Source organism: Pseudophryne corroboree, chromosome 8 (assembly GCF_028390025.1).
Source record: "Pseudophryne corroboree isolate aPseCor3 chromosome 8, aPseCor3.hap2, whole genome shotgun sequence".
NCBI lineage: Eukaryota > Metazoa > Chordata > Amphibia > Anura > Myobatrachidae > Pseudophryne > Pseudophryne corroboree.
In genome coordinates this window covers 445,569,378-445,847,296 of record NC_086451.1, presented here as the reverse complement: position 1 = coordinate 445,847,296, position 277,919 = coordinate 445,569,378, and the positions used below count along the sequence as shown (strand labels likewise).

The 277,919-nt window shown below is 47.8% G+C and overlaps 1 protein-coding gene across 1 annotated transcript; it reads left to right on the top strand.

The window, feature by feature from the left end:
- Positions 1 to 74,033: 74,033 nt before the first annotated feature.
- Positions 74,034 to 272,408, top strand: LOC134949536 (complement C4-like). Its single transcript, XM_063938161.1, has 41 exons — positions 74,034 to 74,140; positions 80,232 to 80,439; positions 85,127 to 85,310; positions 87,780 to 87,850; positions 88,342 to 88,430; positions 89,463 to 89,545; positions 96,074 to 96,161; positions 111,765 to 111,870; positions 112,207 to 112,330; positions 112,744 to 112,859; positions 114,039 to 114,194; positions 115,701 to 115,886; positions 143,876 to 144,058; positions 144,138 to 144,290; positions 146,679 to 146,802; positions 159,201 to 159,269; positions 169,360 to 169,569; positions 171,535 to 171,646; positions 180,201 to 180,271; positions 182,061 to 182,200; positions 183,931 to 184,143; positions 185,009 to 185,060; positions 195,526 to 195,615; positions 198,769 to 198,972; positions 201,205 to 201,280; positions 202,066 to 202,222; positions 205,596 to 205,697; positions 205,804 to 205,972; positions 207,483 to 207,649; positions 210,069 to 210,221; positions 214,176 to 214,235; positions 215,553 to 215,646; positions 218,249 to 218,408; positions 222,529 to 222,616; positions 222,846 to 222,920; positions 236,791 to 236,893; positions 242,403 to 242,492; positions 243,649 to 243,735; positions 266,721 to 266,804; positions 271,911 to 272,040; positions 272,161 to 272,408. Exons 1-41 carry the CDS (start codon positions 74,067 to 74,069, stop codon positions 272,300 to 272,302), a joined length of 5,043 nt encoding a protein of 1,680 aa, XP_063794231.1. The 5' UTR covers positions 74,034 to 74,066; the 3' UTR covers positions 272,303 to 272,408.
- Positions 272,409 to 277,919: the final 5,511 nt, after the last annotated feature.

Sequence of the window (277,919 nt, the reverse complement as noted above, 5' to 3'; positions counted from 1 at the left end):
CCAGTATGTGCTGATCCCTGGCCGTTTGCCTTAGCTAATGCAGTTCTGCATACTAATACAATCACTAATTTTCCTAAATTAATTTTTACATTACACGTCTCCTCACACCCGTGTGCCACCTCTTACGAGTCTATAGGCGCACGTTTGCATGTAATCGCTTTCGGGGTGTGCGCAATTCAAATTCACATGAAATACGCTGCAATAACTCCCCCAGTACTCTCCCTGTAATAGGCTTAATCATGAACTGTGGGTCTGATTCCTGGCTGTACGCTAATGCATTCACAGCTGTGATTCCGTACATAGGGGGTCATTCCGAGTTGATCGCTAGCTGAATTTGTTCACAGCGCAGCGATCAGGCTAAAAAACGGCAGTTCTGCGCATGAGTATTCGGCGCATTGCGCACGCGCGACGTACGGGCACAACGAACGATGTAGTTTTGCACAGGGTTTAGAGATGCATTTCAGTCGCACTGCTTGCCGCAGAGTGATTGACATGAAGTGGGCGTTTCTGGGGGGCAACTGACCATTTTCAGGGAGTGTGCGGAAAAACGCAGGTGTGCCAGGAAAAACGCAGGCGTGACTGGGAGAACGCTAGGCGGGTTTGTGACGTCAAATCCGGAACTGAACAGTCTGAAGTGATCGCAAGCGCTGAGTAGGTTTTGAGCTACTCTGAAACTACACAAAATTTTTTTGCAGGCGCTCTGCGATACAACCGTTCGCACTTCTGCTAAGCTAAGATACACTCCCAGTGGGCGGCGGCATAGCGTTTGCACGGCTGCTAAAACTAGCTAGCGAGCGATCAACTCGGAATGACCCCCATAGATACTGTCAGAAAATATGCAAACCTCTCAGTTAGCGGGATTTGTTTTGTGACGCACCACGCCTGTGTTTTGGCCGCCACTCTTCTTTACCACCCCCAAACAGACTCTTCCTGCCAATCACTTTGCAAATGAGTCCTCACTGCAAGTATCTACAGTGGATCCCAAACCCGGTCCTCAAGGACCCCCAGCAGTTCATGTTTTCCAGGTCACCTGGCAGGTGCACTGTGTATAACCAACTGTCACATTTTGAAAATCCAAAGGTGACCTGGAAAACATGAACTGTTAGGGGTCCTTGAGGACCGAGTTTGGGAACCACTGGTCTACAGTAATGGACTTTGATGAACGCACTTTGCGACTAGGATGCATGGGCAGTCGGCCGTTAATCTGTCATCTGCGAAACAATCGGCTTGGCGTACAACTATGAGTTAAGCCCTACAGTATATATGGCCAGTACATATGGTTCCTGTCCAGACGTGGGAGCCTGTATACTGCTACAGCGCTCACATACATGGATGCGCCGGTATCTATCTTTCCCTTCCCTCCAAACATTCACAATCTGGAAACGCAGATCCTCTTCCTGCCCTTTCACACATCACAAAGGCTGACAGGTCTGATGAGAACAAAAAGGGAAAGCGCTCAGTCATGCACCAGCTTAATGTCCAGCGTCAGTCTTCTGATAACACCCTATCTGTTTTCTTCGCTGAGGGACTGAGAGATCTCTTATGTTCCACGCTCGTTCCTCTCTCTCCGCCTCCCCCCCCCCCCCCCCCTCTCTTACCCTGCTAGACCCCCCATAACCCTCACATTCTCTGCGAGTTCCCAGGACAGGGATATATTGCACAGTATAATAATCACTATTCACTTCCCAGTTATGAAGGTCCTGGGGTCTTTTTGAAGCCTCGTCAGGGTGAGTATCAGAGGAAGGAGGGAGAGAGGTCAGTGCCAAAACTGCCCCCTCCGTCTGGAATCCCAGAGGAAAGGGGGCGGGGGTCGGAGACAAGGCATCATGTTGTGTGCCCTGTATGGCATCGTGCCCAAATCGTGCCCCATTCTTGTGGCCTGAAACACAGATCTCACACGCCCAGCTGACCTCAGCGCTCATGTCTTCATATAATGTTTCCTTCCTCCCTTTCTTCCTGGCCTCCTCTCCTCTAACCTCTCTTCCCTCGCTCACTCAATCTCTCTCCACTGCCACTATCCCTCCTGCCACTTTTTCTTCTTCTTCCTCTCATAATTTCTTCTTTGTCTCTCTAACTTCTCCATTTTCATCTCACTTCTCCATTTCTGCGTCCTTCAGGCTGCGCAGCGCTGTCTTCATTTACTTTCTCCGGCTGGTGCGTTGTGCCAGATGCACCTCTTGTGTCTGAAACTCTGGATATAGGGCGTGATTCCGATCTGATCGCTGGGCTGCTACAATTGTAGTCCTGCGATCAGATAGTCGCCGCCCGAGGGGAGTGTATATTCGCCGTGCAAGTGTGCGATGGCTTGTGTACGTCGAGCTGCTAAACACCCCTCAATCAGCGGACAGCTGCAAATCCATTGGCACCCCACTCACCAGTGAATGGTTTTTACCTGTGTGTGCAGTGTGTGCGCAGCCCAGGACTACTCCTACAGTGCGATAGAATCAGGTCCGGAGCTGATGTCAGACACCCTCCCTGAAAACGCTTGGGCGCGCCTGCATTTTCCCTGACACTCCCAGAAAACGGTCTGTTACCACACACAAACGTCCTCTTCCTGTCAATCAGCATGCGAATGGCTGTGCAATTGGAATTTTTGCACCAGCCTGTCGCTGACCGGCGATGCCAGTTGTTGTTTGGCGACACGCGTGCAAAGACGCATGTGCAGTTAATGTCTGATCGCCCGCTGTGCAAAACACACAGCAACGATCAGGTTTGATTCAGGCCCATAAATTCTTCCTCTGTTATTAAAGGGCCAATAAAGTAAAACCTAAGTTGCACATACAGAGCGGACCAGCACATCTGATTCTCTTCATGAAGATTTATTGCAGAGGTTCTCAAACGCGGTCCTCGGGGGCCCACACAGTGCATGTTTTGCAGGTCTCCTCACAGAATCGCAAGTGAAATAATTAGCTCCACCTGTGGACCTTTTAAAATGTGTCAGTGAGTAATTAATACACCTGTGCACCTGCTGGGTTACCTGCAAAACATGCACTGTGTGGGCCCCCGAGGACCGAGTTTGAGAACCTCTGATTTATTGTATTATGGCCCCGGGCTTATTCCCAGAGCATTTAAGGGAAAACTCTACTTTATTATTACAAGTTAATACCTCTCTCCAAATATGAAATCCTTTATATTTACCACCCCTAAGTTCAAATATATCAGTCAAGCTAATTGCCCACCACCCCCTTCATCTTGGGGGAGATTAATTAACGCTTGCAGAGAGAGCTTCTAAATATCACTTTACAGGCTATTTGAAAAATGACAGGAGCTGATTGGTTGGCACTTTACCTCACTTCATTTTATCACTCTCCAGGGCTTTGATAAATCCCCCCCCCCCCCCCCCCCCCCCATCCCCAGTGAGCAATAACGCCAAGAAGGGGAACAGGTACTCTTTACTCGTAGACCCTCCCCCTTGCTTGTTGCAGACAGCGTGAAGGCAAGGGGGGAGGACTGACTGCTATGTGGGAGAGGCAGCAGCAGTCAGCTTCACTCCGATGTGCGGTGGGGAGGCAATCGCACCCCTGCTGTACAACTGCCCCCTGCCGCCCACCAAATCTAATATAGGCATCCCCTCTCCGCCCCCCCCCCCTTCCCACGTTGAGGCCACGCATTAGAAATAATTGTTCTTATTTTGTATGGAGGGGGCCTGGCCATGGCCACACCTCCCCCATTGACCACACCTCTCCATTGGCCACGACCCCTCCCATTATTTGGGCCCGGCACAGTTGTTGCCCCTGCCATTACATACCCTCCAGCTGTACCTTTTTGGCAGGTACAGTACCTTTTTTTATGGTCTGTACCATACTTGCCTACCCTCTCGGAATGGGCGGGAGGCTCCCGAAATTCGGGTGACCCTCCCGGCCCCCCGGAAGAGCAGGCAAGTCTCCCGATTTTAGGGGTCACCCTCTGCCCGGCCGCCCACTTAGCGAGTAAAGTGGGCGGTCCGGGCAGGCGATGACACGATTCTTGTTGAATCGCGTCATCATAGCCACGCCCCCTGCTGTATAATGCCGGTAATAGCGGCATTACACAGTGGGGGCGTGGCTTACATGACTCGCCCAACAGCCACGCCCCCATCCCGCCTCTGGCCTGCCTCCGTTTCCACCTCTGGCCCGCCCCCCTCAGCACGTCACCACACTGCCCGCCTGCCTTGCTGAGCCGACCGGCTGCTCTCTCCCGGAGAGAGCAGCCCAAAAGTAGGCAAGTATGGTCTGTACCGATTTTTGGCTCTCCAAACTTCCATACCTCCCAACATGACCCTCTCCAGGAGGGACACAATGTTCTGCTCCTGGACTTTTCTCTTAATTGATAATTGCAGGCACCTGATTTGAACAGGTTAATGGATAAGAAAGGTGTTTCAGCACAGGTGATGGCAATCATAAATTAATAGGGAAGTCCAGGAGCAGAGCATTGTGTCCCTCCTGGAGAGGGTCATGTTGGGAGGTATGAACTTCCATTGAAGTATAGGAAAAGAGGCATGGCCACGCCCCCTTTTCTAATTTGTACCAATTTTTATGTGTAAAATGTTGGAGGGTATGCCAGTAAGTATAAAAAAAAGTTTATAGTATCACTCATACATGCAGCACATGAGTGCCCCATTTATTTCCAAGCACCCCAGACCTCCTGTCTGTAAGCCAGTCACAGGATACAGGTCAGAGGTAAACACAGAGTATCTGGAGGGGGGGTTTCCAGATGCTTGATTTAGAGCAGTGGTTCTCAAACTCGGTCCTCAGGACCCCACACAGTGCATGTTTTGCAGGTCTCCTCACAGAATCACAAGTGAAATAATTAGCTCCACCTGTGGACCTTTTACAATGTGTCAGTTAGAGATGAGCGGGTTCGGTTTCTCTGAATCCGAACCCGCCAGAACTTCATGTTTTTTTTCACGGGTCCGAGCGACTCGGATCTTCCCGCCTTGCTCGGTTAACCCGAGCGCGCCCGAACGTCATCATGACGCTGTCGGATTCTCGCGAGGCTCGGATTCTATCGCGAGACTCGGATTCTATATAAGGAGCCGCGCGTCGCCGCCATTTTCACACGTGCATTGAGATTGATAGGGAGAGGACGTGGCTGGCGTCCTCTCCGTTTAGAATAGATTAGAGAGACACTTGATTTACTAATTTTGGGGAGCATTAGGAGTACTCACTACTCAGTACAGTGCAGAGTTTTGCTGATAGTGACCAGTGACCACCAGTTTTATTTATAATCCGTTCTCTGCCTGAAAAAAGCGATACACAGCACACAGTGACTCAGTCACATACCATATCTGTGTGCACTGCTCAGGCTCAGGCCAGTGTGCTGCATCATCTATATATATAATATTATATATATCTGTCTGACTGCTCAGCTCACACAGCTTATAATTGTGGGGGAGACTGGGGAGCACTACTGCAGTGCCAGTTATAGGTTATAGCAGGAGCCAGGAGTACATAATATATTATATAGTGAGTGACCACCAGACACACAGTGCAGTTTATTTAATATATCCGTTCTCTGCCTGAAAAAAGCGATACACACAGTGACTCAGTCAGTCACATACCATATCTGTGTGCACTGCTCAGGCTCAGGCCAGTGTGCTGCATCATCTATATATATTATATATCTGTCTGACTGCTCAGCTCACACAGCTTATAATTGTGGGGGAGACTGGGGAGCACTACTGCAGTGCCAGTTATAGGTTATAGCAGGAGCCAGGAGTACATAATATTATATTAAAATTAAACAGTGCACACTTTTGCTGCAGGAGTGCCACTGCCAGTGTGACTAGTGACCAGTGACCTGACCACCAGTATATATAATATTAGTAGTATACTATCTCTTTATCAACCAGTCTATATTAGCAGCAGACACAGTACAGTGCGGTAGTTCACGGCTGTGGCTACCTCTGTGTCGGCACTCGGCAGCCCGTCCATAATTGTATATACCACCTAACCGTGGTTTTTTTTTCTTTCTTTATACATACATACTAGTTACGAGTATACTATCTCTTTATCAACCAGTCTATATTAGCAGCAGACACAGTACAGTGCGGTAGTTCACGGCTGTGGCTACCTCTGTGTCGGCACTCGGCAGCCCGTCCATAATTGTATATACCACCTAACCGTGGTTTTTTTTTCTTTCTTTATACATACATACTAGTTACGAGTATACTATCTCTTTATCAACCAGTCTATATATTAGCAGCAGACACAGTACAGTGCGGTAGTTCACGGCTGTGGCTACCTCTGTGTCGGCACTCGGCAGCCCGTCCATAATTGTATATACCACCTAACCGTGGTTTTTTTTTCTTTCTTTATACATACATACTAGTTACGAGTATACTATCTCTTTATCAACCAGTCTATATATTAGCAGCAGACACAGTACAGTGCGGTAGTTCACGGCTGTGGCTACCTCTGTGTCGGCACTCGGCAGCCCGTCCATAATTGTATATACCACCTAACCGTGGTTTTTTTTTCTTTCTTTATACATACATACTAGTTACGAGTATACTATCTCTTTATCAACCAGTCTATATTAGCAGCAGACACAGTACAGTGCGGTAGTTCACGGCTGTGGCTACCTCTGTGTCGGCACTCGGCAGCCCGTCCATAATTGTATATACCACCTAACCGTGGTTTCTCTATCGTCCTAAGTGGATGCTGGGGTTCCTGAAAGGACCATGGGGAATAGCGGCTCCGCAGGAGACAGGGCACAAAAAAGTAAAGCTTTACTAGGTCAGGTGGTGTGCACTGGCTCCTCCCCCTATGACCCTCCTCCAGACTCCAGTTAGATTTTGTGCCCGAACGAGAAGGGTGCAATCTAGGTGGCTCTCCTAAAGAGCTGCTTAGAGAAAGTTTAGTTTAGGTTTTTTTTTTTTCTTTACAGTGAGTCCTGCTGGCAACAGGATCACTGCAACGTGGGACTTAGGGGGAAAGTAGTAAACTCACCTGCATGCAGAGTGGATTTGCTGCTTGGCTACTGGACACCATTAGCTCCAGAGGGATCGAACACAGGCCCAGCCGTGGAGTCCGGTCCCGGAGCCGCGCCGCCGACCCCCTTGCAGATGCTGAAGCGTGAAGAGGTCCGGAAACCGGCGGCTGAAGACTCCTCAGTCTTCATAAGGTAGCGCACAGCACTGCAGCTGTGCGCCATTTTCCTCTCAGCACACTTCACTGGGCAGTCACTGAGGGTGCAGAGCGCTGGGGGGGGGCGCTCTGAGAGGCAAATATAAACCTTATACAAGGCTAAAAATACCTCACATATAGCCCATAGGGGCTATATGGAGATATTTAACCCCTGCCTGACTGGAAAAATAGCGGGAGAAGAACCCGCCGAAAAAGGGGCGGGGCCTATCTCCTCAGCACACGGCGCCATTTTCTGTCACAGCTCCGCTGGTCAGAACGGCTCCCAGGTCTCTCCCCTGCACTGCACTACAGAAACAGGGTAAAACAGAGAGGGGGGGCACATTAATGGCTATATATATATATATTAAAGCAGCTATAAGGGAGCACTTAATATAAGGATATCCCTTGTATATATAGCGCTTTGTGGTGTGTGCTGGCAGACTCTCCCTCTGTCTCCCCAAAAGGGCTAGTGGGTCCTGTCTTCATTAGAGCATTCCCTGTGAGTTTGCGGTGTGTGTCGGTACGTGGTGTCGACATGTATGAGGACGATATTGGTGTGGAGGCGGAGCAATTGCCAAATATGCAGATGTCACCCCCCAGGGGGTCGACACCAGAATGGATGCCTTTATTTGTGGAATTACGTGATGGTTTATCTTCCCTTAAACAGTCAGTTGAGGACATGAGGCGGCCGGACAATCAATTAATGCCTGTCCAGGCGCCTCAAACACCGTCAGGGGCTGTAAAACGCCCTTTGCCTCAGTCGGTCGACACAGACCCAGACACGGGCACTGATTCCAGTGACGACGGTAGAAATTCAAACGTATTTTCCAGTAGGGCCACACGTTATATGATTTTGGCAATGAAGGAGACGTTACATTTAGCTGATACTACAGATACCGTAAAACAGGGTATTATGTATGGTGTGAAAAAACTACAAACAGTTTTTCCTGAATCAGAAGAATTAAATGACGTGTGTGATGAAGCGTGGGTTGCTCCTGATAAAAAGTTGATAATTTCAAAAAAGTTATTGGCATTATACCCTTTCCCGCCAGAGGTTAGGGCGCGCTGGGAAACACCCCCTAAGGTGGACAAGGCGCTCACACGCTTATCCAAACAAGTGGCGTTACCCTCTCCTGAGACGGCCGCACTTAAGGATCCATCAGATAGAAAGATGGAAGTTATTCAAAAGAATATATACACACATGCAGGTGTTATACTACGACCAGCTATAGCAACTGCCTGGATGTGCAGTGCTGGAGTAGTTTGGTCAGAATCCCTGATTGAAAATATTGATACCCTAGATAGGGACAATGTTTTACTGTCGTTAGAACAAATAAAGGATGCATTTATCTATATGCGTGATGCACAGAGGGATATTTGCACACTGGCATCTCGGGTGAGTGCTATGTCCATTTCAGCCAGAAGAGCCTTATGGACACGACAGTGGACAGGCGATGCGGATTCAAAACGTCACATGGAGGTTTTGCCGTATAAAGGGGAGGAGTTATTTGGAGTTGGTCTATCAGACTTGGTGGCCACGGCTACTGCCGGGAAATCCACTTTTTTACCTCAAGTCACTCCCCAACAGAGAAAGGCACCGACCTTTCAACCGCAGCCTTTTCGCTCCTACAAAAATAAGAGAGCAAAGGGCTTGTCGTACCTGCCACGAGGCAGAGGAAGAGGGAAGAGACACCAACAGGCAGCTCCTTCCCAGGAACAGAAGCCCTCCCCGGCTCCTGCAAAAACCTCAGCATGACGCTGGGGCCTCTCAAGCGGACTCGGGGACAGTGGGGGGCCGTCTCAAAAATTACAGCGCGCAGTGGGCTCACTCGCAGGTAGACCCCTGGATCCTGCAGATAATATCTCAGGGGTACAGGTTGGAATTAGAGACGGATCCTCCTCATCGTTTCCTGAAGTCTGCCTTACCAACCGTCTCTTCCGAAAGGGAGAGGGTGTTGGAAGCCATTCACAAGCTGTACGCTCAGCAGGTGATAGTCAAAGTACCCCTATTACAACAAGGAAAGGGGTATTATTCCACTCTATTTGTGGTACCGAAGCCGGATGGCTCGGTAAGGCCTATTCTAAATCTGAAGTCCTTGAACCTCTACATAAAAAAGTTCAAGTTCAAGATGGAGTCACTCAGAGCAGTGATAGCGAACCTGGAAGAAGGGGACTTTATGGTATCCTTGGACATCAAGGATGCGTATCTACACGTTCCGATTTACCCCGCACACCAGGGGTACCTCAGGTTCATTGTTCAAAAACTGTCACTATCAGTTTCAGACGCTGCCGTTCGGATTGTCCACGGCGCCTAGGGTCTTTACCAAGGTAATGGCCGAGATGATGATTCTTCTTCGAAGAAAAGGCGTATTAGTTATCCCATACTTGGACGATCTCCTAATAAGGGCAAGGTCCAGAGAACAGCTGGAGACAGCTTTAGCACTATCTCAAGAGGTGCTAAGACAACACGGGTGGATTCTGAATATTCCAAAATCCCATTTAATCCCGACAACTCGTCTGCTGTTCCTAGGAATGATTCTGGACACGGTTCAGAAAAAGGTTTTCCTTCCAGAGGAAAAAGCCAAGGAGTTATCCGATCTGGTCAGGAACCTCCTAAAACCAGGAAAAGTGTCAGTACATCAATGCACAAGAGTCCTGGGAAAAATGGTGGCTTCTTACGAAGCAATTCCATTCGGCAGATTCCAGGCAAGAATATTCCAAAGGGATCTGTTGGACAAATGGTCAGGGTCGCATCTGCAGATGCACCTGCGAATAACCCTGTCACCAAAGACAAGGGTGTCACTTCTGTGGTGGTTGCAGAAGGCTCACCTATTAGAAGGCCGCAGATTCGGCATTCAGGATTGGATCCTGGTGACCACGGACGCCAGCCTGAGAGGCTGGGGAGCAGTCACACAAGGAAGAAACTTCCAGGGAGTATGGACGAGTCTGGAAAAGTCTCTTCACATAAACATTCTGGAACTAAGAGCAATCTACAATGCTCTAAGCCAGGCGGAACTTCTCCTGCAAGGAAAGCCGGTGTTGATTCAGTCGGACAACATCACGGCGGTCGCCCATGTAAACAGGCAGGGCGGCACAAGAAGCAGGAGTGCAATGGCAGAAGCTGTCAAGATTCTTCGCTGGGCGGAGAATCACGTGATAGCACTGTCAGCAGTGTTCATCCCGGGCGTGGACAACTGGGAAGCAGACTTCCTCAGCAGACACGATCTTCATCCGGGAGAGTGGGGTCTACATCCAGAAGTCTTCAACATGTTAATAGACCGTTGGGAAAGACCAATTGTAGACATGATGGCGTCTCGCCTCAACAAGAAACTGGACAAATATTGCGCCAGGTCAAGAGATCCACAGGCAATAGCTGTGGACGCACTGGTAACTCCTTGGGTGTACCAGTCAGTGTATGTGTTTCCTCCTCTGCCGCTCATACCAAAGGTATTGAAGATCATACGGCAAAGAAGAGTAAGAACAATACTAGTGGTTCCGGATTGGCCGAGAAGGACTTGGTATCCGGAACTTCAAGAGATGCTCACGGACGAACCGTGGCCTCTACCTCTGAGAAGGGACCTGCTACAGCAGGGTCCCTGTCTTTTTCAAGACTTACCGCGGCTGCGTTTGACGGCATGGCGGTTGAACGCCAGATCCTAAAAGGGAAAGGCATTCCAGAAGAAGTCATTCCTACCTTGATTAAGGCACGGAAGGAAGTCACCGTGAAACATTATCACCGCATTTGGCGAAAATATGTAGCGTGGTGCGAGGATCGGAGGGTTCCGACGAAGGAATTCCAACTGGGTCGTTTCCTACATTTCCTGCAATCAGGATTATCTATGGGTCTCAAATTGGGATCCATTAAGGTTCAAATTTCGGCCCTGTCAATATTCTTCCAAAAAGAATTGGCCTCTGTCCCTGAGGTCCAGACTTTTGTCAAGGGAGTACTGCATATACAGCCTCCTGTGGTGCCTCCGGTGGCACCGTGGGATCTAAATGTAGTTTTAGATTTCCTCAAATCCCATTGGTTTGAACCATTGAAAAAGGTGTATTTGAAATATCTCACATTGAAAGTGACTATGTTACTAGCCCTGGCCTCTGCCAGGAGAGTATCTGAATTGGCGGCTTTATCTTATAAAAGTCCTTATCTAATCTTCCATTCGGATAGGGCAGAACTGCGGACTCGTCCGCATTTTCTCCCTAAAGTGGTATCAGCATTTCATCTGAACCAACCTATTGTGGTGCCTGCGGCCACTAGCGACTTGGAGGACTCCAAGTTGTTGGACGTTGTCAGAGCCTTAAAAATATACATTGCAAGGACGGCTGGAGTCAGAAAATCTGACTCGCTGTTTATATTGTATGCACCCAACAAGTTGGGCGCACCTGCTTCTAAGCAGTCGATTGCTCGTTGGATTTGTAACACAATTCAACTTGCACATTCTGTGGCAGGCCTGCCACAGCCTAAAACTGTAAAAGCCCACTCCACAAGGAAGGTGGGCTCATCTTGGGCGGCTGCCCGAGGGGTCTCGGCATTACAACTCTGCCGAGCAGCTACGTGGTCGGGGGAGAACACGTTTGTAAAATTTTACAAATTTGATACCCTGGCAAAGGAGGACCTGGAGTTCTCTCATTCGGTGCTGCAGAGTCATCCGCACTCTCCCGCCCGTTTGGGAGCTTTGGTATAATCCCCATGGTCCTTTCAGGAACCCCAGCATCCACTTAGGACGATAGAGAAAATAAGAATTTACTTACCGATAATTCTATTTCTCGGAGTCCGTAGTGGATGCTGGGCGCCCATCCCAAGTGCGGATTATCTGCAATACTTGTACATAGTTATTGTTAACTAATTCGGGTTATTGTTAAGGAGCCATCTTTAAGAGGCCCTTTCTGTTGTCATACTGTTAACTGGGTTTAGATCACAAGTTGTACGGTGTGATTGGTGTGGCTGGTATGAGTCTTACCCGGGATTCAAAATGCCTCCCTTATTGTGTATGCTCGTCCGGGCACAGTACCTAACTGGAGTCTGGAGGAGGGTCATAGGGGGAGGAGCCAGTGCACACCACCTGACCTAGTAAAGCTTTACTTTTTTGTGCCCTGTCTCCTGCGGAGCCGCTATTCCCCATGGTCCTTTCAGGAACCCCAGCATCCACTACGGACTCCGAGAAATAGAATTATCGGTAAGTAAATTCTTATTTTTTTTTTCTTTCTTTATACATACATACTAGTTACGAGTATACTATCTCTTTATCAACCAGTCTATATATTAGCAGCAGACACAGTACAGTGCGGTAGTTCACGGCTGTGGCTACCTCTGTGTCGGCACTCGGCAGCCCGTCCATAATTGTATATACCACCTAACCGTGGTTTTTTTTCCTTTCTTTATACATACATACTAGTTACGAGTATACTATCTCTTTATCAACCAGTCTATATTAGCAGCAGACACAGTACAGTGCGGTAGTTCACGGCTGTGGCTACCTCTGTGTCGGCACTCGGCAGCCCGTCCATAATTGTATATACCACCTAACCGTGGTTTTTTTTTCTTTCTTTATACATACATACTAGTTACGAGTATACTATCTCTTTATCAACCAGTCTATATATTAGCAGCAGACACAGTACAGTGCGGTAGTTCACGGCTGTGGCTACCTCTGTGTCGGCACTCGGCAGCCCGTCCATAATTGTATATACCACCTAACCGTGGTTTTTTTTTCTTTCTTTATACATACATACTAGTTACGAGTATACTATCTCTTTATCAACCAGTCTATATATTAGCAGCAGACACAGTACAGTGCGGTAGTTCACGGCTGTGGCTACCTCTGTGTCGGCACTCGGCAGCCCGTCCATAATTGTATATACCACCTAACCGTGGTTTTTTTTTCTTTCTTTATACATACATACTAGTTACGAGTATACTATCTCTTTATCAACCAGTCTATATATTAGCAGCAGACACAGTACAGTGCGGTAGTTCACGGCTGTGGCTACCTCTGTGTCGGCACTCGGCAGCCCGTCCATAATTGTATACTAGTATCCAATCCATCCATCTCCATTGTTTACCTGAGGTGCCTTTTAGTTGTGCCTATTAAAATATGGAGAACAAAAATGTTGAGGTTCCAAAATTAGGGAAAGATCAAGATCCACTTCCACCTCGTGCTGAAGCTGCTGCCACTAGTCATGGCCGAGACGATGAAATGCCAGCAACGTCGTCTGCCAAGGCCGATGCCCAATGGCATAGTACAGAGCATGTCAAAACCAAAACACCAAATATCAGTAAAAAAAGGACTCCAAAACCTAAAATAAAATTGTCGGAGGAGAAGCGTAAACTTGCCAATATGCCATTTACCACACGGAGTGGCAAGGAACGGCTGAGGCCCTGGCCTATGTTCATGGCTAGTGGTTCAGCTTCACATGAAGATGGAAGCACTCAGCCTCTCGCTAGAAAACTGAAAAGACTCAAGCTGGCAAAAGCACCGCAAAGAACTGTGCGTTCTTTGAAATCCCAAATCCACAAGGAGAGTCCAATTGTGTCGGTTGCGATGCCTGACCTTCCCAACACTGGACGTGAAGAGCATGCGCCTTCCACCATTTGCACGCCCCCTGCAAGTGCTGGAAGGAGCACCCGCAGTCCAGTTCCTGATAGTCAGATTGAAGATGTCAGTGTTGAAGTACACCAGGATGAGGAGGATATGGGTGTTGCTGGCGCTGGGGAGGAAATTGACCAGGAGGATTCTGATGGTGAGGTGGTTTGTTTAAGTCAGGCACCCGGGGAGACACCTGTTGTCCGTGGGAGGAATATGGCCGTTGACATGCCAGGTGAAAATACCAAAAAAATCAGCTCTTCGGTGTGGAGGTATTTCACCAGAAATGCGGACAACAGGTGTCAAGCCGTGTGTTCCCTTTGTCAAGCTGTAATAAGTAGGGGTAAGGACGTTAACCACCTCGGAACATCCTCCCTTATACGTCACCTGCAGCGCATTCATAATAAGTCAGTGACAAGTTCAAAAACTTTGGGTGACAGCGGAAGCAGTCCACTGACCAGTAAATCCCTTCCTCTTGTAACCAAGCTCACGCAAACCACCCCACCAACTCCCTCAGTGTCAATTTCCTCCTTCCCCAGGAATGCCAATAGTCCTGCAGGCCATGTCACTGGCAATTCTGACGAGTCCTCTCCTGCCTGGGATTCCTCCGATGCATCCTTGCGTGTAACGCCTACTGCTGCTGGCGCTGCTGTTGTTGCCGCTGGGAGTCGATGGTCATCCCAGAGGGGAAGTCGTAAGCCCACTTGTACTACTTCCAGTAAGCAATTGACTGTTCAACAGTCCTTTGCGTGGAAGATGAAATATCACAGCAGTCATCCTACTGCAAAGCGGATAACTGAGTCCTTGACAACTATGTTGGTGTTAGACGTGCGTCCGGTATCCGCCGTTAGTTCACAGGGAACTAGACAATTTATTGAGGCAGTGTGCCCCCGTTACCAAATACCATCTAGGTTCCACTTCTCTAGGCAGGCGATACCGAGAATGTACACGGACGTCAGAAAAAGACTCACCAGTGTCCTAAAAAATGCAGTTGTACCCAATGTCCACTTAACCACGGACATGTGGACAAGTGGAGCAGGGCAGGGTCAGGACTATATGACTGTGACAGCCCACTGGGTAGATGTATGGACTCCCGCCGCAAGAACAGCAGCGGCGGCACCAGTAGCAGCATCTCGCAAACGCCAACTCTTTCCTAGGCAGGCTACGCTTTGTATCACCGCTTTCCAGAATACGCACACAGCTGAAAACCTCTTACGGCAACTGAGGAAGATCATCGCGGAATGGCTTACCCCAATTGGACTCTCCTGTGGATTTGTGGCATCGGACAACGCCAGCAATATTGTGTGTGCATTAAATATGGGCAAATTCCAGCACGTCCCATGTTTTGCACATACCTTGAATTTGGTGGTGCAGAATTTTTTAAAAAACGACAGGGGCGTGCAAGAGATGCTGTCGGTGGCCAGAAAAATTGCGGGACACTTTCGGCGTACAGGCACCACGTACAGAAGACTGGAGCACCACCAAAAACTACTGAACCTGCCCTGCCATCATCTGAAGCAAGAAGTGGTAACGAGGTGGAATTCAACCCTCTATATGCTTCAGAGGTTGGAGGAGCAGCAAAAGGCCATTCAAGCCTATACAATTGAGCACGATATAGTAGGTGGAATGCACCTGTCTCAAGTGCAGTGGAGAATGATTTCAACGTTGTGCAAGGTTCTGATGCCCTTTGAACTTGCCACACGTGAAGTCAGTTCAGACACTGCCAGCCTGAGTCAGGTCATTCCCCTCATCAGGCTTTTGCAGAAGAAGCTGGAGGCATTGAAGAAGGAGCTAAAAGGGAGCGATTCCGCTAGGCATGTGGGACTTGTGGATGCAGCCCTTAATTCGCTTAACAAGGATTCACGGGTGGTCAATCTGTTGAAATCAGAGCACTACATTTTGGCCACCGTGCTCGATCCTAGATTTAAAGCCTACCTTGGATCTCTCTTTCCGGCAGACACAGGTCTGCTGGGGTTGAAAGACCTGCTGGTGACAAAATTGTCAAGTCAAGCGGAACGCGACCTGTCAACATCTCCTCCTTCACATTCTCCCGCAACTGGGGGTGCGAGGAAAAGGCTCAGAATTCCGAGCCCACCCGCTGGCGGTGATGCAGGGCAGTCTGGAGCGACTGCTGATGCTGACATCTGGTCCGGACTGAAGGACCTGACAACGATTACGGACATGTCGTCTACTGTCACTGCATATGATTCTCTCAACATTGATAGAATGGTGGAGGATTATATGAGTGACCGCATCCAAGTAGGCACGTCACACAGTCCGTACTTATACTGGCAGGAAAAAGAGGCAATTTGGAGGCCCTTGCACAAACTGGCTTTATTCTACCTAAGTTGCCCTCCCACAAGTGTGTACTCCGAAAGAGTGTTTAGTGCCGCCGCTCACCTTGTCAGCAATCGGCGTACGAGGTTACATCCAGAAAATGTGGAGAAGATGATGTTCATTAAAATGAATTATAATCAATTACTCCGCGGAGACATTGACCAGCAGCAATTGCCTCCACAAAGTACACAGGGAGCTGAGATGGTGGATTCCAGTGGGGACGAATTGATAATCTGTGAGGAGGGGGATGTACACGGTGATATATCGGAGGGTGAAGATGAGGTGGACATCTTGCCTCTGTAGAGCCAGTTTGTGCAAGGAGAGATTAATTGCTTCTTTTTTGGGGGGGGTCCAAACCAACCCGTCATATCAGTCACAGTCGTGTGGCAGACCCTGTCACTGAAATGATGGGTTGGTTAAAGTGTGCATGTCCTGTTTTGTTTATACAACATAAGGGTGGGTGGGAGGGCCCAAGGACAATTCCATCTTGCACCTCTTTTTTCTTTTCTTTTTCTTTGCATCATGTGCTGATTGGGGAGGGTTTTTTGGAAGGGACATCCTGCGTGACACTGCAGTGCCACTCCTAGATGGGCCCGGTGTTTGTGTCGGCCACTAGGGTCGCTAATCTTACTCACACAGTCAGCTACCTCATTGCGCCTCTTTTTTTCTTTGCGTCATGTGCTGTTTGGGGAGGGTTTTTTGGAAGGGACATCCTGCGTGACACTGCAGTGCCACTCCTAGATGGGCCCGGTGTTTGTGTCGGCCACTAGGGTCGCTAATCTTACTCACACAGTCAGCTACCTCATTGCGCCTCTTTTTTTCTTTGCGTCATGTGCTGTTTGGGGAGGGTTTTTTGGAAGGGACATCCTGCGTGACACTGCAGTGCCACTCCTAGATGGGCCCGGTGTTTGTGTCGGCCACTAGGGTCGCTAATCTTACTCACACAGCTACCTCATTGCGCCTCTTTTTTTCTTTGCGTCATGTGCTGTTTGGGGAGGGTTTTTTGGAAGGGACATCCTGCGTGACACTGCAGTGCCACTCCTAGATGGGCCCGGTGTTTGTGTCGGCCACTAGGGTCGCTAATCTTACTCACACAGCTACCTCATTGCGCCTCTTTTTTTCTTTGCGTCATGTGCTGTTTGGGGAGGGTTTTTTGGAAGGGACATCCTGCGTGACACTGCAGTGCCACTCCTAGATGGGCCCGGTGTTTGTGTCGGCCACTAGGGTCGCTAATCTTACTCACACAGTCAGCTACCTCATTGCGCCTCTTTTTTTCTTTGCGTCATGTGCTGTTTGGGGAGGGTTTTTTGGAAGGGACATCCTGCGTGACACTGCAGTGCCACTCCTAGATGGGCCCGGTGTTTGTGTCGGCCACTAGGGTCGCTAATCTTTCTCACACAGCTACCTCATTGCGCCTCTTTTTTTCTTTGCGTCATGTGCTGTTTGGGGAGGGTTTTTTGGAAGGGACATCCTGCGTGACACTGCAGTGCCACTCCTAGATGGGCCCGGTGTTAGTGTCGGCCACTAGGGTCGCTAATCTTACTCACACAGCTACCTCATTGCGCCTCTTTTTTTCTTTGCGTCATGTGCTGTTTGGGGAGGGTTTTTTGGAAGGGCCATCCTGCGTGACACTGCAGTGCCACTCCTAGATGGGCCCGGTGTTTGTGTCGGCCACTAGGGTCGCTAATCTTACTCACACAGCTACCTCATTGCGCCTCTTTTTTTCTTTGCGTCATGTGCTGTTTGGGGAGGGTTTTTTGGAAGGGCCATCCTGCGTGACACTGCAGTGCCACTCCTAGATGGGCCCGGTGTTTGTGTCGGCCACTAGGGTCGCTAATCTTACTCACACAGCTACCTCATTGCGCCTCTTTTTTTCTTTGCGTCATGTGCTGTTTGGGGAGGGTTTTTTGGAAGGGACATCCTGCGTGACACTGCAGTGCCACTCCTAGATGGGCCCGGTGTTTGTGTCGGCCACTAGGGTCGCTTATCTTACTCACACAGCGACCTCGGTGCAAATTTTAGGACTAAAAATAATATTGTGAGGTGTGAGGTATTCAGAATAGACTGAAAATGAGTGTAAATTATGGTTTTTGAGGTTAATAATACTTTGGGATCAAAATGACCCCCAAATTCTATGATTTAAGCTGTTTTTTAGTGTTTTTTGAAAAAAACACCCGAATCCAAAACACACCCGAATCCGACAAAAAAAATTCGGTGAGGTTTTGCCAAAACGCGTTCGAACCCAAAACACGGCCGCGGAACCGAACCCAAAACCAAAACACAAAACCCGAAAAATTTCAGGCGCTCATCTCTAGTGTCAGTGAGTAATTAATACACCTGTGCACTTGCCGAGTTACCTGCAAAACATGCACTGTGTGGGGTCCCGAGGACCGAGTTTGAGAACCACTGATTTAGAGCATACTTGACAAACTCTCCATGTCATTATAGCCCTGCCCCCATTGTACACTGCAGCATATTGCGGCTTTTAACAGTGGAGAGGCGGGGCCATAATGACCAGACTGCGGCAACACCCCTACCCATGGGTAAGGGTTATCCAATCTGGGACTCACCTATAGTGGGGTCATACACTGTGGGCAGTCCATGAAGAGGAAATAATGTAATTAGCACTTTATATGAGTCTGCTTCATACAAATTGCAGTGTATATAATATATTAGGCATGTAGAGGGCCAGCTAGACACACCAAGTCATTTGAAACTGCCACTGACGCCAAGATGTGGGGAGGTGGCTACTAATTACCCGGGTTTACTGGAGGGGCCCTGTAGGGGCCCGTGTGTCCCCCTCAGAGTATACTTACCTTCTACCGGGAAGCAGGTCCCTCCACCATGGCGGGCAACATCTGTCCAGTGACATTTTTGGGAAGATGGCGGAGAACAAGCATCACTGGGAAAATGGCGCTGGCCAAGGAGGGGTGACACGCTTTTCGGAGCAAGCAGGGTGGGAAGCGGTTGCCCTCCCTCATGCTCCCCCCCTCCCCCTGGATTTGAATGTGCCCCCTGGGGAGTGTGCATTTAAAATGATTTTTAATATACTTTATTTTTAGGAAGCATGGACACGCCCCCTTTAGGCCACACACCCCGTGCCGGTACCGGGGCCCAGTGTGGCTCACTATGGCCCTGGATGCTGCAGTAGTGCCAGTACATGTTGGTCTCCTTATACATTGGATTGTGTATGTATTACTTACAATTAATAATTAACACTGTAGATGTTCTATAGTATACTGTAGGCTGTAGGAGAGACAGTCTAAAAACCCAGCTTTCTGTATCAAACGTATCTCATATAAATAACACAGAAGTAGTCAGGAAAAGGTTAAACACCCCATAATAAATATACTCACATACATAATACATACCTGTCACATACATTATACACAACTGTGCCGATCTCAGCGCAGGGAGGAGAGGAAGGGGCTGCCCAGCTGCTCAAGGAGCGCTGGGCACGCCCCCAAAACGTCAAAACCCGGGGATCATAGCGCGATGCCCAGCCCCATCACTTGAAGGCCCCGCCCCCTCACATGAGGCCCCGTCCCTTTTCCAATCTGGCCTTCGGCGCGGCATGTCCCGCGTTAGATATTACAGAAGTTGGGAGGTATGCATAATATAACCAGTAGGAGGCAGAACTTACGCTTCGGCAGCACGGCCCTCGCTAGCAATGTCTTCTGTCACCCCTGCATGCAGGGCTGACAGAGGATGTCGCTGACGATGCATGGAGTGCGTATCATCAGTGACGGGTTCACTACGATATGCCGGCGGTCGGGCTCCCGGCGACCAGCATACCGGCGCCGGGAGCCCGACCGCCGGCTTACCGACAGTGTGGTGAGCGCAAATGAGCCCCTTGCGGGCTCGCTGCGCTCGCCGCGCTACGCGCGCCACACTATTTTATTCTCCCTCTAGTGGGGTCGTGGACCCCCACGAGGGAGAATAAGTGTCGGTATGCCGGCTGTCGGTATCCCGGCGCCGGTATACTGTGCGCCGGGATCCCGTCAGTCGGCATACAGAAGACCACCCATCAGTGACATAGCGGGTAGGGTACACACTAGACGATGTGCCCAGCTTTAGCTTTCTGAGCACACATTCTCCCTCATCATGTGAGGAGGCCTGTCTCTTCTTGCTGGTAGCTGCTCTCTGGCCCGATGCACTGATTGGGATCTGGTCCCTAGGTTCACAGTAACTAGGTCGACAGGGTCTCTAGGTCAACATGTTCTAGGTCGACAGGAGTTTTTCACAATTTTTTTCTTTTTTTGAACCTTTTCATACTTAATGATCCACGTGGACTACAAATGGGAACGGTAATCTGTGCCGAGCGCAGCGGTAGTGGAGTGAGGCGCCTTGCCCGAAGCGTGCCATGCGAAGGGACAAGTTGCACTAATTGGGGTTCCCAGTCACTCTATGAAGAAAACGACACGAAAAAAACATAAAAATCTTATGTTGACCTTTTCACCTGTCGACCTAGACCATGTCGACCTAAAGACCCTGTCGACCTAGTTACTGTCGACCAATAGTGGTCAACCTAGACACTGTCGACCTAGTTACCATCTTCCTTCCATACCACACCCGCACTGATTGAGTGCTCATATATACATACAGTAGAGCAGATTTGATATGAGAAATGCTGTCACTGATCAGGCACAGGAGCTCTGTTCTGTTCCCTATACCGCATGTTATGGCACAGTTCTAGTAAAATATTATTTTATATTTCTGCAATTGTTGTCATGATTTGAGCCACAGGCTGGGGAATGCAACTGGAAACCCCCCCCCCCCCCCCCCCCCCCCTGTGTTTGCCTATGCAGGTGGAATATCACAAGCATGGCATCTAGGCATAAGGCGAACTTGTTATATGTTTGGGATTGTTACACAATTTAATGTATAAATCAGCATCAGTCATCTCACTTATATTTGTGACTTCAATTCAGATTCTTCCATTCTGACTCCCCCCCCCCCTCCTCCCCGCTCACCCCTCTCCTCTATGTCTCCCTCTCTCTCACTGTAAAGGTCACAGTCTATGTGGATTAAACTCCTTCTTTGTATGATACACAATGGAAGCTTTCCTGCGCTCATGTGCCTCAGCAGATAATCATTTATTATACTGAAACAGCAGTAAGATCTCCCACAGACTCAGGTCACCATCAGGGCACAGACAGAGGGTGGCACACTGAGGAGGCAGTGTTAGGTAAGGGCATCCAGACAACTGACTGCATTGCAGAAAGAGATGGTGGTGGCACACCCAGTGGCACACATGGGGAGGCAGTGGGCACACAAAGGCAGCGGCATTCTGAGGTGAAGTAGTCGCACGGATGACAGCCTGAAGTTAAATGGTTGTTTTGAGTATCTTCTCCACATTATCCCTCTCCAAAACTTGATACATCTCCCACAGTGTCACACTCAGCTATACAGGTGTATACATAGACATAGTGGGTCATACTCAGATATACAGGTGTATAGAGGCAGTGTCCCACTCAGAAACACACGTGCAAAAACTAGATACAGTGTCATACTCAGCTATACAGGTGCATAGAGAGAGATAGTGTGACACTCAAATATACAGGTGTATAAAGACAGTGGGCCGGATCAGTGGCGTCACAAGGTGGGTGTGGGGGGTGCGGTCCACACACAGGTGTCACCTGCCGAGGGGTGACACCAATATGCCGTCTCCTGCTCAGTGATAGGAGCCGTGTGCTGCACTGTACCATTATGTGCAGCACTCGGCTCCTGTCACTGTGTAGGAGCCGACACTGCAGCCACTGCAAAAATGGGGGTCGGGACGCTAAGCCCCTGTCCCTTCCCACAAAGCTCCACCCCCTTTTCGCGGTGCCGCAGCGGGTGTCACTGAGACAACTGATGCCTCTGGGTGGGATGTAATAAAGTCCGAGTTCAGTGGCAGGGGGCAATCATGTATAACGCTAAACCACCCACTGTCTCTAAAACGATAGCTAGAAGCTGGTGCTATGGGTGACATCTTCACTCTGTACATCTCCCCTTTGACAGGCAGAGGCGATCGCTGGACGGGGAGGGGGCGGAACGGCAGCGTTTGGCCGCCGTTTCGTGGCAGCGGTCCGGCCAACGCAGGCGTGGCTGGACCAAAACGGGGGGGGGGCGGGCCGCAGCGGCTGCGGCCCAGGGAGCGATGAGTAGCTCCTGCCCAGCACGCTAAAGCTGCGCTGGCCGGGAGCTACTCTTGAAGTGCAAAGACATCGCCGCTGTGCGATACCTTTACACGGGGGGAAGGCCGGCACTGACATGCAGGGTGGACTAGCTCTGTGCTGGGCGTCCCCCCGCATGTCAGTGTGAATGATCGTAGCTGTGCTAAATTTAGCACAGCTACGATCAACTCGGGATGACCCCCTAAAGGCGGTATTAGTAAAACTTTTGTAGCAAGTCATAGTGCAAACCAAAGCTGTGTGACCTGTTTCTTGCAGATAAAACTTCCCTGTTGTCTTTTACATTGTATTTTTCCTTTGTTTTATGTATTTTATTTTGTCTCTTTCATTTGATGTATTTAGCTCAATGTAGCACAGACTGAAATACAGCAGCAGCAGTATTGTGACCCTGAGACCAACCTGTGTAAGTGGGGCTGGAGACAGCTCGGAGGAGCAGACAGCAGAGACCTCTGCATTATTACTGTATCTAGAGGCAACAGTCACACAACAACGGGGAGGTGACACGGTTCCCCCAGACATCCATTAGCCAGTGACACTGACACACTCATTAACACGGGGAAGAAAGCTGATGTCATCGCAGAGGTGACTTCACTGCTCCCACGGGAGGCGTGACATCACAGCATGAGACAGGAAGATCAGAAGGAAATAAGACAATGAGACATGGGAAGCCCCACAAGGAAATTTTAATTTGATGGCAATAAACGGACATGAAATCAGAGGCCAGACAATGAGAGGCAGGGGAGTCCTGTAGGGCCTGGCAAAGTAGAGGTTAATGGGAGGATGTGCGCTGCTTGGTCCGGCTAAGGGTTAATTCTTTTTTTTTTTTTACGTAATCAGAATAACAGGCTCAATGATTTTCCTTACATTACCCACACTTAAGATTTAATGTGAACGGACAAATATTCTCTCTGTAAACAAGCGCCGCGGAATACGTGTGCGCTATATAAATAACTGGTAATAAATAGATATATAATTAATGTAAAAGCCACGGTGCTGGGCTGAGATGCCCCTTGTATTACATGGAAACTCAGCAGTTATCTATCTAGAATGAAACAAAGGACACGATTTGCGGGGGAGACAATGTCAGACAAATCTGTGAGTCGGTAACTACAGTGCAAAGCGCAGATCAGAAGATGACCGACACGCCAGAGAAGGATCACTGGAAGCACTGGTGGCTGTAGGGTGTTATGGAGGGTCAACCACACTTAGGTCGAAAATGTCTAGGTCGGCCACTATTGGTCGACAGTAACTAGGTCGACATGTTCTAGGTCGACAGGGCAAAAGGTCAACGCGTTTTTTTTAAAAGTGTTTTAGTGTTGTTGTTTTCTCTGTACAGTGATGGGGAACCCCAATTAGTGCACCTTGGCCCTCATTCCGAGTTGTTCGTTCGCTAGCTACTTTTAGCAGAAATGCAAACGCAAAGCCGCCGCCCTCTGGGAGTGTATCTTAGCTTAGCAGAATTGCGAACAAAAGATTAGCAATTCTGCTATAAGTATTTCCTTGCAGTTTCTGAGTAGCTCCAGACCTACTCCTAGCTAGCGATCACCTCAGTCCGTTTAGTTCCTGGTTTGACGTCACAAACACGCCCAGCGTCCGACCAGCCACTCCTCCGTTTCTCCAGCCACTCTTGCGTTTTTACCTGGCACGCCTGCGTTTTTTAGCACACTCCCCGAAAACGGACAGTTTCCGCCCAGAAACACCCACTTCCTGTCAATCATACTACGATCAGCAGAGCGATTGAAAAGCTTTGTTCGCCCGTGAGTAAAATAGCATAGTTTTGTGTAAAATTGCTTAGCGCGTGCGTCCTGCTGTGCATACGCATGCGCAGAACTGCCGGATTTTAGTCTATTAGCAATTCTGCTAAAAATAGCAGCGAGCGAACAACTCGGAATGAGGGCCCTTGTCCCCTCGCATGGCTCACTTTGCTCGCCATGCTTCGGACAAGGTGCCTTGCTCCCCTACCGCTGTTCTCGGCACAGGTTACTATTCCTAATCGTAGTCCACATGTGGATCATTAAGCATGAAATAAGTTCAAAAAAAGAAAAAAATTGTGAAAAACTCATATCGACCTTTTGACCTGTTGACCTAGAACATGTCGACCTAGGGACCCTGTAGACCTAGAAACCTAGTCGACCTAGACATTGTCGATCTAAGTGTGGTCGACCTAGAGACCGGATACCGTTATTACCATGTACATAATAATTCTCCAACTCTCCGAAAATGGGAAACTCATATTGTGAATTGCATAAAATATTTATATGAGTCCCACATAATCACTGTTACACGCGGGTTCTCACTGAGCGGAGGGTGAGGCGAGAGGGGTGTCATTCGGCTCCCCAGCTGATGGGTGTATGCAACAGGTAGCAGAGCAGGATCACTGGAATTGTGTTGTGGGTCTCTGATAATCTCAGGAGTTAATCTGAGGAGTTAAGTGAAAAACGACTGTCTCCCACTGTGATGCTCTAAGACATTGACAAGATGGCGCCGCACTTATGTGCAGTATTTAGGTCAGCAGCCATCTTGGTACAGGGAGTGAAGCCTTCCTGAAGGAACAGTATGGAATCTGCGCAGTAGCGCTCTCCCCTGTCAACACATAGGATAATAATGATAAAACTCCCACATAGTCATCTACATGGGATGTAGTCACCATCCCGGCGGTCAGCATAGCGCCACCGGGATCCCGGCCACCAGAATGCCGGCTGGGGCCCAATGACTATCCCACTCGTGGGAGTCCATGACACCCATAGAGTGGGAATAGAACCTGTGGTGAGCGCAGCTAACCACCGAGCCCGCAGCGCAGAGAATGCTGCGAGCACGCAAGGGGCTTCGTTTCGCTCGCCCCCCTGCCGGCATTCTGGCGGCCGGGATCCCAACGTTGGTATGCTGACCGCCAGGATCCTGGCTGCCGGTCAACCATACCCAACGCATCTGAATGATTACTTGTGCCTGGTGTAGGATTTTCAAATATGTGTAGTTTACTGTATACAAGGATTTACAACCTTATAGGAACTGAGATCTGAGGTGTATTACACGTAGTTACAAAAAAAGTTTATTTTATGGTAGTAGTTTCCAAACTGTGGGCCGTGACACCCTGGGGTGCCTCGAGAAAGGGGTAAGGGGTAGAGATGAGCGGGTTCGGTTCCTCGGAATCCGAACCCGCCCGAACTTCATGTTTTTTTACACGGGTCCGAGCGACTCGGATCTTCCCGCCTTGCTCGGTTAACCCGAGCGCGCCCGAACGTCATCATCACGCTGTCGGATTCTCGCGAGGCTCGGATTCTATCGCGAGACTCGGATTCTATATAAGGAGCCGCGCGTCGCCGCCATTTTTCACACGTGCATTGAGATTCATAGGGAGAGGACGTGTCTGGCGTCCTCTCCGTTTATAGAGATTCGAGAAGAGAGTGAGACAGAGAGAGACACAGTAGTAATTTGGGGAGCATTAGGAGGAGTACTACTACTACTAGTACTTGCTGAAGTGATAGAGAGAGATAGTGTGACTGTATTATCTGACTTGTGGGGGAGACACTGACAGTGGGGAGCAGTTAGAGTCTGAGAGCAGGACTCAGGACTCAGGAGCACATATAACGTACAGTGCACACTTTTGCTGCCAGAGTGCCAGCCACACTGCCATTGTTTGTGACCACACTGACCACCAGTATAATATATATTGTGATTGTCTGCTTAGGACTCAGGAGTACTACTTGCAAGTTGCTGATAGTGTGACCAGTGACCTGACCACCAGTTTAATAAATCACCACCAGTTTATGAGTTTAATATATATTATATATATATAATTGTATATAATATATATATAATATTGTATACCACCTAGCACCTACCCGTGTTTTTTTTTTTTTTTTCTTCTTTATACATACTACTATAGTAGCTTACTGTAGCAGTCTGCGGTGCTGCTGAGCTGACAGTGTCCAGCAGGTCCGTCATCAGTCATTACATAATAAATATATAATATATACCTGTCCGGCTGCAGTACTAGTGATATTATATATACATATATATTGATTTCATCTCATTATCATCCAGTCTATATTAGCAGCAGACACAGTACGTTAGTCCACGGCTGTAGCTACCTCTGTGTCGGCACTCGGCAGTCCATCCATAATTGTATACCACCTACCCGTGGTTGTTGTTTTTTTCTTTCTTCTTTATACATACTACTATAGTAGCTTACTGTAGCAGTCTGCGGTGCTGCTGAGCTGACAGTGTCCAGCAGGTCCGTCATCAGTCATTACATAATAAATATATAATATATACCTGTCCGGCTGCAGTACTAGTGATATTATATATACATATATATTGATTTCATCTCATTATCATCCAGTCTATATTATCAGCAGACACAGTACGTTAGTCCACGGCTGTAGCTACCTCTGTGTCGGCACTCGGCAGTCCATCCATAATTGTATACCACCTACCCGTGGTTGTTGTTTTTTTCTTTCTTCTTTATACATACTACTATAGTAGCTTACTGTAGCAGTCTGCGGTGCTGCTGAGCTGACAGTGTCCAGCAGGTCCGTCATCAGTCATTACATAATAAATATATAATATATACCTGTCCGGCTGCAGTACTAGTGATATTATATATACATATATATTGATTTCATCTCATTATCATCCAGTCTATATTAGCAGCAGACAGTACGGTAGTCCACGGCTGTAGCTACCTCTGTGTCGGCACTCGGCAGTCCATCCATAAGTATACTAGTATCCATCCATCTCCATTGTTTACCTGAGGTGCCTTTTAGTTGTCCCTATTAAAGTATGGAGAACAAAAATGTTGAGGTTCCAAAATTAGGGAAAGATCAAGATCCACTTCCACCTCGTGCTGAAGCTGCTGCCACTAGTCATGGCCGAGACGATGAAATGCCAGCAACGTCGTCTGCCAAGGCCGATGCCCAATGTCATAGTACAGAGCATGTAAAATCCAAAACACCAAATATCAGTAAAAAAAGGACTCCAAAACCTAAAATAAAATTGTCGGAGGAGAAGCGTAAACTTGCCAATATGCCATTTACCACACGGAGTGGCAAGGAACGGCTGAGGCCCTGGCCTATGTTCATGGCTAGTGGTTCAGCTTCACATGAGGATGGAAGCACTCAGCCTCTCGCTAGAAAAATGAATAGACTCAAGCTGGCAAAAGCACCGCAAAGAACTGTGCGTTCTTCGAAATCCCAAATCCACAAGGAGAGTCCAATTGTGTCGGTTGCGATGCCTGACCTTCCCAACACTGGACGTGAAGAGCATGCGCCTTCCACCATTTGCACGCCCCCTGCAAGTGCTGGAAGGAGCACCCGCAGTCCAGTTCCTGATAGTCAGATTGAAGATGTCAGTGTTGAAGTACACCAGGATGAGGAGGATATGGGTGTTGCTGGCGCTGGGGAGGAAATTGACCAGGAGGATTCTGATGGTGAGGTGGTTTGTTTAAGTCAGGCACCCGGGGAGACACCTGTTGTCCGTGGGAGGAATATGGCCATTGACATGCCTGGTGAAAATACCAAAAAAATCAGCTCTTCGGTGTGGAAGTATTTCAACAGAAATGCGGACAACAGGTGTCAAGCCGTGTGTTGCCTTTGTCAAGCTGTAATAAGTAGGGGTAAGGACGTTAACCACCTCGGAACATCCTCCCTTATACGTCACCTGCAGCGCATTCATAATAAGTCAGTGACAAGTTCAAAAACTTTGGGTGACAGCGGAAGCAGTCCACTGACCAGTAAATCCCTTCCTCTTGTAACCAAGCTCACGCAAACCACCCCACCAACTCCCTCAGTGTCAATTTCCTCCTTACCCAGGAATGCCAATAGTCCTGCAGGGCATGTCACTGGCAATTCTGACGAGTCCTCTCCTGCCTGGGATTCCTCCGATGCATCCTTGAGTGTAATGCCTACTGCTGCTGGCGCTGCTGTTGTTGCTGCTGGGAGTCGATCGTCATCCCAGAGGGGAAGTCGGAAGACCACTTGTACTACTTCCAGTAAGCAATTGACTGTCCAACAGTCCTTTGCGAGGAAGATGAAATATCACAGCAGTCATCCTGCTGCAAAGCGGATAACTGAGGCCTTGACAACTATGTTGGTGTTAGACGTGCGTCCGGTATCCGCCGTTAGTTCACAGGGAACTAGACAATTTATTGAGGCAGTGTGCCCCCGTTACCAAATACCATCTAGGTTCCACTTCTCTAGGCAGGCGATACCGAGAATGTACACGGACGTCAGAAAAAGACTCACCAGTGTCCTAAAAAATGCAGTTGTACCCAATGTCCACTTAACCACGGACATGTGGACAAGTGGAGCAGGGCAGGGTCAGGACTATATGACTGTGACAGCCCACTGGGTAGATGTATGGACTCCCGCCGCAAGAACAGCAGCGGCGGCACCAGTAGCAGCATCTCGCAAACGCCAACTCTTTCCTAGGCAGGCTACGCTTTGTATCACTGCTTTCCAGAATACGCACACAGCTGAAAACCTCTTACGGCAACTGAGGAAGATCATCGCGGAATGGCTTACCCCAATTGGACTCTCCTGTGGATTTGTGGCATCGGACAATGCCAGCAATATTGTGTGTGCATTAAATATGGGCAAATTCCAGCACGTCCCATGTTTTGCACATACCTTGAATTTGGTGGTGCAGAATTTTTTAAAAAACGACAGGGGTGTGCAAGAGATGCTGTCGGTGGCCAGAAGAATTGCGGGACACTTTCGGCGTACAGGCACCACGTACAGAAGACTGGAGCACCACCAAAAACAACTGAACCTGCCCTGCCATCATCTGAAGCAAGAAGTGGTAACGAGGTGGAATTCAACCCTCTATATGCTTCAGAGGTTGGAGGAGCAGCAAAAGGCCATTCAAGCCTATACAATTCAGCACGATATAGGAGGTGGAATGCACCTGTCTCAAGCGCAGTGGAGAATGATTTCAACGTTGTGCAAGGTTCTGATGCCCTTTGAACTTGCCACACGTGAAGTCAGTTCAGACACTGCCAGCCTGAGTCAGGTCATTCCCCTCATCAGGCTTTTGCAGAAGAAGCTGGAGACATTGAAGGAGGAGCTAACACAGAGCGATTCCGCTAGGCATGTGGGACTTGTGGATGGAGCCCTTAATTCGCTTAACAAGGATTCACGGGTGGTCAATCTGTTGAAATCAGAGCACTACATTTTGGCCACCATGCTCGATCCTAGATTTAAAGCCTACCTTGGATCTCTCTTTCCGGCAGACACAAGTCTGCTGGGGTTCAAAGACCTGCTGGTGAGAAAATTGTCAAGTCAAGCGGAACGCGACCTGTCAACATCTCCTCCTTCACATTCTCCCGCAACTGGGGGTGCGAGGAAAAGGCTCAGAATTCCGAGCCCACCCGCTGGCGGTGATGCAGGGCAGTCTGGAGCGACTGCTGATGCTGACATCTGGTCCGGACTGAAGGACCTGACAACGATTACGGACATGTCGTCTACTGTCACTGCATATGATTCTCTCACCATTGAAAGAATGGTGGAGGATTATATGAGTGACCGCATCCAAGTAGGCACGTCACACAGTCCGTACTTATACTGGCAGGAAAAAGAGGCAATTTGGAGGCCCTTGCATAAACTGGCTTTATTCTACCTAAGTTGCCCTCCCACAAGTGTGTACTCCGAAAGAGTGTTTAGTGCCGCCGCTCACCTTGTCAGCAATCGGCGTACGAGGTTACATCCAGAAAATGTGGAGAAGATGATGTTCATTAAAATGAATTATAATCAATTCCTCCGTGGAGACATTGACCAGCAGCAATTGCCTCCACAAAGTACACAGGGAGCTGAGATGGTGGATTCCAGTGGGGACGAATTGATAATCTGTGAGGAGTGGGATGTACACGGTGATATATCGGAGGATGATGATGAGGTGGACATCTTGCCTCTGTAGAGCCAGTTTGTGCAAGGAGAGATTAATTGCTTCTTTTTAGGTGGGGGTCCAAACCAACCCGTCATTTCAGTCACAGTCGTGTGGCAGACCCTGTCACTGAAATGATGGGTTGGTTAAAGTGTGCATGTCCTGTTTATACAACATAAGGGTGGGTGGGAGGGCCCAAGGACAATTCCATCTTGCACCTCTTTTTTCTTTCATTTTTATTTGCGTCATGTGCTGTTTGGGGAGTGTTTTTTGGAAGGGCCATCCTGCGTGACACTGCAGTGCCACTCCTAGATGGGCCCGGTGTTTGTGTCGGCCACTAGGGTCGCTAAGCTTAGTCACACAGCTACCTCATTGCGCCTCTTTTTTTCTTTGCGTCATGTGCTGTTTGGGGAGGGTTTTTTGGAAGGGACATCCTGCGTGAGACACTGCAGTGCCACTCCTAGATGGGCCCGGTGTTTGTGTCGGCCACTAGGGTCGCTAAGCTTAGTCACACAGCTACCTCATTGTGCCTCTTTTTTTCTTTGCGTCATGTGCTGTTTGGGGAGGGTTTTTTGGAAGGGACATCCTGCGTGACACTGCAGTGCCACTCCTAGATGGGCCCGGTGTTTGTGTCGGCCACTAGGGTCGCTTATCTTACTCACACAGCTACCTCATTGCGCCTCTTTTTTTCTTTGCGTCATGTGCTGTTTGGGGAGGGTTTTTTGGAAGGGACATCCTGCGTGACACTGCAGTGCCACTCCTAGATGGGCCAGGTGTTTGTGTCGGCCACTAGGGTCGCTTAGCTTACTCACACAGCTACCTCATTGCGCCTCTTTTTTTCTTCTTTGCGTCATGTGCTGTTTGGGGAGTGTTTTTTGGAAGGGCCATCCTGCGTGACACTGCAGTGCCACTCCTAGATGGGCCCGGTGTTTGTGTCGGCCACTAGGGTCGCTAAGCTTAGTCACACAGCTACCTCATTGCGCCTCTTTTTTTCTTTGCGTCATGTGCTGTTTGGGGAGGGTTTTTTGGAAGGGACATTCTGCGTGACACTGCAGTGCCACTCCTAGATGGGCCCGGTGTTTGTGTCGGCCACTAGGGTCGCTTATCTTACTCACACAGCTACCTCATTGCGCCTCTTTTTTTCTTTGCGTCATGTGCTGTTTGGGGAGGGTTTTTTGGAAGGGACATCCTGCGTGACACTGCAGTGCCACTCCTAGATGGGCCAGGTGTTTGTGTCGGCCACTAGGGTCGCTTATCTTACTCACACAGCTACCTCATTGCGCCTCTTTTTTTCTTTGCGTCATGTGCTGTTTGGGGAGGGTTTTTTGGAAGGGACATCCTGCGTGAGACACTGCAGTGCCACTCCTAGATGGGCCCGGTGTTTGTGTCGGCCACTAGGGTCGCTTATCTTACTCACACAGCTACCTCATTGCGCCTCTTTTTTTCTTTGCGTCATGTGCTGTTTGGGGAGGGTTTTTTGGAAGGGACATCCTGCGTGACACTGCAGTGCCACTCCTAGATGGGCCAGGTGTTTGTGTCGGCCACTAGGGTCGCTTATCTTACTCACACAGCTACCTCATTGCGCCTCTTTTTTTCTTTGCGTCATGTGCTGTTTGGGGAGGGTTTTTTGGAAGGGACATCCTGCGTGAGACACTGCAGTGCCACTCCTAGATGGGCCCGGTGTTTGTGTCGGCCACTAGGGTCGCTTATCTTACTCACACAGCTACCTCATTGCGCCTCTTTTTTTCTTTGCGTCATGTGCTGTTTGGGGAGGGTTTTTTGGAAGGGACATCCTGCGTGACACTGCAGTGCCACTCCTAGATGGGCCAGGTGTTTGTGTCGGCCACTAGGGTCGCTTAGCTTACTCACACAGCTACCTCATTGCGCCTCTTTTTTTCTTCTTTGCGTCATGTGCTGTTTGGGGAGTGTTTTTTGGAAGGGACATCCTGCGTGACACTGCAGTGCCACTCCTAGATGGGCCAGGTGTTTGTGTCGGCCACTAGGGTCGCTTAGCTTACTCACACAGCTACCTCATTGCGCCTCTTTTTTTCTTCTTTGCATCATGTGCTGTTAGGGGAGTGTTTTTTGGAAGGGACATCCTGCGTGACACTGCAGTGCCACTCCTAGATGGGCCAGGTGTTTGTGTCGGCCAGTAGGGTCGCTTAGCTTAGTCATCCAGCGACCTCGGTGCAAATTTTAGGACTAAAAATAATATTGTGAGGTGTGAGGTATTCAGAATAGACTGAAAATGAGTGGAAATTATGGTTTTTGAGGTTAATAATACTTTGGGATCAAAATGACCCCCAAATTCTATGATTTAAGCTGTTTTTTCGTGTTTTTTGAAAAAAACACCCGAATCCAAAACACACCCGAATCCGACAAAAAAAATTCAGTGAGGTTTTGCCAAAACGCGGTCGAACCCAAAACACGGCCGCGGAACCGAACCCAAAACCAAAACACAAAACCCGAAAAATTTCAAGTGCACATCTCTAGAGGGGGGCCTAGCAGTGGTGCCGTAGTTTGGTGGTCCAGGACTAATTCAAATTATTTATACTTAAGTTAATTGGCAAAACCAGTCCCTCACCACATGACTGATCCTAAGGATGACATATTATAAACACAATTTACTTCATTTTATATATTTTTTTACATTTCTCAGTAAGGAACTTTGGCCTAGGGGTGCCATGAAACAGATTCTGATACTCTAGGGTAGGGGTGTCAAACTCGTGGACCACGGGCCTCGTGCGGCACCTACCACATCCTTTCGTGGCCCGCAGGCAGAGGGCGTCAGGGGTCCTTTTGAGGCCCGACCACCTTGCTTGCAGCGAGGGCGGGAGAGCGTACACGTGCCTCTCCTGCTCCTTAGTACGGTCTGCGCCGGCGGCGCGGGCGGGTATATTAAATCAGACTCCGGTTCGTGTGCCAATCAGAGCTCACGGACCGGCAGCCAATCAGGAGCATTGCTAGAGTCTTTTGCTTTTTATGTGCGGCACCATCTTCCGAAGAGATCACCAGGAAGATGGCGCCACTGCCACTGGCTACAGCACAGGTATACTGGGGAGGGCTGGCAAACTGGGGTCCCTACCGGGCCCCTCCAGAAGCCCCTCCACCAATGCACATCTTTTGGCAGTTTTGGGGCATTTTTATAACAACATGGTGACAACACTGTAGCACAGAGATTTTCAACCTTTTACAACTCGCGGCACACTGAACAAGATTTAAATATTGCCAAGGCACACTCAGATATAATGGCGATTCATGGTGCAGTTGCGTGTCCTAGGATGTCATGTCGCAGCTTCTCCATAGGTAACGCCTGAGCCACATCTGAGAAAGCCAGAAGAGCCCATCACTGCCCGGGCCCAAAATTAGAACTGGCTCTGCAACCACTAAGCCCACCAGTATTGATCGTTCCAGGGCCTCAGTAGCGGCAAAACACTGACGGGCCTGGCTGTGCTTCTATGGCGGCACACCTGGAGAATGCTCAGGGCACACTAGTCTGTCACGGTACAGTGGTTGAAAAACACTGCTATAGGGCCTAATGCCCTTTGTGGCTCAGTCTAGTGGTGCTGAACAGAAAATGCAATATGAATCCTATAAGGCCTAGTGCCCCAGGCCTACTGCCAATATATACCCACAGCATACCTCCCAACATGACCCTCTCCAGGAGGGACACAGTGCTCTGCTTCTGGACTTTTCTCTTAATTTATTATTGCCATCACCTGTGTTAAAGGATAAGAAAGGCGTTTCAGCACAGGTGATGGCAATCATACATTAACAGGGAAGTCCAGGAGCAGAGCATTCTGTCCCTCCTGGAGAGGGTCATGTTGGGAGGTATGCCCACAGGCCTGGCCGGATCCCGTGTGCTCTATATAAATAACATAATAACAAACTCTCCAAAGTGCACTTGCCTTAATCCAGCACAAGGTGGCAGTCAATATTTAAGAAAGACCTGCTGTGGTTCAGGATATCAATAAATAATATAGAAATAAAGAAAGTGCACCCCCAGTGCAATAAATTATATTATTGAACATCACCCGGAGAGTATTATAGTGCATTGGCCCCGTATCCGAAATAAACAAACGTGTGATCTGATGACCTGCAGCTATATAACTAATAACATCTGTTTAGAGAATATAATGGACTTTACGGACAGATAGCTTAAGTCACTAAAAAGTCGCACCCCGGGAGTCGTACCCCGGGTGAGGCCCAATTGTGATTGTGACATGGGGGGGGAGGGTGTAAGGGGGGAGTGGTGCCGGTCAGTTCAGTGGCTGGAACAGACCATAGCATCATTAAGTCCCGCCCCCACTGTAAAAAACTGCTAAGATTTACGTGTCTAAGGGGTGGAGATAAAATTATACAAATTGTGTGATTAAATCCCACCCCCTCCAAATGGCACCACAATCCTGCCCGCACCACTGCAATCTTGCCCGCTTCACTAGGAAGGAGACCTGCCTACTCTACCAGGGGTACGAGGGACTACCCAAAAAATCGTGAGTCTCCCGCAACTTCCGGGAGAGTAGGCAAGTATGTATTGCGTGTCTCTTGCTGAAGTACACTTGCATGGGGGCTTTGGGTTGGTGGTCCAGGAGCAATTCAAATTATTTATGGTCAATGTAATAGTCAAAACCAGTGCTTGTAGCTTCCAATTATAAAACATGTGGACAAACAGAAGCAAATTCTGTCCCTCACCACATAACTGAAGTGTGACATATAAGCACAATTTACTTAATTAAAAAAAATGTTTCTACATTTCTCAATAAGAAACTTTTGGCCGAGGCGTGCAATGAATAAAATTCTGACACTCTGGGGCGCCGTGATTCATAAAAGTTTGGGAATCACTGAGTTAAATGGTTAATTGCTACAAGCTGTCTCTTACCTGAATGTTATTGTGCGTGACTCATCAGCCACAATAACATCTCATCTATGTTATTGTGCATGGCTCCTCAGCATCAACAACATCACATGCCTGAGTCACCAGACTTAAAGGCCAGGCTGATTAGACTGCAGGCGCATGTTGTTTACTTGGCTCTATAAAAGGGTATGCATGTGCTCAATGCTGTCACTGTGTTACTGTAGCATCACAGTGTTGTATGGCTGTGCAGTACTTAGCCCAGGAGAGATTGATGTTTATCTTCTATCACCTGTATCCTGTTATCTAAAACATACCCCTGGTTTCAGGGGCGTTTTAAAAGAGGAGGCCCATGTGCAGCCTTCTGCATCAGGGGCCCCCTCCTCTCTGACCGGGGCACAAGGTTTTCATACTTACCTCTCCGGAGTCCCAGGCGGTGCCATCCTTCTCCACATCGGCACAGACTCAATTGCGCATGCGCAGACCTCCGGGAACTCGGTATGGCGGCCATTTTCCCGAAGATTTTCATAATGCGCATGCGCAAAACTCCAGAAAAATGGCCGCCGTGCCATGTTTCTGGAGTTTTTAGCATGCGCAATACAGTTAGTTACTCCTAGTGTTCAGAATCGATGGCTACGACAGGGGACTCCAGAGAGGTATTAAACAAATGGGTGCAGTGTGTGCGGGGTGGGCACCCCTGGACCCGCATGCCTTGCACACACTGCATCCATTATAGATACGCCTATGCCTGGTTTGAAATCAATGTGTGGACTATCCTTCTTGCTCACATCCTCTATGCACCTACCAACCTGCAGGCATCTACCAATAGATGTCCTCCTGGACATGCGCAGAATGTGGTCATCTTTACTGTGTAACTAGAGTGTCACAGTACTGCACTCAGGTGCAGTACTTAGCTCCTAGAGGTAAGACACCTAATATCTGCTGTTACCCTGTGTTTAATACCACCACAATACTGCTGTTAACCCCTGCATTACCACTGTGTTCCTGCATTATCGCGTTACTGCTGTTGACCAATAAACCTTGCACCCTGGTTAAGGTCATAGCTGGGGAATTGGGTGGTCTCCCCCTCACCTGCTGCTCTGCATAACGTAAGGAAAAACAGGATGCCACACCCTCTTTTCCCATGCATGCGTCATCAGCCTATGGTGAGTGCAAAAGATCCATCTGAAATCAGTCAAATCTCTGCATGTGCTCACCTTTCACTAGCCTGCAATTCCATAAGTCGCCCATAAGTTTATTGTGACACACTTAAACATATATATATTCAGAGGCGTATCTAGGGTAGGGCGAGCGGGGCACGTGCGCGCCTTGGCAGGCCCAGGAGAGGGGGGCGCCGGCGGCGGCCAGGGCATTATGCCCCACTCGCCCCCGTCAACCCTAAATGTGAGGGGAGGAGAGCGCAGCGTCTCTCACTCCACTCACCGCTGCTGCCAGCACTAGCAGCGCTGCCAGCAGCGCTGCTGTGTCCGGTCTCCGGCGTTAGCCAATCAGAGCTTGCGGACCGGCTCCTGATTGGCTGCCGGTCCGCGAGCTCTGATTGGCTAGCGAACCGGCGCCAGACACAGCTGCCGGAGACGGGACGGGAGACCTGGACGGAGCGGTGAGGAGAGAGGCGCTGCGCTCTCCTCCCCTCACATAAGCGGCAGGTAAGTGAACGGGGGGGGGGGGGGGGGCACGGGCACAGTGGGGCATGTATCTGGCACTCAGTGGGGCCTGGCACTGTGGGGCATGTATCTGGCACAGTGGGGCATGTATCTGGCACTGAGCGGGGCCTGGCACTGTGGGGCATGTATCTGGCACTGTGGGGCAATGTAACTGGCACTGTGGGGCATGTATCCGGCACTGTGGGGCATTGTATCTGGCACTGTGGGGCAATGTAACTGGCACTGTGGGGCATGTATCTGGCACTGTGGGGCATGTATCTGGCACAGTGGGGCAATGTAACTGGCACTGTGGGGCATGTATCTGGCACTGTGGGGCATGTATCTGGCACTGTGGGGCATGTATCTGGCACAGTGGGGCAATGTAACTGGCACTGTGGGGCATGTATCTGGCACTGTGGGGCATGTATCTGGCACTGTGGGGCATGTATCTGGCACAGTGGGGCAATGTAACTGGCACTGTGGGGCATGTATCTGACACAGTAGGGCAATGTAACTGGCACTGTGGGGCAATGTAACTGGCACTGTGGGGCATGTATCTGGCACTGTGGGGCATGTATCTGGCACAGTGGGGCATGTATCTGACACAGTAGGGCAATGTAACTGGCACTGTGGGGCATGTATCCGGCACTGTGGGGCATTGTATCTGGCACTGTGGGGCAATGTAACTGGCACTGTGAGGCATGTATCTGACACAGTAGGGCAATGTAACTGGCACTGTGGGGCATGTATCTGGCACTGTGGGGCATGTATCCGGCACTGTGGGGCATGTATCTGGCACTGTGGGGCAATGTAACTGGCACTGTGGGGTAATGTAACTGTCACTGTGGGGCATGTATCTGGCACTGTGGGGCATGTATCTGGCACAGTGGGGCAATGTAACTGGCACTGTGGGGCATGTATCTAGCACTGTGGGGCATGTAACTGGCACTGTGGGGCGGCATGTATCTGGCACTGTGGGGCATGTAACTGGCACTGTGGGGCATGTATCCGGCACTGTGGGGCATTGTAACTGGCACTGTGGGGCATTGTAACTGGCACTGTGGGGCATTTTCAGTGGCCACACCCCTTCTGGAGTGTGGCCACACCCCTTCTGGAGTGTGGCCACACCCCTTCTGGTGTGTGGCCACGCCCATTGTGTGTGTGTGTGTGTGTGTGTGTGTGTGTGTGTGTGTGTGTGTGTGTGTGTGATTACTAAGGGGGGAGCTGGTAAAGGGGAGCTGGTGTGTGGAATTACTAAGGGGGGGCTGGTAAAGGGGAGCTGGTGTGTGGAATTACTAAGGGGGGGCTGGTAAAGGGGAGCTGGTGTGTGGAATTACTAAGGGGGGGGCTGGTAAGGGGGAAGCTGGTGTGTGGAATTACTAAGGGGGGAGCTGGTGTATGGAATTACTAAGGGGGGAGCTGGTGTGTAGAATTACTAAGGAGGGAGCTGGTAAAGGGGAGCTGGTGTGTGGAATTACTAAGGAGGGGGGGCTGGTAAAGGGGAGCTGGTGTGTGGAATTACTAGGGGGGGAATTGGTAAAGGGGAGCTGGTGTGTGGAATTACTAGGGGGGGGCTGGTAAAGGGGAGCTGGTGTGTGGAATTACTAGGGGGGGAATTGGTAAAGGGGAGCTGGTGTGTGGAATTACTAAGGGGGGGGCTGGTAAAGGGGAGCTGGTGTGTGGAATTACTAAGGGGGGGGCTGGTAAAGGGGAGCTGGTGTGTGGAATTTCTAAGGGGGGGGCTGGTAATGGGGAGCTGGTGTGTGGAATTACTAAGGGGGGGGAAACTGGTAAGGGGGGAGCTGGTGTGTGGAATTACTAAGGGGGGGGCTGGTAAAGGGGAGCTGGTGTGTGGAATTACTAAGGGGGGGGGCTGGTAAAGGGGAGCTGGTGTGTGGAATTACTAAGGGGGGGGCTGGTAAAGGGGAGCTGGTGTGTGGAATTACTAAGGGGGGGAACTGGTAAGGGGGGAGCTGGTGTGTGGAATTACTAAGGGGGGAGCTGGTGTGTGGAATTACTAAGGGGGGAGCTGGTAAAGGGGAGCTGGTGTGTGGAATTACTAAGGGGGGGGGCTGGTAAAGGGGAGCTGGTGTGTGGAATTACTAAGGGGGGGGAACTGGTAAGGGGGGAGCTGGTGTGTGGAATTACTAAGGGGGGAGCTGGTGTGTGGAATTACTAAGGGGGGAGCTGGTAAAGGGGAGCTGGTGTGTGGAATTACTAAGGGGGGGGGCTGGTAAAGGGGAGCTGGTGTGTGGAATTACTAAGGGTGGGGGCTGGTAAAGGGGAGCTGGTGTGTGGAATTACTAAGGGAGGGGCTGGTAAAGGGGAGCTGGTGTGTGGAATTACTAAGGGGGAGCTGGTAAAGGGGAGCTGGTGTGTGGAATTACTAGGGGGGGAATTGGTAAAGGGGAGCTGGTGTGTGGAATTACTAAGGGGGGGCTGGTAAAGGGGAGCTGGTGTGTGGAATTACTAAGGGGGGGCTGGTAAAGGGGAGCTGGTGTGTGGAATTACTAAGGGGGGGGGGGCTGGTAAAGGGGAGCTGGTGTGTGGAATTACTAAGGGGGGGGGGAACTGGTAAGGGGGAGGCTGGTGTGTGGAATTACTAAGGGGGGAGCTGGTAAAGGGGAGCTGGTGTGTGGAATTACTAAGGGGGGGGGGCTGGTAAAGGGGAGCTGGTGTGTGGAATTACCATGGGGGGGGGGCTGGTAAAGGGGAGCTGGTGTGTGGAATTACTAAGGGGGGGGGGGGGGGGGGCTGGGAAGGGGGAAGCTGGTGTGTGGAATTACTAAGGGGGGAGCTGGTGTGTGGAATTACTAAGGGGGGAGCTGGTGTGTGGAATTACTAAGGGGGGAGCTGGTAAAGGGGAGCTGGTGTGTGGAATTACTAAGGGGGGGAGCTGGTAAGGGGGAAGCTGGTGTGTGGAATTACTAAGGGGGGAGCTGGTAAAGGGGAGCTGGTGTGTGAAATTACTAAGGGGGGGGGAGCTGGTAAAGGGGAAGCTGGTGTGTGGAATTACTAAGTGGGGCATGTGTGTGGAATTACTAAGTGGGGGAGCTGATGTGTGGAAATATGAGGGCATGTATGGGGCATTACTTGGGGGGTGGCGGTGTGTGGCATTACTGGGGGGCAGGTGTGTTGCATTAATATGGGGGGGGGGGCAGGTGTGTGGAAATATAATGAGGCGCATGTGTGTGGCATTACTATGAGGTGCATGTGTGTATAATTACACTGGGGGGGCAGGTGTGGAATTACAATGAGAGACGTGTGTGGAATTACAATGGGGACATGTGTGTAAAATTACACTGGGGGCAGGTGTGTGGAATTACTGGGGGGTGACAGCATTTGTTTTATTACAGTGGGTGCCACTGCCAATGTGTTTTATTACAGTGGGGGCCAATGTGTTTTATTGGGATCAGTACTAAATGCCGCCGGTCGGAATCCCGGCGGTCGAAATACCGACGCCGGAATCCCGACCACACAATCCCGACAGGGGTGGCGAGTGGAACGCAGCCCCTTGCGGGCTCGCTTCGCTCGCCACGCTGCGGGCACGGTGCCTCGCTACGCTCGGCACACTATTATATTCTCCCTCTATGGGTGTCGTGGACACCCACGGAGGGAGAATATGTCGGGATTGTGGCGGTCGGGATTCCGGTGTCGGTATTTCGACCGCCGGGATTCCGGCCGGCGGCATCTTGACCGCATCCCGTTTTATTACTGCGGGGCCAATGTGTTTTATTACTGCGGGGCCTATGTGTTTTATATAAGGCTCTTCTTGCCACTCCAGCGTGTGACCGAGGCTCTTCTTGCCAATCCAGCGTGTGTCCGAGGCTCTTCTTGCCACTCCAGCGTGTGACCGAGTCTCTTCTTGCCACTCCAGCGTGTGTCCGAGGCTCTTCTTGCCACTCCAGCGTGTGTCCGAGGCTCTTCTTGCCACTCCAGCGTGTGTCCGAGGCTCTTCTTGCCACTCCAGCGTGTGTCCGAGGCTCTTCTTGCCACTCCAGCGTGTGTCCGAGGCTCTTCTTGCCACTCCAGCGTGTGTCCGAGGCTCTTCTTGCCACTCCAGCGTGTTTCCGAGGCTCTTCTTGCCACTCCAGCGTGTGATCGAGACTCTTCTTGCCACTCCAGCGTGTGTCCGAGGCTCTTCTTGCCACTCCAGCGTGTGTCCGAGGCTCTTCTTGCCACTCCAGCGTGTGTCCGAGGCTCTTCTTGCCACTCCAGCGTGTGTCCGAGGCTCTTCTTGCCACTCCAGCGTGTGTCCGAGGCTCTTCTTGCCACTCCAGCGTGTGTCCGAGGCTCTTCTTGCCACTCCAGCGTGTGTCCGAGGCTCTTCTTGCCACTCCAGCGTGTGTCCGAGGCTCTTCTTGCCACTCCAGCGTGTTTCCGAGGCTCTTCTTGCCACTCCAGCGTGTGATCGAGACTCTTCTTGCCACTCCAGCGTGTGACCGAGGCTCTTCTTGCCACTCCACCGTGTGATCGAGACTCTTCTTGACTGAGGCTGCAGAATCTTACATCGTTGAGACACTGACAGGTAGGGACCAGTGTTTTTTATGTGGGAGCCAGTGTGTTTTTGAGGAATATAAATTCTGAATTTACTTGTTTTTTTTTCTTTTTCGCAGAGTTTATGAAACATGGACAAGTTTCTAACTAAGAAACGTGCATTAGAGTCAAATGATGATGACAGTGAATCAAGTGTTGCTGGTCATAGTTCTGGTGCTAAAGCCATTGTGCGCCAGTATAAAGAAGATTATTTGTCCTTTGGATTCATTTCATCTGGAGAAGAGCAGCCACGTCCTGAATGCCTTGTATGTGGTGAGAAACTGGGAAACCAAGCCATGGTTCCAAGTAAGCTGAAGAGACACCTTCACACAAAGCACTCACATTTGTGCAAGAAGCCAATCGAATATTTTAACAGACTTCTAGCTGAACAGAAACGCCAGGCTAAACAGTGGGCCAAAATCACAACGGTTTCTGACAAAGCTCAAGAAGCAAGCTATGCCGTTGCAGAAATTGTGGCAAAGAAGATGAAATCACATACAATTGCAGAGTCAGTAATTTTACCAGCATGCTGTAAAATTGTAAATATCATGTTTGGTGAGAAATATGAACAAGAGATTTTGAAAATCCCTCTGTCTGATAACACTATTAGTCGGCGAATACTAGACATGTCTGAAGATGTTGAGTCACAAGTGATCACCAAGATTAAAGAAGCCAATCTCTTTGCATTCCAACTGGATGAGTCAACTGACATCACTGGAAAAGCTCAACTCCTAGCATTCAGCAGGTTTGTTTGTAATGAAGAATTCATTGAACAATTTTTATTTTGCAAAATACTTCCAGAAACAACAAAAGGCCAAGACATTTTTGATGTTGTCAACACTTATTTCACTTCTCACAATTTTTCTTCGGAATCATGCATCAGCATCTGCATGGATGGTGCTCCATCTATGGGGGAAATTTACTAAGCTCCCGATTTTGACCGAGATGCCGTTTTTTCATCAAAGTGTCATCTCGGTAATTTACTAAGCACTAATCACGGCAGTGATGAGGGCATTCGTAATTTTTTGCAAGTTCAGGTAAAAAATTACGAATGAATACACCATCGGTCAAAATGCGGCTGTTTAAGTATGAATCTCGGTCATTTACTAAGAAGTGCAAAGCAAAAAACAAACAAACACTGCCGTGAAAAATTACAACTCGTAAAAAAGTGCTAAAAAAAAACAGACCTACTTTTTTTTTCCGTGATTGGATAGGCATGCAGGGATCCATGAGATCCGTGCATGTATATCAGTGGGAAGGGGTGGGAAAGTTGTTATTTTATTAAAAAAAAATTGCGTGGGGTCCCCCCTCCTAAGCATAACCAGCCTCGGGCTCTTTGAGCCGATCCTGGTTGCAGAAATATGGGGGGGAAAATGACAGGGGTTCCCCCATATTTAAGCAACCAGCATCGGGCTCTGCGCCTGGTCCTGGTCCCAAAAATACGGGGGACAAAAAGAGTAGGGGTCCCCCGTATTTTTAAAACCAGCACCGGGCTCCACTAGCTGGACAGATAATGCCACAGCCGGGGGTCACTTTTATATAGTGCCCTGCGGCCGTGGCATCAAAAATCCAACTAGTCACTCCTGGCCGGGGTACCCTGGGGGAGTGGGGACCCCTTCAATCAAGGGGTCCCCCCCCCAGCCACCCAAGGGCCAGGGGTGAAGCCCGAGGCTGCCCCCCCCCATCCAATGGGCTGCGGATGGGGAGGCTGATAGCCTTTGTTGTAAAAGAAAAGATATTGTTTTTAGTAGCAGTACTACAAGGCCCAGCAAGCCTCCCCCGCATGCTGGTACTTGGAGAACCACAAGTACCAGCATGCGACGGAAAAACGGGCCCGCTGGTACCTGTAGTACTACTACTAAAAAAATACCCAAAAAAAGACAAGACACACACACCGTGAAAGTATAATTTTATTACATACATACACACATACATACATACTTACCTTAAGTTCCCACGCAGGTCGGTCCTCTTCTCCAGTAGAATCCAAGGGGTACCTGTTGAAGAAATTATACTCACGAGATCCAGGGGTCCAGGCTCCTCGGCAAATCCAGGGTTAATCCACGTACTTGAAAAAAAAAAAAAAAAACGGTGTCCCGACCACGAACTGAAAGGGGACCCATGTTTGCACATGGGTCACCTTTCCACGAATGCCAGAAACCCACTTTGACTTCTGTCTAAGTGGGTTTCTGCAGCCAATCAGGGAGCGCCACGTTGTAGCACTCTCCTGATCAGCTGTGTGCTCTTGTCCTCACTGACAGGCAGCACACGGCAGTGTTACAATGTAGCGCCTATGCGCTACATTGTAACCAATGATGGGAACTTTCTGCCCTGCGGTTGACCTAAAGTGACGTCACCGCTGAGCTGAAAGTTCCCATCATTGGTTACAATGTAGCGCATAGGCGCTACATTGTAACACTGCCGTGTGCTGCCTGTCAGTGAGGACAAGAGCACACAGCTGATCAGGAGAGTGCTACAACGTGGCGCTCCCTGATTGGCTGCAGAAACCCACTTAGACAGAAGTCAAAGTGGGTTTCTGGCATTCGTGGAAAGGTGACCCATGTGCAAACATGGGTCCCCTTTCAGTTCGTGGTCGGGACACCGTTTTGTTATTTTTTTCAAGTACGTGGATTACCCCTGGATTTCCCGAGGAGCCTGGACCCCTGGATCTCGTGAGTATAATTTCTTCAACAGGTACCCCTTGGATTCTACTGGAGAAGAGGACCGACCTGCGTGGGAACTTAAGGTAAGTATGTATGTATGTGTGTATGTATGTAATAAAATTATACTTTCACGGTGTGTGTGTCTTGTCTTTTTTTGGGTATTTTTTTAGTAGTAGTACTACAGGTACCAGCGGGCCCGTTTTTCCGTCGCATGCTGGTACTTGTGGTTCTCCAAGTACCAGCATGCGGGGGAGGCTTGCTGGGCCTTGTAGTACTGCTACTAAAAACAATATATTTTCTTTTACAACAAAGGCTATCAGCCTCCCCATCCGCAGCCCATTGGATGGGGGGGGACAGCCTCGGGCTTCACCCCTGGCCCTTGGGTGGCTGGGGGGGGGGGGACCCCTTGATTGAAGGGGTCCCCACTCCCCCAGGGTACCCCGGCCAGGAGTGACTAGTTGGATTTTTGATGCCACGGCCGCAGGGCACTATATAAAAGTGACCCCCGGCTGTGGCATTATCTGTCCAGCTAGTGGAGCCCGGTGCTGGTTTTAAAAATACGGGGGACCCCTACTCTTTTTGTCCCCCGTATTTTTGGGACCAGGACCAGGCGCAGAGCCCGATGCTGGTTGCTTAAATATGGGGGAACCCCTGTCATTTTTTCCCCAATATTTTTGCAACCAGGATCGGCTCAAAGAGCCCGAGGCTGGTTATGCTTAGGAGGGGGGACCCCACGCATTTTTTTAAATTATTTTACAGTGTTTAATAAAAAAAAAAAAAAAAAATAAACCCCAGCACGGATCACACAGATCCGGCCGAGATTGATTGTAAAAAAAGTCGGCAGTGTTTTGCTAATCACTGCCGTAAAAATAGGTAAAAAACCACGAATGACATCGACATCGGAACAAAAGAAAAACCCGAATACGACAGCTTAGTAAATCCATCGTAATCAATTCAAAAAGTTGCAATTTTACACTGTCGATGTCATTCGTGATTGAACTTGGACATGAATTTAGAAAATACGAATCTTAGTAAATGTACCCCCATGTCGGGAAGAGTGAAAGGATTTGTTGCACTAGCCAAGCAAAAGAACCCTGCCATTGTTTTTACACATTGGGGTAAATTTACTAAGATTCGTATTTTCCCGTTTCAGGTCAAAGTTCAATCACGAATGACATCGAAAGTGTAAAACTGCAACTTTTTGAATTTATTACGACTAATTTACTAAGCTGTCGTATTCGGGTTTTTCTTTTGTTCCGATGTCGATGTCATTCGTGTTTTTTTTTCTATTTTTACGGCAGTGATTAGTAAAACACTGCCGACTTTTTAAAAATGAATCTCGGCCGGATCTGTGTGATCCGTGCTGGGGTTCATTTTTTTTTTTTTTTTTAAATTAAACAGTGTAAAATAAAAAAAAAAATTGCGTGGGGTCCCCCCTCCTAAGCATAACCAGCCTCGGGCTCTTTGAGCCGATCCTGGTTGCAGAAATATGGGGGAAAAAATGACAGGGGTTCCCCCATATTTAAGCAACCAGCATCGGGCTCTGCGCCTGGTCCTGGTTCCAAAAATACGGGGGACAAAAAGAGTAGGGGTCCCCCGTATTTTTAAAACCAGCACCGGGCTCCACTAGCTGGACAGATAATGCCACAGCCGGGGGTCACTTTTATATAGTGCCCTGCGGCCGTGGCATCAAATATCCAACTAGTCACCCCTGGCCGGGGTACCCTGGGGGAGTGGGGACCCCTTCAATCAAGGGGTCCCCCCCCCAGCCACCCAAGGGCCAGGGGTGAAGCCCGAGGCTGTCCCCCCCCATCCAATGGGCTGCGGATGGGGGGGCTGATAGCCTTTGTTGTAAATGAAAAGATATTGTTTTTAGTAGCAGTACTACAAGTCCCAGCAAGCCTCCCCCGCATGCTGGTACTTGGAGAACCACAAGTACCAGCATGCGGCGGAAAAACGGGCCCGCTGGTACCTGTAGTACTATTACTAAAAAAATACCCAAATAAACACAAGACACACACACCTTGAAAGTAAAGATTTATTACATACATGCACACAAACATACATACATACTTACCTTATGTTCACACGCAGGTCGGTCCTCTTCTCCAGTAGAATCCAAGGGGTACCTGTTGAATAAATTCTACTCACCAGATCCAGGGTCCCAGGGTCCTCGGGGGAACCATTTGTAATCCAGGTACTTGAATAAAAAAACAAAACGGATTCCCGAGCCACGAACTGAAAGGGGCCCCATGTTTTCACATGGGACTCCTTTCCCCGAATGCCAGAAACCCACTCTGACTTCTGTCTAAGTGGGTTTCCTCAGCCAATCAGGGAGCGCCACGTTGTAGCACTCTCCTGATCGGCTGTGTGCTCCTGTACTGAGTGACAGGCGGCACACGGCAGTGTTACAATGTAGCGCCTATGCGCTCCATTGTAACCAATGGTGGGAACTTTCTGCTCAGCGGTGACGTCACTTTAGGTCAACCGCAGGGCAGAAAGTTCCCACCATTGGTTACAATGGAGCGCATAGGCGCTACATTGTAACACTGCCGTGTGCCGCCTGTCACTCAGTACAGGAGCACACAGCCGATCAGGAGAGTGCTACAACGTGGCGCTCCCTGATTGGCTGAGGAAACCCACTTAGACAGAAGTCAGAGTGGGTTTCTGGCATTCGGGGAAAGGAGTCCCATGTGAAAACATGGGGCCCCTTTCAGTTCGTGGCTCGGGAATCCGTTTTGTTTTTTTATTCAAGTACCTGGATTACAAATGGTTCCCCCGAGGACCCTGGATCTGGTGAGTAGAATTTATTCAACAGGTACCCCTTGGATTCTACTGGAGAAGAGGACCGACCTGCGTGTGAACATAAGGTAAGTATGTATGTATGTTTGTGTGCATGTATGTAATAAATCTTTATTTTCAAGGTGTGTGTGTGTCTTGTGTTTATTTGGGTATTTTTTTAGTAATAGTACTACAGGTACCAGCGGGCCCGTTTTTCCGCCGCATGCTGGTACTTGTGGTTCTCCAAGTACCAGCATGCGGGGGAGGCTTGCTGGGACTTGTAGTACTGCTACTAAAAACAATATCTTTTCATTTACAACAAAGGCTATCAGCCCCCCCATCCGCAGCCCATTGGATGGGGGGGGGGACAGCCTCGGGCTTCACCCCTGGCCCTTGGGTGGCTGGGGGGGGGGGACCCCTTGATTGAAGGGGTCCCCACTCCCCCAGGGTACCCCGGCCAGGGGTGACTAGTTGGATATTTGATGCCACGGCCGCAGGGCACTATATAAAAGTGACCCCGGCTGTGGCATTATCTGTCCAGCTAGTGGAGCCCGGTGCTGGTTTTAAAAATACGGGGGACCCCTACTCTTTTTGTCCCCCGTATTTTTGGAACCAGGACCAGGCGCAGAGCCCGATGCTGGTTGCTTAAATATGGGGAACCCCTGTCATTTTTCCCCCCATATTTCTGCAACCAGGATCGGCTCAAAGAGCCCGAGGCTGGTTATGCTTAGGAGGGGGGACCCCACGCAATTTTTTGTCTGAAAATAATCACTTTCCCACCCCTTCCCACTGATATACATGCACGGATCTCATGGATCCGTGCATGCCTATCCAATCACGGATAAAAAAAGCAGGTCTGTTTTTTTTAAGCACTTTTTTACGAGTTGTAATTTTTCACGGCAGTGTTTTGTTTTTTTTTGCTTTGCACTTCTTAGTAAATGACCGAGATTCATACTTAAACAGCCGCGTTTTGACCGATGGTGTATTCATTCGTGATTTTTTTCCTAGGACTTCCAAATATTACGAATGCCCTCATTACTGCCGTGATTTGAGTTTAGTAAATTACCGAGATGACACTTTGATGAAAAAACGGCATCTCGGTCAAAATCGTGAGCTTAGTAAATATACCCCACTGTTTCCTTCACAGAGAGGCCCTCATTTCAAAATCAGTAGTACCTGAGCTGCAAAAAGTACTGGACGAGACAATAAAAATGGTCAACTACATCAAGAGTAGGCCATTAAAATCAAGGTTGTTTTCAGTACTATGTTCTGCCATGGATTCTGCTCACACTCAACTCCTACTGCACACAGACGTGAGGTGGCTATCTCGAGGGCGGGTGCTTTCAAGATTCTATGAACTTAGAGAAGAGCTCATAATTTTTTTTTTCTTCTGAAAATTCTGAGATGGCTGACCGGCTTAGTGATGAGACCTGGTGCAATAAAGTTGCCTTTCTAGCGGATATCTGCCAAGCCTTGAATACTCTTAACAAGAGTATGCAGGGAAAGAATGAAAATATTCTTACTTGTACTTACAAAATTACCACTTTCAAGAAAAATTAACATTGTGGGGAGCCAGAATAAAAAAAGACAACAAAGTTGAGATGTTTGAGCTGACTAAAAGTTGCAGACTTGACAAAAATATGTCAATTTAATTCTACAAAGTTTGTTACTGCTGAGTAACAACATTGACAAGTATTTCCCATCACTTGATATTTCTTCCTTGGACTGGGTGAGAGATCCATTTGTGCCAAATGCATATGCGTCGGCCGAACTAAGTGTTGCAGAAGAAGATGAGCTGGCAGAAATAAGGAATGACAGAGGGCTGAAATTAAAGCACTCATCAACAGATATGGCCTCATTCTGGTTGTCTCTCCGACAAGAATTCCCCATGGTCACAAAAAAGGTGATTGAAGCACTCCTTCCTTTCTCAACATCGTATCTGTGTGAGGCTGGCTTTTCTGCTATGAACACCATGAAGTGTAAGAACAGGTCACGGCTTCAATCATTGGAGGAGGACTTGAGGGTATGCTTGTCAACCATCCGCCCTCGGACAAGAGACATCATGAGACATCACCAAGCACAGGTTTCCCATTGATATTCTTATGTAAGTAAAACCTATTTATTTCTATTAATTTTAAGAGAAATAATAACAAATATCAACATATATTAAATACTAGGTGCTTCATCGCGCCCTACGGGCGCTCTTCACACCGTCGAAAGGGGCTACGCCCCCTTAACCCCTGCACGCCTTGCTGGGGTTCAATATTTGTATGAGTATTACCTGCATTCCTAGGTTTGTTAGTGGTTAAATATTGCACGACGAAAGTGCTTCCAATGGTGAAGGGGGCGTAGCCCCTTGCGACGGTGTGAACAGTGCCTGCAGGGCACGATGTACAGAATGTAGCGGGTGCGGGGGGGACCGCGGATGAGGCAGGGAGTCTGTAGATGCTGCGAGTGGAGGGGGAGGTGGATGCAGGTGTGGGGGGAGGGGGTGCGGGACCTATAACTATGTGATTGTATGTGTAACAATATATAGGACACGGATAAGGATGTATGTGATATAGACATACACGCATGTAGAGGTATATGGTGTCATTAGACACAGAGGGGAGTGCTGGTACAGTGCGGAACAGGGGCAGCTGTGTCCTCTCTCTACACCGTACCATCCTTCAGGTGTAGCAACACGGACATGTTGCGCACGCAAGGTCTCCACGCGGCCGCAGGTGCACCAGACCCCTCTGCATGCGCTATGTGCGCGCCCCCCTCAGGTGCAGTAGGAGGAGGGGGCGATGGCTGGAGCTAGTACCAGGGCGAATGGGCATGGACAGCGCGGTCATGTGCTCGGTGCTGGGCTTGCGCCCTGCGCTTGCTGTGTGAGGGATAGGGAGGAGGCGGCAGAGCGGAGCATCACCGATATACCGGTAACTATGGGGGGCACCGCAGGGGGTTATGGCTCCTGTACTCCTGGTGAGGGTTTGTCAGGGAGGTATCAAGGAGCCAGTGGTATGGACCGTGTATGGGATACAGGGGGGGCAGGTAGGGGGTACAGAGATGCGGGGCGGTAGGGAGGGGATACAGAAACACAGGGCCGTAGGGAGGGGATACAGAAACGCAGAGCGGTAGGGAGGTGATACAGAGACGCAGAGCGGTAGGGAGGGGATACAGAGACGCAGAGCGGTAGGAAGGGGATACAGAGACGCGGGGCGGTAGGGAGGGGATACAGAGACGCAGGGCGGTAGGGAGGGGATACAGAGAGGTAGGAGGGTAGGGAGGGGGTACAGAGATGCAGGGCGGTAGGGAGGGGATACAGAGATGCAGGGCGGTAGGGAGGGGATACAGAGACGCAGGGCGGTAGGGAGGGGATACAGAGAGGTAGGAGGGTAGGGAGGGGGTACAGAGATGCAGGGCGGTAGGGAGGGGATACAGAGATGCAGGGCGGTAGGGAGGGGATACAGAGACGCAGAGCGGTAGGGAGGGGATACAGAGACGCGGGGCGGTAGGGAGGGGATACAGAGACGCAGGGCGGTAGGGAGGGGATACAGAGAGGTAGGAGGGTAGGGAGGGGGTACAGAGATGCAGGGCGGTAGGGAGGGGATACAGAGACGCAGAGCGGTAGGGAGGGGATACAGAGACGCAGAGCGGTAGAGAGGGGATACAGAGACACAGGGCGGTAGGGAGGTGATACAGAGACGCAGAGCGGTAGGGAGGGGATACAGAGACACAGGGCGGTAGGGAGGGGATACAGAGACGCAGAGCGGTAGGGAGGGGATACAGAGACGCAGAGCGGTAGGGAGGGGATACAGAGATGCAGGGCGGTAGGGAGGGGATACAGAGACGCAGGGCGGTAGGGAGGGTATACAGAGACGCAGAGCGGTAGGGAGGGGATACAGAGACGCAGGGCGGTAGGGAGGGGATACAGAGACGCAGGGCAGTAGGGAGGGGATACAGAGATGCAGGGCGGTAGGGAGGGTATACAGAGACGCAGGGCGGTAGGGAGGGGATAGAGAGACGCAGGGCAGTAGGGAGGGGATAGAGAGACGCAGGGTGGTAGGGAGGGGATACAGAAACGCAGGGCGGTAGGGAGGGGAAACAGACGCGGGGCGGTAGGGAGGGGATAGAGAGACGCGGGCCGGTAGGGAGGGGATAGAGAGAAGGGGGCAGTAGGGAGGGGATAGAGAGACGCAGGGCGGCAGGGAGGGGATAGAGAGAAGCGGGGTGGTAGGGTGGGGATACAGAGGCGTAGGGAGGAGGGGATACAGAGACGTGGGACGGTAGGGAGGGGATAGAGAGACGCAGGGCGGCAGGGAGGGGATAGAGAGAAGCGGGGTGGTAGGGTGGGGATACAGAGGCGTAGGGAGGAGGGGATACAGAGACGTGGGACGGTAGGGAGGGGATAGAGAGACGCAGGGCGGTAGGAAGGGGATAGAGAGACGCGGGGCGGTAGGGAGGGGATACAGAGATGCAGGGTGTTAGGGAGGGGAAACAGAGACGCGGGGCAGCAGGTAGAGGATACAGAGAGGCGGGGCGGCTGGGAGGGGATAGAGAGACGCAGGGTGGCAGGGAGGGGATAGAGAGACGTGGGCGGTAGGGAGGGGATACAGAGATGCAGGGTGTTGGGGAGGGGATACAGAAACGCGGGGCAGCAGGTAGAGGATACAGAGAGGCGGGGTGGCTGGGAGGGGATAGAGAGACGCGGGGCGGTAGGGAGGGGATAGAGAGACGCAGGGCGGTAGGGAGGGGATAGAGAGACGCGGGTGGCAGGGAGGGGATAGAGAGAAGTGGGCGGTAGGGAGGGGATAGAGAGACGCAGGGCGGTAGGGAGGGGATAGAGAGACGCAGGGCGGTAGGGAGGGGATAGAGAGACGCTGGGCGGTAGGGAGGGGATAGAGAGACGCAGGGTGGCAGGGAGGGGATAGAGAGAGGTGGGCGATAGGGAGGGGATAGAGAGACGCGGGCGGTAGGGAGGGGTTAGAGAGACACGGGGTGGTAGGGTGGGGATACAGAGGCGTAGGGAGGAGGGGATACAGACAGACGCGGGCGGTAGGGAGGAGATACAGAGACGCGGGGCGGTAGGGAGGGGATAGAGAGACGTGGGGCTGTAGGGAGGGGATACAGAGATGCAGGGTGTTAGGGAGGGGATACAGAGACGCGGGGCAGCAGGTAGATACAGAGAGGCGGGGTGGCTGGGAGGGGATAGAAAGACGCGGGGCGGTAGGGAGGGGATACAAAGAGGCGGGGCGGCTGGGAGGGGATAGAGAGACGCGGGGCGGCAGGGAGGGGATATAGAGACGCGGGGCGGTAGGGAGGGGATAGAAAGACGCGGGGCGGTAGGGAGGGGATAGAGAGACGCGGGGCGGTAGGGAGGGGATACAGAGAGGCGGGGCGGCTGGGGGGGATAGAGAGACGCAGGGCGGTAGGGAGGGGATATAGAGACGCGGGGCAGTAGGGAGGGGATAGAGAGACGCGGGCGGTAGGGAGGGGATAGAAAGACGCGGGGCGGTAGGGAGGGGATAGAGAGACGCGGGGCGGTATGGAGGGGATAGAGAGACGCGGGGCGGCAGGGAGGGGATACAGAGACGCGGGGCGGCAGGGAGGGGATACAGAGACGCGGGGCGGCAGGGAGGCTCCCCAGTGAGGAAGCTGATGAAGAGAGGGGGGAAAGTAGTGGAGGGGGAGGGCACCAGAAGAAGAGACATTTGTAAAGTGGGGACCACACATAGAATCAGTGGGTAGGATGGCCGGAGGGACTCACCGTTGGGGCTGTGGGCGGCTGCTGCAGGCTGGTAAACAGTAGTGTCCAGAGGCGTCACCGGGTCAGTATTACTGTTACACACATCACTCACCCCCGCGGCCGAAAAGGGGGCGTGGCCTGTTGTGAAAGGGGCGTGGCCTCGCGGGTATGTTTTCTCTTGCTCCGGGGGTGTTTCCAGCTTGCCTGTAGATGCTGGCTGCCCCCGGAGACTGGAGTGTGTGTGGCTCTTCTCTGTGACAGGAGGAGAGTGCTGCAGGAGATGACGTCACTGCAGCACTCGGCTCCTGTCACAGCAGGAGAGCGGACAGCTGGATGTGCGTGGAGGAGGCGGCGAGTGTGTGTACACGGCGCAGGGAGGGCTATGAAAGCCTTCTCCTGCGCCACCCGTCCCTCCTAATGTGTATGCCGGGGACGGCATCAGCCGTTGTTGTTGGGCCGGCGCCGCGGCCGGGGAGTCAGAGCTGCTGATGGGTGGGTGGGGGGGGGGGGGGGGGTAGAGAGAGAGATGGACAGGCAGCAGGAGCAGAGACTTGCTGACTCCGCCCACTGCTGTGACTCCACCCAGCGTTACGGCCAGGCACAGAGTCACAGATGTAGCCAAATATATAGGAGATATGACGATATTTATTATTATATGTATTATATTTGATTAAAACAACTGATGGTGTGCCTTGGCAATTTTGAAATCTTGTTTAGTGTGCCACGAGTTTAAAAAGGTTGAAAATCACTGCTCTACGGACTAAGAGAAAAGGTTTTACCGGTAGGTATTAAAATCCTATTTTCTCATACATCCTAGAGGATGCTGGAGTCACTTCAAGAACCATGGGGTTTATACCAAAGCTCTAGAACGGGCGGGAGAGTGCGGATGACTCTGCAGCACCGATTGACCAAACATGAGGTCCTCATCAGCCAGGGTATCAAACTTGTAGAACTTCGCAAAGGTGTTTGACTTTGAACCCAACCAAGTAGCCGCTCGGCAAAGCTGTAATGCCGAGACCCCCTGGGCAGCCGCCCAGGACGAACCCACCTTTCTGGTAGAATGGGCCTTCGCCGATTTCGGTAACGGCAATCCAGCCGTAGAATGAGCTTGCTGAATCGTTGACAGATCTAGCGCGCAATAGTCTGCTTGGAAGCAGGAGCCCCAATTTTATTGTGAGCATACAGGACAAACAGAGCCTCCGTTTTCCTAAACTGAGCCGTTCTGGCCACATAAATTTTCAAAGCTCTGACAACGTCGAGAAACTTCGATTCCAGCAAGGTGTCAGTAGCCACTGGCACTACAATAGGTTGGTTCAAGTGGAACGACGAAACCACTTTCGGCAGAAATTGCTGACGAGTCCTCAACTCTGCTCTATCTTCATGGAAGATCAAATAAGGGCTCTTGTGAGACAAGGCTGCCAATTCAGACACCTGCCTGGCGGATGCCAAGGCCAACAGCATGACCACTTTCCAAGTGAGGAATTTCAACTCCACCTTTTGTAAAGGTTCAAACCAATGAGATTGAAGGAATTGCAACACCACATTAAGATCCCACGGTGCCACAGGGGGCACAAAGGGAGGTTGGATGTGCAACACGCCTTTCACAAAAGTCTGAACTTCTGGAAGGGAGGCCAATTGTTTTTGGAAGAAAACTGATAAGGCTGAAATTTGTACTTTAATGGAGCCCAACTTTAGGCCCGCATCCACACCGGCTTGTAGAAAATGGAGGAAACGTCCTAACTGAAACTCTTCCGTAGGAGCCTTCTTGGATTCACACCAAGACACGTATTTTCTCCAAATACGGTGGTAATGTTTAGACGTTACTCCTTTCCTGGCCTGAATAAGAGTGGGGGTGACTTCACAAGGAATACCCTTTCGGGCTAGGATCCGGCGTTCAACCTCCAAGCCGTCAAACGAAGTCGCGGTAAGTCTTGGAACACGCACGGCCCCTGCTGTAACAGATCCACTCGTAGAGGAAGGGGCCAGGGATCTCCTATGAGTAATTCCTGAAGATCCGGATACCAAACCCTCCTTTGCCAGTCTGGAACAATGAGGATCGCTTGAACCTTTGTTCTTCTTATGATCTTTATCACTTTTGGAACGAGTGGAAGCGGAGGAAACACGTACACCGAATTAAACACCCACGGTGTCACCAGGGCGTACACTGCCGTTGCTTGAGGGTCTCTCGACCTGAAACAATATCTCTGAAGTTTCTTGTTGAGGTGAGATGCCATCATGTCTATTTGAGGAATTCCCCAAAGACTTGTCACTTCTGCAAAGACCTCTTGATGAAGACCCCACTCTCCTGGGTGGAGATCGTGTCTGCTGAGGAAGTCTGCTTCCCAGTTGTCCACTCCGGGAATGAAGATCGCTGACAGAGCGCTTGTATGCCTTTCCGCCCAGCGGAGAACCTTTGTGGCCTCTGCCATTGCCGCTCTGCTCTTTGTTCCGCCCTGGCGGTTTATGTACGCTACTGCTGTTATGTTGTCTGACTGAATCAAGACGGACCGATAGCGAAGAAGATGTTCTGCTTGCAGAAGGCCGTTGTAAATGTCCCTTAGCTCCAGAACGTTTATGTGTAGACAAATTTCCTGGCTTGACCATCTTCCATGGAAGCTTACCCCCTGTGTGACAGATCCCCAGCCTCTGAGACTCGCATCCGTGGTCACTAAGATCCAGTCCTGGATCTCAAACCTGCGTCCCTCTAGGAGGTGAGAGCTGTGCAGCCACCACAGGAGTGAGATTCTGGTCTTGGAAGACAGGATTATCCTTCGGTGCATGTGCAGATGGGACCCGGACCACTTGTCCAACAGGTCCTACTGATAAACTCTGGCATGGAATCTGCCAAACTGAATGGCCTCGTAGGCCGCCACCATGTTCCCCAGCAACCGAGAGCATTGATGGATCGATACTCTTGCTGGTTTCAGAATTTGCTTGACCAGGTTCTGAATTTCCAGCGCCTTTTCTACTGGAAGAAAAACTCTGTAATTCTTTGTCCAGAATCATTCCCAAAAACGACAGCCGTCTCGTCGAAACCAACTGTGATTTTGGCAAGTTTAGGACCCAACCATGTTGCTGCAGAATTGTCAGGGAGAGCGTAATGTTCTGCAGTAATTGGTCCTTGGATCTCGCCATTATAAGGAGATCGTCCAAGTACGGGATAATTGTGACTTCTTGCTGCCATTACTGGTGAAAATCCTCGGAGCCGTGGACAGACCAAACGGCAACGTCTGAAATTGGTAATGACAATCCTGAACTGCAAACCTCAGGTAAGCCTGATGTGGAGGATAAATGGGAACATGTAAGTAGGCATCCTTTATGTCTACTGATACCATAAAATCCCCCTCCTCCAGACTGGAGATCACTGCCCGGAGAGATTATATCTTGAATTTGAATTTTTTTAGGTAGAAATTGAGGGATTTGAGGTTCAGGATTGGTCTGACTGGGCCGTCTGGCTTCGGGACCACGAACAGGCTCGAATAAAAGCCTTCTCCCTGTTGCGACGGGGGAACTCTGACAATGACTTGATTGTGACACAATTTTTGTATTGCCATGCATACCACCTCCCTGTCCGGAAGAGAAGCTGGTAAGGCCGATTTGAAAAAACGGTGAGGGGGAACGTCTTGAAACTCCAGTTTGTACCCCTGGGACACTATTTCTAAAACCCATGGGTCCAGGGCCGAACGAGCCCAGAATTGACTGAAGAGTTTGAGACGTGCCCCACCGGTGCGGACTCCCGCAGAGGAGCCCCAGCATCATGCGGTGAACTTGGCAGAAGCCAAGGAGGACTTCTGCTCCTGGGAACCAGCCACGGCCGGTGATCATTTACTTTTTCCCTTTCCACTAGTAGCAAGGAAGGAAGACCCTCGACCTTTTCTGTATTTATTGGGCCGAAAGGTCTGCATCTGATAGTGGTCTGCTTTCTTTTGTGGTGCAGGCACATAAGGTAAAAATAATGACTTACCCGCGGTAGCCGTAGATACCAAATCAGCGAGGGCGTCACCAAACAATACACCACCTTTATACGGTAGAGACTCCATAGCTTTCTTCGAGTCAGCATCAGCATTCCATTGATTAATCCACAATGCTCTCCTAGCTGAGACTGCCATGGCATTGGCCCTTGATCCCAAGAGGCCAATATCCCTCGCAGCTTCCTTTAGGTAGACTGCTCCTACCTGAGACTGCCATGGCATTGGCCCTTGATCCCAAGAGGCCAATATCCCTCGCAGCTTCCTTTAGGTAGACTGCAGTGTCCCTGATATAACCTAGTGTCAAAAGAACGCTATCCCTATCCAGGGTATCTAATTCAGATGACAAGTTATCTGCCCATTCTTCGATAGCGCAACTCACCCACGCAGATGCAATGGCTGGTCTGAGTAGCGTACCCGTGGTGATATAAATGGATTTCAATGTATTTTCCTGCCTACAATCCACAGGATCCTTTAGGGCTGCCGTGTCAGGGGACGGAAGAGACACCTTTTTGGACAGCCGAGATAGAGCTTTGTCCACAACGGGGGGTGACTCCCATTTTTCCCTATCCCCAGAGGGAAACGGATACGCCACTGGAATCCTTTTGGGAATCTGAAACTTTTTGTCAGGATTTTCCCAAACCTTTTCACAAAGCGTGTTCAGTTCATGAGAGGGAGGAAACGTTACCTCAGGTTTCTTTCCTTTATACATACAGACCCTAGAATCTGGACCAGTAGGGTCCTCAGTGATATGTAATACGTCTTTTATTGCCACAATCATGTACTGAATGCTCTTTGCCAGTTTTGGATCTAATCTGGCATCACTATAGTCAACACTTGAGTCAGTGTCCGTGTCGGTATCCGTGTCAGCCAGCTGGGCAAATGAACATTATTGTGACCCCGAGGGGGTCTGAACTTGAAACAACACATCCTCTACGGATTTCTTCCATGTCTGGTTCTGAGACTCAGATTAATCCAATCTCTTATTTATCAGAGCCACATTAGCATTCAAAGCACTTAACACATTCACCCAATCAGGTGTCGGTGGTGCCGACAGGGTCACTCCCACAGCCGTTTGTGTCCCTAACATAGTCTCCTCCTGGGAAGAGCACTCCGCCTCAGACATGTCGACACACGTGCATCCAACACACGCAAACACACTGGGCTTATAGGGGACAGACCCACAGTAAAGCCTGTCAGAGAGACACAGAGGGAGTTATTGCCAGATCACACCCCAGCGCGCAATCCTAGTCTGAAACACCACAGAAAATGCCCCAGACCTGCAGCGCTTTTATAATATACATATATTGCACCAAAATCACTGTGCCTCCCCCCCACCCCCCCGTTTTGCACCCTGTTACTTGTACAGCAGTGTGAAGAAGGACCAGCGTCTCTGCAGCCTTGTGTAGAGAAAATGGCGCTGGGCTGTGTGCTGTGAGGGCTAAGCTCCGCCCCCATAATGGCGCGCTTCAGACCCGCTCTTTAAAAAAAAAAAATTATACTGTCGGGGGTCCGGACAGTGTCCTGGCACTTAGTCCGCTCTTGCCAGGTTGTTATTGAGGCAAAATATGCTGCCCAGGGCGCCCCCCCCCCCCCCGCGCCCTGCAGTACCACTGTGTAGTGGGAGCATGGCGCGCAGCGCGATCGCTGTGCGGTACCTCAAAGCCGTCACTGAAGTCTTCTGTTCTTCTTCTACTCACCTGTCTTCTGACTTCTGGCTCTGCAAGGGGGGTGACGGCGGGCTCTGGGAACGAGCATCTAGGCGTACCTAGCGATCAGACCCTCAGGAGCTAATGGTGTCCTGTAGCCAAAGAAGCAGAGCCTTTAAACTCACAGAAGTAGGTCTGACTTCTCTCCCCTAAGACCCACGGAGCAGGGAGACTGTTGCCAGCAGTTCTCCCTGAAAATAATAAACCTAACGTAAAGTCTTTTCAGAAAAACTCAGTAGAGCTCCTCAGAGTGCATCCAGTCTGCCTGGGCACAATTCTAAAACTGGAGTGTGGAGGAGGGGCATAGAGGGAGGAGCCAATTCACACCCCTTTGAAAGTCTTAAAGTGCCCATGACTCCTGCGGATCCCGTCTATACCCCATGGTTCTTGAAGTGACCACAGCATCCTCTAGGACGTATGAGAAAACCTAGGAGCAGACTCACCACCGCCTCCTAAAGCGTAACCCGCTTTGTGCAGGACTCACTACCTTTTAATCTAACAGAGCAATGGCCCTCATTCCGAGTTGTTCGCTCGCTAGCTGCTTTTAGCAGCTTTGCACACGCTAAGCCGCCGCCTACTGGGAGTGAATCTTAGCTTTGCAGAATTGCGAACGAAAGATTAGCAGAATTGCGAATAGAAATTTCTTAGCAGTTTCTGAGTAGCTTGAGACTTACTCTGCCACTGCGATCAGTTCAGTCAGTTTCGTTCCTGGTTTGACGTCACAAACACACCCAGCGTTCGCCCAGACACTCCCCCATTTCTTCAGACACTCTCGCGTTTTTCCCAGAAACGGCTGCGTTTTTTCGCACACACCCATAAAACGGCCAGTTTCCGCCCAGAAACACCCACTTCCTGTCAATCACACTACGATCAGCAGAACGAAGAAATGTATTCGTTAAGCCGTGAGTAAAATACCAAACTTTTTAGCAAATTTACTTAGCGTAGGCGCACTGCGAACGTTGCGCATGCGCAGTTTGCAACTAATCGCACCGATGCGAAAAAAAATAACGAACGAACAACTCGGAATGAGGGCCAATGGACGAAACCACACAGGAACGTCCGTAGTCCACACGCAGGGGGAGGACACCCTCACCGTCTTCCAAAAAGGGGGTGCCCCACAATGACCACTTATGCAAGCTTTTGACCGCTGGCTGGTAGCGACTTTCCGCCCATCTGCCTGTCAAAGCCAACAAAAGGAGCAGGCAAAAATAAGAATTTACTTACCGATAATTCTATTTCTCGTAGTCCGTAGTGGATGCTGGGAACTCCGTAAGGACCATGGGGAATAGCGGCTCCGCAGGAGACAGGGCACATCTAAAGAAAGCTTTAGGATCACCTGGTGTGCACTGGCTCCTCCCCCTATGACCCTCCTCCAAGCCTCAGTTAGGATACTGTGCCCGGACGAGCGTACACAATAAGGAAGGATTTTGAATCCCGGGTAAGACTCATACCAGCCACACCAATCACACTGTACAACTTGTGATCTGAACCCAGTTAACAGCATGATAATAGAGAAGCCTCTATAAAAGATGGCTCACTACAACAATAACCCAAATTTTTTGGTAACAATAATTATGTACCAGTATTGCAGACAATCCGCACTTGGGATGGGCGCCCAGCATCCACTACGGACTACGAGAAATAGAATTATCGGTAAGTAAATTCTTATTTTCTCTGACGTCCTAGTGGATGCTGGGAACTCCGTAAGGACCATGGGGATTATACCAAAGCTCCCAAACGGGCGGGAGAGTGCGGATGACTCTGCAGCACCGAATGAGAGAACTCCAGGTCCTCCTCAGCCAGGGTATCAAATTTGTAGAATTTTACAAACGTATTTGCTCCTGACCAAGTAACTGCTCGGCAAAGTTGTAAAGCCGAGACCCCTCGGGCAGCTGCCCAAGATGAGCCCACCTTCCTTGTGGAGTGGGCATTTTAAGATTTTTGGCTGTGGCAGGCCTGCCACAGAATGTGCAAGCTGAATTGTACTACAAATCCAACGAGCAATCGTCTGCTTAGAAGCAGGAGCACCCAGTTTGTTGGGTGCATACAGGATAAACAGCGAGTCAGATTTTCTGACTCCAGCCGTCCTGGAAACATATATTTTCAGGGCCCTGACCACGTCAAGCAACTTGGAATCCTCCAAGTCCCTAGTAGCCGCAGGTACCACAATAGGTTGCTTCATGTGAAATGCAGAAACCACCTTAGGTAGAAATTGAGGACAAGTCCTCAATTCTGCCCTGTCAGAATGAAATATTAAATAAGGGCTTTTATATGATAAAGCCGCCAATTCTGACACACGCCTGGCTGAAGCCAGGGCTAACAGCATCGTCACCTTCCATGTGAGATATTTTAAGTCCACAGTGGTGAGTGGTTCAAACCAATGTGACTTTAGGAAACTCAACACAACATTGAGATCCCAAGGTGCCACTGGAGGCACAAAAGGAGGCTGTATATGCAGTACCCCTTTTACAAATGTCTGAACTTCAGGCACTGAAGCCAGTTCCTTTTGGAAGAAAATCGACAGGGCCGAAATGTGAACCTTAATGGACCCTAATTTTAGGCCCATAGACAGTCCTGTTTGCAGGAAATGGAGGAAACGACCCAGTTGAAATTCCTCTGTAGGGGCCTTCTTGGCCTCCCACCACGCAACATATTTTCGCCAAATGCGGTGATAATGTTTTGCGGTTACGTCCTTCCTGGCCTTGACCAGGGTAGGGATGACTTCATCTGGAATGCCTTTTTCCTTCAGGATCCGGCGTTCAACCGCCAAGCCGTCAAACGCAGCCGCGGTAAGTCTTGGAACAGACAAGGCCCCTGCTGGAGCAGGTCCTTTCTTAGAGGTAGAGGCCACGGTTCGTCCGTGAGCATCTCTTGAAGTTCCGGATACCAAGTCCTTCTTGGCCAATCCGGAACCACGAGTATAGTTCTTACTCCTCTCCTTCTTATGATTCTCAGTACTTTTGGTATGAGAGGCAGAGGAGGGAACACATACACTGACAGGTACACCCACGGTGTTACCAGAGCGTCCACCGCTATTGCCTGAGGGTCCCCTGACCTGGCGCAATATCTGTCTAGTTTTTTGTTTAGACGGGACGCCATTATGTCCACCTTTGGTTTTTCCCAACGGTTTACAATCAGGTGGAAGACTTCTGGGTGAAGTCCCCACTCTCCCGGGTGAAGGTCGTGTCTGCTGAGGAAGTCTGCTTCCCAGTTGTCCACTCCCGGAATGAACACTGCTGACAGTGCTATCACATGATTTTCCGCCCAGCGAAGAATCCTTGCAGCTTCTGCCATTGCCCCCCTGCTTCCCGTGCCGCCCTGTCTGTTTACGTGGGCGACTGACGTGATGTTGTCCGATTGGATCAATACCGCCTGACCCTGAAGCAGGGGTTTCGCTTGACTTAGGGCATTGTAAATGGCCCTTAGTTCCAGAATGTTTATATGAAGAGATGTCTCCAGGCTTGACCATAAGCCCTGGAAATTCCTTCCCTGTGTGACTGCTCCCCAACCTCGCAGGCTGGCATCCGTGGCCACCAGGACCCAGTCCCGAATGCCGAATCTGCGGCCCTCTAGAAGATGAGCACTCTGCAACCACCACAGGAGGGATACCCTTGTCCCCGGTGACAGGGTTATCCGCTGAAGCATCTGAAGATGCGACCCGGACCATTTGTCCAGTAGGTTCCACTGGAAAGTCTTGCGTGGAATCTGCCGAATGGGATTGCTTCGTAGGAAGCCACCATTTTTACCCAGAACCCTTGTGCATTGATGCACTGAGACTTGGTTCGGTTTTAGGAGGTTCCTGACTAGCTCGGATAACTCCCTGGCTTTCTCCTCCGGGAGAAACACCTTCTTTCTGGACTGTGTCCAGGATCATCCCTAGGAACAGAAGACAAGTCGTCGGAACCAGCTGCGATTTTGGAATATTGAGAATCCAATCGTGCTGCCGCAACACTACCTGATATAGTGCTACACCGATCTCCAACTGTTCCCTGGATCTTACCCTTATCAGGGAATCGTCCAAGTAACGGATAACTAAAATTCCCTTCCTTCGAAGGAATATCATCATTACGGTCATTACTTCAGTAAAGACCCGGGGTGCCGTGGACCATCCCTACGGCAGCGTCCGAACTGATAGTGACAGTTCTGTACCATAACCTGAAATACCCTTGGTGAGAAGGGTAAATTTTGACTTGACATGAGGTAAGCATCCTTGATGTCCCGAGACATCATGTAGTCCCCTTCTTCCAGGTTTGCAATCACTGCTCTGAGTGACTCAATTTTGAATTTGAACCTCTGTATGCAAGTGTTCAAAGATTTTAGATTTTAGATTTTAAAATCGGTCTCACCGAGCCGTCTGGCTTCGGTACCACAATAGTGTGGAATAATACCCCGTTCCCTGTTGCAGGAGGGGTACCTTGATTATCACCTGCTGGGAATACAGCTTGTGAATGGTTTCCAAAACTGCCTCCCTGTCAGCGGGAGACGTCGGTAAAACAGACCTTTGGAAACGGCGAGGGGGATAAGTCTCGAATTCCAATTTGTACCCCTGAAATATTACCTGAAGGATCCAGGGGTCTACTTGCGAGTGAGCCCACTGCGCACTGAAATTCATTGAGAACGGGACCCCACCGTGCCTGAACTTGTAAAGCCCTAGCGTCATACTGAGGGCTTGGCAGAGGCGGAAAAGAGTTTCTGTTCCTTGGAACTGGCTGATCTCTGCAGCCATTTTCCTCTCCCTCTGTCACGAGCAGAAAAGAGGAACCCTTTTGTCCGCTTGCCAACCAGGCCTGCGCCTGATAATACGGCGTCTTATTTTGAGAGGCGACCTGGGGTACATCCCCTCTTTTAAGGCAATACTTCCAAATGCCGTTTGGAATCCGCATCACCTGACCACTTTACTGGTATAATTGGACAACGCACTTATACTTGATGCCAGTCGGCAAATATTCCGCTGTGCATCATGCATATATAGAAATGCATCTTTTAATTGCTCTATAGGCAATAATATACTGTCCTTATCTAGGATATCATATTTCCAGTCAGGGAATCCGACCACGCCAACCCAGCACTGCACATCCAGGCTGAGGCGATTGCTGGTCGCAGTATAACACCAGTATGTGTGTAAATACATTTTAGGATACCCTCCTGCTTTCTATCAGCAGGATCCTTAAGGGCGGCCATCTCAAGAGAGGGTAGAGCCCTTGTTCTTACAAGCGTGTGAGCGCCTTATCCCCCCTAGGGGGTGTTTCCCAACGCACCCTAACCTCTGGCGGGAAAAGGTATACTGCCAATAACTCTTTAGAAATTATCAATTGTTATCGGGGGGAAACCCACGCATTTTATTTCTCAGATTCAGGAAAACTACAGGAAGTTTTTCCTCACCAACATAATACCCCTTTTTTTTTGGTGGTATTCATATTATCAGAAAAGTGTAAACTTTTTTCATTGCCTCAATCATGCAATGTGTGGCCCTATTTGGAAATCACGGTTGTCTCTTCACCGTCGACACAGGAGTCAGTATCCGTGTCGGCGTCTGTATCTGAGGTAACGGGCGCTTTAGAGCCCCTATATGAGACGTCTGGACATGCACAAGCTGAGTAGCCGGCTGTCTCATGTCAACCACTGTCTTTTATACAAAGCTGACACTGTCACGCAATTTCCACAGTACATCCACTCAGGTGTCGACCCCCCAGGGGGTGACAACACTATTACAGACACTCTACTCCGTCTCCTCATCATTTTTCTCCTCATACATGTCGACACAAACGTACCGACACACAGCACACACACAGGGAATGCTCTGATAGAGGACAGGACCCCACTAGCCCTTTGGGGAGACAGAGGGAGAGTTTGCCAGCACACACCAGAGCGCTATATATATACAGGGATAACCTTATATAAGTGTTTTTCCCTTTATAGCTGCTGTATTGTTTATACTGCGCCTAATTTGTGCCCCCCTCTCTTTTTTAACCCCTTTCTGTAGTGTAGTGACTGCAGGGGAGAGCCAGGGAGCTTCCCTCCAACTGAGCTGTGAGGGAAAATGGCGCCAGTGTGCTGAGGAGATAGGCTCCGCCCCTTTCTCGGCGTCCTTATCATCCGTTTTCTTGTATGTTTTGGCAGGGGTTAAATGCATCCATATAGCCCAGGAGTTATATGTGATGCATTTATTTTAGCCATAAAAGGTTTTCTAACGATTTATTGCGTCTCAGGGCGCTGCCCCCCCAGCGCCCTGCACCCTCAGTGACCGGAGTGTGAAGTGTGCTGAGAGCAATGGCGCACAGCTGCGGTGCTGTGCGCCTACCTTTATCTGAAGACAGGAAAGTCTTCTGCCGCCGATTTTTCCGGACCTCTTCGCTCTTCTGGCTCTGTAAGGGGGCCGGCGGCGCGGCTCCGGTGACCCATCCAGGCTGAACCTGTGATCGTCCCTCTGGAGCTAATGTCCAGTAGCCTAAGAAGCCCAATCCACTCTGCACGCAGGTGAGTTCGCTTCTTCTCCCCTTAGTCCCTCGATGCAGTGAGCCTGTTGCCAGCAGGTCTCACTGAAAATAATAAACCTAAACTAAAACTTTCACAAAGAGCTCAGGAGAGCCCACCCTTCTCGTCGGGCACAGAAATCTAACTGAGGCTTGGAGGAGGGTCATAGGGGGAGGAGCCAGTGCACACCAGGTGATCCTAAAGCTTTCTTTAGATGTGCCCTGTCTCCTGCGGAGCCGCTATTCCCCATGGTCCTTACGGAGTTCCCAGCATCCACTAGGACGTCAGAGAAATAGCAAACCAAAAATCAAAGTGAAAAAAATGCAGGGTGGGTGGGAGAGGCTTCCAAATGGCAAAGAGAAAGATAGCCCCCAGGACCTGCCTATTCATACTGCATTATACACTCCTGCTACAATCCTCTCTAATAGGCAAAAACACCTGACCCAAAATGACATCACTAAGCTAGCACTGCCCTGTCTTTAACCCATTAGTCACAAAAACTAGTGCGCTTATGTGGCTTCATGCTTAGGCAGCCTTCAGATTGCTTCTACACTCCTATAGCTCACTTGTCCTACATCAAATGCTCCATTGCCACCTAGTTACACACATTTAGCCAAAAGCGGAGATCCGGCTGATTTCTATGTGACACTGAATGGCCCGCAAACCCGCAGGGATGTGTATTAATGCCCCAGTCACTGTGCATTGAGAAAAATAGCAGATACAGCCGCTTTGCGTGCAACTCTAAATGAGGACTATCATATTTTTGGCCGCAATAACTAGAATAACTACAACTGCCTGTCCTTGCAGTTATGCTATCCCTATATATCTCACTGAGCTATACACCTAGTTGGAGGAGTGTGGCAGGCTATGTACTGTGTGGGATATGTCAATCTGCCAGACACTGGGTAATATTTTTGCATTTCGAGTTCTCCAAAATCACATGATCAGTTCCCGTAAGCAGCCCTGTGTACACACTGGGAGTTTGGAGCTTGGGACAGCCTGATAGAGGGAGGATAGATAAGGGGAGTAAACCATTTACTTTTCTGGAAATTCCAGAAATACATTTCAGGAGTTATTTGTAATAGTTTAATATTTTGCAGTTCCTGATAATGGCTGATATCCACAAAAAATAAGTGAAATAAGTCAGGATCGTTCAGGATTCATTTGTGGTTGGACATTGGGGCATACTTGCCTACCTGACCCTCTCCATGAGGGAGAAAATGCTCTGTTCCTGGACTTTCCTGGTAATGTATGATTGCCATCACCTGTGGTGAGCTAGTTAATTGATAAGAAAGGTGTTTCACCACAGGTGATGGCAATCATACATTACCAGGAAAGTCCAGGAACAGAGCGTTTTCTCCCTCATGGAGAGGGTCAGGTAGGCAAGTATGCATTGGGGTCTTCAACTGGCAAGGCATCCTTAGTACCTCCATAGGGTTTGCAGGGCCCGTGTTTCCACCTTTGCCAAACTGGGACCTGAACACAAGGTGCAGCTAAAGGGCTTTTACTTATGAGCTCTTGGGGTGAATATTCCTTTCATTCTGAAGGTCCTCGTTTTCTGCCTGTGCGTTAGTCGCAGGATTCAATAAACCTTATTTGCCATATTGGTTCACCTGTGTTCGCCCAGGGGGATATTTAATAAACATAATTATCTAAAAAACAAAAATCAGGAAACTGTGATGTTTATGTTTTCTGGAGAAAAGTGTTTTAAATAAATAAATAAATAAAGTTATATTTTCCAGTGGCAGCTGCAGCGCAGTCCAAAACTCAAATAAAGGAGCCGCACCCAGAGCTGGCCCTAACCAAAATGATGCCCCAGGCAAGATGTTGGCTGGGGCCCCTAGCACCACTGCTACTTCCGCCTCTGACGCAGCACCCCTTTCCCATCACCATCACTCCTCAGCCATAGCAGTCCTCATTTTGGTATTCCTACCCCCTATATTTTAAAAAGGGACAGTGCGCACATTCGGCGCACAGCCCAAAAAGGGGTGTGTTCTTGCTGGGAAGGGGCATGGCCACACAAAAGTACCCCCAATTTAAATTATGCCATACCGTAGTGCAACTTTATTCACATTATATCATGCGCTAGTGTCCCTTATTCACAGTAGTACCACTTTACCTTATATACATTACTCCTCACAGTAGTGCCCCACATTCACATAACATCATACTGAATTGCTCCTTATTCACATTACACCACACCCTATTGCTCTTTATCCACATTAGACCACACAGTAGTGCCCTTTCTATACGTTACACCACACAGTAGAGCATCTTATACACATAATGCCACACATTAGTGATGCACTTATACACATAATACCACACATTAGTGATGCACTTATCCACATAATACCACACATTAGTGATGCACTTATACACATAATGCCACACATTAGTGATGCACTTATACACATAATGCCACACAGTAATGCCCCTTACACATATGACACACATTATTAATGTCCTTATAAACATAATGCCCCTTACACTTTTGCCGCACATTATTAATGCATTTATACACATGACACACATAATGCCCCTTACACATATGCCGAACACAATTGCACAACCAACCCACTTACACACAGCACTCACACGGCCACTAACACTTTGACCTCTACCTCAGCTTGGATACAGATGTGTCCTCATACATCTTGCCTCAATACGCCATGCAGCAGGAGATGCCTGGCCAGAGTCAGCTCTGCTAATGTCGGGCCCCTGTTTTTATGAAAAAACATCTTATTTGCATTACTATGTGGCTAAGATGCACAAGCAGCTTCTGCTGATTAAAATTATATGCGCATGCCTACATTCTGTGTGCGACTGCTATATTACAGAGATTTCTAGGAATACACTGTAACGTAGCATTTCATATGCAGATACAGCCGCAGTCACACACAGAATATAGGCATTTATTTATTTATTATCAGTTTCTTATATAGAGCAGCATATTCCGTTGCGCTTTACAATTAGAACAACAGTAATAGAACAAAACTGGGTAAAAACAGACAGACATAGAGGTAGGAAGGCCCTGCTCGCAAGCGTACAATCTGTAGGCATGCCACATATTTTAATAAGCAAAAGCTACTTGTGCCCCTAGGCATTTGCCTAGTTTGCCTATGCCTAGGGCAGGGCCGACTCTGGCCGCGCCCACTACCAGTGAGTCCCGGGCAGTGATGTTTGGGGTGGCAGTTGCTGCTGCTCCTCTATTTGAATTTTGGATTGTAAACAACGGATTTGTAAACAATGGGTTCCAGACACTCGATAGACAGTGTCAGACAGTCAATAGGTCTGCCCCATATGGTCGACATGCAATAGGTCGACAGGTACAAAAGGTCGACAAACAAAAGGTTGACTGTGTCTAACGGTGTAAGGTTCAAAAGGTCACCATGATAATAGTTGATACGCACATTGTTGACACAAGTTCTTTCTTTAAAAAAAGAAACTTTTGCTCCATTTACCATTGACGTGGACTACGATTGGGAACGGTAACCTGCCTGAAGCATGGTGAGTGGAGCGGTACACTTATTGGGGCAACATATGATGAAAACATGCAAAATAACAACCCTAAAACGTACAAAAAGCCTGTTGATCTTTTCTGTGTCGATTATTTCCGTGTTGACCTTAGACAGTTGGCCTTTTCACTGTCGGCCTTTTGACCCTGACGACATTTTGCATATCTAACCATTTACTGTCTATCCAAATGATCCACACCCGCAAACAACAGTCCTCAACGAAAACTTTAGTCCCAACAAGTTGCTGTATAAAGTGTCACATTCACAGTGTCGACATAAGAACGCTGACATGGTCATTATGTTGACATACAGCATGAAGAATAAGAAATATTGGTGCCGCCTTATTATTGCAAATAAAGAAATAATGTGTCCCCTGTAATAAAGACTCACCTGTAAGCATCTTCTGCTTTCTCTTTAATTTAACCTTACACCCCTTTTAGACAGCCAGCTTTAAACACAGGTTATTGCACATGAGGGCGCATAACCCGTGTTGCTGTGTGGTCTGAAAGGGCCCAATTGGATTAGTCCGGGTCGAGAGACCCGGTATTACAACTCAGGTAGTGAGCAGAGTTGAACGCGTGTTCAACCCAGCTCGCTGTACTGTGTGTACGGGAAGCTGGGTCAATGCGACCCGTTTCCCGTTCACTCTGTGTGGAGGGGCGGCGCTTGGAGATCATGTGATCTCCAAGCACCGCCCCCGTGTCACCGCTGACGCCACCAACCTGACAATATGCCGGGTTGGGGACAGCGGCGGCGAGCAGCCTGAGGTGGGTCGTACCTGGAAAGCACCCGTGTACGGCTTCCGGGTGCGACCCACCTCGGGTGGTCTGAAAGGTGTATAAATTGAACAATTCTCTAATTAGGCATGGGTTGTCGAATATAATACTTTACTGCAAATTAACTCTCTGCTACGGCAGTAGGGACTGACGCGCGGTGGGGTGAGGCAGGTGAGGCAGAGCCTTTCCTGTCATACTAACGTTTGTGCCAGATTTTTTACTGGATAAAGTATATGAAAAATACAAATAATATGTTAAAAATATCTTCTTTCTATTATTCTGATAAATGTTATAGTCAAATCTCTGGAGTAAAAAGTCTATTGCAGGTGAGACAGTGCCTCACCTGTGTATCTTTTCTGCACATCTCTGATCAAAAGTCACCACATTTCCAGGAGTGTATACTGATGAACCTGTGTATAATGCCCACATTGTGATGTTAGTGTATTAATATTTGTAGACACTCCCTTACTAATAGGTGTAAGCCTGTATCTTCAGTGATGGTCCCTGGGACCAGGGGAATGCTGGGAAGGGGGGGGGGGGGGGGGTGGTCCAGTGTGCAGTGTGTCTGGAGTTGGATGGAATAAACAGCACAGCAGTGAACTCACATGTCTCTGTGTCCTGATGACTAGATTTACAAACATATGAACAAAACATGGTGTCAGAAGAAGTATAACTTGGACTGCTAGTGATCTCAGAGTGTGAAATAATCTTGCAGAAGTCTGTGGCTGTGATACTCAGTGTCTGCAAAACCTGCCATGTGCTCCTATCTTCAAACAGTGAGTAACCATGGATAAACTAGCTCCTCCAACCGGCATGCTGATGTCTGGTAACTTGTCTGAAAACTGGAAAAGATTTAAACAAAGGTTTAATATATATCTTGCTGCATGTGGAGCTGATTCAGAGGCTGACAAAACGAAGGCATCCATTTTCCTCCATGTGATAGGAGAGGATGTGCTGAACATTTATAATAGTTTTCAGTTTGCTGAGGGGCAGAATATGGTGCTATCTTCTATAATGCAAAAGTTTGAAGATTACTTTGTGCCAAGGAAAAATGTGACATATGAAAGATATAAGTTTTTCACATGTGATCAGAAGTCTGGAGATGGATTTGATCAGTATGTTACAGAGCTGCAATCACTCAGTAAAACCTGTGAGTTTGGTGATTTAAAGGATTCACTGATTAGAGATCGTATTGTCTGTGGAATACCTGATAATGGACTCAGAGAGAGATTGCTGAGAGAGCAAGAAAAGGCAGTGACTATGTGTAGATCTGCAGAAATAACTAGATTTCAAGCCAAAAAGTTACACAAGGAAGCTAATGTCCATGTAGTGCAGAAAACAGAGCCATGCAAACCTCCATTCTCAAGAATGCAGCAGTCTAAACCACAGTCTAATAAGGAAATGTGTAGTAGATGTGGAAATGCTCACAATCCTAAAATGTGCCCTGCTTATGGTAAAACCTGCATGACATGTGGTAGACTTAATCACTATGCCAAATGCTGTAAAATTAAAAGTAAAACAACCAAAGTACATGCTGTTAAACAAACAGATGAATTCTTTGTGGATTGCATTGAACTTTGCAGTGCAGATAAGAAAGAATGGATTGTCCCTTTAACTTTATGAACGAGATTGTCATTCCCTTTAAGCTTGATACTGGTGCGCAGGTGAATTTAAGATCATTTCAAGACTATAACACTTTTAGAGTAAAACCTAAAATTCACCCAGCCAAAGTGAAAGTTACAGGGTACACTGGGGAGGAAATTCCTGTGAAAGGTACATGCTTAGTGACACTGAAATATAAGGGACAACAGTTTAAAACATCTCTACTGATTGTGGATAAAAATGTGTAACCGATTTTAGGATTAAGTTCCTGTGAGAAACTAAGCTTGCTAAAGAAAGTTTTTATGGTGACATCACAAGTAGAAGATGACTGCAAATCGATGTTCACAGAATACAGAGACTTGTTTGAAGGTCTAGGTTGTTTGCCTGGAGAACATAAAATAAATATAGACACGCAAGTTTCTTCAGTGATACACCCCTGTAGAAAAGTGCCGTTTGCGCTGAGAGAAAAACTGAAACAAGAGTTAAATCGCATGGAAGCCTTGGGTGTGATACAGAAAGTTGATGAGCCTACTGAATGGGTAAGCTCCTTAGTAATTGTTGAAAAGAAAAATGGACAACTCCGAATATGTCTAGACCCCAGAGATTTAAACAAAGCTATTAAACGAGAACATTTCAAACTACCAACCAGAGATGAAATCATGTCGCAATTTGCGGGAGCAAAATGGTTCAGTTAATTGGACGCATCTACAGGATTCTGGCAAATGAAGCTAGATGAGGCCAGCTCAAAGCTTTGTACATTTAATACACCAGAAGGTCGATACAGATTTCTTCGACTACCATATGGAATATTGTCTGCTCCAGAAGTATATCACAAAAAGATACACATGATTTTTGAACATATTCCAGGTGTTGAAACAAATACAGAAATATGATGTACACTTGTTGTACTGTCCCGGCAAATACATGTACATTGCTGATACACTTTCTCGTGCTGTGGACAAAAGTGAAGGTTCCAAAAGTCTGATGGATGAAGAGATAGAAGCCTATGTTAATTTGATCGTAGCTTCACCAGTGTCTCATGCAAGACAAGAACAGATTAGGAAAGAAACTGAGACAGATGACACAATGAAAGTGTTGAAAGATATCATTCTAAAAAGGTTGGCCAGCAGAAAAACATGCGTGCCCGCTGTCTATCCATGATTATTGGATGTACCGCAGTGACCTTGCAGTTGTCGATGGTATTATTTACAAAGGCAATAGGTTTGTCATACCTGCACGACTAAGAAAAACTATGCTGTGCAAGATACATGAAGGCCACTTAGAAAAATGTAAGCGGAGAGCGCGTGAAGTTATGTATTGGCCAAGAATGAACCAAGACATAGCACAGACTACAGCTACATGTGAATTATGTCTTACGTATAGACCGAAACAACAAGTCGAGCCACTGAGTTTTCACGCAGTGCCAGAGAGACCGTATCAGAAAGTTGGCGCAGATTTGTTTGATTGTAATGGGAAAACATACATTGTCGTGACTGATTATTACTCTAACTACCCTGAGGTGAAGACACTACATACAACTACTAGTAAAGCCATAATCAATTGAATGAAGTCAATCTTTGCAAGGCATGGTGTTCCTATGGAAGTGTTCACTGACAATGGTCCTCAGTTTTCCAGTGCTGAATTTAGACAATTTGCTGATGAGTGGGAATATGTCCATACTACGTCAAGTCCCCACTATCCACGCTCAAATGGGTTGGTGGAAAGTTCAGTAAAAACTGTAAAGAGTCTCATGAAAAAAGCTCAAGAAGGTAAAGAAGATTTCTACAAAAGTCTTTTCATCTACCGCAGTACACCTTTACAGAATGGACTTTCTCCTGCACAAATGCTGATGGGAAGGAGGATTAGAGCAAATCTCCCGATACATGATGAACTACTTAATACACATAACTCAGCTTTGGTCAGACTGAGTAAGGAACGTCAACAGGCGAAACAGAAACTGTTCCATGACAGACGAACAAAACGCTTATCTGATCTAAAATCGGGTGACCAAGTCCGTCTCAGAGATCATGAGAAAGGTATTTGGGTGCTGAAAGTTATTGTGCAAGCACAAGTAGCACCAAGATCTTATACTATACGTACAGGGCGTGAAACGGAAGTAAGAAGAAATCGGGTGGATTTAAGATCTCAACCTAACCATAATGAAGACAACATGACTGAAGAATACCCTTCATCTGACATGTATGATGATCCTGATAATGGTGAACCAACCACGATTCTAGAAAGGTCCAACATGATCGATGAAACACAGACTGTGTGTGAAAGACCCAAAAGGGAAATACGCAGACCTGCGAGACTCATTGAAACGTGTTAGATGATGTTCTTAATATGACATTGTTAATTATTGTATCGAAGCATACAGGGCTTATCTTTAAAGAAAGGAGGATGTGATGTTAGTGTATTAATATTTGTAGACACTCCCTTACTAATATGTGTAAGCCTGAATCTTTAGTGATGGTCCCTGGGACCAGGGGAATGCTGGGAAGTGGGTGGTCCAGTGTGCAGTGTGTCTGGAGTTGGATGGAATAAACAGCACAGCAGTGAACTCACATGTCTCTGTGTCCTGATGACTGGATTTACAAACGTATGAACAAAACACACATGGACCATTTGGCTCATATATTGTGTGTAAATCTGGCTCAGGTACTAACCAGGGCCTCCTGGGAAGTTTACCTCACCGCACGTCCCTGGGTGTGCACATATGGCTAGCAGGGTGCATTGGAGTCAGCAAGTGGCCTGTAGCTCTGCAGCGTGTAGAGGTACCCGGAGCATCTGGACACCTCTCCACTTTCTCTGATGCTTGCCCCACCCCCTTGCGTGGTCACATGTTCAGGAGGTGGGACTGGCACAGGGCGGCAGTGAGATCTGCTCTGCCGCTGTACTCCTGTATCAACATGGGACTGCTGACTATTCACTGGAAACCATTGCGATCATTAAGGCATGAGGTCTCTAACCCAGAGGGAATGAAAACTGCATTGCAAAAAGAGGGTGGAGGAGGGTGGGCAGACTGCACACCCTAATTTCAAACACAAAAAGTGGTGCTACCATGCTGAGACTTATAGTGACACATAGAAAAGAAACATGCAAACTTCAAACACTAAGAATACTGATAGAACAATTATTATAAACTCTACAATTTAACATGGAGTAGTAATAAGGTTTGTAATAATAAGATTTCTTAGTACATGTTTGGCCCCAAATGTGGGCCCACCTACCACAACAAGGTGACCCTCTATCAGGTGACCCTCTATCTTTCATAGGGCTAAGACACGTGTCTAGTGGGAGATACAACACTGGACTGGATGGAGCAATTAGTATAGGAAATCAATAGAAGGTCTTATATTTTTATCTATATGCCTGATTCCGCTCATATTATCAGACTGAATCCATATTTTACTGAACGTTTCTACACATCTCAAACAAAATAAACAGAAATAATTTAAATAATTTAAAGTCAACATTTTGTCCCTTTAAAAAAATGTAATTGATGCGTTTTAAGTACATAAATAGAACAATATATGTCAGGAAACAGGGGCACATTCAGCATTCTTCTAAAGCACTTTCACTTCCTACATGTTTTAAATGTTTATTCCTTCCCCTCTCACTTTGTGTTTGTCTCTAATCTCTGCCCATCCTCCCATTTATCTATCTGTCTCCTCTCTTCCCCTCAGCATTCTGTCCCCGTGCCTGACCATGGCAATATCTCCTCTACTGCGCTGCTTGCTGTGGATGTCTGTATATGCCGCTGCCTCAGCTCAAACTCCATCGTAAGTTCCAGTTCCCTTATTAATGCTTGTATAGTCCACCCCCCAGCCCCCCCAACCCACACACACACACATACCCTACCGCACCCCGGTGCCACAGCCATTCCTGTAGCCACCTCTCTCTGCTACCTTTCAGGTGGTCAGACCCCCACAAAGGGTTAAATAGAAACCGCAGAATGTGAACAGTTAATCCATAGACAATTGTGCCGTACAATTGTGTAAACATAGATACTAGCAATAACACAGCTTTATACAACCGGTTTCGTCATTGTGGTAGTTCTAGATAGAGATGTGTATACTATAGTCGTTATTGTTTATTAAGTTATTTATATAGCGCACACATATTCCACAGCGCTTTACAGAGAACATTTCTGTGATTCACACCAGTCCCTGCCCCAGTGGAGCTTACACTCTATATTCCCACTACGTGGATACACAGCCATACACACTGTGGTTCAGTTTAGCAGAAGCTAATGAACTTACCAGTATGTTTCTGGAGTGTGGGAGGAAATCAAAGCACCAGGAGGAAATCCACGAACATATGGGGAGAACATACAAACTCTAAATAGATAGAATATTGGTTAGGAATCAAACTCATAACCTCAGGTATGTTAGGCAGTAATGCTAACCACTACACCAACCATAGTTGGGGTTTGGACAAACCACCTTCCTTAATCTAAACGTTCCAATTGTTCTCCTAAAACACTGCATGTCCCAGCCAGGATTATGTCTTAGTTGTGACCAGTGCTCGAAGTGGCCTGGTATACAACGGTATGGCATACCGGCACTTCTTCGAGCACTGATCGCTGAAGTCCCCTCGCTGCTATGACCGCGGTGCTACTATTTCAAATCTGCCGCGGACCGACAGCCAATCAGGAGCGGCCGCCATGTGCTATAATGTGAATTTTGGCTCATTCTATGTGCGATAATGTGAATTTCGGCTAATTCTGTGTGCTATAATGTGAATATCGGCTCATACCGTGTGCTATAATGTAAATTTTGGCTCATACTGTGTGCTATAATGTGAATTTCGGCTCATACCGTGTGCTATAATGTGAATTTCGGCTCATACCGTGTGCTATAATGTGAATTTCGGCTCATTCTGTGAGCTATAATGTGAATTTCGGCTCATACTGTGTGGTATAATGTGAATTTCGGCTCATTCTGTGTGCTATAATGTGAATTTCGGCTCATACTGTGTGGTATAATGTGAATTTCTGCTCATTCTGTGTGCTATAATGTGAATTTCGGCTCATACTGTGTGGTATAATGTGAATTTCTGCTCATTCTGTGTGCTATAATGTGAATTTCGGCTCATACTGTGTGGTATAATGTGAATTTCTGCTCATACTGTGTGCTATAATGTAAATTTTGGCTCATACTGTGTGCTATAATGTGAATTTCAGCTCATACCGTGTGCTATAATGTGAATTTCGGCTCATACTGTGTGGTATAATGTGAAAGGGGCACCAGTACTAGATAGTATAAGGGGTCCGACTATTGTGGGGCATAATGTGCATATGGGGTATATGGTGTGGTAAACTACACTGAAGGACATGCCGCTTTTGAGTGACCACACCCCCTTTTCCGGAGCTTGCAACCTTCATTTTTCCATACCTCCATTTTAAAATTTCCACTTCGACCACTGGTTGCGACAATATAAGGACAATGGGACTGTTTTTGTTTTTTTGTTTTTTGTTGCAAGCATCACTATTGTAAATGTCATTGATTTACTTACACTGGCATTTGTGCACATAGGGCCTAATTCAGTAAGGATAGCAAATTCTGCAAATTGTTAGCAGAAACTAAGGTAGCCTCCTGCCGGGGCAGCTTAGCTGCGCCCGCAGGAGACCCACTGCCATCTTACCGATCGCGGTGGCTGCGTGTGATGTCACGCAGCCACCGCGATCATGCCCACATTCGCGCCGCACCTCCCACCGTTTGTCCGGCTCCGCCCCTGCAATGCTCCGTCTCCTCCCTGGAAATGGAGCATTGCCCGCCAACCCCCCCTGCCCAGCGACTGCCTCTGCCTGATTGTCAGGCAGAGGCGATCGCATTTTCTGCACCCCCCTCCCCACAGAAAATGCAGGCACATGCGCAAAACGGACGCTGCGCATGCTCCCGCATCTTTTTTAGCATTTTTTACAGTTGGGTCGCACACTGCGATCCAACCTGAATGAGACCCATAATACTGCTTCTCCCACCACTACTGAGTATGCATAAAAAACTGATCTACTTGGGGAAATCGGCTGTACAGTGACACGCGACATCGGGAGTGGTTCCTACATAACACTCTCATCTCCTAAAGCTTCTTTAGATAGCTGCAAAATCAATTCTAGTTCCTGCATGTGGGATCAAAGGGGGTCATTCCGAGTTGATAGCTCGCTAGCAGTTTTTAGCAGCCGTGCAAATGCATTGTCGCCGCCCACTGGGGAGTGTATTTTAGCTTAGCAGAAGTGCGAACGCATGTGCAGCCGAGCTCTGCAAAAACAGTTTGTGCAGTTTCAGAGTAGCTCTGAACCTACTCAGCGCTGGCGATCACTTCAGCCTATTCGTGTCCGGATTTGGCATCATACACCCGCCCAGCGAACGCCCAGCCACGCCTGCGTTTTTTCAGACACGCCTGCGTTTTTGTAAACACTCCCTGAAAATGGTCAGTTGACACCCACAAACGCCCCCTTCCTGTCAATCTTCTTGCGGCCGTCAGTGCGACTGAAAACTTCGCTAGAACCTGAGCACAACCACAAAGGACTTTGTACCCGTACGTCGCTTGTGCGCATTGCGGGGCATACGCATGCGCTTAAATGCCATTTTTTCACCTGATCGCTGCGCTGCGAAAATCGGAAGCAAGCGATCAACTCGGAATGACCCCCAAAAAGAGGTGTTCTCCGGCCCCTCATCTACTTTCAGCAGGACCCGGAATGATTTGCCCACATTTTGAATGTCCCTGCCACCATTCATAGTGACCCCCAAGTGCTGAGTGTCAGACACATACAAGAAAACATTACATTGGACGTAGTAGGCCTGACACAGGAGTGGATTTATAAAGCAGGGAAAAGAGTGGAGAAGTGGATCAGCACCTACTTATTATTTTTTGTAGAATGTATTTGGTAAATGCTTCCTCAAAGCTGATTGGTTGTCATGGGCAACTTCTCCACTGGACCACTTCTCCACTCTTTTCACTGCTTCATACATCAACCCCATAATATTGAGTTTCAGCTACTGTAGATGCATCTTCAGATGTGTCCTACCCAACACTTATTTTATTTATTTAATATTTTGAACACAAATGTACAGCATCTGCATCTAAACTGGCCAATAGAGTGATTGCCCTGCTCCCAATAGCTAACAGTCTAATAGGAAATAAGGGAAATTCACATGCATGCATTAAGCAACGTACCAGACACAGCCATAGATATAAGAGTGTAACAGTCTCAAGTGCTTAGGAGTCCTACAAGGATGGTATCAGGATCCCAGCGGTCAGAAGACCGACAGCGGCATCCCGAAGTGCAGGATACTGACACCTGGAAGGTTTGTATGCTAACCCTCCTCTTCTACTCCTCTATAGTATGAGGAGTAGAAGAGGATAGTATGTTAGAGTTAGTATGTAGAGTAGTTAGAGGTTAGTATGCTAACCCTCCTCTTCTACTCCTCTTTAGTATGAGGAGTAGAAGAGGATAGTATGTTAGTTAGTATGTAGAGTAGTTAGAGGTTAGTATGCTAACCCTCCTCTTCTACTCCTCTTTAGTATGAGGAGTAGAAGAGAATAGTATGTTAGAAGTTAGTATGTAGAGTAGTTAGAGGTTAGTATGCTAACCCTCCTCTTCTACTCTTCTTTAGTATGAGGAGTAGAAGAGGATAGTATGTTAGAGTTAGTATGTAGAGTAGTTAGAGGTTAGTATGCTAACCCTCCTCTTCTACTCCTCTTTAGTATGAGGAGTAGAAGAGAATAGTATGTTAGAAGTTAGTATGTAGAGTAGTTAGAGGTTAGTATGCTAACCCTCCTCTTCTACTCCTCTTTAGTATGAGGAGTAGAAGAGAATAGTATGTTAGAGTTAGTATGTAGAGTAGTTAGAGGTTAGTATGCTAACCCTCCTCTTCTACTCCTCTTTAGTATGAGGAGTAGAAGAGAATAGTATGTTAGAAGTTAGTATGTAGAGTAGTTAGAGGTTAGTATGCTAACCCTCCTCTTCTACTCTTCTTTAGTATGAGGAGTAGAAGAGGATAGTATGTTAGAGTTAGTATGTAGAGTAGTTAGAGGTTAGTATGCTAACCCTCCTCTTCTACTCCTCTTTAGCATGAGGAGTAGAAGAGGATAGTATGTTAGAGGTTAGTATGTAGAGTAGTTAGAGTTAGTATGCTAACCCTCCTCTTCTACTCCTCTTTAGTATGAGGAGTAGAAGAGAATAGTATGTTAGAAGTTAGTATGTAGAGTAGTTAGAGGTTAGTATGCTAACCCTCCTCTTATACTCCTCTTTAGTATGAGGAGTAGAAGAGGATAGTATGTTAGAAGTTAGTATGTAGAGTAGTTAGAGGTTAGTATGCTAACCCTCCTCTTCTACTTCTCTTTAGTATGAAGAGTAGAAGAGGATAGTATGTTAGAGTTAGTATGTAGAGTAGTTAGAGGTTAGTATGCTAACCCTCCTCTTCTACTCCTCTTTAGTATGAGGAGTAGAAGAGGATAGTATGTTAGAGTTAGTATGTAGAGTAGTTAGAGGTTAGTATGCTAACCCTCCTCTTCTACTCCTCTTTAGTATGAGGAGTAGAAGAGAATAGTATGTTAGAAGTTAGTATGTAGAGTAGTTAGAGGTTAGTATGCTAACCCTCCTCTTCTACTCCTCTTTAGTATGAGGAGTAGAAGAGGATAGTATGTTAGAGGTTAGTATGTAGAGTAGTTAGAGGTTAGTATGCTAACCCTCCTCTTCTACTCCTCTTTAGTATGAGGAGTAGAAGAGGATAGTATGTTAGAGTTAGTATGTAGAGTAGTTAGAGGTTAGTATGCTAACCCTCCTCTTCTACTCCTCTTTAGCATGAGGAGTAGAAGAGGATAGTATGTTAGAGGTTAGTATGTAGAGTAGTTAGAGTTAGTATGCTAACCCTCCTCTTCTACTCCCCTAACCCTAAGCCTCCCTTCCCGCAGCCTGACCTTAACCGTCCCCCAGCTCCTCGCAGCCTTACCTTAACCCTCCCTGGTGGTGTTTAAACCTAACCCTCCCACCCCAACAGCCTAACCCCCACCCACCCCGGTGGTGCCTAATCCTCACCCCCTTCCTCCCCACAGCGTAAACCTAACCTTCCCCCACCTACAGCCTAATCCTAACCCTTCCCCCGCAGACTAACTCTAACCTCCCTGGCAGCCTGACTCTGAGGAGCCCCGGCATACTTACGTTTGGGATGGCGGCAGTCAGGATTCCAGCGCCGGCATTTTGATCCATTTTGGGATCCCAGCTTCGTCATTCCGACCAGTGTCAGGAGTCCGGTGTCTGTATTTCAACTGCCGGCTTCCCAAATGGCGGTGTGCTGACCGGACCCCGTCCTACATACCTACTAACACTGGAGGTCAAACATTTGGATCGAAATCTGAGAATACTGAGAATAAGACTGTACAGTGGAATTCAGGACATTAGGTTGATGGTAGTACGTGGACCTCCACAATGCAGGTGCCTTGTGGGTGGCACCAGAGAAATTACTAAACAAAGAGCTGTGTTGACATTGGGCCTAATTCAGATCTGATCGCAACAGCAAATTTGTTAGCAAATGGGCAAAACCATGTGCACTGCAGGTGGGGCAGATGTAACATGTGTAGAGAGAGTTAGATTTGGGTGGAGTGTGTTCAAACTGAAATCTAAATTGCAGTGTAAAAATAAAGCAGCCAGTATTTACCTTGCACAGAAACAATGTAACCCACCCAAATCTAACTCTCTCTGCACATGTTATATCTGCCCCACCTGCAGTGCACATGGTTTTGCCATTAGCTAACAAATTTGCTGCTGCGACCAGATCTGAATTAGGCCCCATGTTTGCAGAGAAAGGACAATAGGCATGTAACATGAGCTAACATGTATTTATCTAACCCTCGCCGTCTTCTTCTCAGGTTCCTAATTACTGCTCCTCGTCTTCTGCACCTGGGTTTGGGAGAAGATGTATGGGTGCAGATGGAGTGGCCAGACACCACCGTGGCTCCCAATGAAGTCAAAGCGGAAATGTTCTTGCGGAACCAGAATAACGATAAGGAATGCTCTAAGCGGCACACTGCCACGCTGAGCAAAGGAAACGGCTATATCATAAAGCAGACGATAGAGGTAAGAACAAACATCAAAGGAAGAATCACCAAACTCGGGGGGACTTCTACACCCAAATGTTCCAGCCCACTGCAGAATAGCAGTGAGCCCCTTTTGTTACCCCTGGTCGATTGTTACCAGAGTCAAAAAGTACTCATACAGTAACCATTAATAACAAAATAACTATTTCTGCCCCATTAAGTAGTGCCCGTATATAAAAAAAAAACATGATGTGAGTTTTCTTTTTACGATCTGTGCTCACTGCTCAGTCATGGATATCCTTAAAACCTGGACTGTTAGGGTGCCTTGAGGACACAGTACAGCTGTCCAGAATGGTGCCTTCATTAAAGCAAGCTTAGTGTTGGGTTCCAGCCTACACTCATGCACAAGTGTATGGTGGATGGAGAGTGACATCATGGCAGCGGAATTACTAAACCAACCTCTACTTTCACCACTCTGGTCACATCGGACATAACAGATCTGGCTCCATGCCCCAACAAACGTAAATGTTCAGCTCTGACCGGCAATGATCTGTCTCCTCTGTGTCCAGGTACAAAGTGTAATTTCGGTGGGACATGACAATGTTTACCAGACACGCTGGAATAGAAACTAAAGGTTATATTCATACCTGGCCTTTGAGTTTCACATTTAGAGTACAACTTGTAGTTTAATAGTATTATTTGTCAGGCAGCATGGCAGTCTGGTGGGTTCGGTATGGATTACCGGCAGGCGGGATGCCGGCTGTCACTATCCCAACAGCGGCATCCTGCCTGCCAGAATGCCCGCAGCGGGGCGAACGCTAAGAGTCCCCTTGCGGGCTCGCTGCAGGACATCCACGAGTGGGAATAGCCCTGTTGCACCAGGATTCCGAGTGGCGGCATTGTCAGCTGCTGGGATTTCGGCGTCGGTATCCTGACCGGCGGGATCCCGGCAGACGGTAAATTAAACGTATCCCCTGGTGGCAGCCTGTCGGGTTCTTACCGTGTACGGGGCTGGTGTTTTACCTGCCTTTGGGCCAAACTTGCCTACCCTCCTGCATCCTGCAGGAGACTTCTGGTTTATTGTGAAGACTCCAGCAGCCCCACAAAGCTAACTAAAAACCCTGTTTTCCCTACTGCCACGTTGAGAATCTGGACTGCGCGTGCGCGAGTCTGGATGTGATGGAGCGTGGCCTGCACGAGAGATGCATGTCATCATGCTATTGCGAAATGTAATAGTCCGGCCGCCACAGGTTGTGGTTCGCGATGGCCGTCAACCAGACTATTAAGTTAAGCCTCACAGTGCAGATCCTTATTTGGAGTCCAGCCAGTGAGCGTGCCCAGCAGCAGCAGCAGCAGCAGCAATCTTTGCCCCCCTCCCCAAGCCCAAGGTGGCCTAGTACTAATAAAGAAAATGTAAGCAGTGTAACGTATTAAAAGACTTGTTTATTATTTATAAGCCTCCTCCTATCATATATACTGCATTAGCCTGTGTGATAGGAGGCTGAAAGCTAACTGGGGGGGGGGGGGCGGGGTCACTTTTTATCCATTAGAAAGTAGCCTGGTGCAACAAGGTTGCTCAGCATCAAGTCAGGGGGAAAAGGGGTCACAAGAGCCTAAGGGGTCTATTCATGAAAAAGTGAAGAGAGTGGAGGAAAGGACCAGTGGAGAAGTTACTAATACTGTAGCAACCAATCAGCTTTGAAGGAAGCCTTTATAAAGTATATTCTATAAAATGTAAGGGAGATTGGTTGCCATGGGCAACTTTTGTTTCTCCACTGTTTTCACTGCTTCATGAATAGACCCCTTATTATTTGCCAGTTTAATTAACAGTGGTATTTCACTGGCTAAACCTATCTGGGTCGGCAGTTTGGTGCTGGAAGTCCACAGAAAGTCTCCAGTAGTACTGTATGCTACCTATACACAAACCCTAGGGTTGCTATATTCCAAAAAATGAAATCCGGTACACCGGCATACGGTGTATCGAGTAAAAACGTTTATCAGAGATTGCTGCATTAAAATCTAAGAGAAGGATGGTTTGTATTAACACATCAATTTATTTAAACACATATAAAATATGTAAAATATTGTTATAACCCCCAGTGAGATATAGATGCAGTCAGTAGTGTTCATAACACAAGGTAATGATGCCACTTAGATAATCTCCTGCTTAGTTATCATACACTGGAATAGGACCCTCTCCCACTATTGTCCAAAGGAGGTCAGTAAACTGCAGCAAGGTATGCCAGACCCTGATCAGGCAGTCACGATAGTCTCCTAGCATTCATTAGCAAAAGTGTGGGCTGAAGGGTAAAACCTCTGGGTATCCAAAACGCTGGAGGCCCAACAGGAGTGCAGAAGTTCCAAAAAGCATCCAGGAATTAAAGGTTTAGGAGTCAAAGTGGTCACAAGCAGGGCTAACGCGTTTCACTGGGCTCAAGACACCCAGCTTCATAAGAAGCATATGTTACTAGTGCCCCGGGAGCCCCTCTATATACCTGGTTAATGGTGGCTGGTTTACTATATCGCCCAGTGTGTATGCAGCTGTCGATGACCGATGCGCACGCCGGCTTGGTCTTTAACGCCCCTCTGTCTCAGCCATGCATGCAGCTCAATTTGGACTCATCGTCCAAAGATGCATGCTCCGGCTGGCAACAGCATGACTTCACTGTGCGATATCGCTAGCGATATCGCACACACACACACACACACACACACACACACACACACACACACACACACACTTACATACAGTATATATACATACAGTATGTGATTGAAAGCTGCGCATGTTTAAGTGATTACATTTGAAGGTTTTTTTTTGCTACAATATCAATAATGATCACACAGTAAATGTGTGATCATCATCCAGGAAAACGTACTCACCACAGCCAGGGACAGCGGCTGTCGCTGTGTGGAACCTCTGATACAGTGTGTGCAGCTTTCCTTCTGGGCTGCAGCGGTGGAGGCGGAAGGTACAGACTAGTGCGTCATACTACACGTCACAGGTCAGACAGAGGGACTGCCGGGACCGGGGGGTTACAGTTACCGCCGCTGCCAGAGGCCGCCGCTGTATTATTAAACATATTTTTACATGCATCGATATGCGGGCCGGACCGGTGCGGCGTGACGGCAGCCTGCGTAATATGTTTTTAAACGTAAAAGTATTATTATATTATGTTGCTAGTGCCACCTACACCTTGGGGCCCCTCAGAGCCTTGGGCCTGGTACAGGGTTACCCTTTGCACCCCCTGTCCCAGGGCCTGCCAGTGTGTAGAATTTATTAAACCACAAAAATGGTCCTGTCACTTCTTACCGTATCTGCTACGGGTGCTCCTCAGGTAACGACATGAACCATGCATTAATATTGCAGTGATCTCCAACCCGTAGCTCGCGAGCTACCGGTAGCTCGCCATAGTATTTTTGGTAGCTCACATAGCGCACAGGCTTTGGCAGTCACTGGCACTCCTCCTCCCTTCATTTTTAAAATGGTGCCGGTCATCAGCCAATCAAAGCTCATGGACTGGTAGTGGCGGCATCTGATTGGCTGCCGGACCGCGAGTTTTGATTGGCTCACTTATCGGCACCATATTTTAAATGCTTGCCGCTGCCAGAGACTCTGTCACCCTCACCGCAGCCGCTCTCCGGACATCACAGGAGAGGCGCGCACTGACTGCACTCTCCTCCCCTTCCGTCCCTCATACAGGAGGAGCAGCACCGGCGGCAGTAGAAGAAGCCAGCAAGGGTTAGCACCGTGTGGGGCACTGTATCGGACACTGCGGGAAGGGGGGGGGGCATTGTATCTGGCACTGCTGGGGGGCATTGTTTGTGTATCTGGCAGTGCTGAGGGGCATTATTTGTGTATCTGGCACTGCTGGGGGGCATTGTTTGTGTATCTGGCAGTGCTGAGGGGCATTATTTGTGTATCTGGCACTACGCGGGGGGGCATTGCTTGTAGTTATGAGGCCACACCCACTTTCGTAGGAATGCACGTGCATTGGGGGGGAGGGGGGAGCTCCTTCAGAGGTTTTATTTTCAAAATGTAGCTCACAGCCCAATTAATGTTGGAGACCACTGCATTATGACGTATCAAATTTACATCTCTATTGATTTACCAAATTTGTAAAACTCATTTATATATACAACCATGAAAATCAGACACTTCCGTGAGAAGAACGGGTAGAACAGCTAATTGGAAGATAAATGCATAGAAGCAGAAAAGGCTTTGGTAACGCACTAGAGTCTGTACTATCACCTGGCGCCATCTTTCTGAATATATGAGCTGGATAGAGTAGGGTGTAGGGCGTAGGGTGAGACCCGCTGCAGGCTGCACAACACGGGGTTATGTGCTGCATGGAGTGTGTGAGGTGCAGGGCGCCCAATGTAAATTTCCCACTGGAATGGCAATATGGCAGCTTTAAAAAAGGGGCAGATTAGACAGGCCAAATGGTTAATATCTGCCGTCACATTCTATGTTTCTGTGTAACCTATTGATAAATATCCCTGATACACATTTTTGCCTTAATCTTGCAGAAACAGACATTTTCAATTACTTGACGAATAAACTCCTTAAAATTGTCAAGATATCAAAACTATACTGAATTTTATTAGCACATTTTCACATATTATTTAACATTAATAGAGCCTGTGTTTTGTTATTGTGTACTTCCCCCCAAAAAACATTTTGTAACCTGTATGTTTCTAAGCTGTCCTCCATTTTGTCCCCTTAGCTCAGCCCTAAGATGGCCTCCGCCTGCATGCTGGATAAAAGGAGAACTCAGCAATACGTTCAGCTGGTTGTTAGCAGTTTAGTCTTTGGCTCACAACAGAAAGTGGTCTCCATTCCTGTTTCATACAAGAGAGGCTACATCTTTATACAGACGGACAAAAGCATATACACCCCCAAAGAAGCCGGTATGTATACAGACCCATATCTGCCTATGAATGATCCATGTAAGCAATATGTACATTTTTAGTGAATACTATGAGCAGCCAATGAGAGCAGCCCTGACGTTTATCTATAAAATTGCCTTGGAAGTTGCGTAGTTTCATAGACATAGGGTACCTACCTCTGGTTTATGTACCATATGCTCTATTTATGTACAACTAAAAAGTACAAACACTGTGCATTGTGAAGATCACATACATATTCAACTGCTTACCTCTGACAATACCTTTCAGTTTTACTTTACTCTCCTAAATTGCTGGAGAACAGTTTATCTCCTTCGCTGCTAAGGACAAGTGGGACTTGTCCTAAATACTGCAGCAGTTCAAATAGAAAGGGCAGAATTATCTAAAAGTCCCCCCTCTTAAAGTTACTGTCACTTGAATCCAGGAGTGGGTTGTGGCTTGAAAATGTCATGACATTGGACCTGATGTCATTAAGCCCGGCCCTGATAAATGTTGCAGAAACTTTTACAAGTCAGGAAATAAGGGAGAGAGCTTTCAAAGTGCTCTGTCTGCTGCTGGCACCCACATGTTCAGGGATACCATTGTTTAAAAATAAGGCTGGCAGATAGAACATGTGTAGAGAGAGTTAGATTTGGGTGGGGTGTGTTCACTTCAAACTGAAATCTAAATTGCAGTGTAAAAATAAAGCAGCCAGTATTTACCCTGCACAGAAACAAAATAACCCAACCAAATCTAACCCTCTCTGCACATGTTATATCTACCCCCCACCCCCCTGCAGTGCACATGGTTTTGCCATACCTCCCAACTTTTGATTAAGGGGCGTGGCTGAAACAAAAGGGGGCATGGCTTCACGGGAAGACCCGCGATCGCGAGCCACGCCCACGTTTTCGTCACTGAGGGGGCATGCCCAGCGCTCTGTGAGCCGCTGGCATGCCCCCTCTCCCTCTGGCTGCAGTGAATAAACGCTGTGCGCGTACGCACAGCTTCTATTCACCGCTGCTCTGCTAAGCAGGGCAGCGAGAGACAGAGCCTCCCAACTGCCCCCCCCCCCCCACCGCGGGACACTGCGGCCCACGGGTGGGACAGCGGGACAGTCCCCAAAAAAACGGGACTGTCCCGCAAAAATCGGGACAGTTGGGAGGTATGGTTTTGCCCATCTGCTAACAAATTTGCTGCTGAGATCAGGTCTGAATTAGGCACATAATAACAACATATACTGTAGAAGTCGGGGAATGGGAGGTTTTAATTCCCACATCTCCACCATCCTGGCATCAACAAACACAGAGGTCTTCTCATTTGATGTAGTACATTGTCTATTTTTCAAACTGGTACCCTTGGTTAAGCTACCGTATTATTCCTACACATTTTATGCATTTCATTCAAACATTATTATGAAAGCCTTCATGTAGAATGAGGCTATTTGTTGTTTTGGAAAGGAGTATTTACTGACGAAGCAAGAACCAAAAAGTATTTTTTGGTGGTGATTAGAAAGCAAAAATACACACGTGTGCTGTTAGTTCACCTTCATTCAATTTAAAAAAAAAACACTTTCTTGGACACTTTGAACAGATTGTATGAGGAGAAATGAGCAAACTAATGATATTTTCTGCAAATGAAAAACTTGTTATAAAAAAACAAAGGGCAACAAAAACTAAGGTGGGATGGGCCCTTTTTATCAATATTATTTGTACTGAAATAATGTGAATATACGGATGTTTTCTGACCCTTTTCACATATTTGTTTCACTGAAATGTATTAATTTACTTTTGGAGCAGTTTTCATGAAAAACAACTCCAAGCCCTTTAATTCAATTTTTTTAGTAAGCAGATCGCATTTTCCAGATTACTAAAAATAAACTGTGAAAAAATACAGGAGGGAGCCTTGTGATAATAATGCTATCTTGAGATAGCGTCATGCAGGGTTCCCCCCCACGTCTCTGACTCCTTCTCAGCTCTAACAGGTAGAGCAGAGTCGGGAGCTGGTGCCTGTGATCAGCCATGTATGTTTAATAAGACTACAGGCTGATCACCGTACAAAAATAAAAATAAAAATCACTCACAAGCTCCAAGGTCCGGTGATTGGTGACCCTGGTGCGCTCCTCCGTGACTCCGATCATCTGATCGTCAGCTTCCTGCACTGTAACCCGGTCATCTGGTGTCTGATGTAAACTGGCATCTCAGTTTACAGCAGTCATCAGGTAATGGGGTCACAGAGCTGGAAGCTGGCGATCAGATGACCGGAGTTCTCTCGCAAGCTCTGTCCTCGCTTATAATAATTGATATAACCTTGTGATGTATTCAATTATCACATTGCGAGTTTGGGTGTTTTTATCACATCCCATCCACATCTGGGATACGGATTGTGATAAATATGCCCGTATTTGTGACGTCCGAGTCATAGAATTGTACTTTTAGCTATTCTGCTTGGTGACTTGTTTGCCAATTTTTGGCTATCTGTTTCCTATCTCTCCAGTTAATATCAGGGTGTTCACGCTGGATCACATGATGAGACCCACGGGGGACCAAATAATTTGCACAGTGTCTGTGAGTAATCCTTTATGTACAACATGTATGTTTGCGTGTCAGTGGTACATGAATGCCACAGGTAAGTGTAGAAGAACCCAGTTAGATTTACATTTAGGAATGAAAATAGGTGATGTTGCCCACAGCAACCAATCAGATTCTGTCTATCATTTCTCTATTGCATCCTAGAAAATGATAGCTAAAATATGATTGGTTGCTTTGGAAAACATCACCACTTTTCAATTTTGGAAGCTTTAGTAAATACACCCTCTATGTCTGGACTGGTTTTGGGCATTAATGTGGCCGACGTTATATGAAAAACAATGATATACGTGAGAGCTGGTAACCCCATTATTTCTCCCACACCTGTGGTGCCAGCAGTCTCTGTGATCATTTCCCTCCCTCATTCTCCCCCTTCCATCATTTGTCACTTATTTGTACATTGACGTTCCTTCCTCCTCTTCCTATTGTCCTTCTTCCATCTCTGACACTACACACGGGATCACTCACAGAACCCAGAAGGCTTACAAGTGATGAAGATACAACGAGTTCCTGAGAATGCCGTCGTGAACTACAGACTTCCAATTCCGGATATCTCAACGTGAGCCCTCCTTTACCTTAAAAAGTGTTCTTGATGGGAAAGTATGATAATGCTGGGACGACCTCCAGGCCCCCCACTCTGCTTCCCGGCTGGTGCTGCATACAGTGGCGCTGAGAGAGGAAGGGGGGGGGGGGGGGGGGGGAGGGTACAAATTACCTGGGCCCAGGTCTGATGGAGGGGCCCAGTGGGCCCAGGTCCCCCCTCCCCTCCCCTTACCTGGAAGCAGCAGCTTTTTTTCTCAGACCTGCACAGGCGACTGTATGCTGGCCAGGGAAATGCTTAAAATAAAAAAATAAAATTTCTAAGGGTGCATGGCCACGCCTCCTGGGCCCAGACAGGCTCTCTACTGCCCTGGCTGGAAGGCATGCCATGCTCCTGTGAGTGGGTGTATCATGTGCTAGACACACACCCAAAGATGTGTGGCCATGCTACCAGCATGCTGTGGTCATTTCCCCTCCAGGAAGAGGGGGAGGGCAGAAAGTTAATATACCGGGGCCCAGGATTTCTCTTGGCAGCCCTGGCTGTATAGTGGGGCCCTCTCGAGATGTTGCTGTAAGGCCCAGTAACACCACATCCTCCCACTGGATATATTATATGTGGTGCAGTCTAGCCGGGTTGGGTATGAAATGCCGGCGGCTGGGATGCCGGCGGTCACATGACCAACCGCGGCGTCCTAGCAGTGCGAATCCCGACACTGGACAGGGGTATTTAACCCCTACCCTAACCCTCTGGGGGTGTCGGCTAGGGCTAACCATTATCACCATTCCAGGTCGGAGGTGGTACTCATCTGTATCCTTATTCAATAATCTTCTCCATGCTTTACAATTACCAGCAAGGCCGGAGAATCTCACCTGCGATAGGTGCTACCGCCCAATAGTGCTTTCATCTCCAGCACGGTGCCATGTGACCAGCACGGTGCCATGTGACAAGCATGGTGCCATGTGACCAGCACGGTGCCATGTGATGAATAGGGCTAATAAACAGACCCTAGTGAGATCACCGCCCCTATCACTTTACCTCTTTCTCTTGCAGCGCTGGGGTGTGGACAATATCAGCGTATTTCCTCACTGCTCCAGAGTCAAACTTCACATCAGAATTTGAAGTGAGAAAATATGGTGAGTTTCTAAAAATCTGGATTCACAGAACGGTGCTAGAACGTGTCAAGTGGCAAATGTAATACTGCAGTAATTACTGAACAAGTTGTGCCAGATAAACATATAATACATTCACCACAGGCATGATTTTCGGAAACGGTTCAATAGGTCTACAGTAAGAAGGTCTACAATCAATAGGCCGACACTAAATGGTCGACAGTGAAAAGGTCGATATGGACAAAAGGTTGATCTGGTCATTAGGTCGACCTCTGAAAGGTCAACATTGGAAAGGTCCACAGGTACAAAAGGTCAATATGAGAAATGGTCATCACAGAAAAAGGTTGACACACCTTTTTTATTTTTTGAGTGTCGTTTTTGCCGTCACAGTAGAACTCCAATTAGTGTATCGCGTCCCCTCACATGGCTAGCGAACGGGCAAGGTGCCTCGCTCTGCTATCGCTGCGCTCGGCACAGGTCACTATTATTAATTGTAGTCCACGTGCATGGTAAAATATGAAAAAGTTAATAAATAAATTTAAAAAAAATAAGAATTTACTTACCGATAATTCTATTTCTCGTAGTCCGTAGTGGATGCTGGGAACTCCGTGAGGACCATGGGGAATAGCGGCTCCGCAGGAGACTGGGCACAAAAGTAAAGCTTTAGGACTACCTGGTGTGCACTGGCTCCTCCCCCTATGACCCTCCTCCAAGCCTCAGTTAGGATACTGTGCCCGGACGAGCATACACAATAAGGAAGGATTTTGAATCCCGGGTAAGACTCATACCAGCCACACCAATCACACCGTACAACCTGTGATCTGAACCCAGTTAACAGCATGATAACAGAGGAGCCTCTGAAAAGATGGCTCACAACAATAATAACCCGATTTTTGTAACAATAATTATGTACAAGTATTGCAGACAATCCGCACTTGGGACGGGCGCCCAGCATCCACTACGGACTATGAGAAATAGAATTATCGGTAAGTAAATTCTTATTTTCTCTGACGTCCTAGTGGATGCTGGGGACTCCGAAAGGACCATGGGGATTATACCAAAGCTCCCAAATGGGCGGGAGAGTGCGGATGACTCTGCAGCACCAAATGAGAGAACTCCAGGTCCTCCTCAGCCAGGGTATCAAATTTGTAGAATTTAGCAAACGTGTTTGCCCCTGACCAAGTAGCTGCTCGGCAAAGTTGTAAAGCCGAGACCCCTCGGGCAGCCGCCCAAGATGAGCCCACTTTCCTTGTGGAATGGGCTTTTACAGATTTTGGCTGTGGCAGGCCTGCCACAGAATGTGCAAGCTGAATTGTACTACAAATCCAACGAGCAATAGTCTGCTTAGAAGCAGGAGCACCCAGCTTGTTGGGTGCATACAGGATAAACAGCGAGTCAGATTTTCTGACTCCAGCCGTCCTGGAAACATATATTTTCAGGGCCCTGACTACGTCCAGTAACTTGGAATCCTCCAAGTCCCTAGTAGCCGCAGGCACCACAATAGGCTGGTTTAAGTGAAATGCTGAAACCACCTTAGGGAGAAATTGAGGACGAGTCCTCAATTCTGCCCTGTCCGTATGAAAAATTAGGTAAGGGCTTTTATAGGATAAAGCCGCCAATTCTGAAACACGCCTGGCTGAAGCCAGGGCTTACAGCATTACCACTTTCCATGTGAGATATTTTAAGTCCACAGTGGTGAGTGGTTCAAACCAATGTGATTTTAGGAACCCCAAAACTACATTGAGATCCCAAGGTGCCACTGGAGGCACAAAAGGAGGCTGTATATGCAGTACTCCCTTGACAAACATCTGAACTTCAGGAACTGAAGCTAGTTCTTTTTGGAAGAATATTGACAGGGCCGAAATTTGAACCTTAATGGACCCTAATTTTAGGCCCATAGACAGTCCTGTTTGCAGGAAATGCAGGAAACGACCCAGTTGAAATTCCTCTGTAGGGGCCTTCCTGGCCTCACACCACGCAACATATTTACGCCAAATACGGTGATAATGTTGCACAGTTACATCCTTCCTGGCTTTGATCAGGGTAGGGATGACTTCATCCGGAATGCCTTTTTCCTTCAGGATCCGGCGTTCAACCGCCATGCCGTCAAACGCAGCCGCGGTAAGTCTTGGAACAGACATGGTCCCTTCTGGAGCAGGTCCTTTCTTAGAGGTAGAGGCCACGGGTCTTCCGTGAGCATCTCTTGAAGTTCCGGGTACCAAGTCCTTCTTGGCCAATCCGGAGCTACGAGTATAGTCCTTACTCCTCTCCTTCTTATGATTCTCAGTACCTTGGGTATGAGAGGCAGAGGAGGGAACACATACACTGACTGGTACACCCACGGTGTTACCAGAGCGTCCACAGCTATTGCCTGAGGGTCCCTTGACCTGGCGCAATATCTGTCCAGTTTTTTGTTGAGGCGTGACGCCATCATGTCCACCTTTTGTTTTTCCCAACGGTTCACAATCATGTGGAAGACTTCTGGGTGAAGTCCCCACTCCCCCGGGTGGAGGTCGTGTCTGCTGAGGAAGTCTGCTTCCCAGTTGTCCACTCCCGGAATGAACACTGCTGACAGTGCTATCACATGATTTTCCGCCCAGCGAAGAATCCTTGCAACTTCCGTCATTGCCCTCCTGCTTCTTGTGCCGCCCTGTCTGTTTACGTGGGCGACTGCCGTGATGTTGTCCGACTGGATCAACACTGGCTGACCCTGAAGCAGAGGCCTTGCCTGACTTAGGGCATTGTAAATGGCCCTTAGTTCCAGGATATTTATGTGAAGTGACGTTTCCATGCTTGACCACAAGCCCTGGAAATTTCTTCCCTGTGTGACTGCTCCCCAGCCTCTCAGGCTGGCATCCGTGGTCACCAGGACCCAGTCCTGAATGCCGAATCTGCGGCCCTCTAGAAGATGAGCACTCTGTAACCACCACAGGAGAGACACCCTTGTCCTTGGAGACAGGGTTATCCGCTGATGCATTTGAAGATGCGATCCGGACCATTTGTCCAGCAGATCCCACTGAAAAGTTCTTGCGTGGAATCTGCCGAATGGAATAGCTTCGTAAGAAGCCACCATTTTTCCCAGGACCCTTGTGCATTGATGCACTGACACTTGGCCTGGTTTTAGGAGGTTCCTGACTAGGTCGGATAACTCCCTGGCTTTCTCCTCCGGGAGAAACACCTTTTTCTGTACTGTGTCCAGAATCATCCCTAGGAACAGCAGACGTGTCGTCGGTATCAGCTGCGATTTTGGAATATTTAGAATCCATCCGTGCTGTCGTAGTACTACTTGAGATAGTGCTACTCCGACCTCTAACTGTTCTCTGGACCTTGCCCTTATCAGGAGATCGTCCAAGTAAGGGATAATTAAGACGCCTTTTCTTCGAAGAAGAATCATCATTTCGGCCATTACCTTGGTAAAGACCCGGGGTGCCGTGGACAATCCAAACGGCAGCGTCTGAAACTGATAGTGACAGTTCTGTACCACAAACCTGAGGTACCCTTGGTGAGAAGGGCAAATTGGGACATGGAGGTAAGCATCCTTGATGTCCAGAGACACCATATAGTCCCCTTCTTCCAGGTTCGCTATCACTGCTCTGAGTGATTCCATCTTGAATTTGAACCTTTGTATGTAAGTGTTCAAGGATTTCAGATTTAAAATAGGTCTCACCGAGCCGTCCGGCTTCGGTACCACAAACAGTGTGGAATAATACCCCTTTCCCTGTTGTAGGAGGGGTACCTTGATTATCACCTGCTGGGAATACAGCTTGTGAATGGCTTCCAATACTGCCTCCCTGTCGGGGGGAGACGTTGGTAAAGCAGACTTCAGGAACCGGCGAGGGGGAGACGTCTCGAATTCCAATTTGTACCCCTGAGATACTACCTGCAGGATCCAGGGGTCCACTTGCGAGTGAGCCCACTGCGCGCTGAAATTCTTGAGACGGGCCCCCACCGTGCCTGAGTCCGCTTGTAAGGCCCCAGCGTCATGCTGAGGACTTGGCAGAAGCGGGGGAGGGCTTCTGTTCGTGGGAAGAGGCTGTCTGCTGCAGTCTTTTTCCCCTTCCTCTGCCCCGGGGCAGATATGAGTGGCCTTTTGCCCGCTTGCCCTTATGGGGACGAAAGGACTGAGCCTGAAAAGACGGTGTCTTTTTCTGCTGAGAGGTGACCTGGGGTAAAAAGGTGGATTTCCCAGCCGTTGCCGTGGCCACCAGGTCCGATAGACCGACCCCAAATAACTCCTCCCCTTTATACGGCAATACTTCCATATGCCGTTTGGAATCCGCATCACCTGACCACTGTCGCGTCCATAACCCTCTTCTGGCAGAAATGGACAGCGCACTTACTCTTGATGCCAGAGTGCAAATATCCCTCTGTGCATCTCGCATATATAGAAATGCATCATTTAAATGCTCTATAGTCAATAATATATTGTCCCTGTCCAGGGTATCAATATTTTCAGTCAGGGAATCCGACCAAGCCACCCCAGCACTGCACATCCAGGCTGAGGCGATTGCTGGTCGCAGTATAATACCAGTATGTGTGTATATACTTTTTAGGATATTTTCCAGCTTCCTATCAGCTGGTTCCTTGAGGGCGGCTGTATCAGGAGACGGTAACGCCACTTGTTTTGATAAGCGTGTGAGCGCCTTATCTACCCTAGGGGGTGTTTCCCAACGCGCCCTAACCTCTGGCGGGAAAGGGTATAATGCCAATAATTTTTTAGAAATTAGCAGTTTTTTATCGGGGGAAACCCACGCTTCATCACACACCTCATTTAATTCATCTGATTCAGGAAAAACTACGGGTAGTTTTTTCACACCCCACATAATACCCTTTTTTGTGGTACTTGTAGTATCAGAAATGTTCAAAACCTCCTTCATTGCCGTGATCATGTAACGTGTGGCCCTACTGGAAAATACGTTTGTTTCCTCACCGTCGACACTGGAGTTAGTGTCTGTGTCTGTGTCGACCATCTGAGGTAACGGGCGCTTTAGAGCCCCTGACGGTGTTTGAGACGCCTGTACAGGTATTAACTGATTTGCCGGCTGTCTCATGTCGTCAACAGTCTTTTGTAAAGTGCTGACACTATCACGTAATTCCTTCCATAAGACCATCCAGTCAGGTGTCGACTCCCTAGGGGGTGACATCACTAATACAGGCAATTGCTCCGCCTCCACACCATTTTCCTCCTCATACATGTCGACACAACGTACCGACACACAGCACACACACAGGGAATGCTCTGATAGAGGACAGGACCCCACTAGCCCTTTGGGGAGACAGAGGGAGAGTTTGCCAGCACACACCAGAGCGCTATATATATACAGGGATAACCTTATATAAGTGTTTCTCCCTGATATAGCTGCTGTATATATTTATCTGCCAAATTAGTGCCCCCCCTCTCTTGTTTTACCCTGTTTCTGTAGTGCAGGACTGCAGGGGAGAGTCAGGGAGCTTTCCTCCAACGGAGCTGTGAGGAAAAAATGGCGCCAGTGTGCTGAGGAGATAGGCTCCGCCCCCTTCTCGGCGGCCTTTCTCCCGCTTTTTTATGGAAAAATTGGCAGGGGTTAAATGCATCCATATAGCCCAGGAGCTATATGTGATGTATTTTTTGCCATATATGGTGTTTTTATTGCGTCTCAGGGCGCCCCCCCCCCCCAGCGCCCTGCACCCTCAGTGACCGGAGTGTGAAGTGTGCTGAGAGCAATGGCGCACAGCTGCGGTGCTGTGCGCTACCTTATTGAAGACAGGACGTCTTCTGCCGCAGATTTTCCGGACCTCTTCAGTCTTCTGGCTCTGTAAGGGGGCCGGCGGCGCGGCTCTGGGACCCATCCATGGCTGGGCCTGTGATCGTCCCTCTGGAGCTAATGTCCAGTAGCCTAAGAAGCCCAATCCACTCTGCACGCAGGTGAGTTCGCTTCTTCTCCCCTTAGTCCCTCGGTGCAGTGAGCCTGTTGCCAGCAGGTCTCACTGAAAATAAAAAACCTACTTTAAACTTTTACTCTAAGCAGCTCAGGAGAGCCCCTTAGTATGCACCCTTCTCGTTCGGGCACAAAAATCTAACTTGGAGGAGGGTCATAGGGGGAGGAGCCAGTGCACACCAGGTAGTCCTAAAGCTTTTACTTTTGTGCCCAGTCTCCTGCGGAGCCGCTATTCCCCATGGTCCTTTCGGAGTCCCCAGCATCCACTAGGACGTCAGAGAAACCATGTCGACCATATGTGTGTTGACCATTGGCACGACGACAATTTGAACCTGTTGATCTTTTGTACCTGTTGACCATAAGCACTGTCGACCATTTACAGGTCGACCTAATGGCTAGGTCAACCTTTTGGCCATGTCGAACATTTGGTGTTGACCTATTGACTGTCTACTTAGACACAGTAGATCTATAGACCACGTACCTGATTTTCAGGGGGTCAAAGGGTGTTCAGCCTCACAAATTTTTCAAAAATTCTGGACAGTCTAAAAAATGTTTAAAAATTTGAAGAAATTTACCTCATTCTTCCCCTTTTTCCTCTTGTGACCGACCCTGTTTACCCTCTTTTATTTTGTAGTTCTCCCGAATTTTGAGGTAAAGATAGTTCCGGAACATCCCTATTTCCTGATTAATAATAAGGAATTTAGAGTGAAAGTAGAAGCCAGGTAATAAACATGTTTATAATGTGAGCATCACTGTGTTATTTGCTGGATATTTGCCTCGGAAACTAGAGATGTACATGGGTCCCCTTGTTTTGGTTTTGGTTCTAAGTCATCATTATGTTCTGGTTTGGGCAAAACCACCTTCAAGTGTTTTGATTCAATTTTTGGTTTGGTAAAAAAAAACAAAAAAAAATGATTAAAAAAAATTGATAATCATTGATAAAATCGATAAAAATAGTTAAAAACATGTAATTTTTGGCAATCCAAATCCAAATTCCAAACCGCAAGAAGACCCGAACCAGAACTCAGTTCGGATTGGATATCCTAGGGAACCGCTCGTCTCTATCAAAAACCTGTGTGATAAGTTTTATATTATACCTCACCTCATATTGCTAAATAATATGTGTATTGGTACTTGTGTTCATGTATGAGTATTTGTGGTTTACTTTATACAGACTGAAATACTGTATATATTGTAATCACTAAGATAATATCCTAACAGGAAATAAGTTATATGTTATATATAATATTAGGAACAATGCTAGAACTGGCTTTACTGGTCTACTAGAGGGGACATCATGCACAAAGCATAATATACAAGCCAACAGGTGGCACTTTATATACCGGCTGTCGGGATCCCGCCGCTCAGCATACCGGCGCCGGAATCCCGACCGCCAGTATACTGTCAAGGGTCTCTTTGCACTCGCCCCGCTGCCGGCATTCCGGTGGTCAAGATTCCAAAGGCGGTATGCTGGGCACCGGGATCCCAAGCGCCGGCGAGTCATACCACACCCCAAGCCAACACCTAAAACTATTGTTTATTGACAATATACAGTAGGCCCAGATTTATCAAGCCTTGGAGAGTGATAAATTGCACGGTGATAAAGCACCAGCCAATCAGCTCCTAACTGCCATGTTACAGCAGGCTGCATTTGAAAAATGACAGAGGCTGGTTGGTTGTTACTTTATCACCAGGCAATTTATCACTCTCCAAGGCTTGATAAATATGGGCAATAATGTATAATAATATAATATTATACATTGTGCCATTCTAAAAAAGGACAAAAAGGGCAACTCATTCCGACCCAAAGTAATCGGCGTGGTAAATGTTATGCAAGAAATAATACTGTCTGATTCCCTGGAAGTTACTGTCCCTTGAAATGTCCCTACAGTATATATCAGTATTCAGCAAATGTACAAATAAACCCTATTTTCCTGCATGTAAGATTATACTAATTGTTACCATCTATTCTCTGGGGTTATATATTAATATTACAGTATCAGAGGACAGGTAAAGTGCAAAAACCTGCATATTATCGCCAGTGCCAGATTAAGGTCCTGGGCCTGGAGCTGAAATTTTTGAATGGCCTATATTGTGCCTTGGCAGGATTTGTGACAAGCGCTGTGATGCTATGACTAGTGATTTGGGGGTGTTACCAGTGTGGTCTACATAAGGGGTGTGGCTATCTCTATGACAGACATAGCTAGGGTCTACCTTCAACTACTTAATAGTGCAGCTATAACAAGAAAATGAAAACAGAAATTATTCCCCCTCACAGCGCTGGTAATCAGCTGCTCAACTCCAATCCCAGGTATACACCAACACCTGTAGTTAACACTGCACAAAAAAGAAATTTGGAGAGGAGTGTACAGCGCTGAAAAAACCCTTAAAATCCGGATAGTGCACTATCCGGATTTTAAGGGTTTTTTCAGCGCTGTACACTCCTCTCCAAATTTCTTTTTTGTGCAGTATAACAAGAAAATGTTGGCGGGCATTTACTTGTGCCTGCCAAGTTGGGATGTCTGTCACAGGCAGCCCCTACAACAAGTGTACGGGCACTGGCGTGCGCAGCACGTTTTATTAGGGGGTGCACCATCGGAGGGGTGTGTCTAGCACCGCCTTTTGGGCGTGTCTAGCACCATCTATTGATGGTCAACACATATAAATTATCCACCCTTGTACCAATCCTAATAAAGCAGATACATTGTTTGGTGCACACCACAACATCTGACAAACACCCCTGATGGCACTCGCTGCAATTACACTGCTTTTCCTCAGCCTGGTCTGGATCCCCCTCTCTTTCCCCTGCAAGCTGCAGCAGCTTACTTACAAGCCAGTCACTCACTGACACTGACAGTCGCAGACTAGTACTGCTGCTGCTGCTGGAAAAACGAGTGACGTGTCAATGCTGCTGCCGACCACCTGCCAGTATTGAATTTGTCTTCCTAAGAGGAACGCTGGCTGCATGCTGCTCCTCATCAGTGGCTGGCGTTGGCATAGCATAGAAGGAGAGAGGTGGGCATGTGGCGGGTGTGCGTGCGAGCAGCAGGACGTAATCACATCACATCACCCTGTTTTTGTACATGGAGGTGGAGCCGGGAGTTTGAAAGCCGGTGGCAGTGGCACCCTTGATTAACCCAGGCGTCCGGTCAGTAATGCAGTCCTGACGGTGCAGTGCAGAGGGGACAGTAATCAGCCTGCTCGGCGATCGCTGCATCAGGCATGTGAGATCGGGGTGCCAGACATTAGAGGGTGCCTGTGCGCACCAGGCACCCCCCCTCCGCACACCTATGTGTACGTGTGGTCGTCTGACTGTACACAGAGCATGATGCGTTGATATATCTGCAGATATGTGCTTGACAGTTGACATTGTATGTCTGTGAACGACACTGGGGCAGATGTATTAACCTGGAGAAGGCATAAGGAAGTGATAAACCAGTGATATGTGCAAGGTGATAAAGCCACCAGCCAATCAGCTCCAATATGTAAATTAACAGTTAGGATCTGATTGGCTGGTGCCTTTATCACCTTGCACATATCACTGGTTTATCACTTCCTTATGCCTTCTCCAGGTTAATACATCTGCCCCATTATTCACAGACATATAGCTGGTACACACCCGATGCACCTACAAATGGCCAATATATCAGCCAGTGCGTACCCAGCATTAGATAGGCAACAGCTGCTGTCACCAGCTTTCTTACTAAAAGGATATTACTACAAATATATATAACGCACTCACCAATCTACGTTTAATAGCCATAAAGGAACGCCCATATGGAGCAATAATTGAATTGCTCTGTCAGGCTCCTGACACTGACAGTTGTCGTGCACAACAATTGAATTCCACCCTATGTATTATATGTAGGCATATACAACTGCTTAATAGTGATGTTTAGTGGTTTTATGTTTATGTTAAGTATCAAGAAAAGTTTTTAAATACAATTTTTATATACATTTTAACCTGTGTTTTTGAGACATTAAATAATTAACAATTAGAAACTGGATACTTTTTGTACGTCAAAACCTTGCTAAAATCAAGAGAATATACACCCGTAGCGATGGTCATAGCACCAGCACACCCAAATGGTTACAGTACTCACACCACTCTGCCCTTCCCTCCTAATGGTGACAGCATTCGCAAAATCTCCTCCCCCCTTGCAACACCAGATGGTACTGTCCGGTATGCACAACATCAGTGATGGTCAAAGCACCCACACGTATCCCTCAACCCCGCAATCACCAATGGTCACAGCATCTGCAGCCACACTCCCACCCCCCCCCCCCACCCCTGCAAAGGTCACAGCACCTGCATTCCATACGCCCCACTTTGATGGTGACAGCACACATACGCAAACCCCCCAACCCACCAACCACCCCTGTTTCCGAGACTGTGAACTCACCTGACAAAGTGGGTCATTCAGATCTGATCGCTGGGCTGCTAATTTTGCTGTTCTGTGTTCAGATAGTCGCTGCCAACAGGGGCAGTGTATATTCGCCGTGCAAGTGTGCAATGGAATTTTCACACCATCCCATCGCTGACTGGTGATGCCTGCTGTTGTTGTTGACTGCCGCTCGCGTGCATTGCGGTGCATACGCATGCGCAGCTAGTACCTGATCACCCGCTGTGCGAAAACGCACAGCAGTGATCAGATCTGAATGACCCCCAAAGTTGCTGCATTCTCTGAAGACTCTGCTTTGTGGCAGCGTGATCCAGTCTTGCAATGCAGAAGCTGCTGCTCCCATGCGGACTCCAGGACATCATTAGCATAACCTGGCCCATCCTGGTGATGCACTGAACGTGTGATCAGCAGTTCTGCCATATACACTGCACGATGCACCAATATATCTGCAGATATATTGGTCATCGCCTGTGCTGCAGGCGAGATAGGTCTGTGAAAAACATCGATCACAGACATATTGGCTCTAATTCAGACCTGATCACTAGGCTGCGTTTTCATACAGCTTGCGATCAGGTCTAGACTGTGTGATGTTAGTGTATTAGAATGCTTAATATTTGTAGACACTCCCTTACTAAACGAAGGCATCCATTTTCCTCCATGTGATAGGAGAGGATGTGCTGGACATTTATAATAGTTTTCAGTTTGATGAGGGGCAGAATATGGTGCTATCTTCTATAATGCAAAAGTTTGAAGATTACTTTGTGCCAAGGAAAAATGTGACATGTGAAAGATATAAGTTTTTCACATGTGATCAGAAGTCTGGAGATGGATTTGATCAGTATGTTACAGAGCTGCAATCACTCAGTAAAACCTGTGAGTTTGGTGATTTAAAGGATTCACTGAGAAGAGATCGTATTGTCTGTGGAATACCTGATAATGGACTCAGAGAGAGACTGCTGAGAGAGCAAGACCTAACACTAGACAAGGCAGTGACTATGTGTAGATCTGCAGAAATAACTAATTTCAAGCCAAAACGTTACACAAAGAAGTTGATGCTGATGTACATGTAGTGCAGAACACAGAGCCAAGCAAACCTCCATTCTCAAGAATGAAGCAGTCTAAGCCACAGTCTAATAAGGAAATGTGTAGTAGATGTGGAAATGCTCAAAATCCTAAAATGTGCCCGGCTTATGGTAAAACCTGCATGAAATGTGGTAGACTTAATCACTTTGCCAAATGCTGTAAAATGAAAAGTGAAACCAAAGTGCATGCTATTAAACAAACAGAGGAATTCTTTGTGGATTGCATTGAACTTTGCAGTGCAGATAAGAAAGAATGGATTGTCCCTTTAACTGTGAACGAGATTGTCATTCCCTTTAAGCTTGATACTGGCGCGCAGGTGAATTTAATATCGTTTCAAGACTATAAGACTTTTAGAGTAAAACCTAAAATTCATCCAGCCAAAGTGAAAGTTACAGGGTACACTGGGGAGGAAATTCCTGTGAAAGGTACATGCTTAGTGACACTGAAATATAAGGGACAACAGTTTAAAACATCTCTACTGATTGTGGATAAAAATCTGAAACCGATTCTAGGATTAAGTTCCTGTGAGAAACTAAGCTTGCTAAAGAAAGTTTTTATGGTGACATCACAAGTAGAAGATGACTGCAAATCGATGTTTACAGAATACAGAGACTTGTTTGAAGGTCTAGGTTGTTTGCCTTGAGAGCATAAAATAAATATAGACACGCAAGTTTCTTCAGTGATACACCCCTGTAGAAAAGTGGCGTTTGCGCTGAGAGAAAAACTGAAACAACAGTTAAATCGCATGGAAGCCTTGGGTGTGATACAGAAAGTTGATGAGCCTACTGAATGAGTAAGCTCCTTAGTAATTGTTGAAAAGAAAAATGGACAAATCCGAATATGTCTAGACCCCAGAGATTTAAACAAAGCTATTAAACGAGAACATTTCAAACTACCAACCAGAGATGAAATCATGTCACAATTTGCGGGAGCAAAATGGTTCAGTAAATTGGACGCATCTTCAGGATTCTGGCAAATGAAGCTAGATGAGGCCAGCTCAAAGCTTTGTACATTTAATACACCAGAAGGTCGATACAGATTTCTTCAACTACCATATGGAATATTGTCTGCTCCAGAAGTATATCACAAAAAGATACACTTGATTTTTGAACATATTCCAGGTGTTGAAACAATGATGGATGACATTATTGTCTGGGGATCTACAAAGGAAGAACATGATTCTATATTGAGACAAGTAATGGAACTTGTCAAGAAAGTGAATCTAAAGCTAAACAAGGACAAATGTGAATTTGGCGTGTATACACTTACCGTTATGGGCGACGTGGTCTTGGATCAAGGTGTAAAACCAGACCCAAGGAAAATATCAGCCATAGTGAACATGGAACGTCCTAACAACAAAGACGACGTCAGAAGATTCCTAGGAATGATTACTTACTTAGGAAAGTTTATTTCTCAACTCTCTGAACGAACAGCCTCTCTTAGATGGTTGTTGGACAAAAATAATGAGTGGATGTGGTCACATGAACAAGAAGAAGGTTGGCAAAACGTGAAACAGATCATTACAGAGCAACCAGTGTTAAAATTCTTTGATCCTGCGAAAAGAATAAGAATTTCAGCAGATGCTTCGCAATTTGGCCTAGGCTCAGTGCTGTTACAAGAACATGAGGATACATGGCAACCAGTAATCAATGCATCAAGAGCATTGACAAGTGCTGAAACAAGGTATGCTCAGATAGAAAAAGAACTTCTAGCGATCACTTATGCATGTGAGCGATTTCATCAGTTTGTGTATGGGCAAACATTTACAGTGGAAACTGACCACAAGCCATTGATAGCTATCATGACTAAATCAGTACATGACTGTCCCATGAGAATTCAACGAATGCTTATCAGACTACAGAAATATGATGTACACTTGCTGTACTGTCCCGGCAAATACATGTACATTGCTGATACACTTTCTCGTGCTGTGGACAAAAGTGAAGGTTCCAAAAGTCTGATGGATGAAGAGATAGAAGCCTATGTTAATTTGATCGTAGCTTCTCTACCAGTGTCTCATGCAAGACAAGAACAGATTAGGAAAGAAACTGAGACAGATGACACAATGAAAGTGTTGAAAGATATCATTCTGAAAGGTTGGCCAGCAGCGTGCCCGCTGTCTATCCATGATTATTGGATGTACCGCAGTGACCTTACAGTTGTCGATGGTATTATTTACAAAGGCAATAGGTTTGTCATACCTGCACGACTAAGAAAAACTATGCTGTGCACGATACATGAAGGCCACTTAGGAGAAGAAAAATGTAAGTGGAGAGCGCGTGAAGTTATGTATTGGCCAAGAATGAACCAAGACATAGCACAGACTACAGCTACATGTGAATTATATCTTACGTATAGACCAAAACAACGAGTCGAGCCACTGAATCCTCGCGCAGTGCCAGAGAGACCGTACCAGAAAGTTGGCGCAGATTTGTTTGATTGTAATGGGAAAACGTACATTGTCGTGACTGATTATTACTCTAACTACCCTGAGATGAAGACACTACATACTACTACTAGTAAAGCCGTAATCAATTGCATGAAGTCAATCTTTGCAAGGCATGGTGTTCCTATGTAAGTGTTCACTGACAATGGTCCTCAGTTTTCCAGTGCTGAATTTAGACAATTTGCTGATGAGTGGGAATTTGTCCATACTACGTCAAGTCCACACTATCCACGCTCAAATGGGTTGGTGGAAAGTTCAGTAAAAACTGTAAAGAGTCTCATGAAAAAAGCTCAAGAAGGTAAAGAAGATTTCTACAAAAGTCTTTTAATCTACCGCAGTACACCTTTACAGAATGGACTTTCTCCTGCACAAATGCTGATGGGAAGGAGGATTAGAGCAAATCTCCCGATACATGATGAACTGCTTAATACAAATAACTCAGCGTTGGTCAGACTGAGTATGGAACGTCAACAGGCGAAACAGAAACTGTTCCATGACAGGCAAGCAAAAAGCTTATCTGATCTAAAATCGGGTGACCAAGTCCGTCTCAGAGATCATGAGAAAGGTATTTGGGTGCAGAAAGGTATTGTGCAAGCACAAGTAGCACCAAGATCTTATACTATACGTACAGAGCATGGAACGGAAGTAAGAAGAAATCGGGTGGATTTAAGATCTCAACCTAACCATAATGAAGACAACATGACTGAAGAATACCCTTCATCTGACATGTATGATGATATTGATAATGGTGAACCAACCACGATTCTAGAAAGGTCCAACATGGTAGATGAAACACAGACTGTGTATGAAAGACCCAAAAGGGAAATATGCAGACCTGAGAGACTCATTGAAACATGTTAGATGATGTTCTTAATATGACGTTGTTAATTGTTGCATTGAAGCGTACAGGGCTTATCTTTAAAGAAAAGAGGATGTGATGTTAGTGTATTAGAATGCTTATATTTGTATACACTCCCTTACTAATCTGTGTAAGCCTGAATCTTCAGTGATGGTCCCTGGGACCAGGGGGATGCTGGGAAGTGGGTGGTCCAGTACAGTGTGCCTGGAGTTGGTGATGGAATAAACAGCACAGCAGTGTACTCACATGTCTCTGTGTCCTGATGACTGGATTTACAAACATATGAACAAAACAGACTGCACATGCAGGCGTGCCTAAGCGGTCGCAGGGAGGGTGTCTGACATCAGTTCCTGTCCTGGACATGCTGAAGTGTTTGCAGCGACTGAGTAAGTCACTGCACAAAATCTGTTCGTACAGCTCTGCTACGCATGCGTTCGCACACTTGCACAGCTAAAATACACTCCCCTATGGGCATTGACTATTTGATCGCAGCAGTGCAAAAATCGCCTGCTAGCAATCAGGTCTGAATTAGGCCCATTGTTGGTACACAAGCGCTGATTAGTAAATGATATATTGCCCGTTTAACTGAACGTCCAATATATCGTCCAGTGTGTACCCAGTATTTCTGACACGGACACCTTTTACTGACAGATACCACTTACTAATAACACACAGGGTGGAATTTACTGATGCTAATTGCATATGTCGAACATATCCGGGACTGCGACAGGGAGGCTGCCTGCAGTCAGGTATGGAGGGGATGGCATGAATGGCGGCGAGATGGGGTTAGAAACCCATAGGCTACAGGGTATCACCATAAAAAGCTGGTGATACCTTCCGCATTGAAAAGCGGGCGGCTGGGGGTTAGTAGATTTGAAAATGCAGTAAAAACCCAATCCCGTCCACATTCCACTAACTGACACAAATACTTATTGACAGATCCTTACTAACACAGATTCCACTAACTGATACACACTGACACTGACCCACTTACTGACACTAACACACACACCACTTACTGACACACACATACATACATTTACATTACTTACTGACAAACACCACTTACTGACACAGATATAACTTACTGACAGACACTGCTGTTACTGACAGACACCCCTTACCGACACGGATTCCCCTTACTGACAAAAACATTGACACACATATACTTATTGACACAGACACACTTACTGATAGAAACCCCATACTGACACACATCAATTACTGACAGACATTACTTACTGACACACAAACTTACTGACAGAGACCATTTACTGAAATATGGGGAGAGCCAGACCTCCAGGCCTGGTGTGCACTGCACCCCACCAGGTGCACATCTGCTCCGCTGTGAAATCCACAACCCAACTCTCTTCACAGATAATGCCCTACTCCCCAGGGCAGGCTTTCCTCTTTTCATTTAGAATCAGAAGCAGCAACTTCATTCAGACAGGCCAGAGAGCAGAGCTACGGCTGGTAAAAGATGAATCATTGCACTTTTCAGAGCCTGGGAGCGGAGCTTTGGTGGATCATGGGGTGGAGCTTCAAGCTGGTCCAGGGGCGGAGTTTCGATTAGATGAAACGTTGGACTGGATTGGGGGCGGAGCTTCAGCGGGTCCAGGGACAGAGCTTAGATGAGTTTATGGACGGAGCTTCGGCTGGTTCGAAGACAAGGGTTCTGACTGGTCTGGGGCAGAGCCGGCCATAGGTATAGGCAAACTAGGCAATTGCCTAGGGCATTTGATATGCCTAGGGGCATCAACAGCTTCTGCTGATTAAAATGATATGCGGCATGCCTGTATTCTGTATGTAGCATTTCATATGCAGATACAGCCACAGTCTCACACAGTATATAGGCATGCTGCATATCATTTTAATCAGCAGAAGCTGTTTGTGCATCCTAGCCACATAGTAATGCAAATAAGATGCATTTTCATAAAAAAAAGGTGCCCGACGTTAGCATTGAGGCAGTGGCGTAACTAGAAATTTTTCTCCCCCAAGCCAAGAAATTCTTCGGCGCCCCCCTTCATGCTCCATAATAGGGAGCAAGAAAGGGATAAATATGCACGCGCCTTCGGCGCGCGCAGCAAAAAAGGGGCGTGGTTTCGTTGGAATGGGCGTGGTTTCACATAAAGGGGCGTGTCATTGAAGGAAAAGACTACCTTATACCCCAGTTTTGCAACCTGCACGCCCATACGTTGGCCACCACAGGAAAGAAAAATAATCCTGATTCATGCCCCTTACATTATTTGTAATTTTTCCTCCTTATAGTAATGCCCAGTATACATTATGCCACATACTGCAATGGCCCTTAGACATTATGCCGCACACAATAATGCACATGACACAATATGCACACACTGTAATGCCCCCGACACATTATGCCACACACCGTAATGCCTGTGACACATTATGCCACACACCGTAATGCCTGTGACACATTATGACAGGAATCGCAATGCCCGTTATACATTATGCTACACACTGCAATGCCCCTGATACATTATAGCACATACAATGTCTGTGACACATTATGACACACACCGCAATGTCCGTGATACATTATGCCACACACTGCAATGCCCGATACATTATAGCACATACAATGCCTGTGACACATTATGCCACACACTGCAATGACCTTGAGACATTATACCACAATGCCCGTGATATAGTATACCATACACCGTAATGCCTGTGATACATACCGCAATGACCTGCCCGTTATACCCTATGCCACACACCGCAATGCCCGTTATGTATTATGCCACACTGCAATGACCCTGAGACATTATACCACATACCACAATGCCCGTGATATAGTATACCACACACCGTAATGCCTGACACATTATGACACACACCGCAATGTCCGTGATACATTATGCCACACACTGCAATGACCCTGAGACATTATACCACATATCACAATGCCCGCGATATAGTATACCATACACCGTAATGCCTGTGACACATTATGACACACACCGCAATGTCCGTGATACATTATGCCACACACCGTAATGCCCATTACACATTAAGTCCTACAGTAAGGCTTCTAATTACTTTTCAATTACCTACTCGTTGTCAGGGGTTTCATGCACTGGGTGTCATGCTCGTTGCCAGGGGTTTCATGCTCTTGGTTCCATGCACGGTGCCAGGGGTTTTCATGCTCAGGGTGTCATGCTCGTTGCCAGGGGTTTCATGCACTGGGTGTCATGCTCGTTGCCAGGTGTTTCATGCACTGGGTGTCATGCTCGTTGCCTGGTGTTTCATGCACTGGGTGTCATGCTCGTTGCTAGGAGGTAGTCCTTGTTGCTAGGGCTGTGCTCCCAGTGCCACATATGTCCCCAGTGCCAGATATTCCCCCACGGTGCCAGGTACTCACATGCCCCAGTGCCAAATATAGCCCCTCCCCATGTGCCAGGTACACATATACCCCCCCAGTGCCACATATGCCCCCAGTGCCAGATATGCCCCAGTGCCACATATGCCCCCAGTGCCAGATATGCCCTCAGTGCCAGATATGCCCCCAGTGCCACATATGCTCCCAGTGCCGGATATTCCCCCCCAGTGCCACATATGCCCCCAGTGCTAGATATTCCCCCCCAGTGCCAGATATGCCCCCAGTGCCACATATGCTCCCAGTGCCGGATATTCCCCCCCAGTGCCACATATGCCCCCAGTGCTAGATATTCCCCCCCAGTGCCAGATATGCCCCCAGTGCCACATATGCCCCTAGTGCCAGATATTCCCCCCCAGTGCCACATATGCCCCCAGTGCCAGATATTCCCCCCAAAGCCAGATATCCCCCCCATGCCATATATGCCCCCAGTGCCAGATATTCCCCCAGTGCCATATATGCCCCCAGTGCCAGATATTCCCCCCCAGTGCCATATATCCCCCCCCCCAGTGCCAGATATTCCCCCCAGTGCCAGATATTCCCCCCCGTGCCATATATGCCCCCAGTGCCAGATATTCCCCCCGTGCCATATATGCCCCCAGTGCCAGATATTCTCCCCAGTGCCATATATGCCCCCAGTGCCAGATATTCCCCCCCCAGTGCCATATATGCCCCCAGTGCCAGATATTCCCCCCCCCAGTGCCATATATGCCCCCAGTGCCAGATATTCCCCCCCAGTGCCATATATCCCCCCCCCCCAGTGCCAGATATTCCCTTTAGTGCCAGATATTCCCCCCCAGTGCCAGATATTCCCCCCCCAGTGCCATATATGCCCCCAGTGCCAGATATTCCCCCCCAGTGCCATATATCCCCCCCAGTGCCAGATATTCCCCCCCAGTGCCATATATGCCCCCAGTGCCAGATATTCCCCCCCAGTGCCATATATGCCCCCAGTGCCAGATATTCCCCCCCAGTGCCATATATCCCCCCCAGTGCCATATATCCCCTCCCCAGTGCCAGATATTCCCCCCAGTGCCAGATATGCCCCCAGTGCCAGATATTCCCCCCAGTGCTATATATGCCCCCAGTGCCAGATATTCCCCCCCAGTGCCATATATGCCCCCAGTGCCAGATATTCCCCCCCGTGCCATATATCCCCCCCCAGTGCCAGATATTCCCCCCAGTGCCATATATGTCCCAAGTGCCAGATATTCCCCCCAGTGCCAGATATGTCCCCAGTGCCAGATATTTCTTCCCCCCACCCCCCGCCGCCGCCGCCGCTTTTTGGAGGGACACAGCTCACCTCTCCTGTGTCCCTCCTGCATCATCTCCGGCGGCCGCGGGTCTAATAGGGGGAAGTGCCGGTTCGTGAGCCAATTAGAGCTCACGGACGGCACTTCCCCCTATTAGACCCGCGGCCGCCGGAGATGATGCAGGAGGGACACAGGGAGGCGCGCTGTGCCCTCCGTGTCCCTCCAAAAAGCGGCGGAGGGAAGGAGACCGCAAACTGACATGCGGACGCTCGTCCGCATGTCAGTCTGCTGTAAATCAGTGGCGCCCCCGCAGCCCCTCGCCCTCAAGCCACCGCGAGGGCTGCGGGGGCAGTAGTTACGCCACTGCATTGAGGCAAGATTTATGAGGACACATCTGTATCCAAGCAGAGGCAGAGGTCACAGTGTTAGTGGCAGTGTGATTGCTGTGTGCATGTGAGTGGGTTGGTTGTGCAGTAGTGTTTGGAATATGTGTAAGGAGCATTATGTGTGTCATGTAAAAATGCATTAATAATGTGCAACATATGTGTAAGGGGCACTATATGAGTCATTATGTGTATAAGGGCGTTAATAATGTGCGGCATATGTGTAACAGGGTTCTACTGTATGTGTCATTATGTGTATAGGGGCTCTAATAATGTGCAGCAAATGTGTAGGGGGCACTATGTGTGTCATTATGTCTATAAGGGCATTAATAATGTGAGGCATATGTGTAAGGGACATTATGTGTAAAAGGGCATTAATAAAGGTTGTCATAATGTGTAAGGCGCATTATGTTTTTAAGGACATTAATAATGTGTAAGGGGCATTACTGTGTGGAATTATGTGTAAAAATGCATTACTAATGTGTGGCATTATGTGTATAAGGTGCTCTACTATGTGGCGTTGCATATAGAAAGGGCACTACTGTGTCGTCTAATATGAATAAAGAGCAATAGGATGTGGTGTAATGTGAGTAAGGAGCAATTCAGTGTGATGTAATGTGAATAAGGGGCTCTACTGTGAGGAGTAACGTTTATAAGGTAAAGTAATACTACTGTGGGATGTAATATGAATTATGGACACTATCGCATGATCAAATGTGAATAGAGTTGCAGTACTGTGTGGCGTAATTGGGGTTACTATTGTGTGGCCATGCCCCTTGCCAGCAAAAACACACCCCTTTTTGGGCTGTGCGCCAAATGTGCAAACTGTTCCTATTTAAAATATAGGGGGTACAAACACCAAAATAAGGACTGCTATGGGTGAGGGATGATGGTGCTGGGAAAGAGGTGCAAGGTCAGAGATGGAACCAGCGGTGGTGCTAGGGGGCACCAGACAAAATCTTGCCTAGGGCATCATATTGGTTAGGGCCGGCTCTGGTCTGGGGATGGAGCTTCGGCGGGTCCGGGGGCAGAGTTCAAACGGGGGCCATGGCAGCAGACTATCAGCCAGGCCAGGGTGTTTGCACATCGGCCGGTGGTACCTTTGGCAGTTGGGAGGTGAGTGAGATGAGCTGCTGGTGGTGACAGGAATTTTTTTTTCCTGTCAACACAGGCTGCACTGCATTGGATTTTGTGGGCCTATTTACAATGGGGGGCCTGGAGCTGCAGCTCCATCCGCCCCATTGTTAATCCGGCCCTGGTGGAGACGTACAGTATGCAGCACTTATTAAGCTCTATGTGACGATAGGTACAAGCTGACTTGTTGCACCTGGCAACTTCTCCGCTCTTCACAGATTGCTGGCAACATGAAGCATTGTCTGATGGGAATTATGCCTCAAACAAATAAGTTCTCGGAAGTCTTGAGGTTAAGAATTGTTAGGTTGCATAGAGCTGGAAAAGGGTTACAGTAGTATCTCGAAAGCCTTGATGTTCATCAGTCCACGGGGGTTCCAGACTCTGGATAGACAGTGTCTAGTTATTCAATAGGTCGACTCCATATGACCTTTTTAATGTTGACCTGTTGACCCTGTAGACCTTTTGAATGTCGTCCATATGGGGTCAACCTATTGAGTGTCTATCCAAAACTTATAGATCTATTTATTATATCACACCCAGTCCACCGGAGTACAAACTGTGTACAAATGGAGAAAGTTCAGCACTGTTGCCACTTGCCCCAGCGGTGGTTGTCCTGTGAAGATGCCTCTCCAAGAGCACTTGCAGGATCCTCACGGAGGTGAGGAATAATCCTGCAGTATCAGCTAAAGACAGAAGGCGGGATACACCATAGGCAGATTGCGTCCAAAACTCAGAAAATGCAGGTTTGCCCACTTTCCCAAATGTACCTAACTCCAGATTGTGATACATTCTGGAGCTTGGGCACGGTGAGCAACGCCATCTGTAGATGGCATCACCTAATAGGAGGCTATGTGCTTCTTTTCACATTGACATCTGAGAGGGATCCAATCCCAGTGTCCCTCGTGGCATGCACATCATACTGAGCAGAAGGACTCCCAGGTCATAGACCCAGAAGTCCTATGATTGCAAAGGACATTTATCTATTACTAGTCACACCATATTTTATAGTACTCTAATTAAAAGTTATATTTTATCGTCTATTAATTTTTCAAGTTAAGAGTACCCCAGCACAGAGTCTTTCTTTTTTTCTTGTATTTTTAAAGGACATTTCTTATCAGAATAACTGTCCATTGCGACTATAATCACATTTCTAGGTACATACCGGTGTTATTAACGCCGATGTGTACCTGATAACTGTCAAGATATATGTCATCACAGATAAGATGGATAATTCATCCCGCCCTTAGAGGCCCATTTCTCATTGGTGACACAACTCATCAAGGACTTGTACAATCCTGTAATCCACTCTAACGGGATCCTGTACCATTTACATAAACATTGACTCTTCTGTCTGATTGGCCTAGATATGTGTATGGAGAGCCTATCGATGGCGTGGCCTACATCCGCCTGGGAATAATAAATCAGAAAGGGGAGAAGACTATTCTACAAGGCTTGGAGCAGCACGTGAAGGTGAGTGGGAATCACAGTGTCATTATTTTCCTCTCTGCAGAATCCAGTCTAACATCAGCAATGAAAAGTGTGATTGAGGGCCTCCGGTTATTATTAATTATTAATTACTGTAACATTTAATTATATAATGCCAGCATATTATGCAGTACTTTACAGTTGGGAACAAACACAGTCATAAAATAAGATTGGGTATACTATAAACAGACAATGAGTTAGGAGATCTCTGCTCCCAAACCTACTCTTGGAAGGATCAGAAAGATCAAACTTGGCTTCTAGACAAAAAGGTGGAAAAACAGATGTGGTATATTGTAGTCCATGATGTTTTCTGCTTTGCAGTTGGTGGATGGAGAGGGCACCGTCCAGATCCATAAAGATGGTATTGTGAAGAAGATTAACCAACCAGAAGAAAATTTATTGGAGTCCACCTTGTACATTGCAGTCAGCGTGATGGAGAAGGCCTGTGAGTCACGTTTGCTATGTACATCTGTTGGGCAGTGCACTTTTTATCCTCAAAACCTCATTATATTGAGCCAAACATCTAACTTTAATCCAGATGAGCAATATTTGACCATCTCTCCACTGACATATCTACCACCATCCCAAAACTCCAAACGTTCTTCTTTACCTCCAAGAAGTTCCTTCAAGGAACACTTACCCTCCTATCCTCTCTTGTCCTCTCTCCATCGCACATGTGAGGCTTTTGCCAGTGTTCACACTACCTCTGCAATCATTTTCATATGCACGTTACACATTTTGCATTGATTGGAACTTTTCAATATCCAAAATATTCCCCATCTGGAGCTCTTTGCCCCTTGGATCCTACCCTAGAACCTTCTCTAATTATCATTCTCACCTTCTTCCCTCTGCTCACAGCTGGAACTCTGGAAGAGACAGAACTTACCTCCGTGAAGTTTGTCACTTCCCCCTATAAATTGGATTTATCCAAAACAAAGAAATATTTTATCCCCGGATTTGCAGCACTGATTGTGGTAAGAGATGAATGATTTGTGAGTTTAGTCATTACAAAGACATAAGGGTATTAAGGAAGATTAAAACAGTCCAATATATTTATATATGTAGTTTATTTCTGATTCTGAGTCAGATGCAGTGATGATGTTGGAAGCGGTGGGACAATGTTTTTCGAATGCATATGCATCTGAGTCGCACTGCGATTGTGTCCCGATTTTGGGCCTGATTCAGCAATAGATGTAATGTCAATGTTGGACACAGCGTTGTACTGGGGCATAAAGGGCCCACCGGGGAATTCAGTAATAGGGGCCTGTCAGCCTCCAGAGGGGGTGTGGTCAGCCTCCACAGAGTGTGCAGTGGCTTGGGCCCTTTTATAAATATACAGAATATATAGTAAATACTAAAAGTTTGTAAATGAAAAATATTTTCTTTGAGGTCCTTGCCAGTTTACTAAAACTCGAGTGGCCCTGAAACTGAAATAATAGCTCACATATCTACGTTTCCTGATTGTCCAGGAGACTCCCCAATTTTTGAGGAGTCTCCCGGACTCCCATAAGAGTAAGTTGCCCTCCCCCAACATCCTGCCTGTTTCCTAGGTAAATGGGTGAGATGGGTAGTATGATGCTGCAAGCTGCGGGTCCATGAGGAGGGTGTGGGACCAATATGACTTGATGGTATGAGAATCAGGTCATTTTGGCCCCTAGAATTTTTATTTAAAAAATCTGCGCTAATATTATATGAAGTCTAGTACATCAAACATCTTGACACACATATTCACAATAATAACAAATAATTTATTAATTAGTGTTCCTGATAGCAACCGTTCGCCAATCAATCCAAAATTACAATATAAATATATATATATATATATATATATATTAAAAATAATATCAAAAATTCATATCAATATACAATCCCATATAGAGGTGGATTATTGTAAAGTTGATATAAAAAAGTTAATTAAATGCAATATATCCCCTTAAAATGCTTAAATGTCCAGAAGTTTATAATTGTAACTCTGTTATAATATTCCACAGCTGTTTCACAGAATAATGAATCAGCACCTTCCTCACTGGAGCTTACAGGCAACAGTACCCACTACATAAACTCTCTAACCTAACTTCAGTCAGCAATGCTAACCACCATGCCACATTGTTGCCTGTAAGCATGACATAACCTTATTTTTATCTCACATACAGGCAGAGGTCACGTATACCGGTGGCTCCCCGGCAATAGGTGTTAAGGTCAAATTCTCTAAATCTAAAGTTGATCTGGACTCCTTGCAGACCGATGAGGATGGACTAGTGACATATGCGATCAACACGGAAGCGCAGACAAAGTCCTTGGACGTTACGGTAACACAGATATATCTCGCCACCTCTCTTTAGTATGGGGCTCTGAGCACTGACCCAAAACGGAGGTTTAGTACAAGGCTTAGTACATCTGCCCTATATCTCCCCAGTGGAAAACTTTGGGTTTAATTCAGACCTGATCGTAGCCGCCCCGCATGTCAGGCCCTCCCCACCTCCCCCCGCAGAAGTACAAAAGTATCGCACAGCTTAACGCCGTCATCCCGCCCCCTCCCACCCAGTGAACGCCTCTACCTGTCAATCAGGCAGAGGCGATCGCTACGCTACGACAGCTGTCGGCTGTCGGACAAGCGCCGACGCATGCACACTTCAGACCCGATCGCTGCTGTGCCAAAATAGCACAGCAGAAATCCGGTGTGAATTACCCTCCTGGTCCCCAGTGATAATACGGTACCGCACCAATTGCAAGGATTAGCAGAAAATATACTGTATCTACCATACAGGTCAGGCGGCATCTAGGTAATTGTGGTCATAGGTGTGTAGTCAGTATATCGGCAGTCACTATGTCAACATTTATAATGTCAACACCAGAATGTTGATGCTTATGAGGTCGGTATAGTTACATTTCATATGCCGACATGACACCATTAACGTTAGGGTTCATGTTATGCGTAGGGTTAGCGTTAGGTTTAGGCATACCTTAAAAATGGATTGTCTGCATGCTGAACATTTCAATATGTTGTCTGTCGACGTCATCACCATGTTGACATTCTCATGTTGACATCATAAATGTCATGCTCACTGTCGAGCTACAGATGGAGCCATCTTCATTTTGGCCTTTAATAGGATTAATTGAGCCAGGGTAGTTGGACTTAATCCCCTGCTGTAATGACTTAAGCCCCTGCTGTATTGTTCTCTGTATTGTATTGCAGCTGAGAACAGTGGATGAAGGGTTTATGCTAATAAACCATGGTGCACCTAGGTGCAGCAGATAAACCAAGATGAGCGTGTCTCCATCTGTAATATGCCAAACATGTGATCATACTGATAATACTTCTCCTATGCTCCTAGACCTGGATAGTGTCTTCTCCAGTAAAAGCACAGAACTGGAATTTTAAAACACATTAAACTATTAATGCAGATGTACAGTATACCAGTGATACCTGTAGGTGGACAGGAGGGTAATGTTCATATGGGCACGGTGGCGTGTGCGTGGGCAGTAAGGAGGGTAATTGTGTGGGAAGGGCTTTTATGGTCTCTCCCTGCATTATTGCTGGTGCTTGATCCAGGGAACTAATTATTTCCCTGGACCAACCTAACAATCAGGGTATTGGCGGTGCTGTCTGTTGAGCGTGACCCAAAAGTGGTGATCTGGTCCGTCGGCTTGAGCCTGTAGGCCAGAACTACTAGCAGATCACTTTGGTGACTGAGCTGGACCACCAGAACACGCTGCGTGCCGTCACCGTGACTACTTTCCTCGCTGTTACATTCAGCCTTTCTCTTCCACTTACTGGAATGCTAAACTCTGTCTTTTTAATGACTTATCCACAGATCACAGCGGGTGGAGCAGAAGGGCGGCAGGAGGAAACAATAAATCTTATTCCCTATACCTCTAAAACGAACAGTTTCCTCCATTTGGAAATAGTCAGCAAAGTGCTGAGCCCTGGAGAAAATCTCAAGGTGACAATGAAGGTGCATACGCCCAACCCTGAAAGTGTCAAGAAAGTATATTACATGGTGAGTGCGTTATGGGACAAGGTGAGAACACGGTCAGTTCTCTCACACATGACAGCGGCATTTGTCATGGACTGTAATGGTGGAGTTTGGGAAATTCTGCGTGACACGGTGTTACACATCTACAGCGCTCTCAGTCTCACCCGCTCCTCTCTGTGTCTCCAGCCTATTTCACTCACGTAGTTCCTCCTGGCCTAATAATTGCCACCTTCCCCCTGATCATCACTACTTCTTTTTTTTAACATGTGTAATAGAAAAGGAAATGGGGGTACGGAAAAAAAAAAAAAAAGAAGGGGGTGGGGGGAATACGACAATATGGTACAGACAGTTATACGAAAGTATCAGTACAGCAACAGATCGGCTCCGATGGTATTACATAATCATAAAAATAAAACTCAAATCACAGCGTCGTAGATAATAGACAAGTAGCGAAAGATGGGAAAATGGAAGTGTCAATAAGGATGAGCAGTACTACCGTTATGGTAAAGGGACTGGTTGGTGGCCCAAAATTTAGATTTACATTCAGTGCGTTTGGCCATCTGAATTTCTGTAGTCATATTTGTTAAACAGAATAGAGTTTATCTATCAGGTAGTTGGGGAGGAGGACAGGGATAGTTCTAAAGAGGTATAGGATTTTGGGGAAGATCATCATTTTTAAGGCCGCTATACACCTGAACCATGACACTTGACACATCATCCAGTCCGTCGTCAATTATGTGATTTGTCGTAACAGAGGTAGATAATTAGCTGAGATTAAATCAGAAACATTCGGTGTAATCTGTATTCCCAAGTATTTTAAACCTCTATCTTGCCAGTCAAACGTGTAGATAGTTTTCAGATTGTGGATCTCATTCACAGGAAGGTTAATAGGCAAAGCTTCAGTTTTGGTATTATTCAATTTATAAAATGAAACTGTAGAGAATTCTTCCAAAACGGGGAAGAGATGTGAAAGAGCAGAGTAGGGTTCTACTAATGTGAGCAATACGTCATCAGCGAAAAGGCAGATTTTGTAAGCGTAACCAAATAATCTGGACCCTTGATATTAGGGTTTGATCTGATTTTTTCCGCTAGGGGTTCTATCAGTAGCGCAAACACCAATGGAGAAAGAGGACATCCTTGGCGTGTCCCGTTAGTGATAGGAAATTTAGATGAAAGCATGCCGTTAACATACACCTTGGCTGATGGGTTTGTATAAAGGGCTAATATGGAGGCTAGGATCCTACCAGTAAATGCAAACTTACCCAACACTGCCTGCGTGTAGCTCCAATGAACACGGTCAAATGCCTTTTCCGCGTCTAATGATAACAGTAAAAGAGGAGAGTTAGTGTTTGAGTAAATGTCTATTAGATTAATAATTTGTCTAGTATTGTCAGGGGATTGTCTCCCCTGGACGAATCCAACCTGATCTTGATGTAACAAACTAGGCAGATAAGGGCACAATCGGTTTGCTATAAGTTTCACGTAGATTTTAATGTCCGTGTTCAAAAGGGCTATTGGGCGGAAATTAGGCATATATACCGGGTTTTTACCCGGTTTTGGGAAAGCAACTATACGGGCTTCCAACATCTCATCCGGGAAAGTGCCGTACTCAGATGCATGGTTAAAGACAGTGGTCAGGGGTGGAACCAAAGATTCCTTAAAACTTTTGTAGAAATTATTAGTATACCCGTCAGGGCCCGGGGATTTATGCAATGGCAGGGAATCAATGACAGCAGGGATTTCCTCTTGGGACCATGGTGTTGCCAAGAATTGCAAAGTGTCCTCGTTTAGAGTTGGGAGTTTAATTCTATTTTAAAATTTATCAATTAAAGGCATAGTGGGTTGAGGGGTCAAGTGTTCTTCCTTTAAATTATAAAGAGACAAATAATATTCGTCGAAGGCATTTGCTATGTCCGAGGGATTGGTTACCTTTATCGAGCGTAAAGTGTTTATTGATTTCACCCGATCCCTAGCAGCTTTGCCTCTTAGTTTCCTTGCAAGCATTCTGCCTGCTTTGTCACCGTGGGTGTAGATTTTTTGCTTTAATTTAAATAGATTTTTATGGACCTCTTTAAATAAGATTTTATTCATTTCTTCCCTGGCAGTAATGAGGTTACGATAAATCTTTCTACTATCTGGAGATAATTTAAGTTTTTTAAGGGACACTTTGCGGAGACGTGCAGCTGCCTGAATAGCCACACCCCTGATCTCCGCCTTCAAGGCACACCAATTATTGAATTGAGATGTATCCTCTGGATGGTTTACCTCTAAATATTGAGAGATGGCTAGGGTAAGGGATTGCTTGGCTACCAAGTCCCTCAGTAAATGATCTCCAAAACGCCATATTCTAGATGGGGTTTCAGAAGGAGATGTTACAAACTTTAAGAATAGGGCTGAATGATCCATCCAGGAGACTGGCAAGATAGAGGCCTTTTTCACCCATTGTAAGGTCCATTTATCAGAAATGGCTAGATCAATCCTCGAGAAAGAGGAATGGACCGGGGAAGATAAGGTGTAGTCCCTACATGAAGTATTTTTAGCCCTCCATATATCGTATAGTTCATATTCATGGAGAATATGTCGAAAGGCTCGGGAATTATCATGTGTCGTGGTCGGGTGCAATAGGCGTCGAGTGGATGATCTATCCACCAGTGGATCGGGAGCAATATTAAAGTTGTCCAAAATTAAGAGGGACCCCACTATGTTTTTCTGAAGAACTCTACAAAATTTCCTGAGAAAAGGGATTTGTATAGTATTGGGAGCATATTCAGCTGCTAACGTCATAGATTTATCGTCTAGTTTCCCTTGTAGAATTATATATCTGCCTTCCTGGTCAGACAGTTGTTTATCCAGAACAAAGTTGCAATTAGAACAGCTACCCCCGCTTTCTTGGAGGGTCTGTTTGCTGAATTTGTTATTAATAAACGATGGGGGGGGGGCAGAATTAATTAAGTGTATTTCCTGTACCGCCACTATATGGGCCTTTTGTTTTGCAAAATAATTCAAGGCTATTTTGAGTTTATTTAGGGAATTTAGACCCTTAGCGTCAACTGAGAGTATGTTAACCATATTGACACCTAAGAACAGAGTTGCTAAAGAATGAGAACCGGTCCGGTCCTGTGGTAGCAGTGATTACAATAAAAAGTACCATTAGCCTAACAACATTTGTACCAAAGTCTCTAGTGCTAGCATAAAGTCTATCATATGAAGGGAGTGGGGGGGGGGGAAGGTGGAGAGGAAAGAAAAAAAGGCAGCAGATAAGTGCCGCCATAGGCTGCCAGCGAGGGAAACACAACGGGGACGTGGTGGGGTCAGAAGCCCACCCTTGCTACATAGTACTTATCATTGCAAGTGTAACAACTTGTTAACCAGTAACTAACATTGTAACTTCTTAGTCTGGATAAATTGAGCATTACTGCCCTATGGGGGTCATTCAGAGTTGATCGCTAGTGAAAAATGTTTGCAGCGCAGCGATTAAGTGAAAAAGCGGCACTTCTGCGTATGCAGCGCAGTGCGCACGCGTGATGTACTTTCACAACGGCTAATGTATTTTTACACAAGGTCTAGCGACACTTTTCAGTCGCAATGCCAGCCGCAGAGTGATTGACAGGAAAGGGGCATTTCTGGGTATCAACTGACCGTGAACGCGGGGCGTGTTTGTGACGTCAAATCCGGAACTGAATGGTCTGAAGTGATCGCAAGCGCTGAGTAGGTCTGGAGCTACTCTGAAACTGCACTTTTTTTTTTTTTTAGCCGCATTGCGATTCCTTCATTCGCACTTCTGCTAAGCTAAAATACACTCCCCGAGGGCGACGGCATAGCGTTTGCACGGCTACTAAAAACTGCTAGCGAGCGATCAACTCGGAATGACCACCTATGTCTGGAAATATGGCCCAAAATGTGTACAAACATCCTAACTTAATGTTAGTTTTAAGTCCAATCCGACACCGTGAACAAAGTAATCGTCCAAATAGATACAGCCAGTAGTGGTGTCCGACAGGCAAAGTAACCCATCTTAAAATAAGATTTTACTCACCGGTAAATCTATTTCTCGTAGTCCGTAGTGGATGCTGGGACTCCGTAAGGACCATGGGGATTAGCGGCTCCGCAGGAGACTGGGCACAACTAAAGAAAGCTTTAGGACTACCTGGTGTGCACTGGCTCCTCCCACTAAGACCCTCCTCCAGACCTCAGTTAGGATACTGTGCCCGGAAGAGCTGACACAATAAGGAAGGATTTTTGAATCCCGGGTAAGACTCATACCAGCCACACCAATCACACCGTATAACTCGTGATACTATACCCAGTTAACAGTATGAAATATAACTGAGCCTCTCAACAGATGGCTCAACAATAACCCTTTAGTTAAGCAATAACTATAAACAAGTATTGCAGACAATCCGCACTTGGGATGGGCGCCCAGCATCCACTACGGACTACGAGAAATAGATTTACCGGTGAGTAAAATCTTATTTTCTCTGACGTCCTAAGTGGATGCTGGGACTCCGTAAGGACCATGGGGATTATACCAAAGCTCCCAAACGGGCGGGAGAGTGCGGATGACTCTGCAGCACCGAATGAGCAACCTCTAGGTCCTCCTCAGCCAGGGAATCAAACTTGTAGACTCTTGCAAAAGTGTTTGAACCCGACCAAGTAACAGCTCGGCAAAAGTTGTAAAGCCGAGACCCCTCGGGCAGCCGCCCAAGAAGAGCCCCTTTCCTCGTGGAATGGGCTTTTACAGATTTAGGGTGCGGCAGTCCAGCCGCAGCATGTGCAAGTTGAATCGTGCTACAGATCCAGCGAGCAATAGTCTGCTTAGAAGCAGGAGCACCCAGCTTGTTGGGTGCATACAGGATAAATAGCGAGTCAGTTTTCCTGACTCCAGCCGTCCTGGAAACATATACTTTTCAGGGCCCTGACTACGTCCAGTAACTTGGCATCCTCCAAGTCCCAAGTAGCCGCAGGCACCACAACAGGTTGGTTCACATGAAAAACTGATACCACCTTAGGAAGGAATTGGGAACGAGTCCTCAATTCCGCCTTAGCCATATAAAATACAGATAAGGGCTTTTGTATGACAAAGCCGCCAATTCTGATACATGCCTGGCCGACGCCAAGGCCCACAGCATGACCACTTTCCACGTGAGGTATTGTAGCTCCACGGATTTAAGTGGCTTAACCCAATGCGACTTCAGGAAATCCAACACCACGTTGAGATCCCACGGTGCCACTTGAGGCACAAACGGGGGCTGACTATGCAGCACTCCCTTAACAAAAGTCTGAACTTCAGGCAGTGAAGCCAGTTCTATTTTGGAAGAAATCGATAGAGCCGAAATCTGGACCTTAATGGAACTCAATTTTAGGCCCATAGTCACCTCTGACTGTAGGAAGTGCAGAAATCGACCTAGCTGAAATTTCTCCTTTTGGGCCTTCCTGGCCTCACAGCACGCAACATATTTCCGCCATATGCGGTGATAATGGTTTGCGTTCACTTCTGTCCTAGCTTTAAATAGCGTAGGGATAACTTCCTCTGGAATGCCCTTTTCCTTCAGGATCCGGCGTTCAACCGCCAGGCCGTCAAACGCAGCCGCAGTACGTCTTGGAACAGACAGGCCCCCTGCTGCAGCAGGTCCTGTCTGAGCGGCAGAGGCCATGGGTCCTCTGAGATCATTTCTTGGAGTTCTGGGTACCAAGCTCTTTTTGGCCAACCCGGAAAAATGAGTATAGTTCTTACTCCTCTCCTTCTTATTATTCTCATTACCCTGGGTAAGAGAGGCAGAGAAGGGAACACATACACCAACTGGTACACCCACGGTGTTACCAGAGCGCCCACAGCTATCGCCTGAGGGTCCCTTGACCTGGCGCAATATCTTTGTAGCTGTTTGTTGAGGCGGAACGCCATTATGTCCACATGTGGCCTTTCCCAACGGTGTACAATCATTTGGAAGACTTCTGGAAAAAGTCCCCACTCTCCCGGGTGGAGGTCGTGTCTTCTGAGAAAGTCTGCTTCTCAGTTGTCCACTCCGGGAATGAACACTGCTGACAGTGCTAACACATGATTTTCCGCCCATCGGAGAATCCTTGTGGCTTCTGCCATCACCATCCTGCTCCTTGTGCCGCCCTGTCGGTTTACATGAGCGACCGCCGTGATGTTGTCTAACTGGATCAGCACCGGCCGGTGTTGAAACAGGGGTCTAGCCTGACTTAGGGCATTGTAAATGGCCCTTAGTTCCAGAATATTTATGTGTAGGGAAGTCTCCTGACTTATCCATAGCCTTGGAAGTTTCTTCCCTGTGTGACTGCCCCCCAGCCTCGAAGGCTGGCATCCGTGGTCACCAGGACCCAGTCCTGTATGCCACCACAACAGCGACACCCTGGCCCTTGGAGACAGGGTTATCCGCCGATGCATCTGAAGATGCGACCCGGACCACTTGTCCCACAGATCCCACTGGAAGATCCTTGCATGGAACCTGGCGAATGGAATTTCTTCGTAAGAAGCTACCATCTTTCCCAGGGCTCGCGTGCATTGATGCACCGACACCTGTATCTGTATTAGGAGGTCTCTGTCTAGAGACGACAACTCCTTGGACTTCTCCGCCAGGAGAAACCCTTTTTATCCTGTTCTGTGTCCAGAACCATACCCAGGAACAGTAGACGCATCGTAGAAACCAGCTGCGACTTTGGAATATTCAGAAACCAGCCGTGCTGTTGTAGCACTTCCCGAGATAGTGCTACTCCGACGAACAACTGCTCCCTGGACCTCGCCTTTATAAGGAGATCGTCCAAGTACAGGATAATTATTTCGGCCATTACCTTGGTAAATTCTGGAATTGGTAATGACAATCCTGTACCACAATTTTGAGGTACTCCTGGTGAAGAAGGTAAATAGGGACATGCAGGTAAGCATCCTTGATGTCCAGTGATACCCTGAAATTCTCCAGGCTTGCAATAATCGCCCTGAGCGATTCCATTTTGAACTTGAACCTTCGTATATAAGTGTTCAAGGCTTTCAATTTTATAATGGGTCTCACCGAACCGTCTGGTTTCGGTACCACAACATTTTGGAATAGTAACCCCCGCCTTGTTGTAGGCATGGAACCTGCCGAATGGAATTGCTTCGTAGGAAGCTACCATTTTTCCCAGGACTCGCGTGCAGTGATGCACCGACACCTTGTCAAAGTCAGAAAAATATTACATAGAGAGACCATATAAACTGCACACATATAAGCCGCTATACTTGCAAATATGCGCAGCGAGCACAGCAAACACCAGACGTCATGGAGATTTAGAATTGGCTGATGAATTAATGTCATGGATGTGTATCATTTGAACCGAACCAGATAAACACATCATGTTTGGTATTGAAGCAAGCAGAATAAGGTGTGGTTTAGTTTGAGACCTATTGTGTTGTCGTGGGACATTGCAGCGGATAGATATGATCATATGTATAAAAGTTAAGATCAGCTTTGTTGGGAACAATGGATGATCAACTAAGTTTTCAGGTCTGAACCTGATTAGCATATACAAAGAGAACAGTGATTCAATACAAAAGCTAGAGAGACCCCTCCCCCAGATACTGGTCAAACAGGAAGGTAGTGGTCAGGTGTGGCCTCAGAGAACAGATGTAATGTAGCTACACTCACACACAGACACACACAGCTACCTGGCACCCAGCAGCATGGAGGCTACATCCCCAGGACTGACCAGGCACCAAAGGCTAAGTATTGAATCCACATGGCTAGATAAGGGAATATAGACAGATTGCTTTCTGGTTTAAATAGGATGTTGTAGCTTGGTTGTGTGATTGTTGGGTGTTAGTGTTGGTGCCCTGTGGAATCTGTGATGGTAGCTGGGATCTTGTTAATCATAAATACCACCATGCAGTAGTTTTGAATATGTGCTGGTAGCAATGGCAGGCTGATACTTGTGAGTACATTGTGATCTGGTCTTGTGATGAATATGCTCTGGTTAGTGAGATACTGAAGTTGTTTGGGATGTGAAATTATGAGATGGTTCTAGGAAGTTGGATTACATTGTGAAAGGTGATTTGGAATGTGAAATTATAAGATGGTTCTAGGAAGTTGGATTACATTGTGAAAGGTGATTTGGAATGTGAAATTATGAGATGGTTCTAGGAAGTTGGATTACATTGTGAAAGGTGTTTTAGATGGTTTGGAATTGTAAAATCAGAACATATGCATTGTTTTGAGGCTTGGACATTTTGGAGTAAAATGGAGTCTTGTGTTTTCTGCTATGTGATTGTGGTGCCATGTGTTTGGACCTGCAAATCTAAAATGGCTGCTGCTGGATGTCTTCCCCTCCCCCTTTCAGGCATGTGGTGTGGTCTTTGGAATCAAGTGGAGGTTTCTCAAAATGGAGTCTAGCTTCCATCCCATGCTGTATTCAGCATTGACTAACTGCGCAGCGATTGTCTCTCACATATGTAGTTTTATCTGCAACCATGTTGTCTCTTATTTAACGTAATCATTGTTTTTCTGTGAGCCAATTTCTCTCATCTCTCTCTCTCTCTCTCTCTCTCTCTCTCTCCCTTCTCCTTTCTCTCATATCTCCCCTAGACTAATATAGTATTGTTTTGTATTAGATAGTATTGTATTTTGGTTAGGAAGTCTCTGTTATATTGTAGTGTATCATATGTACTGTTATCCTTTTTTTTTTTACAAGTATATTAGATATAATACAGTTAATAGGCTTTGGAACCCTAAACCAGTATCTGTGTATTTTCTATAGTGTTAAGTGTTCACTTGAGCGTCGGTGACGCACAAGCAGCTTTGTAGTTAGTCAGGTTACACAAGGTTGCACTTACACCCTGTACTCACATTAAGGTATGCAGTGTATTTCATTGATATAAGGTTTTACATAAAGGTATAGTGTTGTGAGCGTCTGCATCGCTGGTGACCTCCTCGTGGTCTCGAGCGTAAGCTACGCCATAGCGAATCATTTCCCTAGACATAACCAATAACGTGTCCTGTGATCACTGGGCCGCGAGCGAACGTGACGCTTGAGCGTCTCGCCTACGGCTGAGCGATCGTTACGCAAATAGCGTACCATCACGGTACTTCTTAAGTAAACAGCGTACAGTGTTCTTAGACTTCTTAAGGTGTTTTATACGACAAAGGAATTCAGCATTGTCAATTGGGGACTCGTCCGATCCTTTTCACATCTGCACTAGGTAGATCAGCAGACATTATCCCCCAGCAAAAGGGTGGGAGGTTGTCTCGCAGTTGCTGACGGGATAAGCGTCTGCTTCACTTAGGTAAAGAGTGCTGAAGGAATCCGGGACCGGAAGTAAGAACAAAACGCTTGTGTCTTTTTTAAAACTGTTTATTTTTCTTTTGTCTTGCGTACGCACGCATATATCTGCATTTCTGTTTCATTTTCGTATATCACTATTCCTGTCTGCCAAATTTTATAGTTGATAGAAAGGGCTAAAAGGAGATTTGCTGTTATTTAATAAGTAGAGGTAATAGTTAAAGTATAGAACAACACACGGCTTGTCCGAGAGACGAGGCAGCCAGTGTGCAGTGTGGATTGCGGTAGATGATCAGGGATCATCTACATTGATAAAATATATATTGTGTTACGGTGGATCCTTTGCATTGCGTACACGTGTCACTAACAAAGACTAGCGTACGCAATCCGAAAGGCAGACGCACGCAGCGTACATTACGCAACGTAGCGTCTGGTTACGCCCACGTAGCTCAAGTTGTGATAAAGTTGAATTAGCGCAAAAGCGATAAGTAGCGCAAAAGTGAAGTAACGCAAGGCGATAAATAACACAAATTGATTTCAGCTTTCCAAAACTTAGTTTAAATACCTTGTTTTACTGTAGTACCTCTGGGGAGAGCTATCAGACTACGGGAAATGATTTTTCTGATCAGAAAACTATAAGAATGATAGTGGGTTGAAAACGGTATGAGTGTATTGAATCCCGCTTTGTGGACTTTGTGATCTATGTGATAATCCCGCTTTGTGGACTTTGTGATCTATGTGATAATTTGTGATCTATGTGGAATGTGATAAGCACGATCTGAGTGAAAACGTGCAACAGAGTGTGATAAAGTTTTCGTTGTATTACGCTCTGGCTGTTTTGGAGCACAGTAGGGAGACTCCAATGATCCTACCATTTATGGGCAACAAGTGTCTATAAGTGGTACGATTGGACCGCACGGTTGTATGTGTGACCAATAACGCAACGGGATATGAGGTCGTATATCCATGCGTAAATCTTGCCCTCATACGTGTTGTAGGGAGCACATGCAAGCGTGATTTGTGTAAAGAAAAAGGAAGGGAATTTTCTCAGGAAAATCTCTAGAGATAGGGCCTGCAACGGCTACACGTATCTGCTAGAAGGCGGAATGGAGATACCCGGAGCAGAAGAAGTTCAGTGGAAGAGCTTTAAGGATTTCCAACGAAGTTCTGTGTTTGGTGCATTTTAGGAAGTTTTTTTCTGCGTTAAAAAGGTCCACAATGGCAGCCAAGTGCACAATACAGAGACGGTCGGAGGTCAGGATTCAGACTCCAGAGGCTTGCAGACCCCGAGGGTCTGCTCGGTTAGTAATGTGGGGGAAATATGGTCCCCACTCTGAGACCTTTTGTGATGAATGGACACGAATGACTGCGGGGGATAAGGCACCATTTCCCGGGATAGGTAGTTTTGACTCAGAGGTGTTGCATAATTTAAGGCGAAGGATATGTCTCATCAAATCAGCAAAGAGACGAATCAAGCATTATGATTGTTTACAAATATGGCAACAGGAGAGTGAAATGCAAAGAAATATAACTTACTTACCTAACTTTCATCTTGAGAGAGGAGAAGTGGCAATGGAGGGGATTGTGGTTGCGGAGAGAAGCACAAGGGTGAACAATAAAAATGCTCTTAGCAACAGTAGTACAGATAATAAGAATAAGTGTAATAAATGTAACAAAGATAATTGTAATACTGTTGAATGTACAACTATTAACCCATGCAAGTCGCACCCCATGTTAAACTTTCCTCAGGAACACCAACCAGAAAGTGAACCAAGAACGATGTCGGCACCTCTTTCAGAAGTCATCACACAAGACGTCCAGGTGGACACGACCCAGTCGGTAAAAACTGTAATCAAACCCCCTAATGGAGGGTCAGGTGAGGTCGTGTTCACAGGTATGTATGGTAATATACATCACACACAAACAAATGTACACCACAGAGAGGTAGCTGTGTCCGTATTAGCGAGCAACTTGAAAGACACACTAAAAATTAGGGTACAAACTTCAATACCTCATTGGAGAGGTATCTCGGTGGCGGCATTAAGAGAGTCCGCTATCGAGCATGACCGAAATATCCAAAGAACCAGGGAAGCGCAGGGAGAGCGGTTGATGACACTGAACATCCAAGCACTAGAGGATGCATCAAGTCGACCGGAACCCCAGGCCCCTAGCACATGGAGAAGGCCAAGGATTTGTTACCATTGTAGAAGAGAAGGGCATTATGCCAACAACTGTAATAACCCACATAAAGTTAGACCCCCTAGACATGAAAATGAGCATGAATATGACACACCATTATAATCAGGGATCATATAGGAAGAATTTTGGGCCACACCCATAAAATATAGTCAAGAAAGGTGATCATTAGGACTGATGGTAAGCCTGAGGTAACGATTAATAAAGTGGGAGGTCATTCACTAAAGACACAGGGATGACCAGGTGAAACGTTGTAAATGTATTTGTGAAAAATGTTTTTTTCTCTCTCTCTCTCTCTATCCCCATCTATGACGAGTATTGGTAAGAATTCACACATTGCATATCAACTTGGTCCTTGCAGAAGTCTACCAAACCCCAGCATAACCTCCGCCACAATGTATTTCTGGCCAGATACAGACAATGGAGTAATGCAGGAGCTGGTGGGGAGGGACTGCTCAAGGAGACCATTAGACACATAGATATGACAGCCTAATAAGTCTGACAATGTTTTTCTAATGCTAACAATGTTTTCTTAATGTTGACAATGTTTAAAAATGCTTTGTTTCTCTTTTCTTATTGGTGGTTATTGTCGAGTTATGTAATGTATATATGCACATGAATTGTTCTCTATCTCTTTTGTTTTTTTTTGTTGTCTCTCTCTTCCCACTCATGTTCCCATGGTTTAAAGATGGTATGTCACCCCTCAGTTGGACCTATGGTAATGCCAGATTTTTGCTCCTTAACAGAAAGATCGCTGGATGGGAAGGAATATTGCATCACCAGAATGTTCGTTTGGAAGACTGAGAGACAGCACCTTTTGAGAGGACAGCAGAACAAGAAGAACAACAAGACGAGAGAACTTATTATCGTAACAAGTTCTCTCCCCCTCAGACGGTTTTCTTATACCCCCTTTACAAACTTCTTCTTTTCTCCTCCTGTAAGATGGACTTGCCCCAAGAGACTGTGATATGGATTTTTCCGTTAACCATGATGTTGACCAGAGCAGTCTGTTTCGGTGAGAGTACCAGTGAGGTCGAGAAAGGATCCAGAAAGGTCCTGATGACTGAGACGGAGGTGTAAATTTCCAATAGCAACCCAATCACCAAGCAAAGGCGAGTACCGGGCACGATCTAACAACCATGTTATCTGTAAACATTTTCTTTGAAGGATTGTTAGTTCAAAAAGAAAAACTGTATCTGTAGGCTCTGTGACAACGGTTGAAGATGGATGCATAAAGAAATGCCAATCCAGTCTTAATATCCATATGGACCGGCATCCATTGAGTGACTATCACTCTCTAGTGGGTAACGTGTTGAACCAAACAGATTGTTGGGTATGCTCTCAAGTACCTCAGGGTCACAGCAAATCAGGGCTAGTACCATTTCCTTTAACGGTAGGGGAGGTACTTGAGCTAAAGGGTGGGAGACCGGTGGACAGGAGGTTTAATATCTCCAGCCCTCCTAGTTTGAAGCTCCACCAATACCATGTGGATAGGTCCCTCTTATGTTTTAACATCTCCAATCCTAGAAAACCGGGAAATTGGGAAGTGTCATGGAGCAACCAAACCATGACCTTTTCACATAGAGCAGATAGAATGCCTACAGATACAGAGCTCGTACGCCACATAGCCAGTAGAGGAAAATCTTTCCGGTATCGATATACCTTAAGAAATAGGATTACTAAAGGTTGGAGAGGTATCACCAGGATACTGTGCACATATCGTACAAACCGATACGTGCATTAAGCAGATGGAAGAATTAGGGTCAGGAGATTTCACCTGGAAGGTTTGTAATATGGTCATGTCCTTCTCCGTCCCTTATGTTCTCCCCGATGATGCATATTTCATATGCGGGAGAAAGGCGTACAAGTGGCTTGCCCCAAACTCTGAAGGATTGTGTTATATTGGAAAAGTATTGCCTGAAGTAATGACTGTTACACATGACAAAATGAAGGATATACACCGTGGTGCCCAAGCTCCTTATACTCACACTCACTACGAACACCGAGTTAAAAGACAACTGTCAGAAAGGTTAGAGCATCCGGCCTCTGATCTTATCCATGAATCCACCGGGATTCAGGTTCTGGTAGCGTTAGATTTCACTCGTACCGCTCGAGGAGTGATGAATTATAGATACATTTCCGCACTCGCCAATTTGTTAGATAATATCACTGAAATGTATGATGACACGTTTAGATACACTGGAAGAGAACTTCAAGCTTACAAAACAGAACTAGTTCAGCATAGGATGGTTCTTAATTACCTTACAGCAGTAACAGGCGGATATTGTGTTACTTTGGCAACACAGTACGGTATAAAGTGTTGCACGTATATCACAAATAGCACCGAGGATCCGGTAGAGGTCATAGACCAAAAGATGGACGACATTCTGCAATTAAAATGGGAATTTCGTCGAAAACACAATCTCACCCTTGTTGCTGTAGGTAATGAGCTGACTGGTTGGGTGTCATGGTTGAACCCGCGAAATTGGTTCTCCGGTTTGGGAGACTGGGCTCAAGGAGTCATAATGGATGTTGGAAAGTTTCTGCTATGTATCTTGGGTGTCGTTATATCGATTGGATTGATATTTAGATGCGGGCAGGCTTTAATGAGGTGCAAACAAAGTACAAGAGTGATGAGCTTGAGGAGTGAGGAAACTGTAATTAACCTGGATTTGATTTATGACCCAATGCTAGAAACCATGACGTAATGAGTATACGGTCCGTCTTTCACCCATTTCTATGTTTTCCTCCGAGGTACAAAGACCCACGTAGACGAAGGATTTGATGAGCCAAGGGGCCGACAACGGAAAGATGGAAAGAAGAAGAGCAGACGACCTGATAAACAAGATTTTGATGGACAATGCCATGGGTACCCCAGTTTCCCTAGGAACCTTAAAATCACGATAGCCCAACATTTTTTGTAAATCCATGGACGTTGTATGCTTTACTCACGATTTATGAGCAAAAGCACAAAGAAGAAGACTCCAATCAACCGACACCAATCAAGACCTCAATCGACGAACGTACATTTCCCTGACATAGAATATCATTGCATTTTCCATAAGTGTTCTTTATCTTCATCTCTACAACCCTCAGGTAATGACACACATAGTCGATAGGGAATACAGGCACAGATATCAGCAACCACATACTTCCCTCATTCATGTATCATCAACTAAAATGTGCATCCCCATTTTGTTGCAACTGAAAGCCGAAATGAGCTCGGTAGAGTTTGACAGCCCATCCACAGACCCTTAATATGGGATAAGAAGGAATTCAAATGTATACTTCGCAATACCTCGAAGCTTGATTTACAACACGTTCGGCACGATGATACATGACCCCCCCAAACATGGACGCATACACACATGCTTCTGCTATCTCACCAGGTCATACCCTTTTCACACCTACTCCTCTCTCCTCCCCTACCCAACCATGGAAACGTATTAACCCCTGACATATATTTTTCTCTTTTTGAAATGTTTTAGGAAGTGGCAGTTATTGGTGACTGCCAAAGGGTGGACTGTCAAAGTCAGAAAAATATTACATAGAGAGACCATATAAACTGCACACATATAAGCCGCTATACTTGCAAATATGCGCAGCGAGCACAGCAAACACCAGACGTCATGGAGATTTAGAATTGGCTGATGAATTAATGTCATGGATGTGTATCATTTGAACCGAACCAGATAAACACATCATGTTTGGTATTGAAGCAAGCAGAATAAGGTGTGGTTTAGTTTGAGACCTATTGTGTTGTCGTGGGACATTGCAGCGGATAGATATGATCATATGTATAAAAGTTAAGATCAGCTTTGTTGGGAACAATGGATGATCAACTAAGTTTTCAGGTCTGAACCTGATTAGCATATACAAAGAGAACAGTGATTCAATACAAAAGCTAGAGAGACCCCTCCCCCAGATACTGGTCAAACAGGAAGGTAGTGGTCAGGTGTGGCCTCAGAGAACAGATGTAATGTAGCTACACTCACACACAGACACACACAGCTACCTGGCACCCAGCAGCATGGAGGCTACATCCCCAGGACTGACCAGGCACCAAAGGCTAAGTATTGAATCCACATGGCTAGATAAGGGAATATAGACAGATTGCTTTCTGGTTTAAATAGGATGTTGTAGCTTGGTTGTGTGATTGTTGGGTGTTAGTGTTGGTGCCCTGTGGAATCTGTGATGGTAGCTGGGATCTTGTTAATCATAAATACCACCATGCAGTAGTTTTGAATATGTGCTGGTAGCAATGGCAGGCTGATACTTGTGAGTACATTGTGATCTGGTCTTGTGATGAATATGCTCTGGTTAGTGAGATACTGAAGTTGTTTGGGATGTGAAATTATGAGATGGTTCTAGGAAGTTGGATTACATTGTGAAAGGTGATTTGGAATGTGAAATTATAAGATGGTTCTAGGAAGTTGGATTACATTGTGAAAGGTGATTTGGAATGTGAAATTATGAGATGGTTCTAGGAAGTTGGATTACATTGTGAAAGGTGTTTTAGATGGTTTGGAATTGTAAAATCAGAACATATGCATTGTTTTGAGGCTTGGACATTTTGGAGTAAAATGGAGTCTTGTGTTTTCTGCTATGTGATTGTGGTGCCATGTGTTTGGACCTGCAAATCTAAAATGGCTGCTGCTGGATGTCTTCCCCTCCCCCTTTCAGGCATGTGGTGTGGTCTTTGGAATCAAGTGGAGGTTTCTCAAAATGGAGTCTAGCTTCCATCCCATGCTGTATTCAGCATTGACTAACTGCGCAGCGATTGTCTCTCACATATGTAGTTTTATCTGCAACCATGTTGTCTCTTATTTAACGTAATCATTGTTTTTCTGTGAGCCAATTTCTCTCATCTCTCTCTCTCTCTCTCTCTCTCTCTCTCTCCCTTCTCCTTTCTCTCATATCTCCCCTAGACTAATATAGTATTGTTTTGTATTAGATAGTATTGTATTTTGGTTAGGAAGTCTCTGTTATATTGTAGTGTATCATATGTACTGTTATCCTTTTTTTTTTTACAAGTATATTAGATATAATACAGTTAATAGGCTTTGGAACCCTAAACCAGTATCTGTGTATTTTCTATAGTGTTAAGTGTTCACTTGAGCGTCGGTGACGCACAAGCAGCTTTGTAGTTAGTCAGGTTACACAAGGTTGCACTTACACCCTGTACTCACATTAAGGTATGCAGTGTATTTCATTGATATAAGGTTTTACATAAAGGTATAGTGTTGTGAGCGTCTGCATCGCTGGTGACCTCCTCGTGGTCTCGAGCGTAAGCTACGCCATAGCGAATCATTTCCCTAGACATAACCAATAACGTGTCCTGTGATCACTGGGCCGCGAGCGAACGTGACGCTTGAGCGTCTCGCCTACGGCTGAGCGATCGTTACGCAAATAGCGTACCATCACGGTACTTCTTAAGTAAACAGCGTACAGTGTTCTTAGACTTCTTAAGGTGTTTTATACGACAAAGGAATTCAGCATTGTCAACCTGTTTTGGTTTCAGGAGGCCTCTGACTAGAGATGACAGCTCCTTGGCATTCTCCTCCGGGAGAAACACTTTTTTCTGGTCTGTGTCCTCGAACTCCAGCCTGTATCCCTGTGATACTATTTGCAGAACCTAGGGATCCACCTGTGGTCAAGCCCACTGGTCCCTGAAGTTCCCGAGACGCGCCCCTACCGCACCTGTCTCCACCTGTGGAGACCCAGCGTCATGCGGTGGACTCAGAGGAAGCGGGGGAAGATTTTTGATCCTGGGAACTGGCTGCTGGTGCAGCTTTTTCCTTCTTCCCTTGTCTCTGTGCAGAAAGGAAGCGCCTTTGACCCGCTTGCTTTTCTGAAGCCGAAAGGACTGTACCTGAAAATACGGTGCTTTCTTAGGCTGTGAGGAAACCTGAGGTAAAAAAAAATACTTCCCAGCTGTTGCTGTGGATACGAGGTCCCAGAGACCATCCCCAAACAATTCCTCACCCTTATAAGGCAGAATCTCCATGTGCCTTTTACAGGCAGCATCACCTGTCCACTGCCGGGTTTCTAATACCATCCTGGCAGAATGGACATTACATTAATTCTGGATGCCAGCCAGCAAATATCCCTCTGTGCATCCTTTATATATAAGACGACATCTTTATTATGCTCTATGTTAGCAATATATTATCCCTGTCTTAGAGTATTAATATTATCTGACAGGGTATCAGACCACGCTGCAGCAGCACTATTTATGCTGAGGCAATTGCAGGTCTCAGTATATAACCTGAGTGTGTATAACTATATACAGACTTCAGGATAGCCTCCTGCTTTTTATCAGCAGGCTCCTTCAAGGTGGCCGTATCCTAAGACGGCAGTGCCACCTTTTTTGACAAACGTGTGAGCGCCTTATCCACCCTAAGGGATATCTCCCAACGTGACCTATCCTCTGGCGGGAAAGGGTACGACATCAGTAACTTTTTAGAAATTACCAGTTTCTTATCGGGGGAACCCACGCTTCTTTACACACTTCATTCATTCATCTGATGGGGGAACAAAACACTGGCTGCTTTTTCTCCCCAAAAATAAAACCCCTTTTATGTGGTACTTGGGTTCATGTCAGAAATGCGTAACACATTTTTCATTGCCGAGATCATGTAACGGATGTCCCTAGTGGATTGTGTATATGTCTCAACCTCGTCGACACTGGAGTCAGACTCCGTGTCGACATCTGTGTCTGCCATCTGAGGTAACGGGCGTTTTTCTGAGCCCCTGATGGCCTTTGAGACGCCTGGGCAGGCGCGGCTGAGAAGCCGTCTGTCCCACAGCTGTTACGTCATCCAGCCTTTTATGTAAGGAGTTGACACTGTCAGTTAATACCTTCCACCTATCCATCCACTCAGGCGACATCCCATTTATCGCCCTCTGCTCCGCCTCCACGTAACCTTCCTCATCGAACATGTCGACACAGCCGTACCGACACACCGCACACACACAGGGAATGCTCTGACTGAGGACAGGACCCCACAAAGTCCTTTGGGGCGACAGAGAGAGAGTATGCCAGCACACACCAGAGCGCTATATAATGCAGGGATTAACACTATAACTGAGTGATTTTTCCCCCAATAGCTGCTTGTATACATATATTGCACCTAAATTTAGTGCCCCCCCCCTCTCTTTTTAACCCTTTGAGCCTGAAAACTACAGGGGAGAGCCTGGGGAGCTGTCTTCCAGCTGCACTGTGAAGAAAAAATGGCGCCAGTGTGCTGAGGGAGAAGCCCCGCCCCTTTTTCGGCTGACTTTTCTCCCGCTTTTTTATGGATTCTGGCAGGGGTAATTTATCACATATATAGCCCTGGGACTATATATTGTGATGATTTGCCAGCCAAGGTGTCTTATATTGCCCTCAGGGCGCCCCCCCAGCGCCCTGCACCCATCAGTGACCGGAGTGTGAGGTGTACATGAGGAGCAATGGCGCACAGCTGCAGTGCTGTACGCTACCTTGGTGAAGACTGAAGTCTTCTGCCGCCGATTTTCCGGAACACTTCTTGCTTCTGGCTCTGCGGTCGATCCCTCTGGAGCTAATGGTGTCCAGTAGCAGAAGCCCAAGCTACCACCAGTTAGGTAGGTTCGCTTCTTCTCCCCTTAGTCCCTCGTTGCAGTGAGTCTGTTGCCAGCAGATCTCACTGTAAAATAAAAAACCTAAATATACTTTCTTTCTAGGAGCTCAGGAGAGCCCCTAGTGTGCATCCAGCTCAGCCGGGCACAGAAATCTAACTGAGGTCTGGAGGAGGGTCTTAGTGGGAGGAGCCAGTGCACACCAGGTAGTCCTAAAGCTTTCTTTAGTTGTACCCAGTCTCCTGCGGAGCCGCTAATCCCCATGGTCCTTACGGAGTCCCAGCATCCACTTAGGACGTCAGAGAAATAAATGTAGAAAAAGGTCAGTTAGCGGGGGGCGTGGCCTGACGAGTAATGGAGTAGGACGTGCTATCCTAGCTCCCCAGCCGACAACATCCTGAAAACATCCTGACACCCCCTGTGAGACTGCACAAGTGGCCCTGTGCGGCTTCCTGAAACTCTGCTGCCTGATCTGGGCCCCATTCCAAGTGGATCCTGTGATCACTGTACCTGCTGGAAACGAAAGAAGGGCTGAGCCGATCCTGTCCTGCACGAGGCCGGCGCCATCTTGGATCGAGCTGCAGGGGAGCTGAGATACTTGTCTCCCGCCCGGCTTTCCTAGCGTGCCCTGCGGCCGGCGAGGGGATACCGCGGGTGCCCCGTCACCCGCACAACACACCGCTCTGCTCCACTTCTCCGCCGGACGAACAGGGCGCTTGTCGCGGCCCTGCAGAGCACGGGAGACCGCCGGGCGCCATCTTGCGGTTGGCGGGCCGCGCACACGGAGCTCCGCCACCCGCCCCTGACAGCCCTGTACAAAAAACGGAGCGGCCTATGAGCCGGGCAGTAGATACCCCCTCTGCCTGCTACAAAAGCCCTTGTCCCCTGAGAGATACAACACAGGCTGGGCTGACTGTGGGCTTTTCCGGGCGCCATCTTGTGGTTGGCACCAGGCTCGGCTCTGCTCCAGTCCACACCTCTCCTGCCAGAAGTTTATTATATGCAGCCTGGGCAGCCAGACCTGACTAGAGGCTGGTAAAGGACACTAAAACAGACCTGCATTGCTCTGCCTCGTTTATGCAGGTGGGAAGTTGCTTGATCCCCTGATCCTGACCATAACTTCCAAATCTATAGTGCCACACTGTCAGGAACACTGGTCCTTTTATATATATATATATTCGTCCTGCGTCTCTTGGCCCTCACATAGTGAGTTGCTGCCTGCGCCCCCTCTCTTGCCTGCACTGCTTTGATTATAATCGGTCGAATACGGTGGCATTGTGTTATCCAAAATGGTGAAAGGCCGTCAACAAAACGCGGCGGCAGGCGCAATGGAAAAGTTTGTCCGCAACCCCGGTCCCCAACAACAGCGGAGGGAAACTACACAAGATGGGTCTTCGCCCCCTTCTCCTGCATACAGCTCTGCCTCATCAGAACCACCCGATGCTGCGTTACAAAGAGTGTTGGATGCCGTGACAGCAAGCGAGGCCCGCTTGGCTGACAAAATTGGGCAGGTGCAGTCTGATCTCTCCATTATACATCAGGACCTACAACGGGTGAGAGAGAGGGTGGGTGAGGCCGAAACCCGTATCTCCAATGTCGAGGATACTGTCACCCCGCTGGGGCGGCGCACTGACACTTTGGAGTCTCAAATGACTGATGTGCGCAAAAAACTAACGGATATGGAGGGGCGCCTACGTCGCAATAATGTCCGTTTCATCGGCCTGCCCGAGAAGGAGGAGGGCTCATCTCCTGAGGAATTTCTAGAGGCGTGGCTTCGGAAGGCATTTGGACCCGATGAATTCTCGCCTCATTTCACCATAGAACGAGCTCATAGAGTTCCGATGCGCCCGTTGCCTCCGGGGGCCCCGCCTCGTACCTTCATCGCCAAGTTCCTTCACTTCCGCGACCGGGACAATGTTCTGAAACTTGCTCGCACGAAAGGCCCTCTAAAATGGAACGGGTCGCCAATATCGGTCTTCCCAGACTTTGCGGTGGAGGTGCAGAAAGATAGAGCTCAGTTTCTGCCAGTTAAGCGGAGACTCCGGGAACTTGAACTGCCATACGCCATGCTCTTTCCATCACGATTACGAGTGGTAGCTGATGGTGAGACCAGGTTTTTTGAGGCTCCTCGAGAGGCGATGATGTGGCTGGATAGACGCTTCCCGGCGAGACGGGCCCTTGCTGATTAGTGATTAATTCCTGTGACTGTGTGGCAAAAGATTTTATGTACAGGATAAGATTATCTGCATATCTACTGGAGTGATGCAGGATGTGGGGAAAATGTTTAACTATCTATGCTGTTCCCTGAGGATATGAGGGTGGTAGGGGGGTTAATTACTTACCTGATTTTCTGTTTTGTTATCCTTCTCATACAGGCAATTACTATATTAATAATGCTGGGATATGTCGGGTGGGGGGCCGGGGGAGAGGAGGGATATATCGGTGGTCCGAATATACCTGATTATATTTGCTCTTAAGTCCCGGGGGGTGACTTTGTATATCTCGCCCCTTTTTCTATCCTATGGGGGCGAATTAGTCTACAGGCTGGGGAAGTTTTGTTTTGTTTGTGTTTTGTTTTCTCTTTCTTAGGGCCATTGTATTTCTGGCTCCACCCAGGGTATAACAAGGTGTGTGCCCTGGGCTTGAGCCGGTGTTAGGTTCAGGGATCCAAGTATGCTGCAGGTTGGGAGTAGTGTACAGGGTGGGGGGAGGGGGGAAGTTGTAGGCTATGGTTGTTTCTGGTATGGATGGTCGAAATTTGAGTGTGTGTGGCTTACGAATCTACTCATTGAGCGGTGGTGCCTTGTTCTTGTATGCAGAGAAGATGGATCTGGCTGGCTGCTGGCTGTAGCCTCTCTTATTATCAAAACGACCCCTCATGGTTGGACTTAGGTTGGTGTCATGGAATGTAAGGGGACTCAATGACAAGATCAAGAGATCCCTTGTGCTTAGACAAATTAAGCAGTATGCCGCTGATGTGATATGTCTTATGGAGACCCACCTGGTGGGCAGCAAGACCCTTGCCCTTAAGAGACCTTGGGTAGGGTGGGCATTCCATTCCACACACACTTCTGCCTCTCGGGGGGTCTCTATCCTTATAAAGAAGACAGTTCCCTTTGTGCTGGAGTCAGTACAAACGGACCCATGGGGAAGATATGTGTTTTTAAAGTGTAAAATCCACTGTACCCCTCTGCTTTTGCTGTCCGTATATGTGCCCCCCCCCGTACTCCTCCGATGTCCTAAAAAGGGTTGCAGGATTTATGGCCTTGTCACCGGGTATACCCGTGGTTTGTGTGGGGGATTTCAACAATGTTTTGGATAAAGCGATGGATAGATTCTCCACCAATCCCTCTGGTCCACACTCTGGTAGAAATGATTTTGCTGAGGTTGTGTCGGGACTGGGCCTGGTTGATCCCTGGAGACTGAGACATCCATCTGTTAAACAATATTCATGCTTCTCACACTCTCACTCCTCGTTCTCTAGGATTGACCTGGCCCTTCTCTCGAACGATCTGATTCCTAGGGTCCAGGATAGCAAATATGAGACTAGGGGTATATCGGACCACTCCCCCTTAACATTGACCCTGGACTTTGGTTGCTCTAGAGGCCAGGCAGTGTGGAAGTTTAACCCGTTTTGGCTAGTACATATGGGAGATGGCTCCGATTTGGTGACTGCGTGGCGGGAATTTTTCGAGATAAATAAGGCTGGGCAACCTATCTCTAATTTGTGGGATGCGTTCAAGGCCTTTTTGCGGGGAACCCTAATTAAACGAGTGGCTAATTTAAAAACCTTTTTCAGGCACCGGGAGTCCGAGCTGGAGACCTTGAGTGTTGCTGCAGAGGCACAATACTTACAGGATTGCTTGGATAGTTCCAAATCTGCATGGTTGACAGCTCAGGGGGAATGGAAGGAATGTCTAATGGAAAAGACTCAGCATAGACTCCTCTTCTCCTCTCACACCTTCTACGCCTCCGGGGATAGGCCGGGATCATATTTAGCCTCTTTGGCACGAGGTGAGAGATCCGCTAATACCGTGGTTGAAATAGAGGCCTCAGACGGTACCACTGTAGTGCAGACCCCACAGATTGCGTCGGAATTCGTGTCGTACTATAGACGTTTATATGGCTCTAAACTGGACTGTACCCCGATGCAATTAGACGAATATTTACAGACTATACAGCTTCCCTTGCTGACTGGTGAGGCGCATGACTTCCTCGAGGCACCTATTTCGCCGGAGGAGATTGTGGATGCGATCAGTGCTGCCCCCAATGGGAAGGCTTCAGGGCCCGATGGCATACCGTCAGAACTATATAAGCGTCATTTAGATTTTTTTGTCCCCCAATTGCTTGAGCTATATAGTCAAATATTCACACAGGAATCCCTCCCATTATCTATGGCGGAGGCATTGATTATTGTCCTTCCGAAGCCCGATAAGGACCATAGGAAGGTTGATTCTTATAGACCTATCTCCCTTCTACCGACCGATATCAAAATTCTGGCCAAAATCCTGGCATGTAGATTAAATAAGGTAATTACACAGATCATACACCCAGATCAGACGGGATTTATGCCCAATAAATCAACATCCATTAATCTCAGACGATTATTTACCCATCTCCAGGTCCCCCGTGAGGCACCCTCATCCATAGTAGTATCAATGGACGCCGCTAAGGCCTTTGACTCCGTGGAGTGGGAGTACTTGTGGAAGGTCATGCGCAAGTTTGGTATAGGCCCTAGCTTTATCAAATTTGTCCGCCTGATGTATTCCTCTCCCCTGGCTAGAGTGGCGGTGAATGGCTTTGTGTCACATTCCTTTCCGTTGTCCAGAGGCACTCGTCAGGGATGCCCATTGTCCCCTACCCTGTTTGCTATAGCCATTGAACCCCTTGCATGTCTTCTGCGAGTGAACCCTGAGATTATTGAATACACCGTGGGCACCAGGGAGGAGAAATTGTGCTCTGGTGTCGAAGTTTTGGGAGGAGGTTATACGTGCCATAGTTGTTACGGGTATCCCCTCTACCGTACTTACACCTATCTCTTGCATATTGGCAACTATAGATGAGGAAACTCTAGACCCGCCCAGTCGACGATATGTTATAAACCTCAGTGCTCTGGCCAAGGTTTGCATAGCCAGATTATGGATGGCTAATGAAGCCCCGGCGCCACAATCCTGGATTGCTCTGGTTAATACTACTGTTGCACATGAAAAATTCGTATATCTGGCCAGGAATGCGGAAAAAAAGTTTATTGCTATATGGGGAAGGTGGATGAGCTCTCGCTATTTCGCTTCAAGGATGAATACTGCTGAACCCTAGATTTATTTAACTGCCCGATATGAGTGGTCTTTGTGTGGGTTCTCTGGGGTGAGTGGCCCGTGGCCGGCCAGATCCAAAGGCACGATGATATCGTGATAAAGGATAATACAATGTGGGTCTAATATATAGGAAATCTGGGTCACCACTGCTCTATTGCTATTTATGACTCTGAATGAGATATTTAATACCACATCACACTATGCTCTCTATGCAATACCGTAAGCATGTTGTTGTTACTTGTTTAAGTGTTATAGTCTAGTTGATGTAAGTATGTTGTGTTTGCCCTAGGCAATGTTTAAATGTTAAAACATTGTAAAAACCAATAAAAAACTATTGAATTTAAAAAAAAAAAGGTCAGTTAGCGACTCATTAGTGGGAAGACACATAAATATGGGGGTAATGCCAAGTTGATCGTAGCAGGATTTTTTATAGCAATTGGGAAAAACCATGTGCACTGCAGGGGAGGCAGATATAACATGTGCAGAGAGGGTTAGATTTGTGTGGGTTATATTGTTTCTGTGCAGGGTAAATACTGGCTGCTTTATTTTTACACTGCAATTTAGATTGCAGATTGAACTCACCCCACCCAAATCTATCTCTCTCTGCACATGTTATATCTGCCCCCCCTGCAGTGCACATGGTTTTGCCCAACTGCTAAAAAATTTCCTGCTGCGATCAACTTGGAATTACCCCCTATATACGTTATTCAAGGTGAAGGAACTAGCAAGCAGTTCGATCTGGATCTAGTTTGTAAATAATTACATGAAACATCCAACAAAACGGAATTAATATACTTCTAACAATTCCCTGTAAATATGGATAAGAGGGAAAAAGAACAAAAGATCCCAGGTTTAAAATAATGAGTCCAGGTACAAGTCATACAGTGCCAGGTAGAGTCTATACCTGAAAGAGAAGTAATACACAACAAGTTCTCTTAATCACACGACCTGACAAATTGAAGTAGGGATCATTTCGGGTTGCCTGCAACTTCCCAGTCGTGTTCCACTTTGAGGTTTCGGGGAGAATTAGTGGAGATGTTGTATAAATTCCAGGCTGCCAAAAGCTGAATACCCGCATTCGGAGAGGTAATCGAAGTGGTGGTTCCGTTTCTCCTGATCAGGAGCTTCACGGGGAGGCCCCATTTGTAAGGTATGTCCGCTGCTCGGAGCGCCTTAGTGACCGGGTAATAGGATCTCCGTAAAGCAAGTGTTGCCGCAGAGAGGTCACCAAATATTAGTAGGTCGCCCAGGATAGCGGATGAGGTATCCGAAGGAAGAGCTGCTCGAAGAATTTTCTCCTTGATAGGGTAATAGTGCATTCTCATCAAGATGTCTCTTGGAACATCCCTCGGAGCGTTTCTTGCTTTTGGTAATCTGTGGATGCGGTCTATCAAAAAGTCGTGTATCGACACTGTGGGAAGCAACTTCATGAAGATATCAGTGACGAACTGTGGTAAGTCAGAGTTCGAGATGTCTTCAGGGATTCCGCTGATTTTAATATTTTGACGTCGTGATCGGTCTTCCAAGTCGCACGTCTTCAGATTGCAAATCATCGTATTTGTCGATCAGTTCATTATGTGACTTAGCCACTTCCTTGAGTTTGTTTTCGAGATGGTCTTTTTGTTGTCCAATCGCTTCCACAGACTGTTGGCAAGTCTGTAGCACGGCTGTGAAGTCAGCTACAATGCCCGATTTGAACAATGCCAAAAGCTGTTTCATTAGAGCCAGTGTTAAAGGCGAATCATCTCTGGAAGCATGTTTAGTTGTAATTGGTCCATTTGTAACTTTGTCCTTGGGTAAGTTTTGAACCCATATCACTCCTTCCAGTAGTCTTAGAGTTCTGCTCAGACGGGGAGTGTTTGAAGAAATTCACTGTGTGACATTTAGGAGGCATAATTGGTAATATGAGATTCAATTTCTAATGATTAAATCGGTGGATTAGGAAAATTAGTACTTTCTCAGTGTAGGGTTACATATGTAGAGAAGTGCTTTCCAAAAATGTTGTTTCCCGGCCATGTCCGCACACCCCAACCAGCACCTTGCGCCCTGACACGACTCACCTCCCACAGGTACCTCTTGTTTCCCGGCCGTGGCCGCACAGCCCCACCCTACTGACACCTTGTGTCCCATCCGCAGTCCACAATAGCAGTAGTATATACTGTATACCGATTTTACTAGAGGCACAGCCACAGCATTTAGAGAGCAGCTGCCAGCAAGAAGAGACAGGCATCTTGTCATAAGGTGGGAGAATGTAGAATGTGTTCTTAGAAAGCTTAATTCTGTCTCCAATTGGTTAAATAATGTATGAATATTTATTATGGGATGTTTAACCTATTACTGACTACTTATATTACTTATAATTAGATAAATATGTTTGAGGCAGAAAGTTTGTTTTTTAGATACTCAGCCTATGATATAGACCATCTATACTATTAATTATTGATACTGTATTACATACGCTATCCAGGGTACTGTATGAGGAGACCAATGTGTACATATATGTCCAGGGCAGATGCTAGGTTCTTCTGCTGGTCCATACATTTGCCCCAGTGCCCTGTCGAGCTTGGATTGTGGAAAGGTGCCCACCAACTCTTACAGGCTGGTACTACTTATGCATCTTAATGTCTTACTGTGATCGCTGGCCCTATAAATATCTGACGTATTACATACACTGCACTTTCTATGGGGCAGTCTATAGCTTTAAATGTGTGCGTTATATGCCCCGTTCACGGGATTCCCACATTTTCTCTAGAATCAAGCATTTGGAAACCCCCTTCTAGAAATCCTGTGTTTGCCCCTGCTTTGTACACCAATATACCCTAACTACAGTAAGCTTGTGCAAGCAGGACCCTCTTCCCTTCCTGTTCTGTACATAACTATGATAACTGCGCTCGGCAATTATGTAACTATGAGAATTTATTTACTGTCTGTATTTGTCTATACTTACCTATCCTGTTGTCAGTTTTATCCGCTCCTAACTGTCATTTTTTTAAATTGACAGTTAGGAGCTGATTGGCTGGTACTTTATCACTGTGCAATTTATCACTCTCCAAGGCTTGATAAATCTGGTCCATATTTTTTAAATATTGGCAGGTATCTGCCTGAAAGGTAATCTCCCTGGGGATCAGCAACACGTATCACAGCCGCTGCAGCAGGGACACAGCAGTCAGCTCCTCCCTCCTGTATCTGCCTGCCCCTCCAGACTCCTATTGGCTAGTTTACAAAGGAATCTGGGGGGCGGGCAGACACAGTAAGAAGTTGCTGATTGCTGTGTCCCAGCAGCAGTAGCAGCTGTGATACGTAGTGCTGATCCCCAGGGAGTTTACCTTCCCACAGACACCCAATGATATTAAAATAATGTTTAAAAGGTACAGTTAGGGTTATGTTTTATCCGGCTCCTCCTCTGCTAATTTTGGTCTGGGGGCTGCAGCTGCAGCCCCCAGTGAGCCACCGCCACTGTAATGTTCTGCAGAGGCACGTCCTGAGTAACAAGTGGCTGGCAGTGATGCAACGTCCATCGTCCCTACTACAGCCACACAGCATACATCTACAATGGGCCTGAATCATTCCTGACCTTCTCTCTCTTACTAGCAATGTCTTTTTATTTCTCCATGATGGCTCTCTTCACCTTAGGTGCTCAGCAAAGGGCAGACCCTAGATTTGAAGTCCATTTCCAGAAGTGATCTCATGGTGACGACAATCCCTGTCACTGCCAAAATGGTTCCCTCCTTCCGAATTATCGCCTACTATTACCTGAACTCCGAGATTGTGGCCAACTCAGTTTGGGCGGACGTCACTGATGTCTGTGAAGGCAAGGTAACCCCAATATACCACCGTAATGCACGCGCCCAATGCAGGTTTGATCTGTAGTACTGAGACTCTCTGTATTTCACAGCTGCTAATTACAACAGATGTAGCCGGCAGAATAGAACCGGGGAAAAGCTTCCATCTGACATTGGAAACTGACGATAGCATGTCCGTGGCATTGTCTGCCGTGGACACAGCTGTCTATCTCCTGAATTCCAAGAACAAGCTGACTCCTAGCAAGGTGAGACACTCAGTAATCCTGTCTATTTCATTTCTCGGCTCCTGATATCTCCTTAGCTATGTTTCTGTTCTGTCAAAGGTCAATTATTTAATACCACCCTTATTGCCACCTCCCATTCCTCCCATTACGGCTTCTGTACTATTACCTACTGTCTAGAAAGTTCTCACTCATCCTATCTCATTATACCATACCTCCCAACATTTCTTCTTTCTAAAGCGCGCCGCGCGTGCTCCCCTAAAGGGGTGTGACCTAAGAAAAAGGAGGTGTGGCTTCACGGAGGACCCGCAATCGCGAGCCACGCCCCCGTTTTCGTCACTGAGGGGGCATGCCCAGCGCTCTGTGAGCCGCTGGCATGCCCCCTCTCCCTCTGACTTCAGTGAATAGACGCTGTGCGAATGCGCACAGCGTCTATTCACTGCTGCTCTGCTAAGCAGGGCAGCGACAGACAGAGCCTCCCAACTGCCCCCCCCCCCCCACCGCGGGACACTGCGGCCCGCGGGTGGGACAGCGGGACAGTCCCCAAAAAACGTGACTGTCCCGCGAAAATCGGGACAGTTGGGAGGTATGCTATCCTTTAACCTTCAATGTTTTAAGCAAAACCTGAAAACTAACCTCTGAAGTTTATCCCATACCCCAACCAACCCCACTTCTTCTCTACAATTTATTTATTAACAGTTTCTTATATAGCATACCCTCTCGATGCATAACCTAGTCCTGAGGCTGCTCCTCCATCCCCCTGCCTCATGTCGTGAACATCTCAGCTTTGCTTGCATACTGCCATCAGGCTACCTCCCGCTTGCTTGCACCTCATGTCATCTGTCTGTCGACCCTTCCCACTAGATTGTTAGCTCTTCAGAGCAGGGCCCTCTTTCCTCTTGTTATCTAAGCCCTCGTCTCAACACATTTCACTCGCAGCTCTCCCCTACTCAGCGACCATCTTTACCCGCTTTTTCTCCTACTGGTAAAGGCTCATCTCCATCTATGGCCACCAGCCCCTAGTAGTACAATGATTACTCCTTCGCTACTTACATCTAAGCTGTATTATGTATGAGAATTGTGATGCTCTTTGTTACTTGTACTCTATTTCTGTTATTTATTTACTGTAATGCTAAGTTTTGTCTCCCTGTACTGTCCTTTGTACGGCGCTGCAAAACACTTTTGGCACCTTATAAATAAAATGTAATAATAATAATAATAACAATATAGCGCAGCAAAGTCCGTTGCGCTTTGCAATTGGAAATAACAATGATATAACAAAACTGGGTAATAACAAACAGTATAGAGGTAGGAAGGCCCTGCTCGCAAGCTTACAATGCCAACACTACTGAGTCTGAACCTACGCCAGTTGGCCCTCGTGAGACTCCTGTACACTATTCACAATGTTATATCTCTAAGCATAAAAAAATAACTCGACCCTAAACTAAATCTTAGTCAAAGTAACATAAGGAAAAAAAATGACTTCCCTGATATTATGATCTGTTGGGTCCTCTGATGTCTGTAATGGCTCCAGCTGGAGATCCTCTCCCTTGCTCAGTTCATGGCTTGTATTGCTGTCAGATCTGCTCCCATGTGAGTTTCCCATTTGTGCCTCCTCCTCTCTAGCCGACAGCGCAGTGGACTCTGGGCACTAGGGTCACTCAGAACCCTAGACCCGTCCTAGAGCCTAATGCACATGTGCAGGTCTCTGGGAAAATGGCGCAGCAGGAATTTTCCCGGTGATTTTCCTACTGCGCAAGCTCATTTTTTCATTGATTTCTGCAGCGCTGCTGCTGATGATGTGGGACGCCAGAGGGTTAGTATTGAAAAAAATGAGCACCACACACAGTGCACCCATTATAAATACGTCAATGGCTGCTACAGTACATTGTAGCACTTTGTATGCAGAGTCGGAGACTCAGTAGCACACAGACTTAAAAGTGTTGCACATCAAATGAATCAGCACATTACATGTTGACTAAGAAGTTTTTTCGACAAAAAAAGACGCCTGACGCTAGCATAGTCCTCATGGCCCTAGGGCCTATTTGGCGCAACTGCAGCAATGATGTATGAGGACACATCTGTACATCCTTGCGTTATGTAGCATTCCTACCTGCATTTGTAATCCCTTTGAATGCAAATTATTAGTAGGTCCTCTATCCATCCTTTTACTCTCCTGGAACAGAAAGATCCTGGTTGTCCAAACCCTCTCTGCATACTGTTACTCCCTTGAAGATCACTTGATGACTGTAGATCACTAAGCACCTACTCTCAATCCATCAAAAAACAAAGTGGAGGATAAATAAATCTTCCAATAACCAATGTTGCTATATACATTTAGTGCTCATCAAAAGAAAACACCTACATGTTTACTGTACTTCTATAATGTCCTATCCCCTCCATATCCTTTAGGTATTTAAGGCTATGAATGCGTATGACTTGGGCTGCTCTGCCGGAGGAGGGAAGGATTATAAATCGGTCTTCACAGATGCCGGTTTAGCATTTGTTTCCTCCGCAGGATATAGTGACTTCAATGGTGAGGATCTGACATAGGAGCTGCTTGATGTTATGTAAAGGACCTTTGGGGCAGATGTATTAACCTGAAGAAGGCATAAGGAAGTGATACACCAGTGATGAGTGCAAGGTTATAAATGCACCAGCCAATCAGCTCCTTACTGTTAATTTACATATTGGAACTGATTGGATGGTGAGTTTATCACCTTGCATTTATCACTGGTTTCTTTTACGTCCTAGAGGATGCTGGGGACTCCGTAAGGACCATGGGGATAGACGGGCTCCGCAGGAGACATGGGCACTTTAAGAAAGACTTCAGGTATGGGTGTGCACTGGCTCCTCCCTCTATGCCCCTCCTCCAGACCTCAGTTTACTACTATGCCCAGAGGAGACTGGGTGTATTACAGGGAGCTCTCCTGACTTTCCTGAAAGAAAGTATATTTGTTAGGTTTTTTATTTTCAGGGGGCCTGCTGGCAACAGACTCCCTGCATCGAGGGACTGAGGAGAGAGAAACAGACCTACTTTAATGTTAGGCTCTGTTTCTTAGACTACTGGACACCATTAGCTCCAGGGGGATCGGTAAGCAGGTCTCACCTTCGCCGTCCGTCCCAGAGCCGCACCGCCGTCCTCCTCACAGAGCCGGAAGATAGAAGCCGGGTGAGTATGAGAAGAAAGAAGACTTCAGAGGTGGCAGAAGACTTAGATCTTCACTGAGGTAACGCACAGCAGCAACGCTGTGCGCCATTGCTCCCACACAGCACACACAAACGGCAGTCACTGTTAGTGATGAGCGCCTGAAATTTTTCGGGTTTTGTGTTTTGGTTTTGGGTTCGGTTCCGCGGCCGTGTTTTGGGTTCGACCGCGTTTTGGCAAAACCTCACCGAATTTTTTTTGTCGGATTCGGGTGTGTTTTGGATTCGGGTGTTTTTTTCAAAAAACCCTAAAAAACAGCTTAAATCATAGAATTTGGGGGTCATTTTGATCCCATATTATTATTAACCTCAAAAACCATAATTTCCACTCATTTTCAGTCTATTCTGAATACCTCACACCTCACAATATTATTTTTAGTCCTAAAATTTGCACCGAGGTCGCTGGATGACTAAGCTAAGCGACCCTAGTGGCCGACACAAACACCTGGCCCATCTAGGAGTGGCACTGCAGTGTCACGCAGGATGTCCCTTCCAAAAAACCCTCCCCAAACAGCACATGACGCAAAGAAAAAAAGAGGCGCAATGAGGTAGCTGTGTGAGTAAGATTAGCGACCCTAGTGGCCGACACAAACACCGGGCCCATTTAGGAGTGGCACTGCAGTGTCACGCAGGATGTCCCTTCCAAAAAACCCTCCCCAAACAGCACATGACGCAAAGAAAAAAAGAGGCGCAATGAGGTAGCTGTGTAAGTAAGATTAGCGACCCTAGTGGCCGACACAAACACCGGGCCCATCTAGGAGTGGCACTGCAGTGTCACGTAGGATGTCCCTTCCAAAAAACCCTCCCCAAACAGCACATGACGCAAAGAAAAAAAGAGGCGCAATGAGGTAGCTGTGTGAGTAAGATTAGCGACCGTAGTGGCCGACACAAACACCGGGCCCATTTAGGAGTGGCACTGCAGTGTCACGCAGGATGTCCCTTCCAAAAAACCCTCCCCAAACAGCACATGACGCAAAGAAAAAAAGAGGCGCAATGAGGTAGCTGTGTGAGTAAGATTAGCGACCCTAGTGGCCGACACAAACACCGGGCCCATCTAGGAGTGGCACTGCAGTGTCACGCAGGATGTCCCTTCCAAAAAACCCTCCCCAAACAGCACATGACGCAAAGAAAAAAAGAGGCGCAATGAGGTAGCTGTGTGAGTAAGATTAGCGACCGTAGTGGCCGACACAAACACCGGGCCCATTTAGGAGTGGCACTGCAGTGTCACGCAGGATGTCCCTTCCAAAAAACCCTCCCCAAACAGCACATGACGCAAAGAAAAATAAAAGAAAAAAGAGGTGCAAGATGGAATTGTCCTTGGGCCCTCCCACCCACCCTTATGTTGTATAAACAAAACAGGACATGCACACTTTAACCAACCCATCATTTCAGTGACAGGGTCTGCCACACGACTGTGACTGATATGACGGGTTGGTTTGGACCCCCCCCAAAAAAGAAGCAATTAATTTCTCCTTGCACAAACTGGCTCTACAGAGGCAAGATGTCCACCTCATCATCATCCTCCGATATATCACCGTGTACATCCCCCTCCTCACAGATTATCAATTCGTCCCCACTGGAATCCACCATCTCAGCTCCCTGTGTACTTTGTGGAGGCAATTGCTGCTGGTCAATGTCTCCGCGGAGGAATTGATTATAATTCATTTTAATGAACATCATCTTCTCCACATTTTCTGGATGTAACCTCGTACGCCGATTGCTGACAAGGTGAGCGGCGGCACTAAACACTCTTTCGGAGTACACACTTGTGGGAGGGCAACTTAGGTAGAATAAAGCCAGTTTGTGCAAGGGCCTCCAAATTGCCTCTTTTTCCTGCCAGTATAAGTATGGACTGTGTGACGTGCCTACTTGGATGCGGTCACTCATATAATCCTCCACCATTCTTTCAATGGGGAGAGAATCATATGCAGTGACAGTAGACGACATGTCCGTAATCGTTGGCAGGTCCTTCAGTCCGGACCAGATGTCAGCATCAGCAGTCGCTCCAGACTGCTCTGCATCACCGCCAGCGGGTGGGCTCGGAATTCTGAGCCTTTTCCTCGCACCCCCAGTTGCGGGAGAATGTGAAGGAGGAGATGTTGACAGGTCGCGTTCCGCTTGACTTGACAATTTTCTCACCAGCAGGTCTTTCAACCCCAGCAGACTTGTGTCTGCCGGAAAGAGAGATCCAAGGTAGGCTTTAAATCTAGGATCGAGCATGGTGGCCAAAATGTAGTGCTCTGATTTCAACAGATTGACCACCCGTGAATCCTTGTTAAGCAAATTAAGGGCTCCATCCACAAGTCCCACATGCCTAGCGGAATCGCTCCGTGTTAGCTCCTCCTTCAATGTCTCCAGCTTCTTCTGCAAAAGCCTGATGAGGGGAATGACCTGACTCAGGCTGGCAGTGTCTGAACTGACTTCACGTGTGGCAAGTTCAAAGGGCAGCAGAACCTTGCACAACGTTGAAATCATTCTCCACTGCGCTTGAGACAGGTGCATTCCACCTCCTATATCGTGCTCAATTGTATAGGCTTGAATGGCCTTTTGCTGCTCCTCCAACCTCTGAAGCATATAGAGGGTTGAATTCCACCTCGTTACCACTTCTTGCTTCAGATGATGGCAGGGCAGGTTCAGTAGTTTTTGGTGGTGCTCCAGTCTTCTGTACGTGGTGCCTGTACGCCGAAAGTGTCCCGCAATTCTTCTGGCCACCGACAGCATCTCTTGCACGCCCCTGTCGTTTTTTAAATAATTCTGCACCACCAAATTCAAGGTATGTGCAAAACATGGGACGTGCTGGAATTTGCCCATATTTAATGCACACACAATATTGCTGGCGTTGTCCGATGCCACAAATCCACAGGAGAGTCCAATTGGGGTAAGCCATTCCGCGATGATCTTCCTCAGTTGCCGTAAGAGGTTTTCAGCTGTGTGCGTATTCTGGAAAGCGGTGATACAAAGCGTAGCCTGCCTAGGAAAGAGTTGGCGTTTGCGAGATGCTGCTACTGGTGCCGCCGCTGCTGTTCTTGCGGCGGGAGTCCATACATCTACCCAGTGGGCTGTCACAGTCATATAGTCCTGACCCTGCCCTGCTCCACTTGTCTACATGTCCGTGGTTAAGTGGACATTGGGTACAGCTGCATTTTTTAGGACACTGGTGACTCTTTTTCTGAGGTCTGTGTACATTTTCGGTATCGCCTGCCTAGAGAAATGGAACCTAGATGGTATTTGGTACCGGGGACACAGTACCTCCAACAAGTCTCTAGTTGGCTCTGCAGTAATGATGGATACCGGAACCACGTTTCTCACCACCCAGGATGCCAAGGCCTCAGTTATCCGCTTTGCAGTAGGATGACTGCTGTGATATTTCATCTTCCTCGCAAAGGACTGTTGGACAGTCAATTGCTTGGTGGAAGTAGTAAAAGTGGTCTTACGACTTCCCCTCTGGGATGACCATCGACTCCCAGCAGCAACAACAGCAGCGCCAGCAGCAGTAGGCGTTACACGCAAGGATCCATCGGAGGAATCCCAGGCAGGAGAGGAATCATCAGAATTGCCAGTGACATGGCCTGCAGGACTATTGGCATTCCTGGGGAAGGAGGAAATTGACACTGAGGGAGTTGGTGGGGTGGTTTGCGTGAGCTTGGTTACAAGAGGAAGGGATTTACTGGTCAGTGGACTGCTTCCGCTGTCACCCAAAGTTTTTGAACTTGTCACTGACTTATTATGAATGCGCTGCAGGTGACATATAAGGGAGGATGTTCCGAGGTGGTTAACGTCCTTACCCCTACTTATTACAGCTTGACAAAGGGAACACACTGCTTGACACCTGTTGTCCGCATTTCTGTTGAAATACCTCCACACCGAAGAGCTGATTTTTTTGGTATTTTCACCAGGCATGTCAACGGCCATATTCCTCCCACGGACAACAGGTGTCTCCCCGGGTGCCTGACTTAAACAAACCACCTCACCATCAGAATCCTCCTGGTCAATTTCCTCCCCAGCGCCAGCAACACCCATATCCTCCTCATCCTGGTGTACTTCAACACTGACATCTTCAATCTGACTATCAGGAACTGGACTGCGGGTGCTCCTTCCAGCACTTGCAGGGGGCGTGCAAATGGTGGAAGGCGCATGCTCTTCACGTCCAGTGTTGGGAAGGTCAGGCATCGCAACCGACACAATTGGACTCTCCTTGTGGATTTGGGATTTCGAAGAACGCACAGTTCTTTGCGGTGCTACTGCTTTTGCCAGCTTGAGTCTTTTCATTTTTCTAGCGAGAGGCTGAGTGCCTCCATCCTCATGTGAAGCTGAACCACTAGCCATGAACATAGGCCAGGGCCTCAGCCGTTCCTTGCCACTCCGTGTGGTAAATGGCATATTGGCAAGTTTACGCTTCTCCTCCGACAATTTTATTTTAGGTTTTGGAGTCCTTTTTTTACTGATATTTGGTGTTTTGGATTTGACATGCTCTGTACTATGACATTGGGCATCGGCCTTGGCAGACGACGTTGCTGGCATTTCATCGTCTCGGCCATGACTAGTGGCAGCAGCTTCAGCACGAGGTGGAAGTGGATCTTGATCTTTCCCTAATTTTGGAACCTCAACATTTTTGTTCTCCATATTTTAATAGGCACAACTAAAAGGCACCTCAGGTAAACAATGGAGATGGATGGATACTAGTATACAATTATGGACGGACTGCCGAGTGCCGACACAGAGGTAGCTACAGCCGTGGACTACCGTACTGTACTGTGTCTGCTGCTAATATAGACTGGTTGATAAAGAGATGTAGTAGTATGTATGTATAAAGAAGAAAGAAAAAAAAACCACGGGTAGGTGGTATACAATTATGGACGGACTGCCGAGTGCCGACACAGAGGTAGCTACAGCCGTGAACTACCGTACTGTACTGTGTCTGCTGCTAATATAGACTGGTTGATAAAGAGATGTAGTAGTATGTATGTATAAAGAAGAAAGAAAAAAAAACCACGGGTAGGTGGTATACAATTATGGACGGACTGCCGAGTGCCGACACAGAGGTAGCTACAGCCGTGGACTACCGTACTGTACTGTGTCTGCTGCTAATATAGACTGGTTGATAAAGAGATGTAGTAGTATGTATGTATAAAGAAGAAAGAAAAAAAAACCACGGGTAGGTGGTATACAATTATGGACGGACTGCCGAGTGCCGACACAGAGGTAGCTACAGCTGTGAACTACCGTACTGTACTGTGTCTGCTGCTAATATAGACTGGTTGATAAAGAGATGTAGTAGTATGTATGTATAAAGAAGAAAGAAAAAAAAACCACGGGTAGGTGGTATACAATTATGGACGGACTGCCGAGTGCCGACACAGAGGTAGCTACAGCCGTGGACTACCGTACTGTACTGTGTCTGCTGCTAATATAGACTGGTTGATAAAGAGATGTAGTAGTATGTATGTATAAAGAAGAAAGAAAAAAAAACCTCGGGTAGGTGGTATACAATTATGGACGGACTGCCGAGTGCCGACACAGAGGTAGCTACAGCCGTGAACTACCGTACTGTACTGTGTCTGCTGCTAATATAGACTGGTTGATAAAGAGATGTAGTAGTATGTATGTATAAAGAAGAAAGAAAAAAAAACCACGGGTAGGTGGTATACAATTATGGATGGACTGCCGAGTGCCGACACAGAGGTAGCTACAGCCGTGAACTACCGTACTGTGTCTGCTGCGACTGGATGATAAATAATGATATAAAAAATATATATATATCACTACTGCAGCCGGACAGGTATATATTATATAATGACGGACCTGCTGGACACTGTCTGTCAGCAGAATGAGTTTTTTATAGAATAAAAAAAAAAACACCACACAAGTGAAGTCACACGACGAGTGTTTAACTTTTTCAGGCAATCACAATATAGTATACTACTAACTATACTGGTGGTCAATGTGGTCAGGTCACTGGTCAGTCACACTGGCAGTGGCACTCCTGCAGCAAAAGTGTGCACTGTTTAATTTTAATATAATATGTACTCCTGGCTCCTGCTATAACCTATAACTGGCACTGCAGTGCTCCCCAGTCTCCCCCACAATTATAAGCTGTGTGAGCTGAGCACAGTCAGATATATATTATACATAGATGATGCAGCACACTGGGCTGAGCAGTGCACACAGATATGGTATGTGACTGAGTCACTGTGTGTATCGTTTTTTTCAGGCAGAGAACGGATATATTAAATAAAACAAAACTGCACTGTCTGGTGGTCACTGTGGTCAGTCACTAGTAAACTCTGCACTCTCTACACTTCTACAGTACTCCTAAGCTCCAGTAAATCAGGTCAATCTCTCTCTCTCTCTCTCTCTCTCTTCTAATCTAAATGGAGAGGACGCCAGCCACGTCCTCTCCCTATCAATCTCAATGCACGTGTGAAAATGGCGGCGACGCGCGGCTCCTTATATAGAATCCGAGTCTCGCGAGAATCCGACAGCGTCATGATGACGTTCGGGCGCGCTCGGGTTAACCGAGCAAGGCGGGAGGATCCGAGTCTGCTCGGACCCGTGAAAAAAACCATGAAGTTCGGGCGGGTTCGGATTCAGAGAAACCGAACCCGCTCATCTCTAGTCACTGTAAGGGTGCAGGGCGCAGGGGTGCGCGCGGGGCAGCAATAAACCTCATTTTCTGGCAAAAGTGGCACTGGTACTGTATATATAAAGAGCCCCAGCCAGGTTTGTAGATATTTGAGCGGGACAGAAGCCCGCCGCAGAGGGGGCGGGGCTTCTTCTTCAGCACTCACCAGCGCCATTTTCTCCACAGCACAGCGCTGAGAGGAAGCTCCCCGGACTCTCCCCTGCTTATCCACGGTGAAAGAGGGTTTTAAAGAAGGGAGGGGGGGGCACATATTTGGCGCAAATACATACAGCGCTATCTAGGTAAACATATTGTATGTGTTTTTTTCTGGGTCATATAGCACTGGGTGTGTGCTGGCATACTCTCACTCTGTCTCTCCAATGGGCCTTGTGGGGGAACTGTCTTCAGATAAGAGGATTCCCTGAGTGTGTGGTGTGTCGGTACGCGTGTGTCGACATGTCTGAGGTAGAAGGCTTTCCTAGGGAGGAGGAGGAGCAAATGAATGTGGTGTCTCCGTCGACAACGCAGACACCTGACTGGATGGATATGTGGAATGTTTTAAGTGCTAATGTAAATTTATTGTACAAAAGATTAGACAAAGCGGAAGCTAGGGAACAGCCAGGCTGTCAACCCATGTCTGTCCCTATGTCGCAGGGACCTTCGGGGTCTCAAAAGCGCCCACTATCCCAAATAGTAGACACAGATACCGACACGGATTCTGACTCCAGTGTCGACTACGATGATGCAAAGTTACAGCCAAAAGTGGCTAAATGTATTCGATATATGATTATTGCAATAAAAGATGTTTTGCATATCACAGAGGAACCCCCTGTCCCTGACACGAGGGTACACATGTATAAGGGAAAGAAACCTGAGGTAACCTTTCCTCCCTCACATGAGCTGAACGAGTTATGTAAAAAAGCTTGGGAATCTCCAGACAAAAAACTGCAGATTCCCAAAAGGATTCTTATGGCGTATCCTTTCCCGCCAACGGATAGAATATGGTGGGAATCCTCCCCTAGGGTGGACAAAGCGTTGACAGGCTTATCCAAAAAGGTAGCGCTGCCATCCCAAGATACGGCTACCCTCAGGGATCCTGCTGATCGCAAGCAGGAGGTTACCTTGAAGTCCATTTGCACACATTCAGGTACCTTACTCAGACCGGCTATTGCGTCGGCTTGGTTGTGTAGCGCTGTAGCAGCATGGACAGATATCTTATCAGTGGAAATTGAAACACTGGATAAGGATACCGTCTTATTGACCCTAGGACATATAAAAGATGCTGTCTTATATATGAGAGATGCTCAAAGAGATTTCTGCTAGACGAGTCCTATGGACCTGGCAGTGGACAGGTGATGCTGACTCAAAGAGGCATATGGAGGTTTTACCTTACAAGGGTGAGGAATTGTTTGGGGAAGGACTCTCGGACCTGGTCTCCACAGCTACAGCTGGTAAGTCAAATTTTTTGCCTTATATTCCCTCACAGCCTAAGAAAGCACCACATTATCAAATGCAGTCCTTTCGATCACAAAGAAACAAGAAAGTACGGGGTGCGTCCTTTCTTGCCAGAGGTAAGGGCAGAGGAAAAAAGCTGCACAACGCAGCTAGTTCCCAGGAACAGAAGTCCTCCCCGGCCTCTACAAAATCCACTGCATGACGCTGGGGCTCCTCTAAGGGAGTCCGCCCCAGTGGGGGCACGTCTTCGAATTTTCAGCCACATCTGGGTTCACTCACAGGTGGATCCCTGGGCAATAGAATTGTTTCTCAGGGTTACAGGCTGGAATTCGAAGAGGTGCCTCCTCGCCGGTTTTTCAACCCCAGAAAGGGAGATAGTGTTAAATGCAATTCACAAATTGTATCTTCAACAGGTGGTGGTCAAGGTTCCCCTACTTCAACAAGGGAGGATATATTACTCAACCCTATTTGTAATCCCGAAACCGGACGGTTCGGTCAGACCCATTCTAAATTTAAAATCCCTGAACCTATATTTGAAAAGGTTCAAGTTCAAGATAGAATCGCTCAGGGCGGTCATCCCCAGCCTGGAAGGGGGGGATTTTATGGTATCTCTGGACAAAAGGATGCATACCTTCATGTTCCCATATATCCACCTCATCAGGCGTACCTGAGATTTGCGGTACAGGATTGTCATTACCAATTTCAGACGTTGCCGTTTGGGCTTTCCACAGCCCCGAGAATTTTCACCAAGTTAATGGCGGAAATGATGGTGCTCCTGCGCAAGCAGGGAGTCACAATTATCCCGTACTTGGACGATCTCCTCATAAAAGCGAGATCACAAGAGAAGTTACTGAACAGCGTGTCACTTTCACTGAAGGTGTTACAGCAACACGGCTGGATTCTCAATATCCCAAAGTCACAGCTGGTTCCTACGACTCGTCTGACCTTCTTGGGCATGATTCTGGATACGGACCAGAAAAGGGTTTATCTCCCAATGGAAAAGGCTCAAGAACTCATGACTCTGGTCAGGAACCTATTGAAACCAAAACAGGTGTCAGTGCATCACTGCACTCGAGTCCTGGGAAAGATGGTGGCATCGTACGAGGCCATTCCATTCGGCAGGTTCCATGTGAGGACCTTCCAATGGGACCTACTGGACAAGTGGTCCGGGTCACATCTACAGATTCATCAGTTGATCACCCTGTCCCCTAGGGCCAGGGTATCTCTCCTGTGGTGGCTGCAGAGTGCTCACCTTCTAGAGGGTCGTAGGTTCGGCATTCAGGACTGGGTTCTGGTGACCACGGACGCGAGCCTCCGCTGTTGGGGAGCATTCACACAAGGAAAAAACTTCCAGGGTCAAGTCAAGAGACTTGTCTTCACATCAACGTCCTCGAGCTGAGGGCCATATACAACGCCATTGTCAAGCGGAGACCTTGCTTCGCGACTTACCAGTTCTGATCCAGTCAGACAACATCACTGCAGTGGCTCATGTAAACCGCCAGGGCGGCACAAGGAGCAGAGTGGCAATGGCGGAAGCCACCAGGATTCTTCGCTGGGCGGAAAATCATGTAAGCGCATTGTCAGCAGTGTTCATTCCGGGAGTAGACAACTGGGAAGCAGACTTCCTCAGCAGACACGACTTGCATCCAGGAGAGTGGGGACTTCATCAGGAAGTCATCGCTCAGATTGCAAGCCAGTGGGGACTGCCCCAGATAGACATGATGGCGTCCCGCCTCAACAAAAAGCTGCAGAGGTATTGCGCCAGGTCAAGAGACCCTCAGGCGGTGGCTGTGGACGCCCTAGTGACACCGTGGGTGTTCCAGTCGGTCTATGTGTTTCCTCCTCTTCCTCTCATCCCAAAGGTGTTGAGAATAATAAGAAAAAGAGGAGTGCAGACAATTCTCATTGTTCCAGATTGGCCGCGAAGGGCCTGGTATCCGGATCTGCAGGAGATGCTCACAGAAGATCCGTGGCCTCTTCCTCTAAGACAGGACCTGTTTAATCAGGGGCCCTGTCTGATCCAAGACTTACCGTGGCTGCATTTGACGGCATGACGGTTGAACGCCTGATCCTAGTGGAAAAGGGCATTCCGGATGAGGTCATTCCTACTCTGATAAAGGCTATGAAGGACGTGACAGCTAAACATTATCACCGTATATGGCGAAAATATGTTTCTTGGTGTGAGGCCAGGAATGCTCCTACGGAAGAATTCCATCTGGGCCGTTTCCTTCACTTCCTACAAACTGGAGTGAATTTGGGCCTAAAATTAGGCTCCATTAAGGTTCAGATTTCGGCCTTATCCATTTTCTTTCAAAAAGAATTGGCTCCTTTCCCAGAAGTACAGACTTTTGTGAAGGGAGTGCTGCATATTCAGCCTCCTTTTGTACCTCCGGTGGCGTCTTGGGACCTTAACGTGGTGTTAAGTTTCCTTAAGTCGCACTGGTTTGAACCACTTAAAACGGTGGAGTTAAAATATCTCACTTGGAAGGTAGTCATGTTGTAGGCCTTGGCTTCGGCTAGGCAAGTGTCGGAATTGGCGGCTTTGTCTCATAAAAGCCCCTATCTAGTTTTCCATCTAGATAGAGCGGAATTGCGGACCCGTCCTCAATTTTTGCCTAAGGTGGTGTCATCTTTTCATATGAACCAACCTATTGTGGTGCCTGTGGCTACACGAGACTTGGAGGATTCCGAGTCCCTTGATGTGGTCAGGGCTTTGAAAGTTTACGTGGCCAGAACGGCTAGAGTCAGAAAAACAGAAGCACTGTTTGTCCTGTATGCAGCCAACAAGGTTGGCGCTCCTGCTTCAAAGCAGACTATTGCTCGCTGGATCTGTAACACGATTCAGCAGGCGCATGCGACGGCTGGATTGCCGTTACCAAAATCGGTCAAGGACCATTCCACTAGGAAGGTGGGCTCGTCTTGGGCGGCTGCCCGAGGGGTCTCGGCACTACAGCTGTGCCGAGCTGCTACTTGGTCAGGTTCAAACACCTTTGCAAAGTTCTATAAGTTTGATACCCTGGCTGAGGAGGACCTCCTGTTTGCTCAATCGGTGCTGCAGAGTCATCTGCACTCTCCCGCCCGTTTGGGAGCTTTGGTATAATCCCCATGGTCCTTACGGAGTCCCCAGCATCCTCTAGGACGTAAGAGAAAATAAGATTTTAAACCTACCGGTAAATCTTTTTCTCGTAGTCCGTAGAGGTTGCTGGGCGCCCGTCCCAAGTGCGGACTACTTCTGCAAGACTTGTATATAGTTTTGCTTACATAAGGGTTATGTTATTGTTTTCATCGGTCTCCGACTGATGCTATGTTGTTTGTTAACTGGTTAGTTTATCACAAGTTATACGGTGTGAATGGTGTGGGCTGGTATGAATCTTGCCCTTGGTTTAACAAAAATCCTTTCTTCGTACTGGCCGTCTCCTCTGGGCACAGTTTCTCTAACTGAGGTCTGGAGGAGGGGCATAGAGGGAGGAGCCAGTGCACACCCATACCTAAAGTCTTTCTTAAAGTGCCCATGTCTCCTGCGGAGCCCGTCTATACCCCATGGTCCTTACATGCCTTCTTCAGGTTAATACATCTGCCCCTTTGTTCCTACACCTGCCACGTGGAACTCTCTCTGTCACACCTGTATCATGCTCTTTCTTCTCTTCTAGAACTTGGCTGCAAAATTTCACAAAGGAAGAAGCGCTCGATAGATTTCCTGTCCCTCGCAAAGAACAAAGGTAATGGCTGAAACTAGACCTGGGCAAAACGTCCAAAAAGGATGACCTGCTGTTTTTGTGACCTCCTAATATACTGTATGCAGTAGACTCTCCTGCTACAGGACAGGTGCCAATCCATGCGGATGATGGTATTGTAAGCTAAAGGGCTGATTCAGAATGACATGCAGGCCTATTTTGCAGACCAATCCCGGTCATTTCTCCCACTGCGTCTGAGCGGAGCACATACAACTTTGACTAAGTGGGCGACTCAGAGTCATACACATCTCAGCTGTCACTCCACTTGGGCTGAGTGGGTGTAACTGGGCAGCAGTTGGGCATGCACATGTAAGATAGGTGTCCTGTGGGCGTGTTGCGTATGTAAAAGCCAAATTGTGGACAGAGGTCCGCCTGATTTAAGAAAGATGTCTTGCACCAAGGATAGGGCGGGAGCAATTGTGCACGAATTGTAACGACGACTACTTTTACAAGCAGATGTATAGTGGTGGTGCAATTCTCAATATGGGAGAAGATGCGCTTCATACTTGCCAAGTTTATACGGACCCCGTCCGGAGGAGTCCCCTGAGGTGCAGTTAGGTGGGGTGTGTGTGACCAGCATTCTCGCCATCACGGCCCTGCCCACTGCTGTTTAAGGCCACAATTTGATGCATTTTACAGAGTGGGCCGGGCTACATGTCATTGTGGCCCCACCCACTCTGTTCAAACAGTGATTGGCAGGATTTTACAGCTGGGACTAGGAAGACAATATTCAGGGCGGGATGTATTAACATACATCGCCGCCCCTCGCCGGTTACCGCAGCGATGTTGATCGCATATGTACTAACATATGCGATCAACATCGCGATGCGGTGACGGAGGCCCCCCGCGATACCTGTTAGGTGGTCTGCGGGGGGTCTCCGTCACCTCCCGGGGTCCCCACACTGGCTAGATGCCGGGAAGCAGCAGTAGGCTGCCCCCGGCACCTCCTCCTCCCCCCTGCAGCCGGAAGGACGTCCGGCTGCGTTGCTAGGGGGAGGAGGACACTACCTTCCGGGTCCAGGGCAGCCTGGAGGAAGGTAAGCCAGGGGGAAGGGGGGTCGGCGTCTGCAGCGGGGGTCGACGGTGTCGGCGGGTTGCGGCGGTCGGCGAAAAGAAGCCCATAGGCTTCTATAGGGTTTCGCCATCCAGAGATGGCGAAACCCTGGACGCCGAAAACGCTGCGGTAGGGTCTTAGTAAATATGAAAATGCGGTCCAACCCCCGTTTTCGGGGGTTTTACCGCATTTTTGCTTTAGTACATCCCGCCCACAATGTGAAATGTGTCATCCATCTCTCTGCCTCCGCTCACAGTATGGAAGTGGGTGCCGTGGCACAAGGAGACTGACCAACTCTGTCAGGAGGCTGTGAGGCCCCTCATCCATCCCACATTTGTGACTCTCCCAGAGTTTCCAGGAGATTTGGCAAGTGTGATCCACATTTAACACAAATATTTCAACAGACATTGCATTTTTAGAAAATACCACGTATTGCACAAAGCTCCAGTCCATGCACCTATGTCACAAACATGTGCGGTTCTGGGGGAGATGTACTAAGCCGTGGAGAGAGATAAACTATCAGCCAATCGGCTTTTACCTGTCATGTTACAGTCTGTGTTTTAAATATGATAATTAGGAGCTGGTTGGTTGGTAGTTTATCTCGCTCCAGGACTTGATACCTCTCCCCCTCTGAGTGTTTAGTAGTGCTTGGGAAGAAGTGCTGCATCTACTTGTTGGTTATTGGGACTTGTCTGGATTAATTCTGGGCTTTCTTGTTCTTCATTCCACTTTTCAATGGTTTACGGTTTTCCGCATGGGCTCCTAATACTGTACATCCTGAAAGTGTCTTTTCTGACCCATGGTTCAGTCTTCAAATAATTCTGTCTTTTATTTTCATTACTTAGCATTGATTACAATGAATTATAGTAATATAATCCGTTTATTAATAAATAGTTCAGGAACGTAGGTAAGTAATTGTAACAATGTAACAGTAATATAAATGGAATGTTTACTATTTAGTTGCAACAGAATTTACTAGATATGAGCAGTATAGTTTTAATGTCTAATTCAGATCTGATCGTAGCAGAAAAATAGTTCTCTAATGGGCAAAACCATGTGCACTGCGGGGTGGGGGGGGGGGGGGGCAGATGTAACATGTGCAGAGAGACTTAGATTTGGGTGGGTTATGTTATTTCTGTGCAGGGTAAATACTGGCTGCTTTATTTTTACACTGCAATTTAGATTTCAGTTTGAACACACCCTGCCCAAATCTAACTGTCTCTGCACATGTTACATTTGCCCCACCTGCAGTGCACATGGTTTTGCCCATTAGAGAAAAAAATTGCTGCTGTGATCAGGTCTGAATTAGGCCCTTACTCGGTTATGTTCGGATCTAAAAAACAGCATCTTATTGGCTTTCCGGCTCTCGTGTTTTGGATAGATAATAAAATAAATCCGAACTTGCGCTAGCTTGGTAAAACGTTTTTACAATACTTGCCTATTCTATCATAATGACAACATTTGGGGATCTCTCTCCGCCTCCTGTATCCTGTCTACTTTTATGCAACTGTCTGCAACACCCCGGTAACAATGGTTTTCCCAGGGATTCACCATAAACAACACCGGAGACTTGTTTGCGATTATGTTTAGTGTTAAAATGAAAGTAGTTTTAAAATATCCTGAAGACTCTTTGTTTGCCCTCAGTGACCCGCGCTCCGTCATATGTATGACTAGACAGTACGGATGGTGCAATGGTTAGCATTACCGCCTTACAGCACTGAGGTCATGGGCTCGACTCCCACCATGGCACTAACTGTGCGGAGTTTGTCAGTGCCGTAACTATACATTTTAGCGCTGTGTGCAAGAAACGGCATCGCCCCCCTCCCCCCCCCCCCCCTCCATATACAAAAATAAGATTTTACTCACCGGTAAATCTATTTCTCGTAGTCCGTAGTGGATGCTGGGAACTCCGAAAGGACCATGGGGAATAGCGGCTCCGCAGGAGACTGGGCACAACTAAAAGAAAGCTTTAGGACTACCTGGTGTGCACTGGCTCCTCCCACTATGACCCTCCTCCAGACCTCAGTTAGGATACTGTGCCCGGAAGAGCTGACACAATAAGGAAGGATTTTGAATCCCGGGTAAGACTCATACCAGCCACACCAATCACACCGTATAACTCGTGATACAATACCCAGTTAACAGTATGAAAACACTGAGCCTCTCAACAGATGGCTCAACAATAACCCTTTAGTTAACAATAACTATGTACAAGTATTGCAGACAATCCGCACTTGGGATGGGCGCCCAGCATCCACTACGGACTACGAGAAATAGATTTACCGGTGAGTAAAATCTTATTTTCTCTAACGTCCTAGTGGATGCTGGGAATTCCGAAAGGACCATGGGGATTATACCAAAGCTCCCAAACGGGCGGGAGAGTGCGGATGACTCTGCAGCACCGAATGAGAGAACTCAAGGTCCTCCTCAGCCAGGGTATCAAATTTGTAGAATTTAGCAAACGTGTTTGCCCCTGACCAAGTAGCAGCTCGGCAAAGTTGTAAAGCCGAGACCCCTCGGGCAGCCGCCCAAGATGAGCCCACTTTTCTAGTGGAGTGGGCTTTTACTGATTTAGGATGCGGCAGTCCTGTCACAGAATGCGCCAGCTGAATTGTACTACAAATCCAGCGAGCAAAATTTTCAAGGCCCTGACTACGTCCAGTAACTTGGAATCCTCCAAGTCCCTAGTAGCCGCAGGCACTACAATAGGTTGGTTCAAGTGAAATGCTGATACCACCTTAGGGAGAAACTGGGGACGAGTCCTCAATTCTGCCCTATCCATATGGAAAATCAGATAGGGGCTTTTACAAGACAAAGCCGCCAATTCTGATACACGCCTGGCCGAAGCCAAGGCCAATAACATGACCACTTTCCACGTGAGATATTTCAGATCCACGGTTTTAAGTGGCTCGAACCAATGTGATTTTAGAAAACTCAACACCACGTTGAGATCCCAAGGTGCCACTGGAGGCACAAAAGGGGGCTGAATATGCAGCACTCCCTTTACAAATGTCTGAACTTCAGGCAGTGAAGCCAGTTCTTTCTGGAAAAAAATCGACAGAGCCGAAATCTGGACCTTAATGGAACCCAATTTTAGGCCCATAGACACTCCTGACTGTAGGAAGTGCAGAAATCGACCAAGTTGAAATTCCTCTGTTGGGGCCTTCCTGGCCTCACACCACGCAACATATTTTCGCCAAATACGGTGATAATGGTTTGTGGTTACTTTTTTCCTGGCTTTTATCAGCGTAGGAATGACTTCCTCCGAAATGCCCTTTTCCTTTAGGATCCGGCGTTCAACCGCCATGCCGTCAAACGCAGCCGTGGTAAGGCTTGGAACAGACAGGGACCCTGCTGCAGCAGATCCTGTCTGAGCGGTAGAGGCTATGGGTCCTCTGATACCATCTCTTGAAGTTCTGGATACCAAGCTCTTCTTGGCCAATCCGGAACCACGAGTATCGTTCTTACTCCTCGTCTTCTTATTATTCTCAGTACCTTTGGTATGAGAGGCAGAGGAGGGAACACATAAACCGACTGGTACACCCACGGTGTTACTAGAGCGTCCACAGCTATCGCCTGAGGGTCCATTGACCTGGCGCAATATCTCTCTAGTTTTTTGTTTAGGCGGGACGCCATCATGTCCACCTGTGGCCTTTCCCAACGGTTTACCATTAGTTGGAAGACTTCTGGATGAAGTCCCCAGGGTGTAGGTCGTGTCTGCTGAGGAAGTCTGCTTCCCAGTTGTCCACTCCCGGAATGAACACTGCTGACAGTGCTAAGATGTGATTTTCCGCCCATCGGAGAATCCTTGTGGCTTCTGCCATCGCCATCCTGCTTCTTGTGCCGCCCTGTCGGTTTACATGGGTGACTGCCGTGATGTTGTCTGACTGGATCAGAACCGGCTGGTTTTGAAGCAGGTGCTTTGCCTGACTTAGGGCATTGTAAATGGCCCTCAGTTCCAGAATGTTTATATGCAGGGACGACTCCTGACTTGACCAAAGTCCTTGGAAATTTCTTCCCTGTGTGACTGCCCCCCAGCCTCGAAGGCTGGCATCCGTGGTCACCAGGACCCAGTCCTGTATGCCGAATCTGCGGCCCTGAAGAAGATGAGACGTCTGCAGCCACCACAACAGAGATACCCTGGTCCTTGGAGATAGGGTTATCAGCCGATGCATCTGAAGATGCGATCCGGACCACTTGTCCAACAGGTCCCACTGAAATGTTCTTGCATGGAACCTGCCGAATGGGATTGCTTCGTAGGAAGCTACCATTTTTCCCAGGACTCGTGTGCAGTGATGCACCGATACCTGTTTTGGTTTCAGGAGGTCTCTGACTAGAGATGACAGCTCCTCTGCCTTCTCCCTCGGGAGAAACACTTTTTTCTGTTCTGTGTCCAGAACCATCCCCAGGAACAGTAGGCGTGTGGTAGGAACCAGCTGTGACTTTGGAATGTTTAGAATCCATCCGTGCTGTTGTAGCACTTCCCGAGGTAGTGCTACCCCGACCAACAACTGCTCTTGGGACCTCGCCTTTATCATGAGATCGTCCAAGTATGGGATAATTAAAACTCCCTTTCTTCGAAGGAGTATCATCATTTCTGCCATTACCTTGGTAAACACCCTCGGTGCCATGGAGAGTCCAAACGGCAGCGTCTGGAATTGGTAATGGCAATCCTGTACCACAAATCTGAGGTACTCCTGGTGAGGATGGTAAATGGGGACATGCAGGTAAGCATCCTTGTTGTCCAGAGATACCATGTAATCCCCCTCGTCCAGGCTTGCAATAACCGCCCTGAGCGATTCCATCTTGAACTTGAATCTTTTTATGTATGTGTTCAAGGATTTCAAATTTAAAATGGGTCTCACCGAACCGTCTGGTTTCGGTACCACAAACAGTGTGGAATAGTAACCCCTTCCTTGTTGAAGTAGGGGCACCTTGATTATCACCTGCTGGGAATACAGCTTGTGAATTGCCGCTAGCACAGCCTCCCTGTCTGAGGGAGTAATCGGCAAGGCAGATTATAGGAAACGGCGGGGGAAGGGGGGAGACGCCTCGAATTCCAGCTTGTACCCCTGAGATACTATTTGAAGGATCCAGGGATCCACCTGTGAGCGAGCCCACTGATCGCTGAAATTTTTGAGGCGGCCCCCCACCGTACCTGGCTCCGCCTGTGGAGCCCCACCGTCATGCGGCGGACTTGGAAGAAGCGGGGGAGGACTTTTGTTCCTGGGAACCTGCTGTTTGTTGCAGCTTTTTCCTCTACCAGCCCCTACCTCTGCCCCTGGACAGAAAGGACCCGCCTTTTCCTCGCCTGTTTTTCTGGGTACGAAAGGACTGTACCTGATAAAACGGCGCTTTCTTAGGCTGTGAGGGAACATGGGGTAAAAATGCTGACTTCCCAGCTGTTGCTGTGGAAACTAGGTCTGAGAGACCATCCCCGAATAACTCCTCACCCTTATAAGGCAAAACCTCCATGTGCCTTTTCAAATCTGCATCCCCTGTCCACTGCCGAGTCCATAAGCATCTCCTAGCAGAGATGGACAATGCACTTATTTTAGATGCCAGCCGGCAGATCTCCCTCTGTGCATCTCTCATGTACAAGACTGAGTCTTTTATATGCTCTATGGTTAGCAGAATAGTGTCCCTGTCTAGGGTGTCAATATTTTCTGACAGGAAATCTGATCACGCAGCTGCAGCGCTGCACATCCATGCTGAAGCAATAGCTGGTCTAAGTATAATGCCTGAGTGTGTATATACAGACTTCAGGATCGCCTCCTGCTTTCTATCAGCAGGCTCTTTCAGGGCGGCCGTATCCGGAGACGGTAGTGCCACCTTTTTTGACAAACGTGTGAGCACTTTATCCACCCTAGGGGGTGTTTCCCAACGTGACCTATCCTCTGGCGGGAAAGGGAACGCCATTAGTAACTTTTTAGAAATTACCAATTTTTTATCGGGGAAAGCCCACGCTTCTTCACACACTTCATTTAATTCCTCAGATGGGGGAAAAACTATTGGTAGTTTTTTCTCCCCAAACATAATACCCTTTTTTGTGGTACCTGGGTTTATATCAGAAATGTGTAATACCTCTTTCATTGCCTCAATCATGCAACGAATGGCCCTAGTGGACATTAAATTAGACTCATCGTCGTCGACACTGGTATCAGTATCCGTGTCGACATCTGGGTCTGCCATCTGAGGTAGCGGGCGTTTTAGAGCCCCTGATGGCCTTTGAGACGCCTGGGCAGGCACAAGCTGATAAGCCGGCTGTCCCGCAGTTGGCATGTCGTCAAATTTTTTATGTAAGGAGTCGACACTTGCACGTAATTCCTTCCATAAGTCCATCCACTCAGGTGTCTGACCCGCAGGGGGTGACATCACATTTATAGGCATCTGCTCTGCCTCCACATAAGCCTCCTCATCAAACATGTCGACACAGTCGTACCGACACACCGCACACACACAGGGAATGCCCTAACAGAGGACAGGACCCCACAAAAGCCCTTTGGGGAGACAGAGAGAGAGTATGCCAGCACACACCAGAGCGCTATAATAATGCAGGGACTAATTGAATTATGACCCTTTATAGCTGCTTATTGTATTAAACTGCGCCTAAATTTAGTGCCCCCCATCTCTTTTTTACCCTTTCTGTAGTGTAGACTGCAGGGGAGAGTCAGGGAGCTTCCTTCCAGCGGAACTGTGAGGGAAAAATGGCGCCAGTGTGCTGAGGGAGATAGCCCCCGCCCCTTTTTCGGCTGACTTTTCTCCTGCTTTTTTATGGATTCTGGCAGGGGTATTAATCACATATATAGCCTCTGGGGCTATATATTGTGGTTATTTTGCCAGCCAAGGTGTGTTTATTGCTGCTCAGGGTGCCCCCCCCCCAGCGCCCTGCACCCTCAGTGACCGGAGTGTGAAGTGTGTATGAAAAGCAATGGCGCACAGCTGCAGTGCTGTGCGCTACCTTGGTGAAGACAGAAGTCTTCATGCCGCCGATTTTCTGGACCTCTTCTTGCTTCTGGCTCTGTAAGGGGGACGGCGGCACGGCTCCGGGACCGAACACCAAGGACGGGTCCTGCGGTCGATCCCTCTGGAGCTAATGGTGTCCAGTAGCCAAAGAAGCCCAAGCTAGCTGCAAGCAGGTAGGTTCGCTTCTTCTCCCCTTAGTCCCTCGCTGCAGTGAGCCTGTTGCCAGCAGGTCTCACTGTAAAATAAAAAAACTAAAATATACTTTCTTTCTAGGAGCTCAGGAGAGCCCCTAGTGTGCATCCAGCTCGGCCGGGCACAAAAATCTAACTGAGGCTTGGAGGAGGGTCATAGTGGGAGGAGCCAGTGCACACCAGGTAGTCTAAAAGCTTTCTTTTAGTTGTGCCCAGTCTCCTGCGGAGACGCTATTCCCCATGGTCCTTTCGGAGTTCCCAGCATCCACTAGGACGTTAGAGAAACAGGGTCAATGAGCGTGCCAAAAATATAGGGTTGCTGCTTCATGGGGAAGGAGCGTGGTCACAGAGCTCCCTTTTACACGTTACATTAGGTAGCGCTCCCTTTTACACAGTACGGCAGGTATAGTCCCCTTTTTTACACATTAGGCAGGCAGAGTCCCCCCTTTTTACACATTAAAGTAGCAGAGTCCCCTTTTTACACATTAGGCAGCAGCGTCCACTTTTTTTTTTACACATCACACAGCAGAGGCCACCTTTCTTTACACATTAGGCAAGCATTCCTCCCTGTTTTGCACGAGAGAGAGAGTGTGTGTGTGTCTGTCTGTGGTGTCTCTGTCAGTCACTTGGAGGTGGTAGGCAGCATCCAGGCGCAGAGCCACTCCTGTGGTCTGGGACGAGTGGTCTTCAGTATGCCGGCTGTCGGGATCCCGGCGCACAGTATACTGGCGCCGGAATCCCGACAGCCGGCATACCGACACTTATTCTTCCTCGTGGGGGTCCACGACCCCCCTGGAGGGAGAATAAAATAGAGTGGCACGCGTAGCGCGCCACCATGCCCGCAAGGGGCTCATTTGTGCTCGCCACACTGTCGGTATGCCAGCGGTCGGGCTCCCGGCGCCGGTATGCTGGTCGCCGGGAGCCCGACCGCCGGCATACCATACTACACCCGTCTGGGACACATGCTGCGGCGACACTACTTCACACAAGAAGCATGAGAGCGGGTCCGGGAGCAACCTGCGCCAGCGCTATGCACCCCGCCAGCAGGGGACAGCCAGCGGGACTCAGGGACAGTCTGCTGTCCCATGAGGCTGCGTCACAACTCCCATTCTCCTGCACTCACAGCATGACTCAGGCACAGCAGCGGCAGAGTTCAGGGACGGCGGCAGCGGGACTCAGGGACAGAGTGGCGGTTCACTGCTGTCCCATGAGGCTGCGGCACAGCTCCCATTCTCCTGCACTCACAGCATGACTCAGGTACAGCAGCGGCAGAGTTCAGGGACGGCGGCAGCGGGACTCAGGGACAGAGTGGCGGTTCACTGCTGTCCCATGAGGCTGCGGCACAGCTCCCATTCTCCTGCACTCACAGCATGACTCAGGCACAGCAGCGGCAGAGTTCAGGGACGGCGGCAGCGGGACACAGGGCAGCTGTGTGCTGCTAGATGCCAGCTACAGCCGCGCACCCACTCCCATGCAGAGGCAGGAGACAAGTGGCGGCGCCGGCCCGGGACTGTCACTACTGACTGAATGGCTGTATGGGGAGGTGTGCTGCCAGATGGTGCGCCTTGCCCACATTTGTGCTGTGGGCAAGGCACCATCGGCACACACCTAGTTACGGCACTGAAGTTTGTATATTCTCCCCGTACTTGCGTGGGTTTCCTCCAACAATCCAAAAATATACTGGTAGGTTAATTGTCTCCCAGCAAAAATTAACCCTAGAATAAATGTGTGTGTGTGTACATGTGATAGGGAATATAGATTGTAAGCTCCACTGGGGCAGGAACTGATGTGAATGGGCAAATATTCTCTGTACAGCGCTGCAGAATATGTGTGCGCTAAATAATAATATTATTCATTTCTGCAGTGAATCTGTTCTCCTCTCCGAATCAGAAAAAGTGCTGCATGCAAGGAATGACGCTTTTGCCCCCGCTGATGGAACGGGATTGTGAGAAGCGAGCTAAGCGCATCCCGAATGATCAGTGCCGTAAACCCTTCCTTGACTGCTGCAAATATGCTGAGGACTTGCGCAAGAAGATCGAAGCCGAGAAGCGCAGGAAACACACCATTGGGAGAAGTAAGAGATATTACTGAGTACCAGGCTATACGTTCCTGCTTTTCCAGGGAGACTCTGCAGAATAGCATCCACTGTAATTATTTCAGGCGTTTTCTTCTTTTCATTCAGATATTGCAGTTTATTTATTTATTTTTCTATTTACTGTCTATCATCCATCTGGGTACCCTCCTACTCCCCACCCTTTGCCCCCCCCCCCCCAAACCCTTGCTTCCCACCCCTTTTTCTCCCTCCCACTTCTTTTGTCTCTCTTTCCCACCCCAACAATTTACCCCCACTTCTTCATCGTCATCCCCTACTTTCTCTCTATGACCACCCCCTCATTCTCTGCTGTGCTACTCTGACACTGGTGGCAGGGATCAGAAGTCACACCCAACTGTTATTACATTCCAACGTGATGACATCATTTTTATCAGTAGTCTTATTATATAGACTTTGGGTCTGACGGAGAGATAGCCACTATATGGGTGCAAATAATTGTAATACAGCAGAGGCAGCTGCCCATCTCATATATACAACAAATAAAAATGAAATACTTTAAACGCACAAGCATATTCTGTGTGCAAGCGATGAAGAAAACACCCTATGTAAGCATAGAATTGGCAAGCATCGTCCACTACTTGCGCTTGCCCTATCCACACACATATAATTCAATGTACAGCGCTTAATTTGTGTTTGCAACTTTTTTCCTGGTCTGCATGTACCACATTTGCTCAAATGTGCACTAAGGTGGTCATTCCGAGTTGTTCGCTCGCTACCTTCTTTTAGCAGCATTGCACACGCTAGGCCGCCGCCCTCTGGGAGTGTATCTTAGCTTAGCAGAATAGCGAACGAAAAATTTGGAGAACTGCTACTAAATAATTCCCTGCAGTTTCTGAGTAGCTCCAGACCTACTCCTAGATTGCGATCACCTCAGTCCGTTTAGTTCCTGGCTTGACGTCACAAACACGCCCAGCGTTCGGCCAGCCACTCCCCAGTTTCTCCAGCCACTCCCCCGTTTTTACCTGGAACGCCTGCTTTTTTTTAGCACACTCCCTGAAAACGGACAGTTTTCGCCCAGAAACATCCACTTCATGTCAATCACACTACGATCACTCGAGCGAGGAAAAAACGTCGCTCGAGCTTGTGTAAATCTACAAAGTTTTGTGTTAAATTACTTAGCGCATGTGCGCTGCGTACCATGCGCATGTGCATTTAGCAACAAATCGCAGAATAGCGAAAATCGTCAACGAGCGAACAACTCGGAATGACCACCAAAGTGTATTTAGCCTACTTTAGAATGCTTCCACCCCAGCCCTATCCAGGGCATCATCACGCAAGTAGAATACTGTCAATCTACATAGACGCACCTGCATGCACCCCCTGTTTTGGGTATGCGCAAAATACAGTATGCCAACAGGCTCACTCTGTGCCAGCTGCTTATGGGGGTCATTCCGAGTTGATCGCTAGCTGCCGATGTTCGCTGCATAGCGATCAGTGTAAAAATCGGCAAATCTGCGCATGCGTATGCCCCGCAATGCGCACACGCGACGTGCGGGTACAAAGTCCTTTGTGGTTTTGCACAGGTTCTAGCGACGATTTCATTCGCACTGGTGGCCGCAAAAAGATTGACAGGAAGGGGGAGTTTCTGGGTGTCAACTGACCGTTTTCTGGGAGTGTTTGGAAAAACGCAGGCGTGCCAGGGAAAACACAGGCATGGCTGGGTGAACGCTGGGCGGGTGTGTGACGTCAAAAGCCAACCCTCCAACGTTAGAATCAACGCACACGAAGAGTAACTACAGGGCTGGTCTTGTTTTGCACAAAATGTGTTTGCAGGCGTTCTGTTGCACAGGCGTTCGCACTTCTGCAAAGCGAAGATACACTCCCCCGTGGGCGGCAACTTTGCGTTTGTATGGCTGCTAAAAACTGCTAGCGAGCGATCAACTCGGAATGACCCCCTTTGTTCTGTTTTCTACAATGCACCTATAGCCCAGAAAAATGAGGAAGATGATGATTTCGTCGATGATAGTGATGTCCAGAGTCGCTCATCTTTCCCAGAAAGCTGGCTATGGAAGACCGTCAGTGTGACCAAAAAGCTCAGGTATAAATGGATCTGAAATCCTGCTGTCATGTCAGTTACATTATCCTTTACAAATCTACGTGGGAGGGTGCGGCTGGGCAGACCAATTAGGGGGCTAGGGAGTCGGAGGCGGACTGATATGTTTACTAGTCTCTTTTATGTTTTAAAGCACGGGTTAAAGTGTATTTCTCTAACGTCCTAGTGGATGCTGGGGACTCCGCAAGGACCATGGGGAATAGACGGGCTCCGCAGGAGACTGGGCACTCCAAGAAAGATTTAGTACTACTGGTGTGCACTGGCTCCTCCCTCTATGCCCCTCCTCCAGACCTCAGTTAGAATCTGTGCCCGGCCAGAGCTGGGTGCTTTTAGTGGGCTCTCCTGAGCTTGCTAATAGGAAAGTATTTTAGTTAGGTTTTTTATTTTCAGAGAGCTTCTGCTGGCAACAGACTCTCTGCTACGTGGGACTGAGGGGAGAGAAGCAAACCTACTAACTGCGGCTAGGATGCGCTTCTTAGGCTACTGGACACCATTAGCTCCAGAGGGTTCGAACACAGGATCTTAACCTTGGTCGTCCGTTCCCGGAGCCGCGCCGCCGTCCCCCTCGCAGAGCCAGAAGACAGAAGCCGGCAGAAGCAAGAAGACATCGAAATCGGCGGCAGAAGACTCCTGTCTTCACATGAGGTAGCGCACAGCACTGCAGCTGTGCGCCATTGCTCCCACACTAACCCACACACTCCGGTCACTGTAGGGTGCAGAGCGCAGGGGGGGGCGCCCTGGGCAGCAATTAAGTACCTCCTGGCAAAAGCAGCATATATACAGTTGGACACTGTTATATGCATGAGCCCCCGCCATTAATTTTACACAAAATCGCGGGAGAAGCCCGCCACTGAGGGGGCGGGGGCATTCTTCCTCAGCACTCACCAGCGCCATTTTCTCTCCACAGCTCCGCTGAGAGGAAGCTCCCCAGGCTCTCCCCTGCACGATAGAGAGGGTGTAAAAGAGAGGGGGGGCACATAAATTTGGCGTAAAAACAATATATACAGCAGCTACTGGGTTAACACTAAGTTACTGTGTGATTCCTGGGTCATATAGCGCTGGGGTGTGTGCTGGCATACTCTCTCTCTGTCTCTCCAAAGGGCCTTGCGGGGGAACTGTCTTCAAATAGAGCATCCCCTGTGTGTGTGGTGTGTCGGTACGTGTGTGTCGACATGTCTGAGGTAAAGGCTCCCCTAAGGAGGAGATAGAGCAAATATGTGTGTGAGAGGGTGTCTCCGTCGACAACGCCAACACCTGTTTGGATATGTGTAAGTGCTGAGGTGAATTTATTGCACAAAAGATTAGAGAACAGACAGGAAATCTACCCATGTCTGTCCCTGTGTCACAGAGACCTTCAGAGTCTCACAATGCTCACTATCCAAAATAATAAACACTGATATCGACACGGAGTTTGACTCCAGTGTCGACTACGATAATGCAAAGTTACAGCCAAGATGGCTGAAAGGTATTCAATATATGATTATTGTAATAAAACATGATTTGCATATCACTGATGACTCATCTGTCCCTGACACAAGGGTACACATGTTAAGGGGAAGAAATCTGAGGTAAATTTCCCTCCTCTCATGAGGAAAAAGAGCGGGAATCTCCAGACAAGAGACTGCAGCTTCCCACAAAGAATTCTCAGGCAGTATCCTTTCCCCACTAGGGCCAGGATGTGTTGGGAATCTTCCCCTAGGGTGTCACGTTTGCCCAAAAGGTAGCCCTGACATAACAGCTATTCTCAGGGATCCTGCAGATAGCGTGCACTTTCTAGTATACTACTCAGACCGGCGATTGTGTCGGCATGGGTTTATAGCGCTGTGGCAGCGTGGACAGGTACCTTATCAGCAGAGATTGAGACCCTAGTATGCATATAGATATATATATATATATATATATATATAGAGAGAGAGAGAGAGAGAGAGAGAGAGAGAGATATTAAAGATGTTGTCTTAAGTGATAGATATATATATATAAAACATGCCCAAAGAGACATGAGTATACTGGGTCCTAGAGTCACAGCTATGTCGATTTCTGCTTGACGTGTCCTGTAGAATATGCAATGGACAGATGATGCCGACTTAAGAGGCATGGGGAAGGCTGAGGATTGTGTGGAGAAGGGTTCTCGGACCTGGTCTACACAGCTATAGCTGGTAATTCTGATATTTTGCCTTATATTCCTGCACAGCCTAGGAAAGCACGACATTATCAAATGCAGCCTTTCGAATAAAGAAACAAGAAAGTCCGAGGTGCGTCCTTTCTTGCCAGAGGCGGGGGCACAGGAAAGAAGCTGCACAACACAGCTAGTTCCCAGGAACAGAAGTCCTCCCCGGCCTCTACAAAAATCCACCGCAAGACGGAGCTAGGCCCGGTGGGGGCACGCCTTCGTCAGTTCAGCCACAAGTGGGTTCACTCCCTGTTAGATCCCTGGGCAATAGATATTGTGTCTCAGGGATACAAGCTGGACTTTGAGAAGATGCCCCCTCACCGACGGCCCTGCCGGCTTCCCCCCACGAGAGGGAAACAGTGTTAACTGCAATTCATAAATTGTATCTTCAACAGGTGGTGGTCAAGGTTCCCCTCCTTCAACAAGGAGGGGGTTATTATTCGACCATGTTGTAGTCCCGAAACCAGACGGTTCGGTCGGACCCATATTGAATTTAAAATCCCTGAACATATACCTGAAAGGGTTCAAGTTCAAGATGGAATCGCTAAGAGCGGTTATTGCAAGCCTGAAAGGGGGAGATTTTATGGTGACTCGGGACATAAAGGATGCATACCTTCATGTCCCCATTTATCCACCTCATCAGGCGTACCTCAGAATTGCGGTACGGGATGGTCATTACCAATTTCAGACGTTGCCGTTGGTCTCTCCACGGCCTTGAGAATATTCACCAAGGTAATGGCGGAAATGATGGTGCTCCTGCGGAAGCAAGGTGTCACTATTATCACGTACTTGGACAATCTCCTCATAAAAGCGAGATCAAGAGAGCAGTTGCTGAACAGCGTATCACTTTCTCTGGAAGTGAAACGGCAACACGGCTGGATTCTATATATTTCAATGTCGCAGTTGGTTCTTACAGCTCATCTGCCTCTCCTAGGCATGTTCCTAGACACAGACCAGAAAAGGGTTTATCTCCCGATAGAGAGAGCTCAGAAGCTCGTGACACTGGTCAGGAATCTATTAAAACCAAAACAGGTGTCAGTGCATCACTGCACTCGAGTCCTGGGAAGGAGGGTGGCATCATTCGAGGCCATTCCCTTCCCCCAGAGCCAGGGTGTCTCTCCTGTGGTGACTGCAGAGTGCTCACCTTCTCGAAGGTCGCAGATTCGGCATTCAGGACTGGGTCCTGGTGACCACGGATGCAAGCCTCCGAGGGTGGGGGGTAGTCACACAGGGAAGAAATTTCCAAGGGCTGTGGTCAAGGCAGGAGACTTGCCTTCACATCAATATCCTGGAACTAAGGGCCATATACAACGCCCTAAGTCAAGCGGAGACCCTGCTTCGCGACCAACCGGTTCTTATCCAGTCAGACCGCAGTGGCTCATGTAAACCGCCAAGGCGGCACAAGGAGCAGGGTGGCGATGGTAGAAGCCACCAGAATTCTTCGCTGGGCGGAGAATCACGTAAGCGCACTGTCAGCAGTGTTCATTCCGGGAGTGGACAACTGGGAAGCAGACTTCCTCAGCAGGCACGACCTCCACCCGGGAGAGTGGGGACTTCATCAGGAAGTCTTCACGCAGATTGCAAATCGATGGGAACTGCCACAGGTGGACATGATGGCGTCCCGCCTCAACAAAAAGCTAAAAAGGTATTGCGCCAGGTCAAGGGACCCTCAGGCGATAGCTGTGGACGCACTAGTGACACCGTGGGTGTTCCAGTCGGTCTGTGTGTTTCAGGGACGTGCAGTCAGGGTAGGCAGAGCCTCCGCTGTCATACTGCCTGTCATACTACAGTTTTGACTATAAAAATTATTAGATTAATACAAAGAAGATATTTATAACTTATAAGTATCTTCTTTGTAATATTGCAATCATTTTTATAGTTACAGCTTGGCAGATTTGCAGGGTTCCCTGTCATTGCAGTGAGAAACGATCTGTGAGGCAGCAACAGCTCTGCCTCACATCTCATAGTCATACACAGCCTGTCACTGTGCTAAGAGCTGGGCGGGGCCACACCATGACTAATAATACAGCTTAGAAATAGAGCAATGTGAGGCATGCCTCACAGTTGGTGGGCGTGCCTTTAGCTATGATGGACCAATTACAGCTAACGCTGTGAGAAAAAGCCGGAGGCACACATTGAGCTCCCACCCGCCCCCGCACCACAGAGGAAGCCTTCCTCCCTGCGCTGTCAGCACCGCACGGCACACTAGGAGGAGGTGACATCGTGCAGCCTAGGAAGCCTTGCTGTATCCCCGGGGATATGCACGCAGACCTGAGTACCCTGCTAGCCGCCAAGCTCAGTCTCTTTTGAAGGCTTGTCCTGGCGCTGCTGCCCTCATCTTCCCTGGATCCCCCTTGATGACTCTGAAGCCCCTCGCCCCCTGTGGCTCCCAAGAGATAGGGCTGCCGAGACCCGACCTACACCAGCACAGCCAGTGAGGAGACCAGCAGGTATGCAGCTGATATGGGACAATGCGTGGGCTCAGATCTCACTCATTAGATTGATAGGAGTACTTATACTGTGTGTGTACCACTCTCAATTCAGTGTTAGGATAATAATAATAATAATAATAATAATAATTATTATTATTATCATTATTATTATTATTATTATTACGTATGGAGCTTCTTCTTTTTTTCCTCCAATTTTTTTATACATGTACTTTTTTTTGGGTGCTTTCTATTTCACATATATGCATATTCATCTCAAAAGTGCCTCCCCAGCCGTTGACTTCACCGCACGTGACTGATGTGTTTCCTCCTCTTCCTCTCATACCAAAGGTGCTGAGAATCATAAGAAAAAGAGGAGTGAGAACAATACTCATTGTTCCGGATTGGCCAAGAAGGACTTGGTACCCGGAACTGCAACAAATGCTCACAGAGGACCCATGGCCTCTGCCTCTCAGACAGGACCTGTTGCAACAAGGGCCCTGTCTGTTTCAAGACTTACTGCGGCTGCGTTTGACGGCATGGCGGTTGAACGCCGGATCCTAGCGGAAAAAGGCATTCAGGATGAAGTTATTCCTACGCTGATAAAGGCTAGGAAGGACGTGACAGCAAAGCATTATCACCGCATATGGCGAAAATATGTTGCTTGATGTGAGGCCAGGAAGGCCCCTACAGAGGAATTCCAGATGGGTCGATTCCTGCACTTCCTACAGTCAGGTGTGACTATGGGCCTAAAATTAGGGTCCATAAAGGTCCAGATTTCGGCCCTATCCATTTTCTTTCAAAAACAACTGGCTTCACTGCCTGAGGTTCAGACGTTTGTTAAGGGAGTGCTGCATATTCAGCCCCCTTTTGTGCCACCGGTGGCACCTTGGGATCTTAACGTGGTGTTGGGTTTCCTGAAATCCCACTGGTTTGAGCCACTTAAGACTGTGAAGCTAAAGTATCTCACGTGGAAAGTGGTCATGCTGTTGGCCTTAGCTTCGGCTAGGCGTGTGTCAGAATTGGCGGCTTTGTCATGTAAAAGCCCCTATCTGGTTTTCTATATGGACAGGGCAGAATTGCGGACTCGTCTGCAATTTCTGCCAAAGGTGGTGTCATCTTTTCATTTGAACCAACCTATTGTGGTGCCTGCGGCTACTTGTGACTTGGAGGATTCCAAGCTGTTTGACGTAGTCCGGGCTTTGAAGATTTAGGTAACCAGAACGGCTGGAGTCAGGAAGACTGACTCGCTGTTTATCCTGTATGCATCCAACAAGCTGGGTGCTCCTGCTTCTAAGCAAACTATTGCTCGCTGGATCTGTAACACGATTCAGCAGGCTCATTCTGCGGCTGGATTGCCGCATCCAAAATCAGTGAAAGCCCATTCCACAAGGAAGGTGGGCTCTTCTTGGGCGGCTGCCCGAGGGGTCTCGGCATTACAGCTTTGCCGAGCTGCTACTTGGTCGGGTTCAAACACATTTGCAAAATTCTACAAGTTTGATACCCTGGCTGAGGAGGACCTTGTGTTTGCCCATTCGGTGCTGCAGAGTCATCCGCACTCTCCCGCCCGTTTGGGAGCTTTGGTATAATCCCCATGGTCCTTACGGAGTCCCCAGCATCCACTAGGACGTTAGAGAAAATAAGATTTTACTCACCGGTAAATCTATTTCTCGTAGTCCGTAGTGGATGCTGGGCGCCCGTCCCAAGTGCGGACTTTCTGCAATACTTGTATATAGTTATTGCTTAATAAAGGGTTATGTTATGTTGGCATCCATTGGTTGATGCTCTGTTGCTTGTTCATACTGTTAACTGGGTAAGTTTATCACGAGTTATACGGTGTGATTGGTGTGGCTGGTATGAGTCTTACCCTGGGTTCCAAAATCCTTTCCTTGTAATGTCAGCTCTTCCGGGCACAGTTTCCTTAACTGAGATCTGGAGGAGGGGCATAGAGGGAGTAGCCAGTGCACACCAGTAGTACTAAATCTTTCTTGGAGTGCCCAGTCTCCTGCGGAGCCCGTCTATTCCCCATGGTCCTTACGGAGTCCCCAGCATCCACTACGGACTACGAGAAATAGATTTACCGGTGAGTAAAATCTTATTTAAACCTGAAGATCAGTGCTTTTATTACATTATCAAGCACAGTAAGCAGGTCTGACTCTATATATAATAGTTTGTTGTATAATAGTATAACTAGTGTTTCTAGTATTGCACTTATGGGTTTATTAGCGTTCTGGCTGTGCTCCAAATTGCATCATGTTCTGTCTGTCACTGCAAATGCCTATAGTATATCTGCCTGTTCTCTTATGGCCGGACCACAAATAGATCTCCTCTTCATTGCGTTCCGTGCACCATGACGGAATTTTCAGCTGTGGGTGGGACTATTCAGCATTGATGAAGCTCTAGTAGGCAGCATTTTACACAGTTCTATAGGGCACCAGATTCCAGAAAAGTGTTTCCACCGAGGCAGAAGCGTAAAGAACAAAAACATGGGGGGTCATTCCAACCTGTTCGCACGCTGCTGTTTTTCGCAGCGCAGCGATCAGGTCATTACTGCGCATGCGTATGCACCGCAATGCGCTGGTGCGTCGTATGGGTACAAAGCGGATTGTTGCTGAGCGATGTATTTAACGAAGAATCCATTCGCACAGCCGATCGCAAGGAGATTGACAGGAAGAGGGCGTTTGTGGGTGTCAACTGACCGTTTTCTGGGAGTGTTTGGGAGAACGCAGGCATGTCCAAGTGATTGCAGCGGTTGAGTAAGTTCAGAAACTGCACAAAATATTTTTGCAGAGCTCGGCTGCACAGGCGTTCGCACACTTGCAAATACACTCCACCGTGGGTGGCGACTGATCGCAGCAAAAAGTAGCTAGCGAGCAATCAACTCGGAATAACCCCGATGATGGGAAATACTGATGGGATGAAAACTTTTTATAGGAAGTGTAATTTATATATTTAACACTGTATTTCTATAGCGTCATCATATTCCGTTGTGCTTTACTCTTGGGGTATTTTATTTCTTTATTCATTAAAATATTACACAGCTCTTTACAGGGACTATTTCAATCATTCACAACAGTCCCTGATCCAGGGGCGCTTACAATCTGCAGTACATTCCCTGTCACATGGATTGGACACACATATACACTGTGGTTATTTTTTGTCAGAAACTAATGAACCTACAGTTATGTTGTTGGAGTGTGGGAGGGAACCAGTGTCTCCAGGGAAAACTTCCCCAAACATGGGGATAACGTACAAACTCCACACATAGGTGGTCATTCCGAGTTGATTGCTAGCTGCAGTTGTTCGCAGTGCAGCGATCAGGCTAAAAAATGGCTGTTCTGCGCCTGCGTTTGTGGCGCAATGCGCACGCGCGTCGTACGAACACAGTGAACGATGTAGTTTTGCACAGGGTCTAACGAAGCATTTCAGTCGCACTGCTGGCCGCAGAGTGATTGACATGAAGTGGGTGTTTCTGGGTGGCAACTGACCGTTTTCAGGGAGTGTTTGGAAAAACGCAGGCGTGCCAGGAAAAACGCAGGCGTGGCTGGGCGAACGCTGGGCGGGTTTGTGACGTCAAAACAGGAACTGAATAGTCTGAAGTGATCGCAGGCGCTGAGTAGGTTTTGAGCTACTCTGAAACTGCACAAAAAAAATTTGTAGCCGCTCTGCGATACAACCGTTCGCACTTCTGCTAAGATAAAATACACTCCCAGTGGGCGGCGGCATAGCGTTTGCACGGCTGCTAATAACTGCTAGCAAGCGATCAACTCGGAATGACCACCATAGTGCCGTAATTTTACAGTGATAAAAAGCTTTTATAAGACTTGGATAATAGAAAAAGTTTGATCATAATTGGTATCACAAGGAGCATTCTCTAATGACAAGTATTGCAGAATAATAATAATAAAAATAATAATAATTTTCTATGCACTTTGTACAGCACCGTTGTGTACGTTCCAGACTCTATCACTACGTGGGAGATACAAGGAATAGGAGTGTCCCAGGGGAAAGGTAAGCGAGAATCTCAGGGGTTTATTACAAATCATTGGGTTGTAAATTCCGGCGCTTCTGATTGTGTTTACACCTGATATTTAAAAGGGCAATGCTTATACTAGCCGTGTTTTGCTAGTAAAATGCCATGATTACTGGCATTGTGATGCCGGGGGGAGGGGGTGAAGAGGCAGGGCTATGATGGGCCGGACCACTTACTTCACTTGGGAAATGGGAGCCAGCAGTAGGCCTCCGAGTGATTTGCGCCTGGGAGAACCACGTGAGATTTGGGAGTCTCCCGGATACTCTGCGATAGCTCACTGTTAAGAATTGAAATAAATGCGCAAGCTTTGCAGATGGACTTTGTGTGTCTATGGCAGGCGATGCAGAATCGTGCGCAGCTCAGCCGCATCTCTACTTGTAGCTGAAGGGGTGGACAGTTACTAGGTGCTTATGGGGCGTTCGCACAAAGGCAATGTGCAGGTTGTGTAGATTGTGGACTGGGCAGAGCTGTGATACGGTCATTGTCTGATATACAGTTTGCGCCATTGATAAGGCTGGAGCAGATATTTATTTATTCATTACCAGTTATTTATATAGCGCACACATATTCCGCGGCGCTGTACAGAGATACACACTGACAATCCGGCCACATGGATGCGTAAGGGAAAATACACACATTTAGCAATATGAATGCAATGCAGGTGCTATTATACCCAGTCTCCTCTGCAGAGCTGGCGAGGTGGCTTAAGGTGGGCACCCTGGACAGGCCAACAACCCTCTCCTAAAACCATGCCCGCACACATTGCCTGGCATGAACTGGTGCATTATCAAGTCCCTTCCAAAACTGTCTTAATATGTTAGTAGAGCTGAATGGTCCAAAGTATCAAGATACTGGGGGTAAGTCAGACCTAATCGCTCGCGAGCGTTTTTTGCAGCGATGCAATCAGGTCAGAACTGCGCATGCGTATGCACCGCAATGCGCAGGCGCATCGCACAGGTACAAAGCGGATCGCCGCTCAGTGATGGGTTTGTGCAAAGGATCCATTCGCACAGCCGATCGCAAGGTAATTGACAGGAGGAAGGCGTTTGTTGGTGTCAACTGACCGTTTTCTGGGAATGGCTGGAAAAACGCAGGCATTCCCAAGTGTTTGCAGGGCGGGTGTCTGATGTCAATTCTGGTCCCAGCAGCCTGAGTAATCGCAGCGGCTGAGTAAGTCCTGGGCTACTCAAAAACTGCACAAAATCTTTTTGTACAGCTCTGCTACACATGCAATCGCACACTTGCACAGCTAAAATACACTCCCCTATGGACGGCGACTATGTGAACGCAGGATTGCAAAAAACAGCTAGCAGCGATCAGAATTGCCCCCACTGATTGCAGGGATTCTACACTAGAACTCAGCTGTAATTGTTTGCACCAATGACTGCAATATTTACAGACCCGTCTCAGCTATCTGTGGTCAGCATCACGTCACTCACCAGTCAATGGGGCAATTACTGGTCAGTGAGGCTGACTGAGCAATGGCAGATTGTTCTCCGTATTACACCCCAGTACTGCCGAACATGCTAACTCTGGTGGTTGCCTGTGTGCATACTTCTATTTCTACACAGTGTTTCCGTGAGGCTCCTAAGTTGACGGTTTGGGTGAATACATTTGGAGTAATGACGATGTGATGTCATTATGGAATGCCGCCAAATAATTCCCATTTACCATACATTGCACATGTGGACCTTCTCTCTCTCTCTCCTAGCTTCTTTTCCTGAGGTTTCATCAGCTAATGTTCTCTGAAACTCTCATTGCCTACAGGATTCTGCGTGGCTAATCCGGTGAGAGTCAGCGTCTTCAAGGACTTCCATATTCACCTCCGGCTCCCGTATTCCGTGAAGAGATTTGAGCAGGTGGAGCTCAGACCGGTCTTGTACAATTACTATGATCGGGATCTGGAGGTGAGAGAACTGTGATCTCTTCTCTGCACACCCATCCAGTGGTCGCTACAGCAGTGGTAATTACACGCCATGGCAGGCAGGCATATTAGGCCGCAGTGAAAAAAAAAATCACCAATGCGCATGCGCCAAAGTCGCACAGCGAATGATTAGCAATTGCGGACACACAGAGGATTTGTTCGCAAAGTGAGTGACAGGTAGCCAGCGTCTGGGGGCGGCAACGGGGTGGGTACAAAAGTACAGGCGTGTCAGGAACGTTTTCTGGGCTTTGCCTATGCAGTCACTACATCGTTCACAGCTGGAAAAGCCCCGGGGTCTGAGGAAAGATTCTCAGTCTGAGACAGCATAGGGTTTTCTAGATGGTGTGACCAATGTGCGCCCAATGTTCCCGATGTTTTTTCTTATATATGTGAGCGGTGGACTTGAGACGCGGGAAGTGGTGGTTTCTGCACGTATTTTTGCAAATCCACTGAAAAAGTAATCGCAGCTGCACATGCATCCCTGATTCCAGCACATGGGGGTCATTCCGAGTTGTTCGCTCGCAAGCTGCTTTTAGCAGCTTTGCACACGCTAAGCCGCCGCCTACTGGGAGTGAATCTTAGCTTATCAAAATTGCGAACGAAAGATTAGCAGAATTGCGAATAGACACTTCTTAGCAGTTTCTGAGTAGCTCCAGACTTACTCGGCATCTGCGATCAGTTCAGTCAGTGTCGTTCCTGGTTTGACGTCACAAACACACCCAGCGTTCGGCCAGACACTCCCCCATTTCTCCAGCCACTCCCGCGTTTTTCCCAGAAACGGTAGCGTTTTTTCACACACACCCATAAAACGGCCAGTTTCCGCCCAGAAACACCCACTTCCTGTCAATCACATTACGATCACCAGAACGAAGAAAAATCCTCGTAATGCCGTGAGTAAAATACCTAACTGCATAGCAAATTTACTTGGCGCAGTCGCACTGCGGACATTGCGCATGCGCATTAGCGACTAATCGCTCCGTTGCGAGAAAAAAATAACGAGCGACCAACTCGGAATGACCCCATTGTCCTGTGGTATAACGTCAGCTGTTGGTTGTACAGCAGCTGGAACTCCACCTCTGCTTTAGGGGTTCAACAAGGACCTTTGATCAATTATTGCTTTGACCATTAGACGACTGACCTGGTGAGCCTTCATTAAAACAACAGTGCTGGCCATTTATCATCCGGTTGCCCACATGTCATAATATGGACAATAGTTTACATAGCCAAAATAAGCACCGGATTAACAAAAGGACAGCCGGGGCAGTAGCCCAGGGCCCCCCGTACACTTGGGTACACCCCCCCCCCCTCCACTCATATATAGCTACTTCACCAGCATTGGAGCACTGTAGTGGGAGCATTCACACATTATACTTTGTAATAACATCGTCAGCATGTCGTATTGATGATTTCTTTGGCATGCCCCCCTCCCCCCCCCCCCCCCCGGTCCCCCACCCCAAGGTAAATTACCTTGGGGCCCCCACAAATCTTAATCCGAGTCTGGTCAAAATACAAGAGGAAGGCAATTTCACAACCAACACACCCCTAAAATGTGCTGTGGATCTAGGAGGTCTTGTAGCTCAGTGACATGTAATGCTTGCCAGTGGTCCTTTATTCATGAACACGACACACTCCATACACACAATGCAGTTATGGTGACGTTCTCCCTGCAAAGCCTCAGTCTACATAACTCTCCCCTATTCTGTCCTGTTCCAGGTAAAATTGTTCATGGAGAAGACAGAAGACATCTGCAGCCCTATTACAGCTGATAATAACCCTGTAGAGCAGACTGTAACCGTAGCTGCAAAATCGGCTTTGTCTGTCCCATTCGCTATTGTCCCCATTGGAAGGTCGAACCCAATTGTGACACTGAAGGCTCTGGGACCCTTTGCAGTAACTGATGCCGTGAAGAAAACACTTCGTATAGAGGTTAGAACTCAGCGTTGTCCTCCACAACTGTCCTCTCATCCACCACTTTTACCTTTCACCATTCCACGGCGGTGTGTCTTTCTGTCTCGGGCTGTTTACACCATATAGGCCAACTAGGCTCATGACTAAGGCGGAATTGTTCTTGAGCAACATAGAAAATAGTTTTTATGTTGATTTCATTTATATTTTTCCATGTATTTCTTCTTCTTTTTTGTCATAATTTTTTTCCATAAGAAACCAAACGAAGGAGGTAGCGTGGAGTAGGAGGGGCATAGAGGATGAGCAATAACTATTTTGGGGGTCACTTTTTATACCAAGTGGCAGAAGGGCCAATGGCGTGATGGGCCGGTCTGGCTGCCTGAAAGCCTGGTTGAGCAGCTCCACCTACTGGTATGTAGTGTTGTAGTGAAGCCACGCCCCTGTGACTCACACACGCCCATGAAACTTAGCCAGGCCGCAGCTCCACCTACTGGTATGTAATGTTGTAGTGAAGCCACGCCCCTGTGACTCACACACGCCCATGAAACTTAGCCAGGCCATCATGACTTGCACCAAGCCCCCATGAGGCATGGTCACACCCCTGTTACTTGCGACACACCCCTGTGAGGCGTGGCCATGTCCCTTTTCTGCTTGTGTGCACACCTACGTCATATGTACTTACAGTGCTGGAGCTGATTAGGGTCCCCAGTCTGTCACTGAGGCAGAATCACGTATAAATACAGCACAGACAATCCAACTACATTACATTTTAACTTTTACAATCTCTTTTACAATCTCTCAAACTTTATTTTCATATTCTTTCCTCCATTTTTTAATTTCATTTTCTTTCCCATATCTGCTTCTGATCATACATTTGTCTTCTCAGAGGGAAGGCGTTGCAGTTGTTAAGGAGAAAACCCACTTTTTTAATCTTAAAGGTGAGATTGAAATGATTTTTTTTCTCTTTGCAGTAAAGGTCGGGGTTATTCCATATCCCGAAAGTCCTCTAACATGGTATAATGGGATAATCACTGACAACTGATATGAGCGGATTCGGTTTTACTCGGTTTTACTCGGTTCTCAAAACCGAATCTTATTGGCTATCCAAAACACGTGACATCCGTGAGCCAATTAGATGCCGTTTTGAGAACCGAGTAAAACCGAGTAAAACCGAACCCGCTCATCTCAGTACTATAGCACTCATTGTTGGCCATTCACTAAAGGCATTAGAATAGATAAAACTGCACTGAAAACATATTCAGGTGACCTTAATTTCAGGTAAAGTAATGTGTGTGCTAGAGATGAGCGCCGGAAATTTTTCGGGTTTTGTGTTTTGGTTTTGGGTTCGGTTCCGCGGCCGTGTTTTGGGTTCGACCGCGTTTTGGCAAAACCTAACCGAATTTTTTTTGTCGGATTCGGGTGTGTTTTGGATTCGGGTGTTTTTTTCCAAAAAAACTAAAAAACAGCTTAAATCATAGAATTTGGGGGTCATTTTGATCCCAAAGTATTATTAACCTCAAAAACCATCATTTCCACTCATTTTCAGTCTATTCTGAATACCTCACACCTCACAATATTATTTTTAGTCCTAAAATTTGCACCGAGGTCGCTGGATGACTAAGCTAAGCGACCCTAGTGGCCGACACAAACACCTGGCCCATCTAGGAGTGGCACTGCAGTGTCACGCAGGATGTCCCTTCCAAAAAACCCTCCCCAAACAGCACATGACGCAAAGAAAAAAAGAGGCGCAATGAGGTAGCTGTGTGAGTAAGATAAGCGACCCTAGTGGCCGACACAAACACCGGGCCCATCTAGGAGTGGCACTGCAGTGTCACGCAGGATGTCCCTTCCAAAAAACCCTCCCCAAACAGCACATGACGCAAAGAAAAAAAGAGGCGCAATGAGGTAGCTGTGTGAGTAAGATAAGCGACCCTAGTGGCCGACACAAACACCGGGCCCATCTAGGAGTGGCACTGCAGTGTCACGCAGGATGGCCCTTCCAAAAAACCCTCCCCAAACAGCACATGACGCAAAGAAAAAAAGAGGCGCAATGAGGTAGCTGTGTGAGTAAGATAAGCGACCCTAGTGGCCGACACAAACACCGGGCCCATCTAGGAGTGGCACTGCAGTGTCACGCAGGATGGCCCTTCCAAAAAACCCTCCCCAAACAGCACATGACGCAAAGAAAAAAAGAGGCGCAATGAGGTAGCTGTGTGAGTAAGATAAGCGACCCTAGTGGCCGACACAAACACCGGGCCCATCTAGGAGTGTCACTGCAGTGTCACGCAGGATGTCCCTTCCAAAAAACCCTCCCCAAACAGCATATGACGCAAAGAAAAAAAGAGGCGCAATGAGGTAGCTGTGTGAGTAAGATAAGCGACCCTAGTGGCCGACACAAACACCGGGCCCATCTAGGAGTGGCACTGCAGTGTCACGCAGGATGGCCCTTCCAAAAAACCCTCCCCAAACAGCACATGACGCAAAGAAAAAAAGTGGCGCAATGAGGTAGCTGTGTGAGTAAGATAAGCGACCCTAGTGGCCGACACAAACACCGGGCCCATCTAGGAGTGGCACTGCAGTGTCACGCAGGATGTCCCTTCCAAAAAACCCTCCCCAAACAGCACATGACGCAAAGAAAAAAAGAGGCGCAATGAGGTAGCTGTGTGAGTAAGATAAGCGACCCTAGTGGCCGACACAAACACCGGGCCCATCTAGGAGTGTCACTGCAGTGTCACGCAGGATGTCCCTTCCAAAAAACCCTCCCCAAACAGCACATGACGCAAAGAAAAAAAGAGGCGCAATGAGGTAGCTGTGTGAGTAAGATAAGCGACCCTAGTGGCCGACACAAACACCGGGCCCATCTAGGAGTGGCACTGCAGTGTCAAGCAGGATGGCCCTTCCAAAAAACCCTCCCCAAACAGCACATGACGCAAAGAAAAAAAGAGGCGCAATGAGGTAGCTGTGTGAGTAAGATAAGCGACCCTAGTGGCCGACACAAACACCGGGCCCATCTAGGAGTGGCACTGCAGTGTCACGCAGGATGGCCCTTCCAAAAAACCCTCCCCAAACAGCACATGACGCAAAGAAAAATTAAAGAAAAAAGAGGTGCAAGATGGAATTGTCCTTGGGCCCTCCCACCCACCCTTATGTTGTATAAACAGGACATGCACACTTTAACCAACCCATCATTTCAGTGACAGGGTCTGCCACACGACTGTGACTGATATGACGGGTTGGTTTGGACCCCCACCAAAAAAGAAGCAATTAATCTCTCCTTGCACAAACTGGCTCTACAGAGGCAAGATGTCCACCTCATCATCATCCTCCGATATATCACCGTGTACATCCCCCTCCTCACAGATTATCAATTCGTCCCCACTGGAATCCACCATCTCAGCTCCCTGTGTACTTTGTGGAGGCAATTGCTGCTGGTCAATGTCTCCGCGGAGGAATTGATTATAATTCATTTTAATGAACATCATCTTCTCCACATTTTCTGGATGTAACCTCGTACGCCGATTGCTGACAAGGTGAGCGGCGGCACTAAACACTCTTTCGGAGTACACACTTGTGGGAGGGCAACTTAGGTAGAATAAAGCCAGTTTGTGCAAGGGCCTCCAAATTGCCTCTTTTTCCTGCCAGTATAAGTACGGACTGTGTGACGTGCCTACTTGGATGCGGTCACTCATATAATCCTCCACCATTCTTTCAATGTTGAGAGAATCATATGCAGTGACAGTAGACGACATGTCCGTAATCGTTGTCAGGTCCTTCAGTCCGGACCAGATGTCAGCATCAGCAGTCGCTCCAGACTGCCCTGCATCACCGCCAGCGGGTGGGCTCGGAATTCTGAGCCTTTTCCTCGCACCCCCAGTTGCGGGAGAATGTGAAGGAGGAGATGTTGACAGGTCGCGTTCCGCTTGACTTGACAATTTTCTCACCAGCAGGTCTTTCAACCCCAGCAGACTTGTGTCTGCCGGAAAGAGAGATCCAAGGTAGGCTTTAAATCTAGGATCGAGCACGGTGGCCAAAATGTAGTGCTCTGATTTCAACAGATTGACCACCCGTGAATCCTTGTTAAGCGAATTAAGGGCTCCATCCACAAGTCCCACATGCCTAGCGGAATCGCTCCGTGTTAGCTCCTCCTTCAATGTCTCCAGCTTCTTCTGCAAAAGCCTGATGAGGGGAATGACCTGACTCAGGCTGGCAGTGTCTGAACTGACTTCACGTGTGGCAAGTTCAAAGGGCATCAGAACCTTGCACAACGTTGAAATCATTCTCCACTGCGCTTGAGACAGGTGCATTCCACCTCCTATATCGTGCTCAATTGTATAGGCTTGAATGGCCTTTTGCTGCTCCTCCAACCTCTGAAGCATATAGAGGGTTGAATTCCACCTCGTTACCACTTCTTGCTTCAGATGATGGCAGGGCAGGTTCAGTAGTTTTTGGTGGTGCTCCAGTCTTCTGTACGTGGTGCCTGTACGCCGAAAGTGTCCCGCAATTCTTCTGGCCACCGACAGCATCTCTTGCACGCCCCTGTCGTTTTTTTAAAAATTCTGCACCACCAAATTCAAGGTATGTGCAAAACATGGGACGTGCTGGAATTTGCCCATATTTAATGCACACACAATATTGCTGGCGTTGTCCGATGCCACAAATCCACAGGAGAGTCCAATTGGGGTAAGCCATTCCGCGATGATCTTCCTCAGTTGCCGTAAGAGGTTTTCAGCTGTGTGCGTATTCTGGAAACCGGTGATACAAAGCGTAGCCTGCCTAGGAAAGAGTTGGCGTTTGCGAGATGCTGCTACTGGTGCCGCCGCTGCTGTTCTTGCGGCGGGAGTCCATACATCTACCCAGTGGGCTGTCACAGTCATATAGTCCTGACCCTGCCCTGCTCCACTTGTCCACATGTCCGTGGTTAAGTGGACATTGGGTACAACTGCATTTTTTAGGACACTGGTGAGTCTTTTTCTGACGTCCGTGTACATTCTCGGTATCGCCTGCCTAGAGAAGTGGAACCTAGATGGTATTTGGTAACGGGGGCACACTGCCTCAATAAATTGTCTAGTTCCCTGTGAACTAACGGCGGATACCGGACGCACGTCTAACACCAACATAGTTGTCAAGGCCTCAGTTATCCGCTTTGCAGCAGGATGACTGCTGTGATATTTCATCTTCCTCGCAAAGGACTGTTGAACAGTCAATTGCTTACTGGAAGTAGTACAAGTGGGCTTACGACTTCCCCTCTGGGATGACCATCGACTCCCAGCAGCAACAACAGCAGCGCCAGCAGCAGTAGGCGTTACACGCAAGGATGCATCGGAGGAATCCCAGGCAGGAGAGGACTCGTCAGAATTGCCAGTGACATGGCCTGCAGGACTATTGGCATTCCTGGGGAAGGAGGAAATTGACACTGAGGGAGTTGGTGGGGTGGTTTGCGTGAGCTTGGTTACAAGAGGAAGGGATTTACTGGTCAGTGGACTGCTTCCGCTGTCGCCCAAAGTTTTTGAACTTGTCACTGACTTATTATGAATGCGCTGCAGGTGACGTATAAGGGAGGATGTTCCGAGGTGGTTAACGTCCTTACCCCTACTTATTACAGCTTGACAAAGGCAACACACGGCTTGACACCTGTTGTCCGCATTTCTGTTGAAATACTTCCACACCGAAGAGCTGATTTTTTTGGTATTTTCACCAGGCATGTCAGTGGCCATATTCCTCCCACGGACAACAGGTGTCTCCCCGGGTGCCTGACTTAAACAAACCACCTCACCATCAGAATCCTCCTGGTCAATTTCCTCCCCAGCGCCAGCAACACCCATATCCTCCTCATCCTGGTGTACTTCAACACTGACATCTTCAATCTGACTATCAGGAACTGGACTGCGGGTGCTCCTTCCAGCACTTGCAGGTGGCGTGCAAATGGTGGAAGGCGCATGCTCTTCACGTCCATTGTTGGGAAGGTCAGGCATCGCAACCGACACAATTGGACTCTCCTTGTGGATTTGGGATTTCAAAGAACGCACAGTTCTTTGCGGTGCTTTTGCCAGCTTGAGTCTTTTCAGTTTTCTAGCGAGAGGCTGAGTGCTTCCATCCTCATGTGAAGCTGAACCACTAGCCATGAACATAGGCCAGGGCCTCAGCCGTTCCTTGCCACTCCGTGTGGTAAATGGCATATTGGCAAGTTTACGCTTCTCCTCCGACAATTTTATTTTAGGTTTTGGAGTCCTTTTTTTACTGATATTTGGTGTTTTGGATTTGACATGCTCTGTACTATGACATTGGGCATCGGCCTTGGCAGACGACGTTGCTGGCATTTCATCGTCTCGGCCATGACTAGTGGCAGCAGCTTCAGCACGAGGTGGAAGTGGATCTTGATCTTTCCCTAATTTTGGAACCTCAACATTTTTGTTCTCCATATTTTAATAGGCACAACTAAAAGGCACCTCAGGTAAACAATGGAGATGGATTAATACTAGTATACAATTATGGATGGACTGCCGAGTGCCGACACAGAGGTAGCTACAGCCGTGAACTACCGTACTGTGTCTGCTGCTAATATAGACTGGTTGATAATGAGATGTAGTATGTATAAAGAAGAAAGAAAAAAAAAACCACGGGTAGGTGGTATACAATTATGGATGGACTGCCGAGTGCCGACACAGAGGTAGCTACAGCCGTGGACTACCGTACTGTACTGTGTCTGCTGCTAATATAGACTGGATGATAATGAGATGTAGTATGTATAAAGAAGAAAGAAAGAAAAAACCACGGGTAGGTGGTATACAATTATGGATGGACTGCCGAGTGCCGACACAGAGGTAGCTACAGCCGTGGACTACCGTACTGTACTGTGTCTGCTGCTAATATAGACTGGTTGATAATGAGATGTAGTATGTATAAAGAAGAAAGAACAAAAAAAACCACGGGTAGGTGGTATACAATTATGGATGGACTGCCGAGTGCCGACACAGAGATAGCTACAGCCGTGGACTACCGTACTGTACTGGGTCTGCTGCTAATATAGACTGGATGATAATGAGATGTAGTATGTATAAAGAAGAAAGAAAAAAAAAACCACGGGTAGGTGGTATACAATTATGGATGGACTGCCGAGTGCCGACACAGAGGTAGCTACAGCCGTGGACTACCGTACTCTACTGTGTCTGCTGCTAATATAGACTGGTTGATAATGAGATGTAGTATGTATAAAGAAGAAAGAAAAAAAAAACCACGGGTAGGTGGTATACAATTATGGATGGACTGCCGAGTGCCGACACAGAGATAGCTACAGCCGTGGACTACCGTACTGTACTGTGTATGCTGCTAATATAGACTGGATGATAATGAGATGTAGTATGTATAAAGAAGAAAGAAAAAAAAAACCACGGGTAGGTGGTATACAATTATGGATGGACTGCCGAGTGCCGACACAGAGGTAGCTACAGCCGTGGACTACCGTACTGTACTGTGTCTGCTGCTAAAATAGACTGGTTGATAATGAGATGTAGTATGTATAAAGAAGAAAGAAAAGAAAAAACCACGGGTAGGTGGTATACAATTATGGATGGACTGCCGAGTGCCGACACAGAGGTAGCTACAGCCGTGAACTACCGTACTGTGTCTGCTGCTAATATAGACTGGTTGATAATGAGATGTAGTATGTATAAAGAAGAAAGAAAAAAAAACCACGGGTAGGTGGTATACAATTATGGATGGACTGCCGAGTGCCGACACAGAGGTAGCTACAGCCGTAGACTACCGTACTGTACTGTGTCTGCTGCTAATATAGACTGGTTGATAATGAGATGTAGTATGTATAAAGAAGAAAGAAAAAAAAAACCACGGGTAGGTGGTATACAATTATGGATGGACTGCCGAGTGCCGACACAGAGATAGCTACAGCCGTGGACTACCGTACTGTACTGTGTCTGCTGCTAATATAGACTGGATAATAATGAGATGTAGTATGTATAAAGAAGAAAGAAAAAAAAAACCACGGGTAGGTGGTATACAATTATGGATGGACTGCCGAGTGCCGACACAGAGGTAGCTACAGCCGTGGACTACCGTACTGTACTGTGTCTGCTGCTAATATAGACTGGATGATAATGAGATGTAGTATGTATAAAGAAGAAAGAAAAAAAAAAACACGGGTAGGTGGTATACAATTATGGATGGACTGCCGAGTGCCGACACAGAGGTAGCTACAGCCGTGGACTACCATACTGTACTGTGTCTGCTGCTAATATAGACTGGATGATAATGAGATGTAGTATGTATAAAGAAGAAAGAAAAAAAAAACCACGGGTAGGTGGTATACAATTATGGATGGACTGCCGAGTGCCGACACAGAGGTAGCTACAGCCGTGAACTACCGTACTGTGTCTGCCGCTAGTATAGACTGGATGATAAATAATGATATAAAAAATATATATATATCACTACTGCAGCCGGACAGGTATATATTATATAATGACGGACCTGCTGGACACTGTCTGTCAGCAGAATGAGTTTTTTAATTTTTATAGAATAAAAAAACACCACACAAGTCACACGACGAGTGTACTTTTTCAGGCAGACAATCACAATATACTATACTGGTGGTCAGTGTGGTCAGGTCACTGGTCACAGTGGTCAGTGGTCAGTCACACTGGCAGTGGCACTCTGGCAGCAAAAGTGTGCACTGTTTAATATGTACTCCTGGCTCCTGCTATAACCTATAACTGCTCCCCAGTCTCCCCCACAATTAAGCTGTGTGAGCACAGTCAGATATTATACATAGATGATGCAGCACACTGGGCTGAGCACAGATATGGTATGTGAGTGTGACTGAGTCACTGTGTATCGTTTTTTTCAGGCAGAGAACAAGAACAGAACGGATTATTAAATAATAATAAATTATAAAACTGCACTGGTGGTCAGGTCACTGGTCATCAGTCACTAGTATAACTCCTCCTAAGCTCCAGTAAGTAAATGAAGTGTCTCACTCTCACTCTCCTATCTATTTTAATTTCTAAACGGAGAGGACGCCAGCCACGTCCTCTCCCTATCAATCTCAATGCACGTGTGAAAATGGCCGCGACGCGCGGCTCCTTATATAGAATCCGAGTCTCGCGATAGAATCCGAGCCTCGCGAGAATCCGACAGCGTGATGATGACGTTCGGGCGCGCTCGGGTTAACCGAGCAAGGCGGGAAGATCCGAGTCGCTCGGACCCGTGTAAAAAAACATGAAGTTCGGGCGGGTTCGGATTCAGAGAAACCGAACCCGCTCATCTCTAGTGTGTGCACATAAATCTATACTTAGAAATATACCTCTAGGGACTGTTTATGAACTATAGAGACAAACAAAAAAAAAGTCTGAATTTTTGTCTTTTCGTTCTGGCCTGACACATATACTACTGGATGAATTTGGATTGCGTTCACCATTGCATAGCTTAGTGGCCTAGAAAGTAACTGAGGTACAGCAAGTAGGGAGAGGAGCATTAAAGGAAAAACCAGACACTTGACACTCGGCACACTGAAAGTTGGTGTTCCGATCATGCTTCTGCGGAAGTTGACTCCGCCCAAGTTATGGAACGGAACCCAACTTAACGTGACTGCTCTGCAGAGGAATCTACAGTAATTGAGGCAGAAATTCTAATGTGATGTGGTACAGGTGAGACTGTGTTTATACCACGTATAGCCCTTATCCCCAACAATCTGCTTCACTATGATGTTCAATAGGTCGCAGGGGCAAACGCTCAGGGCTACAGATGTTAGACTCAGGACAAGCAGCTTCTCCCATGGGCAGCCTTACATGGTTTGCTCACCAGTTAGTAGCCCCAAGCATCTTTTTGTGTTAATCCCTGAAGGAAAAACTGCAAATATTGTTTACAAAGAAATTTTGTGATCAATGTGTACAGTATAAAATACGTATACATCAGAATATTAGATGGCAGTAGCGCATGCAGGGGGGGCTTCTGAGTACCCAGAAACACCCCTCTGACAGTCAAGAGAGAGCAGGCACGATATTACAAAGCCCCTTTAGAATCATGTAATTTTAGCCCTGCCCCCTCCCGATAGACCTGCGAATCGTGGCATTTTGCCATGAGGGGGAGGAGCTTAATATTATGCCCTACAATACAATGCTGATAGATGAGACTCCAGAGTGTGCATGCGTGTGTACATATATGTATAGAAATGTGTGCGTGTGTGTGTGTGTGTATATATACATATATACAAAATATATATATATTTCTGTGAAACCCCCCCCCCCCCAAAAAAAAAAAAAAGTGTTTGCCCCTGGATGGCACTACTGTCTTTTGTATAATTTGTTCCGTTGATCAATAACAGACATCCAAGAGAATGAACCTGGGGGCAAACAGTTTTAGATAAAGACTTCTTCTGATGGTGCTCCGGGAATATATACATTGCAGTCATGAATAAAATTTTGGATAAATTCCAGAATCAAAAAATAATATTCCTTATTATTGATAGTCAAAATTAAATTATTTGGGGACAAAAGGATCCCCCTTAAAATTATAATAATTTTATTAGATATACATTAAAATAAATAGCACATACGACACAGGGAAATACATAGAGGGTGATTCAATTTGCTGCTCTAACTTACTGTTAAAAACAAACGGATGCAATCATGTGACTTCAGTATCTCTTAATGAGACCTCTGCACCTGTCTGCACGTACTGTAGTTTGTCCCACTCTTCCTGAGCAGTCTGTCCCAGCTGTCTCAGATGTGATGGGTGCCTTCTCCAGGCTGCAACTCCTTCCATAGATGCTCCATAGGATTCAGATAAGGACTCATAGAGGCCACTTCAGAATGGTCCAATGTTCCGTCCTTATCCATTCTTTTAGCCGTGTACATTTGGGTTATTTACCTGTAGGATAATGACCCCAACCTGCGACTGAGACAGAACTTTCTGGCACTGGGCAGTATGTCTTTCTCCAGATTGCCTTGCTAGTCCTGAGATGTAATTGTGCCCGGCACAGATTCAAGGCACCCCATGCCAGATGCCACAAAGCAGCCCCAAACACAACCTCCTCCATGTTTTACAGTAGGCATGGCATTCTTCTCTTTGAAGGCTTAATTTGTGCGTCTGAGACCATCGAGCTTATGTGACTTACATAAAGTTCCAGATTCAGAAAAGTCCTTCAGACTCATCCCAGCTCATTTACACATGGCTGCTGTATCTCCGGCTCCTCTCCACTATCAGTACCGTCACTCATGATGTGGGAAAGAGCAGAGAGCTACATATACCAGGGAGGGGTAGTAATGGTGCACACCTGACCTTGCGCCTCACGCAGAACCATCACACACACTTCCCTGGGCATCATCACTTCACATACAGCCCTGATTTACACAGGACAATACATATATAATATACCGTATTCTCTTGCAGAGAAATCCTGGAGTGAATTTGCAGTTGATGATGATCTGCCTTCTAATATGATCCCGGATGGTGATTTCCGGACTAGTGTGAAGATGACGGGTAAGCACTATAATACACGGTGGGGTCACATGATTATGACCACCAGCTAATAGCCAGAGTCCACTCAGGGCCGTCTCAACAGCAGTGTAGGCTCCTGGGCACAGCAATGCACTGGGCACCCTACCCATCCTCCAGCGGTAGGGGTGGGGGGTACTATCAGCGACACCTTTGATGTCCTGCAGGCGGTAGGGGGTGTTCTGTCTTCCTCTCTGCATGTAGGACCTGGGGGGTAATTTAGAGTTGATCGCAGCAGCAAATTTGTTAGCAGTTGGGCAAAACCATGTGCACTGCAGGGGGGGGCAGATGTAACATGTGCAGAGAGAGTTAGAGCTGGGTGGGGTGTGTTCAATCTGAAATCTAAATTGCAGTGTAAAAATAAAGCAGCCAATATTTACCCTGCACAGAAACAATATAACCCACCCAAATCTAATTCTCTCTGCAAATGTTATATCTGCCCCACCTGCAGTGCAAATGGGGGGTCATTCCAAGTTGATCGCTCACTAGCTACTTTTTGCAGCCATGCAAGCGCATAGTTGCCGCCCAGTGGGGAGTGTATATTTGCTGTGCAAGAGTGCGATCGCATGTGCAGCCAAGCGGTACAAAAATAGTTTGAGCAGTTTCTGAGTAGCTCAGGACTTACTCAGCCACTGCGATCACTTCAGCCTGTCCGGTCCCGAAATTGACGTCAGACACCCGCACTGCAAACGCTTGGACACGCCTTCGTTTTTCCAAACACTCCCAGAAAACGGTCAGTTGCCACCCACAAACGCCTTCTTCCTGTCAATCTCCTTGCAATCGGCTGTGCGAATGGATTCTTCGTTAAATCCATCGCAGAGCAATGATCCGCTTTGTACCCGTACGACGCACCTGTGCATTGCGGTGCATACGCATGCGCAGTAGTGGCTTGATTGCTGCCCTGCGAAAAAATGGCAGTGTGCGATCAGGTCGGAATGACCCCCTTGGTTTTGCCCAACTGCTAACAAAGTTGCTGCTACGATCAGGTCTGAATTAGGCCCTTGGTGCAGTAATTTCTGCTAATTACTCCTTTACTGCACAGATGGGGCTAAACTGTAGAAGGGAGCATTTGGCTGAATGAAGAAGTCCTGGTACATGACTTCCAGGGTGGTAGGGGGTGTTTAATATGTAGGGGAGGGGTGGATAGTGGAGTGAGCTTAATATTTATCATTTTCCGATGGGAGGGCAGCTTGCTTGACTGCAGATATCTCAAGTTCCTGAAAATATATTTCTTAGCTTTGAATGAGATAAAAAAAAACTAGAGAGTTACAAGTTTTAGAAGGTTCTGGGGACTTGGGGATCAGAGTTCAGGAGCCAGAGCAATTCACCAACAAAAATCTAAAACTGTATATTAGGCGTGTGGAGCTGGAGCAGGGATCAGCTGCTTGAAGGCTGATATCTCTGGTTCTGGGCATAGTAGAGACAAGCTGCCAGTGTCCACTGAAAGTGGAGAGTCCCAGCTTTTGGCTTATACCTCAGAAAAACTCTAAGGGGCCCTACACACTCGGCGATGCGCCGCCGAGGTGCCCGACGGCCGATACGGCCGACGAGCAACCCGGCGGCGGGGGGGCAGTGACGGGGGGAGTGAAGTTTCTTCACTCCCCCCGTCACCCGGCTGCATTGAAGTGCAGGCAAATATGGACGAGATCGTCCATATTGGCCTGCATGCACAGCCGACGGGAGACCAGCGATGAACGAGCGCGGGGACGCGCATCGTTCATCGCTGGAGTCTCCACACTGAAAGATATGAACGAGTTCTCGTTCATTTATGAACGAGATCGTTCATATCTTTCAGAATATCGCCAAGTGTGTAGGGCCTATAAGTCAGACAGAACCCGAGATATCTGGCTGGGAAGAGAAATTGACAGGTTCGGATGGGGACAACTGCTTTTAAGTCGGATATCTCCAGTTCCCCAGGGCCGATTTTCAAAAATCTGGTACCCCTGGAAAGAGGGGACCCTCAGCTATCAGCCTAGGGCACTTATACTCCTGGGGCCCTTGGGCAAGAGCCCATTGAGCCCATACGAAAAGACGGCCCTGAGTCCACGCCATGTGCAGCACGGACATCAGCTAGACGGGCTGAACTGTCATTCTGGACACACGTCTGGTAGCCCCTGGGTTCATTATGACGGTGATCTGCTCCACCGTAGCGTGTCGGTCGCACCTCACGCACTTTCGTAGCCGACGTTCCCCTCTCACATCAGTGGCACGTGGTGCTCCGCAGTTTCCACGCTGGTTATTCGCAATGGTGCCATTTGTCCAGTCACGATACACCTTCACCGCAGCAGCACGCGGACAGTTCACAAACTGCGCTGTGTCAGAAATAATGCCGTCCCTGGCCCGAAAGCCGATAATCATCCCTTTTTGCAACTCGGATAAATTGCTCCTTTTACCCATGACTGCAGAGAGTGATACGTGTGCAGACGGCCAATCGCACACCTTATATACCCACCAAGCCAGCGCACAACACGTGACGTATTTCATGGGCTACGCGCTGCCGACGTCACATGTAGGAGGTGGTCATAATAATAATGTGTCTCGCCCGTGTAGTACTTACTCCTATATTTCATAGCCATCCAGTGATTACTCACGCATCATGGCCACATCTCAGCCGATGCAACCTTTTCTGTACATTTACCTTGTTGAGCTGAACATCAGGATCATTCTCTGGGGGAGATGTATCAACCATTGGAGAGAGATAAGTACAAAACCAGTCGGCTCCTAACTGTCATTTTACAGGCTGCATTTAAAACATGACAGTATGGAGCTGATCGGTTGGTACTTTATCTCTCTCCATGTTATCTCTTTCCAATGTTTGATACATCTCCACCTCTCTGTGTGGATGCCTACAGTTTTAGTGTTGCCGCGGGAACTTTCTCAAGGATACAGAATGTATCAAACCTTCTAAAGATTGGAGGAGAGGACAAGTGGAGAAGTTGCCCAATTAGCTTCTAGCTAGCGTTCATCAACTACAGTCTCTAAAACGACAGCTACAAGCTAATTGATCGCTATTAGCAACGTCTCCCCCTCTACACTCCCTAGGTTTGATACACCTCCCCCACGGTAAGCATGCTCCTGCAGCAGATGGTTTTCCCATGCAACTCTTGACACATTTTGACTCCCTATCTCCTATCACAGTGGACAACCCATTCAGCACAATAAACAACAGTCTGACTGCTGATGGAGTAAGCCGGCTGATCCGGGTTCCATACGGCTGCGCAGAGCAAACTATGATTTCCACAGCCCCGGGGGTGTACGCCCTGCGCTACCTGGACCACACTGAGAAGTGGACATTGCTGCCTCCTGATCGCAAAGACCAGGCAAAGGAAAACATGAGGAACGGTAACTGATTATTCATCGTCTTCTGTGCATTGTGTATGTCATGCACATTCTAGGGGGGCAGAGGCTCAGGTGGCCCAAAGGGACGGGGCTTATAGCGTGTGGGATTCTAATGCATAGCCTCTGGTTTTATAGTTACAAACATTGGGGCAGATGTATTACCCTGGAGAAGGGATAAAGCAGTGATAGACCAGTGATAAGTGGATGGTGATAACGCACCAGCCAATCATTAAGAATTTGAAAAATGACAGTTAGGAGCTGATTGGCTGATGTGTTATCACCTTGCACTTATCACTGCTTTCTCACTTCTTTATCTCTTATCCAGGCTTAATACATCTGCCCCATCGATTGGTGCCTCCTTAGTAATACTGGTGGCATTGCAATGAAGATTCTTTCTCATTATTTCCAAGCCTCGCTCAAGCTTTTGCCCCCTCTGTCATATATACAGTGTACATATCATAGGTCCTCAATTTAGGAACATAGGGGGTCATTCCGACCCGATTTTTTGCTGCAGTTTCTCACAGCTCAGTGATCGGGTCGGAACTGCGACGGTGCATGCCAGCCGTCGTTGCCTAGCGATCGTCTCTGAGGCAGTGGCGGTCGCTGGGCGGGAGGGGGCTGGACGGCAGCGTTAAGCCTCCGTTTAAGGGGAGCGGTTCGGCCAACGCAGGCGTGGCTGGACCGTTGGGAGGGCGGGGGGGCGGTCCGCGGCGGCTGCGTTGGGACCCTGAGGCGGAGAAACGCGTTTGTGGGCATACCAGAGGAGTTGTGAGTCAGGAGAGCATTCTCCATCATCTGCTACATTTATTCGTGTGGCTCATAAACCCTCAATACCGGCTAGTGAACTGTTTTCTCCTTACCCCAGTGCACAGGGGAAGGAGTGTTTTTATCACTCAAGCTGGCATTTGTAACAGCCATCAAGGATAAAGCTGCTAGTGAGTGCGTCTGCTAAATGCACTCTAGTCCTTGTGGAAACGTATCACACTATAAACAACTCACCTGATTATATGTGCCTCATCTAATTAACCAAACTAACTGTGTGAGAAGTGGCTGGTTAAAGGTTGTGGCTTAATAGAGAGCATTTGCCTAATGTATTTCTTTCTGGACTGAATCTAACACTGTCGACTAATTCTGATTCATACCTCCCACAAAAAGGAAAGTGGTTGGAGGGTTTGGTTCTGTATGAAAAGAAGAAATCTTTCTTGCACACTGCCTCTAATTAATAAATGTATGCATAAGGGACTTATTGGATACAAATTAACCCATTGTGCAGTTGGAACTGGAAACATACTAATCCATTCTTCAGTCTTTTAATGGAATGCATGCATGCCTAACCTACTAATTATTGATTAATCCATTGTGAAACCTATCTGGATTTTCTTATATTTTGAAGCATTAGATTAGAGGTGCAGATTAATTTATGCATACTGAGATAAAAGGATAATACCAATATATAAGTAAATACATCCAGTGTAAGCAGTGATAGTTCTGATTAATTAAGGGTGATTAATAGAAATATATTATTGTGTGATGATTTAGGAATCATGTTATTAATTGTTTTATAATTGTCATACCGGCCGGTACATGTTTGTATTTATAGCATTGTGATCTTTATATTAGTAAAGAAAATATTTTTAATTCCAAAGTGAATAGCGCTTTCTCATTTTTTTGCTGTATTTTGAAGACCCTTACGGCGCCTGCGTTACCCTTAGTGCGCACATAAATGCGCTATTGCGTACGGGAGAGCTGGTAACAGAACTCAAAGGGCAAAGCGAAGGACATTTTTGGCTGGTGTCTGGGAGGTGGCCTGAAGGCAACACAAAAGGCCCCATGGGTGTGTAATGTTAGTACCGTGAGCGTCTTACTGCAAGTGGGCTGCGTTCTCCAGCGTACAGCCACTTTCACTGAGGCCATGTTTAGAGACATAGCGCCCGCCGTAGGCTGTGCAAGTGTCGGTGGAAGTGATGGTGCACCCACGGTGGAAGCGATGGTGCCACAATGATAGACTCTGTAGAACCACCGGTGGTGCTACTGTGTACTGGGGCGGAGTAAATGGGCGTCTCAGGGCCTTTCACAATCAGGCACACGCTAGTGCACGGAGGAAGGGTAAAACAAACCTTTGCATAGTACTGCACCAAGGACTCCGGCAACGGGACCTAGAGCTGACGCAGCAGTAGTACACCCTTGATCGTGCTTATAAATAATCAATAAACCTGGTTATCTTCCCGGTTCTAGGCTACCTACGGATACTACAGTACAGGAAGCCCGAGGGATCGTATGGTGCATGGATCTATAGGCCAAGCAGTACATGGTAAGGGGCCCACCAAGGCCGGATTGAGGTCCACATGGGCCTGGGGCTAAAAATGATCAAAGGCCTATTTTTGAAAATTAGAAATATCATTTTAATTCTTATGATTTATGGCATCCATGTGACCAGCTGAACAGTTTATCATCATCATACTGTAATGGTGATGGGCCTATTTTTATCTGGGGCCTGGAGCTGGAGCTCCATTCGCCACATTGTTAATCTGGCCTGGGACAATTAGTTTTAAGTTTGGTTCTTTCTTAAAAGAAATTGCGTCTTTAAATCTAGCGGCTGTATCACTGACATCACACGGGCGCCTGCAAAGCTCAAGCTATCTTAGTCGGATCATGTTCTCCAGCTAGTTCTCTACTTGTCTCCAGAATTTATCTTTAACCTGAGGCTTACGCTTATGATGTCCTCTGACTGAGATGTCCTGAGCACAGTAGGTGAGGTCTCACCTGTTATACATCCGCAATCTCTCTCTATATATAAGCTATGGCCAATATTATTGTTTGCACACACAGCAAATTATCGTACCCTGATCATGTGACCATTCGTGTGAGTCTAACCCAGAAAACGTCAGGTTTCCGCCCAGAAATGCTGGCTTCCTGTAAGTCAAACAGCAGCTGCATTGCGATCACAATGTGAACGCATTTTCTGTCGCTATTTTTACTCACGCGTGTGCAATGCGAATGATCGCACAATTGTTCGATAATCGGATGGATTGCGATTCCCAAATTTGCAGTCCTTACTGAATAAGGTCCATAATGCACAGGTCTTTGTTTTCGCAGGCTGACTGCTTTTGTGGTGAAAGTGATGTCCCTGTGCCGTACATACATTGATGTGAACGTGGAAGAGATTCGCAACTCGGCCAACTACCTCACCAATCAGCAGAACAGCAGCGGAGCCTTCCAGGAGAGCACTCCAGTCATTCACCAGGATATGATGGTTAGAACATGACGGGGTTATCCAGAATCCCTACATCCTAGTGATACCAAATGTTAATGATAACACTCTCCTGGGCAACCTGTGGAGCAACTAACTGTTATAAGAGGTGTCATCTTACACCTCCATACATAATATATATAAAGGATAAACGGATTCTTAACAAATAACGCTCACAGACATAAAAATGTCATACAGAATAAATCCGAATAAACACAAAAATAAAAAACAGACAAAAAGTTCCGGGAATTGCAAAACACATTGCCCTTTACACATTATGCCCACACAGCAATGCCCCTTACATATTATACCCACACAGCAATGCCCCTTACACATTATACCCACACAGTAATGCCCCTTACACATTATACCAACACAGCAATGCCCCTTACACATTATACCCACACAGCAATGCCCCTTACACATTATGCCCACACAGCAATGCCCCTTACACATTATACCCACACAGCAATGCCCCTTACACATTATGCCCACACAGTAATGCCCCTTACACATTATACCCACACAGCAATGCCCCTTACACATTATACCCACACAGCAATGCCCCTTACACATTATACCCACACAGCAATGCCCCTTACACATTATGCACACACAGCAATGCCCCTTACACATTATGCCCACACATCAATGCCTCTTACACATTATGCCCACACTATAGAATCAGTGTTCCTTAACTTAACTGCTGGCTTGCCTGAGTCCTGACTCTCCAGTACTACTGCCTACACAAACACCATGGCTCCTCAGAGCAGAGTACTGTAGGGATGGGCTGGGAGAGATGTCTCTCCCAGTCCCAAGACACACTGCGGAAAGAGGGAGGGCGCGGGCTGTAATATGCTGTATGTATCGTGCTTTCAGCATAGAAGGAGCTGGCTGCACCGCTACATACATTACAGTGGGCAGTGCTGCAGCTGGCGGAGGCACATGGTACACAGGCGATTGCGGGTTGATGTGGCTGTTTCTCCACCTACAGTGCATATGTGCTGTGTGTCGAGCACCGTCCGCACCACCCTAGTTATGACCCTGCAAATAATCTGTGCTGTGTGACACGAGAGTATATTTTACAGAAGGCATATACAGGCAGAAACTACATTTTGATTTGTGCAAGAGATTAGAGAGTTACAGAGCATTCTTCTCACTGCAAAACCACTTGTTTTACTGCCTGTCCTGTCCTCAGAGGTGGTGGAAAGTAGACCTCAGCCAATAGTGCTACTGGGACGCCTTCTGCTCCTTCCTGGAGTGCTTTTTTACAATAGAGCACATTACTAGGTGCATTGCCAGCTGTGTAACACAGAAGTGATACAGTAATACAGATAGATGGGATATCCGCTTGCTATAATTAGTGAGAAATAAAAGCTGCTGCACCAAGCAGTGTTATAAGAGAAAAACAGACCATGAAATGGATGTAGGGACTGAACCTACAGTGGACATAGGGCCTGATTCAGGTTGGATCGCAACACGCGATCCAACCGCAAAAAGTACGATGAGGATGCGGGCACAAGCACAGGGCCCGTCCTGCACTTGCGCCCGCATTTTCTGCGGTGCCATGCAGAAAATGCGTTCACCACTGCCTGTCAATCAGGCAGAGGCATTCGCGGGGGAAGGGGGAGGGTGCAACGCTCTGTTTTCAAGGCGGAGACGGAGCATTGAGGGGACGCGGCTGAAACAGGGGGCGTGATTGGGGCATCACACGCAGCCGCTACAATCACAAAAATGGCAGCTACCCCATTTTTTACGATTACGCTGAAATTGTGGTGCGACCGCAATTTCAGCGTGTTCAGGGGGAGGGGAGAGGCGGCGGGTAGCATGGTGGGCGGTCTTGCCCTGCGATGGACAGTCCCCAGCATACAATCCAAAGGATTGCAAATTCTGCTACTATGCAGGATTTTCCATACTTACTGGATCAGGTCCATAGGCTGAACTCTGATGTGACCTCACTCTTTCCACCACGTGAAATTACAGGATGGTCCTGAAATCCTGCAAATAGGGGTAGGGGAGCAGAATGACTGGGATGCGGTTTGCAAAATTGGGTTGTTGGCATGTACCTATGTCTGCTGGGGGTGATGGGAGATTTGTGACAGTAGAAGGTCTCTGCATGTCTTCTGTGTTAGTAAATGACCTTTACTAGAGTGTGTGATGGGTACCTTATTGTGGAGACACACGCAGTCTTGTTATTTGTACTCTTGTGATATCTGCTTGTTCATTCGGAAATCTCATTGTTTGTTCACTTGTAAATATCTAATGATAATAAACTTAACTTAATGCAGCTGTCAGCCAGGGGCGGATTGGGAACAAAAAGTGGCCCTGGAAAAATGTGTACTAGTGGCCCCACATGGGCAGCACCAGAGGTGTAAGGTCTAGACATGGGCCATGGCAGCAGCACCCTCCCCCCAAGACTTTCCAGATAGTGGGCATGTCCAGCATCAAGGGGGAAGTTAAAAGGAAATAAAATTAAATATTATGAGCACATTATATGATACACCTTCAGAATTTAGGAAACTATATAATTCTTTAGAAAGATATATTTTCTTGCTTATTACACCAACCGTATCCCAATCACTATTCACTCAATCTTATATGTCAGCCAAGCAGGCAGACAGAGCATACACTAGATCATCTGCAATCACAGGCTAAGTGGCAAAGTCATTTTCATATATGCAAAATATTTTGCATCTTATTCATTATGTCTATAAAAAAGACCACATGTCCTCAAACAAAACAGGCCCCACGGGTGCGTCGGCCCACCGGGAATCTTCCCTGTAAACCCTATGGCCAGTCCGCCTCTGCTGTCAGCCAGATACGGAACAAAACGACAAATCGTTCTGTGATTCCCCTTCCCCTCAGCCAGATGGTCTATATGCTCTTCCACCCTCTCACCATTGCCGAGCTAACGGTGCAGCACCCAGTTACTGGCCTCACGTTACCTGTATGTCAGATATTGGAAGATGCTGTTATACATTGTTACATATGGGACTGGAATCCAGTATAAGGAGACTTTCACCAGTTTCATGGCATACAACAGGCCTGGCCAACCTGTGGCTCTCCAGATGTTGTGAAACTACACATCCCAGCATGCCCTGCCACAGTTTTAGCATTCCCTAACTGTGGCAAAGCATGATGGGACTTGTAGTTTTACAACAGCTGGAGAGCCACAGGTTGGCCAGGCCTGGCATACAATCTACTTACACCTTGGTGATGACTGAGTGTGAAATGGGGTGATGGGCACTGAGAAAGGCCCTATCTGCCACCTGTATGATTATACTACTGGATTCCTGTACTAGGCTGAAAGGCTAGCACTCATGCCTCACCTCATCTGTTCCCGCTCTGTCTCAGAACATGTCCTCTCTTTCTGCAGGGCGGAATGAGTGGGAAGAATGCAGAGGTGTCTCTTACGGCCTACGTGCTTGTGGCTCTCCACCATGCTAAAGACGCCCTCTCTGAAGATGACACCAAAGTGGTATGTGGTGGTCTCCTCGCCTCTCTTATAGTGCTTATCCGCTGACGTCCATCACTGCTGTAATGTGCCAACTTCTTCTCCCTCATGTCTTCTCCATCTACCACAGAAGAGCAGCATAAGTAAAGCCATTGACTACCTGCGCACTATGCAGAACTCCATCTCAGACACCTATACCCTGACTGTCACAGCCTACGCCCTAACTCTCACTTCCAGCGACTCCATTTTGAAGGACAATGTATATACAAAACTTATGTCTGCCGTCCAAGTAGAACCCGGTAAGTAGCGCATTATATTCTTTCTGCTGCGGTTCCACGATGAAATAGATAAATATTAATCCATGTCTATGACAGTAAAATTGACCTTTTACCTGAATGTGATACACACTTACATGTCTGTGTGATTGGGTGAGCAAGAGATAGAGTTATAGGGGGAGATGTATCAAACCTTGGAGATCTGGTACTTTGTAGTCTATGCTATGTACTAAGCCCTGGAGAGACATGCGGCTGTGAAGCATGCACTGTGAGGCTCATTCAGGTGTGGTTGGAGGTGCTATAACTTCCTTGGAAGCAGCAGTGTCAGCGCTGTATGGTGATGCAGCAGAAGACGTCTATTACATGCAGACGCCTCCTGCTGCAGTAGTGATCCCACCTGCTCCTAGGATGCAACATCAGATCTCTTTCCCACTATCGGGCGGCCCGTCGCAGAGGCCAGGAAATCATCCTACGACAGAGATCCCTGACCTCTTCCCACTCCCTAAACGGTGACGACATGCCTCCATTTACACAAACAGAAGCAGTTGCTGCCCCCTCCCCGCCACCCTGAATGTCAGCAGACTCTAAATCACTGACAGTCTGCTGCTGTCTTGCTTCCGTACTTTGCACATGATAGCACAGGTGCAACCACACCTGAATGACCCTTTATATGTATACTGATATGTGTACAGAGCAGTCATAACATTAGTAGATGAATACCTACCTGGGGTAGTGATAGCTTGGCTTCTGCCTGCCGTCTGCCTGTATGTTGGCCTGTTTGCTTGCCTGCCTACCTGCCTATCTGCCTGCCCTTTTGCTTATTTTCCTGCCTGCCTGTCTGCCTTCCTGTCTTTCTGCCTTCCTGTCTGTCTGCTTGCTTGCCTGCCTGCCTTCCTGTCTGTCTGTCTGCCTGCCTTCCTGTCTGTCTGCTTACCTGCCTGTTTGCTTGCCTTCCTGTCTGCTTGCCTGCCTTCCTGTCTGTCTGCTTGCTTGCCTGCCTGCCTTCCTGTCTGCTTGCCTGTCTGCCTTCCTGTCTGCTTGCTTGCCTGCCTTCCTGTCTGTCTGCTTGCTTGCCTGCCTTCCTGTCTGTCTGCTTGCCTGCCTTCCTGTCTGTCTGTCTGCTTGCCTGCCTGCCTGCTTTCCTGTCTGTCTGCTTGCCTGCCAGCCTTCCTGTCTGTCTGCTTGCCTACCTACCCGTCTTCTTGTCTGTCTGCTTGCCTGCCTTCCTGTCTGCTTGTCTGCCTTCCTGTCTGTCTGTCTGCTTGCCTGCCTGTCTGCTTGCCTGCCTGTCTGTCTACCCTTCTGTTTGTCTGCCTGTTTGATTGCCTGCCTATCTGTATGCCTGAACAGGAACATGGAGGATTACACTAATTGCACTATCCAGTGAAAAACTAAAAAGCCAATCACCATAGAACCAATCACCATAGAACCAATCACCATAGGTTGAACCTGGTGATTGGTTCTCTGTATACATCAATACAAATGAAGTACGAGTTTGATGGTTGTCTCCGTGGTAACATTTTCCTATTTATAGGAAAAAATGAGATGTACGTAGGCCCCAAAGGCACAGCGCTTGCCATTGAGACCACAGCGTATGCGCTACTGACCACTCTGCTCAGAAACGACATGACCAGTGCCCACAAACTGTACGCCTGGCTATCGGAGCAGCAGAACTACGGCGGAGGCTTCAAATCTACTCAGGTGAGGAAAACGCTGCAAATGGCAAACGTCAGCCTATGATCTGCATTTCCACACAGTTGATGTAGAAATCATTCACTGGTACGTTAACGTGAACACATGACCTACAGCAAAGCTGCCACGTGTGGGCTGGACCTCCCTGTGGACGCGCCTCCAAGGTGTCTCTGGCTCCTAGTATAGATACAGTAGGCTTCATTTATATTCAGCCATAGCAATGGTCTATGGTGATATATGTATGTGACAGGTCCACTGTAAAGGGGGATACATTACCTTCATTACCGCTATTGCCACCACTAGTATTTAAATAGTCGTTGTTTGTGTTTCTGTCTCTCTCTCCCTATCTTTGCCTAGATTTGCTTAATACAAGGGTAGCTTATACTAGACAGGTTCCTGCTACCCCTCTGTGCAGGGTATGGATCACTTGTGGAGTTGCGTTGCCACCTCCTTACTGCTTCTGAACTCGGGACCGTGCAAAGTCCATTATACCCCCAAATAGGCTGACCATACTATCCCCTTAAACCAGGACACTCATGAATTACACAGGTTCTGTGGCTGGCTGACTTCATGCCTGCATGTCACCTGGCTTTAATCAGCTACAGAACCTGTGTAATTCATGAGTGTCCCGGTTTAAAGAGACAGTATGGTAAGCCTACCCTCATACCATGTGTCATAGCCACATCTTGCCACGTGGCCACATGCCCCAAGCTGTTGGACTGTGAGACGTTTATCACACAAGAACAAGGGTGGACTCTGAAAGAAGATCACAAAGTAGGACCTGAGACTAGCAGAATATTGGGGAGATGTCTCAAACCTTGGAGCGAGAATAAAACGGAGAAGTTGCCCAAAGGAATCGATCCGCTTCTGTCATTTATCTAGCAAGGTCTATGCAATGACAGTTAGATGCTGCTTTGGACAAATTATCCACTTTATCTCTCTCCAATGCTTGGTGCCTCTCCCCCATCAGTCTAAAGGCAAGATGTATTCAAGGAAAAAATGCAGTATATCCTTTTTTTTGAGGATCGATGCATCACATGTGGATCCCCATATGTATTAACGGGTCTGCAACAGATATCGGAGATAGTACCGCAGCGCAGCAGTCCACATTTCTATGGGGCTGTGTGTAGGACGCATGCATTGTGCTCCAGTAAGCGTCATTTTCCAGAGATTGTGGCTACTCGTTAGATGCCGTTGGCTATTGAAGCTTATGGACTTTTCGCAAAAATCAGCGGGGAAAAAAATCATATTCGCTACTTGTGGAATTTCAAGCTCTGGGACCAAACCCCAGAAATAACCAAACTGCCGGGATAGAAGAGGATAATTATGCCGGCGATTACAAATGCCCGTAAGGATCCGATGACGGGGGGAGATGATTGCAAGTAAATTGTGATAAAGTATATATCGCCCTTAGGTAGCAGCTTCATAGAACATATGTAAAGTTCAGTAATACATTATACATTCATTGCTAAATATTTCAGTTAAGTAGAAAGGGAACATGTGAAAATAGTGACTTTTATGGAACTGTGCAGTCAGCAACTGAGGGATAGGTTATTCCCCACAGGGAAAAGAGAGAACAGTGAGATAGAACACAGCTATTTCCAGCACTGTAACAGTCCCCCGCTGCATGTGTAGACCTCCTTGTGGATGATCTATCGGAAACTCCTTTCCTCCATATAATAACCGTACACTAGCTGGCAAACTAGATAACCGGTTCATATTTAATATATCATTCCGCAGCCAAAAACGTAGAGCACATTGATGGGTATATTTACTAAAGTGCGGGTTTCAACAAGTGTAGATGTTGTCTATAGTAACCAATCAGATTCTAGCGATTATCTCCTGGAAGGAGCTAGATAAATGATAAGTAGAATTTGATTGGTTGCTATGGGCAACATCTCCAATTCTAAAAACCGGCACCTTAGTAAATATACCCCTATTCATGTAAATGAGACTGCAAGTTGCGGGAGACACCAGATTTTTCGGGTTAGTCCCCCGAACCCACGGAAGAGTAGTCAGATCTCCCGCATCCCGCCAACTTCCTAGTGAAGCAAGCACGATGAGGAGATTATACTGGGAATCGCAGCGCCTTAAGGAGGGGGCGGGGCTAAATGGTGCATAATCACGTCATTTAGCCCCTCCCCGTGAAGTTCGTTATTTTGCCACAACAAGGGCAGGGCCTAGTGATGTGACAGCCCAGCCCCCGAAGTGGCCAGCAGAGTCTTATCTCTGGGCTTTTCCTGGAGAGGAGAACTTAAAGTAGGGGTGGGCTTGATGCATGAAGGCTTGTGTATAGGCCGTCTCATTATATCTTGCCTCCTGGACCACTGGAAATATTGGCGTTGTAGAGAAGGGAGAATGAGTGGTCTGGGCCACAATGAGGGAGGAGCCGCTATTGATGATGATTACTATGTTGCCTCACCTCTAGGACACAGTAATGGCGCTGGAAGCTCTCTCTGAATATTGGATTCACACCTTCAACAATGAAAAGAATGAGATGTTTGTGGAAGTAAACTCTCTGGAAAAATCTGGGAAGCAGACGTTTACCCTGAGGAGTGAGGAGAGCGTCCAGGAGGAGCTGGTGAGTGTGACAGGCAGATACAGGGGGGCTGAGAGTCTAATATATTGAATTTACTGTGCGTAGGAGTTAATAATATACCTCCAGGACGCTGATAGTATATATATATATTTTTAATAAAACCTCTGGGTATTTTATGATACCATATGGAATGGACATTCTCTTATTAATAAATAGCTCATTACTGAGTAAGGAGGATTGCCGAACATAAACACTATAATACTATATTAGTGGTTTTACAACACCCTAGTTAGTGCCAGAGACATTTCCTCATACTACAGGAATCCGGTGGGCTTGTTGGGAAGCCTCCATCTTTCTTCTTGGCTTTCTTCCATTACATTCACTGGCGTTTCTATAATGGGTGCAGTGTGTACGGTGCACACGGGCCCCTGAGTCCAAAGGGGGCCCCCACCGCACACACTGCACCCATTTGTAAAATACTCACCCCTCCGAAGTCCAGCGCCGGCATCCGCAGCGCCGCTAGAACACAGTGAAAATGGCCCAGCGGCCATTTTCACGGTGTTCTGCGCATGCGCAGTAGAGTCTGAGCCCTCTAGTGCTCAGACTCTACAGCGCTCCGGGCAGAAAGGAGGGGGCCCGATGGAGGAGGCTGAACACGGGCCTCCTCCTCTCTTAAAATGCCCCTGATTACATTACTTGAGGTGCCAGTCACTAACTTTCTATGATACTATCATATACACAGAGTATACTTATACTATACATGCAGAAAAGGGAACATGAATCGGTATCCGGACAAAAGGTCGACAGCAATTAGGTTGACACCAATTGGTCAACACACCTTAGGTCGACACCTGGAATAGGTCGACCTCGAAAAAGGTCAACAAAAGTTTTTCACTTTTTTTTCTTCCATTTTTTGAACTTTTCATACTTTACGATCCACGTGGACTACAATTGGAAACGGTAACCTGCCCTTGCCCAAAGCCGAGCCATGTGAGGGGTCACGGTGCACTAATTTGGGTTCCTGGTCACATTACGGAGAAAACGACACCAAAGACATTAAAAACCCATGTCGACCTTGTTCAAGTCGACCTTTTGTCCATGTCGACATAGTTCAGGTGTCGACCTAAGGTGTGTCAACAAATTGGTATCGACCTAAGTGGTGTCAACTTAATTGCTGTCGACCTTGAGTCCCAGACCCCATGAATCCTGTGCTGCTGTTCAAACTAAATTAGTGGTTTGACTAGAAGGTTTCTGCATCGCCACCTGCAGGCCATATTTGTAAACGCTCTTATAATTTTGTGCCCAATATTACCAGGCTTGGGTGTGTAGTAACAGAGCCCTGGGTGTATTTCCACTCCAGGCACCTATAAATACCTCCCAACTGTCCCGACTTTCGCGGAACAGTCCTGTTTTCTGGGCACTGTCCCGCCGCTGTCTCACCCGTGGGCCACGATGTCCTGCGGTGGCGGGGGGCAGTTGGGAGGCCAGCATTGGAGACAGAGGGGCTGGGGGCAGAGGCGTCGGAATGAGGGGGGCAAGGGGGCAGCTCGCACCCCTCAAAATATGACAGGCGCCGCCGATATACAGGAGGAGCGATGTGCGGTCAGCTGAAAGACCGCACATCACCTCCGTGCAGGCAGGAACTGGGCAGCAGCAGCAGCAGGATGTGGCTGTGTGCACTGTGCAGCCAGTCCTGCTCCCAGACCCAGTTTTCAACGGTGCTGGTGCTGCAGCTGGAGAAAAGTTATCGGTATCCTGGCGGTCGGGATTCCAGTGCCGGTATGCTGAATGCCGGGATCCCCACAGCCGGGATATCAAATGCTTCCCCTCGCCGACACCCTCTTTGTTTCTCTCTCACTCCCCTGTCTTCTGCTCCCCTAAGGGGAATTGTAGTGGCAGTGGTTGGGGATGTATGGAGTCGAGGTAGGGAAGGGGGCCCAGAGATATCTGCATACTGGTCCCCAATATTTCTGTTGCCGTCCCTGCCTGCTCCCCGGAGGTCCCGGGGGCCAGCCTCACCTACACAATGGTGCTTACCAGCGCAGTGCTGCAGTCCCAGGCTCCTCCTTCCCCCATCACAGCACCTCCGTCAGAGGGAGTCCTTGCCTCCATCTACATAGTGCGTCTCCTCCTCCACCATGGTGGTGGCTCCGCCCCCAGGGGCGCCAAAATGAGGATCTATCTTGCCCCCCCCCAACCTATAAATGTTCTGATGCCCCTGGCTGGGGGCATGCCAGCAGCTCACAGAGGCGGTAGCCGCGTTCCCGCAAAGCCACGCCACCTTCTCTCTGAGGCCACGCCCCTTTTTCAGGGGGAGCCATTATTATTCTTCAATGTTGGGAGGTATGCCTATACATTCTACCTAAACATCTCTGCGCAATCAGATCGATATTGCACATAATTGTGTAATTGAATTTGTAGTATACAGTACAGTGTATTCATTCTGAGCCAGCAGTGAGCCCGCATAGGTTTCCTCCACACTGGTAGGTGTCTGGCCAAAATCACATGCACTCTATGGGGTTATTCAATCAGACCTGATCGCTGGGCTGCGTTTGTTGCTGTCCTGCGATCAGATAGTCGCCACCTACAGGGGGAGTGTATATTCTCCCGTGCAAGTGTGCGTTCCTATGTGTTAGCAGATCTGCAAAAAATCAGCGTGTGCAGTCTCTGCGCAGCCCAGGACTTACTCCTCCAGTGCGATTGAATCCTGCTGATCGGGGGGCCGGGGCTGACGTCAGACACCCTCCCTGAAAACGCTTGGACACGCCTGCGTTTTTCCGGACACTCCCTGTAAACGGTCAGTTGCCACCCACAAACGGCCTCTTCCTGCCAATCACCTTGCGTACGCATGTGCGAAGGAATCCTTCGCACCGTCCGGTCGCTGACTGGCAATGCCCGCTGTAGCTGTCTGACGCGCCTGCGCATTGCGGCTCAGACGCATGTACTGTTAGGATCTGATCGCCCGCTGGGCGAAAACGCACAACAGCGACCAGATCTGAATGACCCCTTCTAACCGCTTCACCTTGAGAAGAACTGCTGGTTCCTGAGCGCCTGTGTGTTTGGGGTGCTATGCTGCCCCCTTCTGTTATGTAATAAAATGACAAACTGGTCTGATGTGTATGAAGGATTCCCTAATTGTGTGTCATTTCCTCCATCCCAAAGCACCTGTGCACCTTGAGGCACTAACACCCTTCTAAAGAACTCACTGCCATGTATGTACTGTCCTTCTATACTGTAACAACCCCCCATCATCCAGACCATTATATCTGTGTAACTGGATCTTGTTACCCCAGCGAGCACTTATCCCCTCACTGGACCAATGAGCAGCATGCGACACTTACGGGGTCATTCCGAGTTGTTCGCTCGCAAGCTGCTTTTAGCAGCTTTGCACACGCTAAGCCGCCGCCTACTGGGAGTGAATCTTAGCTTATCAAAATTGCGAACGAAAGATTAGCAGAATTGCGAATAGACACTTCTTAGCAGTTTCTGAGTAGCTCCACACTTACTCGGCATCTGCGATCAGTTCAGTCAGTTTCGTTCCTGGTTTGACGTCACAAACACACCCAGCGTTCGCCCAGACACTCCTCCGTTTCTCCAGCCACTCCCGCGTTTTTCCCAGAAACGGCAGCGTTTTTTCGCACACTCCCATAAAACGGCCAGTTTCCGCCCAGAAACACCCACTTCCTGTCAATCACATTACGATCACCAGAACGAAGAAAAAACCTCGTAATGCCGTGAGTAAAAAACCTAACTGCATAGCAAATTTACTTGGCGCAGTCGCACTGCGGACATTGCGCATTCGCACTAGCGACTAATCGCTCCGTTGCGAGAAAAAAATAACGAGCGAACAACTCGGAATGACCCCCTTACCTTGGCTTATAAATCTATTTTCCTATAGCGTGTAACAGATAGTGAGCAGCGCCCCCTGTCTGCTAACTCCCAGGCTTGTGCTACAGTATTTGTTCCTGACTGTGAAGGTTGTTTTATGTCTTGTAGAAATCTATGGGGACTAAATTTAAGGTGAAAGTTTCCGGCAAAGGAACTGGCACTGTAACGGTGAGTATGACAATCCTGCAGCGTGTCTCTGCGTATGTGTCGCCCAGTACCGGGTCATGTAACGCAGAGCCGCCCAGTACCGGGTCATGTAACGCAGAGCCAAGGCAGCCCAACAGGACATTTGCTACACACAGCAGGCTTCCTGCCAGTAATACTACGAATGACACTACACACATTATAGTTTACCCTGTTTTTTTCCTTCCGAACACGGCTGATAATTGAGAATAACAGTTTATGCCCAGATACAAAGCAATGCGGGTTTGTGCCACAGTTCTCTCTTATGTATGAGAGCTGCGTCTTAAGTTTAGTGATACGTAAAGTAGACCCAACTGAAATATGGAACAACTAATGTGATATCCAACTTCTTCACACATAGAAACTCTTAACAGAAGACTGGTAACCTCACTGTGTAGACCAGTCACTGACTCCCTCATAACCCATACTAACCTCCTCACTCAAAATGTCCGGGAGACTCCTAAATTTTTGTTGAGTCCCCCGGAAGAGTGGCAGCTGACCCGCATCCCGCACACTTCCTAGCGAAATCGGTGTGATGGGGGGGGGGGGGGGCTTAATGCCAGGAATTGTGTGTCCGTGGGGAGGGGACAAGGCTGATATGATACCAGATACAAGAATTGCTTTGTTTTGGCCCCTCCCCATTTTCACAGAACCCAATTCATGGCATTATGCAATAAGTAGACTGCACCCTCCCCCTTCGTGGTTCAGATGCATCTCCCTGTCCAGACCCATACTTATCTACTCTCCTGGTACATTCGGGAAACTTCTGAGTCTTGGATGACTCCCTTGGACTGCGGAAAGAGTAGGCAAGTCTTCTCAAGTAAAGTGGATGGTCAAGGTGGCTTTATAAAATGATTGGCACAATAGCGGCTCCGCCCCCCCAACTTCACAATGTCAGGAAATGATGGCTTTGTATAGCAAGAGTGGGGCCATGATGATGCAATCACTGCGCCAATCCCACCATCAAGTATGTCATAGCCCCATACCAAAACTGTTATTTATAGATCTTGCAGACAATGTAGGCAGCCATTTTGTGCATCCAACCAATATTAGTCAGGATGCAGCCAATCCCGCATGAATGACTAAACCACATGCTCATGAATATTGATTCAGCACATATAATGGCGGCCTGCATAAAATGCTTCAGTGATCATACTGGTTGCTAGCCGTTCCCTGTCAGAATTCTTGTAAATGACTGTAATGCTGACAAAATAGCTGCCAAGATGTGTAGATGACAAGTTCATTGTCACTCCATTTCAAGCTGCTGTATGGGGCTGATACTCAGCATTTTCTTTCTCATAGGTGCTGAAGATGTATAACATCATGCAGGCAGAGACGTCAACTTGTTCGCAGCTTGGGTTGGAGGTCAAAGTGCATGGAGACAACACTAATACTGGTGAGTACTCCCAAGTGACATCTACTATGACCTGCCTTATTCTGCTTACATTCAAGGCCGCTGAGAGATCAACGGCGCCTGGGTACTGGCGAGGGGGGTGTAGCAAAAACTGGGAGGGATGACCAAGCCCCCTAAAACCACTGCAAAATACTATGAGTGGTGCTGCAAAGCAAAGGGGGACACCCCCTGCTGTACAGTGTTGGTAATCTCAGCATTATATAGCGGCAGTCATGCAGCCATGCCTCTACCCACAGCCTCATGGTGTCACGGCCCCACCCATCCCCCTATGCCAAGCCACGCCCCTGCATCGCCCACCGCTGTGCTGACCTGGCTGCCCCCAGCCAGAAAGTTTACAACTACGTAGTGGGGCAATGGGCCTCATTCCGAGTTAATCACTCGCTGAAGTTTTTCGCAGCGCAGCAAACAGGTTACTACTGCGCATGCGTGTCGTACGGGTACAAAGTGGATCGTTGCTGAGCGATGGATTTAATGAAGAATCCTTTCCCACAGCCGATTGCAAAGAGATTGACAGGAAGAAGGGGGTTGTGGGTGTCAACTGATCGTTTTCTGGGAGTGTTTGGAAAAACGCAGGCGTCTCCAAGCGTTTGCCTGGCGGATGTCTGACGTCAATTCCAGGACCAAAAAGACTGAAGTGATCGCAAGGGCTGAGTCAGTCCAGAGCTACTGAGAAACTGCAAAAAACTTTATCGGGCCGCTCGGCTGCACAGGCGTTCGCACACATGCAAAGCGAAAATACACTCCCCTGTGGGCGATGACTATGCGTTTGCACGGCTGCTAAAAGTAGCTAGCGAGCGATCAACTCGGAATGAGGGCCAATATCATCCAAAAGTGTAAATACTAGGAGAAGGTTATACGTACAACTGATTACCCCCTCTACTAATGCATCCACGGCAATACTGATCTTCTCTCGTGGCTTCAAGTCTGACACACCACAGAGAAAACCATTGGCTCCAGAATCCTTTACATACCCCTCAACACTACCCCACTTCACCATGCTATGCACCTCAAACCTAATCTTAAAATCTGATCTCTCTTGTCCTCTTAGACCTTAGACTTGGGCCCGGTCTCATCTCTGGTAACCATCAGCTCCTGCTAACTAGACTCTCCACATGCCCCTACTCACCTAAGAAATTCCCTACCACGCCTCATCAGACTCTCCCCATCCCTTAAATCTTTGAGGGGCATATTTTTTTGTATATATGCGATCTGCCTCCAATAATAAGAATCCTAATCGCCGCAATTCTGAATTTTTATTCGCTTGCATGTATTATTACCGAGTCGCCGGGACAGGGGCGTTGCGATCACTTTACTTTCTGCTTCTGGCAGCTGCGCCTTCTGCAAATTTGGTCCATGTGCTACAATGGGCTAACACCATTTAAAGATGGTAACTCTGAAAGCCTAGTAGCCTGCATAGAAACCTATGGGTACACCCAGGGGCATTTACGTGGGATATCTCCCAATTATTATCTGATAAATAGGCCCCAAAGTTCTTTCTGAAAACTGTCCTCTTTATTAGAGCCTACACTGCCCCATCTCTTCCACTCACCACTGGTACCTTTCACATCGTAATCACGGGTCACACTCGGGAATTGCACACGGGTCCTTCCTTGTGCGACCCACCATGAGACCCCTTTCAGACTGGCAATGCGTCCCGGGCCGGGTTGTCATCAGAGGAGCGGAGGCTGAGCCGGCGTCATCAAGGGCGGATGCGGAGGTAGTGCTTGAAGATGAGATCATTCCCATGCTCCACTGACAATGACATTAAAATAACTCTATTGATTGGTAGTCACATACGGACAACATGGCTAGCCCAGTACACTAGTGTTGGCCAACTGCAGAGCACACGTGCACTTTCTCCAGCGGTAGCATGATGCTTCAGGAGGGCACTTGAGTTAGGGGCAGTTACTCCAAGCTGAAAGTGACCACGGGAGCAGTGCAGCAGCGCGGGGCCCCCTCTCGAGCCGGCATGGAGGGGCCCTTAGATGTATTGGGTGGTTTAAGTGCTCTAAAGAATACCAGAGGGTGCTACCCATGACTCCTTTACTGAGTAGCCCGAATGACCCAAACGCAATAACTAGGGATGGCCATCGGTGTGGTAACTATTGATGTTTATCATCAATGGCAAAATGGTAAGTGACCATAGATGGTTGCCAAGTATGTAATGGATGAGCATTGATGGTTTCCACAACTGATGGTCGTCTCATTTCTTTCACTGACTGTCCCGTGGGCCAGTCAGTACACAGGAGCAGGGCTTTGCAGGTATCAGGAGGTGGAGCTATGCTCCATATCCTGGCGCCTTTAAAAAAATAAAATGTGGTTATGCCATGCCATCGATGGAGGGAAACCATCTAGTTCTCCCCCATCGATGGCAAAAGTATTTGCATCGGCCATAGACCATCGATGATTATGAATCACCAATGGTCGATGACCATCCCTAACAATAACTGACATGATAGCCCCCTAAAAATGAATCACCATCCCTCTGGGTTAATGCTTTCTCCTTTATGTTCTCTTCTTTCTCATCCTATTCTGTCCATGTTGTACACACCGTAACTCTGCTGGTAACTCTATGTCCTGGCAGCTGAGACTGACTACAGCTACGACTATGATTATGAGGAGGGAGAAAAGTCGGACGAGCCCAGAGACAACATGTACTGGCATGACCAGCGGACGAGAGTACGGAGAGAGATCTCCCAGCCTAAAGCCAAGGATGTGAGAGTTGTGTATGAAGTATGTCTCTGGTAAGTCCGAGGTGACGACATTAGTGCTGAAATAATGCACACGGGGGAGAAACGTCACAAAACGTCTATCTGCTTATACAGTAAGTCTAAAAACATAGGAGGAAATTCAGACCTGATCGCTAGCAAGCGATTTTTGCACTGCTGTGATCGGACAGTCCCTGCCTACAGGGGGAGAGTATTTTAGCTGTGCAAGTGTGCGAACGCATGTGTAGCAGAACTGTACAAACAGATATTGTGCAGTCTCTGCGCAGCCCAGGACTTACTCAGCCGCTGCGATCACTTCAGCCTGTGCGGGACCGGAATTGACGTCGGACACCCGCCCTGCAAACGCCTGGACACGCCTGCGTTTTTCCAACCACTCCCAGAAAACGGTCAGTTGCCACCCACAAACGCCTTCTTCCTGTCAATCTCCTTGTGATCGCCCGTGCGAATGGATTCTTCGCACAAACCCATCGCATACGCATGCGCAGTTCTGAACTGATAGCCCGCTGTGCGAAAATGCACAGCAGCGATCAGATCTGAATTACCCCCATAGAGTTATGTCAATTAAATGCGATGGCCTACAGTATAAACAGGGAAGTAGGAGAACTTTAGAATGTAAATAACTTGTCAGGTAGGGGAATAGTTAAAAATGCAGAATACACCTGGTATAATTCAAATGACCTGTACACATCCATAACTCCAACCCACATATCATTTCCTGCAGTTTGCACATATATATATATATATATATATATATATATATTACTTTAGAACAGTGGTTCTCAAACTCGGTCCTCAGGACCCCACACAGTGTATGTTTTGTAGGTAACCCAGCAGGTGCACAGGTGTATTAATTACTCACTGACACATTTTAAAAGGTCCACAGGTGGAGATAATTATTTCACTTGTGATTCTGTGAGGAGACCTGCAATACATGCACCGTGTGGGGTCCTGAGGACCGAGTTTGAGAACCTGTGCTTTAGAACATTTAGCATTAACTGCAAAGGCCTGTCTGCACAGACAGCTGGGAGAGATGTATTAAGCCGTGGAGAGTGATAAAGCGGAGAGAGATAAAGTATCAGCCAATCAGCTCCTAACTGCCATCTTACAGGCTGTGTTTGAAAAATGACAGTTATGAGCTGATTGGCTGGTCCATTGGAGTAGATGTATTAAAGAACATGCTTCAGCTGTTATGTGTGAGGACCTGCTTCACCTCCAGATCTCAGTGGGTCCACATAACGCCAGCATGTATTAAAAAACATGTTTGCCGAAAAGGGAGAGTATTAAAGTACCTGTGTGTCGAAGTACACTCTCCCTCTTTTGACTGTCTGTGCTCCCACTGACTGGCGCTGCATACTATCTGCGCATCCACCAGTCAGAAATCCCCCAGCGGCCCCTGCGGCATTTGTGGGGGAAAAACTTTATTGTTTTATGTGTGCACAGTCCCGGTGCTGTGCGCCGGGCAACTACAGCTGCAGCTGTTGGAATGGTCAGTGCCCCTGTCACTTTCTTGCACTGCTGCTGTCATACATGGGGGAGAAGCGGTATCAGTGCACATAACATGCACTGATACCACCCCATAACAAAGCATAATACATTAACCCCATAATCTCTCTCCAATTTATCTCTCTCCAAGGCTAGTACATCTCTCCCTGGGACAGCAATTGAGGAGTACCAGTGCAGGTACTATAGGCAGGGGTAGGGTAAGCTGTTCTAAAGAGGTGGATTTTCAGAGTGTTACTGGAGGTATAAGTGAATCCCATAAATGGGTAGATAATTAGCCAGTACTATACTCTCCATTTTTTCACTCTCCAAGGCTTAATACATCTGCCCCCCTGGATACTAACAGACCGATATCTGCAAAAACTATGTGTCATACCATCTGAAGAGGACAAATTAGATATTAGTCTGGTTTTGGATAAAAAGTACTAATTCTAATGTAGCTACAAATCTGTAAGATCATAGGCCCTCATTCCGAGTTGTTCGCTCGCAAGCTGCTTTTAGCAGCATTGCACACGCTAAGCCGCCGCCTACTGGGAGTGAATCTTAGCTTAGCAAAATTGCGACGAAAGATTCTCAAAATTGCGAATAGAAATTTCTTTGCAGTTTCTGAGTAGCTCGATACTTACTCTGCCACTGCGATCAGTTCAGTCAGTTTCGTTCCTGGTTTGACGTCACAAACACACCCAGCGTTCGCCCAGACACTCCCCCGTTTCTCCAGCCACTCCCGCGTTTTTCCCAGAAACGGCAGCGTTTTTTCACACACACCCATAAAACGGCCAGTTTCCGCCCAGAAACACCCACTTCCTGTCAATCACACTCCGATCACCAGAACGAAGAAAAAACCTTGTAATGCCGTGAGTAAAATACCAAACTTCTTAGCAAATTTACTGGGCGCAGTCGCAGTGCGAACATTGCGCATGCGCAATTAGCGGAAAATCGCTGCGATGCGAAGAAAATTACAGAGCGAACAACTCGGAATGAGGGCCATAGAACTGTGTAGCAAGCTTGTGCAGAACAGAAATGGGCATTAGGGGCCCATAGTACTACGGACAAGGAAATAATTACATATCTAAGACTCACCTCTGTCTACAGAGAGGGTCGGACAATGAAGACTGCACATGGGCCTCACCTTTGACATCATTCTACAGATTAATTTATGAGAGGTACATAGAACATATATTTTTCTAAAAGCCTGCCAAATGATGGAAGTTATAGATTTACCAGGGTTTAAGATACAAAATAGCAGGAAGGGCTGGATGTGACATCATCAGGCCCCACCCCATACAATAAATGATGCAATTTGCGGACAGGGGGCAGGGCTAAGTGATGCAATTTACATAATTTAGCCATGTCACCTACACCTGGTGCTGCGATTACAGTGATTTACTCCCCACCCTGACCGCTTCACTAGGAAGCGGGTGGGATGTGGGAGGTACAACTACTCTTCCATGAGTGTGGGAGACTACCCAGAAAATTGTGAGTCTCCTGCGTCTTCCGGGAGAGTAGGCCAGTATGCTGCAGTGTAATCCACGCGACACGCCCAAACACTAGGAAATGGTGCATGAACATTTACCTCACATTTTGGGCCAGATGCATCATCGCTTGGAAAGTGATAAAATGGAAAGTGAAAAAGTACCAGCCAATCAGCTCCTAACTGCCATTTTTCAAACACAGCCTGTGGCATGGCAGGTGGGACCTGATTGGCTGGTACTTTTTCACTCTCCATTTTATCACTTTCCAAGCGATGATGCATCTAGCCCTTTATATCATCATCTGTACAGCAGAGCTATGGTGAAACCATAGGCGTATCTATAATGGTGCAGGGTGTACAGTGTACACAGGCCTTTAGGGTGTGCGGTGCACACATTACATAACCTGTGCCCATAGACTATACTTGCCTCTCCGCCGGTGCCACAGAAATCACAGGTGCAGTAGACTCGGTCACAGTGGCTCCACTCGATGACTGCCGGCAAGAGAGGGTTGGGCAATGGAGACTGCGCATGGGCCTCACCTTTCATATATCGCCCCCGAGGAAAGCGGATCAGTAACCTTTAGGGGCTGTTTCTGATTTGGGAGCAAAGCATAAAAATGCAAGTAACTTTGCACCTGGGTCAGGGCCGGATTAAACAGAGCCAGAGAGACACCCCCTCCCGCTTCTCCAGTACTCCTGGAGCTGCTGAACAACCCCCCTCATCTCCTTGATCCGACAGAGTCTGTGGCGCCCATGACCCATACTCCGCTGCTTTGCAATGCAAAGTAGTAGTGTCAGACTCAGAGGGTCACTCAGCTGCCCGGAAAACGGTCCGGACACACCAGCGTTGTCCGGACGGCGCCCACAAAACGCAGCATCGGCACCGCCATTGTCAATCGCCTTGCAGCCGCATCTGCCCGCAAGGTGAAGGGTCGTGCACACTCAGACTCTCTGAATGCAGCCACTGGGTAAAGACGTGCGCTTGCGTTCGGGTCTGAGTAGACCCCTTAGTGTACTGTATGTTGAACTTGTGTCTGCTTTGCCTATACTGAAAATGTATGAAAAATGCCAATTATTTTGGCAAAAAGCTAAAATCACATTTACCTATCACATCCCCCATAGATTTATCTGCACTGTCATTGCTTGTGTCCTCCTCTCTTCCAGGAAAAAGCAGCCTGGTGCCTCTGGGATGGCTATTGTAGATGTAACCCTGCTGAGCGGATTTGAAGCCAGCACACAGGACCTGAACAAGGTGACTGGGGAACGTTGCTTACGTGGAATTGGGCCATGGTCTGGTTTTGTATGTATAGGAGGCGTGAGATCCTGGGACCACTATCTGTAGATATACAGCACCGGAACGCCTCCCCCTCTTACAATACATGTTATTCTTGTCATAATAGTCCACCCTCTGTGTATCTATATATATCTGTAACTGTATATATAGTGCTGTGTATGACACATCTGTGCTTTCTTCCTGACAGCTGAAGGACGGCTTGGAGATGTACATCAGTCACTATGAGATCCAGGCTGGAAGACTCCTCTTGTATTTTGATAAGGTGTGAATGAGGGCGATGCTACCGCTGGTGTCAGTGCATATCCTGTACTTCTCCGGTTTTCTTTTCCCTGTGTCCAGTACTTCTCCTCCGCTTTTCCTTTCCCTGTGTCCAGTACTTTTCCTCCGCTTTTCCTTTCCCTGTGTCCAGTACTTCTCCTCCGCTTTTCCTTTCCCTTTGTCCAGTACTACTCCTCCGCTTTTCCTTTCCCTGTGTCCAGTACTTCTCCTCCGCTTTTCCTTTCCCTGTGTCCAGTACTTCTCCTCCGCTTTTTCTTTCCGTGTGTGCAGTACTTCTCCTCCGCTTTTCCTTTCCCTGTGTCCAGTACTTTTCCTCCGCTTTTCCTTTCCCTTTGTCCAGTACTTCTCCTCCGCTTTTCCTTTCCCTTTGTCCAGTACTACTCCTCCGCTTTTCCTTTCCCTGTGTCCAGTACTTCTCCTCCGTTTTTCCTTTCCCTGTGTCCAGTACTTCTCCTCCGCTTTTCCTTTCCGTGTGTGCAGTACTTCTCCTCCGCTTTTCCTTTCCCTGTGTCCAGTACTTCTCCTCCGCTTTTCCTTTCTGTGTGTGCAGTACTTCTCCTCCGCTTTTCCTTTCCCTGTGTCCAGTACTTCTCCTCCGCTTTTCCTTTTTGTGTGTGCAGTACTTCTCCTCCGCTTTTCCTTTACCTGTGTCCAGTACTTCTCCTCCACTTTTCCTTTCCGTGTGTGCAGTACTTCTCCTCCGCTTTTCCTTTCCCTGTGTCCAGTACTTCTCCTCCACTTTTCCTTTCCGTGTGTGCAGTACTTCTCCTCCGCTTTTCCTTTCCCTGTGTCCAGTACTTCTCCTCCACTTTTCCTTTCCGTGTGTGCAGTACTTCTCCTCCGCTTTTCCTTTCCCTGTGTCCAGTACTTCTCCTCCGCTTTTCCTTTCCCTGTGTCCAGTACTTCTCCTCCACTTTTCCTTTCCGTGTGTCCAGTACTTCTCCTCCGCTTTTCCTTTCCCTTTGTCCAGTACTTCTCCTCCGCTTTTCCTTTCCCTGTGTCCAGTACTTCTCCTCCGCTTTTCCTTTCCCTGTGTCCAGTACTTCTCCTCCACTTTTCCTTTCCGTGTGTCCAGTACTTCTCCTCCGCTTTTCCTTTCCCTTTGTCCAGTACTTCGCCTCCACTTTTCCTTTCCGTGTGTGCAGTACTTCTCCGCTTTTCCTTTCCCTGTGTCCTTTACTTCTCCTCCACTCTTTCCTTTCTCCATGTCCTGTGTTTCTCCTCCACTCTTACCTTTCCCCCTTGTCCTGTATTTCTCCTCCGCTTTTCCTTTCCGTGTGTCCAGTACGTCTCCACTTTTCCTTTCCCTGTGTCCTGTATTTCTCCTCCACTCTTTCCTTTCCCCATGTCCTGAATTTCTCCTCCAGTCTTTCCTTTCTCATTGTCCTGTATTTATCTTCCATCCTGTATGGGGAACATTGCCACACCTTGGGGTGTGGATTGCATTGAGACAGGAGCAGGTATTCTTATTTTTTTAATGTTGAGTACTGACTTTATTTAATTACTGTATTTGGTCACGGTGTTCTCCCTTTTTTTTATGTTACCTCAAGCATAGTTGGCCCACTTTCAGTGGAGATTGGACCATCTTCCTATGGCTTCAGGGATGAGGAACCTTCATCTGTATGGACTTTTGGTCTTACCTTAGGTTTAGCTGCATATAAATATTCTCAAGCTCAGAACTGTGCTAAGTGCTCTGCTACAAGCTCAGTCACTCCTGTAGGATGAACCCCTTCATATCCAGTCAAACAACGCCATGGCAGTGGTATACTTGTACCACACAGGAGGAAAGTGGCACCCTTTGGAAATGACTGAAACAGTGAGGATGTGGGTGAAAAAGTTGTGTGGCCTAGTGGCATGCCACCTTCTAAGCTGGAATGTCATTTCGAAGAGTGATCTCTCCACCAGACGATTTTCACCCAGCTTGTGAACAGGTGGGATCCACTTGAGGTTGACATGATAGCCTCTTGGTTTTGCCACACAAGAACAGGAATCAGCAGGGTGGTGTGCCTTGGAGCAACATTTGAGCAGTTTGCAAGGCAGCCTCCTGGTCCTCCATTCATACTTTCAGTAAGTTTGACAAGTTCAATGTTTTGGCCAATAAAGACTCATATGTGGAACCTTTTGGTTGCACTTGGTCTCAGCATACATTCCATTAGAGGCAGCTCTGAAATGTCCCTAAATTTATAGCAGTGTTTCCTACATAGGATGAAAGAGAAAACATCATTTTTGGCACTCACCATTAAATTAATTTCTCTGAATCCATCTTGATTACTTCATACTTCATTCCCACCCCTTCTTTCACTTTTGTGTGAATTTGGGTCTTTTCTATAGGTTTTGTTAGTTCTAAACTGAGGTCATGGTGGGGGAGGGTTGTAGATGGGGAGGAGACAACTAAAAAACAAGATTTAGGGGCGTGGCTTTGGTGGACATGGAGTAGAACACAGGCTGTGTGTCTCTCCAGCTACAATATCCTGGTATCCCATCCTGTGTCCCCCCCTGGGCCTGCAAACCGCCCCAATACCTGCAGGACAGTGTGGAGGTGCCCCTGTGCTGCTCTGGGACCCGTCTGTACCCCATCCGCTGTGGCAGAGCGACTCCAGTGTGCGGAGGTCCGGGGCCTGCTGGACTACGTGAGGCGTTGCCTTCTCCGCGATGAGCGCCTGCACCCGGCTCCCATCTGAGCGCTGCCTGCGCCGAGGTCCACGGCTTCCCCTCTGCCGTTGCCAGGGAGATTGCTTCTCCTCCCTTGCTCTTGCCTGTGCTGGGAGCGTCTCCGAGCGGTCCCCGGCCGCGGCGCTGCCACGTGACCCGCTGCCGCTCTCCCCGCTCGCTCCGGCGGCCCCAGCCAGCCTGTGCTCTCCCGCACTGCCTCCTGAACTCTGCTGCTGGGGGAAGAGGTACACGGCACAGCTGTGTGTTATAAGTGCCTGTGCCCTCCCCACAATATAGTAGCTGTCCTGCCCTGCCCTGTTCTGTTTTATATAGGGACAGGGAACAATATAAGTGCTCCCCTGCCCTGCCCTGCTCCGCATAGGGACTGGGAGAGGTGCAGTATTAACCCCTGGAGGGCCTACTTGTTGCTTTGGCTCAGCATCCCACAAGGCATATCTGGCCAAGATCCACGCTGCATGTGTCCCTCATGCTGAGGAATATCCTGTTGTGATTTATCATTCTGGGCTAGCAGAGGCTGATTATTCTGATACGCTATATGCTCACTGGACAGTTTTGATATACTACACTTACCCGCAGGCAGCGACTGGGCAATTCTGATATACTGAACTACATTATTCTTTGGCCGCCCCTGGACAGTTTGTGATATACTTTTTACTATACTTTCTTGCCATCTGCCGTCCGCTCGGCTATAATGGTCAAACCGCATCAGTCTGCCGCGGCTGCGGCGAAGTTAGAGAAGTTTGCCAGAAATCCTCCGACACGGTCCCAACAGGGGGGTGAGGTACGGTCGACCTCGGCACCGCCTTCTCCGTCGGCAAGCTCCTCATCTGTGGAGGCCACCGATACTGCTTTGCAAAAGGTGCTGGATGCGGTCACGGCCAGTGAAGCCCGCTTGGCCGACAGGATCGGTCAGGTCCAGGCGGACTTATCCATTATACACCACGACCTCCAGCGGGTGCGGGAGAGGGTCAGTGAAGTGGAGACGCGATCTCCACGCTGGAAGATACGGTTACGCCTCTCGATAGACGCACTTCTGCTCTGGAGTCTCAGATGACGGAGGTACATAAAAAGATGACGGATATGGAGGGGAGATTGCGACGAAATAATGTCCGTTTTGTCGGACTTCCGGAGAAAGAGGAGGGTGCTTCCCCTGAAAAATTTCTTGAACGTTGGCTGTTGGATGCATTCGGAGCGGAGGAGTTCACCTCACACTTTGCAGTGGAGCGCGCCCATAGGGTCCCGATGCGTCCATTACCTCCAGGGGCACCTCCCCGTACATTTATTGCCAAACTCCTTCATTATCGGGATAGAGATGTGATTCTAAGACTGGCCCGCACTAAGGGTCCTCTTAAGTGGAACGGTTCCCCAGTTTCAGTTTTTCCGGATTTTGCCGTCGACGTCCAAAAGGAAAGAGCTCAGTTTGTCCCTGTGAAACGCAGGCTGCATGAACTGAATATCCCCTATGCCATGCTCTTTCCGTCTAAACTGCGGGTAGTTTCAGATGGAGAAACGAAATTCTTTATGACCCCTCGTGAAGCATCAGTGTGGTTGGACAGACGCTTTCCGGCACGGCGGGCGTTAGCCGCTGATTGAACTTATACATTTGATTTCTATACTTGCAAGTATACGGTTTCTTTTATGCCTGTTATGTTATTGTTGTACTGTCTCGGAAGGGTTGTATAGTTATTTGCTATGTGCTCACGTAGGGGCTCTCTGTGGCTCTTATAGGCCTTCACTGGGAATGGGTAGCTCTGTGGAGACGGGAGACTGTTAGACGCTAATTATACACTGTTCTTAGGCCTTATACTCTCAGTGTTTGTTTTGCCATAAAGTCTTTAAGGGGTAAACGGTTATTTAATTGGGGTGGGTGTAGTGGTTTACGGGGGGATTTGATTTGAGTTTAGCTGGGAGATTCTCCTGTCTCGAGGTCATTATATTCTTGGCCCCCCTATTGGATATAGGAATTTGGCCTTATTTGGTACTGGCGGGGTATGTTAAGGTGTTCTCTGCCTTAGCTGTTACTGTTAGTATTTAGGGTATTTTGTTGTTAGGGAACCGGGTATGCTGCTAGTTTTAGGTGGTATACGGGGTGGGGGTGGGGGTTGTTTTAGACTGTTACTATTGCTGTGTTTTTACTTTTTGCTGCGCAATGTGCTTATTTCCGCTATGTCTATGTCGCAACTAACTGCGGGCATATCTTTTTTGGTATTCACTGGGGGTGGCTGGCCGCGGGTACTCTGCAATATTACAGTAATGCTTTGCCATGGCTTTGGTTAAGTTTCTGTCGTGGAATGTGCGGGGGATCAATGACAGAATTAAGCACTCCCTGGTGCTTCGACAGATCAAGCTTTATGCCTCGGATATAATTTGCCTGATGGAAACCCACTTACTGGGTACTAAGATTATGTCCCTCAAAAAACCATGGGTGGGCTGGGCTTACCATTCCATGCATACTGCAGCGTCCCGGGGAGTGTCGATCCTCATTAGGAAGTCTGTGCCCTTTGCACTTGATTCTGTGCAAACTGATAAATGGGGTAGATATGTATTTATCAAGTGCAAAATTAACTCCGTCCCCCTACTATTGCTGGCTATGTATGTTCCTCCTACATACTCGCATGAAGTCCTTAAAAAGGCATCTGCCTTTATGGCTGTATCCCCTGGGGTAGCTGTTATCTGTATGGGGGACTTAAACAACGTTTTGAACCACGAGTTGGATAGGTTGTCCACGGCATCCTCCAACCCACAGCCCAAGCGTTCCCCATTTGCAGACACTGTTTCGGAGTTGGGTCTGGTTGACCCCTGGAGATTGAAGTATCCCGATTTGAGGCAGTACTCCTGTTTTTCAAGCTCTCACTCTTCCTTCTCTAGGATAGATTTGGCTCTTTTGTCCCGGGAGCTTTTGCCCAAGGTTCAAAATGTCAGATATGAGACTAGAGGTATTTCGGATCACTCCCCTATATCGTTACATATTGATTTGAACTGTCAGCGAGGCCAAGTAGTGTGGAAATTGAATCCCTTTTGGCTGACGCATATGGGTGAGGGATCCGACTTGGAGGCAAGCTGGTTAGAATTCTTTGTTATGCATGACGAAACCTCGGATGTGTCTCTGCTGTGGGACACTTTCAAGGCTTTTCTGAGAGGAACATTGATTAAACGGGTAGGGAGTCTTAACTCCTCCTTTAGAAAACGTGAATCTGAATTGGAGGCCTGCTTCAGAGACAACGTATGTGCGCGATGGCCTGGACGCCTCTAGGTTGGTGTGGCTCCATGCACAGGGTGAATGGAGGGAATACCTGTGGGGGAAAACCCAGCACAGACTTCTCTTCTCCTCGCATGTCCAATATGCTACTGGGGATAGGGGTGTGGTTCGTTTTATCGACAGTGTCTAGGTCGACAATGTTTAGGTCGACCACTATAGGTCGACAGTCACTAGGTCGACATGGATGGAAGGTCGACAGGGTTTCTAGGTCGACATGTGCTAGGTCGACAGGTCTAAAGGTCGACATGAGGATTTTTTTTTTTTGTTTGGTGTCGTTTTCTTCGTAGAGTGACCGGGATCCCAAATTAGTGCACCGCGTCCCCTCGCATGGCTCGCTTCGCTCGCCAAGCTTCGGGCATGGTGCCTTCACTCCGCTACCGCTTCGCTCGGCACACTTTACCGTTCCAATCGTAGTCCACGTGGATCGTTAAGTATGAAAAAATCCCCCCCAAAAAATTTTGAAAAACTCATGTCGACCTTTAGACCTGTCGACCTAGCACATGTCGACCTAGAAACCCTGTCGACCTTTCATCCATGTCGACCTAGTGACTGTCAACCTATAGTGGTCGACCTAAACATTGTCGACCTAGACACTGTCGATCTTCAGACCGAATCCCGGGGATAGACCAGGTTCTTATTTGGCCAATCTTGCAAGGGGTGACCGCTCCTCTCATACTGTGGTGGAGATTTTGGACTCGGCTGGGTCTGTATTGGACCGTACCCCTCAGAATGTGGCGGAATTTGTCTCATTCTATCAGACACTCTATAGTTCCAAATTGACCTGTTCCTCACTAGAACTGTGTGACTACTTGGATGGAGTCGACTTGCCCCGTATCTCCAGTGATGCCAGGGCTCTCCTCGATGCTCCTTTGTCGTTGGAGGAGATTGAGATTGCGATCTCTGCCTCCCCCGATGGTTGGCCCCTGGCCTTGATAGCATCCCACCAAAACTGTATAAGAAGCACACAAAAATTTTTGCCCCTCAATTGCTTAAGTTATTCAATGAAATTTTTGCCCATGGCGCGCTTCCCCCGTCTATGTCGGAGGCTTTGATTATAGTGATTCCCAAGCCAGATAAAGACCCCAGGAGGGTTGAATCCTACCGTCCTATTTCCCTCTTGCCCACGGATATTAAAATTTTAGCCAAGGTTCAGTCTTCCAGACTTAGCCGGGTTATTTCCCAAATTATTCACCCTGACCAAACGGGCTTCATGCCTGGCAAATCCACCGCTGTGAATTTGAGGCGCCTGTTTACTCATTTCCAGGTTTCTCGGGGGGAGGACTGCTCTGCCGTTATAGCCTCCTTAGATGCCGCAAAGGCCTTTGATTCGGTGGAGTGGGCCTTCCTCTGGGAGGCTATGGGTAGGTTTGGCGTGGGCCCCAACTTTATCAGTTATGTTAAATTATTGTATTTTCTGCCCATGGCCAGAGTCTCAGTGAATGGGTTTGTTTCGGACTCCTTCCCCCTATCCAGGGGAACGAGGCAGGGCTGCCCTCTGTCCCCGACTTTGTTTGCCATTGCTATTGAGCCACTGGCATGTTTGATTAGAGCAACTCAAGATATTGTGGGTATTAGGATGGGCGCAAGAGAGGACAGGATAGCGCTATACGCTGATGACCTATTGCTCTTTGTGGATGATTACGTTTAGTCCCTACCTAAACTCCTTGACTTAATAACCGACTACGGTCGCTTCTCCGGGCTCAAAATTAACTGGGATAAATCCACCATTACTCCCCTTAGAGGCCCGGTCTCGGTTGTCCCAGTAATTCATACCCCCCTTAAATGGGTAGATTCTTTTAAGTACTGGGTATATGGGTATCAAATGACCCTTGTACCTATGTTTCCCTTAATGTCTTGCCGCAGATGGTGTATCTTCGTTCGAAGGTCAAGATTTGGGGGACTCTGCCCCTGACTGTTACTGGTAGGGTCAATCTCCTATATAATAGCCCAGATCTGTGACTTTGTGATTCATTTGCTAACGCTGGGCGGAGTCACAACACTGGGCGGAGTTAGTCAAATGAGTCACAGATCTGGCCAAATCTATAGGAGACTAGGAGCAGAAGCAGATAGTATGGGCATGGCACAGGCAGGGGTGCATACCTCCCAGCTTTCTGCAGGAGCTTTCTTCAGGCAGAAGGAGGGACACACACTCTGCGAAAAGGGGGCGTGGCTTCACGGGAGGGCCCCCGTTTTCGTCAATGAGGGGGCATGCCCAGTGCTCTGTGAGCTGCTGGCATGCCCCCAGGGGCTGATTATGAGTCCGGGGGGCCCAGGGCACTTGTGACAGGGGAGCCCTATCTCATTGCTGTGCCTGCTGTGGGTTGGGGGCGTGGTCTAATCGCGGGACGCGAGGCCACGCCCCCTTACGCAAAATCCATATTTTTATTTTATTTTTTTTTAACATGGAATTTTGGCCCCTCAGCTAGGGGTAAATACAGAGGAGGTGGTTGCTCCCCCCTACACACCCGCACAGGCAGAAGAAAGCAGGGAGACTGCTGCCTCCCTGCAGGGCCGTCTTAACAGCAGTGTGGGCCCCTGGGCACAACAATGCACTGGGGCCCCTACCTATTCTCCAACGGTAGCGGTTGGGCGTGCAATCAGCGTCAGCTTTGATGTCCCGTGGGTGGTAGGGGGTGTTCTATCTTCAGCTCAGCATGTAGGACCTGGAGCAGTAATTTCTGCTAATTAATCCTTTACTGCACAGATGCGGCGGAGGGAACACTAAACTGTATAAGGGGCATTAGGCTGAATGAAGGGGCCCTGGTGGTAGGGGTTTTTTAATGCGCAGGGGAGGGGTGGATAGTGGAGTGGGTTTAATATTTACCATTTTCCGGTGGGAGGGCAGCTTGCTTGACTGCAGATATCTCCAGTTCCTGGATATAGATTTCTTACCTTTGAATGGGATAAAAACACTAAAGAGTCTCACCTTTCAGGAGGTTCTGGGGACTTGGGGATCAGAGTTCGGAGCAATCCACCAACGAAAATATAAAACTGTATACCAGTTTGGAGCTGGAGCAGGGACCAGCTGCTGGAAGGCTGATATCTCTGGTTCTGGGCATAGTAGAGACAAGCTGTCAGTGTTCACCAAAAGGGGAGCGTCCCAGCTTTTGGAGTATACCTTCAAAAAAACTAAAAGTCAAAGTGAATCCGAGATATTGGGCTGGGAAGAGCAATTAACAGGTTTGGATGGGGACCACTGCTTTGAAGTCGGATATCTCTGGTTCCCCTGGCCCGATTTTCAAAAATCTGGTACCCCTGGAAAGAGGGGACCCTCAGCTACCAGCCTAGGGCCCTTATACCTCTGGGGCCCTTGGGCAAGTGCCCATTGAGCCCATACGAAAAGACGGCCCTGCCTCCCTGCAACACCAAAGACCTGCCAATACGCAGCAGCGTGTGCTGACAGTAGCACAATGCTGCCGTTGTTGCTGGCAGGACAGGGGGGGGGGGAGCTTCTGAGCTGGGACAGAGCTACTCGAGCCGGGGGGCCCCCTAAAACTGTGGGGCCAACAATACGTACCCCCTGCCCCCCCCCTTAATCCGGCTCTGCTGCTGGAACACCCCCTTAATCCATACCCCCTGATGCCCCCTCTCCCTCTGTCTCCACTATTCACCGCTGCTCTGCTAAGCAGAACAGCGAGTACAGGAGCTTTCCAACTAACCCCCCCGTTACCGCGGGACACTGCGACCCGCGGGTGGGACAGCGGGACAGACCCAAAAAAATGGGACTGTCCCGCGAAAATCGGGACATTTGGGAGGTATGGGGGTGTGTGAGGGGGTATGCCGTACAGACAGACGGGCACCGCGTCACTGTGTGCTTGACCCCCCCCTCCTCTATGGCGCGGAGGAGCGTCACTTTCTGGCACACTCCACGCTTCTTAGCTGCAGTTTTGTGGGGCACCTGCCGCTGTGCAGGTTCCGTACTGCCTCTGTTATCTCCAGCCCCGGCAACCCCACCACTAGCTGCAGCGCTGCCACCCACAGTGAGGTGCGCCCAGCTCCTACACACACTTTAGCCGGCGGGTAACGCTGCAGAAGTCCGAGCTGCTTGCAGGCTCCGACCCCCTCCTCCCTCCAGCCGCAGCATCTCCTGGGGGCTAACCAGTCACTCCCAGTCTCCCCTTACCACAGTGCCCAGCAGCTGCGCGAGGTCTGCGGTGTGTGACTGAGGAGGGGGGGAGGGATGCGGACGGGCAGAGGAAGCAGGACTCCAGCCTAAGAGAGTCAGCCATGCCAAGTCTCCACCAGCAGCAGATCCCAACAGGTTGGAGTGGAACAGCAGCAGCCAGCAGCAGTGACTCCGGTAAAACACATCTGTCTGTCACCACTGTTTTGTCCCTAATACCAATCTCTCCCGTGCCCTGTGTTCTGTCATGTCCCTGGCCTTGCCCTGCCACCCTTATCCTGGCCCTTTCATCCTTATCCTGGCCCTTTCACCCTTATGCTGGCCCTGTCACCCTTATGCTGGCCCTGTTACCCTTATGCTGGCCCTGTTACCCCTATCCTGGCCCTGTTACCCCTGTGCTTGCCCTGTCAACCCTATACTGGCCCTGTCACCCCTGTCCTGTTCCTGCCACCCCTACCCTGGCCTGTCACCCCTATCCTGTCCCTGTCATTTCTGTCCTGGCCCCGTCACCCCTTTTCTGACCCTGTCACCCCTGTCCTGGCCCCGTCAACCCTGTTCTGACCCTGTCACCCCTGTCCTGGCCCTGTTACTGCATACCCCCCAACTACCTTTTTGGCAGGTACAGTACCCGCAGCGCCTCCAGACCTCTCCCCAATGCACCACACCTCCGCACCTTCCCCTCCACCATATGCGGCACTCCACCCCTCCCCCACACGCTGTGCCTCCAGACCCCCTACACCACCCGCGGCTCCCACTCCTCCGCCCCTTCACCACCCACAGCACCTCCAGGCCCCCTCCACCATCCACCCCCTTTATATGTCTCCCCCCACACCTGCCCCCCTCCATCCGCAGCATCTGTAGACACCCTCCTCCATCCGCGGTCCCCCCCTCCACCACCAGCAGCACCTCCGGACCTCCTTCCCTATGCGCCGCACCACCCGTACCTGCCCCTCCCCTACCCATGGCGCCTGCGGACCCCTACCCCACCCCGGCACTCCCGCCCCTTCTCATCCCACAGCACCTCCACAACCCTTCACCCATCCACAACATCCCCACACCTGCCCCTCTCCCACCCATGGCACCCCTGCCCCTCCCCCACCTGCAGTGCCTCCGGACCCCTCCCCAATCTGCATCCCCCACTCCTCTGCCCCTCCCCCACCCGCAGCACCTCCCGACTCTTCCCCATCCGGGCCCCATCCCCACTTTTGCCCCCCCTCCACCTGCAGCATCTACAGACACCATCCGCAGTCCCCCCCACACCCGCTACATTCTGTACATCGTGCCCTGCAGGTGCTGTTCACGCCGTCGCAAGGGGCTGCGCCTCCTTCACCATCGCACGCCCTTTCATTGTGCAATATTTAACCACTAACAAAGGAATGCAGGTAATACTTTATATAATACAAATATTGAACCCCAGAAAGGCATGCAAGGGTTAAGGGGGCGTAGCCCCTTGCGACGGTGTGAAGAGCGCCCGTAGGGCGCGATGAAGCACCTAGTTTGTTAAAAATGGTATACTTACCTAAACTCCTATATGTCCTCCAGCAATCCCCTATATATATTAACTTGAAGACATTTAGACAGATTGACGGTTTGCTCTCTTCTTTAATATGGGCCAGCAGGAGAGCGCGGTTGAGACTTGACGTTCTGTCCAGGCCGAAAGTATTGGGAGGCTTAGCTCTCCCTATATTTCGATTTTACTATTATGCCGCGCAGTTGGCACATATATGGGAGTGGGTGAATGCCCCAGATGGTCTCACTATACACTCCCAAATGCTTTTACAGGTCTACCCTGACGGCACTCCATGCTTCTCTGTGGGAACCCTAACTTGTCCAAGATACCTATAATAAAACAGGCTGTCCTTATATGGAAACAGGTACATGTTATCCTAATAGGCAAAGGTATTGACCCCGATACTCCTCTGGACAATGCCTTTGGCTTCCCAGAATTGGCTTTGCTGCAGGTTGGGGTGGTGTGGGGGAGGTGGGGGGTGACATCCCTGGGCCACCTGTATAACGATGGTATACTGAAATCCTTCTTGCTGCTTCAACAGGATTATAGTGTACCTTCTTCTCATTTTTACTGATACCTGCAGCTGAGACATGCACTTAACGTACAATTTCCCGAAACTCCTCCAATGATTGCTGACTCCCCGGTCAAGTCTCTCCTGCAGTCCCTGGGAAGTGGACATCTGGTGTCCAACATTTATACAAGCATGCTTCGATCTCACTATTCTGACCCGTTGTCCCTTCTCAGGAACAAGTGGGAATCTGACTTGGGTGCCCTCTCTGATGAGATCTGGGAGGGTGCTTTATGTTCTCCACGATTATCCACTACCACCACTAGATATCAACAAATCCAACTGTTTATCATACACAGAGTTTACATGACACCAGTGCGCTTGCGACATATGGGGGATACCCACTCCTCCAGATGTCCTAAGTGCGATAGCCTGGATGCAGACTTTTGGCACATTATCTGGCTATGCCCCAAGGTAGCCGTATTCTGGTCGGGTGTTATTGACGCCCTGGTGTCAACGGGTATTCCCTCGTCGATATGCTCCCCGACGACATGTGTGTTATCTGCTGTGGAGGAGGATGCCCTGGACCCCCCTGCCAAACGATATGTAATTAATATGTGTGGCCTGGCCAAGGTGTGTATTGCCAGGCTTTGGCTAGCCAAAGATGCGCCCACAATGCGATCCTGGGTCTCACTTGTAAATGATACGGCCACTCATGAGAAATATGTATACTTAGCTAGAAAAGCGGGGAAAAAATATCAGGACCTGTGGGGTAGATGGCTTGAGTCTCCGCGCTCTGGGATCCAGAATGTCTGAGCACCCGCTACTGAGGGCTCCGTGTCTGGCTGAGTGGGAAATGAGACATGCATCGGGGGGTTAGACTGGGTGTGTGATTCTAGATCTGCATCGGGTGAGCTGCCTCTCTTTGTCTATGTAGTCCCCTGGCGCCCGCGGTCGGCCATTCCTTTGCTAGTGTTGCTGCTGTGTGATCTGCTTATTGATTATGTTGTGTTGCCATAGACGACTATGTACAATATACATTGCTCTGTAAGATCCATGCTAACGTGCGATATTAATTCTAATTTATAATCTATGTCTCGGAATTTAAGCCTGCACTTGTTTTACTGTGTTAACTGAACCCTAATTGAACTGGGAATCTGCGTATTCCCTGGGTCGGGGTTTTGTTTTGTTTTGTTTATGTTTGCTTTTTGTTTTTTTTGTATTTGTGTTTTAGTGAAAATCTGAAAATCAATAAAAAAAAGTATTGAATTAAAAAACAACAACAATATTTACCCATCACATCACTCTGTACACTCCAAATGGTTAGCATTACTGTGTTACAGCACCTAGGTCATGGGTTTTAATCCCACCATGGTCCTTACTGTGTGGAGTTTGTATATTCTACCCATGTTCGCATGGGTTTTCTCCGGGTACTCCGGTTTCCTCCCACAATCCAAAAATATTCTAGTAGATTAATCGGCTTCCATCAAAAATGAACTCTAGTGTATAAGTGTGTGTATGCACATTAGCAGAGTAGATGGGCCAAGTGGTCCTTATCTGCCATCAAATTCTGTGTTCCTATGTTTCTATGTATATCGGATTCCCCCAGATAGATTTAGAGGAATGGATTTAATGGTGAGCATCAAAAATCTTATTTTCTCCTCCACTCAATGTTCTGTCCATGTTTTTATTTCTTTTCCCCCTTCCTTTTCTCCATATCCTCCACTCCATTTTCTTGTCACGTATTACGCCACCAATTTCAACTCTTTCATTGTTAAAGGTTTCCAATGATCGGAATTGTGTGACATTTGAAGCTATTCAGACAGTGAAGATCTCCCCTCTGCAGCCGGCATCTGCAGTCTTGTACGACTTCTATGAGCCCGGTAATAGTATTTTGTCATACATTTTTATATTCAGGAATAATGCCATAGATGGACGCTAACTGCATCGCTGTTGAGTCTTTGGATGCAGCAGTGATGCAATAATATGTGAATGTCGCAGGTGTTTTGTGTAAATAGACGCCTCCTGAAGCTCCTGTGATCCTCTGCTGCATCCGAAGATCTCCACTCCATAGCTGAGGCCAGTAAATCTGCATCGGAAGGCGGAGACACTGTCCTCGCCACTCCCAAAAATTGGGGCCAATAATCCCCCATCTTCGGGAATGCTGGTTGTGGCTGCCCATTCCCCACATCCAAACGGCCACAGATTGTCAATCAGGCTGCGTCTTAGGAGATACCTCGTGCGACAATGCGATCTGCACATGCCCAGCTGAAAATCAAAGACAATGCACCCTCTGGTGAACTACACAACTGTGCAAAGTGATTTATAGGGGGGGGGGCATTCAATTGTTTGAAAAGTCAGTTGGGTGTCTGTTTTTTCCCCTATCTAATAGACAGGAAAATACAGACACCCAACCGACTTTTCAAACAATTGAATTCCACCCATAAGGTCCAACGTCCCTACAATGCACGCAGTTAAGTTTTCAGGTTACTTTCCAGTGTTTGTGCTCTTTCACAAGTGCTTTGCCTGTGTTTTCCTGCTTTGTTTGTTCTGCTTCCATCTCATTCCCATGGTTCAATAGAAACAAGACTGAAAGGAAATCTGCTGGGAAGGGATGTTTTTGTTTGGGAACTTTTCTGCTTCAAAACAGAATAAAATGGAAAAAAAATGATGGCAATAAGACTTACTACATCACGATGTATTCGCATTGGTGTGACTTGGTAGCATTTATATGGCACCACAAGGGATCTGCAGTGCCCAATTACAGGGTATATAAACAAATAAGCAAAACAAGAAGACAGTGACTTACAGTTTAGGACAATATAGGAGGGCCCTGCTCATGAGAGCTTACAATCTAAAGCTGGGGGGGCAGACAGACAGGGGTGACACAGATGGGGTAGACAGTGAGCGTGGGACAGAGACCTTAGGATGAGAGTTTGATAGGTTTGGTGAAGAAGTGGGTTTTTGAGAGACCATTTGAAGTTTTGTAGAGAGGTGGAGAATCTGAGGGGGAGAGGTAGAGAATTCCAGAGAAAGGGAGCAGCACGTGAAAAATCTTGGAGGTAGGAGTGGGAGGAGGTAATCAGTAGGCAGGAGAGGCGGCGTGCATTAGCAGAGCGAAGAGGACAGGCGGGAGTGTAAAAGGAGATAAGGTCAGAGATGTAAATGGGAGAGGAGCAGGTGAGGGCTTTGTAAGTGAGTGCAGTGGCGTCACAAGGCGGGTACGGGGGGTGCGGCCCGCACCCGGATGTGACGCCTGGAGGAGGGTGACACCAAATGTCAGCTCCTCCGCAGTGACAGGAGCCAGGTGCTGCAGTGAGAAAGTCTCCTACAGCACCCGGCTCCTGTCGCAGAAGAGGAGCCGACAGCGGACGGAGACTGGCTCTGGGGGAAGCCCAGCATCTCCGGAGATGCTGGGCACGCCCCCAGAGTGACGATTCCGGGATCCCGCGAAGCCACGCCCCCTAAGAACAAGCCCACGCCCCTTTTTCACGCGATCGCGGCAGGAGATCAGGGGCGCGCGCCGGGTGTCACCACACCCGGTGACGCCTCTGAGTGAGTGTGAAAAGATTACATTTGATTCTGAAGGGGAAAGGGAGCCAGTGAAGGGATTGTAAGAAAGGGGAGGTGGACATAGCACATTTGGTGAGGAAGATGAGCTGGGCAGCAGCATTAAGGATAGATTGGAGTGGAGAGAGGCGTTTGTCAGGGATGCCTGAAAGGAGAAGATTACAGTAGTCCAGTCTGGAGTTCACCAGTGAGTGGATGAGGGTCTTAGTGACATCCTGGGTGAGAAAGGGTCTGACCCTGGAAATAATTTTGAGATGACAATGGCAGGTTTGTGAGAGGTACTGAATGTGTGGTTTGCAGGAGAGGAAGGAGTCAAGGATTACTCCAAGACAACGCACTTGGGGGCTAGAGGAGGGAGTAGTGCCATCAATAGATAATGAAATTGTGGGAGGTGAGGTTGTGCGGGAGGGTGGGAAGATGATCAGCTCAGTCTAAGACATATTAAAGAGGATGTATAGAGAGAGAAAAGAAGAGGTCCAAGAGCAGAACCTTGGGAGATACCTACAGTTATTAGAAGTGGGGGGAAGTGGAGTCATGAGAGGAGACAAAGAAGGAACAGTCAGAGAGGTAGGAGGACAGTATCACGCAGACCAAGGAAATGAAGGACTTGCAGAAGGAGAGGGTGGTCCTGGTGCCAAAAGCAGCAGAGGTCAAGGACAATAAGCAGAGAGTAATGGCCCCTGGATTTAGGAAAAAGGCAGTCATTGCAGACTTTCATGAGGGCAGTTTCAGTGGAGTGGAGAGGACAGAAGCCAGACTGGAATGAGACAATACATTGAAGGAGTTTGGAGGCAAAAGGGACGAAGAGATGGGTCAGTAGTTGAAGAGAGTGTGTGGATCAAGGGTAGGTTTTTAAAGAATAGGGGAGACGAGGGTATGCTTGAAGACAGAGGGGACAGTGCATGATGAGAGGGAGAGATTGAGGAGGTAGGCAAGATGGGATCAGGCAGAAGGAGAGAGGTAGCGGAAGAGGCGGGAGGGGATAGGGTCAAGTGGGGAGGTGGAGTGGGGAGAGGAATGGATGAGGGCCATGACTTTCTCACCAGATACATGTGAGAATGATGTCAGAGTTGGTAAAAGGGATGGGGAGGGGTGATATGGGAAAGGAGGTGATTGCTTACTGATGGTCTGGTGGGATGTGATGTCCTGATGTATGGAATCAATTTTGGATGAGAAGTAAGTGGTAAAGTCAAGAGCTGAGAGTGAGTAGGGGAGTTGAGTTGGGGCAGAGGAGGGAGTTGACCGTGGCAAAGAGATGCTGGGAGTTTGAAGACTGGGAGGAGATGAGGTTCTTGAAGTATGATTGTTTAGCGAGGGAAAAGGCAGCACTGAAGGATGAGAGCATAAGTTTGAAATGGAGGAAGTCTGCCTTAGAGTGTGATTTCCTTCACTGTCACTTGGCAGTACGTGAGCATTTTTCGAGATATCTGGTGGATATGGTTGCCAGGGTTGAGGTGTTGATCTGCGAGGATGAATAGTGGTCGGAGGAGCGATAGAGTCAAGAGCAGAAGTAAGGGATGGAAGTGGTTTGTTCAGGGCATGAGAGAGAGAGAGAATAGGAGAGAGAAGGGAGTCGAACAGGGAGGAAAGGGAAGTGGTGTTGATAAACTTAATGTTATGCTTAGTGATGGTGGCCTTAGGCGGTAGAGATGGAGAAACAGCGATAGATAAGTTAAAAGGAAGTAGGTGGTGGTCAGAGAGGGGAAATGGGGAGTTGGAGAAACCAGAAATATTACAGCGGTGAGTGAAGACCAAATCCAGTGAGCTCCCATTCACATAGGATAGCGAGGAGGCCACTGGGAGAGACCAAGCGAAGATGTGAGGTTGAGGAGTTTAGAGACAGGGGATTTTGTGGGGATATTTATAGAGATGTTGAAATCGCCTAGGATAATGGAGGGAATGTCAGAAGAGAGAAAGTGAGGAAGCCAGGTAGCAAAGTTGTCAAGGAATTTGGAGGGAATGCCTGGGGGATGATAAATGACAGCAAATCGAAGATAAACAGGTTGGAAGAGGCGTATAGCATGGACCTCAGATATAGAGAATGTAAGAGATGGTTCCAGCTTTAAGAGTTGGCAGGTGTAGCTGGAGGGTACTGGGACCCCAACACCACCACTGAAGTGACCTCCATGTTGGGAGGGAGGGCGAATGTGAGGCACCCAGGAGATAGAGCAGCAGGAGAAGTGGTGTCAGAGTGGGTAATCCCAGGTTTCAGTAATGGCTAGGAGATACAGGGAGGTGAAAGGGTCGTGGGTGGGGACCAGTTTGTTACAGACAGATCTGGCATTCCAGAGGGCACAGGATAGGGGGTGCCAGTATGTGGGAGAGATGTGAGTGACATTATCAGGGTTGCTGTAACTGTTGAGGTGAGGTTAATTTGGATGGCAGGGAAACAGTGGGTGTAGTGTTGGTGCAGGCTCCTAAGCCTTGATCCACTGCTTGTGTACAATGATGCACTCTATGGTAACTCAGAATGTCCAGAACAAGTAAGCCGCTGGAGCCTTTATAACAAAGACGCAGGCTCAGACACGCCCCAAAATGGTTGCGTCACGCCTGCGTTTAACAAGTCGCTCCCTATTACATTCCACACACGCTCACTACCTGTCACTCACTCTGCAAATAAATCCCCACTGCGACCGCTATCGCTAATCAGTTGCCGCACATGCTCAGTGCAACTCTGATGCTTGCGCAGTACAAAAATAATTGCTAAGTAAACATCAGCGCTGCTGCCACTCCTGAATCAGACTCATAGGGGTCTATTTATTAACATTATTTTTACTAAAATATTGTGAAAAAGGGTGTTTTCAGGTTCAGGCAGGCGAGTTCACAGGGCAGCACTGCGATAAAGTAGCATTTGCCCAGCTTTCTCTGCCCCTGGCAGAGAAAGCTGTGCGGGGACCCGGCAGAGTGATCAGCTATGTGTGTCCGATGGACACACAAGCTGATCACAGTGTAAAAAAACAAAAAAGTAAAAATAAATAAATCAATAACCCCACACTCACCTGTCCAGGGAGCCGGTGTCCGCTGCTCCGGTGAGCGCTGCCGGGCGCCGGGTCCCCCACATGCTGCGCTGTGACCCTGGTGCAGTAAAGTGACGCTGCAAAACGGCAGCGCACTTTACAGCACCGGGGGTCACAGCGCAGGAGAAGGACCCAGCGCCCGGCAGCTTCCGGAAGCAGCGCGGACCGGCTTCCTGGACAGGGGAGTATATTGATCTTCTGGGGGAGGGGGTGTCCGCAGTGCACAGGGGTAGCCGCGATGGGGTGGGAGGGAGGACCGGGCGGCGGCGGTAGTGGCGGGGGCTGCGCATGCGCGGCAGGACATTGGGGTATTTTTTACGAAAAATACCCCGATGATGCTGCGAAGAGGCATCGCGGGGACAGAGCTTGACCGCAAGTTCTGTTCCTGCATGCGGTAATTGATACATCCCTGCAATGTAATCAATTATCGCAGTGTGAGTTTGGGCGATTTTATCACCTGTCATCCGCATCCTGGATGGTGATAAATAGGCCCCATAGTCTTTTATACCCCTGATAGTTGCAGGGCAGAATGAATGAATCACATCACATGATATAAAGATACATATATTAAGGGATATGGGGGCACTGACAGTGGATTGTCCTTGGTCTTGTGTCTGGAACATTCTGTGGTTAATATTTATTAAAGTTAAAGCAAAACAGCTTTGATTACAGCGTATAAAAGCATTTCTAAATGGTGTGCAGGCTTATACTATTGATTTATCGAGAAGCAACAAGCAGTGCATGTAATCTGATTCATCCAAGTCCCTGATTACTCACATTACTATATATATATCACCCCTGACAGAGAATCAATGCAGAGTGTTCTACGGAGCTCCGTCTACAGCAGCCTTCATCACCACTCTATGCTCAGGGGACGTCTGTCAGTGTGCAGAAGGTAGGAGAACATTTTATATGCAGATAAATTATTTAATTACTAAATGAAAAATAAATATATATTTTATATATACATATACTATATACTGGGGATGTCTGGCAATATCCTTCAGCGCTGGTTGCTATCTCCAGGACAGCAGAGAAGCAGTAATTGTAAATAAAAGCTGAAAGCTTCCACCAATCAATGACCAGAGCTCATTATCAGCTGGAGGCTTCCACCAATCAGTGACCAGAACTCATTATCAGCTGGAGGCTTCCACCAATCAGTGACCAGAGCTCATTATCAGCTGGAGGCTTCCACCAATCAGTGACCAGAACTCATTATTATTATTATTATTATTACATTTTATTTATAAGACGCCACATGTGTTACGCAGCGCCGTACAAAGGACAGTACAGGGAGACAAAACATTGCATTACAGTAAATAAATAACAGAAATAGAGTACAGGTAACAGAGCACCACACATTCTCAAGACATAATACAGCTAAGATGTAAGTATCGAGGGAGTGATCATCGTACTACTAGAGGCTGGTGGCCATAGATGGAGATGAGCCTTTACTAGCAGGATAAAGATGGTCGTTGAGTAGGGGAGAGCTGTGAGTGAAATGTGTTGAGACGAGGGCTTAGATAACAAGAGGAAAGAGGGCCCTGCTCTGAAGAGCTAACAATCTAATGGGGAGGGGCGACAGACAGATGACAAGAGGTGCAGGCAAGTGGGAGGTAGCCTGATGGCAGTATGCAAGCAAAGCTGAGATGTTCACGGCATGAGGCAGGGGGGTGGAGGCTGGAGGCTTCCACCAATCAGTGACCAGAGCTCATTATCAGTGCTACACCAGATCTCTCCTGCTGCAGCGGCCGCCGAGCTGGACCAATGATGATTGGCTGAGATGCTGCTGTAAGTGATTCCCTTGTACACGGGAAAATTATTATGACAAATAAAGTGAATCACTACCTGTCAGGATCAGCCGCAACCTCCCACCATTACTTTGATGTTACTATATGCCTGCGATTGACCACGGCACTAAACTTCTGATATCCCCGGGAGAGAAATTCACGCCTATGGAGATAAATCAGACTCTAGAGATTGGTAAAATATAAAGGTGAGTGTCTGGATACAGAAGTGAAATATTGTGACTGTTATCGTTTTTAACACAGGTCCGTGCCCCATGGCAAAGCATACTCTGAAACTACAAGATCCGAATCGCCAAGAATTTGCCTGCTACAGCCCCAGAGTGACATACGGTGAGATGACTGACAGGAGGGGTGAGATGATTGGCAGGAGGGTGAGATGACTGGCAGTGGGTGGGATGACTGGCAGTGGTGAGATGACTGGCAGAGAGGTAAGATGACTGCTGGGGTGGGGGGTGTAATAAAAATAACAGTATATTTATCTTGCCCTAAAATAGCTTATAACCCTTTCAGACCGCCAGCTTTGAACACGGGTTATTGCACATAACCCGTGTTGCTGTGCGGTCTGAAAGGGCCCATTTAGAATAATCCGGGTAGAGCGACCCGGTATTCCAACTCGGGTAGCGAGCAGGGATGAACACGTGTTCAACCCGGCTCGCTGTGCTGTGTGAACTGGACCCAGGTCTATGCGACCCATTTCCCCTTCACTCTGTGTGGCTGTGCGGCACTTGGTGATCATATGATCTCCAAGCGCCTCCCCTGCTGCTTCACTGGCGACGTCACCAGGATTGCAGCCCTGCCTGCATGTCACAGCCTATACCATAATGCCCATACAGTCACTATGTCACCACTGCCTGCATCTCACAGCCTATTACATAAGGTCCATACAGTCACTATGTCACCCCTGCCTGCATCTCACAGCCTATTACATAAGGCCCATACAGTCACTATGTCACCCCTGCCTGCATCTCACATCCTATTACATAATGCCCATACAGTCACTATGTCACCCCTGCCTGCATCTCACAGCCTATTACATAGGCCCATACAGTCACTATGTCACCCCTGTCTGCATCTCACAGCCTATTACATAAGGCCCATACAGTCACTATGTCACCCCTGCCTGCATGTCACAGCCTATTACATAAGGCCCATACAGTCACTGTGTCACCACTGCCTGCATCTCACAGCCTATTACATAAGGCCCATACAGTCACTATGTCACCACTGCCTGCATCTCACAGCCTATTACATAAGGCCCATACAGTCACTATGTCACCACTGCCTGCATCTCACAGCCTATTACATAAGGCCCATACAGTCACTATGTCACCCCTGCCTGCATGTCACAGCCTATTACATAAGGCCCATACAGTCACTGTGTCACCACTGCCTGCATCTCACAGCCTATTACATAAGGCCCATACAGTCACTGTGTCACTCCTGGCTGCATCTCACTGCCTATTACATGAGGCCCATACAGTCACTATGTCACCCCTGCCTGCATCTCACAGCCTATTACATAAAAGGCCCATACAGTCACTATGTCACCCCTGCCTGCATCTCACAGCCTATTACATAAGGCCCATACAGTCACTATGTCACCACTGCCTGATCTCACAGCCTATTACATAAGGCCCATACAGTCACTATGTCACCCCTGCCTGCATCTCACAGCCTATTACATAAGGCCCATACAGTCACTATGTCACCCCTGCCTGCATCTCACAGCCTATTACATAAGGCCCATACAGTCACTATGTCACCCCTGCCTGCATCTCACAGCCTATTACATAAGGCCCATACAGTCACTATGTCACCACTGCCTGATCTCACAGCCTATTACATAAGGCCCATACAGTCACTATGTCACCCCTGCCTGCATCTCACAGCCTATTACATAAGGCCCATACAGTCACTATGTCACCCCTGCCTGCATCTCACAGCCTATTACATAAGGCCCATACAGTCACTATGTCACCCCTGCCTGCATCTCACAGCCTATTACATAAGGCCCATACAGTCACTATGTCACCCCTGCCTGCATCTCACAGCCTATTACATAATGCCCATACAGTCACTATGTCACCCCTTCCTGCATGTCACAGCCTATTACATAAGGCCCATACAGTCACTATGTCATCCCTGCCTGCATCTCACAGCCTATTATATAAGGCCCATACAGTCACTATGTCACCCCTGACAGCATCTCACAACTTATTAGATAAGACCCATACAGTCACTATGTCACCCCTGCCTGCATGTCACAGCCTATTACATAAGGCCCATACAGTCACTATGTCACCCCTGTCGGCATCTCACAGCCTGTTACATAAGGTCCATACAGTCACTATGTCACCCCTGCCTGCATCTCACAGCCTATTACATAAGGCCCATACAGTCACTATGTCACCCCTGCCTTCATCTCACAGCCTATTACATAGGCCCATACAGTCACTATGTCATCCCTGCCTGCATCTCACAGCCTATTACATAAGGCCCATACAGTCACTATGTCACCCCTGCCTGCATCTCACAGCCTATTACATAGGCCCATACAGTGTCTATGTCACCCCTGCCTGCATCTCACATCCTATTACATAGGCCCATACAGTCACTGTGTCACCCCTGCCTTCATCTCACAGCCTATTACATAGGCCCATACAGTCACTATGTCACCCCTGCCTGCATCTCACATCCTATTACATAGGCCCATACAGTCACTGTGTCACCCCTGCCTGCATCTCACAGCCTATTACATGAGGCCCATACAGTCACTATGTCACCCCTGCCTGCATCTCACAGCCTATTACATAGGCCCATACAGTCACTGTGTCACCCCTGCCTGCATCTCACAGCCTATTACATAAGGCCCATACAGTCACTATGTCACCCCTGATGGCATCTCACAGCCTATTACATAAGGCCCATACAGTCACTATGTCACCCCTGCCTGCATCTCACAGCCTATTACATAAGGTCCATACAGTCACTATGTCACCCCTGCCTGCATCTCACAGCCTATTACATAAGGCCCATACAGTGTCTATGTCACCCCTGCCTGCATCTCACAGCCTATTACATAAGGTCCATACAGTCACTGTGTCACCCCTGCCTGCATCTCACAGCCTATTACATGAGGCCCATACAGTGTCTATGTCAGGGCCGTAACTACGTGTGTGCCAAGTGGGCTTGGCACACAGCGCAGTTGCCCTGAGGGCGCACGGCCAGCGGCATGTAATGAGTCAAATTGACTCATTACATGCCGCCTCTGAAGTCCGCGCCGTGCGACGCAGCCGCGCTGGAGGAGAGAGAAGCGCCGGAGGCAGCTGAGAAGGAGGAGGAGGGAGGGGGACTGGAGCCGCAGCAGCGCTATTTCATTGGTAGTAAACGCTGCTGCAGCATCCCCCTCTCCTTCCGTATAGGCTGCCCGGCGCTGCTGTGGATGCTGGGATGCGGTTCCTCCATCCCAGCATCCACAGCAGCGCCAGGCAACCAATACGGAAGGAGAGGGGGATGCTGCAGCGGCGCTTACTACCAATGACATAGCGCTGCTGCGGCTCCAGTCCCCCTCCCTCCTCCTCCTTGTCCGATGCCTGCACACTGCACAGAGGGAGATGCCAGCACGAGGAGCCTGTCAGCGGGGAGAAGGTGAGTATATCCCTCTCTCTCTCTCTCTCTTTCTCTCTCTCTCTGGGGGACACCGTCTGCCATAATGTGTAAAAAGGGGGACTGGCTGCCGCAATGTGTAAAAAGGGGTCCTGGCTGCCGCAATGTGTAAAAAGGGGTCCTGGCTGCCGCAATGTGTAAAAAGGGGGACTGGCTGCCGCAATGTGTAAAAAGGGGGACTGGCTGCCGCAATGTGTAAAAAGGGGGACTGTCTGCCGCAATGTGTAAAAAGGGGGACTGTCTGCTGTAATGTGTAAAAAGGGGGACTGGCTGCCGCAATGTGTAAAAAGGGGGACTGTCTGCCGCAATGTGTAAAAAGGGGGACTGTCTGCCGCAATGTGTAAAAAGGGGGACGCTGTCTGCTGTAATGTATTAAAGGGGCTCTACCTGGTGTAGTGGCGCTACTGTGCAGCGTAATTTGAATAATGTAGACTACTGTGCACCGTAGTATGAATTGCTATTATTTTGTGGCCACGCCCCTTCCCCATGAAGCCACGCCCCTATATATTTTCCACGCGCCTACGGCGCGCACTGCCCCTATCTTGCATGGGGGGGGGGGCGCCAATGTCGTTTCTTGCACACAGCGCTAAAATGCCTAGTTACGGCACTGGTCTATGTCACCCCTGTCTGCATCTCACAGCCTATTACATGAGGCCCATACAGTCACTATGTCACCCCTGCCTGCATCTCACAGCCTATTACATGAGGCCCATACAGTCACTATGTCACCCCTGCCTGCATCTCACATCCTATTACATGAGGCCCATACAGTCACTATGTCACCCCTGCCTGCATCTCACAGCCTATTACATGAGGCCCATACAGTCACTATGTCACCCCTGCCTGCATCTCACAGCCTATTACATAAGGTCCATACAGTCACTGTGTCACCCCTGCCTGCATCTCACAGCCTATTACATGAGGCCCATACAGTCACTATGTCACCCCTGCCTGCATCTCACATCCTATTACATAGGCCCATACAGTCACTGTGTCACTCCTGGCTGCATCTCACTGCCTATTACATGAGGCCCATACAGTCACTATGTCACCCCTGCCTGCATCTCACATCCTATTCCATAGGCCCATACAGTCACTGTGTCACCCCTGCCTTCATCTCACAGCCTATTACATAGGCCCATACAGTCACTATGTCACCCCTGCCTGCATCTCACAGCCTATTACATAAGGCCCATACAGTCACTATGTCACCTCTGTCTGCATGTCACAGCCTATTAGATAAGGCCCATACAGTCACTATGTCACCCCTGCCTGCATCTCACAGCCTATTACATAAGGCCCATACAGTCACTATGTCACCCCTGCCTGCATGTCACAGCATATTACATAAGGCCCATACAGTCACTATGTCACCCCTGTCTGCATCTCACAGCCTATTACATAATGTCCATACAGCATACTTGCCTACCTGACCCTCTCCATGAGGGAGAAAATGCTCTGTTACTGGACTTTCCTGGTAATGTATGATTGCCATCACCTGTGGTGAAACACCTTTCTTATCAATTAACTAGCTCACCACAGGTGATGCCAATCATGCATTACCAGGAAAGTCCAGGAACAGAGCATTTTCTCCCTCATGGAGAGGGTCAGGTAGGCAAGTATGCCATACAGTCACTATGTCACCCCTGCCTGCATCTCACAGCCTATTACATAAGGTCCATACAGTCACTATGTCATCCCTGCCTGCATCTCACAGCCTATTACATAAGGTCCATACAGTCACTATGTCACCCCTGCCTGCATCTCACAGCCTATTACATAGGCCCATACAGTGTCTATGTCACCCCTGTCTGCATCTCACAGCCTATTACATAAGGTCCATACAGTCACTGTGTCATCCCTGCCTGCATCTCACAGCCTATTACATGAGGCCCATACAGTCACTATGTCACCCCTGGCTGCATCTCACAGCCTATTACATAAGGCCCATACAGTCACTATGTCACCCCTGCCTGCATCTCACATCCTATTCCATAGGCCCATACAGTCACTGTGTCACCCCTGCCTTCATCTCACAGCCTATTACATAGGCCCATACAGTCACTATGTCACCCCTGCCTGCATCTCACAGCCTATTACATAATGCCCATACAGTCACTATGTCACCCCTTCCTGCATGTCACAGCCTATTACATAAGGCCCATACAGTCACTATGTCATCCCTGCCTGCATCTCACAGCCTATTATATAAGGCCCATACAGTCACTATGTCACCCCTGACAGCATCTCACAACTTATTAGATAAGACCCATACAGTCACTATGTCACCCCTGCCTGCATGTCACAGCCTATTACATAAGGCCCATACAGTCACTATGTCACCCCTGCCTGCATCTCACAGCCTATTACATAGGCCCATACAGTGTCTATGTCACCCCTGTCTGCATCTCACAGCCTATTACATAATGCCCATACAGTCACTATGTCACCCCTGCCTTCATCTCACAGCCTATTACATAGGCCCATACAGTGTCTATGTCACCCCTGTCGGCATCTCACAGCCTGTTACATAAGGTCCATACAGTCACTATGTCACCCCTGCCTGCATCTCACAGCCTATTACATAAGGCCCATACAGTCACTATGTCACCCCTGCCTTCATCTCACAGCCTATTACATAGGCCCATACAGTCACTATGTCATCCCTGCCTGCATCTCACAGCCTATTACATAAGGCCCATACAGTCACTATGTCACCCCTGCCTGCATCTCACAGCCTATTACATAGGCCCATACAGTGTCTATGTCACCCCTGCCTGCATCTCACATCCTATTACATAGGCCCATACAGTCACTGTGTCACCCCTGCCTTCATCTCACAGCCTATTACATAGGCCCATACAGTCACTATGTCACCCCTGCCTGCATCTCACATCCTATTACATAGGCCCATACAGTCACTGTGTCACCCCTGCCTGCATCTCACAGCCTATTACATGAGGCCCATACAGTCACTATGTCACCCCTGCCTGCATCTCACAGCCTATTACATAGGCCCATACAGTCACTGTGTCACCCCTGCCTGCATCTCACAGCCTATTACATAAGGCCCATACAGTCACTATGTCACCCCTGATGGCATCTCACAGCCTATTACATAAGGCCCATACAGTCACTATGTCACCCCTGCCTGCATCTCACAGCCTATTACTTAAGGTCCATACAGTCACTATGTCACCCCTGCCTGCATCTCACAGCCTATTACATAAGGCCCATACAGTGTCTATGTCACCCCTGCCTGCATCTCACAGCCTATTACATAAGGTCCATACAGTCACTGTGTCACCCCTGCCTGCATCTCACAGCCTATTACATGAGGCCCATACAGTGTCTATGTCAGGGCCGTAACTACGTGTGTGCCAAGTGGGCTTGGCACACAGCGCAGTTGCCCTGAGGGCGCACGGCCAGCGGCATGTAATGAGTCAAATTGACTCATTACATGCCGCCTCTGAAGTCCGCGCCGTGCGACGCAGCCGCGCTGGAGGAGAGAGAAGCGCCGGAGGCAGCTGAGAAGGAGGAGGAGGGAGGGGGACTGGAGCCGCAGCAGCGCTATTTCATTGGTAGTAAACGCTGCTGCAGCATCCCCCTCTCCTTCCGTATAGGCTGCCCGGCGCTGCTGTGGATGCTGGGATGCGGTTCCTCCATCCCAGCATCCACAGCAGCGCCAGGCAACCAATACGGAAGGAGAGGGGGATGCTGCAGCGGCGCTTACTACCAATGACATAGCGCTGCTGCGGCTCCAGTCCCCCTCCCTCCTCCTCCTTGTCCGATGCCTGCACACTGCACAGAGGGAGATGCCAGCACGAGGAGCCTGTCAGCGGGGAGAAGGTGAGTATATCCCTCTCTCTCTCTCTCTCTCTCTCTCTCTTTCTCTCTCTCTCTGGGGGACACCGTCTGCCATAATGTGTAAAAAGGGGGACTGGCTGCCGCAATGTGTAAAAAGGGGTCCTGGCTGCCGCAATGTGTAAAAAGGGGTCCTGGCTGCCGCAATGTGTAAAAAGGGGGACTGGCTGCCGCAATGTGTAAAAAGGGGGACTGGCTGCCGCAATGTGTAAAAATGGGGACTGTCTGCCGCAATGTGTAAAAAGGGGGACTGTCTGCTGTAATGTGTAAAAAGGGGGACTGGCTGCCGCAATGTGTAAAAAGGGGGACTGTCTGCCGCAATGTGTAAAAAGGGGGACTGTCTGCCGCAATGTGTAAAAAGGGGGACGCTTTCTGCTGTAATGTATTAAAGGGGCTCTACCTGGTGTAGTGGCGCTACTGTGCAGCGTAATTTGAATAATGTAGACTACTGTGCACCGTAGTATGAATTGCTATTATTTTGTGGCCACGCCCCTTCCCCATGAAGCCATGCCCCTATATATTTTCCACGCGCCTACGGCGCGCACTGCCCCTATCTTGCATGGGGGGGGGGGCGCCAATGTCGTTTCTTGCACACAGCGCTAAAATGCCTAGTTACGGCACTGGTCTATGTCACCCCTGTCTGCATCTCACAGCCTATTACATGAGGCCCATACAGTCACTATGTCACCCCTGCCTGCATCTCACAGCCTATTACATGAGGCCCATACAGTCACTATGTCACCCCTGCCTGCATCTCACATCCTATTACATGAGGCCCATACAGTCACTATGTCACCCCTGCCTGCATCTCACAGCCTATTACATGAGGCCCATACAGTCACTATGTCACCCCTGCCTGCATCTCACAGCCTATTACATAAGGTCCATACAGTCACTGTGTCACCCCTGCCTGCATCTCACAGCCTATTACATGAGGCCCATACAGTCACTATGTCACCCCTGCCTGCATCTCACATCCTATTACATAGGCCCATACAGTCACTGTGTCACTCCTGGCTGCATCTCACTGCCTATTACATGAGGCCCATACAGTCACTATGTCACCCCTGCCTGCATCTCACATCCTATTCCATAGGCCCATACAGTCACTGTGTCACCCCTGCCTTCATCTCACAGCCTATTACATAGGCCCATACAGTCACTATGTCACCCCTGCCTGCATCTCACAGCCTATTACATAAGGCCCATACAGTCACTATGTCACCTCTGTCTGCATGTCACAGCCTATTAGATAAGGCCCATACAGTCACTATGTCACCCCTGCCTGCATCTCACAGCCTATTACATAAGGCCCATACAGTCACTATGTCACCCCTGCCTGCATGTCACAGCATATTACATAAGGCCCATACAGTCACTATGTCACCCCTGTCTGCATCTCACAGCCTATTACATAATGTCCATACAGCATACTTGCCTACCTGACCCTCTCCATGAGGGAGAAAATGCTCTGTTACTGGACTTTCCTGGTAATGTATGATTGCCATCACCTGTGGTGAAACACCTTTCTTATCAATTAACTAGCTCACCACAGGTGATGCCAATCATGCATTACCAGGAAAGTCCAGGAACAGAGCATTTTCTCCCTCATGGAGAGGGTCAGGTAGGCAAGTATGCCATACAGTCACTATGTCACCCCTGCCTGCATCTCACAGCCTATTACATAAGGTCCATACAGTCACTATGTCACCCCTGCCTGCATCTCACAGCCTATTACATAAGGTCCATACAGTCACTATGTCACCCCTGCCTGCATCTCACAGCCTATTACATAGGCCCATACAGTGTCTATGTCACCCCTGTCTGCATCTCACAGCCTATTACATAAGGTCCATACAGTCACTGTGTCATCCCTGCCTGCATCTCACAGCCTATTACATGAGGCCCATACAGTCACTATGTCACCCCTGGCTGCATCTCACAGCCTATTACATAAGGCCCATACAGTCACTATGTCACCCCTGCCTGCATCTCACATCCTATTCCATAGGCCCATACAGTCACTGTGTCACCCCTGCCTTCATCTCACAGCCTATTACATAGGCCCATACAGTCACTATGTCACCCCTGTCTGCATCTCACAGCCTATTACATAAGGCCCATACAGTCACTATGTCACCCCTGTCTGCATGTCGCAGCCTATTAGATAAGGCCCATACAGTCACTATGTCACCCCTGCCTGCATCTCACAGCCTATTACATAAGGCCCATACAGTCACTATGTCACCCCTGCCTGCATCTCACAGCCTATTACATAAGGCCCATACAGTCACTATGTCACCCCTGCCTTCATCTCACAGCCTATTACATAGGCCCATACAGTCACTATGTCATCCCTGCCTGCATCTCACAGCCTATTACATAGGGCCCATACAGTCACTATGTCACCCCTGCCTGCATCTCACAGCCTATTACATAGGCCCATACAGTGTCTATGTCACCCCTGTCTGCATCTCACAGCCTATTACATAATGCCCATACAGTCACTATGTCACCCCTGCCTTCATCTCACAGCCTATTACATAGGCCCATACAGTGTCTATGTCACCCCTGTCTGCATCTCACAGCCTATTACATGACAAAGCCTATATGTTTATCCTATTTAAAACACTTTAAAAGGTTAAGAGACACAGTACGCAATTGGCGCAAAAGGTACCGCAAGGGTACGCCCTTAGTGTAGCAGACGCTGTGCACAGGGTGTGAGCACAGGCGTCGCAGACACTTACAGAATTAAACTTTAATAACTATACCTTATACAATGTACTTATACTGTAAACCCTTGTGCAGTGATAAGGTGTAAATGCAACACAGTGTAACCTTGTTAGTTTAAAAGCTGTATGAGCGTATGTGACGCTCTGAGAACCCCTTAGCAATATAATAAACACTCAAATACCGGTCTAAGGGTCTAACGCCTTTTAAGGAAATGAATGAACGTTCAATTGCAAAAGAATAACACATTACAAGTTATACACTACCAAGATAACATAAAATACCTAACCGAATCACTACACATAAAATACAATAAAGATACAAATACATTTAAGGGGGAAGGAGAGAGAGAATGGCTTATAACATTAAAATAAGAGACAATATGGTTGCAGAGAATTTACACATGTGGGAGCGATCGCTGCGCAGTTAGTCAATGTTGAGAACCCTTGTGTTGAGAAACTTGTGCTCACCCAGGATGGCTGTCCCTATATACACAACACACAGCAACAACACAATGGTCCCTACAATACCGCATGGGACAGAAGCTAGACTCCATTTTGGGAAAAACTCCCATGATTCCAAAGTCTGTAACATATGATTTAAAAGGGAATGCTAGCAGCCATTTTAGATTTGCAAGTCCAAACACATGGCATTCTTTGCTTTACCATAATCACATAGCAGAAGACATAAGACTCCACTATATTCCAAAATGTCTAAGCTTCAATATAATGCATATGTTCTGATTTTACAATTCCAAACCATCTAAATCACCTTTCACAATTTCAAGCCAACACAGTATCTCAATAACCAGAGCATATGAGCCATCACAAGACCAGATCACCAGGTACCCACAAGTATCTGCCTGCTATTGCTACAAGCACATGACTACAGTAACAAAAGGAAGTATGTTTTGACTTCTAACCTTCAGCAAGATGTATCATGTAAAACTACTATAATCTGTTATAAATCACCATCCATAAATGTATACCAGAGATGCTATGCTACAGATTGTCTACTGTTCCAATTCATTACAGATTTCATAGAGTATCATCCCAAACACCCAACAATCATACAACTGCACAAGCATCATTAACCTTAAGCCATTTGTATCTCCAAACTAACTATTCTATGCCAATCATTTCACAACTACTTTACCACAAACACATATTTAAACTATTCTATGCCATTAAGCCATGTGAATTCAATACTTAGCCTTCGTAAGGAGGTCAGTCCTGGTGATGAGCCAGCCATGCTTCTGGGTGCTATGTAGCTGTGTGAGTCAGTGTGCCCTGTGATTTCCAGTGGATATATCATACCTGCATTACAGCTGTGGGGAGGTGTCAACCACAGGAAGTGTGTGTCTTTCACAGCATGTGGGCTAGCTGTATCAATGAGCTGAGCATGTGATCCTGGTTATGCAAAACGTTGGGTGATGACTAACACATTCCTGTCTTGTGGAAAGCTATTGTTTGGCGGATACTGTCTCACTGTCCACTTTCAGTTGAGACAATGACATCTCAGCAATCATTCCTCTGGAGAGAAACCCAGCCCCATTCGTATACACAGGTGTTGGCCCTCTTCATTGAATCTCAAAGCTTAGTGTAATTTATTCGGAATACAATTAATCTTCAATTACGATTCCTGTGCGTAACTATGCATAAGAACATGTGAAGCCCTCCCAACATGAAAGCTATTGTTTGGGGAATCTCTAAGGTCAAAGAGCCATCTTGAGACCCACTGATACCTGTTGAACTCAGGGGAATATTAACTTATAAAATACATTATTTTGATTAAATATGCAGCGTGCACACGCATGAAGTGCATATATGGCAACGTGCAGCGTGATATTTTTCTGACTTTGACAGTCCACCCTTTGGCAGTCACCAATAACTGCCACTTCCTAAAACATTTCAAAAAGAGAAAAATATATGTCATATGTAAATACATTTCTATGATTGGGTAAAGGAGGAGAGAAGAAGGTGGGAAAAGGGTATGACCTAGTGAGATAGCAGAAGCATGTGTGTATGAATCCATGTTTGGGGGGTCATGTATCATCGTGCCGTACGTGTTTTAAAATCAAGCTTCGAGGTATTGCGAAGTATACATTTGAATTCCTTCTTATCCCGTATTAAGGGTCTGTGGATGGGCTGTCAAACTTTACCGAGCTCTTTTCGGCTTTTGGTTGCAACAAAATGGGGGAGCACATTTTAGTTGATGATACATGAATGGGGGGATATGTGAGTGCTGATATCTGTGCCTGTATTCCCTATCGACTATGTGTGTCATTACCTGAAGGTTGTAGAAATGAAGATAAGGAGCAATTATGGTAAATGCAGTGATATTCTATGTGAGGTTAATATGCATTTGTTGATTGAAGTCTTGTCTGAAGTCTTGTCTTGATGTACATGTTGACTGTAGTCTCCTTGGGCTTTTGCCAAATGTGCGAGCAAAAGTTCTCTCAATGTCCATAGACTTACAAAAAGTGTTGGGCTAGCGTAAAATTAACGTTACTAGGGATAAGGGGGTCTATGGCATAGTCCATCTGTTGTCTGTGTAAAAGGTTGTCAAATTCTTCTTCCAAGCGAGTCCTTGTACCTTGGAGGAAAACAAAGGAGAAACGGGTGAAAGAAACAGGTCGTGGAATCACCTTTTATCACAGCGTGGTTTCAATGGTTGGGTCGTAAATCAAATCAATTTTGTTATGCGATACAGTCATTACTTCAGGCGGTACTTTTTCAATATAACATAATCCTTCTGAGTTTGGGGCAAGCCGCTCATACGCCTTTCTCCCGCATATGAAATATGCATCATCGGGGAGAACATATGGGACTGAATATGTCATTACCATGTTACACATTTTCCATGTGGACTCTCCTAACCCTAATTCTCCCATCTGTCTGGTACACGTATCCGATTGTATGATATGTGCACAGTATCCTGGTGATACTTCTCCAACTCTCATGATCCTACTTCCTAGGGTATACCTATATTGGAAATATTTTCCACTATCGGCTATGTGGCGTATGAGCTCTGTATCTGTAGGCATTCTATCGGCTCTATATGAAAAGGTCATGGTTTGGTTACTCCATGACACTTCCCAATTTCCTGGCTTTCGGGGATTGGAAATGTTAAAACACACTAGGGATCTATCCACATGACACTGGTGGGGCCTCAAACTAGGAGGACTGGAGATATCAAACCTCCTGTCCACCGGCCTCCCACCACTTAGCTCAAGCACCTCCCCTACCGTCAAAGGGAATGGTACTAATCCTGATCTGCTATGGCCTTGAGGCACTTGAGAGCATACCCAACAATCCGTCCGATTCAACACCCTACCCACCAATGAGTGATAGCCACCCAATGGATGCCGGTCCATGTTAACGTCAAAACTGGACTGACATTTCTTGATGCACCCATCCTCAACTAAGCTATCACAATGCCCACAGATGCAATTTTCTTCAGCTAACAATCCTTCACAATTGTCTACAAATAACATGGCTGCTAGATCGTTTTCCGGTACTCGCCTTTGCTCGGTGATTGTGTTGTTATTGGAAATTTACGCCTCCATCTTTGTCATCAGAACCTTTCTGGATCCTTTCTCGACCTCACTGGTACTCTCACCGAAACAGACTGCTCTGGTCAACATCAGGGTCAACATGAAAACACGGCTCACAGTCTCTTGAGGCGAGTCCATCTTACAGGAGGAGAAAGGAGAAATTTGTAATGGGGGTACAGGAAAACAGTTTGAGGGGGAGAGAAACTTGTTACGATAATTAGTTCTCTAGTCTTGTTGTTCTTCTTGTTCTGCTGTCATCTCAAAGGTGCTGTCTCTCAGTCTTCCAAACGATCACTCCGGTGATGCAATATTCCTTCCAAATCAGCGATCTCTCTGTAAGGAGCAAAAATCTTGCATTACCATTTGTCTAACTGATGTGTGACATACCATCTTTAAAACATGAAAACATGAGTGAGAAGAGAGAGAGGAAAAAAAAAACAAACGAGAGAGAACAATTCATCACATTTTTCATTAAGCAACAAACAAAAACAAAAAAACATTATCAGATCTTCCGTTCACCCTCAGGCTGTCACATCTACATGTCCAATGGTATCCCTGCATAGTCTCTCCCACCAGTATTTCCATACCTACCCTTTGTATCTGGCCAGGATACATCGATGCTGGTAGGTCATACTGGGGTTTGGTAGACTTCTGCAAGGACCAAATAGTTATGTGATATTTGGGTCCTGCCGATGAACGTCAGAGATGGGGAAAAAGAAAACATTTCACAGATACATTACAACGTCTACCCGGCCGTCCTTGTGCCTGCAAGGAACTGACCTCCCATTTCATTAACTATAACCTCAGGCTTACTATCAGTCCTAATGATCACCTTTCCTGATTGCATGTTACAGGTGCGGCCCAAACTCCTTCCTATGTGATCCCTGATTACAATTTGGTGTGTCATAACTTTGCTCATATCTTTGTCTAGGGGGTTTATATGAATTTGGTCTACTTCTTGATCTACAATCTCTTGCAAAATGACCTTCCTTCTGGCAATTATAACACCTTTTCACCTTTGACTTACCCACAGGGATCTGGGGCTTCTTTGTTTCCCTGTGCTTGATGATGTTTTGCTCATGCCCAACAGCGGAGTTCCTTAATGCAGTTACTGAGTTATTTCTCCAGTTAGGTAGAGAGGCTTGTATACTCGTTCTTAATACTTCCTTTAAACCATTTATTAACACCTAAACTGCTACTTTCCTGTAGTGTACATTTGTTTTAATATATTGTGTTCACCCTGACAGGATTTTGTTCCATTATGCTATTTTGTGTTAACTCTTTGGTGTAAGATGCATTTGTCTGTGAGTAACATACAATACCGTACTTACCTGTTGACACGACCTCACCTGACCCTCCGTTAGGGGGTTCTGCTATTGCCTTTACCAACTTGGCCGTGTCCCTCTGGGTGTCTCGTATGATGACTGCTGGGTAGAGTGTTGACATCGTGTTGGTTTCACCTTCTCGCTGGTAATACTGAGGGGAGTTTAACATGGGGTGCGACTTGCACAGGTTAACATTTGTAATTTTGACACTTTCATTTTTATAAACATTATTACATTTGTTACTTTCATTCTTAATACAGTTACTAAGTGCATTTTTATCGTACACCATCGCGCCATTCTCTGCAGCCATAATCCTCTCCATTGCCATGTCTCTCTTCCCAAGATGAGAGTCAGATATGTAAGTTAAATTTCTTTGCATTTCACTTTCCTGTTGCCACAATTTTAAATAATCATAAATGTCTAATACGCCTTTTTGAAGATTTAATCAGGCAAACTCTTCTCTTTAAATTCTGTAACACTTCTGGGTTAAAAGTACCTATCCGGGAAAACTTCTCCCCGTCATGCACAGTCATCCTTTCCCATTCATTGCATAATATTTCTGTGTGATGACCATCTTGGTCTGATTTCTCACACATGACCTTGCCGACCCGATTGGTCGGTTTACCAAATCAACCTGAACCTGGGTTGATCGCCCCTTACCTGAACAAGTGGCCCCCATCTCTGCAGGCGTTGCTTTCGCTACCTCTGACTTCCAATCAGGGTCTTCGGCAACCCTTACAGAAAACCAAAATGTCCGGGGTAAGGCTGCGGTGGGGGTTTTGCCTCGAGGTCCGCCCACTTAACTCCGCCCACGCTGGCCAATACGGCGACCAAAGTTCCCAGAGGTTCCGTACCCAACCTAGGGCCCCTAAGTACGTCTACTTGCTCGGGCGTGTGGGAGCGTCTTACCCTCCCCAGCAAGTGTCAGTCGCTGGAATGTCCCTGAGTGATCAGGCTACTTCCCTTAAAATAAAAAAAATTACACAAATCACGTTAACAATGTGCAAGTAGCGTTCTTCTGAATTCAAGACACGCTAATGCACACAATCACATGCGGTACAATCGTATCTGCACACAAGCAACTAATCTTATGTGCGGAACGATCAGTGGAATCGAAAATTTCTGCTGCGAATTCCTTCAGCCTTGAGCTTTGTTGGCCTATATGGGTCTCGCACCAACCCCTCTTCGGTTGTGCTTCTCTACTTCTAGTCTGCTGTACCTGAACCTCTTGTTCTGTGACCTCCTGGTCCGTGACCTCCTGGTCTGTGACTGACCTCCTGGTCTGTGACTGACCTCCTGGTCTGTTATGTACAGCAGACTCTACTGCTCATTAATGTGTCGAGTCTAACAAGGGACGCCTCCCAAGCCACCCCACGATATCACTCTCGCTGGTGTATCTCTTTCTACTGGCCTATGGTTCCCATTTCCGTAATAAAAGAGAAATCTTATATATACACACTCTCTTACCACATGTACACTTTAATTTTTATTTCTGCGCAGAAATCCTTTCATTCAGTATTAGCCTAACCCAGAAGAATTGCAACAGAGAAGGTTATTTCTTTTAACTTTAAACTTTTGGATTTGAGATAGATTTGTGTTATTTTTCGCGTTACTTCCTTATCGCTTACTAAAACAATACTATCGTGCGGTTTGTATCATGTGGGCGTATCCGTACGCTCCGTTGCGTAATATACGCTCCGTGCGTCGACCCTTGCGTTGCGTACGCCCTGCCCTTGTAAGGACACGTGTACACAGACCAAGTACGTCCACAGTAACACACTACACGTTTATCAATGTGAATGATCTTTAACAGTAATCCTTCACTGACCACCACTCAAATCTCCCTTGTATTCTAGGCGAGATTGTGTGCGTGCCTTTTACAATTATACCCTTAAATATTACTTTTTATCTTTTAACTATTAATAACAACAAATGTCTCAGCGCTTTACCAATGGTATGTGGCAATCAGGAGAATGAGATGTGAAAATTACACAAATGAACATGCAATTCTAAATTTAATCTAATAACATACATTGATGTAAGCACACGCATATAGATATTACATATAAGTACCAATCACTATTACTTATGATTGACTATGATATAGATTAAATAAATGCATAAATAAAAAAAAACTCATTAAATTATGATTTCTTTTTGACAATGGATGGCTGATTATTTCCTGAGTCAACTGAAAATCAGCCGCTTTAGAAAAAAAATGTTGACCTTCCCAAAATGGCCGCTGCTCCTCCCCCTTCCACATCCATGAGGTTTACACAAAATGGGGGACAGACCTTTTGTCACAAAGAAAATCATCATGCCAGCTCCTTTTAGTTATCACGCTATGCAGAGCGATTAAAAATCATTTTTAAACCTATTTAAACAGACACCATCCAATCTGCGTGTGTAGTTGGCACCAAATAGAAATAAAAACCAGATTTACAAAGACAATAACGTACTGTTCCTACCTTCCAGTTCCCGAATTCCCTCAGCACTCCTTACCAAGTGAAGCAGACGCTTATCTGGTCAGCACTGCGAGGGATAGCACCTTCCCGCCTTTTGCTGATCGATAATGTCTGCTAAAGTTACCTAGTGCAGATATGTGAAGACCGGAGGAGCCCTCAATTGACAAAGCCTATATGTTTATCCTATTTAAAACACTTAAAAAGGTTAAGAGACACAGTACGCAATTGGCGCAAAAGGTACCGCAAGGGTACGCCCTTAGTGTAGCAGACGCTGTGCACAGGGTGTGAGCACAGGCGTCGCAGACACTTACAGAATTAAACTTTAATAACTATACCTTATACAATGTACTTATACTGTAAACCCTTGTGCAGTGATAAGGTGTAAATGCAACACAGTGTAACCTTGTTAGTTTAAAAGCTGTATGAGCGTATGTGACGCTCTGAGAACCCCTTAGCAATATAATAAACACTCAAATACCGGTCTAAGGGTCTAACGCCTTTTAAGGAAATGAATGAACGTTCAATTGCAAAAGAATAACACAATACAAGTTATACACTACCAAGATAACATAAAATACCTAACCGAATCACTACACATAAAATACAATACAGATACAAATACATTTAAGGGGGAAGGAGAGAGAGAATGGCTTATAACATTAAAATAAGAGACAATATGGTTGCAGAGAATTTACACATGTGGGAGCGATCGCTGCGCAGTTAGTCAATGTTAAGAACCCTTGTGTTGAGAAACTTGTGCTCACCCAGGATGGCTGTCCCTATATACACAACACACAGCAACAACACAATGGTCCCTACAATACCGCATGGGACAGAAGCTAGACTCCATTTTGGGAAAAACTCCCATGATTCCAAAGTCTGTAACATATGATTTAAAAGGGAATGCTAGCAGCCATTTTAGATTTGCAAGTCCAAACACATGGCATTCTTTGCTTTACCATAATCACATAGCAGAAGACATAAGACTCCACTATATTCCAAAATGTCTAAGCTTCAATATAATGCATATGTTCTGATTTTACAATTCCAAACCATCTAAATCACCTTTCACAATTTCAAGCCAACACAGTATCTCAATAACCAGAGCATATGAGCCATCACAAGACCAGATCACCAGGTACCCACAAGTATCTGCCTGCTATTGCTACAAGCACATGACTACAGTAACAAAAGGAAGTATGTTTTGACTTCTAACCTTCAGCAAGATGTATCATGTAAAACTACTATAATCTGTTATAAATCACCATCCATAAATGTATACCAGAGATGCTATGCTACAGATTGTCTACTGTTCCAATTCATTACAGATTTCATAGAGTATCATCCCAAACACCCAACAATCATACAACTGCACAAGCATCATTAACCTTAAGCCATTTGTATCTCCAAACTAACTATTCTATGCCAATCATTTCACAACTACTTTACCACAAACACATATTTAAACTATTCTATGCCATTAAGCCATGTGAATTCAATACTTAGCCTTCGTAAGGAGGTCAGTCCTGGTGATGAGCCAGCCATGCTTCTGGGTGCTATGTAGCTGTGTGAGTCAGTGTGCCCTGTGATTTCCAGTGGATATATCATACCTGCATTACAGCTGTGGGGGTGTGTCAACCACAGGAAGTGTGTGTCTTTCACAGCATGTGGGCTAGCTGTATCAATGAGCTGAGCATGTGATCTTGGTTATGCAAAACGTTGGGTGATGACTAACACATTCCTGTCTTGTGGAAAGCTATTGTTTGGCGGATACTGTCTCACTGTCCACTTTCAGTTGAGACAATGACATCTCAGCAATCATTCCTCTGGAGAGAAACCCAGCCCCATTCGTATACACAGGTGTTGGCCCTCTTCATTGATTCTCAAAGCTTAGTGTAATTTATTCGGAATACAATTAATCTTCAATTACTATTCCTGTGCTTAACTATGCATAAGAACATGTGAAGCCCTCCCAACATGAAAGCTATTGTTTGGGGAATCTCTAAGGTCAAAGAGCCATCTTGAGACCCACTGATACCTGTTGAACTCAGGGGAATATTAACTTATAAAATACATTATTTTGATTAAATATGCAGCGTGCACACGCATGAAGTGCATATATGGCAACGTGCAGCGTGATATTTTTCTGACTTTGACATACATAAGGTCCATACAGTCACTATGTCACCCCTGCCTGCATCTCACAGCCTATTACATAAGGTCGATACAGTCACTATGTCACCCCTGCCTGCATCTCACAGCCTATTACATAGGCCCATACAGTGTCTATGTCACCCCTGTCTGCATCTCACAGCCTATTACATAAGGTCCATACAGTCACTGTGTCACCCCTGCCTTCATCTCACAGCCTATTACATGAGGCCCATACAGTCACTATGTCACCCCTGCCTGCATCTCACATCCTATTACATAGGCCCATACAGTCACTGGGGTAAATTTACTAAAATTCGTATTTTTCCGATTGAGGTTAAAGTTCAAACACGATTGACATCGAAAGTGTAAATTTGCAACTTTTTGAATTTATTACGACTAATTTACTAAGCTGTCGTATTCTGCATTTTCGTATTTACCGATGTCGATGTCATTCGTATTTTTTGGCAGTGTTTTACGGGAGTGAATTGTAAAACACTGCCGACTTTAACACAATGAATCTCGGCCGGATCTGTGAGATCCGTGCTGGGCTTCATTGTGCACCATTCGTAAAAAATAAAACATTGTTAAAAATCCCCCCAAAAAATGTGTGGGGTCCCCCCTCCTAAACAAAACCAGCCTCGGGCTCTTTGAGCCGGTCCTGGTTGAAAAAATATGGGGGGGAAAACGACAGGGGTTCCCCCATATTTAATCAACCAGCACCGGGCTCTGCGCCTGGTCCTGGTTCCAAAAATATGGGGGACAAAAAGCGTAGGGGTCCCCCATATTTTTTAAACCAGCACCGGGCTCCACTAGCCAGGTACATAATGCCACAGCCGGGGGACACTTTTATATTGGTCCCTGCGGCCCTGGCATTACATACCCAACTAGTCACCCCTGGCCGGGGTACCCTGGAGGAGTGGGAACCCCTTAAATCAAGGGGTCCCCCCTCCAGCCACCCAAGGGCCAGGGGTGAAGCCCGAGGCTGTCCCCCCCATCCAAGGGCGGCGGATGGGGGGCTGATAGCCTTTTTGTCAAAATGTGAATATTGTTTTTAGTAGCAGTACTACAAGTCCCAGCAAGCCTCCCCCGCAAGCTGGTACTTAGAGAACCACAAGTACTAGCATGCGGAGGAAAACCGGGCCCGCTGGTACCTGTAGTACTACTATTTCATAAAAATTACCCCAATAAAAACAGGAGACACACACCTTGAAAGTAAAAGTTTATTACATACATCCACACCTCCAAACATACATACTTACCTATGTTCACACGAGGGTCGGTCCTCTTCTCCATGTAGAATCCATGGGGTACCTGTGGGAAAAATTATACTCACATAATCCAGTGTAGATCGGTCCTCTTCTGTTCTTTTTGTAATCCACGTACTTTGCAAAATAAAAAAACGGACACCCGACCACGCACTGAAAGGGGCCCCATGTTTTCACATGGGACCCCTTTCCCCGAGAGCCCGGAACCCCCCCTGACTTCTGTCTCTGAGGGTTCCTTCAGCCAATCAGGGAGCACCACGTCGTGGCACCCTCCTGATTGGCTGTGTGCTCCTGTAGTGTCTGTCAGGCAGCACACGGCAGTGATACAATGTAGTGACTATGCGCTCCATTGTAACCAATGGTAGGAACTTTGTGGTCAGCGGTGAGGTTACTTTCGGTCAACCGCTGACCGCAAAGTTCCCACCATTGGCTACAATGGAGCGCATAGGCGCTACATTGTATCACTGCCGTGTGCTGCCTGACAGACACTACAGGAGCACACAGCCAATCAGGAGGGTGCCACGACGTGGCGCTCCCTGATTGGCTGAAGGAACCCTCTTAGACAGAAGTCAGGGGGGGTTCCTGGCTGTCGGGGAAAGGGGTCCCATGTGAAAACATGGGGCCCCTTTCAGTGCGTGGTCGGGTGTCCGTTTTTTTATTTTGCAAAGTACGTGGATTACAAAAAGAACAGAAGAGGACCGATCTACACTGGATTATGTGAGTATAATTTTTCCCACAGGTACCTCATGGATTCTACATGGAGAAGAGGACCGACCCTCGTGTGAACATAGGTAAGTATGTATGTTTGGAGGTGTGGATGTATGTAATAAACTTTTACTTTCAAGGTGTGTGTCTCCTGTTTTTATTGGGGTATTTTTTAAGTAGTAGTACTACAGGTACCAGCGGGCCCGGTTTTCCTCCGCATGCTGGTACTTGTGGTTCTCCAAGTACCAGCTTGCGGGGGAGGCTTGCTGGGACTTGTAGTACTGCTACTAAAAACAATATTCACATTTTGACAAAAAAGCTATCAGCCCCCCATCCGCCGCCCTTGGATGGGGGGGACAGCCTCGGGCTTCACCCCTGGCCCTTGGGTGGCTGGAGGGGGGGACCCCTTGATTTAAGGGGTTCCCACTCCTCCAGGGTACCCCGGCCAGGGGTGACTAGTTGGGTATGTAATGCCAGGGCCGCAGGGACCAATATAAAAGTGTCCCCCGGCTGTGGCATTATGTACCTGGCTAGTGGAGCCCGGTGCTGGTTTCAAAAATACGGGGGACCCCTACGCTTTTTGTCCCCCGTATTTTTGGAACCAGGACCAGGCGCAGAGCCCGGTGCTGGTTGATTAAATATGGGGGAACCCCTGTCATTTTCCCCCCCATATTTTTTCAACCAGGACCGGCTCAAAGAGCCCGAGGCTGGTTTTGCTTAGGAGGGGGGACCCTACGCATTTTTTTTCAACAAATTTAACACTTTCCCATCCCTTCCCACTGATAAACATGCACGGATCTCATGGATCCGTGCATGCCTATCAGAACACGGTAAACAAAGCAGGTCTGTTTTATTTTAGTACTTTTTTACGATTTGTATTTTTTCACGGCAGTGTTTGGCTATTGCCGGCAGTGTTTGTGAATTACACTTTTTAGTAAATTACCGAGTTCTACCAAATTACAGGCGTATTTGACCGATGGTGTATTCATTCGTAATTTTTTTCTTTGACTTCCAAAAAAATACGAATGCCCTCATCACTGCCGTGATTTGAGTTTAGTAAATTCCCGAGATGACACTTTGAAGAAAAAACACCATCTCGGTCAAAATCGGGAGCTTAGTAAATTTTCCTAACTGTGTCACTCCTGGCTGCATCTCACAGCCTATTACATAAGGCCCCTACAGTTTCCTGTAGCCGTTGCGCCGCTGCTAGCGCTCTGAGTGCTGTAGACTCTGACACAGTTCCAAAGTCTACAGCGCATTCGCAGGACTCCGAAAAATGGCCGCCGCGCCATTTTTTCAGAGTCCTGCGCATGCGCTGTAGACTCTGGCATTGTGCCAGAGTCTCTAGTGGTCAGTGCGCTAGCAGCAGCGCAACGGCTACGGGAGAGAAGGGGGCCCACACACGGTCAGCGATGGACTCCGGAAAGGTAAGTATAGGAGAAATGGGTGCAGTGTGTGCGGTGTGGGCCCCCCCTGGACTCAGGAGCCCGTTTGCACCACACACACTGCACCCATTATAGAAACGCCAATGCATCATAGATATTACATGAAAATAAACAATATATTATATGTCTCCGCAATGCAGGGCTCCGCGTGAACGTGGTAGAAGTGACTCAAGAAGGTTCATTCACCGTCTATAAAGCTGTAATTGTGGAAGTTCTGCAGAAAAGTAAGTAACCCCCAAACCCAATCATCTCTATATGAGGATACAGTGTATTTTTTATAAGTTATTTGCTATGGTCACAAATGACCGCACTATTAATTTGGGGCATGAGACCTACTAGAGCCGCCTCCAACACAATGTATTATGCAAATAACATACATATAGTCCCTCCCTCCCTGTGCAATGCCACGAATCACAGCATCGCACAGAGGGGGCAGGGTCAGAGCGACGCGATTCGCCAAGAATCATCACACCCGTCGTCCATTTCACCACAAAGTAAGTGGGATGCAGAAGACTGCTACACTCTTCCATGGCCTCCCCAAAAATCCATCAGTCTCCATAAAATTTCAGGAGAGCAAGTATTGGTATCACACCAGCCAACGTTGGGTAACCACAAGCATGTAAGATCCAGGACAGCTGGGAATGGCTGAAAGCGTTTGTGCCTCGGTAAGCAATAGATTTTATAATCCGGCTTAATAAGAATGCAGAACTGTTCTGTTTATCGAAGAAGAGCATTTGCATAACATTCCGCATTTTTATTGTATTACGGAGCATTATCACTAAAGTGTCTACACAGTAATAATGTGGGCCGGATGACAGTGCATCAGAAAGCAGCTTATCATAGCATCTCTTATATATTAGCCCAGATCTGTGACTCTGTGACTGTGTATAATGCTGGGCGGAGTCACAGCACTGGGCGGAGTCAGGACGGGATGTACTAACTTCTACCACTGCGGTATCTGGCTTAACGCATCCTGTATATTCTCCTCGGTAATAGAATCGTCGCCCACTGCCCATCGCTGCCCGTAGTTTTCTCCTCACTGCGCTTCCGCCTCATCACCGCCGTGGACACTCCATAGCGGTTGATCAGCACTGCACTCCCCCTGTCAGTCGCGCATGCGCACTTGTCTCTGCTGTGTGCCATAACCAGTGTGCGCATGCACGACTGACAGGGGGAGTGCAGCGCTGATCAACCGCTATGGAGAGTTCAGGACTGAGTGGCCACGGCGGTGATGAGGCGGAAGCGCAGTGAGGAGAAAACTACGGGCAGTGACGGGTGACAGGCAACAGGCAGAGGAGAACACACAGGATGCAATAAGCCAGATACCGCAGCGGGAGAGGTTAGTACATTCCGCCACCTGAGTCCCCCCTCCCCCCGAACCCGCACCTCCCCCACTCGCAACCTATGGACCCCATCCGCGGTACCCCCGCACCTGCCACACCCCCACCCGCTTCAACCCCGCTCCTCCCCCACCCGCTGCGCCTCCCCACCCCTACCCCACTCGCAGCACCCCCACAGCCACCCCTTCCCCATCCGCAGCACCTCTGTAACCCCTATCCGCAACAACCCCGCACCTGCCCTTCCCCCACACGTGGCTCCCCCACCCCTCCACTACCTGCAGCGCATCCGGAACCCATCCCCCATCCATGGCCCCCACTTCTCCGCCCCTTTCCCACCCGCAACACCTCCCGACCACCATCCGCAGCACCCCCTCTGAATCCACTCCTCCACCTCCCGCCCCTCCCCCACCCATAGCACCTCTTGCCCCCCCTCCCCCATCCATGGCCCACCGGCAGCCACCCCTCCCCCACCCGCAGCATCTACAGACCCCATCCGTGGCACCCCGCAACCACTCCTCCCCCACCCGCTGCACCTCTGCAACCCCTCCTCCAAACCCATCCCACCCTGCCCTGCCCCTCCCCCACCACCACCCACCCCTCCCCCACCTGCAGCACCTTTGGAACCCCTCCCCCACCCGCGCCCCCTCTGCACCTGCCTCTCCCCCACTCGCAGCACCTCTCAACCCCCTCCCCCATCTGCGCCCCCTCTGCAACTGCCCCTCCCTAACTCCCCCAACCGCGAAACTCGGGACAGTTGGGAGGTATGTATTAATTGAATCATTTTAAGACTTGGTGAGGATGACGAGATTGTTTAATTAAGTGCAGATATGTGAAATAAAATAGTGCGTACTTTATTATTGACGTCTGTACAATTGTGATGAGAGAGCGTCACTAAGGTCTCCATCTGCCTTGTATCACTTCTCTGCTGCCCTTTAATGGTCTAAATTATTCATTTCCTTTAAACTTTCATTACCAAACTCTGGGGGTAATTCAGAGTTGATCGCAGCAGCAAATTTGTTAGCAGTTGGGCAAAACTATGGGGGTCATTCAGACCTGATCACTCGCTAGCAGTTTTTTGTAGCGCTGCGATCAGATAGTCGCTGCCTACAGGGGAGTGTATGTTAGCTGTGCAAGTGTGCGATCGCATGTGCAGCCGAGCGGTACAAAAAATATTTCTGTAGTTTCTGAGTTGCCCAGAACTTACTCAGCCGCTGCGATCACTTCAGCCTGTCCGTGCCCGCAATTAACGTCAGACACCCGCCCTGCAAACGCTTGGACACGCCTGCGTTCTTCCAACCACTCCCAGAAAACGGTCAGTTGCCACCCACAAACGCCTGATCGCAGCACACCGAAAAAAGCTAGCGTACGATCAGGTCTGAATGACCCCCCCCCCCCCATGTGCACTGCAGGTGGGGCAGATATAACATTTGCAGAGAGAGTTAGATTTGGGTGGGTTATTTTGTTTCTGTGCAGGGTAAATACTGGCTGCTTTATTTTTACACTGCAATTTAGATTTCAGTTTGAACATACCCCACCCAAATCTAACTCTCTCTGCACATGTTAAATCTGCTTCCCCTGCAATGCACATGGGAGGTCATTCCGAGTTGTTCGCTCGCAAGCGGATTTTAGCAGATTTGCTCATGCTAAGCCGCCGCCTACTGGGAGTGAATCTTAGCATCTTAAAATTGCGAACGATGTATTCGCAATATTGCGATTACACACCTCGTAGCAGTTTCTGAGTAGCTCCAGACTTACTCGGCATCTGCGATCAGTTCAGTGCTTGTCGTTCCTGGTTTGACGTCACAAACACACCCAGCGTTCGCCCAGACACTCCTCCGTTTCTCCGGCCACTCCCGCGTTTTTTCCGGAAACGGTAGCGTTTTTTCCCACACGCCCCTAAAACGGCCTGTTTCCGCCCAGAAACACCCACTTCCTGTCAATCACATTACGATCGCCAGAACGATGAAAAAAACGTGAGTAATATTCCTAACTGCATAGCAAATTTACTTGGCGCAGTCGCAGTGCGAACATTGCGCATGCGCATTAAGCGGAAAATCGCTGCGATGCGAAGAAATTTACAGAGCGAACAACTCGGAATGACCCCCATGGTTTTGCCCAACTGCTAACAAATTTGCTGCTGCGAACAACTCTGAATTACCCCCATATCTATTCGCATAGTTACGATATTGCAATAAATATGACGACTCTAACAGATCATATTTCGTTTTAACATAGATATGTTGGAGAGACTTATCATATCTTGGTGAGAGATAAAGCAGAGATAGATAAAGGGGAGATTTATCAAAGGTTGGGGAGAGACAAAGTGGAAAGAGATAAAGGAACAACCAATCAGCTTATAACAGTCATTTTACAGGCTGTTTGGAAAATGACAAGTAGAAGCTGATTGGTTGGTACTTTATCTCTCTACTTTATATCTGTTCAAGCTTTAATACATCTCCCGCATAGACAATTGAAATAATGAATTGCAGTGGATATAACCAGGAAGATCTGGTTTCCTGCTAACCACAGATGAACCAGTGATAATTATTAATAGCAGGGGAAGTAGAACAGATGTGTTCTGGGCTACAGAAACCAGAACCAAATATGGGGCCGGATGTAATGAAGACCCAATTGGCTGGAGGTGCGGGGTCTCTGCCGAACCTTGACTTTTTTTTAAAGCGGAAATCATGTTCAAGGCAAAACCATACCTTGTAAATGATTGCCGCTTTAAAAAAAAACACGTCTTTCGTCCGAGAGCCGCACTTCTGGCCAACTTGGACTTTATTACATCCGGCCCACGGACCTTAACTTGTCCTAGTATTCTTTATATAAGAGGATAGCAAACTGTGCTCTCCGGATAGAACTATAGGTCACAGCATGCCCTGCTCCAGCTGATAAGCCGCAGGTGGTCAGTCCCTGGTTTAGATGATCTCTAAATAAACATCAAAAATAGGGGTCACATTTTGAGAGTTGTATTAAATATATTAAGCCTTAAAAAGTGATAAAGTGGTGACGGAAAAAGAGTGACAGCCAATCAGCTCCCAACTGTCATTTTTCAAACACATCCTGTGACATGACAATTAGGAGCTGATTGGCTGGTACTTTATTACTCTTTATCCATCTCCACTTCATCACTTTTTTAAGGCTTAATACATTTGGGACAGTGGGATCTATGTATTAAACGTTGGAGAGTGGATGGAGATAAAGTACCAGCCAATCAGCTTCTGTCATTTTTAAACACAGTCTGTTAGAAGCTGATTTGTCTGGTACTTTATCTCTCTCCACTTTATCTCTCTCCAAGGCTAAGGGGGTCATTCCGAGTTGATCGCTAGCTGCCGTTGTTCGCAGCGCAGCGATGAGGCTAAAAAACGGCACTTCTGTGCATGCGTATGCACCACAATGCGCACGCGCGACGTATGGGTACAACGTCCATTGTGGTTTTGCACAGGTTCTAGCGACGTTTTCATTTGCACGGCCGAACGCAGAAAGATTGACAGGAAAGGGGCGTTTCTGGGTGTCAACTGACCGTTTTCAGGGAGTGCTTAGAAAAACGCAGGCGTGCCAGGGAAAACGCAGGCGTGTCTGGGTGAACGCTGGGTGGGTGTGTGACGTCAAAAGCCAACCCTCCAACGTTAGAATCAACGCACACGAAGAGTAAGTCCAGGGCTGGTCTTGTTTTGCACAAAAAGGTTTTGCAGGCGCTCTGCTGCACAAGCGTGTGCACTTCTGCAAAGCGAAAATACACTCCCCGCTGGGCGGAGGAAATGCATTTGCAGTGCTGCTAAAAGTAGCTAGTGAGCGACCAACTCGGAATGACCCCCTTAGTACATAGACCCCTTGGTACATCATCTCATCATCTCTTTATAATGCAATTCATTGTCAAAATGATGCAGGGAGAATAATGTGGAACCAATTCATTTCACTAAGTGTGCTTATATTAAAAACAGAAAAACCCAGGAGAAATAATGGAACCATGTCTCACCTCTCTAGATGCGGATGAGAACATTGCTGAAGACGACATCCGGTACTTCTACCAACGCGCCGCATGCAGAATGCGCCTTGTGACAAAGGAGTATCTGATAATGGGGCAGGACGGACACACCAAGGACGAGAAGGGACGGTGCGTGACGCGACCTATAATCGCTGATAACGCTGTGTTTCTTCATCCATGTCTTGCTACATGTTGCCTGTCACTTTTCTTACCATCTAATGTCTCTTTCTCCCCCATTACCTCGTCCAGGATGAGATATTTCCTGGAAAGCAATTCGTGGATCGAGGAATTAGCCAGCTCCGACGTCTGCAAGGCCACTCGTCACCGCAACAAGTGCACCGCCGTCAATGAGTTCATGGACAACTATCGCAACAATGGCTGCATGGTGTAACTAATTGTCATTTAATCTCGCAACAATTACAGCTAACATTTGCCTTTATATTCTTCCAATGCTCCGCTTTTCTCTGCAATAAACCAATAAACGTGTTTTATAATCATTGGTTTGGTAAGGGGCACAGTCCTGCAAGAATTATTATCTGTAGACATCCGCTCCCTGTTCCTTCCCCATTTCTCGTGCTGCTCTCCAGCGAGTCGTACTGGGACAGGTCACATCCTAGAGAGAGCGCTACAGGGTTTTGCACTCAGAATTATTAGGAATGAGCCCCTTGCAGGAAGCCTTCCTCCAGCTCTCTACTGATAGTGCTGACTTAGCTAACCCATGTCCCACGGCAACAGGTCATACTCTCCATCCCTCCTGCCGGTCCTTTAATAAAAATAAAAAAATTGATTGTAATGCCATGTCGGGTGTCAGACGGGCCCCCTAGGTGCCATCAGGCCCTAGGCAGCTGCCTGCACTGCCTTGTGGATAATCGAGCTCTGCAATACAGTACAAGCAGTGTACACAGTGTGGATGAGAAGTGGTAAAACCCCTCTTTTCAATGACCTGACTCCCCCCATCTTGTCACAATGTGCCACATTTTTAGCTTATTGCACCAAGGAGCACATGCAGTGAAAAGCGAAGCCTGCAATGTGCAGTCAGACTGCTGTTGATACATTGGTACCAGTGACACATCGCAGACTCAGCGGAACTCCTATCACCTCACCCCCCCCCCCCCCCCCATAGGGCTGAGCAGTATAAAGATTGGTGTTGCTGCACCATAATTGTTCATGATACGCGCAGTCACCGCACCCTGTGGATGATTGCATTGCTTATTGTTTCTGATGCACACACACAACCAGCTTATCAGACGTTCCTCAGCCAGACCATTGAGATGAATTGGAAGAGCCTCTTATACCGCTTACACTCATTGATAACAGCCATACAATAATTGTTATAAAGCCATCAAGGTGTCCATAAGCACTTTCAAGGCTCACTTTGATGTAGGTGAGCTCAAATTTCAGCTGTTTGTGCAGTTTACAGTGTTATTATTACTATATGGTCTCAGTCTTAAAGGCTTATATGGAAATGGAGAGGTCCTGAAGCTCAACACAAATTGGGTCTGTGGTAGCTTGTCCATATCAGCTAGAAAAGCCAGTTCTCTGGGGCTTTTGTAAGCAATATTGCTTCAGCTCTCATGGTCACATCAGACTGTTGGACGGTCTATCCCTCCTTCTGATTCCTGGTATGTAGGGTACTTGTATAGCTCCTACCAATAGGTGATGTATCATCCAGACTTGATCTTTCCACTACAGGGAAGAGTAGGACAGCTATCCTGGTGTTCCTTCCAAATGTATTTAGGGGGTCATTCCGAGTTGATCGCTCGCTAGCAGTTTTTAGCAGCCGTGCAAACGCTATGCCGCCTCCCACTGCGAGTGTATTTTAGCTTAGCAGAAGTGCGAATGAATGGATCGCAGAGCGGCTACAAAGTTTTTTTGTGCAGTTTTAGAGTAGCTCTAAACCTACTCAGCGCTTGCGATGACTTCAGACTGTTCAGTTCCTGTTTTGACGTCATAAACACGCCCTGCGTTCGCCCAGCCACACCTGCGTTTTTCCTGGCACGCCTGCATTTTTTCGAACACTCCCTGAAAATAGTCAGTTGACACCCATAAACGCCCTCTTCCTGTCAATCACTCTGCGGCATCCAGTGCGACTGAAAAGCTTCGCTAGACCTTGTGTGAAACTACATTGTTTGTTGTAATAGTACGTCGCGCGTGCGCATTGCGCCGCATACGCAGAAATGCCGAGTTGAACTAATGCAGCTAGCGATCAACTCGGAATGACCACCTTAGTGTCAGGTATACATGACGGAGTCTTGTGATTGGCTACAACCAAGCAGTGCTCTATACGTTTCACCCTCTCTGAGTTGTCAGACATAAGAATGTTGGTCTCCCCAAATATATTTATGTTGGTCAGTACTACACCCAGTTTCATAATCACTGAAGCTGTGCCAGGGCTATATCTACTGACAGTACCCATTGTGCCAACTCCACACACTAACCTGATCCTGCCGCCTACGCCAAAATAAGGTGTAGCCAACACAATACTACATCAAAGCAATTGAAGAGATAATAGGTGTCATTCAGATCTGATCGCTGGGCAGCGATTTTCGCATCCCTGCGATCAGATAGTCGCCGTCTACAGGGTGAGGGTATTTTCGCAGTGCAAGTGTGCGATCGCATGTGTAGCAGAGCTGTACAAACTGATTTTGTGCAGTCTCTGCGCAGCCCAGGACTTACTCTTCCTGTGCGATTGTTTCCTGCTGATCGGGGCCGGAGCTGATGTCAGACACCCTCCCTGAAAACGCCTGAGCCGCCTGCGTTTTTCCGGACACTCCTGGAAAACGGTCAGTTGCCACCCACAAACGGCTTCTTCCTGTCAATCACCTTGCGAACGCCCGTGCGTTCTGATTTTTTGCACCATCCCGTCGCAGGGCCCAATGCCCGTTGCATCCGTGCAACGCGCCGGCGCAGTGCGGTGCATATGCATGCGCAGTTCGGATCTGGTCACCTGCTGTGCGAAAACGCACAGCAGTGATCAGATCTGAATGACCCCCAATGAACGATTTCCTATCACATTACAGTGTTATGATACAAATGGTATATTTTGTGGGTAATATAACAAAAAAATATGGAACAACAATACATCTTCCATATTTTTTAAAACCCAAGCTACAGCTTAGCGCTGGGAACTTGATATGGTTATGGGAACATTGGCCCTCATTCCGAGTTGTTCGCTCGGTATTTTTCATCGCATCGCAGTGAAAATCCGCTTAGTACGCATGCGCAATGTTCGCACTGCGACTGCGCCAAGTAACTTTACTATGAAGAAAGTATTTTTACTCACGGCTTTTTCTTCGCTCCGGCGATCGTAATGTGATTGACAGGAAATGGGTGTTACTGGGCGGAAACACGGCGTTTCAGGGGCGTGTGGCTGAAAACGCTACCGTTTCCGGAAAAAACGCAGGAGTGGCCGGGGAAACGGTGGGAGTGCCTGGGCGAACGCTGGGTGTGTTTGTGACGTCAACCAGGAACGACAAGCACTGAAATGATCGCACAGGCAGAGTAAGTCTGGAGCTACTCAGAAACTGCTAAGTAGTTAGTAATCGCAATATTGCGAATACATCGGTCGCAATTTTAAGAAGCTAAGATTCACTCCCAGTAGGCGGCGGCTTAGCGTGTGTAACTCTGCTAAATTCGCCTTGCGACCGATCAACTCGGAATGAGGGCCATTGAACAGTAGATCTTACACTAATCAGACATTTCACCGAAGTAGATAGCAGAATTTTATATTACATACTATTGTGACTGTTGCAGTATCAGTGCTGTTCTGCTGTGATTTTCTTGGCTGTTATTCTTCATTATTTTTGATTTATGATTGTTCAGTTTTCTTCTCCTCTCTGTCTCTCTCGCTCTCTCTTTCGTTTAACCTATGTATTTCTAGCTGAAACAGCAATAGAAAATCACTATTGCAGCCACCTTTTCATAAAAAGGCTCAATCCCCTGCACTGTTCATCAATCCCCTGCACTACCTGCAGTACATGCACCAAGACAAAGAGCAGCACAAGTGGAGCCACAACTACAGGGGAACACAAAAGGTACAGGGTGCTACATACAGTAACATGGCTAGAATGAAAGGACAAATGTTTCTTACTTCAGACACAGAAGAGAAAGTCAATGTACAATGGCCCTCATTCCGAGTTGATCGCTCGCTAGCTGGTTTTAGCAGCCGTGCAAACGCATAGTCGCCGCACCCGGGGGGGGAGTGTATTTTCGCTTTGCAGGAGTGCGAACGCCTGTGCAGCAGAGCGCCTGCAAACACATTTTGTGCAGAACAAGACCAGCCCTGTAGTTACTTATTCTGTGCGATAATTGCTGCGACGAGTGACGCAGAAATGACGTCAGACACCCGCCCTGCAAACGTCCGGCCACGCCTGCGTTTTTCCAAACACTCCCAGAAAACTGTCAGTTGCCACCCAGAAACTCCCACTTCCTATCAATCTCCTTGCGTTCGCCAGTGTGATTCAAAGCGTCGCTAGAACCTGTGGAAAACCACGTTGCTCGTTGTATCCGTACGACGCACGTGCACATTGCGGTGCGTACACAGGCGCAGTTTAGCCCCGTTTTGCCATGATCGTTGGGCTGCGAAAATCCGTAGCGAGCGAACAACTCGCAATGAGGGCCAAAGTACTGGTCTCAAATTCTACAGTACTGATAAAAATGTTAAGTATTTGCTGATATTCTCTGTCCCATCACCGATGCAGGGGTAGCTAACCTCTCCAATGGTGCTGGGCGAGCTGGCCTCTCCTCTGGTGTGGGACAGATCTGGGCTCTTGGTTGGTGGAGAGGGAGCCGGTCTAGAGGCAGGAAGCACTAACCTCCCCACTGGAGTTAGATACCTCTCTGCTGGTGCTGGCCCCTCTTCGATGGTGCTGGGGCCACTAGCTTCTATGATGATGTTGGTTTGTGCTAGTATTTCCACTGGTGCTGGGGCCACTAGCTTCTATGAGGATGCTGGTTTGTGCTGGTATTTCCACTGGTGGTGGGGGCATTGACCTCTTTGAGGGTAATGGGTGTGTTACCCTCTCTGATGGTGCTGGGTGCTCTAGCCTCTATGATGGTGCTGTAGGCACTGGCCTTGTCAACATATTCAATGACAAGGCTCTCTCACCTGGTGTTTGTAGAACCTTCTTGTGAACATGGTAACCCTCCAACATACCACAGATTATGACGTGAGGTGCCTGATCGTTACTTGTGATCGGACCAGCAATTTATACTTTTACATAGACAACTATAAAACCTGGAGATTTTCTAACAGTTGGTTTGTAATATGACCAAAAACTGACAGACATCCAGCCAAATAAAAGGCCTGCCTGACAAGCCTGCACAGATCACTATTACCTGTACAGTCTACAGCATGGGGACCCCCACTAAATCCATAACCAACCTTGGACCTCTCAGACTGTTCTAATTGTGGAAAATCAGGGGGGGAAGGGGGAACGGCATTGGGTCGCCATGATTTTCCATTAACCAGCACCAGTCTAAACCAGCCAGGGGTCATCCGCCATAGCAGACACATTATGGGGTCCCCCTGCCATCACGCAATACCTAACCCATCTTTCCATGCAACAGTCCTGCTTGGTTCGTCTTTGACAATACCGTCAGATGCACCACCGTAGTATGGCCTCCAATGTAAGAAGGTTCGCAACCAGTTGTGCTTCATGCCCATAGCACTCCCATAACACACCCTGACTATCCACCTCCCAGTAACTGCCCAGGAACGCCCACTACATTTCCAATACATTTCTGAGATTGTGCGTTTCAATCACTGCTGCAGCGCTCTGCAAACACAACATATGAGGCACGCACTTTGCGGCTTTCTAGCTACTTTGATGCATGCGCAGTTGAAAATCATAGACCAGTAGCACAAATCTTGGCATTGCCTCTGACTCATAATCAGGCTCCAGACCCAGTGAGTCACCTTACATCATACTTGCCTACGTTTCGGAACGCGCTTTCCGGAGAAGCCCATAGGGAGATGGATCTAACCAGTGATGGGGGCAGGGTACAGC

Excerpts from the sequence above, each read along its gene's own strand:
- LOC134949536 (XM_063938161.1), top strand. The coding sequence starts at position 74,067 with ATGGCAATATCTCCTCTACTGCGCTGCTTGCTGTGGATGTCTGTATAT. Across the intron at positions 74,141-80,231 it reads GCCTCAGCTCAAACTCCATC|GTTCCTAATTACTGCTCCTC; the intron begins GTAAGTTCCAGT and ends TCTTCTTCTCAG. Across the intron at positions 85,311-87,779 it reads ATACACCCCCAAAGAAGCCG|TTAATATCAGGGTGTTCACG; the intron begins GTATGTATACAG and ends CTATCTCTCCAG.